The sequence below is a fragment of the Oryzias latipes genome, chromosome 13 (genome assembly GCF_053564925.1).
Source record: "Oryzias latipes strain Hd-rR chromosome 13, Olatipes_Hd-rR_3.1".
Taxonomy (NCBI): Eukaryota; Metazoa; Chordata; class Actinopteri; order Beloniformes; family Adrianichthyidae; genus Oryzias; species Oryzias latipes.
Window position 1 is genome coordinate 11,231,156 of NC_136249.1, and position 268,286 is coordinate 11,499,441.

The 268,286-nt window shown below is 39.8% G+C and overlaps 5 protein-coding genes and 2 long non-coding RNA genes across 11 annotated transcripts; 6 read left to right on the top strand and 1 right to left on the bottom strand.

The window, feature by feature from the left end:
• The first annotated feature begins 3,086 nt into the window (after positions 1 to 3,086).
• gmps (guanosine monophosphate synthase) lies at positions 3,087 to 18,998 on the top strand. The gene is made up of 16 exons (XM_004075836.5): positions 3,087 to 3,448; positions 5,588 to 5,760; positions 5,875 to 5,989; positions 6,181 to 6,278; positions 7,046 to 7,149; positions 7,640 to 7,833; positions 8,935 to 9,100; positions 9,238 to 9,389; positions 9,478 to 9,651; positions 9,939 to 10,044; positions 10,211 to 10,326; positions 12,584 to 12,709; positions 14,921 to 15,036; positions 15,125 to 15,255; positions 16,648 to 16,820; positions 17,339 to 18,998. Exons 1-16 carry the CDS (start codon positions 3,419 to 3,421, stop codon positions 17,438 to 17,440), a joined length of 2,076 nt encoding a protein of 691 aa, XP_004075884.1. The 5' UTR covers positions 3,087 to 3,418; the 3' UTR covers positions 17,441 to 18,998.
• A 3,989-nt stretch (positions 18,999 to 22,987) lies between these two features.
• vmn2r1 (vomeronasal 2, receptor 1) lies at positions 22,988 to 28,179 on the top strand. Its single transcript, XM_078930124.1, has 11 exons — positions 22,988 to 23,256; positions 23,337 to 23,528; positions 24,134 to 24,343; positions 24,410 to 24,576; positions 24,720 to 25,176; positions 25,270 to 25,393; positions 26,496 to 26,656; positions 26,761 to 26,956; positions 27,070 to 27,305; positions 27,429 to 27,628; positions 27,722 to 28,179. Exons 1-11 carry the CDS (start codon positions 23,110 to 23,112, stop codon positions 28,038 to 28,040), a joined length of 2,409 nt encoding a protein of 802 aa, XP_078786250.1. The 5' UTR covers positions 22,988 to 23,109; the 3' UTR covers positions 28,041 to 28,179.
• Positions 28,180 to 35,923: 7,744 nt separating this feature from the next.
• On the top strand, positions 35,924 to 169,878 carry kcnab1a (potassium voltage-gated channel subfamily A regulatory beta subunit 1a). Of its 3 annotated transcripts, none has more exons than XM_011482856.4 (14): positions 35,924 to 36,426; positions 124,219 to 124,262; positions 137,280 to 137,317; positions 148,803 to 148,882; positions 150,161 to 150,205; positions 151,869 to 151,913; positions 154,072 to 154,115; positions 154,210 to 154,296; positions 158,291 to 158,376; positions 160,187 to 160,307; positions 160,862 to 160,956; positions 165,220 to 165,340; positions 165,454 to 165,542; positions 167,092 to 169,878. In XM_011482856.4, the coding sequence occupies exons 1-14, from the start codon at positions 36,152 to 36,154 to the stop codon at positions 167,179 to 167,181; spliced, it is 1,260 nt and encodes a 419-aa protein (XP_011481158.1). In that variant the 5' UTR covers positions 35,924 to 36,151; the 3' UTR covers positions 167,182 to 169,878. The 3 variants fall into 3 exon arrangements, with proteins under 3 accessions (XP_011481158.1, XP_011481159.1, XP_004075883.1); XM_011482857.4 differs by lacking the exon at positions 35,924 to 36,426 and adding an exon at positions 51,037 to 51,817; XM_004075835.5 differs by lacking the exon at positions 35,924 to 36,426 and adding an exon at positions 84,335 to 85,025.
• On the top strand, positions 99,833 to 104,026 carry LOC144981484 (uncharacterized). Of its 2 annotated transcripts, none has more exons than XR_013647118.1 (5): positions 99,833 to 100,024; positions 101,312 to 101,389; positions 101,733 to 101,844; positions 102,362 to 102,625; positions 103,593 to 104,026. It is a non-coding gene; the product is annotated as an uncharacterized LOC144981484 (long non-coding RNA). The 2 variants fall into 2 exon arrangements; XR_013647119.1 differs by having other exon boundaries at positions 101,312 to 101,371.
• Positions 169,879 to 169,968: 90 nt separating the features above from the next.
• ssr3 (signal sequence receptor, gamma) lies at positions 169,969 to 172,616 on the bottom strand. Its single transcript, XM_023961695.2, has 5 exons — positions 172,330 to 172,616; positions 171,163 to 171,289; positions 170,870 to 170,968; positions 170,533 to 170,664; positions 169,969 to 170,199 (listed from the first exon to the last, which is right to left on the bottom strand). Exons 1-5 carry the CDS (start codon positions 172,460 to 172,462, stop codon positions 170,133 to 170,135), a joined length of 558 nt encoding a protein of 185 aa, XP_023817463.1. The 5' UTR covers positions 172,463 to 172,616; the 3' UTR covers positions 169,969 to 170,132.
• LOC105355500 (uncharacterized) lies at positions 172,608 to 175,143 on the top strand. The gene is made up of 3 exons (XR_002291568.2): positions 172,608 to 172,728; positions 174,560 to 174,632; positions 175,006 to 175,143. It is a non-coding gene; the product is annotated as an uncharacterized LOC105355500 (long non-coding RNA).
• A 44,022-nt stretch (positions 175,144 to 219,165) lies between these two features.
• tiparp (TCDD-inducible poly(ADP-ribose) polymerase) lies at positions 219,166 to 237,922 on the top strand. Of its 2 annotated transcripts, none has more exons than XM_004075883.5 (7): positions 219,166 to 219,488; positions 220,406 to 221,456; positions 228,181 to 228,370; positions 228,752 to 228,939; positions 232,679 to 232,981; positions 234,080 to 234,337; positions 236,635 to 237,922. In XM_004075883.5, exons 2-7 carry the CDS (start codon positions 220,432 to 220,434, stop codon positions 236,822 to 236,824), a joined length of 2,154 nt encoding a protein of 717 aa, XP_004075931.1. In that variant the 5' UTR covers positions 219,166 to 219,488; positions 220,406 to 220,431; the 3' UTR covers positions 236,825 to 237,922. The 2 variants fall into 2 exon arrangements, with proteins under 2 accessions (XP_004075931.1, XP_020564088.1); XM_020708429.3 differs by lacking the exon at positions 219,166 to 219,488 and adding an exon at positions 219,612 to 220,011.
• The last annotated feature ends 30,364 nt before the right edge of the window (positions 237,923 to 268,286 follow it).

Below are 268,286 nucleotides of genomic sequence, written 5' to 3' on the forward strand. Positions count from 1 at the left end.
GTTTTTTGTCATGTTTATTTGTGTTGATATAATCAAATAGGTTCAACATTAAATTCATCAGCATGCAGAACCATTCTGAAATCTCTACAAACTGTTCACAAACAAGCTCTGAAAACTTTGAACAAAAAGCCTAAAAGCCACCATAACTGTAAAATACTTCAGAAACACAATCTACTGAGCTTCAACAATATGATTCAACATGCAGATTGCATTTTGGTCTATAAAATCCTTCACGGTCTGGCTCCTCCCCCACTTCAGAATCAAGTTCAAGAGGCGATTGTATTATTCCTTCCAGAAAAAGCAGCTTTGGACAGACTGTTTTCTCCTTTCGAGCCTCTCAAACCTGGAACACAATCCCAGAAAGCATTCGAGAGCTCTCCACACTTCCATCTTTCTCAAAACAATTAAGATCATGGGTGATGGAAAACCAAACTTGCACTCATAGCTAACTTTAGGGACAATGCAAGAAAACTGTTTGCTAACAAAAGTAAAAATAAACCATTGGGGGGTGAAAAAAGTGGTCACAGTTGTCATAGTTTTGTTCTGATTTTGGCGAATTTATTGATGTATATTTTGGGGAACTATTCATTTGAAACTGTTTTAAACGTTATCCGAGTTATGTTAATTTAATGTCATTTATTTAATGCAATTTTACGAAATATATGTACTTTTTAACTTTATTTTACTAATTTTATTTTTAGTCTCTTAGTGACTGACCATGGTCAGAACGGGACAGAGGATGGAAATTAGCCTAGGCTACAATCCTGCATATTTACAGTGTCTCATTACTTTTAGAGTACTCTACACTGTTTGTTGTATGCATTGTCCCTTAAATAAATAAATGAAATAAATTAGACATTACTTATTCATTTAAATAACTTAATTTTGTAGCAATTATAGATAAACATGTGATTGAGCTTCCAAATTTCATAAATAAATTGAGCTTCTAAAGTCATAAAAACAAGATCTCTGTGTTTCACAAACCAGTTGTTTGACTTGATGCCCAATGTATCTCTAATCAGTACACTAACTCCTATGACCATTTCAAACCCTCAAAGTTTTCAGGTGACCTTGATGAAAGGACTGACTGGTTAAGGTCACGATGAGCCAACGTCTAGTTAAGGGGTAATGAATAGCAGCATGCTTTGCCTTGTGGTTGCTGTGAGAGCATGCGATGCCGCTTATCTTCTGAGTGAACATGTGACAACACACGCAGGATTTAATGTGACGGCATGTGATAGAAGGGGTACGGGGCTCTCCCACAAACCAAACTCCATGAACTATTTATTATTGCTGCCTGGTTTACCACAGGAATGTGTAGATATGTTGAGAAATGTACCCACAAAATTGTTAATTGTCCTCCTAACAAGAACAGTCTCTTGGCTTCAGAGGTCGCACATAAATAAGTGTTAAAAAGTAAAAATGTACATAAAGTGCAGCTTGTCACATGTCTTAGTCTGTTGGGTGAACAGTGCTACTGCTGATGGTTGGTGGAGGGGCTGATGATAAAGAAGCTGTGTCTGGTGGTTGTCGTATTGATGGTCTTGTCTGCGATGGAAATGATACAAAAAACAAAGTGTGTACATTCAGTCAATGGTACATGCCAGGTCAACTCATTCTAGAGAAGATTTCATTTTATTTGAATACTAATACCATTTATTAGTAAAAAGAAAACAGCAAACACAAAAACATGACAATTAACAGGGACTGAAAATACTTTGGGTTAAGTCTTCATCATGTTTTTAATATGGTGACCATTCTTACAATGGAACCATTTTAGCTTTGATTTTGGCTAACCGTTTGACGAGTGTACATATTCACTTAACAATACCTATAAATTAAAAAAGCTAATAAGTAAGACAGATCTTGTTTTTTAACCCCTTCACACTGTAGTTCGCTAATTTGTAACGTACCGATCAATCTAGGACTCCACTTAATTTAGCATCATGATGAATGAAAAAAAAACCTGAAGAACATTTTCTCATATAATTGGAAATAAATTCGGGCATAAAGGGGTTAATATAGAATTCAGAGGTGGTTTAATATTACATCGCAAGGCATTTAACAAGCAAAATATGCACAACCTGGTTTCGGCATGTTACTGTTTCTTCCAATTTATTTCTAAAAATGTTTTCTCACATGAATAATGATGTTTTTACTTTAGCGTCAGGTCACACACGTGTTAAGGATGTCATTAAAGTTAATTAGGCAGAAAAAAACAACTATATTAAATGGTCTTGTAAAAATCTGCATGTGCATTTAACTTACCTTTTTTGAATGGCTTTTAATAGTCAGTAGTTGGTGGCATCCTTTTTTACTGTACTCATTTTATTGAAATCTCATCTGACGTCTTATCATGAATTTGTTATTTATTTTTGGTTTTAATTAATTCAATTGTTATTCAATTTTCATTGTAAAGCCCCTCGGCACCCTGATGGCATTGTACAGTGCTGTAGAAATAAAGTTTAATTCATTCATTGAAAACGGCTTGTGTTTTCTCATTCCTCGTGTTTTCATGTCACAAGGAGAAAATGTATTAAATTAGGTTATTTTGCAAAACACTACATGTTTTACACTTTTTTCTAAACTACTTTACCTTTTAAAAAAATGTCATTGAAAAAGTAGCTATAACGATCGAAATATACTTTTATTTTCTTCTTTACTGTTATGTCAAAGCGCTCTAAAAAGGCTTCAGCAGAACTAAAAGTGTAATTTTATTTATTATTTAAGTATCAAACAGTAAACAGTTGGGGGAAAAGCTAAAAAACAATAAATTAAGGTAAAAAATCAAATAAAATAAAGCATAGGTGTGTGAAATTAGTCCCTACTTACAACAAATGTAAAACACACACACAAAATATGATTAGGTATAGTTATTGAATTGTTAAAACATAACACACATTGATATATGAAATATCTGTGTAAATAATGAGTAATAACTTAATTGTGAACGGATAGTTTTACATAAAAAAGGGAAAGTAAAATTTGCAATTTATTCAACTTCATGACTCCACAGTTTTGGACAAATTCTGTTATGCCTGAGTCTTGACATTTAGAACAACAACAAAAGAAATTAAAAAAAAGGCACTTTAAGCACACGTAACGTTAATAGTTTTGAGAGAAATGCAAGTTAGAAATGTTTGTAAAAATAAATATATTTAGCACTACCGCTGCACACGTCACTAACGTCGCAACCCGCGCGGAGGCTCTTATGAGCGCGAGCCAAGTTTGCCCTCCGCCCTCGTTCTAACAGACGTATTTATTTACTCTGACAAGTCATTTCCCAGAGGAGAGATGCTGACATTTCCAAGTCTGCTTTCCCAACAGTAGTCGGCGTGCTTTTCCGTGTGCCAGAGAGAGAGGACCCGGGACAGAGAGGCAAAGGGGAGAGCTTTTCACGCAAACACGGCGGTCTTCCATGGCTCTCTGCAACGGAGACAGCAACAAGGTGAGTACACGGGAGACGTAGCTCACCTGCCGGAGTTGTTCAGTAAAGAAAACCCCGTCCGGCTATGGGGTTCCGTGGTTAACCCCCCTCTGGTGAAATACGGCCTCTTTGCGTATTGGGAGAAAGTTGGGGGAGAAAACGTACTACGAACAGACTGAGACTGTTGTCGTGCCACAGTTAGTGGTTCGTAACAACTAAACATCCAGGCATGTTGTTTGTACGCATAGCATGGCTCATAATTTAGTTTAAATGTTCCAGTTTATGTTCCTGTTTTATTTTTTCTCATGGTGGACACTCTGAACCGCCTCCAGCGCCGCATGGAGTTAGCATGCTGCGTTAGCTAGCTCATTGCCCTAGCATGTTGTTAGCATGCTACAACGGTTCGGGCTGTGACGACAGCACGAACACAATAATAAACTCCACTCGTGCTCGTGTCTGTTTGTGATTGTCTGTATTTATAGTAATCTCTTCGATTCTCTCGGCTGCAATCTGTCACACACTTAACTGTCATTTTGCAGCGGTCGACACGTAGCTTTTATGAGCCAACTTGGGTTGATACCGGTATGTGGAAACTGCTGTCAGACGATCTAATCAAGTTTGAACGATCTTTAATGTTCCCGAACTTTCTGTCGAGGTACATGATCGTAGATGGGTTATTTCACCCGCTTTAGTTAAACCGGGTTAGTTTTTAAAGTGTTTTCGGTAACCACGTGGGGTCATGGTTCTCCTCGCTCGTGCCTCCCTCATTTCCTAACTGTTGTGTTCGGGATCAACCCGACGTTAGATGTGAACTTTGGTTGTTTGGTTTGATTGATCGAAAAATCTATTAGCCTAAATGATCATTTAGCCAATCAACAGTTTACACCAGCGTCCAAACAACAAGCTGTGTACTTGTTTAAAATGTAGTGCTTTTTTGTGATTGCTTAGTTTGTGTGGGTCTTTGGCAAACAAATTAAATGACTTTAATTTCTGTTTCACATTATTTCTTGGTGAAAATAATGTGAGGGTTAAAAAGCATTGAAAGTCTTTTATTTTGTTAATATTTTAAACTTTTTATTTTGCCTATGCGCTGTGTTATTTCTACACCTCCTTGTTTGGCTGGAGGATTCTAGTGGTTTAAATGTTCTGGAATGATCCATGAAGGTTCTTCCTGGTGTGAGTTGGTCCGTTCAATCACTCGCCCGTGCCTGGGACTGCTGACAGCGTTGGGATTTCATGTGATGGAGCTAAATGGTTACAGCACGTTTCACACGAGTCTGTTTCCAATGGAGTTCACATGACTTTAATCAGTATCTCAGTGGGTCATATGGAGAACTAACTGAGAATAGAATAATACTTTATTGATCCCACTAAGGGAAAATTACCTTGTCACCATAGCTGTGTTTAAAAACTGCAGATGGATAATAAATAAAACAAAACATTCACATATAAATTAATAACAGTAATTATTGTCCAGTGTCTACGAGAGGTCTAATAGCTGACAAGAAGAAAGATCTGCCTGCAGCGAGGCGTTAAAGTCTCCAACTGAAGGAGCTCCTCAATGCACCCATGCTGTCATGCAGAGGATGATGATGATGAAGAGGATTGTCCATGATAGATTCCAGTTTCCGTAACATCCCCTTCTCACCCACCACAGTCACAGACTCCAGGGGACCTCCCAACTCGATCTCCGCACCAGTTTGTCAATCCTCTTCCTCTTCCTGTCAGTGCGTCCGCCCCCCCACCCCCACCCCAGCAGCTCACTCTGTAGAAGAGGGCAGATGTGACAACGCCATCATAAAAAAACTCTTTAGAAGCCTCACAAACTCTGAAGTACCTCAGTGTCCTCAGCCTCTCCTGCGATCTCCCAACGCTTCCCTGGAAGTATTTTGTGGTTGCCAAGCAACAACAGCTGATCAGCTCGTAGACTGTTTCTGACCCAGAAGTGGTGGGAAGCAGTCCAAAAAGGAGTAGCAGGCATGCCACCACACTCCCTACGTCAAAACATGTTAATATTAGAGAATAACAAAAACAAGTAAACCAACACTGAGTTATAGTAGCTGCCAGTCTACTGTGGTTTTCCCCGTAAAAATAATACTCGTGAGTTTAAAGTTGAAACTGCTTCATGTGAATTTTTTCTTTCACTCTGTCTCTGTACAGCTGGAGATCAGTTCCTCACAGCAGAATGGATCCTTGGAGGGGGCAGTGGCGATCCTGGATGCGGGGGCCCAGTATGGGAAGGTGATAGACAGACGTGTGCGAGAGCTGTGTGTACACTCGGAGATCCTGCCCTTAGAGACCCCCGCCTTTGTCATCAGAGAACAAGGTTACAGGTGAAACACTCTTCTTCCTTTTTATGAAGCTTTCTTTTATATGTAGAATTTCAATTTTTTTTTGTGCCATCTGACTATATATTTTTCTTTCCCTTTTTTTTTTAACCTCCTTAGAGCAATAATTATTTCAGGAGGTCCAGCTTCTGTGTATGCAGAAGATGCTCCTTGGTTTGACCCCGTAATTTTCACCATGGGGAAGCCGGTCCTTGGGATTTGCTATGGGATGCAGGTATTTTCTGAAATGCATGCAGTGGTTTCTGTGTTTTTTTGTTTTTGTTTAGAAGTGTTTGTACTTTGACTTGTGCAGGATAAAAAAAATCGTATTATGCTAATGTCGCCCAGTTAGCTCCATCTCTAGAATTGATGTGATGATTTTTTAAATTCAGTGTCTGCGTATTAACTGTGAGTTTTGTGTTATAGATGATGAATAAAGTATTTGGCGGCACTGTGCACAAAAAGAGCGTGAGAGAAGATGGAGTGTTCAGTGTTGGGTTGGACAACACATGCTCCTTGTTCAGGTATTGTGGTTTTATGAGTGGACTGAAATGTTTTTTTCTATTGTATATATGCATGTGTTTTGCTTTTTTATGGCAATAAACACCCATTAAAAGACAAAAGGATCAGAGATAACTGTTTTTACACTTTTATGTCAAAAAGCTTTAGGTCTATTTACCATTTCATGCTTAATTTTTGTCATTTCCTCCACTTGAAACATTTAGAGAATGTATTGTGCTAAATTCTCCACCTTTTGAAAAAAGCCTCATTTTTTTAAGACCCTTGTTAAATTTATTTATTTATATTTTCTAGCTTTTACATGGCAGCAATCAAAACCCAAGCCAATAATGTTTGTGGTTGTTTGTCCTTATCTAATTCATCATGATGTATTTAAGTCCCTTAAACTGCCACTTATTTCCAAACATCTTCCTGGAAGCTTAAATGACAATTTTACACGTTTTACAAGTCCAATTATGTTTGACAAATGAATCCAGGGATTCTGGTCAGGCGTAAAAAAAAACATTTACTTAGAAAATGTTAATTAATATTACAAACTCTTGCATTGTTGCTCCTCATGATCAAGTCAAAACTCCTTTATTTGCAGTAGTTAGTTAAAATAATTAAGCAGTCACGTGTTAAACTGATCTGCAGAATTAAAATATATATATATTTTAATGTTGTTTAGTTTTATTTCAGTTAACTTACTGAAAAATGAACACGAACTGAAACTCAAATGCCATATTAGTAGCACTGCATATCTTCACTGATGTCTGTTTTCTTTTCTTATCAGAGGTCTTCAGAAAGAGGAACTGGTGCTGCTCACCCATGGAGACAGTGTGGATAAGGTGGCCGAGGGCTTTAAGGTGGTAGCACAGTCAGGAAACATCATTGCTGGTGAGGAACAGATGAGATTAGCTGTGACCTGGTTTCACATAAACTGAAAATGTGCCTAACTGTATGTTACCATCTTTGCCGATTAAAGGTTTCCATGTTTAACACTTAATATGTCCAAAAGTATTCACTCACATGGCCTTCATATGTTTATGAATTTAAGGAATCTTCTTTTCATGTTCCAAAGAGTTTATTATTTTTTTTAAAGAGTTTATTATTTTTTTATATGAGCTTCCATTTGCTGCTGTAATAGTTTTAACTCCTCTGGGAAGGCTTTCCACAAGTCTAGGATTGTGTTTTTGGAAATGTCTAAAATGATAGGAACTCAAAGATCAATTATTTAAATTGGTGAGCAATAAAATGTTCTCCTTGTTTAAGGATTAGCTTTTTTTTCTGTGTCGTCAGTCACCTTAACCTAAACTTCATGGTATTAGTGGTTTTTATGACATTTGCTTTCTAATAAATCAATTCTGTGTTTTCTTCTGTCATTCAGGGATCGCTAACGAACAGAAGAAGCTTTATGGGACACAGTTTCACCCCGAGGTCGACTTAACGGAGAGCGGCATGGAAATGTTACGCAACTTCCTGTTTGAAATTGCGGAATGTACAAATAATTTCACAGTTCTGAACCGTGAACAGTCCTGCATCAGTGAGATCAGACAAAAAGTGGACAAATCTAAAGTTCTGGTGAGCAAAGTCTGTTAATTCTTTGAGAGGATGGCTTTTATGTTTGATGTAGCGTCATTTGAGTGAAAGGTGTGGCCGACACTTCCACAGAGAGAAAGAGCAGCAGCACGGAGCTCCCTGGAATTCACTGAACCCCTAAATTATACTGTGGTCTGTCTGTGAATAGTCTATTCCCTGAGTGTTTTCAAACTCGGCTTCATCCCAGGGGGAATGTTAGGATGATAAATGAGCGTGCGAATAAAACGGGCTCAAATCACAGGGTTTTTACTGTTTGCTGCAGATACAGATTTAGTCCGTTTCTGCAGCAGCAGGGGCATTTTTAAGGAGTGTCAGAATGCAGTGCTTATTGTGTTGGAGCCTAAAATTCGCCACGCAATTTGTTTATGTCGGACTAGCTAAATAGTTTACGTTAAAGAGCCATTCCAATGAAAATTATGTTCTGGGAGTTTTTAATCTGTTCTTGTGGCATTTTGATGGAGGACATAAATTATTCAAAATAAAACTCAAAATTGCATTTCTGGGTATTTATTTATTCAAATCTGAATCAGGAAAAGTTGAAAAAAAGGGTGTTACTTTCCCACCATTGGATTTAATCCTCAGTTTTCACGTTCTCTTTTGGATTCAGTAGGATTTGTGTATTACTAAACAGCAAAAATAAAAAATTTCAGAATATTTCTTTTCTCCTTTTTTTTTTTGCTAATAGGTAAGTAACAAAGAAGAAAAACCTTTCAGTTGTCTCAAACTAAACCAGGTTTAACTCAATTAAACAATAAATCACTTTTTAATTGGGCACAACACGTGTTTGAACGTTTCAACAGAAGCATTGTGGGATGCAGTAGGGATGTAATGATTAACTTTCCCCACAATTCGGTTTAATGGTGAATCATGCTTTTCGCTCTTAAAAAGAGAATTATAGCATCCCTAGTTTACACTCAAAGGAAAATAAAATATGTTTGTTCAGCTTAATTTACTTCCATTAATAATGTTCTGTTTTTTTTTTAAGCCTGCTAATAGATAAAACAAGATTCTACCAAGATAGGTAGTATAATGAACAATAGTGGTGTAAATGGCTTTGCTAAGATGCTGTTTCTGATTTTTCAGGTGCTGCTAAGTGGCGGAGTGGACTCCACCGTTTGCACGGCTCTCCTCAACAAAGCTCTGCCCCGGGAACAGGTCATAGCAGTTCACATCGACAACGGCTTCATGAGGAAGAAGGAAAGTCAAAGTGTGGAAGAAGCTCTTACCAAGCTGGGCATCCAACTCAAAGGTGAGCAGCGAAGTCGCTTCTGGAAAACCGTTCTTTGTGAAAGTCCTTGTTAAGCCAAACATGTCGATCTGTTCGAAAGTTCTGTGATTGTATTCTGTAATGTCATATTTACACATGCATTTTATATTTTCCGTTAGTGATAAATGCGGCGCACACATTCTACAATGGAACGACAACCCTCCCGATCTCAGAAGAGGACAGAACACCTCGAAAACGCATCAGCAAGACCTTAAACATGACCACCAACCCCGAGGAGAAAAGAAAAATTATCGGAGACACGTTTGTCAAAGTGCGTTGTGGCTTTCAAAGGTTTCCGTTTGTGCCCGAGCGCCCACTCCACTGTTGAATCTCACGTTTTGAATCGTCTTGCTTGGCAGGTGGCTAACGAAGTAATCGGAGAGATGAATCTGAACCCAGAGGACGTTTTCTTGGCTCAGGGTACCTTGAGGCCTGATCTCATTGAGAGTGCCTCTCATCTTGCAAGCGGCAAAGCAGAGGTCATCAAAACGCATCACAACGACACCGAGCTCATCCGCAAACTCAGAGATGAGGTATTTGATCGCACAGACCCGCTGTTCCTCAGATAGATTTCAGAAAATGATTAAACAGATACATTAGAAGGTAGAACGTTTTTGCAGGAGCGCACAAAACTCCTTAAAAATGCAAAAGAAACCTCAAACGTTCTGCCTCAAACGTTCTGGTTTGTGGTCACTTATTCCTTTCCTTTGTTTAGTCAAATGCTTTTGCATGAATGCTCAACTGTGGAAGCTACGAACACACAACTTAATCACCTCCTTCCAGCAGAAATGTTGATTGTGCTCTGTTATTCACCGTCCAGGGAAGAGTAATCGAACCGCTGAAAGACTTTCATAAAGATGAGGTCAGAGCGCTCGGGAGGGAGTTGGGCCTTCCAGAGGAGATCGTCTCACGACATCCATTTCCTGGTAAAAACAAAAACACCTTCCATGTCACTTAAAATTATACATTAAACGCGTTAATATAATTCACAACAGTTGCTTTTGAACTCCTTGCTTTCCTGTTTTCTTCAAAGCTTTTTTTTGGTGTGTCTGTTAAAAATGATCGTTGTCTCCCTGTTGTCCTGCCGCTTAGGTCCTGGTTTGTCCATCAGAGTGATTTGTGCAGAGGAGCCTTACATCTGCAAAGATTTTGCTGAAACAAACAATATCCTAAAAATCGTCGCAGACTTTTCTGCAAGTGTCAAAAAGGTCAGTGAGGTGGGGAGGGGGGGATGCATGTGGATTGATTATCAAATAAATGGTGACGTGACCTTGTTTTTATTGGGTGAAAAAAGCACAAACGTTGCTCTCTGAACATTGTACAGATGACCGTTTGAGGTGATTACCTCAAAGCATAAGACATGATCGTTAAAATTGAGTCGTGCTTATCCTGCTTGACATGAGCTTGCAAAAGAGAATTATTTTTTTCTTTTCTATTAGTCGTTAGTTAGTTAGTTATACAGAGAAGAAAGTATTCTATTACCTGGGGTAGTCTGTCCTCACTGCAGATCATTAAGAAAAAACTGAATGTGCTATACAAAGGTCCCATTTATCGTGGAAGTTACGTTCTAAAATAGGTGAAATCTTTGTACTAGGGTTGTAGATTTTAAACCCCTCACTGTTTAAGCTTTCCTCAGACAGACATGAACATTTGCACAAGTTTATACACTCAACATTCAAAGTGTCATTGAAAACCTAGTCCAGTATTATAGGTTTAAATGTGTTATCAAAAACACAGATCTGCTCAGAACTGAAGGTTTGTGTAGATCAGTGTTTTTCAACCTTTTCTGAGCCACGGCACACTTTAACCTTAAAAAAAATCCCGTGGCACACCAGCATCCAAAAATTAAAAAAAAAGGAGAAACTCATAGTCTGTATTGATCTACAGCCCCTCCACAATCTCACATGCATTTATGAGATAATTGTTACAGAAAAAGCTGGAAACTGCAGCTGTTTTTTTTCTAAAAGATGCAATGAAAGTTAAGTTAGAAGATTTAAAAACAGTTTGATGTGTGTTCGTTGGTTTCAAGACGTTTAACAACAGATCTCCTTGTGCGTTGTCACTCTCACAACCCAATGCATCATGGGAGATGTAGTGCATAAAACGGCCGAAGATCGCTTTTCGGAGCTTCATTGTTTTGTTCACTTGTTCCACGGTCTGATACCGGATTCTGTGCAAAGCTACACCGCTAAAGACGAGCTTTAACTGCTATTTTTGTTAGAACTGAGCGACTTTACAAGCTAAATCGGGACAAGGAAGTGAAGACTTTAAGCACTTCTGATTGGTCAGACCGATGACATGTGATTAAGCCCCCCAGGAATGATTGGTGGAGACAGTAAAGGGACGGGACTTTTCCAAAATACAGCCGAAGGTGCAGCTGAATCGCGTCATTCTTATCAAAATGTCTTTAATAAAATAAAATAAACTCAAAGAAAAAGTATTTTACGATCTTTTATATTCCTTATCAGGGCCTGTTTGGATGAACACAGAGCTGAAATCCTGGAGATGGGAAATGTTTTTAGATCAGTTAATGAGGGCAATTTCCCACGGCACACTGGTTGAAAAACACTGGTGTAGATAGTAAACTGAACGCTTCCTGTACGGGTGTTGACAGGGTCAACAGCCAATCAGGACGCAGAACAGAGTGCAGTGTTTAAAATACAAGTGCACTCAAAATTGCAAAGAAATAGCCGTGGTCTGGTCTGTACTGGATATGACGATGTAAAATGCTCTGTTCTTTCAATCTTCATGTTAAACTATGTGGACCATAATAATAACAGGCATCCATAACTGGTTGTTTAATGACCCTGCTTAAGGAGCAAGCTGGACTCCTGCAGTCACCCAATCGTAAACAGCAACCAAATCAGAAATGTCAGAATAACAGTAACAGATACTTTAGGAAAAATTGTTAGTTTCCAGAACTCACAGCTGATTTTGGACCGGTACTGTCTGGTCCAATAAACAGTTGACACCATTGACTAAAGGGGTCTACGCATTGTTTTGCTGTGTGGAGCATCCATCCTTAGTACAAATGTCCAGTTTGAACAGTTGTCAGGTTTTTTGTTGGCCTCCTTCTGTCATTTTTTAACTTAAAGCTGCTTTCTCATTTTGTTAAGCCTTCAGATGAATGACTGATCCCATTCACTAGAGCGTGTCTCTTATTTAAAATGCAATGAGTCTGGTAGCTGAAGCACATGTGAGATGTTCTATTATGTTTTTCCACATAACTGCAGAAGGTAAATGTTAATTTTTACCCTGGATTTGGGATAATTGTTGACAACTAGTTCAAAATGGAGGTAGATTTTTAAATGTGAATATGTTTGTTCAACTTTGATCATCTGAAATATTCCATGTGACAAATGTGGAAAAACCAGAGTCCTTTTACAAAAGGTTCAACATTCCATCAGCTAAAAACTGATAGCTGCTGGCTGTTTTCCAAGCGTCTCTGCTTTCTGTTCTCTTCAGCCCCATGCCTTGCTCCAGAGAGTTAAATCCTGCATTTCAGATGATGAGGAGGAGAAGCTCATGCAGATCACCAGCCGCCATTCACTCAATGCCTTTCTGCTGCCCATCAAAACTGTCGGCGTCCAGGTAGGTCCGCCGATCAAACGGCGGAACATCTTTCCTAATGCTGCCTTCACATCAAACGCAACTCGCGCATTGAGCCGTCTGCTTTAAATGGTAACGTGACGCACATTTTCTAGAGTTCAGATATCCAAACTTATCAGGAACTCTACTGTGTAACAACCACAGTATCCGAATACTCTGATACGAGGATGAATATTTGTGATGTCAGAGATTGCTGATTAACAATTTATATAAATATAGTAGAAGTAGTAAAAATAAGCTTCAGGTAATGTAGCTATCACTAAAACTGAATAATAATGTTGGATTTTAAGTATACAAACTAAACATACTGACTACCCTACCGTCACCGGAAGTAGATTCATCTTCAAAATAGTGTCGCTGAAGCTTCTCGTTTTCAGAGTAAAGCGTTCAAGTATTTTTCCTCATTGAAAAAAAAAAAGAGACTGGATTTCAATTCACTGACACAAGTTTAGAAAAACAGATGTTTAAATATGATCGACACTTTGAATAAAAAACATGGTTGAATATGACATCAAGAAAATGCATACATAGCAACAGGAATGTTTGTTTTGTTTACTTCTGGAGTTGTTGACCCATGGAGTTGACAGAAAAACAGTTAAGTGTGATGTTTTTTAAAGGGACAAATAGCCTTTTGTTTAAAAATCATTGCGTTTTGTCTGCGTTTACATGGGCAAAAGTAATCGGAGAGATGCCGGATCGGATGAGAAATGTGTCATGTAAACACGGTGTTTGGAATATTCTGCCCCGATCAGACTCGTTCGGATCAAAATTTCTTTCAGATGGAGATGGCTGGTTATGCCGATTGTTGATCCGATTGTTGTTCATGTAAACGGTTCATTCTGATCGTGTGTCACTACTGCTCTGGTTTAATGTCATGCTTTAATGTCATGCTCTGTCCAATTCTAATCCCATCATTGATCCAATCAAGATATTTTGCGCATGTAACCGCTGCTAGTGATTCTGATCTCATGGGCTAAGCATAAATTGTGGTGTTCAACTACATGTACTTTTATTTTTCAAGCATTTAGTAAAAAGACGCGCATATAACAACCGTTCAAATACAATATTAAGTAGTAAGAATTGGGTTTTAATCAGTGAATCGTTGACCTTGATTGGTGAATCAAATCCGTCAGCATTCACTGCTGTACTGCTTTGGTAGTGGCATCTTAAGGTGGACTGAGTGAAGTCCAAAACCAACATGAAGGACAAGCTCTTTGTGCTTGCACCAAATTCATATTTGTATTAAGACCAGAATAATAAACTACTTTTGTTTTTATTCTTCGTTTTTATCCGTCTCGGACAAATGCGGGACAGCAAGTCGTCAAACTGGGCCACAGAGAGACGAACGTACCCCTGAAAGCGTCCGCCATCCAGGCGCTTGTCCAGCGGTAGATGGTCAGACTCAGGGTATCAGGAGCGGGGCTGAATTCTCTCATAAACCCAGACAGGGCGCCCATGTAGATTCCTCCAACATAACCCGATTTACTCATCCAGCATCCTCCATGTCTGTTATGGTGGATCAATTAGCACTCAATAAGAACGGTTTGCTGTAGCTCCTCCCACATGGAAAATTGTGATGGCTTCACATACACACTTTTGGACAGAAGCGGCTCAAAACGGAAGCGGCGGGCCAATTGGGTTTGGTGGGAACACTGCCCAAGTGTGCCCAAGTCAGTGAAGTCACTCATAGTAGATCATTTAAGCTGAAACCAGGAGGGATGTGGATTTTTATTGGTATTCCATCCATTTCTACTCATTACTTTAGTCTTTTTCCGTTATTTCTGTGACCATTGTGAGTTTTGTCTTTATTAATGGAGGGGCAATAACAACGTTTAGTCTTTTGTGTTCTCAGAACTCATAGGTCCTATGAGTATTGAGAACACAAAAGACTAAACATGTTCTGGCTCTTCACATGTGACATTAGTGTCTGTTATTCATTTCATAAACATTTGAGTCAGGATTCTTTTTTTAAAAATGTTTTATTGATGTAGGTGTGTTCTCCACTTCCTGTTTGACACCACAGGTTTAAATGTGAGCCAAACCTCAAACTGTGAGCCAGACAGGCTGCTGTGGATAAACACAAGCAACTCCCGCTCAAAAACAGAAAGCCATTTATGACATCTAACCTTCTCCTTAACTCCCAGTTTGTTTTCTATTCTATGCAGAGTATAAGTCTGAGTTTTTCTCTTCCAGGGGGATTGTAGGTCCTACAGTTATGTGTGCGGGGTCACAAGTAAAGAATCACCGCACTGGGAATCCCTCATGTTCCTGGCTAGACTCATCCCTCGTATGTGCCACACCATCAACAGGTAGAGCCCAACTTCCTGCAGCATCAACTCATTTTACACATCACCAGAACATCCCTACATTGACTTTTCTCTTATTTCCCCTCCCTAGAGTTGTGTATATTTTTGGACCACATGTTAAGGAGCCGCCTCAAGACATTACCCCGACTTTCCTGACCACAGGCGTTCTGAGCACGCTCAGACAGGCGGACTTTGTGGCTCATTCTATTCTTAGAGATTTTGGTAAGTATGCGTTCTTGAAGGATTTCAGACAATTTCAACCTTGTGTAGTTTAGATGAATTTATTAGCCTTTAAAATACAAAAATAACAACAACAAAAAACAGGTGGTTTAGTGGAAAATATAGTTGTTTACTTAAGTCCAGTGCTTTAATTAGTTTCTTTTGTAATTTATGAATAAACTGTTTTTAATATAAAAGAAAAAAATGTGTTTAATTTATCAATTTTAGATGGACTTTCTCTTGGTTTGTATCTGTAAAACTTCTTATTTATCAAGTCCATGTTTTCTATGTTCAATTTAAATCTTTATAAGCAGTTTTTACAATTAAACAAAAAAGTAAATCGTAAGTGAAACACCAGCGCATTTAGCTTACTTTACAGCTATACTAGTTGATCAGCAATCTTTCAAGTATTTTCATGCCATCAAGATTATTCTAAATATACCAGCTTAGGTGGAAAAGTGGCCCCTAAATGTGGAGCTCCACATGTTCTCAGTGTAGGGAAGTTGAAGCAGGTGGAGGTCTAAATGCTTCCCTTTATTTAAATGGGAGTTTGTCTCAGAAGCAGAACTGGTTTGTCTCTTACACTATCTCCCTCTTTATGGTTGCATTATTTAAATGTCACTGTAAATGAACAAAAACATTTCTCTTCTCAAATGCAATGAGAAATCAGTCATTTCTAAAGAAAAAATAGAAAAATAAATCAAAACAACATAACTACACTTTTTTTAGTTTAGTTATGTCTTCTATTCTCCAAAATTGGCATTGCGCCTTAAACAGTGCAGAGTTTTGCAGTGCGTTGTGTTCTGTGTCCTATTGTCAACCAATCACCTCCATCCTGTACAAAAGGTGTTCAGTTTGCCAAATTTTCACAAGTCTTTAATCGCGAGCAGATCTTCTTTTTCATTCTATAATCCTGGACTTATTTTCCTACGAAGGCTTTAACTTTCAGAGTTTAAACAAGTGAAAAAAGTGTGAAAATGTTCATGTCTGTCTGAGAAAAGTGTATCAAGTGTGTAGTGAGGAGTTTTCTCAGCCTTAAAACATCTAGAATTATTGTAAAAAATAAAGAGGATTACTTTACTTTGGTCTATTGTGGGTTATTTGTACGACTTAAACCCCACAATAAACACGGGGGCGTTCAAAACCCATCGAGACGACTGTTGTTGTGATTTTGGGCTAAACGAATAACATTGAAATTGAATTAGACCACTGTACTCTGGTTAATTTTATGTGTAAAAATAGTCATTCATTGATATTGCATCGTACATTTGATGCATCTTATTTTCCAAAGTGTATGGTATATTTCTCATTTTTGTTTGAAGGCTTTTGCTGGATTCATGTATGATCAGCTAAACTTTAATGTATCTTTATTTATCTATTTTTTTTTATCTCCAGGCTTTTCGGGCAAGATCAGCCAGATGCCAGTGATCCTCACACCCCTCCACTTTGACCGGGACCCCCTGCAGAAGCAGCCCTCTTGCAGGCGCTCTGTGGTGATCCGCACTTTTATCACCAGCGACTTCATGACGGGCATCCCCGCCACGCCTGGCAACCACATCTCAGAGGAGGTAAAGCATGGTTGTGATAAATACCTAGATCCGGTGACACAGCAGTTTGAAGGGAGAGCCTTATAGACCCACTACATGGAAAAATTGTGTCTTTGGTGTTTTTAACATTTTCTTATGGGATTTTTTTTTTTTATGTTGGGGGACACGTTTAAAGAAAATTCTGCTCAAAATCGCATTCCTGAGAATTTCTTTATTCAAATCATTGTGAATCAGCAGTAGACGCAAAAATGCAGTTTGTAGAACAGCTAATTTGTGACTCAGCAACGGGAGGGGAAGTGGGGGTGGGGTTGCTCTGTGCCAACGGTCCCGCCCACAACTCTGAGGCAAATTTCTAATGAACTCCTGCTGCTCTGCAGAAACTATGTCCTGGAAAATGACATTTTTATTTCATTTTTTTAATTTTGGCTAAAAATGGCATAATCATAATTAAAAGACCTCTAGGATTGCTTAAGAATGGATCAAAAGATGATGCGTGTGGGTCTTTAAACAGAATCATGTTCTCGGTGTGTTTCCTGTAGGTGGTGCTGAAAATGGTAAACGAGATCAGCAAGATCCCCGGCATCTCCAGAGTCATGTACGATCTGACCTCCAAACCGCCCGGGACCACGGAGTGGGAATAGTACACCTCATGTTGCCGGACACACACAAACACACAATGAGCAAACACACTCAACAGATATCAGAGTGCTGGTAAACTGCTCTGTCTCTATCCCAAATAAAAAAACAGAAAAAACAAAAACTACAACCTCCCACCTCCCTTTCTGTCTTCAACATTCCCGGGGGGGGGGGGGGTGTCTTACTGTGACAGGTGCACATGCAGAGGCGCTGCTGCTCTGCCCCCCCCCCCACCACCACTCCTTCTTGGTCTTAACTTTTCTGGCTTAGTGATTGAATCAATGTTGCTTTTTACTAATATATTGTTACTTTTGATTATTCCGCAACAGTTCTCTGCCCTGCTAACACAAAAAGCAAACGTTTCCGTTTTGCCAGGTCAGCAGCAAAGCAGGTGGCGAGAAACCGTGACTTGAGGCGGCACCTCAGCAGACATGCTAGGAAGAGTGAAGCACGAGTACAAGGAACAAATGTTATGAAACTCCGAGGGCGAGAGGAGGGGCTGAATCTAATTAGCCGTCACTTTTTAGGTTGTGTATTTCTGCCTATTTGCCGTGTGATGACAAAGGCTGTCTGAACCGACCAACTTTTACGTTTTTTTTCTCTTTTGCCAAAACTCTTATGGACTATATTGTTCATAGTGGACTCCTGAGGATGTGCTAGACAGGAGCTGTGGATGCTGCGTCTCAGACAGCAGCCAGTTTGTGCCGCTGTGGTGGAAGCCGACTGGAGCTGTAACCGTGTACGTGCCTGTTCTGTGGTTCTTCTTGGTGTGAGCTGGTGGGGACTCCTGTCCACAGATGAGGATGCAGCAGGGTCCTCCAAATGTTGCAGTACGTGTGTTTTTATGTGGAGCATAAAAAAAGGCAAAAAAAGGTCTAAGTATAAGAGCGGTAGAGTTTATCCTGTCACCTCACCATTGGGCTGCTTTGTGTTGCGTGGAGGCAGCGTTTTGCACATTTAGTCACTTGTAAAGCCTAGGTGCCACATCAGCACAATCAATCACCCATTCACAGGAACCGTAAGTGTATAAATGTGTAGTGTGAGAAGTTCATTTGAGCAGCCTTCCCATTCATAATTTGCGTGGTGGAGAGCTGCTGTGTTCACTCACAACGTCCAGCTCATCCTAACCTCCTCATTTAGACCTTAGTGAATATAGCGCCCAGGTTCAACTGGGTTTTTAAAAGTGTATTATACCCTCATTATAAACATTTAACTGCAATGTTGTGGGTCTCTTGCCTCCAGAATTCTTTTTTTTTCCATCATTGAGTCCTTAACTTTCAGCCAGATGTTCTCTCCTGACTTGTCCTTGTTGCTTTTTTTGTGTTTCTACTTCTGTTCTGCCTTTAATAAATGTGCATTTTATGTCGCATTTGTCTCCATAGAAGAGCCAAAAGTGGACATTACAATAATATTAAGTTATGCAATTTCATCCTTTCATTGTTGGTCAGTGATTTTCATTCTCCTTGGTAACGTGCCTCAAACCAAGCCACTGCATGCAGTCTCAACAATATTTGTACGATGGAAAACTGAGCTTTAATAAAGATCTCAATGTTGGAACTTTGATATTGGGTGGATTTTTATTTTAACATGTATGGTAATGATGTACAGGGAAAGAAAAAGGTAGTTTAAGGAAACAAAACACTTTTTAATACAAAGTGCTTTTCTTAAGCAACCCAGAAAACCCAAACTGCAATCTAAATGACCTTAAAAGTCATTAACAAGTTTCTATGGCTATAAAATGATCTCGCTGCTTCCCAACGAAAGAATCTGGATGAATTGGTCGTTATCAGTTTATCCTCACAAAAAATAGATTTTCTCATTTATAGAACATGTTTCCTGAACACCAGGTGCTTTATGTTAAATAAAGAATAAAAAGTGATATCGTGATCATATAAGAGCTCCCCAACACACATACACATTTTACAAATACAAACAGGGAAAAACAGTCAGTCCAGCCTGCCACAGGTTACTAATTAAACTATGCAGCATGGTTTTGGACTGTGGGGAATAACCCAGGCATGCATGCGGTGAACATGCAAACTCCACACAGAAAAGGATCCAACTGAGATTTGAACCTGGGCCTTCTCACTGTAGGGAGAGTGTCAACCACTACAAACCAGCTCAGGACACTTGTTTCTGTAGGGTTAAGTTTTGTTCTAAAATATCTTTTTTTCACTTTAATTTGCATTGTTTTATTGTGAAACATTTAGTTTTTACTTTATAAGGTGGTGCTGGAATAAACCAGTAACCTGCAGAGTGTTGCCTGATGAAATCACGTTCATGTTTGCCAAAATAAAAGTTGCTAGATTATGATCAAATGTACAAACGTTAAAGAGTGAGTTCCACTTGTTCATATCTGCTCCTTCTTGAAAGAATAACTTCCATTTTATTGAATTTAGCGAGTTCAGCGGCAAACGTTTGGAAACACGCGGCTAATCCATCGATAGACTTATTGATGGACCTAAAACAAAACATGTTGGATGTTTTAAAGGTTGCTTATGCAGCTTTTCTCTGCACAACTTGATCGAAAGCAAAACTTAAGTTGAACTTAAATAACATTAAGTGAAGCTTTAGCACAACTGGCAATGGACAGGTCAGGTTTGTTACGTCACCCTACAAGCCAGATCCTCACTTTGAACTACTAGTAGCGAAATAGCCTGCCTTTCTTCTCAACCAATAAGGAACACATTATCACCATTAAATTCAAGAATGGTCGTCTCTAAATAATCTAGATGGTTCCACCTGGAGCAATGTTTGCCACGGTCTGATCTCTAATCACCAAGAGGCTCCGGGGTTTATTCATCTATGATCAGAGCTCATCCCAAGTACACAAGACACCAGACATTTTTCGGTAACACTAATAATTCTTAAGAGCTCATTGATTTATCATTTGCCCACATAATTTTCATTCAAAAAAAAAACGGTTCTTATTGGGTTAAAATAGTTCATTCATCTTCATAAACCGTTTTTTTCCCCTTTCGGGGTCACAGGGCTGCTGGAGCCTATCCCGGCCACTTATGGGCAAAGGCAGGGGACACCCTGGAGAGGTTGCTAGTCTGTCACAGGGCCACAATCACACCTATGGACAATTTAGAGTAACCAATTAACCATGTTTCTGGACGTTGGAAGGAAGCCCCCAGAGAAAACCCACGCATCCACAGTGAGAACATGCAAACTCCACACAGAAAGGTCCCCCATTCTATTTCATGTTGTAATGGATTTTTTTACATTGGTTAGGATCCAAACCATTCATTCATTTTCTATACCATTTTATCCCTTTTGGGGTCACGGGGCTGCCGGAGCCTATCCAGGCCACTTGTGGGTGAAGGCAGGGGGGACACCCTGATCAAGTCGCCAGTTTGTCGCAGGGTAGAATGTCCTCAATCACACACCCATTCACTCCCGCACTCACACCTATGGACAATTTAGAATTGCCAATTAACCTATGAAGCATGTTTTTGGACGGTGGGAGGAAGCCGGAGACCCCGGAGAGAACCCACGCATGCACGGGGAGAACAAGCAAACTCCACACAGAAAGGTCCCCCATAGATGTTGTTTTTCAGTTCCCCCAGCCGGGACTTGAACCCGGCAGACTTCTTGCTGTGAGGCAAGAGCGCTAACCACTGCGCCACCATGGAGCCCGATCCAAACCAACACATTTAAAAAGGGGACAAAGTCTTCAGAAGATAAGTACTCAGGATTGATGCTGTTCATAGTTATTAAGAACAGACTTAGGTCCAGCATGTGCCTCTTTCTGTGCCGGTGGTTCAGGTGTGTTCCTCCCTGCAGACTTACAGACATGAACAAACAGGTTGGACACATTTGCAGACCCATCCTCATGGGGCAAGGCTGATTTGGGTACAGTGACTGTTCTGTAATGGCTTGTTTTTTTGGATGCTACAAATTGCCACCTGCAGCTGACAATTAAATCATGGCCTCTAGCAGTTTACAGTAGTGTGCTGCAGGACTGTTTGAAAGGGATCAGCTGTGAGCACATTTCTTGGAAATATAATAAATGTTTAGTTATGTAATTTAGTCTTGACACTTGCTTTTCACTTTTTGGCATGTCCTTCCAGGGGTCACCACAGCAAGTCAGCTTTCACTGATCCATACATGTACTTAGGCAAAGATTTTTGTGCAGGATGCTCAGATTTTATCTGAGCTGGGGACTGGCACGGGGGAACCCAGACCCAGGACCCCTTGTGGCTACATGGGCAGTAGGATGAAGGGTCTTGCCTAAAGATGAAGCTGAGCTCCCTTATTTTTGACACTTGTAGGTTTAATGCGTGTTCTCTGCTGTTTCTGAGAAAGAGAAAAAACTGTTGTAGCATCATTTTCTACCATATTTTAGTGCTTGCTGAAATGAAAACAGTTAAGTTCATGAAATAAAAAGTGTAAGGAGATAAAAAATACTATAAAGCATTGCCCCTTTTTACACTTCTGCATCTGTTTGTTTCTGTTTGTGGCTCTTTTCCCTTGAGAGCAGACGAGACACCTGTCTCATGCTGCAGCCTTGTTTGCCGCCTGCTCCGGTGAGAGCTTTCTAAACTTCTTCAAGCCGTCACAAAGGATGGATATCATTAGCTTCGCGCTCGGATTCTGTGCCCTTTTTTGTCTTCACGGATCCGTTTCAGCAGAATCCACCTGCAAGCTGAAGGCCAAGTTCAACCTGAACAGCTACAAAGATGTGGAGAAGAAGAAGGTTGTTATTGGGGGCATGTTTCCAGTTCACAAGCGCATTGCCTCTAATGATGGGAACACGTCTAGGGTACCTGTGTCCTCAGGATGTGAAGGGTGAGTTGAGTCAGTTTTCCTGGACTGGTTCATGCCTTTTACACTCTTTCAACTGCTCTTTTAGATTAATTCATTCCTGTAACTTAGGATCTGAACTTGATGTTAAAGATGATAAATGTTGAACCCCATAACCTCAGGACTTCAAGGCAGCAACTCTGGGACCAATTAGCTACAGTCATTCAAACATCGAATTCATGTTAATGTACAACACTAATCAACACATCTTTGAAGTACCAAATATTGAAACTGAAATATTAAGCTGAAATTGTGCTAAAAATGCATCTGTTATTTTTCTTGGTACCTATTTCCTTTAAGAGGTCCCTCTATCAATGGAAGTTAATGCAGTAATAAGCACTTATTGTGCATTGAATAAACTAATAATAACTGCTTCCTGAATCTTCTTGATGCGGAATCCTTCAGATTCAACTTCCGCACTTTCCGCTGGACCCAAACCATGCTGTTTGCTATCAATGAAATTAACAAAAGGAACGACCTGCTGCCCAAGACTGACCTGGGTTACGTCATCTACGACTCCTGCTTCACCATCTCCAAGGCGGTGGAAGGGACTCTGACTTACCTGACGGGCCAAGACGAAGCAGTACCCAACTACCGGTGCGGTAACGGGCCTCCTCTTGCTGCCCTCGTGGGTGCTGGGGGCTCTGACCTGTCCATTGCCACTGCCAGAATACTTGGCCTTTACCATTTCCCTCAGGTATGACCCTGATGACAACAAAGGTGGACAAACCGCAGGGAAAATGATGAATTTCCTGCATCTTTTCCTCAGGTCAGTTATTGTTCAACATGCTCCGCTTTGAACAACAAATTCCAGTTTCCTACCTTCCTGAGGACCATTCCCAATGACCAGCACCAATCCACAGCAATGGCCCAGATGGTGCTCCACTTTGGCTGGACATGGGTGGGCATCATAGCTGCAGAGGATGATTATGGCAAGTATGGCATCAAAGATTTCAAGGATCAGGTGGAAGAAGCTGGTGTGTGCATCTCTTTCTCTGAGACCCTGCCAAAGGTAAAACCTCGGATGTTTCACGTCTCAGCCAATCGGATGCTATCAGGCATTTTTTTTTTAAACCCGTGTCTGAACTTTAGGTGAGTTCCCCTGCAGCCATCCAGAGGGTTGTTCAAACTATAGTAGAGTCCACAGCCAAAATCATTGTGGTCTTCTCGTCAGACGTTGACCTCAGTCCGCTCATCTCTGAGCTGCTCCGTCACAATGTGACCAACCGCACCTGGATTGCCAGCGAGGCCTGGATCACCTCCGCCCTCATCAACCAGCCCGGGGTGAGTCATTGTCTTCTGCCTCAGCCGTTGACTGTATGTGAGATCTGGATCGAGTGAGTGTGACGTCGCCTTCAGAAAATGGTTCCAAAAGAATCAAGTTTAATTCAGTCACCATATTTTTGCCACCATGTTGGAGCCAGACATCGTCATTAAGCAGTGATTGGTCCAATCAGGAGTGAGTTTCTTGGGAGACAACAACCCCAGGAGAATCTGTCCATCAAACAGTTCAAACGTTCTATATGGGGGTCAACACCTACTTTTATTGAGGCATCTAATTGGCCAGTTTAAGAATGACTTGCAATAAAGAAAAGAAATATCATGAAAAAAATTGCAATTAACAAGATCCCTTTAAAAAGGTATTGGAGCAAGAATGGTAATTCTGACAATTATAATGACTGAGTTTGTTGTTGTTGTTTATTTCTCAATAAAAGTCTTTGGGATTTTAGCTAATTGAAGCCTGCAGGTACTTCCTATTTAAAACGTGAGGGAGGAGGGGTCACCCAGTCCAGTTCTTATACACAGTCATGGGTCTGAGCAGAAACTGACCGACTCGTCAAATTTATGAAATAGTGCATTAAAGTTTCCATTTGCGTGTGTTCATGCAGGTGAGCCCAGTCTTAGCTGGAACCCTGGGTTTTGGGGTGAAGAGGGCTGAGATTCCTGGACTTCAGCGCCATCTTTTGGATCTGGATCCATTTGCTGACCCACTCACTGAGGAATTCTGGGAGACGGTGTGTTTTCATACAGTGTATCATCAGCCTGAGGCCCTTTTTTTTGCTAAATTGAGGATTGTCTCTATGGGAAATCTTTATTGCACGAAATAATGGCTTCTTAAAAAATAACCCTGATGTCATGTTAAAGCCCTGATTGTGATCTTGCAGTTGTTTAATTGCACGTTGGACTACGGCAAAGCTCTGAGAATGGCCCGAGAGGTGAACCGCACTCTGTCCAGAGCAGGGGTACCTGATGGGTTGTGTACTGGGACTGAGTCTGTGGCTCAGCTCAGCAACACCTACTCTGATGTCTCCCAGTTAAGAATCACTTACAGGTCAGTTCTTGCATTTCATTAAATCACTCATGCTGCTAATTTATTTGGTGCTTCTCCAGTTACTGCAGCTGCTGTCCAACATAATCCTCTATTAAATAATCTACTTTTTAAGTTGCTTTAAATCCGTACAGCTTTGTTCTGTGATACGGTGAACTGTTTCCCCTCAGTGTTTACAAAGCTGTGTATGCCGTGGCCCATGCTCTGCACCATCTTGAGCACTGTGAACCAGGAAATGGGCCCTTTGTGGGGAAAAGCTGTGCAGACATCACCAACTTTGAGCCGTGGCAGGTGAGCGCAGACATTTATACCGCAGATGGCTTGCACATGCTTGTGCAGTCATTTGTGCTTGAAACCCAGCATTTGTGTTTGCAGCTGATGTACTACATGAAGAATGTGCACTTCAAAGTGCCAAACACAGAGGAGGAGATCTACTTTGTTGACGGTGACATAGAGGGCTACTATGACATCATTAACTGGCAGCTTGGAGGTGACGGGGAGATATCCTATGTCACTGTGGGGCACTACAATGGATCTGCAGCTCCAGAGGACAGACTGCACATAAGGAACGACTCCATTGTTTGGAACAACGATGAATCAACGGTCAGTTACATGCTGGATGAACTGCAGCAAAGGACGCGCACTGCTCTGTGACTTATTGGTTACTCAGTAGTGTCTTTCTTTTCTGTGCACAAGCCTCCGCGGTCAGTGTGCAGCGAGAACTGTCAGCCCGGCACAAGAAAGGGGATCCGGCAGGGGGAGCCAGTCTGCTGCTTTGACTGCATCCCGTGTGCTGATGGAGAAATCAGCAACACCACCAGTCAGTGCACCATTTTTACATTTGCAGAAAAGTCTCAAATAAGCTGAAAGTGGAAAGTTTTTTTCTTTTTTACTTTACTGTCACACAATGTGATAAAAAATACTGCTGTTCATGATAAATTACATTTACAACATAAGCTGGGAAAATAGTTAAACTCCTTTATGTTTCATCATGTTAAGAAAATAATGAATCCTTTTAAGTCATAGTAGATCAAGTCCAAACGTGTTTGATTATTTAATTGTTTTGTGGCTGCAAAGTAATACAAGTACAGGTAATGCAATATTTACAGTAACAACAAAAATTCCTACAATAATAAAAAAAAAACTGATTTAGAAAAAGTTAAAGTATGATTTGGAAGGCTGCGAGACTCCTCCCTACACCTGTAAGATTATTTAATAAGACTAACCCCCACCCCCATATGTTAATTGAAGATTATATTGATAACAATCACTCAATTTAATCTTTATTTTCATAAATATAGTTTCATATTTTATATAATTTAAAAAATACAATTTCAAGGCATGTAAAACCATTATGTATCTTGATTTTTTTTCAAATCACAGATGAAAGATATTGTTTTTCAAATTTATTGTGTCATCCATCAGTCATCCATCCATCCATCCATCCATCCATCCATCCATCCATCCATCCATCCATCCATCCATCAATCCATCCGTCATCCATCCATCCATCCATCCATCCATCCATCCATCCATCCATCCATCCATCCATCCATCCATCCATCCATCCATCCATCCATCCATCCATCCATCCATCCATCCATCCATCCATCCATCCTCAGCACCTACTAAACCCTTTCAGTGTCATGGCGCTGCTGAAGCCTACCCAGCAACTGTTGGGAAAGGCTGTATTAGTTATGTTACTGTTTATACTTCACATATAAGATCAGTTTAAAAGTTTGCAAAACAGCACCACTTGTTCAAATGTGTTAATTATATTCGTTTTTGAGGTTTTGTTTTCCCTTACTTTTCATATTCAATCCCCTAAAAGTGCACACGTACAAGACTTTGTGGCCAACAAACACCCTGTAATGATGGTAAAAACTGTACTCCCTTGCTCCCTGTTGTCCTCTTTTAAACAGACGCTCGAGAATGCATCCTGTGCAGCGGCGATTTCTGGTCCAATGATGCCCATGACACCTGTGTGCCAAAAATCATAGAGTTCTTGGCTTTTGGAGAACCCCTGGGAATCACTCTCATAGTCATCGCTGCGTTAGGAGCTTTACTTACCATAGCTGTTGGGGTGAAAAGCACACACACACACAAACACACCCACACACACACACACAATCCGATTTTTTTGTTTGGGATTGAAATTAAAATGCCTTCCTCTACACATTTTTCCAGGTTGTTTTAATTCTGCACATTGACACTCCTCTGGTCAAAGCCAATGATCCTTTGTTGAGCTTCTCGTTGCTCTTCTCCTTGGTGGTGACCTTCCTTTGCTCCATTGTTTTCCTCGGAGAGCCTCAGCACTGGAGCTGCATGACCAGTCAAGTGGCTTTGGCTTTGGGTTTTGCTCTCTGCCTTTCCTCCATCATGGGTGGGTCACCAGAAGGAGCCGCATTTCTTTTGTTTTTAAACATTCAGAGTCATGGATGATGCAGTCCCCTAAATTGAACATGTCCAGATCGACCCTCTCCCTGTTTGCTTCAGGTAAAGCAGCAGTTCTGATGCTCAGAGCTCAAGCCCTGAAAGCAGCTCGGCTCAAAGCCAAAGCAGCCGCCAAAGCTGCTAAAGCGGCAGCTGAAAATGTGGCTAACGGAGGCGGTCCTGATGTGATCGCAACCAGCACAATCAACAATGAGGCCAGCACCTTTCCCACCCCAGAAAAGGACATTCTCACCTGTGCTCACCAGAGGACAATAGCAATGGTGGCAACATTAGTACAGGTAATCTAAAAGCAACAAAAATAAAGAAACTGGGAGCAGATTTCAGCTTCAGTATTTTATTTCAACCAACTTTAAACTCTAAAATGTGTTTCTTAGAAACAACTTTTCTCCGTTTTGGTTTAGGTCATAGCATGCACGGTGTGGCTCATCATCCTCCCTCCACACCCCGTCAAGAACACCTCAGCTCAGAACATCAAGATTATTCTTGAGTGTGACGAAGGTTCCATTGTCTTCATTTGTTGCGTCTTTGCATATGACATTGTGCTGGCCCTGCTGGCTTTTGTCTTTGCCTTCATAGCTCGCAAACTCGAGGACCACTTCAGGTCTGTATCACCTCAAATCGTCAACAGAAACTAGAGATTTAAAGAATTTAACTTTGGATCAGCTGAATATGTCTTGATGTCCACATCTTCCAGTGAGGCAAAGTGCGTGACCTTCGGGATGCTGGTGTTCTTCATCGTGTGGATCTCCTTTGTCCCGGCTTACCTCAGCACGCGGGGCAAGTTCATGGTCGCCGTCCAGATTTTTGCCATTCTGGCCTCCAGCTTTGGGTTGCTGTTCTGCATCTTCCTTCCCAAGTGTTACATCCTTTTGGTCAAACCTGAACGCAACAAGGAGGAGATGATGAAGCCCCGGCCCAAACCGCGAGATGGTACAACCACTGGGACCTCAGCCTCACTCGCCACAACTGCTACAGAGATCAATGCATCCACTGCTGTCGATGATCAAGATTAAAAATAACTACAGATAATAAAAAAGAAGTTCATTGTTCAGTCATTTGGTACACTATAGGTAGAATCAGTGATGCAAAAAATGTAAAGTTATTTCAAGACTTCAAGGAAGTCCTTTTATGATATATAGAAAGATTTCTGTACTTCAAGGAGCAATATTTGTCCTTTAGGATCACTGTAACATGTTTTCTTTTGAAAGAAATAAAAATATTTTAGTGTTACTTTTCTGGATGATCTCATTTTTTTTAAGTTAAGACTAACCAATGTTTATCAATATTTACTGACATCAACAGATGTCACTTATTAAATTTTCGACACTTGTTAAAATAAGATTAAACAACTGATTAGAGCCAAATAGTGAAATTGATCTTTTGTTACCCTTGTGCTATCCTAGGCACTTTAACATTTGGAGTTGGGTCATCTAGACCCACTAGACAGTGCTCTGAACCTTTTTTCTTCAATGATTTGTGATCTTCACTGGTGTCCATGGATTACATGAAATCTTTCCACCTTTATCCACCTTTGTCATGGTAGGGAGAACACGTCAATGTAAGGGTGGGCTCATCTAAGATAGCACAAGGGATAAGGACCCAAAGAAAATACTCATAACATTTTCTGGTGTTTTTAGGAGTTTTTCACAGCTCATTCCACTAGAGGGAGCCAGAGATGGACTAATTTGAAAAGAAGCAATTGTGTTGAAAGGGATTCACACTTATTATTTTAATTGTTTTTGTAATTGTTTGCGGATCACTTTTCTTTCGTCTTCTAAAAGAAAATGATCAATACTTTGCCTTTTATAAGAATGCAAGAATATGTTTTTCTTTTCTCTCACCATCATCATTTCCCATCCTGTCATCTCTTCTTTGGCCTGTGCTCACGCATGAACATGTGACCTGTGGCATCTGTGAAGCTGTGAACTGTGTCCAATCAGTGCTGTCAGCGTGGACGGTGAGAAATTCTCCTGGTGACAGAGCGGTGAAGGAATGTGTTTCTAATGCACTGCCAGCTGACCAGAGCGGACAGGAACACTGTTGCTAAAATGAGAAAAAATGCAGCCACGTGTAACGCTACACATGTGTGTGCATGCTGCATCTCAGTCTTTGCACATGCAAACATTTACAACATTTCTGTGCTTTTTCTTTCCTGATTTGTGTGATTCTTATTGAGTCTGATGAAAGTGGAAGTAGATATCTTCCTCATTCATCCTCACAGTGGCTTATTTTTTAAGGTAGAATACATTTTTTAGGAAAAATGAAAATACAAGTCTAATATAAATATGAATTTACAATAGAAAATTGTTTTTTTGTATTAAGTAAAAAAATAAAAAATTTGTAAAAGTATTTTAAAAATGGTAATTGAGACTGCATTCTGCCTCCGCAAAAAGTGTCAAACTTAAAGAAAAACTACGTCCTTATCACCTTTTAAAAACTTTTTCTACAATGGAACCATCCTTGATGATTGACACTGATGAAGCCACTTGGACAAGAAGGGAAACATTTCAATAAGGTAAAAGTTTTAGGTTCAGATGCTGGGACTTAACTTTAATAAAAAGAAACTGCATTAAAAAAATGACAAACTTGGAAAAACCATGAGCAGTGCGGCTCTCGAGCAGATGCTTATTTTGGCATATTAATACTATACTGTGCTACTGTGTTCTGTGAGAACTTCAGCCAGTCTCACTCCAGTTTCAGATGACTTTAGATGCTTTTTGAGTAGCATAGAATACAAATATACAAATAAAAAAGACCACATTGGGCAGCTGTAGCAGATCAAGGAGCAGGCAAAACTACTCATTGAACTCGTGCCATCCCAGCCTTTTCAGAAGCTCACAGGAGGACTTTTTGAATTTTTTTATTATGTCATTCATTTATAGCCAAAATTTTACACATTTATTTGTTAAGAGATTAGGCTAAACAAAAAAAAATATCCCTCCATTCGTTGGAAAAATCTATTTTTAAAGATCTTTAAAAATCAGTTTTTAAGTTGGAGACCTCCAAAAAAACACCTGCAACTTAAAGTCCTGATGACCCATTTTCTAAAAAAAACTCTTTTGAATGTGGAATTATCCCGGATGACTATTTTCACAGATAGATCGATTACTTATGAAATCAAATGTAAATCTAACAAAATCATTAAAAAAATAATTTAAATTACTCATATGAACTTGATGAAAAGCTTTTTCACCTTCTGGTTTTTGCTTTCAACCCACCGAACTTCTCATGTTTTAGGACGACACGTTTGACTACATCCATGAACAGGTTACTATGAAGAGTAACCGAGTTTTACTTGTGATTCAGATAATGCAATTATGACGTTTCAAAGACCTAAAAAAATTCAACTTTAACAACTGTGGACTTCATTTACATAAGGTTTGGTCACTAATTATGACAGTTTGATGCTCATCTGATCAGATTTTTTAAAATGAATTAAGGTGAAATAAGTTCCTGAAATGATCGAGTTCAGAAAGAAAAGACTATTTCAGTTTTTATTTATAGACCTCCCTTTCCTTTTGGGCTCACACGCAGCTTCCATTACACCCAGTGACAGACTGTAAGCTGTAAACACCATTAGGGGCCCTCCGATGGTTCTGAGACCAACACTGACAGACGGATTCCAGATTTGTGTGGGCACATCACGAGGTCATGCTGAATTCGAAATAACAGTGATGTTTAGTCTTTTTTGTTTCAGAGTCAAAAGCCTGTGAAAATGACACCAGAAAAATGGAGCATCACAGTACATTTTCTATATCAATGTTAACAAACCAAGAAATTTGTTGCTGGAGATAAAGAAATAAGTTTATACTTTATAATTTCTCCAAAAGTTTCCCTCACTCAGGCCTGTAGCCTGTCCAGCAGCGCACAATAATCTGTCCTGATTTCTGTTGACACTTGACAGAAATCTTCCTCCACTAAATTGAACATGTATTTCTCATCTTCACCCTGTTAACCTGTGACCAAATGTTATGGCATAATAATTCTGCTTTTCTTTTTACTCTGTCAAAGCTTTTTTCTATGTGTGAGTGGAACTTTGCACTTTTTGAAAATCTTTTTGTGTTTGTTGTTTTTAGGTATTTCTAGGTAGTAGTGGCGGCTGATAAGACCATAACCGATGGTGGCAGCTTTCAAATCTCCATGTCCCATCATATCTTTGGCTCGGTTTGGCTCAGGTCAACTGTATTTGACAAAAACTGTGGACGTAAACTGCCATTTTCTTTATTCTTTGTTTTCTCCAGCTTATAGAAGTTTAGTGTTTGTCCTAATTTTCCATTTTCTTTCACTTTCTTGTTTTTTCATGGATTTAGACCGATGTGTTTTGGGCTTTAGGTTCACCCTGAAGCCTTTTTGCTTCACCTCAGGTTGTTGTTTAATATCATTCATGAAAATAAATCTGCTTTTTTGATGAAAAGAAGATTTTCGGAATAAATGTCTGGCAGAACTTTTTAGTTCGGCGCTCTGAATCCCTGAGACAAACAAGGGTGTACTGTAACATCGAACAAATACGCCTCACAAAATAAACTCAGCATCAGAATAAGGAAACAAAAATTGTACTCTGAACATCAAAGTTTTTAGTTCAACTTCAGACCCTTTTACTTTGACAGGCACGCTTCATGACTATTATTACAAATCCAAAGAAAGACATGGTGTTTGAGCTCACCTGGCATTTTTCTGTACTTCCTGTGTCGTGTCTCTATAGAGCTATTGCCGTCACTAATTCTCCCAGCCTCTCGAGTTAACTTATCATTGCATGACCAAACAAATAACTATTGCTAATGAGTTGAGAGTAAAGAGGAGACCAGTGGGAGGTGCAAAGGCTCCACTTTGCTCTGCCTAATGCAATAGTGGAAAGAGCAGCTGTTCCATGTTTCCATCGGTGGGGCCTGTTGGACTGACTGTACGTTTTTCTGGGTCTTTCCCTCATTCACCTCTATCTCCTTTTCACCATATCACCTTCCTGAAGACTCTCGTGTGTCAGTTCACATGTCACAATATTCAAATATATGTCTAACATTCAAACAAAGCAATGCAAACCTTAGAAAAACGTTTCGACAGACAAAAATGAAAGAATAAAATATGTAAATCTATTGCTAATGCAGTTTCAGGAAATGTTAGATGTTTCATCTGCATTTGCGTGCGCATCTGTGGACATTTTTACTATATCAGTTTGTGTCTCAATGGAGGAATCAAACTTAAAGCTCCTTGCTGATGGATTTTGTTCACCTATAACTTTCCTCAGTGCTAAAGTGACAACTCTAAAAAGAGAAACACTTTAAAGCAGGAACCTCAATGCACAACCTCAATGGACAACAGATACATTTTCTCAAAAATATTTTATTTTCAGAATAATAATAATTTTACCTACCTGGGGGGAAAGGGACCTGTCATGTCTTTTTAGTTGTTGCAAGTACCAGTAATTATTCGAAAAGACAAAGAAAACACAATAAAATCTAAAGTACCTAAAGTATCTCTTTGGAGTGATTATGTTAAAAAAGGCTAGATTCTTTTAAATAAAAACTACAATTCCCAGAGCTACACCCCTCCACCTTTAGGATCATTGAAAGCCACAGGTGTCCTCTGTAGATAACAAAAGGTGTTTAGACAGTAGTGTGCAGTGGTTGGGAGATTCTCAATGCCCTCTACAAAGGACTTATTTGCATTGGTGTATTCTGGAGGATGTTTTGTACTATTACACCCCCTTGTAGACCAAAAAGGACCAAAGATACCAGCAAAATTTGGGATAATTACTAACTTATAAATTACACGACATTGTGAACTAAGGAGACACGTGTCCACAAGCACTCAGCTACTTTTTGCTCCCTCTTGAACACAGTTTTTTAAAATGTATTTATTTAACCTCTTGACACCTGAATTTATTTCAGGCTTGTTTAAATCGATGTTACATTAAGATAATTTTGGAGCTGTCATGGTTTGATGCATATTTGCAACAACAGGCACCAAACCATATGTCACTAATTAGCAATGCACCACTTAATTAAGGACTCAGCTAAATATAGTATCATCTTTAATGGAAAACAACACTGAATATTTTTTATTTGATTGGAAATAAATTCAGGCATGAAGAGGTTAATAATATCCTGCCTGATTAATATGTTTTCCACTTTTTTCTCATGTTGCATTATTTTATGGTTTGAGAAGATAACAAACCAGACGCCGAAAGCAGAACATCTTTTTCCGTTTATCCGTCAGTCACAAAGGGCAGTCGTCACAATTTCTACCTTGGAACTCTCAGAAACGATGTCAAGTGTACTTTCAAGCTCTCCTTACCAGGGTGAATAATTCAGGGCTGACACTCCATGACTGATCTGTTCACCTGACCTCTCAGGTCGCACATCTCCAAGGGTCTAATGAGAGACCTGAAGGGTTCTCCGTACACAGGATGGGACACGGGGGATGTTTAATGGATGACTGCTCTGACTTGTTCTATTCAACTCACCATATTTACAGTGCAACACTTTTTTTTGCTTAGTAAAGTCATCATAAAAAGGGACAAAAGAGAGAAAACTTAAATATAATTTACAATTTATTTATACTTTAGTTTTTTTACTCCAGATGATTCACACAAAAATGTTATCCAGCCATGAAATCCAAGTAAAACCAATAGGACTCACCATTTATCAATCATTTAGAAAACTGAGCTTGAAATGTTACAATTTGTTTAGTTAAATTTAATGAATCATGTCAAATAGAGTTTGCTTTGATTAGTCTGTTTCCTAAAAACATGTTGTTTATTTCACACAAGTAATAGTAAATGGAGGACTCAAAATAATGAAATATGTATTTTTTTTACTAAACTGCAATTTGTTATTTTCATCAAACTCTTTTGATTTTTCACAGTTTAAAAATGTTTACGTAAATATTTATATATGCATTTAATATTTTGCATTACTCAACCATTTCAGCAAGGGATTACGCGACACTCTTGAGTAGAATCTAGAATATTTATCCTCGTGGGATTCCGTAGATCATTTTATATGGGCATGCTTTACAACAATTACTCAATGTGGTTGCATGCGACCACCCAACGCAAGGCTTGTAAGTAAATCCACAGAATTATTTTTGGAGTGTGCATAACCTGCGACCTTCAGATCAGAGGTCAACCACTTTAACTCTACACCACAGCCCCCCAAAAGTGTTCATGTTAACAAATAACTGCTGACCCAATGCTAACATAAAAGCTACGTTCACACCGCCCTCAGCAACTCGTGTTCAAGCGGCCACTGAAAAGTCCATGTGATTGAACATGCATTGAAGGTTAAACCAGGTCGAACAGATTTGGTAGTGACATATGGATGGCGTCCCCTTTGATTCACAGAAGAGCCAACTGTTTGCAAATTAATTAAGATGGAGAATTTAAGAACTGCAGTTTGTGTCCTGCTAGAAATTCTATGACACCAAGTCTTTCAAGTATCGGAATAGAGCTGTGAAAGAGAAAAGCCTGGTGCAAGATTCACCAGATTATCACAGCTTCAACATTTCGCACTCATCCTCTCCCAACTGAAGTGGCGGACATGAGCTATTACACAGAAACAAAAGAAGCAGAGGAAGGCTCTCCCTGCTTGTCCAGTGTGAACGCCATGGGCTAAATGTCAGATGCCTGATGTGTTCTTTATCTGAAAATGGAAGACTTGATTGTTGGATGCCAGTAAACACAAGGCACTCTACATTTGACAGTGAGATCTTAGTTGAAACAAAGGCACACAAAGTGAGGATGTCTCTAGCACACCCGTAAAGTTAGCTGCACAACTTCAATTCATCTTTAGCATGATAAAAAGGGTGTTTTAAAATCTAAAGAAACGAGCCCAACCTGGGGGTAAGCAAATGCACATCAGAGGCAGATATCTTACAGAACACTTTTGGTAGATATCTAATAGTTGTCAGAGATGTCCTGTAGACATCTACAGTAGATGTATGTTCGATATCTAATAGACATTCTGGGCCTAGTGTGTACTGTAGGTATAAATGCAAATATCTTTTTAAGATTAGGGGCAATTATTGTCAAAAAATTGCATCCTTTACCTTTACTTTTTTGAATTTCTAATTGAGTCATGAATTAACGTTTGAAAAAGATTCAATACATTTATGCATTAAACATTTTTTTTTGCATTCTTCCTTTGTTTTTATTGCTGAAATTGCTTAAAATAATCCAAATCAATTAAAAAACACATCAATGATCTGGTTTTTACTTGTTTTTACAAACCGGTAGGGCGGTCGACCCCTGATCGAAAGATCGCAAGTTCCATTCCCACCTAGCCCACCCATGTATCGAAGTGTTCCTGGGCGAAACACAGAAACCCACCTTGCCTCTGGTGGAAGGCTGGCGCCAGTGTTTGGCGGCGGAGCCACCACCAGTGTGTGAATGTGACTGTGACTGTAAAACGCTTTGGGCCTTCAAGGAAAGTACTTGGGTAAACCAGGCTACTTGAGTTTTTAAAGCTACATGTTAAGCTAAAGAGCATCATAGTTGTCACTATTCTGTTTATTTCGACAGAGCAGGAAGCCTGGAGTAGCTTTCATGTTAAACATACAGTTGATGGACTTTAACATGTGCTTCAGCTGAAGGCCTTACATGATTTTTGCCTCTCATCAGGCTTAAACAGAAAATAAAACGTTGTCACTGATACAAACTACAAACAGTGCCTCCACAGAGCATATCTACAGGAAACATTTCTTTGTTTGCTTTTTGGCATGTGGTGTGCAGCCATCACGTATGCAGTGTGTGTGTGTGTGTGTGTGCGTACGCATTGTTGACACCATGGCATGTTTGGTTTCCTACTTTTAGGTCACAGCATGCTGTGACGAGACAAGGAAACAGGGATCCAGTTTCAGGCTTGATGAGGCTATAAGAGAGCAGAGAGCACACTGCACAGACAGACAGACACAGACAGAGACAGGAAGATAAAAGACAAACAAAATCCAGAAGACATTACAAGAAAACTAAAGGTTGGAATGAGTTGTTTTGACTGATTAACTTGTGGAAAAACAAGTGGTCAGCAGACATTATTCTGGTGGACAAAACCTCAGAATTGAAGGAACTGCGCCTTGAGGTTCTTCTTCATCCCAATCTTCTGCTTGATTGGAGTGAACCGCGTCTTGAGCCATGCTAGCTGCCCGGAGCAGTGGGGGGGGCGTCGGGGGTCCAGCCGGCATTCACCAGCCATCTCACGTGCATCGCAAACAATCGGTGGCCTCCCTCAGTGGCACCAAAGCCCGCAACTCTTTGGATGGCAAACGCGGCTCCTCGTCTGGAAAGAAATCGGCGCTGCAGCAGCATAAAGCAGCTTTGATCAGAGAGATGGAGACCAACTGGTACCTGAAAATGTTTGGGCTGGGTAAAGACGAGACCGTCGCTCATAAGACTGGGATGCTCTACAGGTACGTTGTGGTTTGCATTTCTGTGTGGCTTTACATGGTTATGGGGAACACCAAAGCTGACCAACAATGTCTTTACACTTATAGTAGAGACATTTATAGTCAGGGTGGCACATGGCAGTAACCGATGATAGTCTGGATTCACTTAAGCTCAAGGAGACACACTGTACCGACAAAGAACCCTCTCAACAGTATGTGGGCTCTTGCAGATTTTGTAAACACAATGGGGGCTATGCAGTCAAGTATTGCAGTCAATTGTATCTGAGGTAAGAAAATATTCTCAAACTTTTAGAGCATCTTAACTACTGAAGGATTCAGAGGGATTAAAGGTGAACTATCAGCGTTCCCAGATGACAGGTCACTTGTAGGATCAGGCTGTAAAAGTTAGTAGTCAGCATCTGTCTTCCTTATTTAAACTGTGTTGACATCTTCGACCACCATTGTGACAAAACACGTGGGGGCTGGATGAAGTGTTTTGATTCTTGCGTGACAGAAAGCCAAAATGTTACCGGCTGGTTGGCGAGGACCCAGATGCAAGGAAAGAGGCTCAGACACGAGTCAAAAAATCTAATGATTTAATAACAAAAAGTTTCACCAAAGGAAAAAAGCAAAACCAAGGGAGCAAACTGAACTTCCAAACACTGTGTGAGCATACAAAGAAATACCAACACTGAATACAGAAAGCAGTCAACTTACATAGGGAGCAAGCTAATTCAGCTAAGTGCAGACGGCTCTGCACTCCTCCCCAGAGACCAGGTGAGGGTGTGGATCAGCTGGGAGGAGCCACACTCAGCCTGTATAGAAAGAAAAGGTGAATCACCAACAAAAACCAAACACACACATGCAGAACATAACACAAAACTGTCTGCTCCTGTCAGAGCTGCAGGCTCTTGTTCAGTTTTTTCTTCTCTTTAAAAAGACATTTTTTTTAAAAATCCCATTATTTTTAGATGACTTGTTTCACTTATGTCAATTATTTATTTACGCTTAAAGCTTCAGGTTTGTTAACCCTGTAACACTGAGGATGTCACCAACGACACCTAAATAACACACGCTTTTTTAGACACCGTAACTCTTTAAGCGATCAACATAAATCAGCTGATTCTGATGCAGAGAAAAATGGTTTTTCATTTTTTTTGCACCAATAAGCAGCACTCTACATTTGCGATGTAATACCGGATTTATGTTGATTGTGTAAGCACTTCATTACTGAAAAGTGTTGTATATCAGCGCAAAGCCGCTTTTCTTCGCTTCAGTATCAGTTGGAAATATGTTAATTGGGCAAATGGTTGAATAGTTGAAGCAGAAACATGTATGTAAACGATGGAGCTAAAGCACTGGTGTTAAAGGATTAACATAAGGACTTTTCCTAGTTTTTTGTCTTTGCGCTATCTTTCTTTGGCTGTCCTATTTTTTATTCACTAAGTTAAACATTGAAAAGAAAAAAAACATACAAAAAGGGATCAAAAATTGAAAATCAAGTACTGGAAAGACAGGGAAGTTCAACTCGCTGTAGCCGAGCTACCCAATGCAGGTCTTTGAGACCTACCACCCGGCCTGTTTTCCAGTTCTCTATGCACCTCTTGCTGCTCATTACCTGGATCAGGTGTGTTCAGTCAATCACAATGATGAGACACCTGAGTCAGGTAATGCCTTATTCTCATTCACCTGTACAGGGGTTGTTGGGTTGCCTGGTCCATCGAAGGTCATAGACAGGTGTGGCCACGTCTCAAAGGGAGTGCAGTTGTCTCTAGCAGGTCACCTTGAGGTCAAGAATGTCATGAAAATGGAACGTACCACTGTGTGTATTGTGAAGTGTTTGTAAGGATTACAAATAAGTTACAGGCGAAAAGTTACAAGCACATGATGTAAAGGTGATGCTATCGTACGTTGCCCATGCCCCACACTACAGTTTTTAGTAAGGTCCTTACTGACAGTGTGTGAATGCTTTACACAAGGGGCGTGTAGATGATACAAAAGTGGCTGTAGGACGCCTGTAGGATGCCCACATATACTATGCTCTGATTGTCTAGCTTCCTAAGTTAGGCTACAAATACAAAGCACACAAAGGATGCACACTTATCCCTTGAATAGCACTAATGGGCTCCCTGTGCAGTGTGCAGGTTTCGTCTCACCTACTTCTCCCTTACCCTTTACGTGTTTGCTACGACATGTCTCTCGCAGAAGACCTATAGAGAAAAAACTGTGCACGAACATTTTAGCTCTACATTGTGCAGTATACATTCTAAAAATGTTGCCACCTGCATGCCCATTTGTCCATTTTCCCCTGCTAACAGCCCGTATCCAACCGCGGGGCAGTTATGACAAAGGCACAGAGAAAGCAGAGAAAGCTGTAAAGTAGGCAGAGTGGCAGATCTTGATGGACAGGATTGGGCAGACCTGCACTACAGTCCCAAGACGAAATCTATTAACAATAATGGATTTGATTTATCTGCGCTTTTCCAGACGCTCAACACGCTTACAATGTGTCCAACATTCATTTACTTCTCATGTATACCTGGTGATGGTAGACGCATAGCTGCCAGTTAACACCTACGGCCCCTCTGACCATCACCGGGACATTCATACGCATTCACACACCAGTGGAGCCACACTGGAAGCAGGGAGGGTGAAGTGTCTTGCCCAAGGACAGAACGGCAGTTGACTGGGGGGAGCGGGGAGCGAACTGCCAATCATTTGATCATTGGATAACCTGCTCAACCCCCTGAGCCACTGCTGCCCAAATTGGTCAAGTTAGCGGTGTAGAGTCATAAAATCAACTCACAAAACAGTCAAATTATGATTCCATCCATCCATCCATCCATCCATCTTATCCGGGACCGGGTCGCGGGGGCAGCAGTCTAAGCAGAGATGCCCAGACTTCCCTCGACCCAGCCACTTCCTCCAGCTCCTTTGGGGGAACCCCGAGGCGTTCCCAGGCCAGCCGAGAGACGTAGTCTCTCCGGCGTGTCCTGGGTCTTCCCCGGGGCCTCCGCCCAGTGGGACATGCCCGGAACACCTCTCCAGGGAGGCGTCCAGGAGGCATCCAGACTAGATGCCCGAGCCACCTCAACTGGCTCCTTTCGATGTGGAGGAGAAGCGGTTCTACTCCGAGCTCTCCGCGGGTGGCCGAGCTTCTCACCCTATCTCTAAGGGAGCGCCCCGCCACCCTACGGAGGAAGCTCATTTCAGCCGCTTGTATTTTAGACCTCGTTCTTTCAGTCATGACCCATAGCTCGTGACCATAGGTGAGTATTGGAACGAAGATCGACCGGTAAATTGAGAGCTTTGCTTTTCGGCTCAGCTCTCTCTTCACCACAACGGACCGATACAGCGACCGCATACCTACGGACGCCGCTCCAATCCACCTGTCAATCTCACGCTCCGGTCTTCCCTCACTCGTGAACAAGACCCCCAGATATTTAAACTCCTCCACCTGGGGTAAGGATACTCCACCTGCCGAGAGATGGCAAGCTACCTTTCTCCGGTCAAGAACCATGGCCTCGGATTTAGCGGTGCTGACCCTCATCCCAGCCGCTTCACACTCGGCCGCAAACCGCCCCAATGCACGCTGGAGGTCCTGGCTTGATAAAGCCAACAGGACAACATCATCTGCAAAAAGCAGAGAGGAAATCCTGTGGTCCCCAAACCAGATCCCCTCCGGCCCCTGGCTGCGCCTAGAAATTCTGTCCATAAAATCTATGAACAGAACCGGTGATAAAGGGCAGCCCTGCCGGAGTCCAACGTGGACCGGGTACAGGTCTGACTTACTGCCGGCTATGCGAACCAAGCTCCTACTCTGGTCATACAGAGACCGGACAGCCCTTAGTAAGGCTCCCCGGACCCCACACTCCCAGAGCACCCCCCACAGGATACCACAGGGGACGCGGTCGAATGCCTTCACCAAATCCACAAAACACATATGGACTGGATGGGCGAACTCCCACAATCCCTCCAGCACCCTAGATAGGGTGTAGAGCTGGTCCACTGTTCCACGACCAGGACGGAAACCGCACTGTTGTTCCTGAATCCGATGTTCGACTATCGGACGGACTCTCCTCTCCAGTACCCTGGCATAGACTTTCCCAGGGAGGCTGAGGAGTGTAATTCCCCTGTAGTTGGAACACCCTCCGGTCCCCCTTCTTAAAGAGGGGAACCACCACCCCTGTCTGCCAGTCCAGTGGTACAGTTCCCGACTGCCACGCGATGCTGCAGAGACGTGTCAGCCAAGACACTCCCACAGCATCCAGAGACTTGAGGTACTCAGGGCAGACCTCATCCACTCCCGGGGCCCTGCCACCGAGGAGCTCGTTGACTACCTTGGTGACTTCAGCCCGGGTAATAGACAGGCTCACCCCAAAGTCCTCATTCTCTGCTTCTTCAAAAGAAGGCGTGTCAGTGGGATTGAGGAAATCCTCAAAGTATTCCTTCCACCGCCCGACAATGTCCCCAGTCGAGGTCAACAGCCCCCCACCTGCACTTAAAACTGTGCCTGTGGAGAACTGCTTTCCCCTCCTGAGGCGCCGGACGGTTTGCCAGAATTTCTTCGAGGCCAACCGATAGTCCTTCTCCATGGTCTCACCGATGGGTCGAGGGAAGTCTGTCCTCACCGATGGTTTATGATTCTTTGTGCTAAAAGCAGTTTGACATTTTTTTTGGTTAAACGAGTCTCTTCAACAATACAAAGTAATATTACTTGTAAAGTTTAACTTTGTATGCTATGAGATGTTAATGGCTTTTTTAAAGGAAAAACTTTTTTTTGTTGCCAAGGAAATAAAAAAAGGAAAACAATTGAACTTTTAGCATAAAAGAAACAAGCAAAAAAAAACTCATATCAAAATGTAACCAGTGCTTTACATTTGCATTTACATAGAAAAACAACCCACACCAAACTTCAAAGATTCCTTTAACCAATTTTTTAGTTTTGCAATAACAGTTTTCTTCTGTTAATGGCTACAAAGATCAATTTCAAATAAAAAACTGTTATAAATGTACCATCTAAAACACGCATTTTGATATAACCTTGCTGTTATTTTAAACTCTGGCTAATAAATGTTACATAAGAGTCTCCCCGGTGACATTCTGGTGGCTCGCACTTCTCATGCTCTTTATTTACAGGCTCATAAAAATGTAATGAGAGCTTTTCATGATCAGGACAGGAGTGTGAAGAAATGCGACTAGCAGGTACGCGCACTAGTGATGGGGCCGGCAATAAAAAAAGAGTGCCCAGTGTGAATTACAACAAGATTAACATGACTTTAACACTCATACAATGTCTCAAACAAACTCACACCATCATTCCAAAGCGTGTAATCCCAGCAGTGATCATGTTGCCTAAAGGTCACCAGCCTCTTATGGTGATGAAGATTCAAATTTTCCACCCAAACGAACAGTCAACAAATGGGTTTGGGCTTGAAAATCTAGAATTTTTCCCAAATTAAGCAGCCAATCTTCTGTTCTTCTCACAAATACTCACACTTATCCAGATGTGAGCTTTCTGAGATGAGTGCTTGTTTTACTGTTTGATTTGCATTTTTCCTCCATCACAAATGTGTTCTTGTTTTTTTTTTTTTTGTCAATTCATTAGTTGCTTACACTTTCTAAAGCCATAATTGCTCAGTGGGTTTTTTGTTGGGACTGCAGATATACATTACACAATTGTGACTGTGAAGATGTTGGGTTTCTTTTAATTTCACTAATTATTCTGCTGTGCTTTACTATTTTAAAATGAATCATCTGCTCTGCTCTGAGGAACAAAAATGACCCACATTGCAGGTTTCTGCAGGCTGTAGCCGTCTTGTACTTTGTAGTCATCTTTATAGTTATCTTGTAAAAAGCATAACTTTAACCTGTTCCTGGTGCATGCTGGGCCTTTTCTTTCTGCCGTTTATCACAAGTTCTCTTTATAAACTTTGTGGACCGAATTTCTAGGTGCAGCCAGGGGCCAGACTCTGGTTTGGGGATAACAGAATTTTCTCACTGCTCTTTGCAGATGATGTTCTCTTGTTGGCTTCATCAAGTCAGGACCTTCACATTAGGGTGGTTTTCGGTCGAGTGTGAAGTTGGGATGAGCGTCAGCACAGCTAAGTCTGAGGCTATGGTTCGGATTGGAACGTGAGGTCAACAGACGGATTGGTGCGGCATTTGCTGTCATGCGGTCGCTGTACTGGTCCGTTGTGGTGAAGAGAGAGCTTAGCCAGAAAGCGAAACTCTTTGTTCCAGTACTCACCTATGGTCATGAGCTCTGGGTCATTACCGAAAGAACCAGATCCCAAATGCAAGTGGCTGAAATAAGCTTCCTAGGGTGGCTGGGTGTCCCCTTAAGCTACAGGCACACTGGGTATGTGATGCGTGTCCCACTAGGCGGAGGAAGACCTAGGACCAATAGAGAGACCAAGTCTTTCGGCAGGTCTGGAACCCCGCCAGAGGAGCTGGAGGTAGTGGTCTGAGAAGAGGGATGACTGGGCATCTTTGCTAAGACTGCTTCACGTGCAATTTGGTCCCGACTAAGTAAAGAGAAAATGGATAAATGGATGGCTGGATTATTCTGCCATGTGGACATCACCTAATAGTGGGCGTGACATGAAAGTATTATTTTTTTTTTTCTACAAAGTTAAAGTAAAATTAAAATTAGGACAGCCCCCACGGTATTAAATATATTGAGCTTCAGGAATTTCTGTCTAAGTTATATTTTACTCATTTTGTGTATGTTGTGGTTTGTTTTCCTGCTACTGACCTCCTCACCGCCATGATCACAGGTTTGAGTTTGTAATGATTGCAGCAGTTTCCAATCAGGCTAATGTTTGGCACATTACAAATGAAGAGCTAAATTAGGATTAGGAGACAAAAACCTGCAGTTGTGTTTGTTGCAGAATAATGAGTATCATATACAAATTGTTGAACATTTTTGACCTGAAATGTTTTTTTCCTGGTATATTAAAGAAGAAATCACCTATTATTTAAATCCAAATTCCGTCAGGAAGGTTGGGTAACAGTTTAGAGCTCAAAGACTAAGTGTCATTCTGTAAACTTTGTCAGCTAACAGAAACATTCCTGTTACTTCTGAGAAAATGATTTTAATGTGAGTAAAATTTAAAAAATCAGCAAATTTCTCCAATAATGTTATTAATCTAGAAAATAGTCTTTGTCCAGCTAAAGTTGAACCAGAGTTTTTGACTTGATTATGATGTGATTTCAGTGCTATGCGTGCAGAACATAGTTTAATTTGAATATCAGCACCTATTGTTTCATTTTTTAATCATATCTCAGTTAAAATAGTGTGACTTGAGGTTTTGTTTTAGCCTAAGTTATGTTTAATTTTATTTTATAAAGAATTCTGTTACCTTAATCTATTCCCTTCTGTTTGGCTCCATCTTTCATGACAAACCAAAACATTACAGTGAAACCCAAATTTACAATAATTCAAGTTCAAAACTCAGATGTGGTGACCTATAATGGTATATCTAATAAAGTCATTGATGGATGTAACAGTAGCCAGACATTTTCTGCGTGTCATAAATCTCACAATGATCCCAGGGCGATTAAAAGGGCCCTGATAATGCATTTATTAACACAGCTCTGGATTTATTTCAAATCTGAGAATCTTTCCCGGCTTTGTGAGGCTACATTCTCAAAGACAAATGTGTTTTTCCTGTTTTATATTCAACTGATCTATTCTTAGTGGGGTTTTTTTCTGAAGATGAAACCACCAAGTGTCGTTCCAAGCTAACAGCTGGGTAAACCCCAGAAAAAAGGTTTGCCTACAGGAAATCAAGTATTGGGATTACATTTCCTGACAGCACGGAAGTGTTTTGGAAACACGAGTCTTCTCCAAGTATAGTTTAATGGATAGGAGTGGTGACGACGTCAAGAATAGCTTGTAGCTTTGCTTTTTTCCTGCAGGGCATCCTCTAAATAATTATGGCCTGCAATAGTCAGCAAGGACAACAATGTTTTCTTTCTTACTGTATCCATGATCAAAAATGTTGCTCCCCATCAGAGACATCCAAAGGAAGTTTTGAAAACTATTATGGGATGGGCACCTTGCCATTTTGTGGCACAGTGTGAAATTTGGCAATTTTCATATTTTTACACAATGTGGAAAAAGAAACTTGTTCGAGTGATCTTCACAACATTATGCACACATACTGCCAGCTTCAGTCTACAACCACAACCAACGTTTTGTTGACCTTTGACCTTGGGAAGAGGCTGCTAAATTAAATTTTCAAAAACAAAATCTCCTTTAAGCTTACTCATAAATTCAACTCCTTCTTAGGCTACGTTCACACTGCAGGCTGAAACAACCCAATTCCGATTTTTTTGCCCCTATGCAACCCAATTCCGATCTTTTCACGACAGTCTGAATGACACAAATCCGATCTTTTCACGACAGTCTGAATGACACAAATCCGATCTTTTCAATTGCGACCCAGGCCACTTGGGTATGCCGTCCTGAATCCGAAACGTATCCGATCTTTTCAATTGCGACCGCCGTCTGACCGGCCAGGCCACCTAAATCCGAATCGTACGTCATCGATACGCAACAAACGTCATCATTCTGCGTTGAAATAGGCGGGAACGAGAACGTAAACAGCAACCACTGCGGACGATGCTGCAGAGACCCGTCAGTGGAAGGGAAGCGAAGTCACGGATTGGATTAATATTTAGGGTGACAGCTCTATTCAGGCCAAACTCCAGCGCTCTTATCGCAACCGGGCGGTTTTTGAAAAAAATTAACAGCTAAATGGCCGAGCGTGGTTTTGAACATTTCCCGCGAGTACTTTTTTTTCTTTCTCCCCTTCCCGACCGTGGTCAGAAGCGCGGGGGACCCAAGGCGGATCCTCCTCCTCCCTCTTCTGACCCTTAGATTCTCCAGGATTCTCCGGAATGGGTTAATAAAGAGTCCATAGCATTTATTCTGGGGGAAACCTTCTTTTATCACCGTTGTCCTTCCTCCGTAACACACAACATGAATGCGCGCCCACACTGCCGCCCCCCCCATTCTCTCCCGCTGCACGCGCTCTTCTCCTGTCCCTTACACAAACGCGCGCGCGCGTGGGCCCGATACATACACATTCCCATTGCACAACAGTGGTTACAGACGATCCCGGCTCCAATGCATTCTTAAAAATGGGAAGATTTTTATTGTGCTGGCTCCTTTGTGAAAATAAATGTATTAATGAAAAAAGAGCTCCGCTGTTGACAACACTGTTGTTGACATCCATGTTAACGTAAGCTACTTCCGCAAACAACGAGTGACGTCATTCGACGTTGAGTACTCTTCTGCGCATACGGGTCAACTCTGGGTCGTTTCACGGTCACACTGTAGATCACAAAAGTTCGGATTTACTTGGAAATGTGAACGGTCTTGCAAACAATTCGGATTTTTTCAAAAAATCGGAATTGAGCATTAAGCCCTGCAGTGTGAACGTAGCCTTAGTCTTTGAGCGTCGTTGGGAAGCTGCTTAGGAAAAATTGTTGGAATTTGTTGCTTTTCTGATCCTGTACTGAATATAAAATGAACACATTCAGAGCTTCGCTTTGCTCTCACTCCAGAGCATTAATCTAGATTCTCAATTTAATAACAATAGGATTTACTGGATAATGTAGGCCAACACACTGGTGTTAAACAGGAGCAGAAGAGTCCCTCAGGGCTGGAGAATGATGGCTGACATAATTATTGTTGCCATAGAGTGAGATGCCGCATTAAGAGCTCCCCTGTTCATCCAAACAAAAGGAAAGGCGTTTTCATTCACCAGAGAAGCTGTGGTGAAGCTCTTTCATGTTTTCCTGCCGCTCACTGTCAAATCCAGCGTACTGTATCGAACAAAGACATTAAAGCAGCTCGTTCTGTTTTCACGTAATCATGGTAGATAACTGTCGAACATGTGAACAGGGATTTGCTCAGCTGAGAGAAGACTTGTGGGTGCAAAAATGAAAACTACTAAAACAGACAGCTAATTAGTCTCAAGAAACGAGCTGACTGCAGAAACTGCATTTCCCTGTAGAGGAAAAAAAGAAGTTTCTAAAATACTAAGTTGAGTAAAATCGTGAATACAGGTTTAGGGCTGTCTTTGGCATTTCAGAAACTGCTATGTTCCTGCCCTTTTGGGTCAGTAACACTTTTGCTCCAAAGAAGATGAATCTAAAAATGCCGAAAACCCCAAAAAAGAATAAAATAAAAACCATTTTAATGAGGCTGATGTCTAATATTACAGTATATTAGATTATAGATGAAAAAAAATAAAAATAGTAATTAAAAAAAAAAAATTCATTCATTCATTTTCTTAACCGTTTATTCCCTTTCGGGGTCACGGGGCTGCCGGAGCCTATCCCGGCCACTTGGGCGTAGGCAAGGGATACCCTGGACTGGTCGCCAGTCTGTCGCAGGGTGGAATATCCTCAATCACACATCCATTCACTCTCACACTCACACCTTTGGACAATTTAGAGTTGCCAATCAACCTATGAAGCATGTTTTTAGATGGTGGGAGGAAGCCGGAGATCCCGGAGAAAACCCACGCATGCACGTGGAGAACATGCAAACTCCACACAGAAAGGTCCCCCACTGATGTTGTGTTTTTCATGTCCCCCAGCTGGGACTTGAACCGGGGGCCTTCTTGCTGTGAGGCAAGAGCGCTAACCACTGCGCCACCGTGCAGCCCCAAGCAGTGGGACCAAAAAAAAGAAAAAAGAAAAAAGCCAAGGCAAGTTTATCTGTATGGCACGTTTTGTTTACAAAGAAATTCAAAGTGATTTACATAAAACATTCACAGAAACATTTAAAAGAAATATTAAAGTGCTGATCATTAAAAGAAAAATTTAAAGAGAAGTGAGATAAAAATGAGTTTAAAGTGAGCTTAATCTAACAGTGCAGTCGAAAAGCTTTGAATAAACTAATCAAATGCAGCTGAGAACAGTTGGGTCTTTAACCTACTTTTAAAGAAACGGTTTCCGCTGATCCAAGGCTTTCTGGAAGTCTGTTCCAGATGTGTAAAGCAGAGACGTTAAATGCAGCTTCTTCATGTTTTGTTAGGAATTTTTGAATTACAAAAGTTGTGGCTAGCACATATTGGGTAAAGGGTTAAATGTCACACATGTTTGATTTTGTTTTGGGCATCCTTAACCCCAAAGAAACATAGGTATCATATTTGATATATGCATTTCTGAGACCCCTATCTAATTAGCATGATCCAAACTTTTCTTAAAAATCTTGGTCCATGTTTTCTGCCTTCTCATTCATCGCCATTCCACTGGGAGCAGTAGAAGCGTTTTTCTTACTCATTTCAAAATGGCTGCTTCGACGAAATCTCAAAAATACTTTTAGCTAATTTTCAAAACTTTATGGCAGTTATAACCTATTTATTGTATGGTCCCTTTTTTCCTGAACATTCAATATTTTTGCATCTTAAACTAACGTTGTGAAAGACAAAAAGCATCAAATCACCCAATTTGTCTTAATTGATCTGTATCTAATAAATTAACGATATTGAAATTTGTTTTTGTGGATTTCACAAATGTTTTTAAAAAACATCCTAATTCCAGAAAACCTGGAAATACTGTCAAATCTTTGACGCATTGGGCTTTACAGAGTGATGCTGTCCTGAGTTGAGGGGTTTGGGCTTTTTTCTACAAAAATGTTTGAACACAATTTTCCTAGCTTATCGCTGATTTCCTGTTTCCCTTTCAGTAACTTGGAAGCAGGTATCATGTTCTGTAGCTGATTTCAAAAAGAGTCACTGGAGTGGCGTGGCTCTCTCTCTCTCTCTCTGTGTGGCCTCTAAGCAGATGCCATCAACAGCAGCAGCTTTTGTTCCCCGTCTCCGTACTATTTAGACTACAAACATACTGGAGACATTATATTTTAAAGCCTCGGGAAATTTTACTAGCTCTTGATATATAGAAAAGGAAAGTTATATTATATGTCCCTTGAAGAGAGATTTAAAGATAGCTACACACTTTTGTGTGCTTTTGTTGATTCAGTGCAAAGTTCCAGAAAACTGAGGCCATAACAGAAACGGCCTCCTTTTCTACTACACTGTGACCTGGAAGTGATGAACTGGAATCTATGGTCTAATATTGTAGCTGACTTTTCTCAACAGAAATAGCATTCGCTCCATGTCCTGTTGACATAAAGGGTCTTCCTGTGAATTCAAAAGACTCGTGTAAGTATGAGAAGCTGCATTTGTATGGATCCAGCATCTATAAATACATCATAAACACACTTAGGCATTGCATAAGCCCAGCTGACATTTGTGCTGCCTGGCAGGACCAGTTTTTCCATCGACCCTGCTCGACTATGGACACAGCTGCCCCCCGAACAGCCTCCCTGCCAGATTCTGTGTTTGGATGCAGTGACACAGACTTTCACCTTTGTGTTTCCAGACCTGTCTTTACATAAACCACGACAGCTTGTAACTGCACCAACTCTCCATTTTATTAAACACGGTCATATTTATGTCCATTAATGTTAAACAGTCCCTTTGGCATCAGTCTTTCATCGTAAAGGCTTTAACAAAAATGGGAAAAGAAACACAAAAAAACAAAGTGTTAGGATATGTAGAGCACAAAATGGATTTGTGAATGATACGTTGTGTTTGCTGAACATGCATCAGTAGGAGAATACAAGGTTCATCACTTTTCTGTGTGAGTGCAAACTTGTACTGAGCACAAATCTGAACGCAGACTCCCAGATATGGAAGGATGACATTCCATAAGCTTCCCACAGTCCACCAGAGGAACAGCTATGATGTCAGTTAGCTCTCCCATGGGAAGTCCAGAAATGTGTGAATGTGAGCAGAAAACCTGAACCCATTCATCTAATGCTTCACTTTGATTCTAAGAAAAAGAAGTTACCTCCTCAAAGTGTACTTATAAGTGCTCAACACATATTGTGTTGGGGTACATGTTTATTTTAGCTGTTTATCGTGGGCAAACTCCAGAGTACTCTTTGTTTAGAGTAGTACAGATGGAAAGGGAGTACGGTGACAAATCAAACATGTATAAACTCACAGATTAGGAGGAAATATATGAGATCATGTGGAGTGACGGAATTGACTAAAGCTAATTTAAAAGTGGAGTTGTTTACACTGATGTAATAGGATTTTTTATTTGTACGAAGGAAAAGTGTACGATTGAATGGATGGGGAAAAACTGCATATAATGTACTGGTAATTGTAAAATGATCTGTCCATGCAGCAAGTCATTTTTACCTAACAAGAAATCTTATAGGATCTAAATCTAGAAACAAGAAGTTCCACGCAAACCTTCAAAAGGGAAAAATAAGCTAAAAAACCTAACTGTTAGATATTATTAAATAAAGCCGAATGTTATAAGTAAATGTTTTTTATTTTTTAAAGTTTTTATGTATTTAATCATAGTTCATTTTAAGTAACCCTTGTGCTCTCCTAGGCACTTTAACATTGGGAGTTGGGTCATCTAGACCCACTAGACAGTGCTCTGAACCTTTTTTCTTCAATGATTTGTGATCTTCACTGGTGTCCATGGATTACATGAAATCTTTCCACCTTTCTCCACCTTTGTCATCGTAGGGAGAACACGTCAATGCAAGGGTGGGGTCATCTAAGATAGCACAAGGGTTAAAGTAACAAAAACTAGTGTAATAAGTGGAAATGACTTATTTTAGAGCAAAATGTAAAATAAAATGAGACTATGGTCTTTGTACAGGTTGGCTCATTTTAATAAATCCTCATAAAATCTAAAACTTATTCTTAGAACATAAAACATAAACTTTTGATTCCAAAACAATGACAATGAATGCCAGTCTAACTCGTCCACAATTATTGAACTTTAAAATAAAATCCTTTAAGATCCACTCCAGTAAAAATAGGGTTTCTTGTTTTTTTGATCGTGTTCTCTACGATATTGCCCGCCATTTTTGTTGCACCGGTAATGTCACGTTGAAGCTATGTGAGGCTGTAAGCTGGCGGGAGAGAGTGTAAACAATGGGATGATGGGAAATAAGGATGGGTTTATAGTTCAATCTACAACTAGGAGGTGAATTTGGAATGAATTACTGCCACTCTGCAGAAACTATGTCCCAAAAGATGACAGTTGTTTTTATTTTGGCTAAAAACCGCATAATCATAGTTAAAAGACCACTAGGAATTATGTTACAATAGATCAAAAGATGATTTGAGTCAAACTTTAAAAATTACACCCCACTTTGAGTTTTTTTTTCTTCTTAGTTTTAATCTAGTTTTTCTATTTAAAATATTTTGAATTATGTCAATAACATTTTCCCCTTTTCTAAATCTTAGCTCTTAATGAGACAAAACATCCTAAACTGTGCTTTGAAAGGTGTAGAGCAACGATAAGTTAAAACAACTGCAAACCTGGTAAAATGTCTTGAATCTGTAGGTTTTAAATCTTTGCAAGTATCAATTAGTTTGCAGAGCAAGAGAAGAAATCCGGAGCAGTGGAAGAGCTTGTCACACTGGGAAAACTGGGAAGACAAAGAAGGGATGATGACAAAATTAGAACGGGACAGTGAGTTGAAAAAGAAAAAAAGGAAAAAAATATAGAGAGAGGATAAAAAAGAGACTGAGGGAGGAGACAGAGAGAGGGAGGGAGGGAAAAAGTCCCAGATTCCCAGGCCATTTAATCGCGAGCAAAAACCAAACTGAGCTTATAATGTAGTCTGGCTGAGCAGGGGCCAAAAGGCATCACAAGTGTGTGTTATGGGAGCATAGAGAGGAGGCGAGAGTGAGTGTTACAGGTTGTGTGTGTTTCTCAGTCTCTTGTGTGTGTTTGTGCGGGGAGAACATATGTTGCACAGCACATGGAGATGTACATGAAAGGAAAAAATAGTCGGAGGAGTTTTAATCTGAAGATGGACTGGATAAACTCGACATTTTGCCTGTTTTTTTTGCACTTTTGATGATCTTTTTTTTCTATATGTGCAGTACTTTTACCTGGAGCTTCATCTACCGGAATATTTTCCATGACTTTTAATTTTTATCAAATGCATTCACCGGCTCTTCAGTTCCACTTAGAGTTGCAGGGGCAAAGGGCCTACCTGGATTACCCTGAACTTCCATGTTTGCAGGACACACTAAAATAAGTGGAACAAATGAGAGACTAAAGTGACAAAGAAAGCTAAAAGGATGTACCTGTACAAAGCAACATGCCCGGAGATTCCAAACCCCAAGCAGAGGAGTGCCAGAGGGGCCAGTGGGGTTCAGTCACAGGGCCAAGGAAAACTCACGAGACAGTCATCCATAGGACCCGGGTTGCGGCCTTATGCTCCCCTAATGCTGTGGACCGCAACCCGGCCCAATGTGGCGGTGCAGCTCAAACAGCTGGAAGAGTTTCTCAACTTCCACTCGCTATCCGTGCATGACACAGTGAGGAGTCAGACCGGCATGATCTACAGGTAACTTCTGTGTGGGAGAGAGAGCCTCTCCTGCCTTCCAGCACACACCTGTTGTTTGTTTTCCCTTTCGGCTTTTCCCATCAGGGGTCGCCACAGCGAACGAGTCGCATGGTAAACTTGGCAATGTTTTACGCCGGATGCCCTTCCTGACGCAACCTTCTCAAAGCAACCGGGCTTGGGACCGGCACAGAAGTAGAGAAGGGAACAGGGAGCAGCCCGGAGTCGAACCCTGGTTTCACGGACGGAAGGCGCCGCAAACCAGCACGAGCTAAACCGGCTTCCAGCACACACCTGTCCATCTGTTATTTTTTATGCTATAAATTCTTTTGATGTTACGCAACTCCTCTGAATCAGAGAATATTGATTTACAAGTGAAACTCACCAGTCAATTGCCATTCTGGGTGTTGCATAAGCATTTGAATGTCAAGCAGTTTTTTAGTTTGTAAAAAAAATCTGCTTCACATCAATGAAGTAACCACTGAACCATATTTGACGGTTTTGGACTTGCTCTCAAAAGGAATCAGACTAGGAGCATCCTTCAAAATGTTTCATGTTTTGCAAATCTCAACAGTATGTGTACACAAACATCAAATGGTCATATTTTTGATAATCCATCTTGTTTTCTCTTCACATGGTACAAGCTTTAACAATTAACTTTAGGGTAATAGACTCTGCATATTGATCAGTTTGTCCAACAGTGTGAGTTTTTGGGTTGTGTTAAACTCAAACCTCAGAGAGGTCTGGATATTAAATAGGATGAAATTCTCCACTAAATGACAAGCATGCTGCGTTTTTGACCTGAAGTTGTTGTTTATTTTTTTGCGTTCTAAACAAAAGACTTAATTTAAACACTTTAAAACACGTATTTGTAAGGCAAAAATCCTACACAAATATTTTATACATCTGCCTCATCTATGTGCCTTGTTTGGAAAAAGACAAACAAGACTTATCTTGTATGACTTATGTTGTCATGTTGGTTTTGATAATTTGATTGATACACCCATCTTCTCCCACTTATATGGAGGTGGGCTGTGGGACAACAACCTAAGTAAAGATGCCCAGACCTCCCTCTAAACAGAAACTTTGTCCAGTTCTGCCAATGGAACCCCAAGGTGCTCCCAGGCCAGCCGAGAGATGAAGTCTCTCCAGCCTCTCCAGGGTCTTTCCCCTGATCTCTTTCTGATGTGACCTGCATAGGATATGGCCTCAGGGAGGTGTGCAGAAGGCACAGAGAAGAGATGTCCAAGCCACCTCTTGGACAGCCAAGCTCCTTAGCTGCTCAGAGGAAACTTAGTTCAGATGCTTTTGTATGGGGTATTTTACTTTCAACAGCAGCTAAATTACAGCAGCTGCGGAACCCGTCTGTCTGTCAGTTACCTTCCTTCACTTGTAAACAAGACCTTCAAAATGCTTAAATTCCTCCATGGTATCTCTGCCGGAGTCCAACATACACTGGCAGTGGGTTTGAGTTACAGTTGAGATATTGACAAAACTTCTGCTCTGGTAAATGGGAAATGGTGAAAGGTGTATACTTATAGAGTGCTTTCTTCCTTGCTTTAAGGTACAGTCCCATGCACCCATCCACACGCACATTCACAAACTGATGGTGGCTCCTTTGCCGAAACACTGGCGCCAACCTATAACCATGAGGAGCAAAGTGTGATTCAGAATCTGGCCCAAGGAAACTTTGACACATGGGCAGGCAAGGAGGGAACCAAACCTGCAATTCTCCGATCAGAGGTCAACCGGTCTACCTCTGCACCACAGCCGCCCAAACATTTCTGCAGAGACCAGACAGCCATAAAATGGCGATTAGTAAGGATGTTCATATTTCCTTGGGATATCTCACAAAACAATGCATAGTGATCACCCTGTAGTCGGAAAATACCACCCTTATTGAAAATAGGGACCACTATCCCACTCTCCAAATCCAGAGGCACCGGCCCTGATGTCACCCAAAACAGCCACATGACATTTAGGGCATAAAAGTAAGAAAAAGACTGTATTTACCATCAGAGTCCTGCCACCAGGAGGCTTTTTGACCACCAGATCAATTTCTGGTGGTCTGCTTTCTCAACGGACGCCGTGTCGGCAAGATTGAGGAGATTTTCAATCATTTCTTCCACCTTTGCATGACCTCCTTTTTATCTTTGTTTTTATTAAACCTTTATTTTACCAGAAAGTCCCATTAAGATAAGATCTTTTTTTCAAGGGAGACCTAGGGTGAAAGGCTTTTAAGGTCTTTAAGATCTACAGCCACTCAACCGTTGGTATGAAATTGCATCCCTCTCCTGTGGTGTTGCATAATTTGCTAGAATTTTCTTTTAATCTGACAAATTGTCCTTCTCCATGGCCTCTCTAAAGCCAAGACTGGAGTTTTTACAATCTAACAGGAGGCATACATGGCATTGATCAGTTAAACATGAAACTCCAGGTGCACTGTAAAAAAAAAGGAGTTTTTATGGTAAAAAGCCGGCAGCTGTTGTTGCCAGAAAAGTACCGTAAAATTACGGTAAAACATTTTTTCATTTTTACGCTAAGAACATATTTTAGTTGTTGATTTCACGATAAAAAACCGTTGCACAGTCAATATTTCGCTTCAGATAAAAAAGTTTTTACTTGAAGTAAAATCAATATTTCAATTTAGAAAGAAACGTTTTTGCTTTAATAAAAATCAATGTTTCACCCTGAAATGAACAAAAAAAAAAACCGCATAAAATATAGCAAGCAATTTTCTCACAATGATAATGCACACTTAAAAGTCTTAACTTTTCTCCTAATTGTTCAGGGTGCCGCATGGTGCTGTCAGTTATATGACAGTATTAGAAAGCTATGCTTGCTTGCAAATAGTAACAGGATTAGAGTGGACAAGGTGAGCAGAGGTTTAATTAGACAATGCTTGGTTCCAGCACTTCAACCCCTTAGTTTTGGACATAACTTAAAATTGTAACAACATGGGGCTGACTTTTCTTCACAGCTCCCTAAATCATGGTGTGGGAATCAACATTTCCCATGAGTCTTAATGGCCCCGCAAAATTGTTTACAAAATGGCTGAAGCCCTGTTTAAACTGCAGCTAACAGCTACACGGATTAATTGATTTTTAGATGCTGTTTTGTGACTGAAAAAAACAAATCAAAACTAACTCAGATTTGCTCCTGCTGCATTTTTTACACAAAATTAGAACGGGACAGCGAGTTGAAAAAACTTTAACACTGAGTGTTTGTGTGTGTGCTTAAGCCGTCTCTTCGCTAGCGCGTCTGTAGGAAGGAGGAAGGCAGAGCTACGGCCCCCGCGCTCCCTAAGGACAAGAAGGGGGGTCAGGGGCTGAGCGCAAGTGAGTCTGTGATCATGCACTCAGTTTGCGCTACCCAGTTAGGGAGAAAAGTAAAAAAAAGGTTTCCTCTAAAAGAACAGTGACTGGTTCTTTTATTAACCCACTCTGGAGGCCATAAGGGTCTGAATGGGGCATTAACGTGCCCGCGTCTTAACACCCCCTGCGCCTTTTGTATGTGTCAAAGACTGAAAAATCACCCGTAACTGAGACTGGGTCCTATAACCCGGTGCGCCCTATGGTCGCGAAAATACAGTAGTTCATTTTAACCCACTCTCAAATTCCTGCATGAAACACAACATATCACAGCAACTGCACATTAACATTTAACCCTAAAAACGTGTGGTTTTGTCAATAAGAAGTTGTAAAAATAATAGTGTTTGACTGATATAAGCATTATGGAAAATTTCTGTTAAAATAACAATGCCCAAGTCCTTTACAGTAGGGTTATGTATTTTTTCCAAAGAAATAATTTACTATTTACATTTCCTGTCGTGGTTTTACGTTTTTTTACTGTTAAATATACTGATTTTTTTTACAGTGTGGAGAGAATTGTCAGTGATCTTGTATTTCTTCTATTTTCCTATAATTGCTGATTCCTCTTCTCAACAAGCTGCTTGAAGATTGTAGATCGGTTCATTCCAGTCTAGTTCAGGTCTACAAACGTTTCCCTGGTGTCCTTTGACAGCTTGTTGGTTTTGGTGGAGAGGTTGCAGACTGACTGTTTAACTCTTGTGCTATCTTAGACCACCCTTACATTGACGTGTTCTCCCTACCATGACAAAGGTGGATAAAGGTGGAAAGATTTCATGTAATCCACGGACACCAGTGAAGATCACAAATCATTGAAGAAAAAAGGTTCAGCGCACTGTCTAGTGGGTCTAGATGACCCAACTCCCAATGTTAAAGTGCCTAGGATAGTACAAGGGTTAAGGGTGTAGACGCGTCTTTAATACAGAGAACCAGTTCAAAGGAGAAGGATAGAAGAGCTTCTTACAGAAAAAGGAACAGGTCTGTGAGGAACACAATTCTTGCTTTTTTGTAGGAAATGTGAATTCCTGGATCTTTATAGTCTGTCTTTTACAGTTGAAGTTTACTTATGATGAAGTTTACTTATCAACTTTTAAGTGCGACAAAATTGAATCTGGGACTAACAAATATTTTTTTTCTCCACGGTATATAAACTGTTTCTTGCTACTTTTTTGTAAGTAAGTAAAATCTGGCTGCAAAGCAAAGTAAAAATATTCAAAAAGTGCTTAATTAAAATTTAAACTCCCCACAGGAAGATATGCAAATCAGTGAGCTGTCCTTGTTGACCTGCTTTAAAGCCCCTGCAGCTCTGCAGACAGGTGAATAATTACATAAAGAAACCTCTGAAGCCACGTCCCAGCATAGCAGTGTGGTGGGTTTTTCTCCACTAACAGAAAAGGCCCAAACAAAACACTGTTTAATTAAATCCATAACGGATTTTTAAATGTAATAGCTGTAGTAAAACTGTGCCTGGCCAAGTTTACATTAAAATACAATTTTCTAAGGACCAGAATCACAGCCACCAAAATGACACTGATGTTATAAAAAAATCACAAACCTCCCTCAGGACTGAAGGCTAACAAAAATCCAATAAATTATATTCCTGCTGCATTCTTCACATTTAGACTCTGCAAAAACAAGCAAACAAGGTCAGACCTAACAGTTCAAATCAAATCAAATTAAACTTTATTTATAACGCAGTTTTCATACATATGTAACACAAAGTGCTGTACATAATGAAAAATATGTCCAACTTAAAAAAACAAAAACAAAGACCTTTCAAAAGGACAGCCCCACACAAACAAAACATGATGAAAGATAAAATGAAATACGGAAAATATGCTAAATAAAAATAAAAATCTGGCTTGATACAAATGTGGAAATTTACATTTTTTCCGACACAAGCAGCAGGTAGCGAACAGATTTAAACCCTGTCACTGTGATTGTACCTCGCATGCTCCATACTTTATTATTCATGAGTGTGAGTCTATTTGCATGTTGGGAGTATTCGTTTGCGATTGTGAAAGAACATCCGTGTTTGTGAGTGGGAAAATGCTGTTTCTTTTCCATACACGTCTACTGTGTTGACGTGTCTTCTAGCCACATGAGCTCTAGTGACAACTTGCTTTTCAATTCAGAACATATGCATAAAAGATTTCCTTAAGGCTATGCCATGCAGTCCTAATTGTTTAACCCGGGTAAGGTGCTGGTGCTTTGCGATGCTCCTAGTAAATCATACCAGAGAAGCAAAGATTAGGCAATTCATTTCTGATGGAAAACCTTTGTATAAACCTTCGGAAACAAATTGCAGCCAGCTCAGCTAGTTAACCCAGTGAATGGCTGTGTCTGATTTCCTTCATTACTCACTACATCGTGCACTGGTATGCTCGCCACATCTTGAGGTACTGTTTGAAAATACATTTCCAAAATTAAGTGCCCTAGAAATTTTCCTACAAGTCTCTGCGAAAAACCAGCGTCCATTGATGCTCACTAGATTGGCAAATCTAGACCACAATTTTTAACAATTTTTGCAAAAACCCCCCACCTATATTTAAATGTACTTTTAAATAAATCATCATGGTTTTCATCACCATAACACAGTGGATTCATGAATAGTCGTAATAAAACACTCATATCAATTAGACTTCACTTCATGAAATGTGACGTCACATTCGCCATTTAAAGACACATGAGCATGGTGTCTGAATTGCTTTCAAAATCCAGGGCACAAGATAATCCAGCACTATTAAGATTTTTAGTAGTCAGGGATTAGGGTGGGAATTTGGACATAGCCATTTGACTCTGAAAGAGACTGTGCTTCATCTTAATTATATCTCAACAACAGCTGAGCCTTGGGAGCACATGTGGGTAGTAATGAGTCACATTTACTTATGTAACTTTCTGTAAAAACTCTAATCTTCAAGTTTTATTTTACTGCACTGTCCTTTTTGGTTTTACTTGAATAAATCTATTATAATTTCAGTATTATCACTCTGCTACAGAAGACTGTATCTGTCTAGTTTTTTTTTACTTTAATTGTTTAACATATGGATCAGTTATTCTGAAGACAGTTAAAAAAACATCTTGATGTTTTTAAACTTAAAGTTGCCGTAAGGTTGTGTGTTTAAAACTGACTTCTGAACAGTTTAGTATCGACAAATCATTTCTCAAAATTGTATGTTTCTAAGTTCATTCAAAAATAGTGGATGTTTGTCTAAATGTCAAGGTCAAGGTCGTCAGATCTACCGAGGGAATACAAAACATTTCCAAATAAAAGTTCAAACTTTGCCTAAAAAAAACAAAACATAGCATTTTAAGTCACTAAGACACAGGACTGAATTGTTGAAGATAATCTTTTACAGGTAAAAACACTAAAATTGTCTGTGTAAATATAAAATCTGATTTTTTCCCTATCATTAGTATTTAATTAAATGAGAGAGAAGAAAAGAAAGCCTAGGATCAAGCTCTGTGGAACTCCACTTGAGAATAAAATTGAAAATTAAATTTACAGAGGCTCCTCAACAAGGTCAAAAACGTCAAACAAGACTTGAAGCATTTGAAAGGCGCACAATGTTGCAAACAGGAGATTTAAAAAGTCAGCTGTAAAGCAGCAAACTAAAAACTGTTTGTTTTAAGGATTTTTTTTTCATCTGCTTTCAACTGATGAAAAACAATAAATGCTGAGATAAAAAAAATCAACATTTCCAATCTAAGAGTTAAATCAAAAACCTTGCAAATATCCCCTTTTAACCCAAATTCCAGTGAGGCAGCTGCTCATGATTGATGACATTATCACCTTAAAAGGACATCAATTCAATCAGTCTGGGTGGGTTTCTGAAATGATGATACAGAGGAACGCTGAGCAGAGGAGGTGCAGTAACAGGGTATTGACGCCTCCAGGGGGCAGATGGTCACATTATGAGGCATATGCCATGTGCTTTCGGGTGAGCCAGCATGGATGTGTGTACACTTGTGTTACTCAGGTTTTGGGGACATAACGCTCAGAATCTGGGGCACAAGGATTAAGGGACAGAATGAGTCCGTTTTTGACATGGTTTGTATGAAAGCTGTGATCAGAATAATAGTTTGGACGAGCAGTATTGATCTGCTGAAAACCAATGAAAGTCTACGGAACGTCCTTTGAGCTGATTAGAGTGTGAATGTGCAGACAGTCTGGATGTTTCTGATGATTAAATAAGCTCTGCCTACTGATGGACTGCAGCGTGAAGGGGACAGACTTGGTGACCCCACAGCTGCTCCTGCTCTAGTCTTTTTTATGCACATCTTTTCTGCAACGTCCTTTTTTTTAAACATTTTTTTAATCTAATTTTGTTTCAAAAACCTTGGTGTTCAGCTGATGCACCTAGACATTTAGAATGGGAGGCTTAAAAAAGTTTAAAGAGTGCAAAACCTTCCAATGGCTTTGCACCTCCTATAGGAATCCTTCCCGAGCCGATGCTTTGTCTCTCCTACAACCAAAATTTGTGCACATGCTGTGTCACACAGGAAAATCCAAACGGGTGTTTCCAACATGCCTGAAGTCATCCACAGACAGCGTTGGGAGTAATTTATTACAAATCATTGTATTTAAGCAACATTTTTCGTTTTTGCTATTACTAGGTAGTGCAAGGAACACCTCTTGGATTACTTTTGTAATATTTTACTTATTTCATTATCAGTAACTAGTTAGGTGGAGTAATTGAACCTGATGTTTTAAGTAATTGTTAAAGTTTTTCTGGGACACATTAGTTTTGGGTTTTTCTGCTTGGAGTATGTTTCCTTTTTTTTGGTTATGACTCTTATGTTCATTTGTATAGACTTAACTGACTAGGCTGAGGGCTAATTCTCCATTTGTTTGTCTTTTACTTTATTCTTTATTATTTATATACTTTATTATAAAGTCATCCAGGAGATATGTAACCCATTACAATACTGATCCAGTAAAATGTAATCCATAATGTATAACAGTTTAGAAGCTTTGCTCAACCTCGCTCAACTGTGTCCACAGGTGAAACAGACTTCAAGAGTGTCCCCACAAGGAGTTGTGGACAATTGAGGGTCAAGGACCCTCAAGCTCCCAGGCTTCTGAACCACCCGCGGAAGGGTGAGAGGGGGGTTAGTTCTCATAACATAAACATATATATAACATATATCTAAAACATACACGCTTGAAGTCTGTTTTACCCTTGGACAGTGTTGAGCAAGTTACTCCAAAATATATATATTTGTAAATATGTATATATATATATATATATATATATATATATATATATATATATATATATATATATATATATATATATATATATATATATATATATATATACACACATACGTATATATGCTTTTTAAAAGTCAACCAAGAAACAGCTGGGATGAGAAGGTTAAAAAAATGTACAAATGTTTCTATAACAACAAATATTTACATTATAAAACATCCATAAAATACGAAGCAGCAAAGCTTTGGTAAAAAGTCTGATCTTTTCTGATTGCTCAGTGTATTTAAACCTGCAGTTTAATTCATTTGTTTTAAAAGTAACATTGTATTGAATGCAATGCAGCAGTATCAGATTTTCCTAAAGGGTAAAAATAAGACTTTGGGGCTCCTATGCCAGGTTTTGATCTGTAAGAAATACGCCCAAATGGCTCTTTTACTGTAAAAGGTTGCAGCTTGACTATGCTTCTTGTGTAAAACTTTCTGAAAAAAAACATGAATCAATCAGCTGGATAATACCACCCGAATCTTACAAAGCTCCAGAAATGGGGTTACTCTGTGGTGACTGTTGCACATTATGATGTTCAGCATTAAATGCTGTATTCACTCTAGCCTGAATCTGAAGCATGTCAACCACAGCTTTCTAAATGTTAATTTCTGGATGTTTGGCCTTAAGTCATCATTTCCATATTTTGATTAAAAAAGCATATTATCCATAAAACTTCTACTCAATTTTATATTGTTTTAAGCCAGACATTTACAGAATGTAGCTGAGCTTGTCAGAGCAGCAGTGAGTCTTTATTCTCCAGAGTCACAACCTTTCCTGTATAGAATCTGACATATGTCAGTGTGTTGACAAACTGTTTTGTTGCTTTATTTATCACAGACAAAAAGACAGGCAAGAAACAGTCAAGCTTGGTTCTGCTGTCAATCAAACCTGATGTGTGTCACTTTCTGGTGTAGCTCACAGATGTGATTATCTGTTACCATAACTGGCTGAAATCTGCACCCTTAACCTTGGCGTTCCTTGATTAAGAGACCCAAAACTCAAACATTACTCGTTCACTTATGCACACAAATGTATGCATTTGTTTGTGTCAACTGCTCATTCTTTATTCATTCTGGAAAACAAGTAAATATTTAACAGAAGAGTTAATTTTCCTTTTAAATACTTAATTGTCAGCCGGTCACAGACACCTCACTGATTCCGGTGCAGGTATTGATCCATTTGCAGACTGTATCCCTCATAAAGCAGACTTTTTCTCTTATAGTTTTATTATCTCCAACATGACAGATCCTATGTAGTTAAATTAACCCTTTAAAATCTATTATTTGATCCCAAATATTCGAATTACTTTGTGGACAAAATAATTTTTCAACAGACGAGAAAAACGTTTTATAATGTCTTAATTGTGCAGGTGCACTAATGCTTTGGATACCGAGGCTTTTTTATTGTGAAAGTGAGTGCTAGATCTTTGCACACAGGGCATAGATCAGCAGAGATCTAGTGACAACCTAGTCTTAGGGAGCAGCATGTGATAAATAACTTAAGACAGGTTTGCACAAAATGAGTGGCAAACATTAGAGCAAAATATTACCAAGATCTGTGAGCACAAAATTTAATCTTTGAAATATATTTTTCTGACACTGAGCGAACTTTCTATTGAAAATACATGGTAACAGAAATTATGCTAATAATTCATATAATCACTGATATTAACAGGGTGTGTGAAATAGTAGGTAAAGAAATGTAATTTCTATATGTATATAGAACTTTTCCCAGATTAAAATCAGAAAATGTTTTAAGTCTCACTCCGATCATTGTTTAATCTATTGTAAAAGTATTCCTAGTGGTCTTTTAATTATGATTACAACATTTTTGCCAAAAAAAACAAAAAACTGTTTTGTTTTTTAGGACATAGTTTCTGCAGGAGTTTGTTAGAAATTTGCCTCTAAGTTGTGGGCGAGACTGTTGAGTTAACCTGCTCCCTGTTGCCCTTTCCTTTGGTGATAACCTTCTGTGTACACTCTCTCCCGTTGGCCCACACCCCATGCTACCGTGGCGACTGTGGTGCAGCGGTAGGGCGGTCGACCCATGATCGTAAGATTGCAGGTTCGATGTGTGCCCATGTGTCGAAGGGTCTTTGGCCAAGACACTGCAACCTCCCACCTTGCCTCTGGTGGGAGGTTGGCGCCAGCGGAGCCGCCATCAGTGTGTGAATGTGTGTGTGCATGGGTGAATGGGACTGTGACTGTAAAGCGATTATACGTATACGACATTTACCATTACCCGTGCAACAAAAGTAGCAAGTAATATTGGAGCTCTCCAGCCATGCAGTTTTGATCCAGATATCAGCTCAGACGAGGAAAACAAAGATGTTTATGGATCTATTTGTCTACAAGTGGATGCATCAGAATACAGTGGAGCAGGGAGCTTGTGGCCTGCCCAGAGTATTTTCTACGTCACAAAGCTCTTTGTCTAACAGAATTTTTTCATCTGTTCTCGATTCACAACGATTTGAATAGAATATACTCCTAAATGCAATTTTAAACTACTTTTCTTTACATATGTCCTCCATCATCAGAAAAATGCCAAAAAACAAGTTAAAACAGTATATTCATTGGAGTGGGTCTTTAAAAAAAATAAAGACAGCAACTTAATGGAATAGAAACGCCTTAACCTGGCTTTTAAAGCATTCAATGCAATTGATCCAATGATAGAACAAAGGAAGATAATTTCAAATAGGCGAAGCGACAGTTTGAAAGGCCAGATCTGGTCCTGGTTTGTAGCAGGATTTTGGAAATGTTTAAAAGATGTTGGTCATTACACCTCAAGAATCGGGATGAAGAGTAGAGTAGGGGGTTGAAAGGTCAATAACATATGCAAGACAAAGCAAAGCTCTAAAATCCAAAATTTTGAAATCAATTCTGATTGAACAGTTCTGGGATAACATTTAACCTTGTGCTATCTTAGATGACCCCACCCTTACATTGACGTGTTCTCGCTACCATGACAAAGGTGGATAAAGGTGGAAAGATTTCATGTAATCCATGGATACCAGTGAGGTTCACAAATCATTGAAGAAAAAAGGTTCAGAGCACTGTCTAGTGGGTCTAGATGACCCAACTCCCAACGTTAAAGTGCCTAGGAAAGCACAAGGGTTACTGCAAGTGTATTGTACTGAAGAAGAGATTTTCACCAACTTTGGAAAATATATAACATAGGAGCTCTGTACTGCTGAAGTGGCAGCATGGATCTAGTTTTTGTCCGTTTTACAAGTAGATTACTAGATTAAAACTTCATATTTGCTAGAAATGGCATTTTGTCCAAAGATTGTTTTGTGTGTCAGTAAAGAATTTTTATAAGACGACTGATGTATGAAATTTGAAATGAATTTAACTTGTGTTTTCTGTAAAGGGTTAGCTAGAACAATAAAACAATCTACAAGTTAGTTGAACTGTTTTTAAAGAGAGATAATGTGTCTCTTAATTGATGGAAAATTAATCCTCACCTAATCTTGGATTATAAATGAATGGTCTGTTTAACACGTAAAGACTCAATCAAACATCATAAATGATTGATCAATAAATCAGCTCTAAAGCTTGGGAAAATCCGCTGAATTTTCACACTAATTCTCTTTTCCCAGCCGACTGCAGAGGCAGAGCTCTGCTCTCTGTCTTTGTCAGCACATAGTGGGGTGTGAAAATCGATGGAGCAACAGAATGTCCTATTGACATGCTCGTCCGGGGAAAAAGGAGCACACTGCTGACTGCTGGTGGGTTGAAACAAATTGTCAATATGATTCACTGGTCCTCTCTGAAAATGCCCGTGTGTTCAGCTGCATTTTCCGATGACTGCGAGATTTCCAATACCTTGATTCGTGCCACCATGTGGTTCGCTTGCTCCTTTATTTTTCTCAGTCTGAAGGGGATCAGTGCTGGCCCATCCCCTCTACTGGTATTTGTCTATAATTGATGAAGGCTGATAAGCAGTTATTTAGAATGCAGGGCTGTCCTTGAGTTAGTGAGGCCGCCTGAGGATAGAGTCCCAGTGGAAACCGATTTACCCTCCTTCATTGCCTCACATTAAAGGAAAGAAGTCTTAACCAAGTTTAATTGTACAGACAAGAAGACAAACACCTCCTTATTCTTAAAATTCTGTTGTTTGAGGTGACTGCAGTTTTTTTTTAGCAGAGTCACAGTAATGCATCTTCTAATGATACACCCTTTATGGTCTGTATTCCTCTATAGGGGGAAAACCCTCACCAATACACCTGCTATGTGTTTGCAGTGAAGCAGAATCGATTTCTGTATCTAGCCTTTAGCAGGAGTAGAACGCCTCAATTGTACTGATGGTGCTGCACACAAACTGGAAACTAGAGGTGGAGGAGCGAGGGACAGTCACTCAGTTAAGAACATTTCTAGCAAAAGAAAGACTGGAAAGACTTGGAAGAGGGCAAAAGTAATACAGAGAAGCCCCAGAGGTGTGCTGTAGTTTGTTTTTTCAATGGTGTAATTTAGAGGCCTTATCACAAGGGGGAGCTGTGGACTAGTTTTGCTCAAAGGTTTGGATTAGAGATGTTCTACAACGGCTCAACTCTGTATCTATCTTTCATAGCATAAGTGTCACTGGTCAACAAGTCTTTGGCTGCATGTTACTCCACAAAGTCCTCTGCATGTTTTCTGATACTGAATCATGATTGTGTGTTCACTGTTCCCAATAATAAAGTAAAAACACCCCAGTGTGGATAGTACTGCTCTACTAAAGTATTTTCCACTTTTCAAACACAATTATAAGCAAGGAGTAAACCAAACATGTCCAGCAACAGGAAAAAGGAAATGCAGAAAACATGCCACAAGTACAATAAATAGGTGAATGTTTTGGTGGGCTTTGTAGCATTGCATTGTGGGTGCAGCACCAAATCCATTCACAGCAGGTTTCTGCTTGAGACTTCGATCATCCTCCAGAACTGATGGGCTCAGCTTAAAATTGAGACTTTAATATCACACAACTTGCAGCAAAAAAAAAATTTAAAACCCAGCGCTGGGTGAGGTGGCTGTGTTTTATCCTCTAAGAACATTCTTGCCAGACTTTTAATGGGGACTAGACAACGATCAGCGTATTCTCTAAATGTATCTACGGATGCTCTGTACTGGAAGGGCCAGAGTTATCTTCACCTGCGGAGGAGACTGGGGTCTTTTGTGCAGCTTCTCAGGACATTTTATGACACTGTGGTGGCCTCAGTGGTCCTTTATAGAGTTGTGTGCTGGGCAGGAGGCAGTACAGGCAGAGACTTGAAGAGGCTTAACAAACTGGTTAAGAAGGCCGGCTCTGTCCATGGCTGCACACTGGAGTCCATCGAGGAGGTGGCGGACAGGAGGATGTTGGCTAAGCTAACATCCATCATGGATACCCCCTCCCACCTCCTGCACCAAACTGTAGAGGGGCTGACCAGCTCCTTCAGCACGATACTGTTACAGCCACAGTGCAAGAAGGAGCTACTGCAGGTCATTCATCCCCACAGCCATCAGACTGTACAACACGGTGCTGCAGTGACACACTATGTGCCATGCCGTGTTTTTCATTCATTGTTGCAGTTGTTGTTTCAGTCATTTTTGTTCTTATAACTGTTGTTTTGTGTGTATTTTTATTTAATGGGTTTAATTTATTTACTTTGTTGTGAAGGGTGCAGATGTTCTTCTGTTCTTTTATAATGTTGCACTATTAAACCTAAAATTCACTTCCCTTGAATGTCATTTTTGCTATTTGGATGTTTTTTTTGCTGCTGCAACGTGGGATAAGTAAGGGTTAATGGCCGACGAAGTATACATTATCACTTTTTAACGTACGCCGTGGAAGCCTGAACTGGAGGTCGGTTGCTTCCACGAAGTGCGTTAAAAAGTGATAATGCATACTTCGTCGGCCATTGACCCGCTCATACCCTGGTCACTTACAAAAGAAATAAATAGTAACCAGTTTTTAGCCCTTAGTTCTTGTTCTTTTTCCAATTTGGATCGCTTTTCTCACAAAAAGCCAACTATTTGTGAGCAAATCATTTTTTTCACTGTGGGGTTATCCTGTGGTATATCACTTTTTAATGCACACCCAGCAGCCAATCAGAATCGAGTATCCACCCGGACCACGGTATAAAGTCTTATCTTATCTTATCTTATCTGTTGTGCTCTCTTTTGATCCTAAACCTTCTTAAGCTGTTTTGAACTTACTGACTTAAATGCTAGAAATAGATCTTGACAGTTGGAAGATCATTTATTGAAGTAATTTAAAGTCTTATAGAACAAAAACTGAACATTTTAAGCTGATGTCACTCTTGAATATATTTTGCTAATGTGTCTTTTCTCATAAGTTCCTTTAAACTAAATGATTTACTAAAGATGTCTACCGCGAAGCCTCTTCTATTTAGCTTAGTCAAAACACTAACACAACAACAACAGCACATGCTAACCCTTAAAAGTGTCAGTTTGTACTTTAAAAAACATTAAATGCATTGAAATAATCCAAATTTACTGACTTGCAGTTTATTCCATGTTAAGATGGGGATAGAATTGTAATTATGTTAAGCTAAATAAACTATCTTAGATGAAGCAGGAGGACGGAGAAACATTTTGTATCACTGTTACTAATACATAGGTATGCGTTGTACGTTTACTAAGCTATTTGGTATGTAATGTAATTTATTTGTCTTTGCATTGTTGTAAGGTATTTAGGACTAAAATCTCTTAAAGTGTGATTTAAAACTTTGGATTGATCTTTTTAATAATGAGAGAGAGACACTGAAGAGAGGATTATTTGTCTGATGAGAATTATAAATGTTAAAAAAAAGGTTTAGTTTGGAAAAGTGGAAATATTCTATTAGTAATATACTTTCAACAGAAAGTACCTGAATTACTTTACAAGTAAATAATCTTTATAAATATATAATGATCTCAGTTTTAATATTTACTTGTGAGACAAAAACCTTTTAATCCCTTGATAGCTTTGCAAAGCTGACTGTAAACAAATAACAATCTCGGATAAGTCTAGGCTCCGTAACCTTGTTAATTATTTCCCCTCATCTCCAAGGCAACCATTGTGCATCCTTAGCTCGTACAGATGCTGCCTGGTTGCAATCTGGCACACTTATTCCTGCCTTGCGTTTTGTTATTGCTGCCTTTTCCCACACATATAACGCCTCCATACTGTTTCCATAGCAATGCTGTTACCGAGATGACGGCTTTCTCTTGCTGTTACCACTCTTGACTGTGAAGTGTCCATATCTGGAGACTCTCTAACAGTCGGGAACACTGCCCTCTGCAACCAACAGTTACTGTAATTATGCTAGGGGTGGTGTAGGCGTCTAAAATTATATGCTGTAAGGTAGAGAACAATGTCACCACATGCAACTACGAGACAGTTAGACATAACTTTATGAAGACATGCCTTACAAAATTCTTACTTTATTGTTGTGAGCTCCAAAGTCCAGGAATCCAGCTGTTAATGCATCTTCCACAAATGTCATTTCAGGTTTTTCTCACAAGAAGAGAAGCAACTAACAACAAGTAAATTTACGGAAATGACCCATTAAGGAAACTGTAAATGAGGAGGTATCATTATATTGCATGCATATCCACACACCCATGCCCAAACACCCATTGAAGCCACATAGATTCATTTGTCCTTTCCTTATTTTGCTTTGCTGCTACTTTTCAATAACCCAAGTTTTTTTTATAGGGTAAACTAAGTAAAACTGAACTTCAGAACAAACACTTGAATAATAGCGACTCACAATCAAAAATAAAACACCCTCAGAAGGTTTTCTTCCAGTCTTCATTATTTTGTTAAGTTACTTTTTTCTGATTTCTAAAGTTCTGAATTCGTTTTTGAGATTCTGCTTGTCTGTTTAGGGTCATCCATAAGGAACTAGGATGTTCATTTTTTGGCATATCCCTTCAGTCGTCCCAGCGAATCAGCTTTCACTTATTCACACAGGTGGTGTGGCAGCAGAGATTTTTACGCCAAATGCCCTTCTTGACACAACCCTGTACCTTATCCAGACTAAGGATCGGCTACATAGTTAGGCAGTATCGCGTAGGGTCTTGCCAAAGGTCTTGACCTTGGCTTAACCAACTGAGCTATCCAACCGCTTGAAAGGTTACAAGCATGCTTGGTGATTTATCTCTTTGCTGGACCACAGCAAATAACTGCCATCAGCAGATTTTGATAAGTGGGGTCATGGAGATCAAAGTTTCATTACAATCATCTTTTGATCTATTGTAAAAGTGTTCCCAGTGGTCTTTTAATGATTGTCATTTTCAGTCAAAATAAAAACATCTCTTGTTTTTTAGGATATAGTTTCTGCAGAGCGGCAGGAGTTCATAAGAAGTTTGCCTTTGAGTTCTGGGTGGGACTGCTAGCCGCAGATCGAGCCCACCCCCTCACTCCCCTCACGCCACTCTTTTTCTGAGGCATTTTATTTCATCTGCTCCTGATTCTCAATAATTTGAAAAAAAGAAATTCTCAGAAATGCAATTTCTTTTCTAATTATTCTTTATTTATGTCTTCCATCATCAAAAAGAAAACACTATTTTTTATCAGAGTTTGATAAGACTTGGAGATTAGTTGTGCAGATGCATACAGCTGTCATCACTTTTTTATCTTTTTACCTTTTTACCAATTGTTTAACAATTTACAAAAAAGAGGCAGCATCTAAAAAGACCCCAAAACCTCGTAAATCTGAAACTTGTTCAGCTTTTAAAAATAAAATAATCCCGTTTTTAAATTTTTGGGTTTTGTTTTGTCTTATTTTGTAATTTTCGTTCCAATGATGATCTAACAGGAGTAAGACAGGCCCAGTGGAGAGACAACAGATTGAGGGGGTCACGAAACTGACCTTTCCTACCAGTGGGGTAGGAAGCTGGAATTTGATGCTCCTGTGAAAACAATGCCTCTCAATGATCTTCCCAGGATCTTGACCCAGTGTTGACCTGCATACATGTATGAGAGACGCTGGTGGGTGTTAAGAGATACACATTCCAGAAGCATCTTTGTTAAGTATTCATTAGATTGGTCTATATTTCTCTAATGTTACAATTGTTTTGCATACCTTACACTTCGTAAAAAAGCTATAGCATCTACACTAATAAAATGAGGGAGTGTTTACTGCAGTTTACTGCTTTAGGAAAGCTGGGTTTTTCTCATAAGGTAGAAAAATTTACATTTTTTTGTAGTCAAGGTAAAATATTTAAATCAATTTAAAACATTTTTCATTGTCTTAAAAATATTTAAATCCATATTTTATTTTCTCTGTTGCAGTAGTTAGTTTATTAAGCAGAACAATTCTAAAGTTTTATAGTTACTTTTGTTTTGTTAAAAGTGTCGTCCTTTTTTTCCGTTTTTTTTTGCTGACATTGTAGAGACCAGTTAACTTATGAAAGCCAGTTGCTTAAACACACTCATTAACAACAAGGTGTACCTAAATACTACAGTAAACCTAAGGAAATACAATTAAGTGTAAGTTTCTCACACAAAATAGAAAACTGGAGAAATTAAATATTTTGGACCAACTGATACCTTGTGAGTCGACCGAGAAGCAGTTGGTCTTTTCATTTGTTACTGAAAGGAAAATGTAATTACATATTATTCAGGGATGTAGATTATGCTTTTTGAAACATTGTTCCAAAGATTTATTTACTTTGCTGGCCAGTCCCAGCAACCAGCCGAGACATAATCAATCGCCCACACATCCTCCAAACACCCATTCATTTAATGTATGCTGGTCAAAGTGAACAATTGCATGTATTTTTTTAAACTCTCAACACAATAGTGTAAATATAGTTAAATCAATGATCAGTGATCATCTTTTAACTATTACAAGCAAAAAAAAAGGTTTTAGTCATAGCATTTTTTACATGTTTATGAGCTCTCCAGACAATTTTTTTTCAGCACGTAGAAAAATGACCGCAGTAACTCTTTCTATATTTTCACCACCAACCTTTACTTGGAATTGATCATCTCTACTGCTACTTGCACTTACCATGAATGATTATAATATAATAATATTTTTGTCAAAAAGTCCTTTTTCCTTATCATAGGCTTAAATAGTTGTGGCACCAGGAAGTAGTATAAATCATAAAATTTCAGCTATCTATCTTGCAAACAAAGTATAATACAGAGTTTATATCCCAAAACAGACTCCTGGGGGACGCCACATGAAAAATCCAGACATTTTGACTGTTTTATCCCATCAAAACCAGGTTTTTCCACCTGGAAAGTCCCACTAAACTTTCCATTTTATCCATTTGTTGCCACATTCATCTTGTTTACTACTAAAGGCCTTGATGTCCTCTATGTCCTTTTGCATAAACCATAGATTCGCATTAATGTCATTGATTTTTTTTGTAGCCAGAAAATCCAGTCTAAGATTTGTAGCATCCATGAAAACATTGTCAAAACTTTGAAAATGGTCCCTTTGCTGGTTTAGCAGTGCTGTGTGTACATCTACTTCTGCTGTTGTAATAGCTTGGTTACCTGTTGCAGTGTGACGTGCTCCCGACTAGCTTTCTCCAGGTGCTGCTTTTGGACGCAAAAGTGGTAAAAGACCAGACTTTTATAAACACATTACAGCATTTATACTGTTGCATTATCACAAAAGATTTTACTGGCCTGATGGTGACACAAAATTTCTTTAGAAATTCCTACGGTTAGAAATTTCCATTTTGAGATCACATGTATCTTTGTGCAGAAAGATGCAGTCTTTAGCAATCAGAAAAGGTCAGCATATACTATATCCTTAAGCTACCAGGCACTTCTAATTAAATAACCAACAAACCCGCAACAGGGATTGTATTTAAATCTTCTCGGATTGCCTTGAGCGTCTGTGTTTAAGAAAACAAACAAACCTTTTAATAGTAATGTGAAAAAGGCCTGTTTTGGGTATGTGCCTCCAACTTCCTCAACAGGTAACTGGAAATAAAATGTTCTTTTTTGTTGTATTTTGATTAACAGCGGAAAACAGTCTTTTTGCTGTGGTTATTCATGCAAAAAACAGTTTAAAGTAGATTCTGAAATTAAGGAAATAAAAAATGGTAATTAAAAAAAATCCAAAATTGTATCTAAATGACTGTTCACACATGTAGAAAGTCCAGACCTATATGCATGTGCACAGACGAGAAAAGAATGGGACTTTTTTATTTGTGTACCAGCGGGACCGGAAAGTTGACATGTTGACATGTGCTTGGCCAAAGCCCATCTCTTTAATATGCTTACAGCTGTAGTATCCTTGACCCGTGCTGTGCCCTGGTGCAGTGAACCACATGCTTCAATGTCACAAATGATCAAGCTTTGAGTGCCCCTAAAGTAATGTGTGACATTCAGTCAGTACCATGCACATTTTCCATAGGATGTCCCACTGAAATTAAAAACAAGCAAGGCAAAAAAAATGAATAAATATCGTGGTTTATTCCATGAAAATAACTACGTGGCTGTTATGACAAAATTACTAATACTCTAATACTTAGAAAATGACTTAGTGTTTCTTTTTTATACATATTATTTGGTCAAATACTGTTTGTATTGTTTTTACACAGTCTATAACAGCACCACACACTTGTTTTTTTTTACCTGACTCAAGGCTTGACCCTCTGAAAGACTGATATTTAGAAATCTGCAATCCCAGTTGAAGTTCTGAGACTTCACTGTACACTGCTCTGTAACTAATGGTCTTTTTAGTATGTAAGCCAGCTTTGGTGATCCAAACAAGCCAGATCCTGCAGTGGCATCAGCCCCCCCTTGCCATCACAGTGGTTGGGTCCACGTGTTTGGGAACAGCTGTGTCCTATGGGCAGGGGAAGCTGAGCTTACAGTCATATAGAGGGAAAATGTCTGAGATGCTGCCCTGTCAGCTCAGATCATTAAACTCACAGCCGAGCTTTGCAGACTCATAGAGGGAATCACATTTTCAACCCACAGCTTCAGCTGACATCTGCAAACCCATTTAAACCTGTAATGACTTTTGTTTTAATCAAGTGACAAAGGAAATAGCTTGTTAGGACATGAAATTTTCATTGAGGCAATTTCTAAAAAAAATTTTTTTTTTCAATCCAATAATGTAAGTAAGGCAAAGCCTTTGCTTTTGCAAAGTGCGTTAATTTCTGATAATGCAAACTTAATCGCCATTATCCTGCTAATACCATGGTCACTTACAAAAGAAATAAACATTCGCTTTTTTAAGATCAAACAACTTTTTCTGCAACAATTGCCCTGCTTTTCTGCCTTTTTTGTGTCTATTTCTGCCCCTAAAAATATGGCTAAAAAAGCTGTAGGGTGAAATGAAACAAGTTGAACATCATTATGAGTTTTATTTTTATTTAGATTGTATGGGACTTTCTCATCATAATAAAAATTATACTAGCATTTTTTTGGACAGTATGACTTTGCATAACCTAGTTGGAGTAACTCCTTGCATCTATGTATAAACATGTAAACACTCCTCTATAGAGTACATGCAGCTTCAGAAGTGGGTCACAGTCTGCAGCCTGCTCATAGAGTTATGACTGTCTTCGCTTACTTTTTGCGGGAGACCTGTTATGATAATGACAACAAAAGTGAAAGGATAATAAAAAGTAAAGAAAGGCTTGCAACTTGATTAATTCGTCACAAAAACAAAAGGAAATCCTGAACTCACTATATTTCCATCATAAATTACAAGACAGTGGGGTGTCACCCAAGTACACAATGGGTGAAAGACTGTTTTAACATGACTTCTTAGTCAGTTTGGGTTTGATCAAATTGACTAAGCAGATAAATGACTCTGTAAATGTTCCACCTTGCATTTTTTTGGAGTTACAACTTTTACACCCTGTAACTCACTCCTTAGAGTGGTAAATCAGGATTGATGGAATAGTGTTTCTCATATTTTTCAGACGAACCAGCTTTTTGACGTTAAGAAAGTAAAATCTATTTGGCCGCACATGTTTTCCAGAGATAGTCAGCTGTGAGCAGAAGCAAAACCAGCTGGCAGGAAACACACCGAAAAGAAAGCAGATGGTAACTCTTACATCTATGCTCAAAAAAGACTTTCACTGTGAGTCCACTCTGCTGAAGAACAGCTACAAAAATGAGAAAAAGCTACAGATCAAGAATGAACAGCAACAGCACATAGAGAACAACTACAGAACATGAAACAGCGATGGCTGTTCTTTATACAGAAAATATAACATCTACAAAACACGAACAACAGCTACAGCACATACAGAACAGCTACAAAACATGAAACAACTACAAAACATGAAGAATAGTTACAGAAAATGGAGGAAAAGCTATAAAACACGTAGAACAGGTACAGCACATGAAGAACAGCTACAGAACACGAGGAACAGCTACAGCACATGCAGAACGTCTACAGAACATGAAGAACAGCTACAGCACATACAGAACATGAAGAACAGCAGATACAAAACAGCTGCAGAACATAAAGAACAGCTACAAAACATGAAGAACAGCTACAGAACATGAAGAACAGATACAGCACATACAGAACAGCTACAAAACATGAAGAACAGGTACAGCACATACAGAACAGATACAGAACATGAAGAACAGGTGCAGCACATGAAGAACAGGTACAGCACATACAGAAAAGATACAGCACATACAGAACGCTACAGAACATGAAGAACAGGTACAGCACATACAGAACAGCTACAGAACATGAAGAACAGCTACAGAACATGAAGAACACGTACAGCACATGAAGAACAGGTATAGCACATACAGAACAGATACAGCACATACAGAACGCTACAGAACATGAAGAACAGCTACAGAACATAAAGAACAGGTACAGCACATACAGAACAGATACAGCACATACAGAACGCTACAGAACATGAAGAACAGGTACAGCACATACAGAACAGCTACAGAACATGAAGAACAGCTACAGAACATGAAGAACACGTACAGCACATGAAGAACAGGTATAGCACATACAGAACAGATACAGCACATACAGAACGCTACAGAACATGAAGAACAGCTACAGAACATAAAGAACAGGTACAGCACATACAGAACAGATACAGCACATACAGAACGCTACAGAACATGAAGAACAGGTACAGCACATACAGAACAGCTACAGAACATGAAGAACAGGTGCAGCACATGAAGAACAGGTACAGCACATACAGAACAGATACAGCACATACAGAACGCTACAGAACATGAAGAACAGGTACAGCACATACAGAACAGCTACAGAACATGAAGAACAGCTACAGAACATGAAGAACACGTACAGCACATAAAGAACAGGTATAGCACATACAGAACAGATACAGCACATACAGGACGCTACAGAACATGAAGAACAGGTACAGCACATACAGAACAGCTACAGAACATGAAGAACAGGTGCAGCACATGAAGAACAGCTACAGAACATGAAGAACAGGTGCAGCACATGAAGAACAGGTACAGCACATACAGAACAGATACAGCACATACAGAACGCTACAGAACATGAAGAACAGGTACAGCACATACAGAACAGCTACAGAACATAAAGAACAGGTACAGCACATACAGAACAGATACAGCACATCCAGAACACTACAGAACATGAAGAACAGGTACAGCACATACAGAACAGATACAGCACATACAGAACGCTACAGAACATGAAGAACAGGTACAGCACATACAGAACAGCTACAGAACATGAAGAACAGGTGCAGCACATGAAGAACAGGTACAGCACATACAGAACAGATACAGCACATACAGAACGCTACAGAACATGAAGAACAGGTACAGCACATACAGAACAGCTACAGAACATGAAGAACAGGTGCAGCACATGAAGAACAGGTACAGCACATACAGAACAGATACAGCACATACAGAACGCTACAGAACATGAAGAACAGGTACAGCACATACAGAACAGCTACAGAACATGAAGAACAGCTACAGAACATGAAGAACATGTACAGCACATGAAGAACAGGTATAGCACATACAGAACAGATACGGCACATACAGAACGCTACAGAACATGAAGAACAGCTACAGAACATGAAGAACAGGTGCAGCACATACAGAACAGATACAGCACATACAGAACGCTACAGAACATGAAGAACAGGTACAGCACATACAGAACAGCTACAGAACATGAAGAACAGCTACAGAACATGAAGAACACGTACAGCACATGAAGAACAGGTACAGCACATACAGAACAGATACAGCACATACAGAACGCTACAGAACATGAAGAACAGGTACAGCACATACAGAACGCTACAGAACATGAAGAACAGGTACAGCACATACAGAACAGCTACAGAACATGAAGAACAGGTGCAGCACATGAAGAACAGGTACAGCACATACAGAACAGATACAGCACATACAGAACGCTACAGAACATGAAGAACAGGTACAGCACATACAGAACAGATACAGCACATACAGAACGCTACAGAACATGAAGAACAGCTACAGAACATGAAGAACAGGTACAGCACATACAGAACAGATACAGCACATACAGAACAGCTACAGAACATGAAGAACAGCTACAGAACATGAAGAACGTCCCATGTACTGGTAAGCAGTTTATTTATATGCTGGACACATTGCTGTGCTACTGGAGTGGGCTTAAATTGCAAATTATATCAAATATTAAATTGTTGGTTTTAACCAAAATGAGAAAATAACACCAACAGGGAAAAAAAAATATACCAATGCAGTTTAATTCAAAGTTTTTGAAAAAAGAAGACCGATAGTACCTACATTTGATCTGTTTACTTAGCTATACATCATCAATCAATAAATACATTATTTTCTTTAATAAAGTTGCACCTTTGATTGTTTGTCATTTTTTACATTATGCACCACTTCAGACAGTTCATTATCCAAAATTTGGGCGTCCCATTCTCTGTTTCTATTACTTGTTTCTTTTACTAAGAATTGTACTTTTACTAAGTGTTTGTCATTATAAAACAGTGTTAAGTGGAAAATAAACAACCCCTGGGCTGCACTGGCCTAACAAGTACACACACAGGAGGCCTTTTGTTCCTAAAATCCAGGCTTTAGCCCCCCAGTAGGGGCAGTAGACTATCTGTTAAAAGTTTTATTATGTCAACTTTGCCAATTTTACTAAACATTTTGGGATTCTGCCTTTTTTTTTTGTTTTTTTAGGTTTAAGACCTTTTAAAATCTATTGTTTTTTAATTACCCTTTAGCCTCTCTTATATGCAGGCAGTTCACCACCAACAACAAGTTTCTCTATCATATTCTGTCTCATTCAATTTTCATGAGTAAATTAACATAAAGTGACTTCTTGGACCACTTTGTTATAAGATAGCTTTCTCTATTGACCTTTCTTATTCAGTCAACGTGATCAGCATTTGCTCAAGAAATCCCGATGTTACTGCTAACTTTTTTTTAAATTGCACTTTTATCTGCTCTTCAGATTTTATTACAGGATAAAGTTACAGTTTGCACATCAAATTCTTCAGTACTCCATTGATAATCTACACTTTAAGTTGCCACTTCTTTGTGTAAGAAATAAGGACTGACTTAGCCAGATCAGTTTGTGTGAGACCAATGGAAAACTGTGATCAAAGGTTATCAAGGGTTACTGTATCTCTCTTACAGCACAGTGACAATCTATCCACCTACAAGTCTATTTTCAATCAGCTTCTTTCACCCCCTTTATTACAGAAAAGACGTTTTAAGCCTATTTTAGCTGCTCAGGAATAATTGGTTGGAAACCTTGGTTTGCCTTTGGGGTTTAAGGATATCGATCTTGAATAAGATATTTTTTTATCGAACCAACCCAAAGCTGCACATTGTGTCACTAGTCTTGGGGGGGGGGGGGGGGGGCACTGTGTGTCACAATAATAATAATAATAATAATAATCGTCATCATCATAATAATAATAATCATGCTACCACTACCACTACTGCTACTACTACTACTACTAACACCACTACTACTACTACTACTAATAATAATAATATTAATAATACATTTTATTTAAAGCTCCTTTTTTGCCACTCAAGGACACTGTTCATTACAGAAAATACAATAAATAAAATCAACACTTAAAGCACAATAAAATCAGCCAACAGATGGATGGACCATCACAGAAGAAAGGCAGATTTAAAGTGATGAGTTTTGAGTCTGGATTTAAAAATAGGCAGTGAGTCAATGATACGGAGAGAGTTCCATAGTTGAGGGGCCGAGTGGCTGAAGGCTCTGCTCCCCATGGTGACCAGTCGGATGGGGGGTACATGGAGCTGCAGGGATAAAGAAGACCGGAGAGAGCGGGGGGGATTGTAACTGGGAAGAAGATCATATAAATAAGGTGGGGCCAGGTTATGAAGAGCTTTGTAAGTCAAAAGAAGAAGTTAGAATTGTATTCTGAATTTGATTGGGAGCCCGTCTGAAGGACGGGGGTGATGCGATGAAACGGTGGAGTTCTGGAAGCAATGCGAGCAGCTGAATCTTGGACTAGTCCGAGTTTATTGAGAGTTTTTTTGAGGTAAACCAAAGAGAAAAGCATTACAGTAATCAAGGCGTGGAGTTCCTAGACTATGAACCAAAATGGAAGCGGAGTGGAGGGTGAGGGAGGGGCAAAGACAATTTATATTGCCCAGTTGAAAATAGGCGGACCGAGTAATGTTATTAATGTGGGGTTCAAAGGAGAATGAACTATCAAGAATGACACCCAGGCTCTTTACCTGAGGGGAGGGGGAAACTGAAGCAGAGTCAATGGAGAGCATGAATTTTGGAACTTTTGAAAGGATGGACTTAGAGGCAACAAGTCATATGCAATCAAGACAGCTGTAAAGCACCATTTTAGCATTTCACAAACAGTTCTTGCAGCTGATGAGAGGCAGTTTGGTATTAACAGTGCAAAACTTCCTCTTTACCAACTGTAGCTGTTATACCCACTTCCATCAAAATTGTGTTTCTGATGTTTGTAATATGGTCTTGTGGCATTTTTCTAATGGTGGAGGACATATGAAAAGAAAACTAATTTTCTCTGCTTAACTTCATGATCTTGTATTCTTTTAAAGTTTGTTTCTTGCTGATGTGTAAGTGTGCACAAAACTGCACAGAATCAGAGAAAAACAGTGCTTCAGCTTGCAGAAAATCACTCAAATGTTTCTCCCTTGGAAGCCTAATGGAATCAAAGGAAAGCTGACGGCAATGACACCTGACTCTGTAGGCACAGACAATACATTTGCATGCACTTAAAAGTCGACATTGTCTCCATTCTCAGTTTCAATTTGCCTGTCTGCTGTTTTTAGTTTTCCTTTTCTTATATATCAGTCACTGTGCTCCTTTCTTCTCATCCAAACACTTTCTGACTTTGATTTATTGGTCCCTGTGGGTGATGCGTTTAGTGCGTTGGGAGGTTCTGGGTTATATATATATTTTTGGATCACTAAATACTCTGACATAAACTCAAGGTTTTCATTTTCGCTGTGATTTTTTTTTTTTTTTTTAGCTGTGTGTGTTTTCTTTATAAAAATATTTTCATAATTTCTTTTAATTTAGTTTTTTGAGTGTGCTTGAACATGGGCTAAAACCTAATCAAAACAAGTGCTCTCAGCAACAAATACATTCCAGAGTGACAAATGGCATTGATGAGAAAAAAAACTTTTGTTTCTATATTTAAAGAGGAAATGAAAAGTCAAACATGGCACAAGTTCAAACTGGGGTTGTTTTACTGTATGTTAAAAAAAGGTATTGATCAACTTCCAGTTCGCAGTCTTGGTGTAAGTGGTTCCCTAGAAAAAAATCTTCAATGCAGCCTGATGATAATCAACAACTTAGAATACAAACCGACCCAAGAAAAAAAAAAATCTATAAACTGCAATGAAAACTCAAGAGAGTCCAAGTGTAACCAAGCATAGAGGCTTAAGCTGAGCTATGTAATGAGCTTGAGAGAAAGCTAGTGAAAAAGAAACGAGGATTTTTGGTCTGGAAAGTCTGGTTTCAGTACAATTTAGCATATTGTAACTGAGACAGAAGCAGAGGCGTTAGAATACAGTGGATTTATGGACCCAAATGTGGGAGAACCAAAGATCTGGTGACAAATCACAAAAAGCTTCACCTCAGAACCAGTAGAAAAGGTAGAAAGAGGGAGAAGATAAGATTAGATAAGATAAAGCTTTATTGTCATTGTACAGTCACACTTGGTACAACAGTACAACGAAATTGCAAACTGTCCCAAATTGGTACAAAGAGAAATAAGAAGACAACAATCATCTCACACACAAAAAAGTATAAAAAAAATATATATGTACATATATAAATATATACGTATATATATATATATATATGTACACAAATATATATTCAAATATACAAATATGCAAATGCACACCACATGTATATACAGAATCTACATTCCTCCTTCTCCTAGAAAGACTGAACCATGTGTGTGTTCATGAGGGTTATTGCTCCATTGTAAAAACTGTCTCTGAGTCTGTTTATCCGTGACCTCAGCACCCTCAGTCTTTTTCCAGAGGGCAACCATTTAAACACCCGGTGTCCTGGGTGTGTGCAGTCTTTCATGATGTTGCGTGCCCTCCTAAGACAGCGGGTGCTGTAGAGGTCCTTCAGTGAGGGAAGAGGGTAGCCGATGATCTTTTGGGCAGTGTTTATGACCCTCTCTAGAACCTTCTTGTGTGCCATGGTGCAGCTTGAAAACCACACAGAGATACAGTATGTTAGTACACTCTCAATGGAGCAACGATAGAAGGCAACCAGCAGCTCTCTCTTCAGGTTGACCTGAAGGATCCTGAGGATCCTTCAGGTCAACCTCATCCTAGCAGGATGAGGGGCATCCCAGAAAACCTTCTTTAAACAAACAGGCAAACAAACATTCAGGTTATCTCTTGAGAACGAGTAGGAGGAGCCTATTAAGACTCTCAACAGGCAAGACAAGGGTAACTATCTAAATTTAACATTGGGTAGATAAAGTGAGGAAAAACCACATGTGTAGGAACCAGTGAGATCCTAGCCTATGTGTTTATTTAAGGACTGTGTTAAGTTTTGGATTATTGACTATTTTTTTCGATAGACACAGTGGGCGTGTCATTTGTTTGTATGGTGTGATTGAATGCAAATGTTTTAAAGCATCCAGTAATTACAATTATGCAGACACCTCCCACCTGAGATCGACACAGTCTTTTCAATGCTTTGTTATCCACAAACACTCTAAATTACAATGTACATCATGGGCAAACGTAAAAAATTCATGACTAATTGGGATGCATGCAAAGATGCTGGAGAGGTGCTGGATGCAGAAGTGGAGGAGTTTGCTCCTACACTTCCTTCAAAAAACTGGGTCGAAGCTTTACATGATCTGGTCTTGGAGTGGCCTTATGTGGACCTTTGTGACAAAAGCTATGCAAGCAACTGAACGTAGACCTGATGGAGGGGTTGATCGAGTGTCCCAACAGTCTTTAAGATAACATAGTAAGGTCTACTGCTGTTTCTTAAAGGTCAGATTTTTCTATCTTGATATGGTGATTTTTGGACCAAAATGCGAGTAAATCCGAGACTTCATAACATAAACTAAATTTAAAAAAAATACTTAAATGTACACAGTAACTAAAAAAAAGGAAGATTGATAAAAGCATTGCAAGGACATGCGGCCAAAACATTTGAACAAAATAATCTACAAACATTACCGTGGCAAAAACCAATGTTTGACCTCCACACAAGAGTTGGATGTGGTCCTGGCACAGACTGTGATGCAGACCTGAGCAAGGACCCCCATCAGGGATGTATGGGTGAGGATCTCCACAGACCCACACTGGTGACATCTGCATCATAAAGGCTAATCACGTTGTTTGGGGAAAATAAATGTGTCTCTAATGTAATACATGTTGATGTAACAAACAGTTGAAAGAAAGCATTTTCAGTTCTCCATGCAAGAATCCAAAAAAGGAAATTATTCTCATTACTTCAGCAAAATTGCTCAGAAATAATGAAAAACAAAACGTGGCTGTTCAGGCGCATAGGCTGGTTAGTGTTGCAGAATGTTAGTGTTGCTGAGTGACAACCTCTTTATTTTTCTACGACCCTTCAAAGTGCAATGTAATAGATGTGAAAAGACAGAAACATAATGTTAAGAGGCCTTTATCATGCTGTTTTTGAGCCTTTTATAATAAACCACATCCATGCATATAATACTATTTTACATTTGGCACACAAAATAATGACTTTTTAGTAAATATTAGTAATTTTCCTGAGTTCTTTTCTAACGCGGAAGTCAGACAAGTTGACCTCGCTTATTTCAACCAAGTTCCGCCCTCTGCAGCATGTCTGTGTCTCGTCCACGAAAAAAAAACAACATCCAAACTTTTGCAAAGATGGATGTGGTATTGTGCACATTAAAGGAAAACGTGTGTGTGTGTGTGTGTGTTAGACTATTTCTGGAAGGGGCTGTTGTCACGGGTCTACGTCAGCTTGGAAGAACCTTTGTTTTCGTAGGAGGTGCTGGTGCTCAGAGAGCAGGTTTTTAGGGGGGAATACTCAGAAATGGTGTGAATGGATCAAAACACCGCTTTGGGGTTTCTTTTGAGAGGAATGTGTCATGGTTTGAGTTCGTTGTGTCTTGTTTTTCGTTTTACTTCTTGTTCTGTCTTGTTTGGTTCTGTTTCCTGTTTTATTTTGAAAGGTTTCCTGTCTTGTCATGTTTCTTGAGTTTTACTTTCTTTGGTCCCCATCTGCCCTGATCGTGTTCACCTGTGTCTTGTCTGCCCTGTCTGTATTTAAGTCTTGTCTCTGCCTTCCTCCTGTGCTGGTCCATTAGCTTTGTCATGGTGTTTTCTGTCATCCTGTCTTCATGCCTTGTTCCATGTTCCAAGTTACGCCAACGTTAGTTTTGTTTGTTTTGTAATCCTGCTCTGCAGCGCTTTTTGTTATAATTAAACCCCTTGCCCTTGAACCACGTGCCTCCGCCTCTGCATCTGGGTCCTACCGGCTCTCGAGCCACCCCGCACCGTGACAGAATGTATATTATAAAACACTTAAAAGGTAAAAAAAGGCCCTCTCCGATGATCTTTTAATCTTTTCTAAACATGTTCCAAGTGTTTTTTTAATTATAATTATGCAGATTTTAGGCAAAAAAAGAACCCAAAACCTGTGTTGTTTTCTAGGTTATAGTTTCTGCAAAGGAGAAGGAATTCATTTGAAATGTGACTCTAAATTGTCAGCAGGACCGCACCCACCCCTCCTTCCCGTCACTGTTACTGAATCTGGGTTCACACCTAATGCATGCAGATGCGGTTTCATGAACGTGCATTCAGCTGGTGGTGCTCACACCAGACAAGCAGGGAGTGGGATTCTTCTTCCTTTGTTTTTTTTTTTGTTTTTTTTTTTACCATATACTAGTATTTGTCTGGCACCCAAGCTGTGAAAAGTCAGAGCGGATCTTGCTTTTTTTTTGCTCAGCCCTGTTTTCTATAAATGTTTGTCTTGGTGTCATATTAATCTGGATAATTAAATTCCCCTTTCGTGATCATGTTGGTACTTTAGTGTTGAGTGATCTGAGTCCCTCATTGATCACAGTTCAGCGTTGTCGCGTTTTATCAGCCAAGAATTTCAACCGGTTGAGCTTCCAGCACGCAATCAATGATCGCCCGATTTAAAAGGGCTTGAAAACTTTCGTAGCGATGCACCAATGTGAGCGTTCTGGATTCGAAAATGCAAAATTCAATTTGACGTGCGTCTAAGACTTTTCATTTAGAGTCAACACAACCGGTGTGAACATAGCGTGAGAGCTCTCTGTTCTATGCTTTCCATCTAGCTTATGCCCCCTCACACCTCTAACCAAACAAGAGTGGTACAACAAAAATGGCGAGCAGTATTGGAGCTACCCAGCCGTACAGTTTGAATCCAGATGCCAGCTCAGACGAGGAAAACAAAGACGTTCATGAGTCTACCTGTCTGCAAGTGGATACATCAGAATGGAGTGGAGCAGAGAGCTTGTGGACCGCCAACTGTAGCTTCAACGTCACACCTACAGGTTTTTTCAAACAGCGTTTTTTTTCGTCTGCTCCTGCTTCACTATGATTAGAAAAACCATCAGAAAAATTACACAGGAAGATCTTAAAAAAGCCAAAAATACCATTTTCATCAGAGTGGATCTTTAAGTCCTAAACAGTGTTGTTCATGGTAAAAGGATCTGAAGGAAATTTTCAAGATTTTCTTATTTAATTACTGCACAGCAGTGTACATTTTATGAAAATGTGTGCATAAGTCAGAAAAAAGGAGAACCAAAAATATTTTTAAGTACTTGGTCAAATGAAAGACATTCAACTGTAGGGTTGTTTTGTAAGGGAACAGCAGTATTTCTCTGTGGGTAGAACAGGAGAATAAAAGGAGAAAGTTTGATGAGAGGAGAGCCAGGTAGAATGAAAGCTAAAAGGAGAGCAAGAGAAAGTAGGTGGGAGAGCTTTGGGTTGAACCACATGCCTCGCTCTCGGCTGCCCGGAGGAGCGCCGGCTCTGCAGGAGCTGCCCTGCTGAGCAAATCAACAGCAGCACAACAAGGCGGCAAAAACGAGCCAAACATCCAAACACAGAGCAAACGCTGGAGCCAGAGCCGGAGAGACAGATGAGATGGTAGGGGAGAAAGAAAGTGGGGCACACGCACATTAGTGACAACATCAGCAGGCAAGTCCAAGGAAAGAGCTTGGGCTCGGAGAGGCAGAGAAAGGGAAGGAAGATGGAAAAAGTGCTGATGGCAGAAGTGTGATGGTTCACCCCCCCAGGACCTGAGAGTGACCCCCTCCACCCCTGTGGGTTTCCTCCTGCCCTTTCTCTGTATCCATTCTCTGACCCTATACCCTCCTCCTTCACCCCCCTCTCTCACATACCATCGCTCGCGCACCATTCCCACAGTCAGACCAGGCGGAGAGAGCTGCCTGTATCGCATCTCTGCCTCTCTGTGCTCGTCTCCTGCTCCTCTTCCATTCAGCTGCATTCGCACGCTCTGCGGAGGAAATCCTCATGGAAAAGCCTTCAGAAGCTCGGCATCAGAGGAAAGACGAGAAACAAGACAACCTGTGGGGGAATGATTTCAAGATCTTGCAAAAAATAACTAAGGAGTCCTTGTTCCTTTTAGTGTGTTGATGATTGACTTATTGTGCCGTCTCTTTTCTGAAAGGAAGGATCACGAGAGGAAAGTACTGCAGATCTGTTTTACTTCAAGAAATGAACAAAGGAAGACTGGAGGAGCCTAAAAGGAACTTTAGAAGAAACAAGACAATCTGAACACAAATCCACAAAAGGAAGGAATTCAAGACATAACAAAAAACTTGAAAGACTCTGTGTTCCTGCCAGTCTTGTTCGTCCTGGGTTCTGACTGCCCCTCAAAAGCTCAGCCATGCAGGTGTCCATCGCCTGCACGGACCACAACCTGAAAAGAGGAAATGGAGACCACAGCAAGCAGAGTGCCACCAGCCCCAACGTGGTGAACCAAGCCAGGGCCAAGTTTCGCACCGTGGCCATTATTGCTCGCAGCTTTGGCTCCTTCACTCCACGCCACATCTCACTCAAAGAGTCAACAGGGAAACATACAGGCATGAAGTACAGGTTTGTGAAATGCAGAGTGAGAAGCGTGTATATTATGCTGCTTTGAGAGAGATGAAAATCTAGACTTCTTTGGCTTTGCTTCCTTTAGACCCCAAACCATCTGCACCCTTTGTTCAGCACACTTTGCTTCAGAATTCCTACAGAATACACAAAAACTATGCTGTTCCTATATATGGCTTAGAGCTTTTATTATTTTTGTGCAAAAGCCTCTCATTCCTAAAGTTCAGTTAAAATAAATGATTATTTTGTGATTTGCTGATTTTTCACAAATCGTTTAGCAATATCACTCAAGCTTTAAAGTTGTAGCATTTGCAAGATTGTTAGCACATTTAAACTTTTGTAAAACTAATAATGTTCTGTAACCAGAACATGGTAAAGTCATTCTTTTAAAGAAGTAAGATGTTGGAGAAGGCTGTACAAATCTCAATTTCAGTATAGAGTCGACAGGATTGCATTTTGGCACAAAAACTATGACTATATTTTAGGGTAATGAGTACAGTTTCACACTTTTAAATCAACTGACAATGTTAAACAAAATGATTTTAAACCTTGAGACTCTGCTGTGCATGTTTGCAAATAGCAGACGTCTACGTTTTTTTGGTTTTGTGACACTTTATTTTCATTTACTATATCTTCAACATTGACTTTGTTGGTTGTGTTTGAGAATAATTTGAGAATGTTTGATTACAAAGTTTGTTAATTTGAGCTAAAATGGTAATATTAATGTTTAAAGCAATGAAATCATTGGTTGATTACAGGTTAACTTTAAGATTTAAGTTTTTTTTTTAACATGTATTTTATTCATCATGTCAACAAAAGTGTTCTTTTTGTCTTGAGTCAGAAACAAAGAAACTTTTGTGCAGACTTTGTTCAATTTTTAATTTTATATTTTGTATTTATTTATTTAAGGGACAATGCATACAACAAATAGTGTAGAATACTCTAAAGGTAATGAGACAGTGTAAATATGCAGGATTGTAGCCTAGGCTAATTTCCATCCTCTGTCCCGTTCTGACCATGGCCAGCCACCTTGAGACTTAAAATAAAATGAGTAAAACAGAGTAAAAAAGTACATATATAGCGTAAAATTGCATTAGAAAAATGACATAAAATTAACATAACTCGGATAACATTTAAAACAGTTTCAAATGAATAGTTCCCCAAAATATACATTAATAAAATCGCCAAAATCAGAACAATACTATGACAATTGTGACCACTTTTTTTTCACCCCCCAATGGTTTATTTTTTACTTTTGTTAGAAAACAGTTTTCTTGTATTGTCCCTAAAATTTGCTTTTAGTGCAAGTTTGGTTTTCCATCACCCATGATCTTAATTGTTTTGAGAAAGATGGAAGTGTGGAGAGCTCTCGAATGCTTTCTGGGATTGTGTTCCAGGTTTGAGAGGCTCGAAAGGAGAAAACAGTCTGTCCAAAGCTGCTTTTTCTGGAAGGAATGATGCAGTCGCCTCTTGAACTTGCTCTGGTGCTTCTGTTTTGTCTTTTTTTGACAAAGTCCTGAAGTGGGGGAGGAGCCAGACCGTGAAGGATTTTATAGACCAAAATGCAATCTGCATGTTGAATCATATTATTGAAGCTCAGTAGATTGTGTTTCTGAAGTATTTTACAATTATGGTGGCTTTTAGTCCAAAGTTTTCAGAGCTTGTTTGTGAACAGTTTGTAGAGGTATATTAGAAGCTGGTTCTTTTCAGAGCCTCCTTAAATGTCCTCTGACCACTTTGTTCTTTATTTTCTTCTAAATTAATGCCTGATCTGCACTCTCAGTCCGATCAAACAAATCTTTTGCATTCAAAATTGATGCAGCAAGACAAAATAGTTCATTTTAATTTGACCACTTTCAGTTCTCTCGCTCTCAGTTTTTCTCATATGACTCTTTAAGCAAACTGTTTGCTTAGACCAGCAAAGGTCAGGTGATGCTTTCACTGGAAAAACACTCATCGTCCTCTGCATGCGCTCCTCTCCCACACACCTAAACACTGTTTCTGCCTCTCTGTGGTTTGTTGAGACAGATCTCCAGTGTGGGCAGAGCGTCTGAGTCGGATTTGACCTCATCGCTGCCGCGGGTCGGCCGACATGTGCTTTCGCCATTCATAGCCTCAAGTCATGAATCCTATAGTTCAATGCATAACAGTGGAATCAAAAAAGGAAGTCTGTGGTATTTTGTTTTCCCTGGTTCCTAAGAGTAGACATCCAGAGGATTTAATCAGAAAGTCTCCTTTCAGATCATTTTATTTTTACACAAGCAAATGCACAGGGGAACATTAGTTTGAAGCAGGAGCTTCATTTCCGTCTTCTTTACGTTAGTGCCAGACTTCAAAAGCTTGTGGACTCATGTCAGTCTTTCCCGAAATAAATGTTGTTCACCTTTCGGCATATCCTTTCAGGCGTCGCCACAGCGAATCAGGTCACACTGATTTGCACATTTGGTTTGGCAGAGATTTTAATGCCCGATGCCCTTCCTGACACAACCTTGTATTTTATCCGGGCTGGAAACCGGTACAGGGAGACCCAGACTTGGGCCCCTCGAGGCTATATGGTTAGGCAGCAGCGCCAGAGGAACATGTTAAAAATGTCTTGCACAAGAAGTTCATCGGGTTCCCTGGGAGTTGAACCCTGGTTTCCCATGCACCAGTCCTACACACAGCCAACAGTCCTGACATAGGAAACACAGTTACCAGTAGGTTTTTTAATTGAACTTGACTGACAATCACCATATTTAATGAATTAAAAGTGTCATGTGTAAGTACTGTACATGTACAAATATGTGTATTCTTCACTAGGGGCAGGTATAATGAAGAAAAAAAGCATCCTTTTCTTAATTTTTTTTTATTAACTTATGAAATGATATCTTGAATAGATTTGGTGTTTATTTATTTATTTCATTTTTTGGTATTTTCCCTTTGTTTTTTAATGCTGAAATTGCTTGAAATAAACCACACAAAAAGTCTACATAAACAACTATCATATCTTTATTCACTATTCAGAACAAAAAAAGAGTGTTGTTAAAGACTTTTAAAATTCATTTGATTTTTCATAATAAAATATGACTCTTTAAGTGTTAAAATTAAACAATTAAGGAGATTGTAAAGGCACAGTTCAAGGTGGGACTTACATTTCACATCGTCTCAACTCCAATGACGTCTAGACAGTCTGTAATGCTGGAGAGCTAAGATGCCGCCTGAACAGTAACAGGAGCAGGGAGACGGGTGAGGAGGGTGAGTCTCGGCTATCGGCAGGCTACAGTTTAACCCCATCAAACTGATGAGTTCAGATAAGATAATTTGTACCAAAGTGGGTTTTGTTCCAGAATATTCTATTGAAAATGAAGAAAGCATGAAGAGTTTTGTAAAATAATCCAGAATGATGCATTCATTGATCATACCCAATTTTGTTCTTCATATCTGTTGCAGCAAGTTGAGTAGTTTAAGTTTAACTCATAACTTTTAGAGGTGATTTAGGAACAGGAGTTTTTCACAGTTTCAGGTTTGGTTAGGTATCTTGGATATTTATTTTTTATTTTAGCAGTTATTTTTTATGGAAATTCAAATACAGAAAGCTTTGTCTTTTTTAGCAGAATCACATTTGCATTTATGAATGAAACTGAGGGGCTGCACGGTGTTGTAGCGGTTAGCCCTCTCACCTCAGAGTGAGAATGCCGTAGTTTGAATCCCAGCTGAGTCCTTTCTATGTGGAGTTTTCCATGTTCTCCTCTTGCATGGGTAGGTTTTCTCTGGGCGCTCCAGCTTCCTACCACAATCCAAAAGCATAATTGGAATTTCTAAATTGGCCCTGTGTGTGAATGTCAGTGTGTGTGAGGCCCTACAATTGACCGGTGACATTTTTAGGGTGTACCCCATTTTCATCCAACAGTAGCTGGGTTTGGGTTCTAGCGACCCAGCGATTGATTTCAAAAGGGATCCAGTGTGTTCTGAAGGTGGACAGATGGATAGAATGAAACTGAAATAATGTCCCTTAAATTTCCCCTGTCACACCGGGCATGTGACGAGCGCTCAGTAACAGGCTGAGCACACATTCTTGAAAGTGCTTTCAGCATATGCGTTCACACTGGACTGTAGCTACCTGTACTAGCACATGCATCTACACTTGGAAGAGGCTTGGTGTGAAATCTTAAAGCGGTGATAATCTGGTGAATCTTGCTCCAGGCTTCTTCTTTTTCAGCTCTATTCCGATATATGAAAGACTGTTGATGTTATAGAATTGTGGCCAGACACAAACTGCTATAATTGTTTTTTCCTCGATGATGAAATTTCAAACGGTTGGCACTTCCATGGATTAAAAAGAATGTCACTACAAAGTCTGAATCCATGATTGATTAAAGTTCAACTAGTTAAACTTTCAATGTGCGTTCTTGGATGCACGCATTGGACGTAGAACCGGAAAACGGTCGTAAAAACGTGTGCAGTGACGTGTGAACACGAGAGTTTTACTACAGAACCCTGAAACGTGCATATACACGTGTTTACATAGACTTTTCATTGAAAGTGGCCACAGAGAGGGTGGTGTGAACATATAGCTTCAGGTTTATTCTTTGCAAAAAACTCGTTTGCAGATCTGGAGTCACCTGAAAAAAAAAAGCAACAACAAATAAAAGGATAAAATACAACTAAAAGAGAAGCAGGCTGAGCTCATGAACTAGGAAAAAAGGGGCAAGAGGGAACACATTTAAAAACGGAGCATGAAATCTCATCAAAAAGATGCAAGAATCTGGCAGGAAACAGCTAAATACAAGGTTATAATAAATGAGGGGATTATAAAAACAAGCTGCAGGTGTGGTAATTAAACTCAGCTGTGAACAAGAGAGCAGAGCTTAAAGGAAACTGAAAACTAAGGAGACTGACCCACATGCAGGAAGAGAGTAAAAACAAAACGTATAGAAAAATGTTTCATTTTTACTTGGTGACATCCGTGAGTTTTTTTTCCAGGTTCTCTGGCTTCTATCTCCAGTCCACACAGTTTTTCTATTGTTAAATTTCAAAGTAGCACAACTAATTTGTGTTTTTGCGCCACGTGAGTTCCGTAATGGACCGGCAGCCTGTCCATTGTATTCTCCGAGTCCCGTAGCAGCTCAGATGTGTTTCTGCCTTTTCAAAACCACCTTGTTCAACATGAATTGAATTTTGCAGTGTGATGTGAAACACAAATTGTCCTTCTGAGTTACATGTGGGTCTTACAGTTTCCAATTTTCGGTGGCCGTTGTTCGTCAACCAGAATCCTGCTGACGCAGTGGTACGTTGAATTTACGACAACGTCACGGGATGCTGTCACTTTTGTCAGGAGTTTACAGGGTCAGCCATGTTTGTCAGCACAAATGTGCCCAATGTAGGAGTAAAGCAGTAATGAGAAATGTCTTCAGGATTTACATAATGCAGGTGCTGTAAACACATACACAAGTGAACAAACAAGAATATTCTGATTATTCCCCAAATTTCCCATACTTATGTGTTATTAAAAATAACACAACCATAAGACTTATGTCTAACACACATGTGCAGCACAGACACAAATCCATCCTGCAGCCTACTCTGTGAGATGATGTAGATCCGCTCATAACAGTGCAGTCTTCCTGTCAAACTGTCACTAAATGTTCAGTAGGCAGAGGATTGTGTAAATTAACCCTGTCAAAGGCCGAGGGTGACTTAGAGGGTCTGCTCCCTGTGCTTTGGGAATAATGAAGATGCTGAGAGTAGACACACGCAGAAAGAAGTGATCCAGGAATGAGTGCTAATCATTGCATGGCGCATTGTGTCTTGCAGTGATGCTCTGAGAGGGACTTTTCTGCCCCCTGACCCCATCTCTCTTCTCTCTCTGTCCATCTCATTTTTATTTAATGCTTCACTACAGGCAAAAACCCCTGCAAAAGGATGTAAACTTCACTCACCTAACACACATCGTCAGATACCGTAAAAATAGACTTTCAAATAAGCACAACTATTTGTATCATATTGTACACATTTCAGAGACCCCTATCTCATTAGCATGATGAAAACTTTTATTAAAAAACCCATTGTGTATAACTTGGTCCATGTTTTCTGCTGTGCAGTTCATCATCATACCACTAGGGGCAGTAGAATGACTTTTCCTGCTCATTTTAAAAATGGCTGCTTCCATTAAATCACAAAAATACTTTTGATGGAAAAGGTTAATTGTCATTGATTTTCTTAAAATGACTACTTGCTGCATAGAAAAATACGAGATAAGTTGATAATCATGTCTTTATATAACAGTTACATCATGTTAAAAATGTGTGGATCAGATTTCAGACAGTGTGTAACTAAGATGATTTTTTTCCCTGAACAATCATGTCAATATTTTAAAGTCTTAAATTAACATTGTTATGAGAGAAAAAAAAACCTTTTTTGATAACCCAACGTATCCATATCGGAAATAATAATAAAAAAGATTTGTAAATTTTTTGGGGGGGGGGGTTTATCAAAGGCTATTGATGCAAATATGCATCAAACCACTTTGGCTCCAAAATGATCTTAATTTATCATTTATTTGAAAGCAAAATGTAGGATATTCTTTTACACCTGAAAAAAATACTCATCAAGAGGATTATTTCCAAACAATTTGCATTTTCCGTCAATTTTTTGATGGGTTTACAGGGTTAATCTATTTTTGCCCTTGTGAGGAGCTGAAAGAAGACATTTATAGGAATTAGGAAGAACATTAAAATCATTTATACCACCAAGGAGCAACCTCTTATTGGTTTAAGGGTCAATATGGTCGGGCTGAACAAAGACTTAGATGAAAGACAATATCATCTACAATATTTTAGTGTTTGTCTAATTTAAATAACACAATATAGTTTGTATTTTCTTCCCCCCGTCCTCCTTTCAGACCATCTTTATGACCGTTGCGGTTCCTCATAGCTTTAGGTCAGTGGACTCTGGAGTACCTCTTTAGTGTTAAGTGCTAACACTGCTGAAAGGCTGTTTTTATGTGCCAGACTGTTAATACTCCTGAGGAGTTTTGCTGGCTGCACTTACCCTAAAATCTCTGCGCTGCAGGCATCAAGACATAAACCAGGAGAGATGACAGCATGTGTGGCAGGATTGCATGAAGGTAAATCTGCCACTTGAATTTGCTGAGTAAAAACATCGTCGATTTAAATTTTTTTGTTTTTCTGTGTTATGATTAGTAATAAAATTACATCTGTTTGTGTTACTTTTCACGTGTTTTTATTCCACCACCAAATGGATTTTTTTTAATAGTGAAATAAAGAAACATAAGGAGGTAAGATTAGCTCTGCTTTCCATGAAAGAAGGTCCCACACCAGCACCACCACCATTTTTAGTTGTTTAATTGTATTTTCATAACAAAAGAGCATCAGAAAGCTAAGAAACTCATTTTCTTATGAACAACCTGTTCAAACTTCTTCAAACTCCTAATTTTTAGTCAAGTTATACATTTTAGCTTATTAGATTTTTGCATTACAACAAAACAAGTTCTGTATTTTTCTGACTACAAGTTACAGCATCCAAAAAACACATAATAAAGAAGAAAAATTATGTGTAAGGCCGAATCTGAATTATTTTCCAACTCCTCCGGCTTCTCCCTATCCTACCAGTTATAGGGGCTTTTGGAGGGGTGTCCAAATAGTTTTTTGAATGGGAAACTCTCATGGCGAAGGGCTCTGTATCCCGTCGCATAGTGCCGTGGAGGAGAAACACATTTCTTCTCGTGGGTGTACTCTGAAGCACAGAAGTTTACATGTAAATGTACGTAATGACTTTTTGTTTTGGCATTACTTTTTCAAGTGAAAAAACTGATGTTGTTACTCATTTTTCAAAGCACTGGCAGCTACTCGCTGATGTGGATGACCGGTGACTATTGATGACCTCATCGAGTGGGAGTGACGTCCGAATTAGAAGACACTAATCTACCATAACTCTCTGTTTGGAGGGGTAAATGTAGGGGCAGGGAGAAGCTATTGGGTAGGGGAAGAATTTCGAGTCTGCCCAGGTCTCACCTTAGGGAGAAATATAGTTAACAAAATACAGGACTAAGAACGGGCATTTAACATTGCAAAGGAAATTATAATAACAGAATAGATAACAATAATGGACTGAATATCTGCACGCTTCCCTACTGTAACATATTGATGCTTATTTTGCTTCACGAAATATAGGAGGAATCTAGTGTATCAGTTAACTATAGCATAAAGAACATGCTAAAAAGTAAATCAAAGTCTTTATAAGACTTCAAATCACTAAATCTATTGAATACTTAATTCTCTGTCACGTCTGAACAGCTCCGCCTAGGCCGACACTTCTTCTTCTGCATTGCTGTCTTTAGCAAATACTGATACACTCTCCTACAGTGCAGTGCCATCTAGCACTTGTTAGTGGAAAATAACAAACACAAATCGTATTCTAAACACACGTTAAACGTAAAACCAAATGTATTCACGTTTAATAGCTCAGTTATGCATAAAGTATTAATTTGTGCATAATCTTGTCTTCATGCACACATTTCTTATTGATAATTAACAAACCCCTTAAAAAAAAAGATAAGTTTAATGTTCATTATAAAAAATTGTCAAAACAAAAAAAAACCTTTGTTGCAGATGAATACAGGATGCTAAATTAGTTGTATAGTATTTCTGAATTTTATTTGTAACTTTCTAAAATAAAACAAGAATAAGGCTTGATTTTATGACCAGCAGCATTTGTCAAAGGGAACTACAATGTGCATACATTTACCTAAAGAGTCCTGACTGGTCCTTAAACAGCAGTGTTGTCATACTGCAGTGCACCAAACGAACAAGATGACATCTGTTTTGTGCTGTACAAAATATTCTGCTGCCCACCTGGATTGTGAGTGTTCCTTTGACAAGATCATGTAACACCCCCCCTCCCTGAGTTCAGTTTTTTTTTTCTTCCCCTATTCATTTTTGTAGGAGAGACAGACACATGTAAGTGGATGGGAGGAAAAGACTCACTGAAGGATGGAAAATGTGAAACTCACAATAAAAATGCATTACAGGATATGTGAAAATATGGGGGGGGGGTTGTAGTGTCTAAGTATCTTAGCTAGAAAAGTGTTAACTTTTGAGGAATGTTCAGCATGTGTTGAGATTAAAAAAACCATGAAGGCTGGGCAAAAACTGGCCAAGCTGTTGCTTGATGTCATTCACACATTTTTTGGGCTGAAAGAAGTTGGTGTCAGCTTAGCCAGCACACGCCGACTACTGACAGCTGACAGCTTGCACATGACGATGGCGAGAAAGAGCAAATTAACAACTATTGTGTGCAGTTCACATGTTCTCTCCGTGACTGCAAGGCTTTTTCTCTTCTTCTGAAGTGGGAAAACATGCATTCTGGAGCAAAGTTTAGAGGCGAGTTCACCTTTGTGTCTTTTTTGTTTCTGTTTGGCCCTGTGTGTTGATGAATGACCTGTTTATGTCGTTTCCCTAAGGAAGATCAATTGGAAATGCAGAAAAGAAAAAACCCCACAAAAAAAGCATGCAATGACCCGTGGAACGAGGAATGAAATGTCTCATTCATTTATCTTTGTGCTTGTTGTGCTTCAAATCATCAACTATCCAACACTAAGTGGGCTAAACCGACACATTATCTGTGCTTGTTGCCATGGTAATTGTGCCCTTGGCTTTGCAGAGCGACCGCAGAATTTGGAACATTGTTAAAGACTCACCAACAGCCTTGTTTCAGTATGTTTCTGGGGTCCCTACATAACTGTAACCACCACAACCCTTACGTCACCTTCAACTGCTTTTAGAATGAAAGCAATCCCAAATTGCCAACTTTTACTGATCTTAATCAAAGCATGATGCAGCCATGCAGAAGTAATGCAGCCGGTAAAAACACAATTTAGTTCGCACATCTGTTTTATACATCATACACTTGTGTTTCCATCCATCCATCCATTTTCTTAACCTGCTTTATCCCTTTTGGGGTCATGGGGTTGCAGGAAACCGTCCTGGGCTCTAGGGTGTACACCCTGGATATGTCGCCAGTCTGTCACAGGGAACACAATCACTCCCACACATGCAAACCTAAAGACACCTTAGAGTCATCAATTAACCTTAGCATGTCTTTGGACTGTGGGAGGAAGCCGGAGTGCCTGTAGAAAACCCTTGCATGGTTTTGAAGGTCCTTCTCACTGTGAGTCGAGAGTGCTAACCACTGCGCTGTTGTGCCACCTGCACTAGTTTTCTTGAGTTGGAATCCATTTTAGTAACTTTATATTGGGCAGACTTTGAACATTTTGCTAGATTTTTTTTTGTATTGGAGGGTAATTAGCTGGAAATACTCAACTTGAAGAACATTAAACTAATGGACAAACAGGAGGAGGCACAAACATGAAGAAGGTTCACATTTACATCCAGTAATTATCCAGAAATATGTCTCAATGTCTGGTGGGGCTGGAGATCTGATAGGTTTGGGTTTTAATAATAAATTAAAACATGGCTTCTTTTAGTTGCTTTTTCTGGCATGGCTTTGTGCAAATAAAACTAGGAATTTTAGATATTTGGTCCCACAACCAAAAATACAAACTCTTCCTGTTATATCAAATTGAAAAAATGTATAAAAAACTAAATTAATATCTCCCTAATTATTAGCTGTGCATGTGTGATCATTTATTAGTGTCTCCCAGACTTGAGCCTGCCAAAATTGTGCAGCTTAAACATCACTGAAGGCAGTAACCTTTACTTCAAATCTTCTAGCTTCTTCTGTACCTTTGTGTCCAATAAAGAAGCTTAAGACACAGGCTGACCTTTGCTGACAGTTATCAGCTTGGTGGAAAACCGCACAGAATTTTTGAGAATGTGCATTTAGATATACAGCAGACAGTTTGGATGGAGGGAAGCTGATGTTTGTGCAAAAATGATTAAATATATTTAAAGCCAATTTATGGGGCTACATCCTTGGATTTTTATTGTATTCTATTTTATTTTGACTATTTTTGTTGAAGGATGGGCTTCATTGCATGGCTGTAATCCTTTTTTTATTGTCTTGAAGATCATTGAGCATTTTTCAGAATCTATTTAATACTTTTGCTCCAAATTCTCAGTCTCAGGATGTTAACAACGTTTTAAAAAATAAAAATTTTAAATAAGATTTATTGTAAAGTTTTTAATTTTATTTTATATGATCTTTTTTTTTTCTAAAAGAACAAAAATAAATTTGTAAATTGAGGACACAACATAACTGTTTTTAACACTCTGCATCAGATGTGTATCAACTTTAATATCCTTTATTAGAGCCAGTGTAGACAGTAAATATAGAAACAAGCAGTATGTTTAACCCTTTTCATGCTGTATGTCACTAAGTTACATTTAATACATGACTCCCCCTGATTTACTATCACCTTAAAGGAAAATAAAAGCATAAGAATATTTTGTGATACAATTGGAAATAAGGTCAGGCATAAAGGGGGTTCAATTTACAGTTTTTGTTTTTTGAAGAAGAAGTTGAGTGCAAGTGAAGACCTGCATAAATTCTCTTTTTGAATATGTTGTTTATTAATTAGTTAGTTAATTAGTTTAAGTTTATTAATTAGTTTATATTATTATGGTCTCATGTTGGTTGCCACAAACTCTGAAAAAAGGATTGCTCCCTCTTTTTTTTAACTCTACGCTAAAGTCCTCACGTGTTGAGTTTTAAATTTTTGTTTCAGATTATCCACTCAGTATGCATTTTTTTAATTAGTTTTTGTTTTCTTCACCAGATGGTTTTGTGACTTTGGTGGAGCTCATCCTGTCTCGCTTTGGTCATGTTCTTCGTGGTTGTTCAGTTGACATGTTTCTGTCTCTTGGACGTGAGTCCCTAAATGTGTTTGTGTTTCCTCATCTCAGTGCTTGATTCTTGTGATGACATGAGTGAGACTATTAAAGAAAAGTGGAAAAGGACAAGAGCGTGAAAAAGGAGCAAAGCAAAAAATGTCACTACCAGAACAGGTGTTCCTGTCAATTCCTCAGAGGCCTACCTTATTGAGCTGTGGGCAAAAATTATTGCACGTTGTCGGTGAACTGTGAATGTCTTCTAAGACTGTATAGTTGTTAATTTTAGAAGTCGATCTGCAGCTTCTTTCTTAGTATCTGAACATGACATGTCACATGGTGAGTAAATGTTAATGTCTTGGTTCATTTACTCACACTTATGCTGCTGTGTTCAGAAAAGGAGGTACACTGCAGTGTTTTCTGCACATTTTTTAAGATGACCCGCTTCGTTTAGGAGAAAAAAAAACAAACTTTGGGTCCCTGTTGTTTATCTCTCCCCCAGGCACAAAATACATAATTTTATGATTATTGCTATTATCACCAGGCTGAGTTCCAGCTGGGACACAAACTGACTCTGTAACCTGAATAAGATAAGAAAGAACTTAGAGGATGATTTTAAGTACCTTCTTTGCATTGATTAATGATGTTAATAAACCTTAATCGGCAGTAAAAATGACTCATTTTGTGGTTGGACAGCAAATTCTGTTTATTTAGACTACTAACTAACTGACTACTATCAATTTTTTGTGGCAAATATTTTGTGAATTGTGGTTACATATTAGGAAATGTAGCAATCCTAATAAACTAAAATAAACAAGATTTAAAGAAAGGCGAGCTTTAGAGTTCTTTGAAAACATAGTGAACTTTAAAAATGACATCCACCTCCTTTATGTACTGCAAACATTTGCAATAAGTAGATACCTTTGACACTAAAAAACATAAATGGTGCATGGCAGATTTCTGTATCTGTTTTTATTTATCCTCAGTTTCCAATTAAAAAAATTTTCTTTTTTGGACTGAAAATTGTCTCATTTTTAAAATAATCACATGACAGTAAAAAGAGATTATTTTTAAAAAATTAAGCTTTATTTAGCAAAGTAAGCTATTAAGACCATGTCTTCTTATTTACAATAATGACCTGGGAGGGGTGTGACATTCCAATAAACTCACTTCTGATTGGTGAGATTGGTTGCCATAGAAATGATTCCTAATTAGCTGTATATTCTCATCTCATCACTTTTTTAATTCTTTAAAATCCAATTTAAAGTTCAGGTGATCCACCTCTGTTTCGCAATACTTAAAAAATCCGTCCTTCACAGATTATCAACCTGTCTTTCATCCATGACCTTTTGTTGATTCATTTTCTTTTCCATCCGTTTCCTTTTTTTTTCATTGTGTTTGTCTGTCATCAGGTGTATTTCAATCACAGAAAAACCTGGAGTGGAGCCCCGAGGCTGATGTGTTTTCTGCAGAGAGCACTCTGCGTGAGAGTAGCACTGGTGTATAAATGCAAGCATTTTAACTCCAAGGTGTTGTGTGGCGATCAGTGGAGTGAGCAGGAAAGGCCACCGGCTCACTGACACTCACCAGCTGTGAACACACTTTGAATGGAGGAAAACACTTACAGTGAATCAGAGCTGAGGAGTCATCAAATAAAACACAAACAGTGTGAATTCAGCTCCAGCTACACCTAATATAGGCTGAACCTGTGTGTTTGGGTGTTTTATTTTACTCCCCCACAGCCCCCCCCCAAAAAAAACAAACAAACAAACAAAAAAAAACAACAACAAAAGAAATTTGGAAAATAAGTAAAAATAATACTTTGGGAATATTTTACCAATGTAATGGGTGTGTTTTTTTTAAACAGAGTCTTACCGTGAAAAGTTACAGTAAACTTGTTGCTATTCAACTCATGAACAAAGTTGAATTATTAAAATGTTGTAGGGTCAGTGCATTTTGTTAACATATTTATCACAGTGCTTGTGTGTTTGATTCATTCTAAATCTCCTATTGGTTTACAGGAACGTATGTAAAAAACCAGTAAAGAGTTTCAAATGAGAACAATTTATTTTCTTTGTTTTTTCACTGGAGAAAACAAAAAATCATTACTTCAGTTATCTATTTTGGGAAATAATGGAGGGTTAACAGACATGGTAAGAACACTCAATGGTCTGTGGGGAGAAACGCTGTGTGTTTGTATCAAAGGCCATAGAGGGCAAGTGATTTCTGTCTCCATGGAGATCACAAAATGATGACAAAGGCTCCACGGAGGAACCTCCAAGTTTTTCTGATTGTGTAAGAGATTTTATTTGATACTTGATTTTGTTTGGGCTTCATTCAGATGAACATGCTTATGCTGTTTTTCCTCTTTTTACCTGCTTTGATCTCACATGCACAAATCATTGAATACATATGTAAAGAAAATCAAGCTCAAAATTTTGTCTGTGTCTTTGTTGAAATCGTTTTGAATCAGGAGGAGATGAAAAATCGTTGATCGAAAATGAGCTAATTTGTTGCATTAACACTACGCTGGGCGGGCCACAAGCTCCCTGCTCTGCTCCATTCTGATACATCCACCTGTATGGAGTTATTTCAGTCTCAATAATCAGAAATGCACACAGCCGGTTTTACAAATACACACGCTCCGGTTCACAAATGTCATTTTATGCAAACGTGAAAAATAAATTCGGAAATACACACCCTGTGTTTCACAAACACACACATTGTGTTTCACAAATGCACACTAAATGTTTTACAAATGCACAATAAGTGTTTCTCACAAATGTGCACACTGTTTTTCACAAAAACATTTTAGAAATTCACAATAAATGTATCAGAAATGCACAGTAAGTGCTTCACAAACGTGATTTTTAGGTACACATGTGATGTGAACTCACAGATCATTCGAACTGCAGAATGTGCATTCAAAATCCCGTTCTCGTTTGTGAATCTCCCCGTGTGTGTGAGAGATTTTTTTACGGTGAATATTGAGACTCATCTGACGTAGCGGGTCGACTAATGTCACCATTGGCTAGTGAATCTGTCAATCAAACTCATCGGCAAAGCAGGCGGGTTCGCTTTTAGCCAATCGAATGGCCCCTTACACTCTTCACTCTCAACTGACGAGGGAGGGAGCTGTTCAGCACAGCAGTTGGGAGGACGCGGGCGGCAAACATGGCGGAGAGGTCTTCCGAACGGGATCAGTCTCAGCCCGTAAGTAATGCACTTATTTGATTATTATTCCCTCGTTGTACGTCCTGTAATGTTATTGTATACTAAGTTGAAGCGTTCTCCTTAGCCAAGTGACATGTGTGAATGCTTTATGAACACTTCAGCCGAGTCGTTTGCAGAGAACCCCCACCGCAAATTAGCTTAGCTTAGCCTGTGCGGTCATATTTTTTATGAAAGCGGGGGAGGACTTATGATGGTTTTGTCAAGTTTTATACTTGGCATACCAGCTCTTCACACAACACGAGTAACTACAACCAACCAGGGGCCTCGAAACTAGCCGGCTTTCGACTCAAGTTGTGTCTGCCTGCCCTGTGAGTGTCAGGGAAGTTTAAGCTAGCGCGTCGGTTCAAGCTAGATATACAGCCAATCTGTAGGTTCTTAACATGATTCATAAGGAACTAAGGGGAAAAAATGCCAGATTTACAGCAGCACAGAAAGTTTAATAAAAAGTATTGATTTGGAGACGGGGATTTGTTTGAACACTGATGCTATGCTAACTAGCTAGTAAGTTAGCTGTTCCGTGTGCTGCCTTTATGTAAACACGATCCGGGTTAAAGTTAGACACAGTCTTTTCACAACCCAGACTTTAAGACGGGATGGATATGTGCAACAAAGTTAATTCATATGACATTCATGAAAACGGCATTTTTTAAATATAACAGACGTGAATCCACTGTTGAATGAAAGAAGCCTCGTTAAGTTTCTAACGTTAGAACCCGTATTGTGCTGTAAAACCCTGTGAGATTGTGTCAAAGTGACAGCCACTAAAATCCCCGTATCTTTACTTCCAATGACGAAATGACAAGAATCCCAAACATTATGTTTTTAGGCTGTTTTTTAGTCGATAAGTAGTCACAGAAAGGGCGGATGGGAGAAATATGCTGTCAACAGTGATTTGAGTAGAAGTTACTGTAAGTATTACACACAGGCTTCCTGTGATCAGTGTCTTGTCTCTGATTTTTTTAAAGCTGTTCTTTACTACAAGCTCAAGTTATCATAGCAAGAGTGTTTTAAAAAATTCCCCTTTTTAATATTTGAAAATTTTGTAATTTAATCTCAGACAGCTAAATGATCTAATCCATGTTTGTCGTGTTTTTATTTATTCTCTAGGAATTGCTGAAGCGTGTCATCCTAAATACCTTTCTATTCTATTCTATTTCATATTTTATCATCCTATTGTATTACTGTTTTACCTATCAATTGGGAATTTAGCATTTTTGCCCCTGTAAATATCTGTCAGTTGAAAGTATTTGTACTTGTATTCCATAGATCTTGCACCTGAAGATGGCAGACAACAACTGTGCAGACTTGGCCTTCTTCAGTGAACGTGTAAGGCTTTCCTCTGAGGTATTCATGTTATTCATAAAGAAATCTTTTATTCACATATCAGGCAGTATAAGCACTTGGTTATTTGTACAAAAATAAAATAACTTTTTTTAGACTCCTCTGAAAACAAAGGCAACTCTAAAACTCTTTCCCCTCATGAATAACATTTTACCCCCCCCCCTCAGTCTCTCACCTCATTTTTTTCCCCAGTGATACATGTAACCCACTCCTGCAATTTATCTAACCTAGAAATTCTACTTATTGGCATCATACATAAGAACATTACATTTTAAATTGATGTGTACCGTATTGGCGATGCATTTGTAATTATGTGTTTGAGACATGATTTTCATGTTATTGTCAGGGTGATAGGAGATCACGGAGGAGAAAATGTGGGCATAGCTGAGTTGATCCTTACAGTACGTGGAACTGACACAAACAGCTTTGTTGCAGCAAAAGTGTACACACAATCAACGGTGAGTTGAACCTAGTTTTAGACGCTTTTATATAGGCCTGCACAATATACCGCAAATTTATCGTTATCGCAATATCAAGCTGTGCAATATGCATATCGCAAAAGACAGCACATTTGCAATAAATGGTTACCTTAGATGTGCCCAAACAATCTTATGGCAGCTTGAAGTGTTTAATGGATTGAAAGAATCCCTTTCTGCATTTGACCAATCAGATGGACCCCTTCACGTTGTTAACTAATCGGATGGCGCTCTATTATGTTGTATGTTCGCCTCCTATGTCAACAAGGGTCATTTGTAGTATAATTTTTAAGCTGTTGTAATGGAATGGGAATAATATTTTGCTAATTGTTTATATACCGCAAATTATATCATTATCGCAATATTAATTACTGATACCGCATATCGCGACTTTTCTTCATTTTGTGCAGCCCTACTTTAATATATGCATAAGAGTGAATGATGTATTAAAAATAAATCTGACAATATAATATTTCTTTTTGCTTTTTTCCAAATACAGGATTGAGCCCATCTGGTGTGATGTCTTCATGACTGTTACTGGTTTATATTACAACATCCTGCACTCTCCTGAGGACCAAGACTTGCTCAATATCAGTAACATCACGTATTCTGCTGCCACTATATTTTCCTACCACGCATTCAGGCCAGTTTGGATGTCTTTAGTGACGCGTGGGACAGCCATCCAATCAGGACGGAGCAAAGCATGACACCAAATCAGCTGTGGCAGTTGGGCTTGACCCAGAACCCTGTTTCTGATCCCCGGGTAAGTGCTTTATTTCAGTGTTTCTTAACCTTTGTTCACTTGTTCCATGGTCTGACACCGGACTCTGTGGAAAGTTACACCGCTAAAGACGAGCTTTAGCTGGTATTTTTGTTATAACTGAGCGACTTTACCAGCAGAATTAAGAACAAGGAAGTGAAGACTTTAACCACTTCTGATTGGTCAGACTGATGACATGTGATTAAGCCTTCAAGAATGATTGGCGGAGACAGTTAAAGGGGCGGGACTTTTCCTTACACGGTTATAGCTGCAGCTAAATCGCGGTACCGTCAACCTTATCAAAATGTATTTTATAGAATTAAATAAACACAAAGAAAAAGTCATTTTATGATCGTTTATATTCCTAACTACTCAGTGTTTTATCAGTGCCTGTTTGGATGAACAAAGAGCTGATTTCCTGGAGATGGGAAATGTTTTTAGATCAGTGAAGTAAGGCAATTCCCCACGGCACACTTGACCATCTCCCACGGCACACTAGTGTGCCGCGGCACACACACTGGTTGAAAAACCCTGCTTTATTTAATCTCACTATACTGGACAACTGATTTGTGTGCAGTTCGACTAAAGTGGAAAGTATCAAGAACAGTATGATGAAATCACAATGACTACAAGGAATTTTCATCAAAAATGAATGAAAAGTATTATTGTTGTGTGGTGCAAACTATTTCCCTAAATTGTTTGCTTTTTTAAATCAAGTAGGAAGAATAGCACATCTGCAAATTCAAAATGCATCACAATGCATGGCATTATGAGCCATCAGCTGTACTAATCTCACTACTTTGTTAAAAGTCACTTATTTGCAAATTAAAAACAGTTATGGAGATATGAGGTCTGCCTGCTAGAAACAATATAAGTCATTATTAGTGGGTCTCTGTTCCTACATAATCTAAAACATTTAAAAAAACAGCTGTTCATAAACAGTATCTTTTTTTTTTTTTTTTTTTGTCAGGGTATGCTGGTTCCAGAGATTGAATGGGAGGAGAGTGGATCCATGGCTGAACCTCATCCTGGGATCAATGTCCCGGTATGGGACAGTCCCTTTTTGGGTCCACAAATGTTGGAACTGCAAGACGACATCAACCCATTGTTTAATTCAGACCGTTTGGGAGTGGACCTATATCTTTACTGTCCCTGTTTAGAACTTAATTTAGGTGACATAATTACATACAGAAGAAGAGAGACTGAGGGGAGCAAGACAGAGTTAAAATCAATACTGCTGTATTGTTCAAGGGACTTCATTGTATGTAAGGAAGTTATGAAAATTAGTTCCAGTTTAAATAAAATTCAAATCGGTAGAGATCCCACATCTGCTTAAATTTTGATGTTTTAATTTGTCCATGTTTTCACTGAATTTTACTCTGCAATAAAGGGTGAATGTTTGCACTTTGTTGTTCTATGACCATCTTTTGTTGTGTAGTATTTAACCAGCTATAAAACCCAGAGAGATGAGGATCTTTTTTGCAAGGGTGACCTGGCCAAGAGGTGTATATGTATATGGTTACCATATAAAATCCATGACATTTGAGTTATTAAAAAAATAAAATTAAGGTCTGGCAAAGTGACTTCGGGCTGAGCAGGGGAGGTGTGTTGGGTATCTGTGATTGACAGTGAGATGAACTTGAGGTAATGTAGTCCCACTGCGTGGTACGGAGCAAAGTGATGCCAGTTTCTCCACAGAACCTACTGTGGAAGTTAAAGATTTTTCTCCTCCACCTTCATATGATCAAAACCGTGTCTGAGTGTTGAAATGACGCTAGCATGAAAGCTAAGAGAATAACGTACAAACAATCCCGAGTGAAACGTTCATTGTAAATCTCATGACCAGTACAGAGTTCGATGGATTCAATGTCAACTGCATTCAACCACTGTTGCCTTGCTCCCAGGTCCACTGAAAAGTTGCACAAGCCAGTAATTTTTGACAACCGAAGGCAATAAACCGACAAGCCATGCTAAAGCTAACACGCTAATGACCGACTGGTCCAGAATCAAACATGGGCGGGGCTTTTGCCACCTGCAGAAAGCGTAGAGAAAGTGTAAGGGGCCATTCGATTGGCTAAAAGCGAACCCGCCTGCTTTGCCGATGAGTTTGATTGACAGATTCACTAGCCAATAGTGACATTAGTCGACCCGCTCCGTCAGATGAGTCTCAATATTCACCGTAGAAAAATCTCTCACACACACGGGGAGATTCACAAACGAGAACGGGATTTTGAATGCACAGTCTGCAATTCGAATGATCTGTGAGTTCACATCACATGTGTACCTAAAAATCACGTTTGTGAAGCACTTACTGTGCATTTCTGATACATTTATTGTGAATTTCTAAAATGTTTTTGTGAAAAACAGTGTGCACATTTGTGAGAAACACTTATTGTGCATTTGTAAAACATTTAGTGTGCATTTGTGTGTGTTTGTGAAACACAGGGTGTGTATTTCCGAATTTATTTTTCACGTTTGCATAAAATGACATTTGTGAATCGGAGCGTGTGTATTTGTATAACCGGTTGTGTGCATTTCTGATTATTGAGACTGAAATAACTCCATACACCTGCAGTCAAAACGATCGATGCACGTCTTTGTTTTTCTCGTCTGAGCTGAATCTGGCCCTAAACTGTACGCCTGGATAGCTCCATTTTTGTAGGACCAGTAATGTTAGATTGGGGGTGTGAGGTGTGTGTTATGTAAGGGTTAATGGCCGACGAAGTCTGCATTATCACTTTTTAACGCACGCCGTGGAAGCCTGAACGTTCCGACGCAATACAGAAGATTTAAGATAGGAGACCGGAACTTCTTTTTGGGGCGTGCGGTTATCACTGTGCGTCATCACTTTTTAATGCACACCCAACAGCCAATCAGAATCGAGTATTCACCATGGTATAAATATGCAGGAAACTATGTCCTTGAAAACGGTACTTTACATAAGTTTGTCTTTAACTTCAGTTTCTGTAGTTCTGTGATCTTAGAGCACACACAGAGTGTAGCTTGTTTCTTTTCTGAGGAAGCCTGGCATTGTTTCCTGCTCTTATACTTGCACGGCAGCAGGTAGGTGTTGTCGCTGAACAATCCCCTTCCTATCTGCTTTTATTTCTTACTCGACAAAAGTTGTGCTTTTCTGGGACTCTTCATTCTTCTTGTTTTGTGTCGTCAGGAAGGATTCATTCTGGGTTTGCACTGATAAGTATCAAGCCCCTTGCAAATGCATGTCTCCCATAAAAATCTCGTTTAACTCAGACCTTGAAGAAAATTAGAAAAGCAAAATGATAAAGTTAACAAAAAAGTTTGGAGCTCAGATTGTTGCAAAGTACTGCAATCTCTTAACATGCATTTCTCATCCAAGCACTAATTCATCACTACATAACCTAATAAAGATATCCACACCTGGTAGATACAAATCCTTGGAGACACCTTTCACTGGGACCACGCAATAGCTTAACATTATTTACCTCCAGTATGTAATTGAACTTTTGACCCACTTTCTTTGGCGGCAGCAGGTGCAGTTGGAAATATTGAAAAATGAAAGCTTAGTCACTGAACTTTATCAAATAAATGTTGAAAAGACAAAAAAACCATAAATGAAAATATCAAAAGATGATCTCATTCATTGTTACAATTTTACACGGATGGGATTTACATGTCTGTCACTTACAGTTTGTCACGCTCCCTCCTATTTTGAAGGTTGTTACAAGATCTTTGTGCAAAATTTGTAACTAAAATTCGTAAGACTGCTATCAAAGCATTTTAAACCAACCAACTCATCTGCCAAGACCTCAAACTTGGGCCTACTGTTGCTGCAGAAGCATCATGTGTGGGCAAGTCCCTCCACTCTGTTTGAAGAGATAAAACCCGCACTTTTACCTGAGATATATGACAAGAAGGTTACAAAATCGCGCCCAGTCTTTTACTAGGTTTTTGGTCTTATTTCTCTGTTTTAAAACACACAAAAACAGGTTTCTTAAAGGCAGCTGGATTTTGTTTACATGAATGCAGAGTAGCGCTGCTGCAGTGTGCTGCATTGGTGAGAAAAGAGCGCTGCTCCCGTGAATTATGCAGAATAAAGCAGGATTCTGTTTTAGTAAGCTGCCTCAGCATGGATTCCAGAGGAGTCTGTACTCAGTGTCCGTCTGTAATAACAAACAAGGTGCTGGGTTCGGAAATTGTAGCTTTAGCAGTGATTTCTTTTAATGGCTGTGGTTTTACTACAGTTTGAGGATCTTGCTCGTTCTTTGTCAGGCTGTTTGTTTTTCACTTTCACTTGATGGTCACTCAAAATGATTTGCCGATAGTTCAGTTAAACAAAGACTTCTTGAAAGACTACCACAGCATACAAAAAACAGTCTTTCATGAGTCACATGTTGAACTCGAACAGGGTCTCAACTGATCCCATTAGATCACAGGTTTTTCTGAGCTTTATGTTTTCTCCACACTATAGGGCGCACCTGGATTATATATGACAAACCTGTGCCATATATAAGGCACACAGAACTATAAGGCACATTAAGAGAGACATACGAGTTAGACATAAATCTGTCAGTCATTCAGACTTTATTAACTGCGTTCACAGTAACTATAGATCTTCTTTCTAACACGCTGCTAGCCACACCGCCGCATTAGCATTTACATTACCTGGAACTCCCAACCTTGTTTGTAACATGTAATAAAAAAAATTAAAACAAACGCAGTCCAACACAACTAAACATTAGCTGTGTTAGTGTATTCACAATAACACCAAATCATGTTTGGAACTCATAAAAAGAAACTGACATTTTGATAGAGCGTCGTGCACCTCTTAAAATTGCTTTAATTTCAGCAAGCACAACCAGAATTCATCAAAATACAAGGTGTCCTGTCGATTATTGAAAAAAATTGAAGGCTTTAAGTGACACCTCGTAGTGCAGATGATACGGTAGATCCATTTAGATTTCAAACAGAATTTGGAGAATTCCTTTAATGCAACAAATGCAGGTTTAAATGATATACAAAAAGTCTGAAAGCACTCCTTTGGTTCGTTCTTTCAATGATTATTTTAATACTTTTAATTTGCGTGTGTCCCTGCGACAGCAAGGGGACCTGTCCAGGACGTCCCCTGCCTTCACCCACGAGGGGCCGGGATAGGCTCCAGCAGCCCTGAGACCCCGAAATGGAAGATGAATGAATGAATTTGTGTGTGAATGCATGCACGTAATATTGGACGTAATAATGGACTAATTGTTGGGCACTTGTATGAAAAAAAATGGTATTTCATACAAAGTAAAGTGGAAAATATTAGTGTTTGTTTGAGAAAGTTAGGAAACTTATTTTTGCTTTTTCAATACATGACCCAAGATTAATATAAATGAACTTTGGTTAGTTATTCTATAGCCGCTTTGTCCTTTAAAAAAAGGTAACATAATATTTAAAGTAATTTAAAAAAAACATCAGTATATAAACATTGTGGAGCAAAAAACTACGGTAAGATTTTAAACAACTTAGTTTTTTTTCATATCAATATTTTTCTGCATTACAGGGTAAAAATATAATAATACTTCTGAAAAGAACAAAGTCATGAAACCTCACGTAAAAACAGGCTCAAGGATTTACAATAATGTGGGCAAGAGACCTATTTTGTGTGTCTGAAGCTTTCTTTATTCCTAGATTCTGGAGTAATTTTGTCGCTGCATTGTGTTAATATTACAAACATGCTCATTCTTATCTGGGCGCATTAGATTTTCCTTTGAGCTGGAGCCGTGTTGATTCTATAAGCTGGCTTTTGAGCGCTCTTTGTTTGCATGGCTAAACTGGCAGGTTTATTTTAAGACAAGTTGTGCTTCAGCAAAAGGTCAATTTGTAATATTTAATTTCGGATTTACCCGGTTTCATTAACCTTCATCTGTTCTTGAATTGAATCGAAGAACCAAGTATGAGTGTTGATCCCAGAGGGGATTTAACAGTAAGCTGCAGAGAATAGAACTCTTTTCATTACTGGTTCAAAATTTTTTGTGGCACTGAAATATGAACGTTTTCAGAAACAGCTTTCTTCATGTTTAATCTCGGATGGATGTTTTCTGCAAATATTCATAGAATGGGAAATAGTTGAGGGGAAAAAAAACATAACAAAGGAGCAGAATAGTGAGTTCAGCAACAATGCATCACACAGCCAACTTCTGCTTTGCATGCCTCTTTCTAGGATCCTTTTAGCAACATATGGTCAATCTCAATAGAAAAAGCACCAAAAGAAGCCTGCTGTGGCTCACTGTGCCTTTGTAAGCAAAGTTTATAAATACAGCCTTAATATTTCCCCGAAAGGACATTTTTACATCATCAACTAGTTTAATTTACATGATTATCCTAACACTGAACAGGTTCCTTATTGTCTTTTATTAGGCCCATAACACAATGAGGTGACAACTGTTTTCACAGAGCAATAAGTTGCTTTATTGTGTTGTGCATGAACTCCCCACTGGAGGAGCCTTTAATTGTATATTATAGTAGAATTGAGACCCACAGCAATTTGCTGACATTTATCAGGCACATCATTTGAACTTCTGTGAGTGTGCGTAACCTTTTTGCATGTTTTCATGTCCTTGTACATGCTCTTATTTGATCACACACACACATATGTGAGTGTGTGTGTGATCACAGCGGTGGTTAAAGAGATGCACTGGAGCGTGTCTGTCCCCTGATCTGCAGGAGCCATGGATTTTGTCCCACTTCACCACACACTCTGATGGCCTGAAAATGTGCTTGCTTCAGCTCTTCTCCACAAGTACACTTCATTCTGTCTTTGCCACGTGTCTGTAAATGGGAACCAGTCAATACTGTGCTGATTTTGTGTATGTTTAACTGTGCTGGAAGTCTTCAATTAGACAAGTAATGGATTTATAGAAACACATTACTTGTTTCTTGCTAAAACAATGTTTGTTCTGTTGGTGTTGACATTTCAAACTTCTTTAATTTGGGAGTATTTGTTTTAGTATTCCTAAACAGGCCTCAGATTTCTATATTCTTTTTTACTCTTATTAAAGTGGATACTTTCATTTTTATGGACTAAGCTGACTAAAACTGTTGGTTGGTCCTCCATCGCGGCTCTCTGTGCTTTCTCTTTACCCCAAAAAAATCAACTACCTTATTAGTAATCTCTATTACCACAAAACAACTTATTTAAACATAAAAAACCTTCCAGTAAATTTGTCATTTTAACTTTCTTTCTGCAGGTAATGGGATGAAAGTATTAAAAACGTCATGTGACAGTCATGTATGTTGTTTGGTTAGGTATTACTTCTAAAAACCCACTCCGATGAAAATCATGTTTTTGATGTCTGTAACATGTTCTTGTAGCATTTTTCTGAAGATGGAGGACATACATAAAGAGCTTTAAGCTTAAAATTTAATATCTGAGTATTTCTTTATTCAAATCGTGATGGATCAGGAGCAGACAAAAAAATGCCATTTGAAATAGAGCTTATTTGTGAAAATGCATGGGGTGGGCCACAGACTTCCTGCTTCAAGCTCTCCGTAATGGAAAGGGGAACGGGGGCGTGGTTTAAAATGTTTAAAATGTTATTTTGATGATCACTCCTTTAATATCTCATTTAAATGTTTATTTTAATATGTAAAGCACTTTGAATGTGTACAAAAACAAGCTCGCCTTGCCTAAACACACATTTGGCTGAAAACAGTTTCAGATTGCTGTGTTTTCCTCCTGGTTTTATCCTCATTGCTTCTTTTGAAAAGTGCAAATTAGATCCTGTATTTCATTTTTTAATAGGACAGCATTATTAGCACATTTACATCTCTGTGAGAACTCACAACTTTCCATTCATTAATCCGGACCATCAGTCCTTCACTGAAAGATTCCCTTTGAATTCATTTTCTGCTCTGCTGGTTTGAAACATTCATTCTTTATGGTGGCAACTAAAAAGCTTCAGAAGCAGGAACGGCTCATCTGGTTCAATAATTCATCAGAGGCCACAGCGTATTGTTGGATGGTCATTGTTTCCCTGCTATAGGCTGCATTATTTAGACTTGCTGAAAAAAAGACTGTAATGTAAGTCCTTTGGCTAATATCCTTAGACCCACTGACTGTTGCTTTAACTAATCCCTATGAGATAACTAGCTGTTGCCTCTGAACTTTACAATATTAAAGGTGCTCTGCTTGTGTACAGCAGGCGTTTATAGAGCTTTACTGTGACTTTCAGTTGGGAAATGGACAACAGCAGGCAAAAGTGAGCGATCAATCCCACTTTAAGGGATTGTCTATAACTGAAAGATAATGAAGAAAGCATGTGTTGGGCCACATAAATCAGATGATATTTTCGCAGCTGTAAATCATTCTCACGGCCATCCTGGATGAGAAATGCTTGCGCAGAGATCTTTTCCCGTCAGCCCCAACGATTTAAATGACAAATCTTCCAGAACTCAAAGTCTCAGAATTGGCTCCTGGTGCTGCTTGTTCCAAGCCTTTACTTCCTGCCAGCTCAGCACAGAACAACAGATCAACCTTCATCAACTGATAGGTTGGTGGCAGGCGGACTTGTTTCTGTAAAAAAGTCAGGGACGTCTGTGCTCTGTTGTTTCACATCCTTTTGTTTGTCATAATTTGGGGTCTTTGTGTCATTTTTTAAATCATGTACCGTGCTGACAAGGATGGACTCCAAGTCAGTGTAGAAGCAATTGACAGCAGAAACTGCTGTAAATTAGTAGTTCATCTGCATGTCCTCCTTTGATGTCTGAGGATGTCTCCCATTTTGCATACATTATTTTAACACAGTTTGAACTTTCTTGTAAAGAAACCTATTAATTCCTAATTCATTTGCAGAGAACCTCCAGCAGAAACGCATGCTAATCCCTATTTAAAATTGGATTCATGTTTTTTTCTGAGTCAGAGCAAATGATGCATGTAGCATCCTCGGTTCTAATCCAAGGGGAATTTGCTGTGGCTGTGTTTTCTTTTCAACCCACGAGGTACATGTTTCAACATACCAGTTTGTCTTGAGACAAATTGTGATTAATAGTTTAGTAGACCTTCTCTACTTGTATGAGCAGATTTCTTGTTCGTTGAGAAGCGTTGGTTCATTGAACTATCGTAATAATAACAATAATTTGTGGCTAATCATACCCTATTTCACTGCACAAATATCAGTGACTCATCTTTTTTTTTTACTTGTAAATATGATAATAATAAAAAAGCTCACATCTCATATTTTGTGCAAAAGATTCAAAACAAACTCAAGGAAGCTTCTTTGAAGAAGGATTTTATGCTACAAGATTTATCTGTCAGTATTTTATTGTTTTCAACTTGAGACTCTGGTCTGGCAATGGGCGATATTTCGTGCCAGTATCAGTATCGGCCGATATTTGCTTGATTGAGTTTATCGGTATTGGTCCGATATAAAATAAATTTGCCGATATTGTTCCGACTGTGTTTGGATACATTCTTTTTTTGATTGGGATACATGTTTTTATATCCCTGGTAATGAGAAGCTTATGGTTCACAGTTATGTATAATGGTAATTTTCAGATACATTTCTAAAGTTTTAAAGTGATACCTGTTCCTTGGAGATCCCTTGTTTAAAAGGTCAAGTACAATGTGGTTGTGCAGAACAACAGCAGTTGTGAATTTGTAGCCCCTGTGCTGTCCAAGGCACCTTAACATTGGGAGTGGGGTCATCTGGACACCACAAGACAGTACAAACAAAAAAAGAAATCTTAACTTTGTGTTATTGTAGACACTTAAATATCGACTATCTGCCACAGAAATCACAAATCAAATTATCAGTATTGGCCGGAAAAAATTAAAAAATCGTCCCATACCTACTCTGGTCCACAAAGTAGATTGGATAACACCAATTGAATTGAAGCACTCCTAATTTTTAATTGAAAAGCCTCTTCTTCCCATTTCCTCAATTTTTGATTATCTGGCGGATAGTAGAAAGCAAACATTGATTTATAACAGGCAAATCTGCTTTTGAGATTGCATACAGTTTTAATAACGTCAACAATTCAAAAAGTCATTTACCCGTTTGAAAATAAAGGGATGGATCAGTATTAATGGCCATGCTGAGCGATGCTAATTGTTCTGCATTAGATCACTGAAACAGAAAAAAAACAGCCTGTAAACTGTGCTGTAAGGTTTGCAATGGGAATTTACAGCTTTGACATGGATGATTTAGCCCAAGAATATCACTTCCTGGCTTTTGCTGAGAAAGTCGTAACCCTGCTGTAGAAATGCATAACTCTAGAAGTTGAAACAGACTGAAAGTGCTGACTTTTAGGACTAAAATTAGGCTGCAGTTATGCCAGAGGTTCAGCAGATCTTGGAGCACCAAGTAGAGATAAAGCTTTCCCTGTCCCGTCTGTACCTGAGCTTTTAGAAAAGTTAAAAAAGTCAATTTTATTTAAGTAAAACTGAATTTTTTTTGTATGGCACACAACATTTTTGACAGATGACATGACATGTGATTTATTTTCTTAATTTTTGCAATTGATATGACATCGTATTCTATTAAACTACGTTGTTAATCTTCAAAATGCGGCATCACCACAGCTATTCATTCAACCACACTACCTTTAGAGAGATAAAGAATCCAAACATTTTTTGACTAAAGACCACTGGAATATGTACTCTGTCTCCTTTTTGATGACAGCTGGGATACACTAGAATAGTTGAATGGATGAGCAGTGGATGGACGGGCCTGTAGGTGTGATGGAATGATGAGCTGAATCTCAGATTTCAGGAGAAGTGTTTGATTGAGGCAGGGCTTACCACACTGACTGTATTTAGTGTCACATTATGACCAGTTTGTAAGAAAAAAATGTCAAAATTAATTTGACTCAAACAAGCAGCAACAGAAAAGCCATCTTTCATTCCCAGTGGCATCCACTATCTCCTAAGTGCCAGTCACCTGCGTATTACATCTAAAAGTAAGTAAGTTTAACACTGGGTTCACACCAGGCACAATTTGTGACACAAATTTGTGTCATCCACCTCTGCTTTGACACAAATGAAGTTTGTTATTTATTTTTTAGAGTTATTTATTTGAAGAACGCTACAAAAACATCAGTAATCATGCCTCCATGCGTGTCTGAGTTCATGTGATCATTCAGATACTCCGAGTACGATGAGCTCCACCGTCTCAACGATTGGCTGCTTTCAGCGCTACATCTGTGTCTCTGTGACCTAGTTTGACAACTTGCTGTCCTGCTTTAGTCTGAGAAGGGAAAAAATAAAAACAAGAAGAAAATTAGAGGAATTGTCTCGATACAAATAAGAAAATTCACAAGGTGTCATGGTTTGGGTTTCTTTGTATTGATTTTTGCTTTCCGTCTTGTTTCTGTCAGGTTTGAGTTCTGTTTCCTGTTTTATTTTGAAAGGTTTACTGTTATGTCATGGTTTTGAGGTTCCAATCTTTCCTGATCGTTGTCACCTGTGTCTTGTCAGTCTTGTCTGTATTTAAGTCTTGTCTCTGCCTTCCTCTTGGGCTGGTCCATTAACGTCTCTTCCCTGACTCCCTTCTGCCATGTGTTCATGCTATGCCCACAGTAAGTTTAGTTTTGTTTTCCTGCTCTGCAGCGCTTTTTGTTTGAAAATAAACCCTTTGCCCTGGAAACCTCTGCACCTCTGGCATGTCTGTGCATTTTGTGTCCTTCATGCTCACCAGCCCTCCCTACCTGACACAAGGAGAATGATCAGATTCTCCTCTATGTTGCTTTTGGACTCAACCCACTGATTCAACCCGTCATGGGCCAAAGCTGAGTCCCTGATTAGTTAAGGTGACGCAAATTCTTCGTCAAAGTTTAGATATTTTAACTTGTGCAAGTTAGAATTTCTGCAGCGCCACGCCGTTGCGCTGTTGCCAGACTGCCGCATCACGCCTGAACTCAAATCATGGGACCTCTGATCTCGTCTTTACGTTGACTTAACATTGGAACTAGCCGCCTTTGCTGTGAACGCAGCACAAGAGTTTGAGTACAATATATGAAGAAACCATGTAAAGACATTGAGGCATCTAATGCTATTGTAAACGATCGACACAAAAACAAGTAAAGAAATCGGGGGCAATTATTTGGTTCAGAGCCATTACATGAAGATATTATAATGAATATAATTCATTTTTGCTCTGCCACATGCATTCATTTGTAATGCTTTTCACATTAGTTACATTTGTAATATGAATATGAACTAGAAACAAATATTTGCCATTTCTGCTTATTTATTATCAATTGTTTTGTCAGTTTGTAAAAAGCATCTCATTTGATATTTTTCACTCAAGCGCTTTGAGAAATGACAAATTCCAAAAATACTAGTTCCAAACTAATCATGTTACAGAAACACTTAGTGAATCCGGTTGTGTTTGTTTGATCATTTTATTCTTGTTCCACTTTTTACTCCAAACTTGAAGCACAGTTAAAGAAAAAATAACTACCAGAGACACAATCTGGGTTTTTGGCCCTATAAAGGACACGGTTACAATTAAAGTTGGACAATCCTTTGTGAAGTCTTCCGGAGTCGGGATTGATATTTTTTTTGTACTGGTTTTTACAAGAAAACGTAATCATTCTTGGCTCTCCAAGCCTTTGTGTCCTTTTGAAAAAGTCAACAACCAGTCTACTGGTCACAAACAATAGCCTAGTATTTGAAAATAAATTAGTTTTTGCTATCTTAAATCTCAGACAATGTTTCTTTCTGAGGCTTTTGCGAGTTGTCTGTGAATGTTTTGCCTCTTATTTTTGCTGCAGGTAAACACAAATAGGACTTGAATGCATATTAACAATGCTGTGATGCCTGAAAAACATCCAAAAACGAAATATTTTTCTTTGATTTTTTTTCTTTTCTTAGAAAGAACTTTCAAACTGCTGTTTCATCAGTATGTGGGGAAATGATAACACCTGAACTGACAAATTCAGAGCCAAAGTGATTCTTTTGCCCACGCAGCTTCTCTGAGTCTATGTGCGCATCAACATGACCTGCAAGTTTTTAGCTGTGGCTGCAACATGCAAACAGTTAGAGGTGCCTGTTTGCTACTACAATAATGTAATTGAGAATCTGTTCACATTTTCTGTTTTCCACTAATAGGAGCACCATTATATGGGGGCAAATACTGCACCAGGCTAATGGATGCTTTGCCATTTTCAGTTTTCATCTTGATGACAATGAGCCTCAGGATAGAAATGCAGATGTGTGTTTGTGAGTGTTTTTTATTACTATGGGGTGACCATGAGAACTGCTGCTCTAACAGACAGACTCCACAATGACGCCTCGTCTGTTCAGCCTTTGGTAAATGACCTCTCGGTTTATAGAAGAGGGTGCTTCAAGCCACCAAAACTTTATTCTACCGGAGGTTTGACTTCATTGGTTGTTATTTTATGTTTAAGAGAAAGAAAGTCTAAATGATTGTCCTTTTAGCATGTTGATTAATGCCTGCATGTGGCATTTGCTGCACAGAATGAATGCAAAAATACTATCCCCCTCTTGTCAGTGAAAAATCCTACATGCAGACTTTGAAAAGTCCACATCGGTGTCACCACAAACCTCTAAAGACTTGCCATTACTGCTCCTGTCATAGTGTATGTTACAGCTGCCACTGTAAAGGTGTCAAAAGCCATATTGTGCCTCCTGCCAGTTGCATTGGAAATGCTTTTCTTCTCCGGCTGCTCGAAAACGGCTTTTAGATTTCTTCCATACAGCGAGAGCTTGATGCTCTCTTGATGTAGGCATCAGTTCTGCGCTTAAAGCTTCTGCACTCACTCAGGGTTCACAGTTGGAGAGGTGTAAAATGTACCCCACAGCAGAGATTGCAGTCTAAAGTTAAAAAGAAGTGTTTGACTCCTGGGAACACAGATGTTAAATCACATGAACACGTCCATTCAGATACCTTCATGTGCTCAAAGCTTCTTTTTCCTCCTTCTTCACGATGATAGATCAGTCAGAGGATGCTGAAAGATTTATTTTTGCAAAACAAACATCCTTCGTCCTGTTTTGTTAGTCAGTCAGTGTGACAAGCTGTCAATGGGGAATACAACAGCCTACATGATCTCCCTCAAAGATGCATTCAGCGTAGAACAGTTAGATAAATAAGAACAAAGGGATTGATAAACAGCTGTTAAATAGTGGATACTGAAAAGGGACAAAATCATCAACTAATAATTAACAGCGTTTAAACACCAGATGGGCAGAGGAAAGAGTCTGTATACCTGTTTGTTGTCCCACTGGATCACCTGAAGGGCTAAGAGGAAACTCTTGTTTAAACCCTTTAACAGCAGAGCTTTAGCTTCACTATTGACATTTTTTCAACTGCCCTATTTCTTCAACCGTTTATGCAATCATCTGTCATGATTTCAGTGGATTCCGTAGTGGAGCACATTTAAGGTGGGAGGCTACATTAGCCTATCTAAATATGGAAGTAACTTCCAGTTTATGCATCACTTTACGTTGGTATTGTGTTACATGTCGATGCAAAGCCAATTTTTATTGGCACCGCCATCATCACTACAAGATCAGCCTAAACATTCACTATTCTGAGACTAAACTCACTTAGATCTTCGTAAAAAGTTTTCCACAAGTGTTCCTTTAGTAGCTGTACTCCAATATGGTGTGCAACTTTGCATACATTAATCCTGTCACAACGCTTCTATTAGGTTTCTCTTTATTCATCCAAAAAATCATCAGAAAGTATCCACTATTGTTTCTTTAAACTGTGGATAACACAACAAAATTAGTGGACATTCAACTTATGATTCAGTTAAAAACAAATGTATTTTGTAATTCTGAAACAATTTTGTTTTGGCCGTTTTTGCATGTAAGTGCAAGAGTTTCAGAGCTAAAATAACAGGGAATTCAACATTACAATGTTTTCTTTTTTCTCTCTTTCTTCTGGGAAAAAACAAAAACTACTTGGTTGTTTCTGCTTGGCTCTGTGATATAAGGACTTCTGAATTGAAAGTACCAGATACAAATTACATCCTGGTTACCAGGTAACCATTACTTTGTTTTTCCTGTATCTTGTATATTATTTACAACATTTTGTTCATTAAAGATGCAAAATAAGACAGCAACAACGGTGACTGCTTGTTTAAGGTTAGACTTAGTGAAGGAGAAACAGTAACTCCATTTAGACAGCTATTATTTGTCTGTAACACATTTATTCTGTTTCAAGTGAAACATTTTTAGTCCATATTGTGCCTCCTTGGCTGGTTTATTGTTCGCGTCAACATTTTTTATTTATTTATGTTGTCTGAACTGTGTCAACAACTGTGTGAACACATAATAGTAAGGGGAAATTCTTATCCCAGCATGGAATAGATAATCTGAGGAGATCCCTTTCTTTGTGATGATTGTTAAAAGTCTTAGTTCAGAAAGACAATAATTAACCATGAGGCACTTTTTTTCTTGTTAATTAAGGTCATTCACAACAAACAGTGATCTTGCAGATGTAGCTACGTTGGTTATAGTAAGAGTTGCTTCAGAGGCATAAGTCAGAGAAGAGACCTCCTTTATGTGTCAGTCTCTGACACAAGAGCATGACTTGGCCCAGTTATTTCTGCTGATGATGCAAAGTCAGCAAAGTTGTTTTTCGAGAGGCTGTAAGATTTTAAAGTTCAGACTGAGAATGAGATATATAAGTCTAGCAACAGCTATAAAAGGAAAAGTGTATTTTCGCTAAAATTGCAACACAATAGAAGACTTTTAAAAAGTGATAATAAGATAATAAGAGATCAATAAGAGATCAATGCAGGAAATATCTCCTTTATAGCACCCAAATTTGTTGAGGTTGGCCTCTAATACTGATTATTCATTTTTTCCAAATTTTTGCTCTGAAATGATTTTTGTCCATTAAGGAAGGCAATACTCCTTCCTATGAAGTATTCATTTGACTAAGCTAAAAAAGTTTGTGAACTTTCAGAGACTTTAGCTACTCAGTCCATCTTCTACAGAATAAAGTTTTGCAGGAGCACACTTTGTACTGAGAGGTTAAAGCTGCTTTCTGTTTCATCTGCATTTCTGCAGAGTGCAGGTGGTCAGCAGTTATGTCAGGGGTGTTAGTATATATAGACCACATTGATGACGCTGTGGTGTATTTTATAGTTCTGTTAAAGGCTGAAAAGGTTATGTCATTAGATCCCTCAAGCAATGAAAAATGGGTTGTGTCACATTGATGCAGAAAAGTTGTTGGGCAGAGCAGGAAACTATTTTGAGACTTAACGTAGATAAATTAAAAGGGGCCAAAATAAAAGGAATTCGTGGTACAGATTTCATCATAGAAAATCTGTTTTACAAGCTAATATATTAAGGAGTGCCCTTAGTATCTACAGCTTTTCTTTAGAAAGCTGTGATTCTTTTGTATTGTGTGGCCTCAATTGTTTCTTTACCTTATTTAACAAACTAAGAATTGAAAGAAGAATTGATAATGTGCACCAAATTTGGATTCTCTATGGATTGCTGCGATTACATCGATGCACTGCAAAAACAGGCCAAGAAATGTGTTAAAATATAAAAAAAATGTCTTTAAATACTCCAAAAAAACTGCCAATGGGGTAAGAAAAATTGTCTAACAGAGAATTTTTTATTTTACTAAATAAATTCAAATCCTCAAGACGTGTTTTCCTTAACTGACATTACTTTTCTTTACCAGATTGCTTTTCTTGCAAGACAGAAAACAGAATGTTATTTCCTTAAAATTCCTCTTTTGCAGTGTGGTAAATACAACATGCTGTACATATTTTGTATTTTATGGGTCGTATTGCTGGTTAGCACAATTTTGAAGAATAATTAAACCAATCAATCATTATTTACTGGCCTGCAGATGTCAGGCTTCATCAGGCTTAAATGTGAGCTCCAAAGTTGTATTGCAGACATATAAAGTCAATCTCTGTTTTTATTTTAATACTTTTAGTTTTAGACCCCGTGAGTGAGTATTCATCACTATTGCAGCCTTAATGGGACTAATCATCCCTTTTGTGAAAAAAATTCAGTAATTGCTGCATCCCACTTCATGACAATTATCTTCACTACTGAATGTTGACACATTTGTAATTAAGTTATTGATATGTTTGTACTATAACCAGAACAAAAACAGCAAAACAAGAAAGACTGCATTCACAAAGGCATCTAGTGTGTTGCATTGAAGTCCTGCTGTGCAGAACTTCCGTCCCGTCATTGTGAAAGAACGTTTTTTTTGTAGAAAAAATAACTGTAGAATGTTATTTCTTTTGAAGTTACCATTTTCTTCACTTTTCATATCTTTCTCTATATTATGCTATTTTTTTCTGGATTAACAACATTATATTATGATGAGCAATTTGGAGCAGTTGAGTTTTCTACAGATTTCTGGGTAACTTACTTTTGTTGTGCTGTGTTTGTAAGTGTTGTGTTTTCCTAACGTCACTGTTGATAACAGTCAACAGTTGTGTCCTCTTGGACAAAAAGGTTTACCAGCACTCATCTCATTAAATGTTATAACTTTATGCCTTCATGAATCATTGCCCTGGTTTGGTTTTTATGAGCAGTACGATGGTTTTGTATAAAGTTACAACCTTGTAAAAATGATCAAAAGAATTCCCTGAAGAGTATCATCAGACTCTGTTGACTCAGGATGTTTGAAATGAAGTGCTGGGCCAATTTTCATGCATTATGGAAAAATATATTTACTTTTTGATTGAAAAAATTTTGTAATGGCAAAATAATTTTCTATTGTAAGAGTACTGAAGCCTTAATGTGGGAAATATGGTATTGACTGACATAGCTGGTTTGAATTCAGATTCCAAAATGAAAATGTTTTTATTAGTAGGATCCTTCATTAGAAGCCGTTTGCTCACACTACCTTAGTTATTCCAAAGATTCTTCAACCAATGCCTTCACAGGTGGGATGAAAGCAAGAGATAAAAATATTTCAGATTGATGGTATAAAATGTTCTCAAGCACTGTTGTATTATGACTCATTATGGCTCTAAGGGGCTGTCTTTAACACTAAGGCCGATTTAGAGCGTTCTCCAGTGAGCTTGGATCACTGTTGGTCCTCCATTGCAGAACTGAAACTTGTCTTTCACACTTCAGGCTAAAATGAGTTTAAAATATAGTAATAGGGCAGCTAATGGGCAAATCAGTGTCAGGTCTGTGGTGATGATTGTTGACACGCAGGAGGTGGAATATCTTCCAGCAGATGAAAAGAAGATGATCTTGCCATAGAGCTGCAGGTCGTAGAGAAAACCCATTACTGTCCGTCATTTGGTGCAAATGGAGACATTCTTATCATGAAATGAGTTGACTCGGTGGTGGGGATGAGTTCTAATTTAATACTAGTTTGGGCAGCCAATTATTTTGAGAAACATTTGAGGGGGCCAATAGATCAATTGATCTATGGAGGGTGAGGGTTAATTGTGCCAATATTGTACTTGTATCATCTAAAATAAGTAAATTGAATATCTGTTACCTGGTTACTTCACAACTAAACAGTCAGTTTCCTGTTAATGGGAAGGCTGGCAGGTTGGCCTATATTATGCATTTAGACATTGTCCTAAAAGTCACTTGTGGTTGGTCTCTGCTGGCGCTACTAATGCATAATTCGCTGCTACTGCTAGCGCCAGCTTCAGCAACCGGAAACCTGCGCTTACTCAAAATCAAAACAAAGTAAGCAATAGAGGACAAGAATGAGTTGAAATAACGAGTGATCAAATAATGTCAGCGATGAACAGCAGACGAAAACTACCAACAGTGGCTAGGCTCTGCTGGAACTGTGAGCGACCGAGTGAGACGAGAAGTGAAGTGAGAGGCCACGCCCTCCCTTGCATCGACCAATCAGCACCAGCAGCTACTTTAAAAGAGAGCCAGAGAGAGCAAAGAGCGCTCTGGTTTTCATAAAATATTTTTGAAATTTAGACTGTTTGCATGGAATCACGTTTGGGGGGCAGTCCTGGTATCTGACCCCCGCCTTGGCTATGCCTAGATCCAGGCCCGGGTAGCAGTAACGTTTAGCTCCTGCTTGTCCTCTTCATGAACTTGTTGATAGTTTCATGTCTGCTGCTTAGTGGACACTGTCATAAAAAGCTGACATGACGGGATAATAATGCGGGTGGAGTGTTACTGGACATGACACCCGCTGTGGGCTGGAACTGACTGGAGGGACAATCTGTGGATTAAAACCTGCCACACTATTCTCCATTTAAATACAGTTAAATACAACTGTTAGAAATAAAGCTTTATTACTGTATCTATGATTTTCATTGCTTGGATTATTTATGTTTGTGAATGATCTCCAAAACAAGTAGAAGAACTCCAGTCAGATAGTTAAACACCTACCTGACTCACAGTTTATTCCTTAGAATCTTGGTCAAACAAGCACTCATAAAGCTCCAGCTTTTAATCTTTAGACTTTAGATCAATTATAGCAAAATTAACGAAAATGAAACGTAGGTTTCTTTGAACATTTGTGAACTTGAACTATTTAATGAACAAAGTTAAAGATGTTCAACCAGAAATATTGATGGATCCACATCTCACATTACATAAACAGTGACCTTTTGAAAACCTTAGTGTAGCATTAAGAGTTTTGAGGATTTACCGAAGTCAAATTGAACATTTTGCACAACAAGAGCATCTTTTCAAGCCAACTCCAACAACAATAAAATTAATAAATTATACAGTAGTTTATAGTTAAAATGATAGCTTTATGGTTAAACAAATAGGTAGAATAAAATACATGTAATAGGAAAATAACGGAGCATGGAATGTTAGCTATCAGCCAACGTTCTCACAGATAAACATCTGGATGTAGACATGGATCTGTGGTTTTACAAGATAGGTGCTAGGTGTCATTACACCCTACTTTGATAAAAAAAAACACAAAATCATTGGTATGAGGGTAACATAAACAAATCGGTCATTGGGGTGAGTATGTGTCGTCAAATGACTGATTCCCTGTCAGGCACATCTGGAAGAGAGCAGCTGCATTGTCCGACTTGAATCTTCCGCAGCTGTTTTGCTCCCAAGAGGCTTTAATATCATTTGAAAAACTGATGTTTTATGGTTTTTAGGCTTGGACTACCCTAATTACATTGTACATCCAGCACATGTATTTACAAGACAGTCCCTGGCATGATACACATTTTCCATTTGAGGAACACTTAAAACACCTAAATCTGTTCATATCAATGCTTTCTCCTCTGGAAAGAGTCCAGATCATGAGCTTTCATGCTTATATGGTAAAGAAAAACCCTCTTCTGATTCAAATAAAGGGCAGAAAAGCGCATCAAGGCCACACCTGCTATCTGTGCAACTATAAATGGATAACCTGCATACTGGGTCACGCTGCCTTACATGGAGAGGATCAGAAGGGAACCAAAACACAGTTGGAGAAACATACATGTTGGAAACTTAAGTAACAGATGTCCCAAATTCCAATGAGCCAAACAGCCTCCAGACATTTCTTCCCGTTTTAACGATCTGATTTGATCACATCCTTGCGTGTGAGAAGAAAATGTCTCCTTTTTACTTCAAAACTGCTGGATCTCCTGGAATCCATAGTAAAAATAAAAACACTCAGAACTCTATCCAATCCTTCCTTGATTATCAAATAGTTATACTCACCATTTTAGTTACACCTCGAATTTGGGGTTATATATATATATATATATATATATATATATATATATATATATATATATATATATATATATATATATATATATATATATATATATAAAAAAATCAGGTTGGAAAAACACGGAAAAAAACATTGTAAAAAGAACGTTATTGTTTATTGTTGATTGGTGTGGGAAAAAATGGGAGACCCCTCCACAACTTTAACCTCTTTCACTCCTTCAAACCTGAGTTTAGTTACCATAATGTAAGAACGTGTTTTTCTAGTGTTTTCACCATTAAAGGTGGTGCTAAATTGAGTAAAGTCCTGGATTAAATTATAGTTTGTGAATTGGTGACATATGACATGAATGGGTTAAAGTGTTGTGCTTTCTCTGTCCCATCAATAAACTACCAACACAAGTTTTAGGATGATCTGTCAGCTTTATAACTGGGCAGCTGAAGCTAAAAGCTATGGTTCATAACTTTTAGAGCACCTAAATGAGGATTTGTGGGACACCATGAGGAGGATAAAAAATAAAGAAACTGCTAAAAATTGGATGAAGATGACCACAGAGCTGACTCATGTCATCATAAGCTGTGAAGTGGACAGTTGGATCAAAGCCCAGAGTTGAGATTCTGCAGGTTAATGACTTGAGGACCCTCAGAAAAGGCTGTGAAGCATGGCCACAGCAGTCCGAGGCGGGGGTTAGAATGGTTTACTGACTAAAGACCCCACAGCTATGAAATAATGAGCTACGACTTGAATAAGTTTAAATTGACTGGCCCAATTAAGGACAACTCTTGTCTCTCATGAATGCGTGCACAGAAAATACCCTCATGTCCCTTGAGAAATAATAATGTTTTTTTCATTGTCTATAAACATGTTTCAAATCAATATAAAAATGGTTAATGTCACATTTTTTGGAGTTGTTTTTGCCTTTGATTTTGGTTCCTTTAAGTCCCAAACTAACTTGAAGTGCTTGTTATTGTAAAAATGATTGATCCAGTGTGTCTCTTTTGACAGGAACCTTGGGAAGAGTGGGCTCAGAGTGTCCTGCTTAGGACTGGGTGAGTAAACCTCGCTTCACGTCCTCTTCATGCAAATTCACAAAATTATTACAAACTTATTAGAAATGGAATTTAAGTTATTTGTCATTTTCTGTGGTGCTTCAGACGCTATAAAGGAATTTGTTTCTCACGATTAAAGATCCCTTTTTTATTTTTATTGACATTTACTGCATCTATTCTTAGAAGACAACAGAAAAGATCTTTAATTTAAACATATGGGGTGTTTATTCATTATTACATACTTAACTTTTAAGATTTTAAGACAGAATAACATCCATGCAGATTATCATTCAACCAGGGAGATTATATGAAATTGTTAGGTCAAACTGCATGTAGGTTAGACTTTAGTGCAGGTGGCACCATCCCTGTTCCTCTTGGGCTACTGCCCTGCTTGTTTTGGAACTAACCCTTACTGGTGAATACAGGCTGTCTGCGGGCAAAAATGGGCAAACCTGCTCATGGAATGTGTTGATTTTTTTCTGTGGGCATGCTGCGGGCGGTATGTCATAGCAAACACTTACACAACAGGCAAGGGTATATAAGTGTAAAGTAGGTGAGACACAGGCACATCATATGGATGTTTTTTTTAAAACCCCCAAACCATGCGCACTGCACTAGAGACCATGTAGTACTGTTCAAGCTCCTTGTGTACTCCTAGCATGCATCAGAACGTAGTTTGTCTGTGCATCTTATGCTGTATCACCCGCACCCACCATTAATGCAAGATTTGCGCAGTCAGTATGAGTCAGTACTCCCACCTTATTAATGACTAGAGTGTGGCAAAAGAGCAGCGTATGAAAACATCACCCCTACATAAGTGTGTGTAACTTACATTATCCCTACAAATACTTCACAAAACATTTAACACAATGGTACGTTCCATTTTCATGACATCCCTTGAAGTGGTGAGAAAAGCCTCAAGGGAACTGCAAGGCACACATGTGCTGTCTTTAAAATCCCACTACGATCATCTTTTAATCTGAAGCAAAAGCCTTCCTAGTCTTTTAATTATGATTATGTTGTTTTTAGCCCAAAGCAAAAATCCGTGTCCCTTTCTAGGACATAATTTATACAGAGCGGCAGTAGTTCATTAGAAATTCACCTTTGAGTTGTAGGCGAGACTGTTGGTGTGGAAGTAAGCCTGCCCCCATTTCCCATCAACACTCGTCACACACCCAACCCAACATTAGTGGTGCAACAAAGAACTGGCGAGCAATGTTGGAGTTTTCCAGCTGTACAATTTTGGGCCATATATCAGCTCAGACAGGGAAAACAAAGACGTTCATGGATCTATTGTCTGCAAGTGGATGCGTCTGAATGGAGCAGAGCAGGGAGCTTGTGGCCATTTGTTGTTTGAATATTACAACTAAAAGCTTTTTTAAACAGCATATTTTTATCATTTCCTTATTCAACATGATTTGAATAAAAAATACGTAAAATGCAGTTATGAAGGGCCTATTTCTCGCTTTTCCTAAGCCTTTCAGAGTAAACAATATCCATATACTGGTATAAAATAATATATTACCCTTGGCACACTAAAGAATTTACTTTAAAACATTATCTATATTTACAATAATATGTTACCTTGGCACACTTAAGAATTTATTTTTATGAAATATGAGTTACGTTTCAAAGTTCATTTTGCTGCCTGAAAGTAAGATGCCTTGATCTCTGAGTCACCGGCTGGGTGCCGCCCATTTCATGACATCAACCTAGAGTCGGCCATGGCAGCATATCTGCATATTTTCCATAAAAACAAACAAGATCCAAAACTTTGCAAAGATGGATGTGCATATATGTGCATGGATGTGCATACCGTCCCTGCCAGGATGGTGCTGGCAGCGCAGACTCTACATGGAAGGGGCGGTTCCTCATTTATCTACGTCAAAATGTGAGAACCTGCTGGTATTCATGGGTGGGGGTGGGGGGCTGGTGCTATTAGGACAGGTTTTTAGAGTAATGTAAATGCATCAACGGATCAATATCCCGCTTTGGGGTTGTTTATAGGGAGGAATGAACATTATAGTACACTTAAAAGTATATTTAAAAGTTGATTTTTCGTCACGTAGGCCCTTTAATCTTAATTTTCTTCACATGAGGTCTCTAAGATGCATGGACAAAATCTGCAGTACCCATATGGGTCAAACACCATATGGGTGCATGTGACTAAGGCTATAGGAGAATAATAAAATTACTTAAAAGGGTCCAGCACTCGTCCACAGCCTTTATGAATTGAGTAAGCCTCTCAGAGAGATGAATGTCTTCTACAATAAAAGATAGACCAAGTCCAGGTGACTGTTTTTTTCCCCTACTACTTTAATACTCGTTTTTTAGAGTAATTTTAAATGACCAGTGTGCAGAGATTTGTAAGTGAAAGTTCTTAACCTTTAGACATCAGTTTATAAAGTTGTTTTTCACTAACACAGCCTTCAGCTGAAGGTCAAAACAGAGAAGAAGTGAAGGAAAGAAAGTATAAAACTAAAGTCACAGGCTAGAACAAGCAATGACTGTTTCAACAAAGAGAAGATGTCATAAAGAGAGTGTAATACAGAGATAACACTTTATTACTGCCCTCTTTATTCTTTGAATGCCTTTAGATCTACTGATCCCTTCACTCAGATTCTCTTGGTTGTTGTGAGAGATGTTTTATTAACTTAACTCATATTTTATTTGTGTGATAACTGTTTGGGAGATTGATTTTTTCCTTTTGATTTTATGAGCAGCTCTTCAAAACTGTGCAGCCTTCTGAAGATCACTGCGTCTTTCATGTTTCTCTGCTCAAACATCTGCCAAAAGACTTAGGCATGCTAAGAGATAATTTAAACATGGTACAAGCATCATTCCCAGCACATCATTCCCAGTTCATCACCAAGTCGGTTTCATCGCCACTGAAATATTCATACCACTTTTCCTGCCTAGATGCTTGTTAAAACACTTTAAAAGTGCAAACACAGGTCTGTTTCTCACAGCTGCCGGACTAACATCTGTAAATCATTGAACAGATTCCTGTTGGGGATAGAAAACAACTGCATTTGATTTGAAGGTCAAACCTTCCCCAACTAAAATGTTGATGAGCCAACAAGTGTCCAAGTGATTAGTTAAAACCCCAGCTCTCCTCAGAGGAGACCTTGAAGGTGCAGATCAGACACCATCCACACAAAATAGATCTAAACTTCTGGCCCCCGTGGGACGCACGCTAAATCCAGCTTAGACAGCCGACCTTCATCAGAAGCTTTATCAGAGTGTTTCTCATCGTCACATGTCTAGATACAGGAGAAAAAGCATTTTATTCTTTTCAGATCTACATGTTGATTATAATTACATGGATAGTGTTTAATTGCGAGTATAAAAGTAAGAGAATTTTACAAAAATGTAATGGCCCAACAGGTATTGTGGTGCCATGCAGTGTAATGTGCTGCTGACCCCGGTGGGGGTCTTAAAGCTCTGACTCAAACTAGTTTTGCTGCTGAGAGCAGAAAAGGTCAGTCTCATAGCAGCAGACTGTTGCACACTGGGCCTGGACCCGCATAGTGGTGATGCATGAGACTGAACAGTGGTATCTTGCACAGTTGTGTGGTTTCCCTTTCTCAGTAATCAATAAAAGGCGCCTCAGACCTGATTATACTCAACAAACAGATCTGTTGGTGGGCATTCAGCTGTTTGCTGACGGCATATTGACTTGTGAACATTAAGATCTCCACACCGATGTTTAAAAATGGACCGTCAAGGTCGAGTTTTGCCCCCACTGGATTAGTACTTTTTTATTTTAATGGCACCCTGTGGGCTTGGACACTGAGCCCACTGAGCTCCTGCTGGTGGAGAAGCTGTAAATCCCTGATGGATCTTTGAGTCCAAGCCTACACCAAAGTGAAAACACTGAATTGAAGTCTAGTTTTGGGCTTTACTCTGTGAAGGTTTTATGTTTCACCATTGATTGCATTTGAGAACTGGCTCCAATGAAATGAAGTCGATTCAGTCGCCATTTTTTTTTGCAATTTACTCACTAGAGCCAGATGTCGCCAGTGAGCAGTGATTTGTTCCAATTAGTCAGAGTCATCATTTCCATGGCAACCACACTCGCCAAGGAGAAGTGAGCTTGTTGGAAGTCAACACTCCTACCACTTGAAAAGAGAATCAGGAGAATTTGTCAAACAAATGTTTTGGACGTTCAATGTGAGACCACCTACTTATGAGGCATCTGATTGGTCAGTTTACAACTTCAATAACTGACACTATAGAAAAAAATGTATGATGTATGGAAAAAAAAATTAGCAAGAACATGTTGAAAAAATAGGCACTTGAGATTCATAATTACTGATATACAAAATATGGGCAAGAATGATTATTCTGACAGTAACAATGACTGAGTAATAACTGTTTATTTCGTAAGAGAAGTCTATGGGATTTTGGCTTCTTGGAGCCAGCAGGTACTTTCTAACTAAAACGCATGGGGGGGAAGGGTCACTCTGTCCAGTTTTCATAGTCATATGTTTCAGTTATAATATTTATGACAAAATATACCATTTCTGCGAGTCTGCAGAGTGAATGACCAAGTGCGCTCCTGTGACTGTATTTTTGTAAGTTTTGCAGCTTCTTAAAAAAAATTAAACACGTTGCACTGAGAGTGAGTTTGCCCATCATTCTTAGCCATGTAACAATGATTACCCACGCTTTTGTGGAGCTCTTCAAAATAAATAAACCTCTGAACACCATCTGTGTCTTCCATGTATTGTAAATGAAATAAACACAGACACTGCTCCATGTAGCCATCAGGCTAAAAACGATTGGCTGTAGCTCCTCCCACATGCGTTTGGGGCGTCAAGTTTATGAATACATGTCCAGACAAAGAAAGAGCTGCTAATTCGCCGCACATCCAAATAGAGCCAGTCGATGTGAATGTAACGCTTGGAATGCATTCGATGTGAAAGCAGCATAAGAATATGCAACTAGGTGATTCTTTTAAATTTTGTGGGACGACCGCCACAACAAAGAACTAATCAGTCGCACAAAACAAGTAATGGAACACAACTGCAAGCATGTGTTTTCTGTTGTTGTGGGTTATGTAAACTAAACCAAGGGAGGTACACAGTGAAGGGAATCGCATGTTTTCAGAGGCAATCTGTGAGAACAGGGATGGAATCGCTCCAGCCTCATTTACATAAGAACTTCTTCCATCAGAAACTCTTCTCTCTGAGCTGTGCAGAAATCTTTTTGCATATTCCCATTCAGCAACATGCCGGCTGTTAGGCTGACTGTTGTAGAAAGGGAGCAAAACTTTGCTTTAAAAAAACACAAATTTCCAAATATTCCCAAAACGTTTAAAGTCAAATTTGACTGAAACAAAAGTGACGTTAGGCTTTTAAAGCAAAAACATCCAAATTTTTATGGTGATTTTATATTTCTAAAGGCTTAGACAGCGTGACTTAGGGAAGGAGGAACTATGACTATGTATTATGACACCACCAAGGGAATTTGTTGCATGTAAGGGAAACGATGAAATCTCATTTCACACACCCTCTTTATTTCAGGCACAGGGGGATGCAGCAAAAAGATGAACATAAACCTCCTCATCTTTATTCTCTACACCTCAAGATGAAATCCATCCATTAATCAGAATAATGTGCACATATGTGATAACGATGCTGTGAAGATCTGTCCTTTGATTTAGTTCCGTGGCTTCACTTTCTGCATTGAAGGCCAAACACAGTTGGAATCAGAAAGTTTACAAGACTTTCTGCTGCAGATGCTGATGCCCCTTCAGAGTTCTGATTGTATTAAATTAAATGGGAAGAATATAAAAATGAAAACATCCAGAGGGGCTTGAGTGTAATTTCTTAAAACAATAAAATAAAAATGGCTGCTTTGAAGCTTTTACCACTAATGGCAATTACTTGAAGAACCTAATTTTTGTGGTATACACTTGATCACTATCACCCTCTTTGTGTTTTTTCTTTTAGCTCACCCAACGTTTTCTTAAAGTCAACTTTTAAAATTGTCAACAGTACAATATTTGCATTCATGCAGGATTTGCTGTTTGGATTTGTCAATCTTCAGGCAACAGCAGCCTGAGTTCAACGGTAGCTGCAAGAGTTCCTGTCATGTGCGGGGGGTGGCTCGAGAGCCGGTAGGACCCAGACGCAGAGGCGGGAGGCAAACAGTTCCAAGGCCAGGGGGTTTAATAAACAACAAACAAAAGGCGCTGCAGAGCAGGATGACAAAACAAAAACTCACTGTGGCGTGGCATGAAACATGGCATGAACGGACGAAGACACATGAAGACGTTAAACACACGACCAGAAGTTAATGGACCAGCCCAAGAGGAAGGCAGAGACAAGACTTATATACAGGCAGGGCAGACAAGACACAGGTGAACACGATCAGGAGAGATTGGGACCAAAGGAAGTAAAACTCAAGAAACATGACAAGACAGGAAACCTTTCAAAATAAAATAGGAAACAGAACCAAACAAGACAGAACAAGAACTAAAGCGAAAAACAAGACACAACAAACTCAAACCATGACAGTTCCATTCCGATTATCTTTAAAATCTATTTTCAAAGTGTTCCCAGTGGTCTTTTAATCTTGATTTTTAGGCAAAATAACAAAAAAAAAACCTGTCGATTTCTAGAACATAGTTTTTGCAGAGCGGCAGTAGTTCCTGAGAAATTCACCTATGAGTTGTGGGTGGGATCCTATTATCCCCAACTGAAAGCTCTCTGTTTACGCTCTCTCCCACTAGCTTATAGCCCCTCACACCCCAACCTAACATTAGCGGTGCTGTGCTGTGGCAATGATGAGGAGAAGCTACTTTTCTTCTGAACGTGAAGGTTTATTCTCTCGTGCCAACTGACTTAGGCGGGCAAATCTCTCTCTCTCTCTCTCTCTCTCTCTCTCTCTCTGTATATAAATAAATAAGAGATTGATTCGTCTGCAAGTGAACACATCAGAACAGAGCAGAGCAGTTTGTGGCCAAACAAGCAGACTTTCTACATCACAAATAAACTCTTCAAACTGCATTTGTTTTCCATCTGCTGCTAAACTCATGCAGATTGAATAAAGAATTACTCTGAAATGCTATTTAAATCCTAGTTATTTTTACATATAGATGTCCTGCCTCATAAGAAAAATGCCACAAGAAGATGTTAATATCACCAAAAACATGACTTTCATCAGAAATGGTCTTTAAACAATGGCAGGTCCCAGAGCAGGAGGCGTTCTCATGTGAGATTTCTTTTACATGAGAAAATGGTAAAAGATAAACCCCCATGATTTCCCTCTTGTCTGCGATTGTACTTTTTTTTTATCCCCGCCACAAGTCTTTCCTTCCTAAAATAAACTCTTCCCCATTCTTCCTTCCTCTCTTCCCTCATGGGCACAGTTTTCTCAGAGCTCTGTCTCCTTTCAAGCTGCTTGGTATTTAGAAAAGAAACTGCTTCTGTAGACTGAAAGAGAACTTCCAGTACTTCCTCTAGAAATGATAGACAAGGAAAATGTCTGTTTGTGTGGATTTGAATGGAAAAAAATAAATGATCAAAAGTTGGCCTGTGTAGCAGTTTGTTACACAGACTCACTTCCTGTTTTTGGACTGATGCCTTCTTTCTGAAACTGAAGGCAAATGAGCTAAATCAGATTTTTCTAATCCACTTACATCACAATTTAATTCAGTTTCTTTATAAAATGTCAGACCACTACCAAGGTTATCGCAAAGCACAACCAAAAAAAAAAAAGCTTTAACCTTATTTATTACGGTTGTTATAATAATTTTAGTTCAGGTCATTCTAACAACAAGGACCAAAACATCTAATGTGTTGGAACAGCTTAACGAGTCTCCAACCTGAATTGAGTATTTGCATTGGTTCCTGTCAGCCCACACACTGCCTGCAACAACCTTAATTGGTTGGAAATGTGGAAAACTGTGTTCTTATGAGCAAACTCTTCTTCGTTTGCTGACAAAACATAAAAAGAGCTAGTGATCAGCATAATCAGAGGTTTCTGCAGCTCTGCACGCTCAAATGTTTTTTCTTTTTTCTTTCCTGTGGTGTTTCACTCCACACACAGCACATGATAAAGGCTCAGATGCTTTTCCTACATTCTTGCTGCACCGATGCAGCATTACAGATTGAGGCGATCCTCAAAAAGAAAAGTCTGGAAACCTTTGCAGTCCTACAGCATTTTAGGGAGCTATACCTGCTAAAGAGAGATTACATAAGAGACCAATTTCTTCCGACGCGGTATTTGCCTTATCTGGAACTTTTCCCTGATCCTATTAAAATCCCTGTAGTTTAGCAGCTTTTTAGCATTTAAGGTGTGTGTACTGATGGTGAGCAGAACCAGAGAAAACTTTGTTTAAATTGACCATAATATCAAAAATTGTTGTCTTTCAATATCATATACTTTAATGGGAATTTTGTATAATTTTAAAAATAATAATAAAGTTAGAAAAATGATGTGGCTCAGAGACTAACTGCAAAACTGCAGTGTTCTCAGCTCAGAAAGATTTTCATGGCTAAGACGGGAGCAGGATTAAAAGTTCTTTTTAAACTTTCTCTTTGTGATTGAGATGAAATACCAAAGGCATATTTATGGTATATTTATTGGCACTATTTAGCCCTGAAAAATGTTGCATACCCCAGCAAAGTCTCTGTATTGCCACTGCAGAGCAAAGGATTAAGAGCAAACTCGGAGCCTGTGGACAGGGACAGTTTTTGCAATTTCCTTTTTTTTGTGCTGCTGTGTTTTACCATTATGTCTAAGGATAAAAGTAACATTACTGATACATAAAGGATATTACTAAAAGAAAAAAAAGAAAAATTGATTAATAGAAAAAAACAGAAAAGATGGTATACCTAAGACTGTAAATTAGAAAAAAATGTTAAAACGTTTGTTTTGTGAGTGTGTTTAATAACAGCAGTCTTTATGATTTATTATGCATTTTCTTCTTTTTATTAAACAGTCAGACCTTATTCTCTGGTTCTGATGTGAATGCGGTGCAATTTAACAAACGGATCTCCTTCAATTTCCATGAGGCCTGCATGGTGGCACAGTGGCCTCTCAGCTGGGTCCTTTCTGTGAGGAGTTTGCATGTTGTACTTGTACATGGGTGGGTTTTCTCCAGGCTTTCTCCCACGGTCCAAAGCATGCTTCATAGGTTAATTGGTGACTCTTAATTGCGCTTATTGGTGTGTATGTCAGTTGGCTGTGTCCGAATTCCTTCACTACTCACTATATAGTGCACTATATAGTGTACTTTATAGTGCATTCACCATTTTGTAGTGCTTTTCGAACCTACAATTCCTAAATCAAGTGCCCTAGAAATTGCCCAGAAGTCTCTGTGAAAAACCAGTGTGCATCGATGCTCCCTTGATTGGAGAATACAGACCACAATGCATTACGTCTGAACAATTTTTGCAAAGAATATTTATCTGAATGTTTGTTTTTATAAAATATAAACATTTTCATCGTAAGAACACAGTGGATTTATTAATTCATTAAAACGCTCTCATCAATTTGATTTGTGAAATCGATGACATCATATTCACCGTAGTAGTGAGCATGGTGTCCAAATTGCTTTTAAAATCCAGGGCACTACTTAGCTATATAGCTTTTTAGTAGTTAGGGACATGGGTGGTAATTCGGACAGAGCCACTGAGTGTGTGGCCCTGCAACAGACTGGTGACCTCATCAGTTGTACCTCACAGCGGCCCCAAAAGATATTCATGGATGTTTTCTGCTAAAAAGTTTTCAACACGTCGTCAATGGTGATGAGTGGAACTACACTGAAGGAGAAAGAACCCATTCATCCCTCTTAGATTTTTTTGTGTCTTGTTACAAACTTGTATGACAGCAATAATAAAAGACATGCATTTAATCTCCTTGTAAGTTTTGCATGTCATTGTGCGAAGTTAAAAAAGAAAAGACACTAAGGTAAAGATAATTTCTCATCCTATAAAAAAATATTTATCCCTTTTCCAAATTTTTTTAAACTTTTCCATCAAATGTGTCCTTGTGTCACATGTTGGAGTGTTAAAATGTGGCAGTTATTTTACAAAAAAGGATTTGAGTCAAGAAGTCACATACCTGATTGAGTGTCTTGCCTTTGATGTTGGACTCTTCGTGTGGTTTCATTGAAGCTGTGAGGTTGTCTGAATGACTAAGGTTAAAAAAGTGACATTTCAAGCATTTTCCTTCGTCTGCTAAAGAGGTATAACAAGAAAACAAAAGATAATTGTTTGTGGGGGTTCTTTGCTTTAAACAAAACATTGAGCTGGGTTCGAGAAGAGCAGTGGCCTTGCCATTAGAGCTCAGCAGGGTTTTCGTCCCACGCTGGGCCTCAGACGTAGATGCTGTCAGTTGTGATTTCATTTCCACTCAGCTGGAGGCAGCTTGAAAGAAGAGTTATGCACATGGATGTCTGAACTCACACACTGACAATAACACCCACATCCAGGGTTTTTTCTTTTTTACATGCTGTAAATGAATAAGCAGCAGAATTAACTGTGATTCCTGTACCTCTGGTGCATCTGAGGCTTCGTGTTGCTAAGGTTACTGGCAGAAACACTCATAACTGTCTGTATATGAAGAACCACACCTCTGCTGAAACAAGTGTGGTTATAATTCTCATGACGATGAAGAACTGCTCCTCAGAACATCAAGGTAATTCATCATGATGGACTCTCTCCTGTGGGTGTCATCTGTAAACCAAACCTGACTGGAGTTGATGGGATTATACAGCCTGAATAATGAGCTCTGTTCTATGGTAACATGCTGTCTGGTATGATGAGCAGACAGTTTTTTACTTCTTCAAAGCCCTGTCTCTCTGTATCATTGCATGACAGCTGAACACCAGAGGTCATAAAAGTCAGAGGAGGAGCTGTCTGTTCATTTAGTGTGAAATTATGAACATGCAGGGCCCACGCTGCGTGTCAGAATGGCGGATAAAAGATTGAACGTGACGGGAAAATGGAGCTCAGGGAGAGGACGGCCGTCCTGTGATCAAAACTGAGTTAATTATTTCAAAAAATTACATTTGACAAGGAAAATTTTTCTCATTTCAGGCTGAACTAAATGTTGAAAAGAGACACACATCATGGAATAAGCAGTTTTAGAAGATTTGTTTTGTACTTTTTTCATCCTGTATTTTAATCAGCACAGATCACACAGGCTTTTTCCTTTTTGGTTTTCCTTGAGTTGGATGTGAAATTTTTGGCTTCTGATAAATATGAAACCAATTATTCTATGATTTGATAATCAAACTGAACAGGTTTTTTTATTTAGAGTAGAACAAAGGTTTTTTTCTGATTTATAGATCAGGCTAACAGATTGTTCCTCTGATTGGGAAAAATTTGTGTACCGGTACTTTTGTGTTTAGCCGATTATTTTGTATTGGCAGCATGGAGTTATCAACTTTAAAAAATGTTTATATTTACAGTCCCACTCTAATCGTCTTTTCATCAATTGTCAAAAATTCCCAGTGGTTTCTTAATTTTTGTATTTAAATAGTATTTGAAAATGTCTCTTTACCGAAAAAAAACAAAACCTATGTTGTTTTCTAGGACATAGTTTCTGCAGAGCAGCAAAGGATCAGAAATTCACCTCTGATTTGTGGGCGGGATGTTACCTTAGAATAAGCCTGCCCCCATTTCACATCATCCCTTTTTTACGCTCACTCCTGCTAGCTTACAGCCCCTCACACGCTCAACCTAACATTACGGGTACAACACAATGGAGAGCAATATTGGAGCAATCCAGCCAAACAGTTTTGAGTCAGATAAGCTCAGATGAGGAAAACAAAGACTATTTTTCTGCAAGTGGATGTATCAGAGCGAAGTGGAGCAGAGAGTCTGTGGCCCGCCCATCATATTTTCTGTCACAAATACGCTCTTTTTCATCTGCACTTGATTAACAACAATTTAAATGAAAAAATACCCAGAAACAAGAGTAGTTCTTTTATCGATCGATCGATCCACCCATCCATCCATCCATCCATCCATCCATCCATCCATCCATCCATCCATCCATCCATCCATCCATCCATCCATCCATCCATCGATCCATCCATCCATCCACCCATCCATCCATCCATCCATCCATCCATCCATCCATCCATCCATCCATCCATCCATCCATCCATCCATCCATCCATCCATCCATCCATCCATCCATCCATCCATCCATCGATCTATATATACATATATGTACATTTTACATTATACTTTTTTAAAGGATTTTCTTTTTTCAACCACAATGAGCATTTTTGCTGAGTTTTGTACAAAACATTCTCATATTTTCAATCAGTACAGCTTTGAGTTCACTAATGTATTTATAACCATTGTGGTACAAACATTTCTGCTATTTTGCGCGATAAATGGCTTCAAGTGATTTAAAAAAATTTTTTTTTTCAGTTTTTAGTTTTCTTATTTTACATTCATGCTATTTTAATGTTATTTTTGTGTTTGTGTCCCATTTTTCAAATGGAAGCCTCTATATTTTGCTTTGTAAGCGTTTACTATGAACTGTTTTGAGGAGAGGTGTATTTGTGAGCTAGTGTGTTGTGCACAATGTGTGTGAGTGTTGTGTGTCATCTGTTATTAGAAATTAGTTATGTCCAATTTGTAATTGAAAATGTCTAAATAAAAACATTTGCATGGGGACTGTGCAGAGGATTCAGGGCCTCCTCCTCATGGGGGTCTTGCCTTTTTTCTGACTTCTCAGATTGCAGGCTATTAACTCAAAATTGTTCTTGTTTTTTTATGCCCAAACTGTGATGAAGAAGGATCAGCAGAGACAAGTTCTTTCAAACAGGTGTGTCTGTAGCAGACAGAAACAGTCACCTGGAAAGATATAGCGGTAATAGGCGCCGACTCAAGGTGATCCACCTGTAAGAGGACAGATTTTTCTCCTGGGAACTCAACAGCATCGCCTCAACCATTGTCAGTCCTGGGATTGGTTACACAGTGACAGAAGGAATGAACTGAACTAAAATGTTTCCTGCCACTAAGATGTCATTCTTTCTTGCAGGTACCTGGGTCACATTTGGAGGACAAATAACAGACGAGGTATGGGGCATTTTTCTTCAATTTTACACGGATGAAATAAATGAAAGCAAAAAATTAACTACCACTGTCCCACACTAAATTGTGCAGTTTTGAGATTTATTTAGGGATTTATTAGAAAGGTACTGGTATATCAGGAGCTGATGGCTCATGCCTCCTGCTTTTCCAATCCCAAGGAAGGCTGGTTAAACAGCTAATTTTGAATGAAAGAGACTGCTACGTCCCATTTCATGGGGATGGAGAAAATAGGCAACATAAAGAATAAATTAAAGCCGGTAGGGTTTAGACTGACTGGGCAGCCGTTTATTAGATGGACAGGTGCGGGAGTGAACACAATGGGGTTAAAGATGGTATTTAGCAAAGGAAAAAATTTCACAGGCACTAGTAAGCAATAAATAACACAACCTAAAGTTCAACTTAAACCAGAGGGTTAGTACTAAACCATAAATGAAAGGAGGACCACAACAAAGAAGGAAAGCCAGGCCTTTTCCACAGGCTCCGACAGCAAGTCCGACAGCAGGGGCAAGCTGAGAAAACTGATTCCTCTCAGGGAATTCAGCTGCCACTGGAACAGGGGCTGCTCAGACTTCTATGCTTCCCGCCCATCCTGGTGATTGGAGGAAGGAAGGAGGCTGCAATCATCTCCTGCAGGAGGTGGAGTCTGACGGTGTGGTGGAGTAGGCCTCTGCAAAGGATGGACATACACACAAAAATACAGACAAATAGCTGCAACAGGGACACTTTTTTATTTTAGAATGAGCAAGACCAACACTAGAAGCGAACACCTTCAAAGTGTCAAAACTTACCTACACAAAGAGGGTAAATCACACAGGCCTAAAACAAAACTACTACCTCAAGATATGAGAAAATGGGGTCAACTTAACCCTTGTGCTATCTTAGATGACCCCACCCTTACATTGATGTGTTCTCCCTACGATGACAAAGGTGGATAAAGGTGGAAAGATTTCATGTAATCCATGGACACACATATTCACACATGCACAAAAAGTGTTTCTCACAAATGTGCACGATGTGTTTCACAAAAACACAGTAAATCTCTCAGAAATTCACAATAAATTTTTCAGAAATGCACAACAGATGCTTCACAAACGTCATTTTTAGGTACACCTGTAATATGAACTCACAGATCGTTCAAATTTTAGACTGTGCATTCACAAACCCGCTTTTATTTGTGAATCTCCCCACATTTGTGAGAGATTTCTCTGCGGTGAATATTGAGACGGAACAGGTCAATGTCACCATTGGCTAATGAATCTGTCAATCAAACTCTTTAGCAAAGCAGGTGTAATCGCTTTCAGCCAATCGAAGCGCCTGTTCGCTAATCATTTTATTTTTAATCCGTGGGGTCTGTGCTTTTTTTGTTGCGAAGCGGACTTGGAAAAAGGGTTTGGAGAAGGCTAACACACGCTAACAACATATAGCCTTGGATGAACATAAAATCAATGCGGGAAATGCCGCAATCTGCATCATGGCTGCACGTAAATACTGTATAAAGCAAAAACATCAGCCTTTATTTTGTCGGAACATGACTGGAAACAAATCCAGGTGTTTGAACCGTTTATAAGGACTGCGCAACATTTCTGCTTTGAAAAGCTCACACACCGCCCCAAAGCCGCTGTGTGAGCTGGTGGTCCGAGCTCTGCTCGAGCAGCTTGCTAACCCAGAGCGGTGGGACACATCGCAGTCCGAAGTCTCCCACACATAAAACAACAAAACGCACACGTAACAAAGCATCCTCCCCTCCCCTTAAACACAAAGCTTTAACTCCGGCTGCTCTGCTCAGAGACACAGTTCGCTCGGTCCACCGGCACCCGAGCCCAGACCGCGCAGGGTCCAGACGTCACGGGTACCCCCCTTGCAAGGGGTGTAAGAGAGGGAAGAGGCGAGGAGCCAGCGGGGCGAGGGCGGAGCTGTGCTGGCGCTTCACACCGGGCGTCCGCAGAGAAGCCGGTCGGACCTGTTTGAGCTCCAAAGCTTTCTCTGGAGCGAAACACCGTCTATGCATGACGTTAAACCAGAGCAGCAGTGACACATGATCGGAATCAACCGTTTACATGGAACACGATCGGATCAACAATCGTCATAACCACCTATCTCGATCGGAAATAAATTTTAATCCTAACGAGTCTGATTGGGGCAGAATATTCCGAACGGCGTGCTTACATGACGCATTTTTCTTCCGATCAGGCGTTCTTTCCGATTACTTTTGTCCATGTAAACGCGGATATTGACCCACATGACCCTGGTACACAACCTTGGACGTGCAACAAGATCCAACAAAATAATAAAATTCCACAAAAATAATACAGTAAATGACTGACAGATTTCAAAGAATTACAAAAGTTATGTTTATCACACAAAAAAGGATGAAAGTCCAGATTGCTGCCATCCATCTTGAAACAAGAAGATCCTCAACAAAACTTTCAGGTGCAACACCTGTCTGTCAGGTTGTAAGGGAGCACCTAAGACATGAGCAAAAACACATAGCTTCAAAAGTTGAAATGCGCTTCATTTGTTACTCCAAATGCTTTACATTTATCCATTTTTTCATATCTTAGCTGTCATTTAGGGGGGAAAGAGGTCAAAATTGGCTTAAACACCTACAGATCAGTGTTCTTTACCACTGAAACGTTTTTTTTTCCCCCAGTCACATTATTTTGTGTTTTTCTCATTTCTAAAACGAGCTTTGTGAAACAAAAAAGCCACGAAATGTAAGACATGAATATAGTTTGCACAGCATTATCACTAAAAAGTCACAACACGAAAATAAAGCTTGACGCATGATGCCAGAACAGGATATAAAAAGGATGATGCACAAATATGAAAAGGACAAACTGGATATTAACCCCCCTGGTCCGGATGTTACCCCACTGGACCGGGCATTAGTTTACCAGACCCAGAACAGTGAAATTTAATTGATACTTTATTGATCCCACAATGGGAAAATTCTTCTCTGCATTTTGACCCATGGGGGAGCGGTGAGCTGCAGCCTAACCGCGCTCAGGAGGCAGTAGTGTTAAGGGCCTTGCCTAAGGACCCTCACTGGGTGATGTTCATTGCTCGCCATTGATATGGTAATTGACCCAGTACCATTGTTTATCCCCCTCCGGGAATTGAACCCTGGATTCCTGCATTGTAGCCTCTCACCTTACCAACCGAGCTACCCAGCCGCTATTACTGCCGTCATTCCTATTCCTTCATATTTACACAGAATAAAGTGGCCACCTCAACCATAATTACAGTTCTCTTGTTTACCGCAGGCGTTACATTCTAAAATGTCCACAGATAGGTGAAATCCAAAAGTCATCTTCAGTTTGTACAACAATTATAGATGCTTTAAGGCTGCTAAACCCCTCACTACACTCTGCATACACTTGTCTCTCTTGTTTAAAAGTTCAAACCATTGTATAAAAATAAGTTTAGGATTAAAGAATGAAAATATAGATTTGATTGCGATCAAAGATTTATGCAGATCTAGCAAATTAAAAACATTCTGTACAGCAGACATCGCAGAGGAATATGATTGACAATAGTCTAAAAATGCAATCAGGACACAAAATGTTATGCAAAAAAAAGCATGCACACACATGCACACATTCACGGAACAGCCAAATGGTAAAAAGTCAACCGTGATAAAGTAGCGGAAATGTATGCTACAAGTTTTTGTTCCTTTGTTGTACATTTTTGGAACTATGGTGTAGATATTGTGATCCCCTTTTTTATAATGTAATTGCATTCAGTTTTTAAAGTTGTCCTTTGCTACATCGCGGTTCACCTTTTACAGTCTGGCAGACCTTTTTTCCATTCAATTTTGCAAGTTTTCTTTTTTTACAAAGGACTGTGTTCTGCATCCTGATTGGCTGTAGATCGCTGTCAGTCAATCTTTTCCATCTGGTGCCTCCTGTACAGAATGCGTCAGCCAGAGTTAGATAAATAGTTAGATCGCATCAGATCTTTGTTTTCATTCTGAAATACTGGACTCATTTTTAAATGAAGGTTTGAACTTGAAGAGTGTGAAAATGTTGATGTATGTCTAAGGAAAGTGCATGAAGTGAGTAATGATGGGTTTTAAAGCCTTAAAACATCTATAATCCTACTTTACAGATTTCACCTATTGCAGTTTTTTTTTAAATAAGAGAATCTCTGCAATTGACTTTACATTTTTATATTTCTGTTGTGCATTTTGGCATTTTGGTGTGGCCCTTCTTGGCCACCATGGAACCAGATTCCTACTCTAACACTTGGCAGTCTAATAAATACCACCCAACATTACTGCTGCGGAACAAACTGTGGGGGCAACAACTACACGTGTTCATGAGTGAACACAAATCTCCTTTGCAGTCTGGGTAACCAACATTAATCAGCTTTGATGTTGCTTTTGGGGTCCTGGCTTTGGTGCTCTGTTGAAGTGGCACATAGGAAGACACGGCTTCTGCTGGGGGACACAAAAAACAGAAAGCTTATGTAACGAAGTTAGTTTAATAACCCCAGGGTTTGATACCATCACATCACCACGTACCCCTAAAACCTTCTTCACTCCATTATTCTGAAGGTCACTGGCAGCAGTATATTTTAAGCAATAACGGCAACTTTACAAGATTATTTGAACTCTGACCACTATTTTAGTGATTTATCTAATGTTGATTTATAAAGAAAACACTAGAAAGAGGCTTTTGGTGCAACGCACAGCAGCAGAGATATCTTCACAGCAGAACTGTTGGGTTTAGGAATCATGGTTTCAGTGTTAGGAAATACTTGAGGCAGCATTTGAGTGCTCTGACCTCTAATGTTTCTTTTTCTTTTAAATTACATAAAACCTAAAAGTAGTGCAGTCTTCTTCTTGGTCCGATGCAACAGAGTAAATTCTTATAGCAGGGGACATAACAAAAACACACCATAAAGATAAAATAACTGACATTAAAGCTTTTCTATTGATTAAGAAAGATGAAATTGTAATCAGTAATCTTTGTTTAAGTCGCTATTTTTCATATCTGGGTTCATCAATATAAAAAAAGGGCTAGCTATTTAGCTAAAATATTTATAAACTTGTACATTTTGATATACTCTTCTCTACTTTTTCATGTGTCCAGAAAATAAATTTGATGATACAGAGTACTCCTTTAAAACAGGTCAAAGAGGATCTGCAAGTCATGAAGTAAATTTCAGGAAAGCATTTCCCAGACATGCTGACTCTGATGCACCGAGTTTGGAGGAAAGGATGCAGCACAGTCATAAAGTCCCCTCCAAAGGCTGTGTGGGTTTGTGAGTAGGAGGCTTCCACTGTCTTGATTCCCAGGTTGAGAGACAAAAATGCTTACCATCTGCAGAAATCCATTATTTGTGGCTCAGAAGATCCATGGACAAAAAGCCTGGGGCAAATCTACTTATTTCTGCAACTTCACAATGACTAAACATTTGTCTATAGGTGTTAGTGAAGGCGCATGAGTTGTAGATATTTATGTTACACTGTTTGCCCCTTTTTTTTCAAATGTTCTCAACCATTTCCTTCCAAACACCAGATTTTATTAGTTGGACACAAAGTGATTGAAATAATAATGTCTGATGTTTCTGGCCCCAGAAAGGCCACGTCACTCAGTCAAGCCCATTGCATCAAAGAATTGACAGAAAATGCTATTAATTTGGAATTGCAATGTTTTCTTAAACCTTTTGATGAAATCTGTAAAAAAAACATTTGCTGTACATTTTTTACGAGATGTGGATTGTATGAATTTTGACACGTTGGGTGATTTGGTAAGTTTTTGCTCACAAAAGTGCCTTTAAGATGTGAAAATATTAACATGCCTTTTCAGGAAAAAAAGCACCTTATTTACCCACTGTCTCAAATTTGATTCCCATATTTTTAACATGATGTAACAAAAAAAAAAAAATAAATAAAAAATAATTATCAAAAATGCTTGTATTCTTTCCATACAGCAAGTAGTCATTTAAAAAAATCGAGTTTTTATTATCATTAAGTTTTAAAAATTAGCAAAACTTTTCCCGCCAAAAGTGTTTTGGATTTATGGAAACAGCCATTTTGAAATCACCAGGAAAATCCCTTCTACTGCCCCTAGTGAAATGATGAAGCACTACAGGGCGACAGTGGCTCAGGTGGTTGAGCGGGTCGTCCAATGATCGAAGGGGTTGGCGGTTCGATCCCCGCTCCCACCAGCCAAAATGTCGTTGTGTCCTTGGGCAAGACACTTCACCCTCCTTGCCTCCAGTGTGGCTCCACTGGTGTGTGAATGTGCATGAATGGTCCCGGTGATGGTCAGAGGGGCCGTAGGCGCGAAATGGCAGCCACGCCTCTGTCAGTCTGCCCCAGGGCAGCTTTAGCTACAACCGTAGCTTACCATCACCAAGTATGAATGAGGAGTGAATGAATAATGGACACAATGTAAGCGCTTTGGGTGTCTTGAAAAGCACAGATAAATCCAATCCATTATTATTATTATTATTACAGGGCAGAATCCATGGACCAAGTTATATACAATGGGTTTTTAAGGAAGGTTTTGATCATGCTAATGAAACAGGGGTCTCAGATATACGTGTTTGAATTATCTGAATGGTTATATAGCAGTTAGTTACTGTTGACTGTAACAGGGATCATATTTGCCTTGTGTATCTTAGTCTCAAACACATTTTGCTTCATTATGTAGAGGCATTATCTTTCAAGTCTAAAGTGTGTCACCACTAAGCTAAAAAAAACATTTCTGTTTAGGTAGATTCTTAAATTCATTAGGTGAGAAGGCAAAAGTAATAGTTTGGTAAAAGGAGTCAAATTAAAGCTTTTCTCTGAGTTGTTTTTAGTGCTATAATTGGAAATTCATAAAACCTCAACTTTTGATGTGGGGAGGATTAAAAAGAAAATGGATTTTGGAATTTTTCATCAGTGAAAATTAGTATAAAGACCGTAAAATAGAAAAATCAATCCTAAATAGTTGGAAGGAGACTTATAAAGCTGTTGAAACTGACTCAGGGGCCTTTTTAAACTGCATTTCAACAAGCTAAAATGAGATCTTTACTTCATTTTTTAACCAGCCTTAGTAGTTTATGTGTGCAAAGACATTTCTTATATTTGAAAGTATAAAGTACACTGGCTATGACCTTCTGATGTTCTTAGCAGTTTCTCATACTCATACTAAATCCAGGCAAGATAAAAAAAATGCTGTTTTTTTTGTCCGTTCTCTTGCTTTAATCTCGCCTTCTTGCCCTTCATCCATTATCCCATTTCCCTAGCTATTATCCAAGCCCTCCTTTTGATCTTGTGAATTATCCAACATCCTCTTTATCCTGCTCCATTTGTCATAGCTGCTGCCAAGTAGCCACTTGGATAAACAGTTGCAGGTCTACATAACAGATGTGTTTGCGCTTTTTCTCTGGACTCAAACCTGGCGCTCTATCATCACAGGTATTTGTGCACTTAAACTTTCTTAAGACATCACTTTTTGGTGTTGGTGTTAAGCTTCAGAACTTGCTATTATTTATAGAACATGTGATGTAAGATACTGGCTTTGTTTTTTGAGTCTGACTTTGCAGAAGTTATTCATTTGGTCATCTGAAGGGTTTTTGACAAAAGAGAAGTTCCTGAACTCCTGATGTCTGGAAAAACCTGAACATTGATAAACAAAGGAGATCTTCATACAACAGAGTTGGTTGTCACAGCATTCACCTCGTGAATTCTGGTAGTATGCCTGCTGTGCTTCTTAGAAAAGAGGGATCAAGTGACTGCTTGGCTTTATTCGTGTGCTTGAAAACTGTGATTTTGGTTGTAAAAGGGTCTGTTTTCTGATTCCAGATGGTGTTTTATAGCAGACAGCAGTGTAGGCATTTTTTATTCATACAATTGTAAAGATTTTGTTATAACTTCACAAATGGCAGCTTTGAGGACTAGACTCTGAGTTCAGCAGAAGTTGCCTCAAAGCTGCTTGCAAGATCAAGGACATTTTCAATCAGCCAGGAGTCTGCTGAAAAACAACAGCAAAAAAAGAGTCTGAATGATTTTCATCTGGGTTTACAACTAACATTCATTCATTCATTCATTTTCTATGCCGCTCTATCCCTTTCGGGGTCACGGGGCTGCCGGAGCCTATCCCGGCCACTTGTGGGCGAAGGCAGAGGGGACACCCTGAACAAGTCGCCAGTTTGTTGCAGGGTAGAATGTCCTCACTCACACACACACCCATTCACTCCCGCACTCACACCTATGGCCAATTTTGAGTTGCCAATTAACCTATGAAGCATGTTTTTGGATGGTGGGAGGAAGCCGGAGACCCCGGAGAGAACCCACGCATGCACGGGGAGAACATGCAAACTCCACACAGAAAGGTCCCCCATTGATGTTGTGTTTTTCATGTCCCCCAGCCGGGACTTGAACCGGGGGCCTTCTTGCTGTGAGGCAAGCTAACCACTGCGCCACCGTGCAGCCTACAACTAACAGTATAAGAATTTACGAGGGTGAGAATTTTTTTTAACACAGTTTACTTTAGACTGGTAATAAAAGGATTTGGTATGACATGGTCTTTCAACAAATTACAATATGAACAATAAAAGTGTAAATGTGAATCTTGTCCAGTCTCTTGCAATCAAACAAAAAAGGTGTAACTTGTATTTTACAATAATTGTCATCAAAACTTTAGCCATAGTTTACATCAGAACCTCCCTTTTATTAAAAACTTTCTTCTAGTGGGGCTGCACAGTGGCGCAGTGGTTAGCGCTCTTGCCTCACAGCAAGAAGGCCCCAGTTCAAGTCCCAGCTGGGGGACATGAAAAACACAACATCAATGGGGGACCTTTCTGTGTGGAGTTTGCATGCTCTCCCTGTGTATGCGTGGGTTCTCTCCAGGATTCCAGCTTCCTCCCACGTCCAAAAACAAATCATGCATAGGTTGATTGGCAACTCTAAATTGTCCATAGGTGTGAGTGTGAGAGTGAATGGATGTGTGATTGAGGATATTCTACCCTGCGACAGACTGGCGACCAGTCCAGGGCATCCCCTGCCTTCGCCCAAGTGGCCAGGATAGGCTTCAGCAACCCCGTGAACCCAAAAGGGAATAAACAGTATGGAAAATGAATGAACTTTCTTCTAGTAGAATGATTGTTCAAATGGGATTGCAAAGCTAAATTTAAAAAGTAGCTAGATTCCCAATTCACCAGACATATATTGCCCATCAGTCATTTTACGCCGAACTACCTTCAAAAAATTAGACTGGGGGAAGGTCAGAAAGAGTAAACACAAAACTATTGGTATGACGCAGTGCTTCTCAAATAGTGGGGGGCGCGATGCGATGCCAGGCAGGGGCGCGCAGTAGTAGCGGTTTTATGCACAGGTAATACAGGCAATTGCCCGGGGCACAAATTTAACGGGGGGCTGTGGCGGCAGAAGCTCTATTGGTTTCCTATTATCTGTTATATCACAGAGTTCCCTGCAGCTGTTCCTGTCTCCTGTCACACGCGGCTGGTGCGTGAGAAGGAGAGGCGAGGGGTAGTGGGCTCAGACTGCGAGGTGGAACGGGGCACGCGGAGCGCTGCCTGTTACCCAACACCAGGATCATTGCGTACCTTTAGATTACTCAGCTCATGCTAAAAATGTCATTCTTTATTAATTATTGTAGACATTTTCATGACGTGTCTTTATTTTCCAATTTAAATGTATTCTTTGTTCTCTTGTGGTTTAGTCGGTGTCAGTAATTGACATAAAGACAGCAGGTATGCAGTCAAAAAGCTGCAGATCAGAAATAAATAATCCATCATTTAGAAAAAAATCAGCACAACGTTTTTACCTATTTCCTCAGACTAAAAACGTTAAATATATTGGTGCTATTAATGTATCAGATCAATTTACATTTAATATTATTTATTAATTTAATTATTTTTCTCAGCATCAAATGGTTCAATTGGTCAAAATGTTTCTAGTTTAAATAATGAATGACAGATTTTTTTATTTCAGGCACTTTAAGCTTCTTTTTTATTTAAGCTATAACTGGTTTCTGTTTGGCAAAATATAGGTAATATTTGTTGAAGTTAATTCACATTGCTTTTTTTTGTTTATGTTAAAAGATACAATTTTAGGTATACTTACACACTTTATAGATACTGATTTTATTTATAGTCACTGCGGCACATGTGTGCGTGTGGGGGTGGGGGGGTTGGGGGTCCCAAAACATTTTCTTGCAAAAAATAATTGAGAAGCACTGGTATAAAGCAAAGCAAAAGAGCTGGTGGTGTAGGACCCAAACACCAGGTATGGCTTCAAAAATTCAAACATTTAATAAACAAAACAAATAAAAAGCACAACACAGGGTAACAAAACATGTCCTGACAAAGAATAACTGAAAACCAGACACTTCATTAGCACAAGTTACAACAGCTGTGGACAATTAACAACCTCAACCTGGTGTGACAGACAGGGAAAACCCGAAACCAGAACATGAACAAGGACATATCAGTAAAATGCGAAATCTATTTTTTTGTTTTTTTTTGTTTTTTGAGTTATTGTAAAAATATTATTTTTATTATGATAAAACATACGATTCTTTAACCTTTATAAATAAAAAATAGGTCATCTTATTTGTCCAGAAAGGAAATTTTTTTGACCTAAAATGGATCCAGGACAACTTTAGCCAAAAATCCAACCAGTGTGACTCAGAGACTAATTAATACCTGCAGTACTGAGCAGTGCAGGTGAAGTTTTCCAAATTCCTAGTATTTCTTGCAAGATAATCAATTGTAAATTAAATATGTGTACAAACAAACAGGTAAACAAGAATCAATGTCAAATCCATTCACATTTTAGTTTCATAAAGTTCATCCCACTGTTGTTTTTTCACATCCAAATAATCCAAAGGGAACATTATTAGAACATTCTACCACACTGTGTGGTAAATTCATTTTTTTCACACGTCGGACTGGAATGATGGACTGATCAGTTTTTGCTGTCATCACATGTGTGTTGTCCGCTGTGATCTTGGTCATTTTACCAAAAATAAACCTACCATGTCTCAATCCAAATAGTATTTCCCCAAATCGCTAAGAGATTTAGTTCATTTTGAAACAATTTTCAACGTTATGATACAATTTGATTCGATTAACAAATTGCCTTCAGAAAGATTGATCTGGTTGGATAAATCAATGTATTGTCACATCTTAAGTCTCTGTTCTTAATACTTGACTTATTTATTTTAAATTATAAAAGAAGATAGACTAAAATAAAATGTTAGGATGCACATTCAACTGAATGACATAATAACCTTAAAAAACAACACTTGAATAAGATATTTAAACATAATGAGAGGAAGGAAGGATCTTAGCCTTAGAATTATGAGTCATAAGAAAAGCCCCTGAAATGTGTTTGTTGGTTTTAGCTTTTAAATCATTCAAATTAAACAAACTGTGCATCCGTTAATTTCTAAATCCATTTTTTCCCCCTCTGTGTTTCTCTTTGTTTCATCACCTGATCACTGTCTAGGTTGCAGAGCAGCTAATGACCATAGCCTATGAAAGTGGAGTCAACTTGTTTGACACAGCAGAGGTCTATGCCGGCGGCCGGTAAGAGTCATAAACTCTGTGGGGTCACAAGAGTCTCATAGAGGCTCATTCCACCTTTAAGTGTTCACATTTATGACCAAATCATGACTTCATCTAATACTGAGTATAATGAGTATTAAAGAAAGTGAACGAGGTTCCATTTTCATTTTTCAAATGTGTCTTGTGTCAATTGGGACGGCATTACTCCATATTTGGTCAGCTTAACCTGCTGTTGAAAATGGTGTCATTAGTTGCTGCTCAATGTCCATTATATTTCTAAGGGTGTGTGTGTGTGTTGGGGGGGGGGGGGGGGGGGGGGGGGTAGGCTTCAGGTTAATGTTGTAAAGCTGTCATGAAGAAAAAAACATGTAATTACCTCTTCTCATTACTTATTTCACAGCTGGGAATGAGGAATATTCAACTAATCTGTTCTGCGAATCATCTTAATAAACTCTTCGACGGCCTTTTAAAGGAGCGTTTCATTCCCAGAGGCAAAATATTTCATCCGTTTTGCAGACTCATCTTTAAAAGACGCAATCCTGCCTTTTGTGTGGGTTTAAGCAAACAAGCAAAATCAGAGAAAAATCAGCCCTGATGTATTTTCCTATAAGATTTTTTTTAAAGCCCAGTTTCCTTCGAGGAGCCGAACATTGGTTTTGGATTGCTTGGCGTTGAGACCATTTTGTCCTCAAAGCTGAAATAATGCTCAATGCCTGAACTATTCTGAAATGTTCTGAAACAATGGATACCTGTACAGGTCAACTTTCAGAAAATTGTTCGAGCATAAGGAAGGAAGGGAAGATACCAGAGGTTACGTCACCCTGTAAAACAAAAGCTGAAGCCAGTATAATCCATTGGATTCATCCCTGTACTTGTCAGAGCCCCGTTTGTAGTTCAGGATTGTAAAAAGCCCCAAACATTTTTGATTTATATGCCATATATGTCCTGTTCTGTTTGATGTAACACAGCTCAAACAAACACTTAAAGCCTTTAGTTGCCATAACCTTCAATTCTTTACTAAGGATGTTTCATTAGAGATAAAAGAAAAGGGAATATCTACATCTATGCAATGTGGCCCTTATTATATAAGTACAACAGAAATGCTTTATTGGCTCTGTTTTATTCCAACTAACGTGAAAAATGTTTGCAATATCTAGCTCATTTGTGACAAAGCTCCTTTTTTTACAAATGCAAGTTTAGAAAAAGAAATGACAGTGAAAGATGGGTTTGATATTTTGTTAGAAACATTTCTGACCCCAGAATAGAATTTAATGCCATCTCATTTATTTTGCCTTGCAGGGCCGAAATCATTCTAGGAAACATTATCAAGAAGAAATGCTGGAGGTAATTTTGACTCGTGCAACTGCCTGAACGCTTGAGTGAGAGAACATAAGTATGTGGATTGGCAGCACACTTGTGTGTGTGTTTGATGTATAATGCGCATGTGTAAACATACATGTAAAAAGTGTCAGCGCTATCTTGTCAGATTACCTTTATCTCCAGTGTCAATTACTTCAGACTGAGGTTCGCAGTAAAGGTGGCATCCGCTTATAAATGGAAAGTTAAAGGAAAATTGAAATGTTTTTTTTAATGTTTTCTACACAAAAGAGAGGTCTTCTACAAAGACCAAGGATGAAAAAGAACTTCAAAAGTTAAGGGACCGGAAGCTAATTAAACATTAAACCGGTCTGTGGCCTAAAACAAAGTTAGGGACTACTGCTCTATTAGGATGACGCTTCGTTATATCAGCAAGCTAAAATGTGCAAAATAAAATGAATTTCATCAAATGAAAATATTAATTTCATACAAATTGATGAAATGAGCAGATTTTTAGCTCTAATTATCCAATGCTGGTCATGCAGTGTCATGTACTGGGACATGACACCAGTGGGAGTTTTAACGCTAATGAAGACAGTCTGAACCTGACATTTTAGACTGTTCTTGTAAGTCTGCTGGACATTGACACACGGAAAGAAGAACAGGTGGCGCTGTAAGATCATAATCCACTTATGGCTTATTACTTGTCTCAAATGATGAAATCTTTTTTTAAACAGTTGGCAGGCATGCATAGATGTGTCTTTCCTTGCAGTCACATTGTAGTAATTGAGTTAGGAATGTGAAAACCTTTGCATGGGGTCACAGCAGGCCGGGCTTTGTAGTCTCGTGAGGCGACCAAATTCATTGGTGTCCCCTAAAATTGCTGCTTTGTGCCAAAGAGTGGAACATTTGTTTTAGTCACACTTAATAAAATCCACTTAATTTCCTTAATTTTTGACGTTTTTACTAATTTACAAGTTTTCTACGTTTTTTTTTGTGTCTTTTGTTTGATATAAAGTGTGAACCTTGGGAATATCCAGATCTTGGTTTGACTTTATTAACCCTACATTAAGTTCTCTCATGTTTTTGACTCACAGTAGACATTATACTGAGAGAAAATGAGTTGCATTACTTTTTCAACTTGTTGCTGACACGCAAAAGACAAATATATGTGCCTTCAAGCAAACTCCTTTCAGTATTCATTAGCAGCAGCCAGAACCTGTGAAATGCCCTGTGATGACCTTTTCTTGAAGGGTTTAGGAAGTTTGGGGTCATGTCAGGATCAACTTGAAGTGTATGAAAAACCAGGTTGTAAATTTGGAAGAAAAAAAAAGATAATTTGAAAACTGTTTTATACACATTGTAAACCTGAAAACAATATAATTTAAAAAAAGAAAATTTGAAATATTTTTTATATAAAACTTGAAGACAACTTGAAGAAAACTCCCTAACTGTTAAAAAAACAAGTTCGTGCTGTTTTATATTTTCAATCATGGGTAGATTCATTTGTCATTACAATCAACAAAATCATTTGAGAATGTTTGTGTTGCTCAGAATGTGATGTTTTTAATTTCAGTATTGCCTCAATGTCCTTGTGCAACGAGTGGTCCTGCATGTTTAAATAGGAAAAATTGATCACAATTCAACTGCAGTCTGTCATTTATTATGTGTTTTTTTTCCCATCCTATAGGCGATCAAGCTTTGTCATCACCACAAAACTTTATTGGGGAGGAAAGTAAGTTTACAATATTTTATAACTCTCTTAAGAGGAATTTTACCGTGTTCTTTGAAATATCCAAAGCATGCACCTGTGCCATTGCTTCTTCCTGCTCCTGACAGGAGGCTAAGGCAACAATAATTTAGTATGTTTAGTTGTGTGTTTAGTATTTTTACAGCTATGACAATTTTACAACACACAAGTCAGTCACCTGTGTGACATCTGATGACATACAAGTCAGTCATCAGATGTCACACAGGTGGTTTTAAAATTATTCTTTCAAAGGAGAAGTGTGTAAGGGCTTAAAGCTGTTTATAAGGACCAACAACCATCTGAAAGCAAATTAATAAAAAAAAATAGGTACGGTAATTAGTACGTTTAGAAAAAGGTTTGAAAAAATATCTATTTATCATCTATTAAAATTTAAAGGGCATTATATGTCAAGTTACAGATGACATTTCTGATTATTATGTTTATTTTTAAACTATCTATAGCCCAATATTGCACATAGTTTAATACACTAAAAATCCAATCGGACATATTTTTGTATAGTACATTGTAAGTAGAACATTGTTGGTCAAATGCCAAAATACTTTTGCAGAATTTTATACATGTCTTTGTATTATAAATGTATCTTTTGTTATATTTTTTCTAAAAATAACACTTTGGATGGTCAGAAAACTAAACCATAACATCCCAAGAATCTCAACCCAGTATAAAGTCAAAACAGAATTGTACTCTAATAACATCATACATACATGAAACAACAGTTTAAAGACCCACTCCAATGAAAAATGTGTTTTTGGTGTTTTTAACATGTTCTGTGGCATTTTTCTGATGATGGAGGACATAATACAAAAAGAGTAAGCTAAAACTCCATTTCAGAGTATTTAGATAATTTGCTGTGGAACAGGAACGGACAGAAAAATGCAGTATGAAAAAATACAATGGGCGGGCCACAAGCTCCCTGCTTCAAGCTCTCAGCAACGAAGAGGGGAAGTGGGGTGAGGTTGCTCCACTTCAGTGGTGAATTTCTATTGAACTATTGCTGCTCCGCAGAAACTATGTCCTAGAGAACGACACAGGATTTGGGGATTTTGGCTGAAAACTGCAGTCATAATTTAAAGACCAGTGGGAATGCTTTTAAAATAGATCAAAAATGATTGGAGGGAATCTTTAAATAAAGTATGCAACACACTACATACTCACCCCAAAAAAAGAAGACAAACAAAGTTGAATGTTTTGTCAGAATTGCTCTTCTGCAGACCTCGGTTGTAACCAGTTATTATTGTCTTTCTATCAGCTGGAACAAAGCTGGTCATTCTCCTCTGACGTCTGACATCAACAAGGCATTTCTACCCACAGAACTGCCGCTCTCTTGACATTTTCTCTTTCTCTGACCATTCTCTGTAAACTTTATGGAGAAGGTTGGGTGAAAATCACGCGAGATCAGTGTTTACTGACATACTAAGACCAGCCCATCTGGCACTAACAACCATGTCATGTTCAAATTCACCTTTCTTCTCATTCTGATGCTCGGTTTGAACTGCAGCAGATCGTCTTCACCACGTCTACCTGCCTAACTGCATTGAGTTGCTGACATGTGATTGGCTGATCAGAAATGTGCGTCAACGAGAAGTTAGATAGGTGGGCCTAATAACTGTCAGGCTCTAAGGCAAACACTGTCCAGCTGGGTCTGGTGATAAGAAGCACATTCTACTCTTTCCCCCCCCCCTACTACATTAGGGAAGTTCTCTCCTGTAGTTTAGATAATGATGCTGAACAGTTGTGAAAGAAATACAGTTCAAATGTATTTCTTCTGAATTGCCGCATATAAACTATCCACTTTGCCAGTCTAATGATTGACAGAAGAGATTTTTTTAAGTGGCACAATCTGTCAGAAAATGTTCACTTAAATATTTTTTGACATCACATGTTAATTGCAACTTCAGGGGTGGGAGACATGCTGTCTGCAGAAGCTAAATGGTAAAAGTCGTGTACTTGTATACCGCTTTTCTACCTTCCTCAAAGGCTTTACAGTTACAGCCCCATTCACCCATTCACGCACTGATGGGGTTAGGATTTCTTAATGTTCCTTTCATGTTTCAGGTCAAAAACTGATTGCATGGCAAAAAAAAGACAAGCTGCCATTAATTCTGTCTTTTTCATGCCTCAGAGCAGAGACAGAGAGAGGACTATCAAGAAAACACATTATTGAAGGTAAGGGTTTACACCTGCATCTACTTTAATGAGAAAATCCAAGATTAAGTCTTTTTTTGTCCTTCTCTGAGTACGAAATTGTTCCGTCTCTTAGGTCTAAAAGGCTCTCTACAGCGAATGCAGTTGGAATATGTTGATGTAGTATTTGCAAACCGCCCAGACAGCAATACTCCCATGGAGGGTGAGTCACCTTATCAGTATTCTAACTAAAACTCAACTTGGAAGCTTGGATTTAAAATGTTGGACGGAAGCAACTACAGGCAATTTAAAAAAAAATGAAAATGATGTGATGTTTTCGCATTAATCCTGCCCCCGCCTGTATATTTGCAATCAGATCCTGTTTAAATAGGAAGAACAGGACTTGCTGTCCTCATCTGCTGCACAATAGTACACACAGGAAACAAAGTAAACGTATTTTAATGCACATAGACACACAGATTTCTGTTATTATTCTACTTCTTCCAGTATCAGTTGAATCTTTTTGTCCTTTTGAGACGTCAAAAGCAGAACAAGTCACACAAGTGCTGACACAGCTGCACACTCAAAAAGGAGCTGCTGACATTCATTATTATTTTAGCTCAATATATTTCGATTACCGTAACCATTTGGATTTGAGAGTTGTCCCGTTTTATTTAAATCCCAGCATTCAAAGGAAACTTTAACCCTTGTGCTATCCTAGGCACTTTAACGTTGGGAGTTGGGTCATCTAGACCCACTAGACAGTGCGCTGAACCTTTTCCACCTTTGTCATGGTAGGTAGAACATGTCAATGTAAGGGTGGGGTCATCTAAGATAGCACAAGGTGGAGGAAAAAGAAATAGAAGCCAGTAGAAGTAATAAAACAGGGTGCAGGTGCCTGTCCTCAGAAGAGCTTCAACCAAGATCTATGGGAGCTTTGCAAAGTGTGGCTTGATATTTTGTTGCCTCACTTTAGAAAAAAGTCACTTTTTTCTAAACTCCAGCACTACAGTTTGCCCATAATTATTGCTACAGCTTGTTATGCTTTCCATATTCTTAGATGAACACATTGGAACAAGTCTTTGCAGACTAAACAACACAGAGTGTCATAAATTAGCTAACAAAACGATTTAATTCTGAGGGATGCTGCTTTTGAATAAAAGTGCACATGTAGTCCCTACCACACCACATTGTGCAGCTACAGTATATGTGCTGCGAAATGTGAGTGGATTGATGTTCAGCTTGCATAGTAGTTTGCTCTGCTTTTCTGTGTCTCGTACTTTGAGCAGTTCCTCCTTCATTTAATGGGTGTTAAAAATGAATGTTTCTTGTTGGCTTTAAAAACCAGGAACCTGTGTAGGTGCTTTTGTTGCAAGTATAAGATGGGGGTTCTACTTTTAAGGAATCCCTTTGGGTCCAGGATTTGGGGGATCAAACAAAATAAAAGATCTAGCAGCTGAATAGCTTAGTTGGCTGGATGTAGGACTGGCCAATAGGAAACCAGGCTTCATTTCCCAGGGGCCGTGATGAGTCTCATCCAAAGGAATCCTTGGGCCGTGGTAGGGGGGTCGACCTCTGATCGGAAGATTGCAGGTTCGATTTCTGCCTAAACTAAACCCCACCTGACCTCTGGTGGAAGGGTGGTGCCAGTGTTTGGCAGCGAAGCCACCATCAGTGTGTGAATGTGTTTGTGAATGGGACTGTGACTGTAAAGCCCTACTGCCCAATTACGTAGCCACAAGGGTGCCCGAGTCTGAGTCCCCCTGTGCAGGTCCCCAGCCCGGATAAAATACAGGGTTGTTTCAAGAAGGACATATGGCATAAAACTCTCCGTGCGAATCACCGAAAGCCAATTCGCTGTGGCACCGTTCAAGAAACATTCCGAAAAGGTGAACAACAATAAATAAAAAATTTGTGCAATACACCTGCATCTCACCTGTTGCTTAAGCATTAACAGGGCTGTCTACGATTTTAAAATTTCCTGTGGAATTTGTCCATTTTTATCCGCAGGAGGCTCGGATCCGCCTGTAAGCAGTTGTGACTAAAGCTTTAGGCTGAGTTGCTAAAAAATTATTCGTTTGTCCTCCACCAACTTATTTTTCACTGTCCCTTCTCACGTTAGCTCAGAATGGTGGCAGGTTGTGTTTAAGTGTGAGGACAGCATGTTATTAAAAGAGAGATGTCAGAAGGGCAGAACGAGGTATGGAAAAAAGGAGACAGCACAACAAAAGACAGGGTTTGTTTTCCTATACTGTATTATTTTCCTGGCAGGGTGTTATTGTCCAAAGCAGGTTTTTAATTACCACTTGACAAGCCACAGGAGAAACAAAAGCCTACCATCAAGTATTTTGGGACCCCCTGGATTTACAGTATATACTTTCCTTGACATTTCTTTAACTTCTCCTGCATCCCTCTACACTTTTAAAAGACTTTCCCAACTTCTCTGTCAATGCTTCCGTCAAGTTTTGTGTCCCCCGTAATTGGTTATCCTTGTAAAAGCAAGCGACATAAAGTGAAAAGTGGACCGGCACTGCAGCGAAAAATGGCACTTTAATTGGAGTAAGTGCCGGGTGATGAAGAACAACCTTAATGACAGTCCTAATCTGAGTTTTGTGTTAGCTCTGCCCGCTGTCGGCTTGCCCAGTCAGCAATGTTACAGCTAACTGCACCATTAAATATGCAGTGCTTGAACGTGATCAGAGGAGCTTAAGTGTGAGCTCGTTAGTGTGTATCCCAGATGATTAGGAGCTGCTGTAGAACCAGGTGAGGGAGGCCTGGGGAAACAGGAGGTTCTCTTGTCACCAAACTGGAACAGAATTAAAAGGTTTCTGTTCTTTCAGGGGGAATATTTACCTCAAACTTGGCTTTCAGTTTTGGGCTTCTTCTGTTTTCTGGCTTCCTTTGAAAACTTTTAGTGGCAAGCACAAATGGAACACATATCCTCTGTTTATATGTCTGTTTACATTGACTATTGCAATATATAAACATGTGCGCTTGACTACTACTACCTGTTCTCCCCCCTTGCAATTTCTTGTCATTTTTAGCTCAAATGTAAATGTAAGATGCGCTCTGCAAATTATGGAAATTAAATTAGTCGATTCAGCATGTGCGCAACACAAGTTTGTAAACTGTCCAGAATCCTGGTATGGTAGCAATTTGGACCTCAGTCACAACGGCCCTTAGTGGTGGGTACAGGCTGTCTGCGGAGGAAAAATGGGCAAATCTGTACGGGTCACCCAGGTGACCCGCATGGAATTTTAAACTTATAGACAACTTGGTGAGCCGGTTGAGCAAAAATGTTAATGCACATTTTTTGCTACTTCACAAATGAGAGGAAATAAGGATGAAGTCAGACGTAAAAGTGTTGTAAAGATTTCTTTTAACTCCTCTGAAACCTGTGCAATACGGAACAAGCCTGTTAGTGCAGTTGAAGTGATTCGTGGGCGCTCCATGCATGCACCCTGACTGTTAGAAAGGAGGAAATTAGACAATCAGAGCATGGCTTGTGTGCTACGAGGACTTATTTATAACATTTGCGCCGTCAGTAAGGAGCCTGTGTGCACGTCACTAATGGGTACAGTGCGGCATTACAGTACTGTACGACATCATCACCTGTACGCCATAACTGCGTGCAACTTGCAAATACTTTACGATACACTTACCACACGCATGACAAAGGTGCTTCCATTCTCATGTTGTCACTCTAGGTAGCTGCACTAGCTTCAATGGAACTACAAGACACACCTGCACTCCTCTTGAGATACAGTCCCCCCTGTCTATGACCCATGGGCCTTGTCTACCCTGAAATACTCAGCATCCGTGCATTTCAACCCCCATTCGGACTAAGACATAGGGAAACGAGAGGAGCAACCCTCAAACTTTCCAGTTCCCCATCTACGCTCTTCTCAAACAATAGCCACAAACCCAAAACAAAGACAGGGGACAGGCCGAATGCAACTTTTATAGCCAAAAATCACAGCAGGAGGCTGTCATCTCTGCTAAAGCATCCCATACTGCTTTCATTGGCTGGAAAATCAACTACGTTTCACCAACTCTTGTTGTGTTTTTGGCCATTTTTGTGTTGTTTTTAAAGTCTTCCAATGTCTTCCAATAAAATTTCACACTGTAGTACTCGTAAAGTTAGTGGCATTAACTTGTAATACGATTGAGTTGATCATCAGCTTGTAAACTGACTAAAATGATGCACTCCTCTGCAGAGATCGTTCGAGCAATGACCTATGTGATAAACCAGGGCATGGCCATGTACTGGGGGACTTCCCGATGGACTGCCATGGAGATCATGGTAAGCTGTCCAAAGCTTCTACTTCCAGCAAGATTTGCTGATGGAATCGCAGAAATGATGAGCACGGAAAATGGTTGCTGACACAGAAAAAAAAATGGTGGAAGAGTCAAGTGGACTAATGAATCATCAAACCAATGGAAAATTAAGTACCATCCTTTTTTTAATCACTAAAGTTCAGATTTTTATATTAGGATTAAGTATTTAAAGCTGTATTTGGCTGTCTTTGTATTTTTTCTAATCTGCAATTAAAAGTGAGGCTGATATCCATCAGATTAAGGCTTGGCACATTGAAAACAATACATTTTATACTATCTGCTAGTTTTACCACTACTGATACTTGTGTTGAATTGGTATTGCTCCTTTTTTTTTAATCCATCTTTGGTTATTATAACTTCAGAAGCCTTCAGCATGTCGTAAATCAGTTAATATAGATAACATTGTTGCCGCTGCATTCATGTTTTTAGCTTGTAAGAAATACTAGACAAATTCAGCCTCACTTATTGGGCTACTTAGATTTAAACGTGCCTTAAATTAAACTTTCACACTCTCAATGTATGCAACTGTTGAAAATGTGAAATCCCAGGTTTGTATTTAAGCATCACTGTGTTATAAATGAACTAACAACAAGAAGTTAGAGGACTGTTACATTTTTATTAACCAAAATAATAATCCAACTGTTACATAATCACTGTGTTTACACAGCACAAAACATACAATACCTGTAAAAAATATATATTTGTATCCTTCATTGTCACTGCAACCTGCTTATAGCTCCTTATGTATGCAGCAATGAACAATGATATGTGATTGAGGCAAGCTGAGACCATTACACACTTTGTTTCACTATTTAATATGATAAACAGGTAAAAAGAAATGTAATTTGCATGTAAGCTTGGAGAAATCTGTTACTTTTCAAAAATGAATCCTGTCGAAAATGAATCCTGCCTCAGCGTGAAGGAGGATGAAATGTTTTTATTCAACAGTCATCAGGTAATTTTTTGCAGCTTGGTCTTTCATCTTCCTCATCTATATGCTGTAGAATTTGTGTTTTTAGGTTTATGATGGTTAAAAATATTTAAGCTATTAATGCAGGAGATAACAAATGCACACAGCCTATCCTTTACTCCCACTGTTTATATGGCAAGACCCTCTTTGAGACCTTTAAATGAACATGAGCTAAACCTTTAGACGAATGGCTGATGGGGGGGGCTTTAGGTTTACTTGACATGGGGGCAGAACAGCACACAGGCGTAGCTGCATGCATGGCCACACAGACTGGAGGCTTCTGCACAGAGGGGCAACTGCTACTTTGGCAGGAAACTTACACAAATGACACATAAAAAGAAGCAACAACCAGGTCTGTTTGCTGCTTGTGACAGCTTTGTGGAGACCACAGTGAGAGGCGCCACAGGCCCAATGGCAACTACATTTATGGTTTGGGTTGAATTTAAGGTTAGGCAGGATTTACTGGAAGTAGAAAGCAGTTTCCTCAGGCAGGTTCTTTTAGGACTCCAGGGAAAAACAGGATCTGTAAGAATATTTAAATAGATAGAAAATTGATTCGTTTACCTCAAACTGGGCATTTACATTTCTTCCATGCTTGCTTCAAGATAATTAGCTGCCTCTTTTGTCCTTAATTATTTATGTTAGGCCATTTTTTTCCAATCAACCTTTACAGCTTTACATTTTGTTTTCTTCAAACAGATAAGGCTTGCAAATATGGCACTCTTATTTATAATACAAATGGAAATCCTACTGTTTTCTACATCTTAATAGGCATTCTTGTTTATTTGTGACCCTAAATCTGCAGGAGGCCTATTCGGTGGCCAGGCAGTTTAATCTGATCCCTCCAGTGTGTGAGCAAGCGGAGTATCATCTCTTCCAGCGCGAGAAAGTCGAGGTGCAACTGCCCGAACTTTACCACAAGATAGGTAAGTTTTGTCTTTACTGTTAATAAAAGACCACCTTTAATATTCATTACTAAAACATAGAAAAGTTGTTATTTTTAACAGATCCACTCAAGTCATCTAAAAGAGTTCCCAGTCTTTCAATTATGATGAGACTATATTTAGTCAAAATCAAAAAACCTGTGTCGTCATCTAGGACATAGTTCTGCAGAGCAGCGAATGGTTCATTAGAAAATCCCCTGTGAGGACCGTTGGGTGGAGCAAACCCCCTCCCTTTTCCCTCCCCATTGCAGAGTGGGGCGGAACAGGGAGCCTGTGACCTGCCCAGCATATTTTCTTTGTCACTAATTAGCTCTTTTTCAAATATTTTCGTCTGCTCCTGATTCACAATGATTTGAATAAGGAAATACTCTGAAATCCTTTATTGAGCTTACTTTTTTTTAAATTTACATCTAATTTTGTGATCTGCCGTGCTTTGTTTTGGTTTTTTTTGCTCTGTCTCTCTGCCTTGTTTTCACTCCTCCTTCTCAGACTCAGTTTATGTTTATCCTAACTGTCCCTGGTCTCCATGCTGACAGGAGTCGGGGCAATGACATGGTCACCTCTGGCATGTGGCATCATAACTGGAAAATATGAAAACGGCATCCCAGAATCTTCAAGGGCCTCCATGAAGGTACATCTCGCCTGCGGGTCTTGCGCTCTGTTTCCCGAATAACACGACAAATTGAGTCCGTGTGAAGACGGTCTTGAATAACCCAAATAGTTAATTTAGCGTAGCAGCAGGGAAGTTATCAGGACACAACACGGGTGAGGTTAATGATTCATGGATATTCTGGTATGCAAATGCTAGTCATAAAAGCTGAAACCTGTTTGTTTAGAGATAGATAAATAGAGAGAGAGATGGAGAGATGACAGTTTATGAAATGATTGTGGACCCAGATATCCAAGGCGAGGAGCAGATTATCAATGTTCTTTGTAACTACTTGACAGAGAGGTAATCATTTTTAATTTAAATATTTTGTAATTTTTTAAGCATCAAAATACAATAAACTTTGACACTTTGTCAAATAATGAATGTGTGGATTCCCTCTTTAAATGAAGAGACCTTTTATTTACTCAGAAGTCATTTTGGGCACTAATACACAACGGTTTAGTTCATGTAAACAACAAAATTAAATTAACCATTAAACCATTAAATGAATGGTCTTTTTTATTACATTATTCTTAACTTTTTTTATTTTGATTTGCACCACATTCACTTTATCCTCCAGACTTCTCTCTTTCATTGACCAATGACCACTTTGAAAATGACTAATATTGAGTCCCAAATATTTTAGAATTGACATCACATTAAAGAAATTCAAACCTTTAATCCACTTCAGTTTTCCTTGTAGCTTAGTTAATATTCATTTGACCCATCTTTCATCTGTCAGTTTTTCTGACATTTACCTTTCATTGCCCTTCACTAGATCAATGATAAACAAAGAAACAGCATTGATTGCAGAAAGGTTTAAACCTTGGTTATGTAAGGGTTAATGGCCGACGAAGTGTGCATTATAACTTTTTAACGTACCCCGTGGAAGCCTGAACCGTCCGACGCGTTAAAAAGTAATAACGCATACTTCGACGGCCATTAACCCGCGTATACCACGATCACTTACAAAAGCAATACATATTAACCAGTTTTTAGTTCTTAATTCTTTTTTTTTTTCCGATTTGGATCGCTTTTCTCACAAAAAGCGGACTATTTGTTACGTGATGCGGTGTCCGCGTCGCGCTGCACCACCGCTGCAGTCAAGATTGGGCGATATAAATATGCTGATCTTTCCGATGGGTTGAATAAAGCATCAGTTCAGAGAGAAAGTTCTTCTCTTACCGCTTGTTTTTGTCCAAATAATGAAGCAAAAGATTGTTTTAAAGAGGCCGGCACACAAAACATTTAAGCTAGGTGACCGGAACTTCTTTTTTCACAGTTATCAGGTGGTAATCAGGTTTTAATCAGGTTTTAATGCACACCCAGCAGCCAATCAGAATCGAGTATTCACCCGGACCATGGTATAATTAAGTTAACAATTCTGTCACCTTTACTGTACAGAAAAAATAATCCATATTTTGGGATACAATTCAATCCAGGGACCTGGATTTAGTAGTAGCATCCTATTTTTTCTTCTTCTTTTTTTTTAACAGACCCAATCCAAGGCAAGGGCAATTGTGACTAAGGCTTTGATAGGTGGCAGGGCAGTCACAGATAGAGAAGGAAGATCTTCAAACATGGGGGGTAATTGAACAAAACCAGAGTTCTGTAAAATTTACCTTACTCTCAGAGCTGCAGATGCGGGTGGCTATGACATCACAGCAAATAGTCTGTAGCACTGCAGAAAGCCGGCGCGACAAGCCGTGAAATCACAGGGAAACTGTCGAGGACTGTGTGTCCTCCCTTTTTCCTCCAGACTGAGAATAAATGGGGAGGAGGCACAAACTCAGGGGTCCAAACAAAACAGGGTCATGCTTTAAATCCAAATGAGCAAACACGTCTGAGGTCCACTTGGGATCATACCAGACAGGTAGACTCAGAAACGTTGGAAGTAATCCCAAAAACAGGTCAGGCACAAGTGAGGAGCCCCTATATGACCAGGTGTAATCTATTCAGCCAGGACAATCTAACAGTGCCAGTTGGCATGCTTCTTTTAAAGGCAGAATCCCAGGCGGCTGCAATGATCCAATTACCTGGCAGGCACATAGTTGGCAGGTGGAGCAGTGCTGAGACATGACAAATGAAGGAAAATCTCCTTTGAGATGATTTGATAAAGAGCACGATTCATAGTCCGATTAGTCACAGCAAGTCTTTCAGGTTAAAAAGCAACAAAACATCCCCAGACCATGACACTACCACCGCAACATTTGGTTCTTAGTATGCGGCAAATGCAAGAGGACATGCCCAACCTGAAGAAAAATCAAGTCATGTTTTGTCAGTCATAAGGATATTTTTGTCAAGGCTGAAAGAGAGTTTTTTTCTGTTCTTGTAACTCAGCTGTGGTTTTTCTCTTGAACTCTGCCAAACAGGCAGTTTTTGCCCAGTAGATGCTGCACTTTTGGGATCATTTGGGTCAGCGCTGTCACTCCTGCGAGGGCTCACAGCTCGCATGTTTTCTCCATTTGTGGAGAAAGGCACTCACTGTGGTTTGATGAAGTACCAAAGCTGCAGAAATTTCTTAAATGGCTTTTCCAGACAACTAAAGTTCAGTTAGTGTTGTTTTTTTGCATTTTAAATTGACCTAAAAAATGTTCCTTTAATTGTTTACATTTAGTCTGAAACATTTAAGTTTGTCAAACGTATGAGATATTAGGCCAAAATGTTCTCAAATATAAAAATGTGTAGACTTAAACTGAGGGGGGTTTAGTGTTTGAGCCAATCAGCAATGAGTCTGGTGTCAAACAGCTCTGGACCAGGTAAAAAATAAATGGCACTCCAGTGACTCTGAACTGGCTTTTAGAGGTGCTTGTCAGCCATTACCTCCTGACACTAGCATTTTTAATTCCCGGCTTAAATGGACAGACATACGACATTTGCAACAACAGTAGGGTCGTTTATCATGAATCTTATTAATAATTTGAATTCAAGCGGTCAAATCGCTGCCTGTGAGTACCAACCGTGACAAATGCAACTGCTGAAAGCCCCGATGATGGCCTTTAATGGCTCATCAATCATTTAAATTACTTATATGGTGGACAAAAACAAGCACAAATAAAAGGCAAAGTAGTCGTCTTCTGATAAAAAGGAATAAACTTTTGTTGGCAACAAAGGTAGAGCTAATCAACAGTTTCTACAAGTATTAAAAATATTCATACATATACCTTCATGTGCATCTACATTCTTTTTTCCCCCATGGCCCTAATCCTCTTGCAGACACGTGAGGACTCTGTTGTTTTGTAATTGAGATGTAAATAAAGTTATGGTAATGCTCTCCTGATGTTTATTATTTCTTGAGAGCTATATATTTATGAATGAGTTGTTGTTGTTGTTGTCCTTTTTCTGTATTTTGCATTAGCAGCCATGGTCACTGACATGTGAATTGTTAGATGAAGAGTGTTAGATCGCTTATTAAAATCAGTCCGACAAAGTCTGTTAAAAAGGAACAAAACCCCAAAATTTCAAATTAAAAGTTGTCTCCATCATCCTGAAACTTGTGATCCTCAGAGTTCATGTAATGCACTGTGAGATGTCTGAGAGCCATGTAATGCATGATGCCTAAGTCACAACTGCCCTTATCGGCAAATCTATACAGGACACACAGATGGTCTGTATGAAACATCAATATCATGACCACTTTGTAAGCCCACAGCGCAAAAATACATCTAACAAGTCGTAGTAAAAACATAAACAACATGCATTTGCATGCAGTCAGTAAGGAGCCAGAGTGCGCACCTTTGCTAACAGCTAGAGGGCACCGTTAGGGCATGGTGCAACAGCATCCCCCATACTTCATAAGTGTGTGCAACTTCCATTATCCTTACAAATTCTTCACGATTCATGGTATGTGCCATTTTCACAACATCCCTTAAAAGGGCTGTATGAGCCTCAAGGAAACCTCCCTTTAAGACGTGACCGCTCCTCTCTGCGACCCTCCAGGTCCCAAACATTCCAAAAACCTGCAGCACTTACATGGGTCAACCCACCATAAGGGTCCATGTGACCAAGACCTAAGAAAAACAGATCAACAATGAAGTAGCGACAACAACACTGACAAGTAACTCATCTAAATTCGATGTTTCATCATTACATACTGGAACTTTTAATAGGTGATCAGGTTTACACTGTTCACTTCTGCTTTTTTTCCACCTCACTCAACCTTCATATTCTAGACTTGTGCTCCTTTCATAACTTCTTAGCTCTCAGAAATGACTCATTCAAAGCTTGTCTGCTCTCTCCTGCCAGTCTTATCAGTGGTTAAAGGAGAAAATAATAAGTGAAGATGGACGAAAGCAGCAAGCCAAGCTGAAGGAGCTCAACCACATTGCAGAGAAGCTGGGCTGTACCCTGCCCCAGCTGGCCGTGGGTAAGACTCTGCTGTCCTGCATTATGACCCAAGAGAAAAGAAACTTTTTCCTGCTGTCGGACAACTTTCTGAGCACTCACTTGACCCCAAGTTTTGCTTCTATTTGCCTGCAGCCTGGTGTTTAAGAAACGAAGGAGTGAGCTCTGTCCTGTTGGGAACATCAAACCCTGAACAGCTGACTGAAAACCTCGGGGCCATCCAGGTAGAGACGTGCACACGGCTGTTCTAAATGTCATCATCAGCAAGCGCTCTTCTCTGCAGACGATGCAAATGTCCAGTTTTAATGTTACATTTTTGGTGGGATTGGATCAGTTTGACTGGCCTATTAGCTCCGGAAATGCTTCCAAATTTGAGCCACACAATGTCACAAAATCTCACTCAGTATAATCAACGTGAAGCAACAACTCCAACTATCATAAGCTTTTATTGTGCCAAAATGGGATCATTAAAATGACCAACTCTTTGAGGAATTAGTAGAATTTATGGACAGGGAATAAGGACTGTTGCTGATGTTGCACAGGTTTTTATTTTTATTTCTGGGGTGGTTACCATTTATAATAACCCCCCCAAAAAGAGCAAACAGGTGGGACAAACTGGGAAGCTGTCGCAGAGTCACATGTCAATCAAGAAAGCTACACTCCCCAACTTTGATCTCAATTCAAAATATGAGTGTCAGTAAATATGCTCCCCATGTGTGATGGTCTTAGATGTTAGACTAAACAACTGAGGAGAGAAAAACAATGTATCGAAGTGAACACAAACTGCTTTATTTGTGTACAAGCCACCTGGTGGATAACCGCCCTGGCTCCCATTACTTTTGTTTTGAAATCCGCCTCAAACAAGAAGGTGGACCTATTGACTGTATGCGAGAACTGGACTGAGTGTGACATCACCCATAGAAAATGACTGACTTCCAATTCCAACCAAATGAAGTCGATTCAGTCCCCATTTCGGAGCCAGACGTCATAAGTAGGCAGCGATTGCCCCGAGTCAGTCTGAGTCCACGTTTCTATGGCAACCACTCTCAACATTAAGGAGTGAGCTTGTTGGAAGGCCACACCACTACCACTCTGAAAAATCTGTCAATCACGTGTGTCAGTTCGTTCGACGTGAGACCACCTTTTATCAAGGCACCTGATTGATTGGTCAGTTTTTATTTTTAATAACTTACACAACAGGAAAAAAATTAATTAAAAATGAGGATTATAAAGAATTTATTAAAAAAAACGTATCAGTGCAAGAATGGTTATTCTGATTAACATAATGACTGAGTAATAGCTGTTTATTTCTCCGTAGAAGTCTATAGGATTTTGGCTTCTTGGAGCCAGCAGGTACTTCCTGTTTGGAGCGCGAAGTAGGAGGGGGTCACTTAGTCCAGTAGTCATTCACAGTCGATGATTAAATTCCAAAACCACACACGTTTTTCTTTTTATTGGGATGTCATTTCCTGATTTAGAACCTCTTAGTTATGCACAGTCTTGTTTTTCTTGTGGCCTAATGTCTTCTCAACTGTCTCATTACGTTCTTGTTTTTCTGTTCCTTGGCCGGCATATGCATCTATCACTGTCAGGATGGATTTTCAATAATCTGCATTGTCTGTATAAACAGATTGATAAATACATTTTTGGAGTACATGACTTAAATTGAGATTCTACATGTGCGGAGGAAGTCATCTTGATCCAGATCATCACGGACTGAACGCGTTTGACTGTTCTTTCAGGTACATTCACCTGAGTTTCCTTCTTGTTTAGGTCCTTCCAAAGATGACCTCACATGTGGTTTCGGAAATTGACCATATCCTGGGCAACAGACCGTACAGTAAGAGAGACTACCGCTCCTAGACTCAGCTGGTGGACACCAAGGGGAAGGCTGTACCTTCCCTCTTAACCTCTGCCACCTTGGACTCTCAGTTTCGGCGTTCATGTCCGTGGTCCTCACCTTGGACCTCCGTTCACTTCAGCCTGGAATGGACAGCCATGTCCGGAGGGGCTGCATACTGTGTCTGTTTGAGACGTCTCCCACTTCTCCAGCTTCTATACCACCAAGGTCATCTCAGGTGCAGTCTAGCTCAGCTGAAAGAATTGTTCAGAAAGTAAATGTAAAATCCTGGTGTCACACAAACACGCAGGTATGCAGACCTTCAAGAAGCGACTGTCAAAGCTTTGATTTGCTGACATGGTCAAAATGTTACATCCTCCAGATCCAGTTCTTCTCATCTTGAATAACAAGACATACAGTCTCGGACCTGCAGATGATCCTTTCTGTCTGGTTCTTATACACAAACACAGTCATCCAAGGCATAGCTGGAATGAATGCACTGACATTTGTGGGGCATTTCCACTTTTTGGAGGTATTTAGAGTTGATGTGCCTTGCTCGAGAGCACCTTTATTTATTTATTTTTTACCCATGGAACCAGATCGATTTCCCACTCCAGCATTGGTGTGTCTGCCTGCTTAAATTTCAGACCTTTACAACAAATAAATTAATCTGAGCATAAAAAATCTCTACTGGACCAATATTTTATTTATGAGAGCACCTCAGCTGAATTCATGAGTGCCAGCTACTCGGATTTGGATGGACCTCAGATGAGTGAACACACGGAAGCTTCAGCTGCATGCTGAATGCAGATCACTTAGTCAGTGCTTTCATTAATACACAGTGCAGAAAAACAGAATTTGCATATGTGCTTCAAAACGTTCGCCTTCTGTGTCAAAGGTGCGAGCTCAAGTCGTAAAGTCGATGAGACGGCAAGGCGACCCATTAAAAAGAGCTTTATGAAAATGTACAAAGCCTCCTCACCCTGTCACCCAAAACTAGCTTTAAGGTACTTTAAAAGTGTAATTTATTCTATATTTGAAACTGAATATCACAAAAGTAGCTTTCAGTGAACCTCAGCGTATCAACCAACAGATGCATGTTTCAGATAGTGTGCCTCTAATCTATCTCTCTTTTTTTTAAATAAATGCATAATATAAAAAGTTTAAGTAAACAGAAAAGTAAAAGCTTGCCTGCTGTAGCAGAGGATTGTGGGACATCAAGGAAAGCAATTTGGACTCAGAAAGGAAGCAGAGTGGTAAAATGTGAAGCATGTCGCCCCCTGGTGGTCAATTTGATGAACTCTGCTTCATGTAAAAAAAGGAGAAAGTTCCTTTCCTACCCAAAAGTTTAAAAAGAGTTTGCATTTATTGATTATGAAAAACAATGCTTGTGCACTCAAACTGCATTTAAACATTAAAAGAAGCTTGCATTTATGAACTGAAGTTAACAGAGGCCTGGATTAGTCCTGGTCTGCTTACAAAAACTGCAGAAACTGCTTGGTAATGATGCAACGAGGCAAATGTACAAGTTATTTGGGATGTGACGAAGGTGAATCATAATATTTATTCATACAGTAGAGTCCTTAAATATTACTTTTATTTCTACATCTTGCAATTCATTTCTGTTTTAAAATGTTTATATATTAAATATAATATTACACCTTGTAAAATAATAAAAACCACGTGGAAAGCTCCATTACAAATAAACACTCTGCTGTATTGTAAGGCTAAGATATAAATAGGATGTAAATAGAGTTGCAGTCACATCAGTTGCAGTGTTGTTTCCAGAGAGGTGTGTTCATTGTTATATCTTTTTCATGTTATGTTGACTCAAACAAGACTTGTGGTCACTGACTTGATGAGTTCATGAGGATGGGGGGGGGGGGGGTATGTGCGTCTTTTTGGTTGTTTTGGGGAAAGAAGCCATCACTGAGACCAGCAGACGTCCCAGTCTTCACTTTTGTTGAGGTTTGTTGACTCGTGGCACAAACCACCCTGTAAATGTTCGTTACACACTGGCCCCCCTGCAGGATTAACCAACAGTGCTTCAAAAAGGCTCAATGACCCGCCCCTTTAAATTAAAAAGTTAGAAACTGGAGGAATGTTTGCTCTATTGGGTTTTCCTTCCATGCAGCTTGATGTGAAAAAACATGTGACTTTATTATTTTTGCTGCCTTTGAATGCGTTTCAACACCACAGCCTGGCAGAGTGCCTTGACCAGAGTCCTGCAACAGATTTACCTTCAGGGATGTCCTTAATCACATGTCAGTGTTGGGACTATGAAGTAAAAAGGTGAAGTTAGAAAAAAATATGTATTTTTTACAAAGGTAAACTGGAAAATTTCATGCTTTTTCACTGATGAAGGTGTCATGTTTAGTTATGAAAAGGAAAACTCTGGACTTTGTCACAGTAGGAAGTAGATGTGAATTTAAATCTAGTTTGACTCATTCTATGCTGTTAAACTGATTCAACCTCTACAAGTCCAGACAGAAATCTAAGATTTAAGAGAATAGCAAACATAAAAACTTTTACCCAAGTCTCTAATGTGCACATCACAGCAGAGGAGACTGGTGGTTTGTAAAAGGGGTTTTAAAATAAACTTAACGCTGCTATAGCTTATTTAGTGTGAAACATTCACCCCTTCATTGTGTTGTCTCTGCTAAACAGTAGATTCTCTGTAAATATTTGACATGAATTATAAATAAATGCGCTGCAACTGATGGGCTCGTCTGGTTTTTGGCTGCAACACAAGAAACTCTGCAATTTGATTTAAAAAGAAAAAAAAGAAAAAGGCTCTCAGGCTGGTCAAGTACTTTGGATTTTTTTATTTTACAAAACAAGAACAAAAAAGCTGGACCTGGAGAGGCAGCCTCCAGACATTTGATCACACATTTCAGGAAAATGAAATGTATTTTTTGAACCCCCCCCCCCCCACCCCCCAGCCAGGTCCTTCCGTCATCCACGCCTTTGTCCGTTACTTTGAGCCCGTTGAAAGCAGAGCGATGAGACCTGAGGAGGCGCTGATGGACAGAATGTAGTTGCTGGAGAAAGAAGGAGTTAAGGATAAAAGGCAAACGTTCCTAAACTAGACCGGTGCGGCCTCACAAACTGAACATCTGACCTATAAAAGTAGTGCTTTAAACTATGATGGAAGTTAAACAGGTTTTGTTCTAAAAACAGTCTTATGGTATTAAGGACATGCTTATGTCAGTCTGCAACATCTGAAAAAATAAGATAAATGTAAATTCCATTGGCCAAAATAACTAATTTTATTGACTAATGTGAAATGACCTGTAAACACTTAATAAAGCGAGCACCATCAGTGCCATAGTCTCATGAAAACTTGACATATGCAACATCTCTGAAAAGGATACACAGTGGGGTTGAAGCTCTTCAGCAAGAAGAAGGAAGCGATGATGACGAGCACCAAGAAGAGCGTGTTGTTGTAGAAGATGGAGAAGGTGGTAGCCTCGTAGTCCGCTACCTCGTTCTTCTTCCACAGAATCCTGGTCAGAAGACAGGAAAACACAACGGGAATCACTCCCATGAACACAAAACGTACAGATAGAATAAAGCTCATCCGCCATGGCTGTCCTGCATCTGTAGCAACAAAATAACAGCAAACAACTTGAATTCACTCAGAACTTGATTTCAAACAATAACTTCCAATCCAATTCCTGCGTAAAAACAGCATCACTTAGCGTGGTTCACCTTTCGTCTTTCTCTTTGCGAGACATCTTGCGGTTGTCGGCCTCAGACAACTTCCTGGTAACTTCCTTGGAAACAGCATCTTCACGTTTTTGGGCAACCCTAATAAAACAAAAACATTTACAGATGTGGGCTCAGAGGTCCTGCAGAGTACTGTGAAGCAGTCGTTCTGGTTAGAAAAACTAATAAATACATTTGGACCCTCGTTTTTTCCCAGTTTCAACTGAAATATAGCTTTTTCTCTTTACTTTAATAAATGAAGAGCTATTTCATTTCTTCTTTTTTTTAATACTTACTTGTGTTTGAGCACAAACTTGACATTTTTGTAGGCAAAAGCAACCAGGTAAGTGCTGACCAGGGTCATCACAGCGTACAAGACTGCAGACTGGACCAGGTCCATGTGCCAGATCCTCCAGAACAGCCCTGGAAGGAACCACACAACACTTACTATGGGCTTCTTCTGAGAAGATCCAGAGAGCAGATGAAGTCCAAGTGAAACAACTTTTAGTTAACATTAAACATTTTAAATGCAGAAAGAAAAACAATAATTTGTTTTGAAAACTTTTATTCAAATCCTATTTCCTCATATTATTACCACTTTTTTTAAGGTTTTAAAAACTTTCTAAAGATCCTAACATTTTTAGATCAATTCAATGTTAGAATAGAATCTTTAGAAACGCATCTCATTACTTGACGTCCAATTGTCAACATCATTAAAAAAATACAAGATATAGTGAATTAAAATACAAAGATAAAGACAAACTATAAACTTTAAAATTTTAGAGCTTAAAAAGACGTCCATGCCAGCAGCTACCTCCAAGTTTGGGACTGGTAACAGAGAGGGCTGTGCCAGATGTCGGCGAGGTTAGTTATAGGTTAATCAAATGTATATTTGTGTAACAAATAATTGAATGCATTTAAATAAACAAACAGATAGCATGTCAAAGTGCTATTTAATCCCATATTTGTGTAGCAGTTTGCAGTTTTGAATCTTAGTCATTACTTTTCCTTTCCAAAAATAGTCTAAGAGAAACTTGTTGGACGTTTTAGAAATTTTGTATAGACTAAAATAAAAATAAATTAAAAAACGAGCAAACATGCGTGCTTTTTCATAGGCATTTGTGGAGCTGAAAAAAAAGCTGCTTCCATAAATAGTATTTATTAGTTTAACTTGTATAAAAACAGAATAGTTTCTAAGTTAATTCTTGTGAGGGGTAAACTATTTCTGAACTGATCTCTGATGGAAATCTCAGTTAGCTAAAGCTAAAATATTATTAGCATAAGTACTACCACTCCCCCTTTTTAATTCAAATTAACATATATCGTGCAAAAACAAATTCACGACTACATTTCTGGCGTTTTGACGGATCTGTCGACGTTTTCATTTAAATCAAAGTCAATCTTTTCTTGTTATTCAGACCCATCTCAGCAGGCTAGCTAGCTAGCTAGCTAGTTGTACTCACAGATGGGGATGGCGGAGACGATGAGAGCGTTTCCGTAAAACAAAGCGGTGGACTTTGCCGACAGGTTCCTGCTGAAGTCCTGGAGAAGCAGGTCCTCCTCTGACTGCTGCTTGGTGCTGCCTTTCGGGGGCATATCTGCGAGATGTACGGTCTGTGAGCTCCTCGGTTTTGTCTGGACACAAGAGGACTGACACGTCGGAAGAAAGAGGAAAGAGGGACGCGTCAGCACAATCCCGGGACTTCATTCACCACTTCCTCTCAGTGTGGCCGCTGCTGCCCCCTGGAGGACGGAGGACCAAAGCGCTGCACTTCTTGCCTCGTGGCACCGTTTCAGCAAACCTCCCACCCAGACGGGGATAAAAATGCAACAAATAATCACTTGCTTCATCACTGCTTAGGGTAAGCCACACCACACAGTTAAAATTTAAATTTTACCTAAAGTATATATAGGAAAAATTCTGTTGGGTTTCACTGACCCACATTTAATCCCGTTTTGTATGTCTAATAAGAGTGTTTAGTGCTAAAATGGGAAATCTCACCCCCCTGACATTTATCTTCCAGAAAACCTCTTGAGATGTCAGGAATTTTTAGTTTCTTAGAAACCTTCCAGTGCCTCATAAACGTTCAGCAGGCCTGAGGTCAGGTGGAGGAAACAAATGACAGAAGATCATCAATCAAACTTCAAAAAGAGAGTTCAGGTTAACTAGGTGTGTTTGGCCGGGGCACAGAGACAGAATTTAAACTGTTGATCACTGTTAAATACCTGAGTGGAAGTTGCAGATTGATTCAGCAAATTTATTCTTTTCTTACTAGAATTAATAATTTAAATGCATTTAATCTGAAGTGCCTTTCTCATTGCCCAAAGTCACCACAGCAGTCCAATAAAACCACAAAAAGCAGTAAATGTTAAAAACACAATAAAATCAGATCAGCCGGCATGAAAAAAAACAAAGAATCAGTGAGAAAAGTGAGTGTTTAACCTGGATTTGAAATGGGGAGTGTCTATATTGCAGAGGCCATGGAGAGACTGGCCGGGTGGACGGAAAGCAAGGAAGAGGAGGAGCGTAGGGAGCGAGAGGGAATGTAGGTAAAATATGACCAGAGCAACAAAAACGGCGAGCAATGTTGGAGCTATCCAGCCGTACAGTTCTGAGGCATATGTCAGCTCAGACGAGGAAACCAAAGACATACATGGATCTAATCGTCTACAAGTGGATGCTTCAGAATGCAGCGGAGCAGGGAGCTTGTTGTCCGCCCAACGTATTTTCTACGTCACATTTTTTCATCTGCTCCTAATTTACAACTATTTGAATAAAGAAATTCTCAGAAATGCAATTTTAAGCTAAAAATTCTTTTTATATGTCCCCCATCATGAGAAAAATGCGACAAAAACATGTTAAAAAACACCAAAAACACAAATTTTATCAGTGTGGGTCTTCGATCTCAGGTTATAACTGATCGTTGCACTGGACAAGACATTATAAATTACCTGGTAATATCTCACTCAAATGAAATTGTTATTATGAAATATTTTTTATTCAAATCATTTTTAATTGTGAACAAAAAATTCTGATAGAACTGACTGAAACAAAAGTGCAATTAAACAAGTTCTGGCAAATAGAAATTCAGACTTTGTCCACTAGAGGTCAGTATTTGCTGTCTTGTTTGAAGAAAGTCCCCCAGCTCTGAATCACCAGAAATATTTAGTTTGTTTTTAATTAAAGTAAAAAATGTTGCAGCTACAAGAAGTTAGAATCAATTCTTCACTTTTAGTTGTTTATTTCTTTATTTTTTTTACACTATTAAAAGTTCTGGTTCCATAAGCAGCTCATGTGTTAACCCACATGAAAAGCTACATAACTTTCCGGACTGTTGACTCTGTAGGTACAATTTTTAAAAAGGATAGAAAATAAACGTATATTCTATTTTTTGCTATTCTTCCAGACTTTTTTCCTCATAAAATGTGTCACACATCAAGGTGATTAGACCCAGCAGCCACATATGCATGAACGGACAAGTACATTTAAATGTTCTTTTCCTTTCTTCACCTAATCCTTCAAGCCTGTGACACGCCTGCCAGAGGGGATCTACAATGAATACAAAAAAACAAACAAAACAATAAACCTGATGAGAAAAACAAAACAAAAACCAACAACCAGCATTTGTTCTGCTGCTCTAGCTGACCCACTGCTTCACCTCCTGCTGAGCTGGTTTCCTTTTTCCTCTGCAGGAGTAAGCTGCATGCATGCACAGCTGATGGCATGGGTTTTGCGTGCACGTGTGCCACAATGCAAAGCAGAGAGGTGAGTTTGCGTGATGTCCCTGTTTTTTGGGGCAGAGCTTAGGAATTAGCTGTGCACTTCAGGGGTCCATGAGAGAAGCCAAAGAGGAGGGAGCAGAACAACTTTATTCTTGATCACCGCTTACTTCCTCGTGTTTACCTCTTCCCCAGATTTATTTTGTCTGTGAGTGATCTGTCAGACACAACCACACAACAGCACAACATATTCTAACCAGCCCCCCCAAAACATAGAAAACACACACACACACAAACACACACACACACACACACACACACACACACACACACACACACACACAAATAGACAAATCTTCTTCAGGGCAGATAACCCCGCAGTGCTGCTACAGTTTATCTTCTTCTGATTGCACCCTTAGGAGCAGTTACCACAGATCACCTGACAGAGCTGTGAATTCCTTCTGAGTTGCCATTCCTCACCTGCCAGGAATAAGGCTCTGAGAGGCCCAGGCCTCTGTGCTGGATGCTTGCACCTTCAGAAAAAAGCAGTTCATGAACCGGCACACCAGTGGAATAACAACTATAACTTTCAAGTTTTTGTCTATTTAATCGGCTGATTTGGCTTGAACGGCAAACTCCATTACACATACAAAACACTGAGCACAGAAACACTAAGCAGATATGCCTGACTAATCAAATTGAAAGAACCGAAGGATTTTCCACTACTGAGTGCCACTGGTCTACAAAAACAATTTCCGACTGATCTGTGTGGTCAGACAACATCCTCTGCTTCCTGATGGATAAAACACTTTTAAATCCTTCTCTTCAAACATGCGGTCTTAGGGATCTTAAATGAGGATTTCAATAGCTTGAACTCCTTTTCCTTTCAATGTTAGAAAATATTTAGAAATTATTTTTCCTTTGCTAACAGCATCTGTGAATGCGCTGATTTCAAGCAGCACTTGGGTCTTCCACGCCACCATATGTTTCGTTTTAATTGTTTTTCCACGTCAGGACTGTGTTCAGCTGAGAGGAAAAGGCCAGGCCTTTCCCAGCTCCCTCGCAGTTTGTGAAAAAAGGAACATCCACGTGTAAAAGTCAAGTGGAAAATCCTAATCCCACAAGCATTTGGAGCAATCACATCTTGGAGCAGAATAGTCACATGGTCACAATCAGTGAAACTGTCAACAAGAGGTTTTTGTAGCCCTTTTAATGAAATGTGTCAACGTTTTTACTCTTAAACATGGAAGTCTGTTTTCTGATGACTTTGCTGGACAGTTAATTAAGCTTTTTTAAAGTCATTTTTATGCCTGAAATAAGACCTCAAATCTGTAAAAGATGAATGGAAGAAGCTGGAAAAATAGTCTGGAGCCAGAAAGCAGGAAGAAATTTCACATAAGCTGTGCTGTCGATGACATTAAGCTGAAAGTTTCTGGTAATAAAATGTGGGTATATTTTGTGTATTTGTGCCTTTTTTAAATCATCAGCCTACAATGGATGTGACCTCACCACTTTTTGTGAGCTGCATGACAAAAACAACGGCCGGATGAATTCAACCTGAACTCCAAAAACCAGCTTCACTCTCACGCCACTGACTTTTCAAAACCAAAAGCTGCATCAGGCCTTCCTCTACCAGTCAAAGTATTTTCGGCTCCACCTACACCAACTGCCTGCTGATGGCCAAAGAAGGTGTGAAGAGGTGACCTCTCGACTATGAGGAAACTGCGGGGGTACTTCAAGGCTGGGATTTACTTAGTAAGCCACATGGAGATTACATCACCGCCGTGACAGAGTGCGTGATCGACCTAAATAAGATTCTGGAGGCGGAGCATCCTCCCCACTCGCTCAAAGAGGTCCTTTTCCATAGGGAAAAACCCAGAATCACCTGAAACCTGACGGAAATGTTTCAACTATGAGTGCCATACAGGAAGGAAACTGGGATTTCCTGCAAGATACTGGACAGCGAGCTCTTGCAAGACAAGTTTCCTCAGCAGGTTGATTCTCCCTACCTTCAAGGGCTGTAGTTGAACAAACACACTGACAGTTCATTCAAATCAGCAAAAACACGTTGTTTTTGTTGACATTTTTGTTCTTTGGCTTCTCTGATGAATCAGAAATGATTCACTAAAACAGTTGTCCCCGACCTTTTTCAGGCCATGGACCGGTTTAATGTCAGAGAATGTTTTCCCAAAGCGGCCTGTACAAGGCAGATGCGGACGTCCAATTTTATTTATTTCTTTTGCCTCCAGTGTCTCTTGACATTTGAGGGTGAAGTTTATCTTCCTCCTCCGTAAAATATCTGCACCTGGTTTAAACTTTATTTGTACACCAGTTTTTATGAAGTATGTATATTTCTCATTAAAATGTGAAATATATTTTCCCTTGACACATAACTGTCATAGTGGAAGCTAAAAAAATCAAGTGTGAATGTCAGCCTGACTTTTAAGGTGTGATAGATAAATATTAAGAAGAAAAAGGTCACTAAAACTGATATTTTCTAAATATAACAATAAGCGCAAATCCACCAACTTTTTTCATTAGAAAGTCAGTTGGTGAATATTCTGCATTATTGTTATTGTGTGTGGGAACAACTGTCACAATAAATCCATGTTTAGAGTAAAGACTCCTGGTTTTTGTCTGGTAATTGAAGCTTTCTTTTATTTTGAAGTCAAATTCTCTTCTTCTGTTTCCTCACTGACTCTTTTCTGCAAAAAGAAACATTCTAGATATGTTTGTTTTTTTGTTGACTTTGTTAGCTTGGGGGTTCCAATGTAGCGGTCGGCGTAGAGGATGTATTTAAGACACGTGACCGAGCGACTTGACATGCGTCACGAATGAGTCGGATAAGATGGTTAGAACCCAGTAGTTTTCCAAAAAAGAAAAAGTTTCTTCAGACTAGAAATTAAACAGAAAAAATGTAAGTCTTGTTTTTTTTCTGCCCAGTACCAACTGTCCTATGGACCAGTACTGGTCCAAAGCCCGGGGGTTAGGGACCAGTTCTCCAAAGAAGAAGCTTCAAATACACCTGAATCAAAGATCATCTAATAGATAAAAACTAAAGAGAAAGTCATCAGCACAAAATCAACCTGAGGAACTTTTTACTCAAAATCTTTCCTAATAGTGGATAATAGCAATGGTTTGGATTTAACTGCGCTTTTCTCGACGGCCAAAGCGCTTACAGGGTGTCCATTATTCATTCACTCCTCATTCATACTTGGTGATGGTATCTTCTGTTGTAGCCACAGCTGACTGACAGAGGCGTGGCTGCCAGTTCGCACCTACGACCCTCTGCGCTGAAGGCAAAGGAGGGTGAAGTGCCTTGCCCAAGGACACAGCGACGGTTGGCTGGAGGGGGGGGGGGGACCTCCGACCCTTCGATCATTGGACGATCTTTTCAACCGCCTGAGCCACTGCTGGCCCAAATAAATAAAACAAACACTGACTTCAGACACAAATGTTTTCCCTGAGCATAGATGGAAATGGGAAACCGAGCAAATGCGTGACACCTGTCAGCAAAGACCATAGCTGGGAGTAAGCTGTCCACTGTAACAGTCTCACTCTCCCCCTTTTTGATGTGACAGGGACCTTTTAGCTTTTAGGGCACAAAGACCTCAGTGAAGACGTCAACCCTCCCACGCACACATGCCTGGCAGCTCCTCACCCACCACACATCTCCACCCTCACAGATATTTCCTCGGATTTGGTTGAACGTGTCTCTCATTCGTGCTCCCCCTCCGGCTCAGAAGCATGGAGCTAAATGTGATATGGTGGGGGCGGGTAAAGCTCTGAGAAAGTAATGGAGTAAGGGGGTGAAAGGTCTTGATCCCTCAATGAAGTACAAAAAAAAATAAAAAGAAAACAGGGTTTTTTCTTTTCAAAGGATGCCAGACACACATGCTTAAAAAGTATGCATAGTGTATGACTCAGGGTTATTTTTTTAAGTTAAGATCTATTTTTGGCAGTGTCGTTTGTCATTACTTCTCTGAGTGCATTCAAAATGTTTTTGTTTCAGAAAAATCCTCAAATAAATCCTGTAAAATATTGTTTTGTGGAACAAGCATTATCTATCAAAACTGAGGTCATTTTCCAGAATATTCTTAGATTTGATGGGAAAACATTTTTTGATTAGCTTCCAAATGAAAAAAAAAAAAAAAGATGTATCCTGTGTTGCTTCATATCTGTCTTGCTTGTTTATGCTTTCCAGTTGATAATGCAAAGGATGGCATGTGAGTCAGCATGTAGATGTGGAGGTGTTGCTGCTGCCTCATTTTTGTTTATGGGGTCAGCCAGACCCAGGTTTTCAGATTCAAAGCTATCTGGACCGCTGTGACACAAGCTTTTGGCTTTTTAGAGTTCGCAGAGTTATGGTGACCCTCCGAGCAGGGCACGGTCCCAAAACAAAATGTTCACGTGGTTTCTTGCTTTTACTCTATTACCCCCCCCCCCATGTTTCACAGTGTACCCTGACAGAAACAAACAGATGAGACCGCACTCTCTTTGTGTTGGCGTGAGGATGCACAGAGCACAGCCTGGCATTCATCTCCCTGCAATGTTGTTTGTGTTTCAGTAAAAAAACCTGGGAATTCATGTCCTTAAACAATGCAAATAGAGTGAACACACGTGTTTAGTACATCTGCAAAGGACATGAAGGCTTCGCCGGTAAAAATTTGCTCCTTCTTTTTTTTTTTTTTTTTTTTGGGAAGTGAAGCGAGAGCAAATGATGTTGACATTTTGGCAGTGGCGGGAAGCCGTTGTTCCATCTGCATCTGAAAGGTCACTGCGGTGGGTTTAAGAGCACACTGTGTGTTTGACAGTGTGTACTTGTGCCACCATGGCTGCCAAAAGCAATGTGCTTAATGCTTGTGCCATCCCCATCAATTCTGTGTGAAAAGAGCAGAGGACCAGTGTAAACAAAGATGCTGGAAGTGCGGGGCATAGCACAAACAAAATAGTGGGAATCCACCCCCCATCCCTACATCTCACTGACTTGCACATTCACATATTAAGACTAAGTAAGGGTAAAGGAAAAACGTTTTTTTATTTTATTTTTTAAGCTTAAAATTGCATTTCTTAGTCTTTCTTTATTCAAGTCGTCGTAAATCTGTAGCAGATGAAAAAATGCTGTTTAGAAAAAAGCATATTTGTAACAAAACTCCAATATTATTCGCCGTTTTTGTTGCACCGGTAATGTTAGTACGAGAACAGATAGATGATGGGAAATGGGGCAGGGTTGCTGTGCATCAGCGGCCCACCCCACAACTTTAAAGTGAATATCTGATGAACCACTGCTCTGTAAAAACTATGTTCCATAAAATAACAGTTTTTTTGATTTTGGCTAAAACAGCATAATCATAATTAAAGGACCACTTCAAAAGATGATGGGTGTGGATCTTTAAACTTGTACATTCCTATAAGAACTGTGTTTCTGTGTGTGTTTTCTTTAGGTGGTGCTGAAAGTGGTAAACAAAATCAGATAGATCCCCGGCATCTCCAGAGTCACGTACGATCTGACCTTCAGAGTTGAAGGCTTTTCAAAATGAAATGCTAAATCAGTGGAAATTTGTTTTTTTATTAGCTGAATTTTATAATTATGCATAAGTAAATAGTTATGTATAAAGTATGCATTTCAATTTTTGTTGAACCTGGTTCACAGATTCTTAGTTGGTACCCAAATTCATGCTAACAGATGCTTTTATTGCTGTCAAGGTATTTTTTTAACTTGTGATGATGAGCTTCTCCCTGATTCGCTCCTTTGTTGACTCCCTGTTTGTTTGTTTTTCTGACGGGATGAGTAGATGTGAAGTAAGGATGTGTTCTACAAGCCTTTAATCCCAGGCTGCTTTATTTCTTCATTGACTGCAATTATCCACATTAAAAAAGCACCAACCTTATGAAGTAAAATACAAGACTATAAAGTGGATCAATCACCTTTATACAAATGTAGCTGACCCCAAAAAGCCGTTGGACAAATGGAGTTCCGCCTGTAATGTGTGATGTGCTATGATGTCTGACATTTGTGCTGCATAACAGACCAGTAGCAGATTTAAAATAGCGTAAGCCCACTTACCCTCTAAGTGGCCTTTCTTGGTTTCATTCAAGAAGTGGTGTGTTGGTGACCAGTTGGGTGTGAAAAGTTTAAACTAGACTGAAGACATTTAATAATAATAATAATAATAATAATAATAATAATACATTTTATTTATAAGGCGCCTTTCTGGGCACTCAAGGTCTGATCTCAAGTGGGCTGGACCGGTAACATAATAACAAAATAACAGCTTTGTATTTGTTTTTTTACTCAGTTTAAAAAAATGCCTCAACCAACATGGTTGCCTAATCACTTATTATTACACATTCATTCACAGAGGCCAATGGATCTCAAATAAAATGAATTTCTCTTAAAAGAAAATAGTCTATTCAGTTTTGTACTGACTTACTATTTTACATCTGACACTGAAGCAATCCCGATAATAACCTCAAGAGGGGCTACGCAAAAAAAAAAGAAACACCCTGCCTAAAAAGAAAACTGTAGATTTTTCCTGGAAAGCTCAGCAATCCACTTCTTTTTGACAACATTTTGGTCATTATTGTGTCACTACTGATCATTCTTATAGCAACACAACAGCTTTGAGGCTCACAGGGAAACAAACTGCATCTTACCCAGAAGCAGAGCTTTTGGCACACGCAAACATATGATGTTTCACCTATTTTGCTTTTCCTTTGCTCCCCCTAGTGGCAGAATTGCCCATTTCGGTTATTCCTTTAAAAAATCACAACTCGCCACAGGAATGGACTAGAAACGTGCTTTCTTTTTTAAACATGCTTAAGATGTTTGCTCTTCATGTGAGGGCCGGAGTAAACCACCTGGCGGGCTGAATACGGCCCGCGGGCCGTATGTTTGACACCCCTGGTTTAGGACATGTTGGAAAGGCTCCCTGTGATCTGTCCACGAAGACGGTCAGGAATTTCCAACAGCTGATCCTTATGGATTAAGCAGCTGGGATCGGCAATATCCAAAATACACTGGAGCTTTTTTTGCTTGGGTAAACTGAACAATTTGCAGCCTAATAGCCGCAGAAGCACTTGACATGAGCAGCACTTTTGATGCATTTCAAAGTGCTCTACTAGTTTTCATTTAATGCAGATGTTTTGGCAGTACAGTGGAAATAAACTAAATTACAAAAAAGTACATTCAGTTAGACAGAAAACCCAGTATTCTGAGGTTCTGGAGATGGATGGATGGGACTTCCCTCTGTTTGGTTCTGACTCTAGGTTCTATCAGACGATTGCTTCCTGCAGATCTCAGAGCTTTGCTGAGTTTTGTGTACCTCTGTCATTTCAGACAAAGAGTTTGAGTCCCGCGATTAATAAAATAGCAACATTTAAAAGTCACGTTTTTACATTGAGTTGGTTAGTTTTCGTTAAAACTTCGGCTGCAGCTTTCTGACAGTTATTGAGTTTGGTCTGAATGCTGAAAACTAATCTTAATTTGTCATGTTTTAACATCACGTTAAGGATGTGTTACTGTTATAAGCTAATATAAGGACAAATGTTTTCTGAAAGAGTTATGCCTGGAAAACAGAGATTTCAGCTAAGTTACAATCTGTTAGCACCAAAAGTAACATTTTCCGTCTGACAGGCATGGACACAGATGACCTTGATAGAGCTGTTTCTGTGCAGAAAATTATTTTATGAATGAAAAAGGAAAGAAATAATTAAATGCTGAACGTGACAACAGAGGCATGGAACACAATTTAAATGAACGTCCTTCAGTTTTTAGGCACAGTGCATTCTTTGTATGGGGAACACAAAGACCACATGTTACAGAAAAAGCCCCCCAGATACTTTGTAAACCCAAACTGCCACTTATAAAAGAGTATTGAAGTTGTTAGACTGTAGCTGCAAACTGTCTGCACCATTCTGTCCAAGAAATCCTTCATATTTACATTTTGTACGTTCATATTTTCCTCTAATCTCAAAGTCTTTTTTTTACTGTTTGTCCTCAGTTTTGTAAGAATGTTCTAAAACATAACCTAAAAATGTAAAATTATTCATTCAAAGCAGCTTCTATAACTTCATTTTTTCCTCTTTTTAGTTTGTTTTCAATAGAGGATTAATAAAATGAAGCTTTCATACAGACCCTCAACAGTTTAGTAGATGGTTAATGTAAAGAAACTAAACAAAAATGAATAAAATACATCATAAAAAGAAGGGTTGTCCATCAGCTGGAACATTTTAAAAAGAAAAAATACACCTTTCCAGAAAATAAGAAAAAGATTTTTGATTTTTCATCACTGAGTTATCATTTTTGTTCCTGTCTAATCACTGATTAATGGTGTGTTTTTGTGGGTCTCCCATCAGATAGCATGTTACAATTTAATCATAAAGCTGTAGAAATATCCCCAACTGTTGCTACACTGGGGTTCTGTAGTTAAAACTAAGTTACAAAGTTGTCAAATATGAAAGGTTTGCACTTTTAGAAAACATCAAAATGTGAGCCACTGTTGCATTTTTCTGTCTTTGTTCCTTTTCTTTGCTCCTCAGTCTGAACCTCCTTTACAGGCTTTGCACTGTGCTGGTGCGATGACCTGTGGATTCCTTCCATCTTTTTGCACTAATTTAAAAAAAGATCAAAAGCATGTGCTCCGAGTAAAATGCGGGTCTTCTGACACTCAGCTGAAATGCACTTTTTGCATGCATATTTTAAAAGTTCTCCACGCAGAAAAGCCATTTACTTTGCAGACAGCTGTATGTATGCCTGTAGATGTGAACTTCTTTCTGCTGGTGTGCCACTTTGATTATAACTTCATGAGGCATCAGAGCATTTGTGTTCATGGCCATTTTCTTAAAAGTGCTTGAAGAAGTTGCATGAGAAGGTCTCTGTGAGCTGCAAGCTGAGGTCCCCTGAGGAGCATGAACAGCCAGTGTGTGAGGAATAATTGTGTTTGCAACTGCAACCCTGATGAAATGTGAAAGCCATCCAAAGTCACCTCTGCCACTACTTTCAGAGGAGAACACACTCGCACACACGTGCACTACCATTCCCACTTTCATACACAAAAACAGACAAGCGTGCACAAGCTGGGCTAACGTGGAAGTGTTAGCGTGTAAAGAACGGGTCACAGCTCCTCTTTGTCTTCTCTATCCTGTGAGGCCAGTTCTTCCTGAGCATGTTTGACGGTACAGCTGGCAGTCCAGGGAGCCTCCAGATACGCATGCACACACACACACATGCATGCGTGCAAACAGAGGCACGCGAGGCATGAGGTCACAAAGCTGCTGCCGTGAGGGATGGACACGAGGGTCCCACACCAGAAAAAAAAAAGAGCTTCACTGACATGCACCAGGAAGGATTACCAGGACAAAGGCTTGCTTCATTGCCACTAACTGTGTCAGGGGGTGTGTATACATGTGTGTGTGTGTGCTTGCAAAAGCTCTGCACATTTGCATTAGAACATGACATTCCAAAGTGTGCACAAGAGAAGATCTTGGAGAGCTTCTTCCATCAAGTTGGACCCACATTATTCTGTCTTGCAGCAGTCCTAGACAGCAAAGACTACATTGTTTCCTCAATATTTCTTACTTTCTGTGCTTTAAAAAAAACTTTCCCCCTTACCACACGAACATTTGCACATCGATACCGGTGACCAACCTGGTGAAAATAAAAGTTTTACGTAGAGAACGTCCTTAAAAGAGAGAAACCATCAAAAATGAGTGGGGCCAAAAACTCTAATGGGGATAAAAAAAATTGATTAAAAATCCACTAATGAAACCAAAACACACATGTTGTAGATATTCAAAGGAAGTTTAGAAATTATTATGGGATGGCCATATGACTTGGCCCTTTTGTGGCTCTTTTGTGCCTCATGACTCTTTGACCATCATTGGGAAGCACGGCGCAAAAGTGGTGTTTCTCTCGCACATTTTTTCCCCGAGTATTGTGAACATTTAATACATATATTGTTTACTGAAGCTGAATGAAATTATATAAAATACGACATAAACATAATAGTAACGAGGGCATGGTCAACAAAAAACCTCAGACATGGACCTGTTTGTCACCCCCAGTCAACCAAAATACAAAAAGGTCACTATGGAAACAAAACCAATAGAATTACATTTTTTATTTTATTTTGTATTAATTTGGCAGGGGCAGAAGAAGAGAGTGACGGGCATGTAGTCAGTAAGGGTGGGTCACTAGGGGGTAGTGAGGGCAAGATGGGGGGTGCCTGCGGGTCATACAACAGCAAGTTGGAAATATCTTTTTGTTTTGATTTTGGATAACACTGTGGAAAAACAAAAAACTAGCTGTTTCATAAATCATAAATTTCATAAATGGAGTTTGTCTAGTAGGTACTGTTGACCTTCATGCTTTCTAATCCAGCTGGCATGTCATTTACTTTCATTTATTAGCATTTATATCTTTATTTTAGTAACTGGAATTACTGGACCAATACTGCCTTTCATCACAACCCCACGTACCAGCATAACTAAATTTCTTTAACCTATTTTTTCTTTTGGCTATTTGATATGTGAAGTTTTTTGTATGAAATGGATGAAGCCTTCCGGAAATCCCTCAGAGGATTGGCATTAAGATTGTTGTTTTGGTAGTCAGCAACTCCTCCATGAAGGATATTAGAGATGTTCAGATACACCCAATTGTTATCTGTGATCAGGCACCAGTTTCAAATATTACGAAAGTATCAAATCTAACTTTCAAAAGCTGGAGGTCAAATACATCTCTGCTTAACAACGGAGATTTCATTAACTATTTTACAAGAGAATGGGACATGTCCAGGAACAGTGCTGGGAATGGGGTGGGGGTTGTACCCCTATAGGGTCTCTGAGTTGGTGGTGTGGGGGTGGGGTGCGAGCGGGTGGGGGACCCTGCTCGGGCAGTGGCGTGCCCCTTGTCCGGGCGCCGGCATAGGTCTCGAGTGCTCGAGGCATTGGGCAGGGGCCCGGGACGGCTCCATGCCTTTGGCTCTGCGCGCTCTCTGTTCCTCCTACATTTCGGCCTGGGGGCTGCCTGGTCTTGGTCTCCAGCTCCGTCTCCATGGTGGAGGTCCAGTGCGTTTATACAAATATACACTCTATCTCAAGATCCATAAACCCCTATTGTAACAGTAAAATCTGTCTAACACAAGAGACCTTCAACTCTGATCTGCTTGCTCAGCTGCTGGACTGGAAAAGTAAAAGAAATTGTTGTTTGGGGTTCGCCCTTTAATACCTCTTTAATACCTATTTTTCCTGTTCGGTTGGATCCTCTGACTAGGGGGTTACAGACGTGTATGCTTGCAACAAAAGAATGATTTTTTTAAATAGAATGTGTGATGCAAATGCCGGCTCTCCGTGTTCACCGTGTTGCTGTGTGTTTCCTGCTGTGAGATCAAATCTCCACACAGCCATCTCCTGCTGTGAAATGCATGAGCAGCAACTGCGACACAAACAAAGACGCAACTGTTGACGATGTGGATAACTCCAATTCTGAAGAAATCCTTCAGTTTGCTTATATAATTGTCTTTTAGGGTTGGGAATGGGATCGATGTTGTCTGCTCGTTGAACTGAGTCAGAAAGTGAGATGTTTCCGGTCAGCCCACCGTCCTGCATTCATTTATGGTCTATGGTTATGGAGAGCAAGAAAACTAAAACTAGATTTATTTTGAAGGGCTGCTGGATTCTCTCTTAAAGATAAGACTTGGTCTTCTGGGAGAAGTTTTCAGTGAAATGTCTATTCTGATTAGAAGGACCCAGCTTTGGTGTTTCGGGCATCTGCTCATTTTGCCTCAGGATACCTTCTTGGTAAGATTTTCAGGGCATTTCCAAGAAAGCCCTTTGGTGGATCCAGGACACACATTTGAGATAAGATCTTTTGGCTGTCCTTTGAAGGACTCCGCATCCTCCCAAAGGAACTGTGGGAGGTCTAAACCGCTGCTTAAGAAGCACAGATGTCAACCCGAACACAGATAATTAAAAGTTAATGGGTAGATGATAGGTTAAGTGCTGTGCATGAAAGTACCACGGCAAATCCAGACAAACTCAACATGGAGTTAGGAAAAAAAGATCTCAGAGCTGTGGTTTGCAGTTTGAACTTTTATTTTTTTTTTTTTTACACAGTCTTAAATAATACAACTAACCAACTTTACGGTCCTGGCAAAAGTAAAGCTTCTACATTGGATTTGCACAACCTTTATTTTGAACATCAGCTTCCTGCTACGCTTTTTCCCAAAAAGCTTTAGGTTGGGAATGAAAGAGTTTAAACAAAAACAAAAAAACAATAGAAAATCAGTACTGAGAACAATAAATGAAGGATGTTAAGCCATCAATTTACAAAGATCAACTTTTTTGGCCGCTGTAAATTAATGCCACACAAAGTTGCTTTTGACACCTAAACCAGTAGATCCTTCAACCAGGAAGCTAGAAACAGAGACCAAGGCTGCGTGACACAATATCAGACATGTCGTCATTATCTAGATAAGATCAGTGAGTTTGGCTTTTATCAAATTCAAAGGCTGCAAAGTGCACTTTCTGGAATGCGGTGCTGCAGAAAAGGTGCAAAATAGACAAACCTAGCTGATGCCGCTGTGATGTCCTCCACCATGTTCCTCTCCTTCTCCCTGGGTTAGTAAAGAGTTATGAGGATGAACTAGCTTTGAAGTGCGCACCCATAGTCAAGCCCATTTGTTAACCACATTTGAAAGGAACAGCCTCAGTCGAGACTGAGGGTATGATGTAACCCATCCTTGAAACACACTTCAGAGGGTGCAACTCCTGCATTTGGACACAGCTTTCGTCTTGAACTGAGTTATGGGCAAAGAATAAAATGTAAAGGTTTTATGGAGTAGAAGAGAAGCTTCACTTGTTTCCTGGCTGGATTCAGCTCCTCTTATAGTTCACTAACACAAACACTAACACAGTATGTTTAGAAATAATTAAAATTAGTTAATTTACCATGATAATTAAAAAGAAAGACACTGAGCATCAGAAGGTTTGATAAGCAAAGGGTCACAAGAACAGGCAGACGGCTGGAACCAAATGCAGCAGGTTTATTAGCTCAGCTAAAAGTCTACAAAGCTAAATCAGGGTCAGGCAGGCAGGAGTTGATGAAAGGCATTAGATCGTCAGAGGAGAGACAGGGTAGTCAGAATCCAGGCGAGAGTCAGGGCAAGCAGCAGGCAAACACAGACAGATACAGGGTCATGAGACAGAATATCAGCCCCAAACATACCGCTCTGAAAGGAAGGCATAGTGACAAAGGAAGTATCCAGGAAGTGCACACTGGGATTGCTGGGAGATGAAGTGCATTCAGTACTCTAGAGATAGTTCCCGCTGGTGACCAGAGGGGGAGACAGAGTTCTGACTTTTGACACAAAGAAACTACCCAGGATTTGTTGAACTGTTCCATAGTCACAACTGCCCTTACAGGTGGATATGGGCTGTTGTTGGGTGAAAAATGGTCAAACCTGTATGGGGCACGCAGGTGGCCTGCACAAAATAACAAGTTTGAAGACTGCTTGCTGAACCAGTTGAGGGAAAATGTCAATGCACATTTTTCCAATGGGCATGCTGCGTGCAACAGGTTGCAGAGAATACTTAAGCAAGAGTGAATGAAGTAGGTGAGACGCAGGCATGTGGCACAGACTTTTCAATTGTGCTGTTCACGTGACAAGTGCATGCTCCTTACATGCAGCTTGACTGGTAGAGATTAGGATATCAGATAATCAGAGTGCAGTTTGTGTAGGGATTCAATGGCTGTCCTGCGGGGACCTACATATTATGTTCCGACCCCGTGCACGTGGTATTCGTGTGCGCTCAGTAAGGGGCCAATACACTCACCTTACTAATGACTTTAGCGTGTCGTAGGGCCCCCATACAACAGCATCACCCATTGTTATCCTTACAAATACTTCACAATACACTTACCACACACATGACAATGGTACTTTCCATTTTCGTGACGTCCCTTAATATGGCCGTACGAGCCTCAAGAGAACCGGTCAACCCTCTGTACGGGTGCATGTGACTGAAGGCTGAAGTAGTAGAAAAATGTGTTGAATTTATTCTCTCTAACAGAACATAAAAAGTATGATATAATTAATCCACAACATTTATGTTCAAGTTTCTGTACCTAACAGTGTATTGCTTATCATACCGTACAATATTACAAAAATATGGGAATCAAATTGTTAAGTAAAATAATACGTTTGTTAAGTTTGTGTTTTACTTGGTCTTTATGTCTATTCTTGTTTTAGCATTTTTATATGATCTCTATTTTATTGGACCATTATGACTGTTGTTGCTTTTTATTTGTTTGTATGGTTTTGTCATTTGGACCTTGAGTCCATACTAAAGTATTAATTCATTCAATAAGGAAGCAATTCAAAGTAGGTGGATCTTGTAAAGTCTGATATATATTACAATGGGAGATCTGCAAACTAAATGGAATGGTTAATGTCCTTAGACTTCCATGTTTGATAGAAAAGTCTTTAAAAAAAAAAGAATAGGCTTTTGTTGTCAAGATAGCTAAAGTATTTCACATTTTGTCTTTATTTTCCGCTCATAAACAGCACACGTGCTGATTTGTACACATCTACACAGACACACAAACGCAGACATCCTGTTACTGCTACAGCTGTATTCCAGATGGGCAGAAGCTCTCTAGTGAATCATACAATCTCTCTGACTTAACCGTTTCACATAGACAGTAGCCAGCAGCACATTTTCCATATTACCACCTCATCCCAAGGCCTGCTCCAGCACTGACCTTTGTCTGTTATTTCATGTATTTTCTTACCTTTTCTCTGCTTTGTCCATTTGTTGATATATGTTACTTTACCTACATCCATCTTTCTCTGCAGGCGTTTGTCTGTGGTGGTTTATTCATTAACCAAATATTTGTTTCCCTCACTACAGCAGCCAGAAGTGTTCGATAATATTATTTCCTCTCAACTTCATTTACTTTGAACCTGCTGTCCCCTCACTGGTGTTATAAACAGAGTGATTGCATATGTTGGGTGTATTCTTGTTTCTGGAAAGGCTCTAGTTAGATTGGATGGAGGCAAACAGGAAACAGAACACACTGTAAAGTGGGAAATTGACTTTTCGACCCAGGGCGCAAATGGTGTTGTTGGTTACTGTCACCTAGATGTTAACATAATTTACCCTTTGAAATCTGAACATTGCATCCTGTGTTTTCTGCCTCAGTCCCTGAAAGTTTTGCATTTGTCTCATATTCACTGTCTTTGTATATAATAAAACTGTGCAATGGGGTGTGGGCAGGAATAGTGGTTCTGTTAGGGGTAGGGATGCTACAATTCTCGGTTTAAAACCGAACCGTGTCTTACACCATTAAACCAAATCATGGGGGGAAATGGAATTGTTGCATCCCTACGCATACCAGTATGGTTACGCTGAAAGGGTCAAAGCACTGATTGTATATAGAGAAATTGACTGAGTGACCCCTCCCCCCTCATGTTCCAAATAGGAATACCCCGCTGGCTCCAAGAAGCTAAAATCCCATAGACTTCTATTGAGAAATAAAGAGCTATTACTCGGGTAATTCTATTAGTCAGAGTAACCGTTCTTGCCCTGAAACCTTTCTTTTAATGTCTTTTTGTTAATACTAATTTTTCCTTTTTTCTGTTTTTATGAAATTACATTAGACCTAAGGCAACTGAAGATTTTTCGCCATTGCTACTTGCTTATTTGCAAATTAAAAAATATTTTTTCTCAATATTTTGTTTTTTTGTTTTGTGAAACACACATCATGTTGAACCAAAGCAGAGCCATGACCAAAGAATCGAAGTTTGAACCAAATCGTGAGGAAAGTGGATCGTTCCATCCCTAGTTTAGACAGTGATCCCTGAATGTTTTACTTCGAGGAGCACTATCTGTGGTTCGTAAGCCTTGGTTTGGTAAATGTTAAACTTCCAGTGTCATAGTTGTCTCATTGTAGGACTATGATTGAAATGAATTAGAGATGGTCTATAGACTGGTGGACTAACAACAGTGGTTTTGCTGTTTCCTTTGCATTTCTCCTCCACACTCTTCCAATCAAGTGTAGAGGATTTTGTGTTTCCTCTGAAACTTATTATTTTTTCAACTTTATTGGTCTAATAAAGACATTTCCTAAATCTCTTTAAAATACATTAACTATAACTGTAGAAAGTGTTTAACCTAATTCTGACAAGTACACAATGAGTGAGGTACAGCTTACCCTGCTAACGGAAACATGTCAGACGGTGATGCTAAGGTTTTTACATTTGTCTAGGAATAGACAAGTTGGATTTTGCTGATAGATTGAATGAACAGTTCACAGCATGGATCCCACATTCCTACGCTTGAAGACAGTTTTTATGTAAAGAAAATAAAGCTTTTTTGTCAAGAATGGAAAGTACTTCTCATAAACAACCCAACCCAAAGGTTGAACAATGTCTTCCTAGAAAATAGCCCTTTTTGGTTAGGAAAAGTTATGGGACGTCGACTCAAATAGGTAAGGATTCAAGCAAGCCTTTTCCTTTACAATACGTTGTGGAGACTGGATGAAGGACAACTTGTTGGATATTCGAGCACCCTTATGACCACACTTCCTGAACGTTGTGCTACAAAAAGCCCATTGACACTCCTGTTTTTCCTCTATTGTCCTTTATCGGTCCAGCTCTCCTCTGCTTTGCTCTCCTCATCTCTCGCGCCACTGTTCCGTCTTGCCAGGAAACGAGGTGATTGATTTGGTTTTTAAACCCTGCAGCAAAACAAAGGCAACTGCTGCACACATGTTTCCTGTGCAAAAGCAAAGTTCAGACAGGGAGCGGGCTAGTGTCCTTACAACCGACACACACATATGCACCAGCGGTCATAAACGTGAAACATGCTTCCCCAATAAAACACAGAAGTGTTCATCTTTAAATCTATTTCACATAGTTTCTTCTCCACCGCCCTGTTGTTTTGTGGCATAATCATCGCGGCTGTTATGCAAAGGAGAACAAATGCAATATATGGAATAAAGTGCTGTGTTTCTTTTTTGTACATCACGAAACAGAGACAGCGAGGAAGCAATAAATGAATAATCCATCCTGGCACCAAGCTGTTTTCCTGTCAACATCTCTATGTATGTGTGTTTGTGACGCTCAGGCAGGTGACGTGAAGGACCATTCTTTTGTTATTCTTCACTACTGCCCCAGTTGTTAGGGGAAATGTCAATGCTAACAAACCACCTTTTGTTTCATTTTCCCATATTTTTTTTTGCCTTCTTCTCCTTACACAGTGCAGATGGTTTCATACCTGTTACTGGAATGGTGTTTGGTTTTAAAGGAAGGAGGAAGCAAAGAGATGAAATGATATGATCAGAAGAACAGAAACAAATAGATAAAGCTGTCAGTTATTTGTGATGAAAAAGAGCAAGGAAGGACATTTATATTGAAGACCCAAAAAGTTTGTGACGCATGTTTGGGGTGTTATATGTCGATGATCAAAGAAAGAAGGAGGTGCAGATTTGCAGCAGCACAATGTGATGACGCCCAAAGTGCCACCACAATGAATATTTGCATTGACAGTTTGAAAATAACATGCTGTAGTGTAATCACTGCCAGCAGAATGATCTCACAAGGAACAAACAACACTGTGTCCAGAGGAAACCTGTGTGTTATGTTGGGAAAGACTGGAGTCCAATGAGGTCAGTCAACATAGGGCGTTTGCAGAGAAGCAAACATTTTGCAGAGAAATTTGCCCAAATACAAAAGTATTTAACCCTTGTGTTATCTCAGATGACCCCACCCTTACATTGACGTGTTCTCCCTACCATGACAAAGGTGGATAAAGGTGGAAAGATTTCATGTAATCCATGGACACCAGTGAAGATCTCAAATCATTGAAGAAAAAGGTTCAGCGCACTGTCTAGTGGGTCTAGATGACCCAACTCTCAATGTTAAAGTGCCTAGGATAGCACAAGGGTTACAGTGAGACGGAATCCCTTTGTTTTAGTAGTACTGGGCAAGTGATTTTGGGCCCCCAAGAGGGCTTAATGATTTCCGGGTTATTAGTTTCTCTTACTGAAAAGCCACGTTCACACGACCACTTTCAATGAAAAGTCTATGTATAAGCGCGTTTCAGGCTTCACATTTAAAACACTCATTTTTACACGTAGGTAGGTTTTTAAGACTACACACAAAAAATGTTACGGGTTGAACTATGACTGATCAGGGACTAGATAAGGAATTTGGTAGTGACACACTGTATATAGGTAGTATCCCTTTAATGAAGTGGCAACCGTTAAAAAATTGATCATGGAGCAGAAATTAATAACTGTGGTTTGTGCCCCCGCTGGCACTCTATGACACCAAGTCTTTCATATATCAAAAGAGAGCTGTGAAAGAAAAAGCCTGGAGCAAGATTCACAAAATGTTCACCTCTTTGACATTTCGCACAAAGCCTCTTCCAACTGTAGGTTACTGATAGTATCAGGAAGCAACAGTCCAGTGTGAACACCGTGGGCTAAACACATGTTCAAAAATGGGCATTTAGTGTCACAGGGCCACTGTGAACGTAGCATTAAAGACTATCTATCTGTGCTCCTGTTTCATCAATTTTTTCTGAATGCATGGTTGGTTTATATTGGCTCATGCTTCCCTCAGGAAGCTTTAATATTAAACCTGTGGCAGTACAGTTTCAAGATTTTGCGCTTGTTGTCCTACTGTTGTCTAACTGAAAACTGGAAATGATAGGTGCCGAAGTGCCACAACTAACCTACAAGACATTTTTTGTTCTATAACCCCTTACCATGATTTTGTTCTTTGTTCTGTTTCCTACATGAGCACAGTTTCATTAGTTACTCCAAGGCAGAACCTCGGATAAGGGCAGAAGGCCATCCAAAAGTGAAACCCTGCAGATTGACTGCAGCACTTGTAGCACTGATAGTACCCGTGGCAACCACAGCAACCCGTACAGGTCAACCCTCATACAGGTACATGTGACCATACCTTACATTGCTCATCTGTGGTATAGTTGGCCCCCTGCATGGGAGTGCTGCCGTAATATTAGTGTGAATGGACAAGTAGGACCATGACTGTAAAGCGGTTTGAGCCATGAATAAGTGAATAAGAAAGTATATGCATGTGTAATGTAAAATCTAGCCACAGGGGTTGCAAGCCAGTAACTTCTGTGCCGGTCCCAAGCCCGGATAAATAGAGAGGGTTGCGTCAGGAAGGGCATCCGGCGTAAAAAAATTGCCAAAATAACCATGCGAATCATCCACAACACTTTAGACATACCGGATCGGTCGAGGCCCGGGTTAACAACGACCGCCACCGATGCTGTTAACCTACAGGGTGTCGGTGGAAATTTGACTACTGTTGGTGGAAGAAAGAGGGGAGGCAGAAGGGTCCGTGGCCAGAGAGAGAAGGGAAAAGGCAGGAACATAGGTTTGAGAATAGGGACTCTTAACGTTGGCACAATGACAGGGAAAGGCAGAGAGCTGGCAGACATGATGGAGAGAAGGAAGGTAGATGTACTGTGTGTGCAGGAGACAAGGTGGAAGGGCAGCAAGGCACGTAGTATTGGAGGAGGATACAAACTGTTCTATCATGGTGTTGATAGGAAGAGAAACGGGGTAGGAGTGATTCTGAAGGGGGAGTTTGTAAACAGTGTTCTAGAGGTGAAAAGAGTCTCAGACAGGATGATGAGCCTAAAGTTAGAAATTGAAGGGGTGATGGTGAATGTAGTCAGTGGGTATGCGCCACAGGTTGGCTGTGAGTTAGAAGTGAAGGAGAGATTCTGGAGTGAGTTGGATGAGGTCATAGAGAGTTTTCCCAGAGGAGAGAGAGTTGTTATTGGAGCAGACTTTAATGGGCATGTTGGTGAGGGCAACAGAGGTGATGAGGAGGTGATGGGCAGGTTTGGTGTGAAGGAAAGGAATCTGGAGGGACAGATGGTGGTGGACTTTGCGAAGAGGATGGAAATGGCTGTAGTCAACACTTACTTCCAGAAGAGAGAGGAACATAGAGTGACATACAGAAGTGGAGGTAGGAGTACTCAGGTGGACTACATCCTATGTAGACGAGGTCATTTGAGAGAGGTTAATGACTGCAAAGTGGTGGTAGGAGAGAGTGTAGCCAGACAGCACCGCATGGTGGTGTGTAAGATGACTCTGGAGGTCAGGAAGAAGAAGAGAGGGAAAACAGAAAAGAAGACCAAGTGGTGGAAGCTACAGAATGAAGAAACTTGTGAGGAATTTAGGCAGAAGTTGAGGCAGGTCCTGGGTGGTCAGGATGAGCTTCCAGAGGACTGGGAAACTACAGCAGAGATTATCAGGGAAACAGGTAGGAAGGTGCTAGGTGTGTCATCTGGAAAGAGGAAAGACGGTAAAGAGACTTGGTGGTGGAATGAGGAAGTACAGGAATGCGTCCAGAGGAAGAGGTTGGCTAAAAGGAAGTGGGATGTAGAAAGGACTGAGGAAGGTAGACAGGAGTACAAGGAAGCGCAGCGTAGAGTGAAGAGAGAGGTGGCAAAGGCCAAACAGAAAGCTTACGATGAGCTATATGACAGGTTAGACACAAAGGAAGGAGAGAAGGACTTGTACAGGCTAGCCAGACAGAGAGACAGAGATGGGAAGGACGTGCAACAGATAAGGGTGATTAAGGACAGAGATGGAAAGGTGCTAACAACCCAAGAGAGTGTACAGAAAAGATGGAAGGAGTATTTTGAGGAGCTGATGAACGAGGAAAATGACAGGGAAAGAAGGGAGGAAGATGTGGTTGTTGTGGAGCAGGAAGTAGCAGAGATTGGAAAGGATGAGGTTAGGAAGGCTCTGAAAAGGATGAAGAGCGGAAAGGCCGTTGGTCCTGATGACGTACCTGTGGAGGTATGGAAGTGCCTAGGAGAGACAGCAGTGGAATTTCTAACAAGGTTGTTCAATAGGATTTTAGAGAGTGAGAAGATGCCTGAGGAATGGAGGAGAAGCGTTCTGGTCCCAATCTTTAAGAACAAGGGTGACACGCAGAACTGCAGCAACTATAGAGGAATAAAGTTGATGAGCCACACAATGAAGCTGTGGGAAAGAGTAGTGGAAGCCAGGCTTAGGAAGAAGGTGGAGATTTGTGAGCAGCAGTATGGTTTCATGCCCCGTAAGAGCACCACTGATGCCATTTTTGCTTTGAGAATGTTGATGGAAAAGTACAGAGAAGGTCAGAAGGAGCTGCATTGTGTGTTCGTAGATTTAGAGAAGGCGTATGACAGGGTGCCGAGGGAGGAGCTGTGGTACTGTATGAGGTCGTCTGGAGTGGCAGAAAAGTATGTCAGAGTAGTTCAGGACATGTATGAGAGAAGTATGACGGTGGTGAGATGTGCTGTAGGTCAGACAGAGGAGTTCAAGGTGGAGGTGGGACTACACCAAGGATCAGCTTTGAGTCCTTTTTTGTTTGCTATGCTGATGGACAGGCTGACAGACGAGGTAAGACAGGAATCTCCCTGGACAATGATGTTTGCGGATGACATTGTAATTTGCAGTGAGAGTAGAGAGCAGGTGGAGGAACAGCTAGAGAGGTGGAGGTTTGCTCTGGAAAGAAGAGGTATGAAGGTCAGTCGTAGTAAGACAGAATACATGTGTCTGAACGAGAGGGATCAAGGTAGAAGCATTAGGTTACAGGGGACTGAGGTGAAGAAGGTGCAGGAGTTTAAGTACTTGGGGTCAACAGTTCAGTGTGATGGGGATTGTGGAAAAGAGGTGAAGAGGCGAGTGCAGGCAGGTTGGAGCGGTTGGAGGAAAGTGTCAGGAGTGTTGTGTGACAGAAGAGTGCCAGCAAGACTCAAAGGAAAGGTGTACAAGACAGTGGTGAGACCAGCTCTGCTCTATGGGTTAGAGACGGTAGCAGTGAGACAGAGACAAGAGGCTGATTTGGAGGTAGCAGAGATGAAGATGTTGAGGTTCTCCTTAGGAGTGACCAGGTTAGACAGGATAAGGAACGAGTACATCAGAGGGACGGCTCATGTTGCCTGTGTCAGCGACAAAGTCAGAGAAGCCAGACTGAGATGGTTTGGACATGTTCAGAGGAGGGATAGTGGATATATTGGTAGAAGGATGTTGGAGATGGAGCTGCCTGGCAGGAGGGCAAGAGGACGGCCAAAGAGGAGATACATGGATGTCTTAACAGAGGACATGAAGTTGGCTAATGTTAGGGTAGAAGATGTCCATGATAGAGTGAGGTGGAAAAGGATGATTCGCTGTGGCGACCCCTGATGGGAAAAGCCGAAAGAGAAAGAAGAATGCATGTGTAATGTAAGCATATGCCATTTTAGTGGCTGATTTTACCCAATTTCAGCTTTTAAGAAGTGCTCAGGGGACACCAAATTTCCCTCCACTTCACTAATTCCCATGGATTCATGGTTGAAAGCTCATTTTTTGAATAGAAAAGCTTAAGAACAAAATTTGTACCCAGATTAAATCACATCCACCGTGTGTGACAGCAGTCTTTTCCCTGCAGTCCAAAGCGTACTTAATAAATTATGTCGGAAAAATTAACACTAACCTAATGTACCATCTGCCTATCATAAGTGAGCAGAAGTGTTAGAATCTACACACAGCACACCATCTGTGATAAACTGTTCTGAAAACTTGACAGGGAGTCGACTTTTTGCCGCATCTTGCTGCACTTTAAGTAGTCCTTTATCGTTACCACTCAGGTTAGTACACAGGCTGGTACAGTTGCTAGCAATGTTTACTCTTTCCATCCATAAGGCACTTTACAGCTTACCTACAGAATGTCACCAATTATGTTTGTGGCCCAACTATGTTGAGTCAAGCAGACTTTACTTCAGCTCCCCTTTGTCATCATGTTTGTAAAATTTGTGTGGCAATCTGAATGGTCTGTTAGCCTATGTTTTCCCTTCACTTTGAACCTAGAGGTTACAGATGGGCTACAGTGTGTCCACATTGCTCTCACAGCACAATTGTACTGTCCGTGAGTCCAGGGAACAGGACCATAGCACACCTCTGCATGCAGGCAAAGCTGAAACAATTGTGATCACAGCAATCAAACAAAATGTACTTGGGGTCAAATGTACTATGAAACGAAATATAGGGTATTCTTTGAGTAGGACCGTAAACAAACAAGCTCTTTCTTAACATTAGAGACCTTATGATTCTGTCACCTACTTGGAGAACTCAGTTTTCAGTTTTCAGCTTTCTGGTTCAGCCAGACATGTAAAAGATGGAGAAATACAAATTCTACCAGTTGCGCCAGTACAGAAATAAAAGGGAAGAACTAATTATGCTGAATTTTCATATTTAGCTGACTCACCAGTTTCTTTATGCTAATAATTTCAAGTTAATGTTTTTTGTTACATTTTGACAACTACTTATTTTTTTTCTTGTTCCCTTTTCACTGGAAATGTCTGTAACTCTTATTTGGTTTTATACTGTACTGTTCTTTCATTAACAATTGTTTTTTAATTTAAGTTTATTTTTTATAGAAACAGACCCCAACAAAGTGAAAGCAAAATGGCTTGAAATAACCTTTTACACAGTAGTCCAACTAGGATCATTTTTTCTGTTCATTTTAAATTGTTTATGAGGGTAAATTGATTCAGAATACAATAACAATTTAGTCTTGCAGAGAATGAACTAGCTTCCTTAAATTCTCTGTAGTAAGCATGCGCATTACAAATCACAAATCAAAATCCTCCTCATCCCACACATGAAAAGAGCTAGTAACCAAGGAAACCATGTCAAATTATTTCAACATTTGCTCTGAACATGTTTTTTGTGATCTGTCAAATTAGGAATCTGCAGTATGTTTAACCTTCATAAACCAACACCTCCAGTTCTATCAGAGTTGCTCTTGTCTGGCAGTGTCTGAGATTTTTGTTAGTTGAGGGTACACAACTCCTGCTTCTTCTTTAAACACCTCCATTGTAACTTGTTGTGAGGAATCTGCTTGGACGGAAGCCCGGGCTGAGGTAAGCAGAAGACATGAAGCCTGACACTTAAAGCATGACCTTTTCAATCTAAATTTAATAACTGCTATTTAAACGCATGTGCATGAGTTTGATGAAGATCTGATGAGCTTGGGTGTAATACAGCGGAGAAACAAACAAGCCAGCAGGGTAGGGTAGTGATACTTGGGGACCAGGACTGAAACACACAGTATAACTTGTAGAATGCTGGCAGTGGATCCTGTTAGTCTATTTTCTTGCCTTTTGTGCAATGTCTTTGTTCTAGTTTGCCAGAAAAATCATTTGAAATCAGTTCATTCTGAGAAACCCATTCAACCTATTATGCCTGAACAAACATTGGGATCGGGAGAGTCATGATGACAAGGCTGAATCTATTGTCTAATCCCTCTGAATTCCCATTCGGAGAGCCCATCCAGTCAATGAAGGGCAAAGGCAGGGTACACCCTAAGCAATGTGGCAGTCCACTGCAGGGCAACACAGAGACATACAGCCATGCACACTCACAGCTATGGGACAATGTAAAACCACCTGTTAACCTACCAACCGATTAACAAAGCTTATACCATGGTGAATACTCGATTCTGATTGGCTGCTAGGTGTGCATTAAAAAGTGATAAACCACAGGATAACTGCACTGTGAAAAAAGAAGTTCCGGTCACCTAGCTTAAATGTTTTGTATCACTGCGCCAGCTTCTTTAAAAAGACCTTTTGCTTCATCATTTGGACAAAAACAAGTGGTAAGAGTTGAACTTTCTCTCTGAACTGATGCTATAGTTCAAATAGTCTCTGGACTATTTGTTATGTTACCACATAACATATAATTCGCTTTTTGTGAGAAAAGTGATCCAAATTGGAAAAAAACAATTAAAAACTGGTTACTATTTATTTATTTTATTTATTTTGTAAGTGACCATGGTATATAAGCGGGTTAATGGCCTTAACGCCTTCCATTAACGCCTTAATGGCCTTCGCGTTGGACGGTTCAGGCTTCCACAGCGTACGTCATAAAGTGATAATGCATTATTCGTCGGCCATTAACCCTTACATGTCTTCCTATGGCATATCTAGCAGGAACACCCAGAGAAAACCAAAGCATGTAGAAAAAGAACACACAAACTTCACACAGAATGCACCCAGCTGGGATTCAAACCAGGGTGATCGTGCTGATAGGCAAGAGTGCTAACTACTTCACCACCATGCTACATGCCACACGTATTAATTCCATCATTGCTTTTAGCAGTAGTCCTTATGTTTTTTTTAAGTTATGGACACAGCTTCAGAGACTGAGATGTGATTGTAGCTTTAATCTGAATAGAAAAAAAGAATGAATTTGGCAAACGGGTCATTAGGCATTGCATGAGGAACTAACAGGAAAAGTTATTCTTCAATGGTTTCACTTTTTTTTTAATAAGACAATGGATTTAAAGTCCTTCCTGCACTGTCATTTTAAGTGTTATCTGAACCTACCTGTCTTCCCGTTTTTTCAGCAAAAAGAATAAAAAAATCAGCATTGCCAAATCGCAAAAAGGCTTTTTTTAACTGTTTGAAAATGTTATTAAGATTAATGTAAATGTTTTTTTTCTATGTATAAATATATGTTTTGTGTATTTAATAAAAAAGCTTAAATTGTTTCATACCCTGACATTGGTGTTTCAAAACTACTTCAATAAATCCCAAATGTAGGTCACCTGTGTGGAAGAAAAAGCCTCAGTGCTGTCATCTTAGTGTATAAAAATGATGGGAGTGACACATGGGACAAGTTTGTACTCACATCGGTACTGTGTTATCGAGTAAACTACAAAGAGCAGAAACTCCAACCATCCTTCCTCCTCCCAAAACAAAGACCCTCACAAAAGAATACTCCCTTTTCTAGTGAAATGACAGCTTCACCATCACTGATTGACCAAAACAACAAAAGACCAGTAGATTCCTGGGAGTGAAATATAACCCGGTGTCTGACTGAGAAAGGAAAGCAGCAGAGTCACTCCATTTTAAGAGTGTGACACTTAGTCAGACAAGCTACACACATTCAAGTTAAGCTCAAGAGATAAGTTAAATAGGGAAAGGGAATGGCAACAAGTGGATTCTTGTAACTAGAAACTCAAACAAATACTTATCTTTTCAGAAAAGAAACAGGATCTTAGGATTGAAATATGTGGAGTTGCAAAAAATAAATGATAACAAAGGCAAACCGTCGAGTAAGAAGTCACACTCACACACAACTCTGTATCCGTCTGAAACCACAGGAATGCTGATTTGTCTGGTCACAGGGAATAGTTTCACTGTCTGAGGGTCCAAGAAAAATGCTTCAGAGTCTAGAGAAGTGAACTTAGCCTAAGGAAGAACCTCATGCTGCCTTTTTTGTAAAAGACATTTGTGACTTTACCTCAGTTTTTCACCAAATGTTTCAGGAAGTAATCATGTCAAGATTATACATTTTTGATTTTACACTAGCACAATTTGCTTGATAACACTCTGCTCATTACTTCAATCAGTAAGTAATACACCTCTAATGCAGACTTTCTCCAAAGAGCTTCTTTTTTTAACAATTCCAGTTCTCTACTATATACTACTATTTTTTGACAAACTGATCATCCTCTTTATTCAAAAAAAATCTACATTTGCCAATACACACTACAACTATAAATTCATATTCATTTCATTGCATCTGCAAACACAATTTGTGTGTCTGTAAAAAAAAACCAGTAATCATGTATTTTTAAATGCTGATTTATCCTGTCTGTCTGCTAAATGCTTGAGCACATTTTTAAAAAGGTGTAAAAACATTTTTGCACACTTGCAAAAAATGTTTTTTTGTGTTCAAAAACATTTTTCGGGACAAAAATCCAAAGTTGTAACTTGATTGTGCGTCTGTACAACTGCTCAAGACCACTAAAAAGCACTTATGCGTGAGACACAAGTGCGCAAAACATTTTTATAGCTTGTATATCTACATCTATTTAAACATGCCCAAACATATTTTGATGCCATAAATCGTTTTTGTTTAAAGGACAGCTCATTTTGCAGAAGCACATAATAATTATATATTTACAAATTCATTTTCAGATGTGCAGGCTTAATTTGATAACTGCAAAATACTTTTGATGGGAGTATAGCTCCATAACCCTTTCTCATTTAAAAAGCCATTATTCTATTAGCATTTGAAACGCTTTGTCTTAATTGTGGCCCTAAATCAAAAAATTTTCGAAAAGATAAATGATATGTCTAAATAGCAACAGTAAATGTGTTGTAAAGCAAAACTTAAGTTGACAAAAAAGGCAAGGAATTATCTCAGTTTGTGTTGTCAATGGTGTAATCAAATCTGCAATGAAAATAGAATTCCTTGTTTTTTATTTTTTAAAGTTTTTTGTTTCAACACCAGCTGGAAGGTGCAGGAGTTAACTGTTGCCCTCTCTTAAACCAGTGACGATAAGCAGCCGTTGCTCTCTGTGTGAGGTAAAGGAGGCGCCTAACATTCCACCCTCTGGACTTGCTGGGCTGGTTTCTGGGTCATTGACATTCCTCCTGTCTCACCCAATGCCACAGTTTCTCCCCAAGTGACAAGTTGGTTCACGTCCGCTTCTTTCCCTCCACCTCCTTACCTTACATTTGTTGTCTCCACAATATTTTTTGAGTCGATTCAAGAAATCCTGAGTTTTCCTTGGGTCCCTGTCAGTTTCACAGTAACACAACATTTTCTCACTGGGTCGGACTATTAAAGTTATTTCTCCCTTTTTCAAGTTTTGCCTGCAAATACCTAGTTTATTATAGACCTTTCACGTTTCAAATATTTTTTATTTATTAAATAGATCTTGATGGGTCAATCTCTGATTGGAGGATCACAGGTTCGGTTCCTGCCTTGCCCGTCCATGTGTCAAAGTCTCCCTGGGCAAGACGCTGAACCCCCACATTGATCCAGGTGGTTATAGGTTGGCACCACTGTTAGGCAGTAGAGCCGCCATCATTATGCAAATATCTCTGTGAATGGGTGAAGGGACAGGGATTATAAAGCCCTTTGGGCCTTCTAAGAAGGTAAGAAAGAGCTCCATACGCTATTTAACATTTTGGTGAAATGTTTTTAGCTCATTGTCACTCATTGTTTGTTTGTTTGTACTGAGCCTAGATACGGTGGCAGCAACGACCCAATTTCCCAAGCTGGAATCAATGAAGTATTTTTATTGTTTTTTTTAATAAACAAGATCTGAAGGGCATTTTCTGACTTTCAGCATTCTGAATATGACTTTTTAGCAGTTGTAACTATCCATGAAATTCCCAAATGAACTATTTTCTTTATTTATGATGTAGGACGTGATTTCAGAAGGATTTGAATTGCCTTCATTTCAAGAGGATGTTTATAAGTCCCAACATGAGCCAAAGAGGTGTGGTACAGCTAACCCTGGGCTTAATGCTTACCAAATGAAAACTGTCTAGAAGAAAAGCCACAACACTTTGGACACGTGTGCAAAACGTTTTTGGGTGTAAAGGCTAGAGCTTGCTATTGATTTGAAAGAATTTTTAAACCAAGCAGCAGTGGATGCAGTTTATGGACAGAAACACTAGTGTGGATGTTTTAAGTTGGTTAAGGGAAATATTTTAAAATAAAACTTTGTGCAAAGATGTACTGTACAAATAAAGGCAGTTATATGTTCTTAAAATTCATTTAATGATTCAAACATCAAAACTATTAAAACTCCAGTCACTTATTTTCCATAAAGCAATGCATCTGGTTCTCTCTGAATATGAATCAGGATTTAGAGTAAACTAGGATTTAGAGAAAACTAATCTGACAAAAAAAAGCCACGCAGAAAAAATCTTTTTATGACATTTTAGACAGCAGGTCAACAATTAAATAACAGAAAGGTTACGCAACTCTTAAAAAAAAACTTTGGGTTGTTGCAGTACTTATCCAAAAACTAAACATCACTACAAAACAACACTTTTAAAAAAATTCTATTCATTTTAAATGAAGTTAGAAGTGGTTGGGTTTGTAGGATTTTTAGGCTCCAGCTGTGATTATTTTACCTTAAAAGTCTGTGCTAAATGAGAGGTCGGTGAGAAGCTTGTTTTTTTTTTGCCCGCTTGAAAACAGGGGAAACTAGTGTATGATGGGAAAATTGCTTGAATATGTCATTAATTCTCTCATAAATTGAATTTGTCCTTTACTTCTGAGTTAAACAGGTTATGTAGCTGCATAAAACCCCTCCCTAGGTCTTTTGCTACTTTCCAGCCTGTTTATGAGTAACTCTGAAACCGGGACGTGCCCCAGTCTCCCAGACATTGATGAATGTTAGGATTTGGGGGAATGACTCGAAACCTACTGACCCACAACACACACAAACACACACATGAATCCCTCCTGGGCTTTTCCTTCTCATTTCTCCCCCACCACAGAAGTTAGAGCTTCTTTGATCAGTACATTGTCAAGACCCAAGAGTGAAAGAGCCTCAAGATTGCCGGGGGTGGGGGTTGTAGGTCCTAACCTGAAGTGCCGGATATTGTTCCACTACTTCCTGCCCTCTAAGCCTTGACCCAAGGAACAGCAGCCAAAGAGCCTTTTGTTTGGCTGACCTTCAACCTCTCTTCTGCCCCTCCCTATCTCTCCTTCCTCCACCTTCTTTCTTCTTGTGCCTCCCCCCCCCCTGTCTCCCCTTGAACCTCAAACATAGACTAATGCCAAACTCTTGGAATTGATCATCAAAGAGACCACCAGAGCACAGGTTTATACAAGCAGATGCATTCCAGCCGTGTTGCCATGGTAGCAGAGATCCCGGATGCCATGCTTTGAATCAGTGTTCAAGTAGGTCAGTCTCACCTTTAGGGGTCCACTCAGCCAGATTGCATGTGACTCTCAAACAGTTCCCTCAAATGTTAATATGTGGCTAAATCTGTCAGTACTGGAAGGAAACTGGACAAATTAGGATTTTGTTTTTCACACTTTGTAATTTAACCCTTTTGTTTAGACCTGTCCCGGACCTAATTACTTTAGGAGACTAATATGCAGGCTTTTCACAATCCTATCCAATAATCCAGGATACCACAATGAAGGGAAGAAATTCAACTTTTTGTAAGGATTGTCATCCACACAAAACTGTACTGAAACTACATGCAACAATTTTAGAAGGTCAACAAACCCCAAAATATCACAAGCAGTCTTAAGTGAAGTCCTCAAACATCACAATCAAAAGAAAGAAAACCGTACAGGATCTCAATAGAAAGCAGGAACTCTCCAGATCTCACAGAAATGAAAATAATAAAAACAGCACAAAAAGGTTTTTCCCTGCTTTGTAAACATTAGCGCTTTTAGAAAGGGAAAAGAATGCCCATTCAGAAATAACTCAACATTTTACAGATGAGAAAAACGCCTCTTTTTTTGCTCTTAGTGAAAAACCTAAATTTAAAAGTAAACAAATCATAACAGTTGATTCCGTTTACTGTGAAATACCAAAAATTGTAAACTAACTCAGTAAACAGAGATCAAACTGTGCTGAATCCCAATTCTATCAAGATAATTCCAAATGGATACAACACATTTAAACTACTAAAGAACGCCATAACTTTAGTAAAAAGCATCTTTTGTGGACACACATTCAGTCTGTTGTTCCATTCAAAAACTCCTCTTTGTTTACTTCTGCCTCTGCTGGTGCAGCTGCCACACCTCATGCAGTTCTGGTAGGTTTTAATCATTGACTGTATAAGAAGACTGGAGCAAGTAAGTGTGACGTCATTCATAGAAAATGGTTTACTTGCTGCTCCAATGAAATTAAGTCATTTCAGCTGCATTGAAATTACTCAATTTGGCTCTAATACTGTTGACATTGACGTTTCTTTGACAACTTGAATAACTCGCATTACAGAGAAAATATATGAAAAAAATAGGATTATCAAGAACATTTAGTAGAGGTAGTAGAGCAAGAATGGTTATACTGACAAATAGAATGACAGAGTAATAGCTGCTTTTTTCTCAATGGAAGTCTGTGGGATTTTGGCTTCTTGGAGCCAGCGTGTACTGCCTGCTTGGAACGCCAGGGGGGGGAGGAGTCACTCAGTCCAGCACTTATACACATTCAAAGGTCTTTAAAAATTACTCCGGCTGCTAACGGGTTGTTGCAGCTGTTAATCAAGAAATTTGACCAACAAGGAAGACAAGGTGTGCTTTTACTTTCAGTCCCCGTGGAGAAAGTGTGTGTCTGTTAGCCTGGGGGCAGTGCTGGCAGCGCAGTCTCTTCCTGGAAGGGGCGGTTCCTCACATATCTATGTCACAATGTGAGGACCCGCTCGTTTTGGTGGATTGGGAGGTGCCGGTGCTCAGAGAGCAGGGTTTTGGAGGAAAGCTCAGAAATATTTGAACAGATCAAAATACCGCTTTGGGGTTATTTATGGTGAGGAATTAACATTATAATACACCTAAAAGCTCAAAAAAGTTGTTTTTTCATGATACAACTAATGTTTATTGAACTGATTCATTAAAAACGAGCTTCTACCCTTCCAATCAGGGGTTGTTTTTTGCCAAAATAAGGAATTTGTTACAATACAATTCTTTGTATTGTATCATGTTCTAGGTCAATTTAAAAAGAAAATCCAAAATGTATCGTTTTTACAGATTATTGTTCACATCTTACTTTATTTATTGAATTTTTAGAAAAATGCTTTTTTTTGTTTTTGTTTTTTTACAGGTGCCAGAACGTACAGTGCACAGCCCAATTAATCATTAAAGTTAAAACAAATTGATCAAATTGAAAGACCTTAAGACCCATTATGTTAATAACAGTACTGACATTTAGGGTGTAAAACTTTGGATCAAACTTAAATTAGTTTGAAATAATGATTGTGATACCTGCAAATTAAAAAGGCATGATTACTGGTTTTCCAAGCAGAGAAAAGTTACAGTGATTTTACCTTTCACTGACTCCCAAGGCCTGAAAACCACATTCCTGCAGCAAACGGAGCTTTAATACACATGCTACCGCATCTGACCGAGCTCTAAAAATGTACAAGGGAATTTGGTTTGCTGTGTAAGAAAGTTCATTTCATGAGTAGCAACTGTGCAGTCAGCACACAAAAGAAAGTATGCACAAATAAATGACGCGCACAAACGCAGAAACAAATAAAGTTATGCGAGTTATTTTAAGTAACCTATTGCTGTCAAAGACAGAGAGAGTGATGCATTTGCAGGTACCCTGACTGGTTAGATCATAAAAAAATGTTGGTGTGCGTTTTGCATTTCTAAGTGACAAAGAATGGTGCGCAACACAATTCATGTGCAGAGTGATCCTGAGCCTTCCTGCAGAAAGAAGGTATAAAAGATGAGAGAAATTCCTGGTGCCACTTTACTCCAGCAGGAAGGGAAACACTGTAATGGGTCTCCCCCCACCTGGGTTCCCTCAAGCACTTTAAGAGCCATTAACAGCTGACTGAACCTTTTAGTTGTTCCTTTCGCTCTGTTTTCCAGTTTGTCTCTCAAATGTGGATCTTGGTTATGTAAATAACACTGATAACTGTCATTATCACATTACAGTTAAGCAGAAGAAGCAAAAAAAGGGAATACGATATTTTGGATCACCTTTTCACCTTTTTCTTGTTGATTGTTACTGCAGACAGGGAATTTTAGAAATGGCTGTTCATGTACGTGTGTCTTTTTAATTGGATGTTTGTCATTTTTTTGGTACTACCAACAAAGGTCAAACATACCTGTCTAAATATAGCTCCAACAAAACAGGAAGTATTATCGTGAGAAAAATTCTTTACAGATCTCAGACAGCAGTTCACTGATTTCAAGATCGTTCAAGTTATCCCTTGTGCTATCCTAGGCACTTTAACGTTGGGAGTTGGGTCAGCTAGACCCACTAGACAGTGCTCTGAACCTTTTTTCTTCAAACATTTGTGATCTTCACTGGTGTCCATGGATTACCTGAAATCTTTCCACCTTTATCCACCTTTGTCATGGTAGGGATAACACGTCAATGTAAGGGTGGGGTCATCTAAGCCAGCACAAGGGATAAGAAGACGTGTGGTTGTTTAAAAAGGTCTCTAAATCATCTTTGAAAATACAGGAAAAATACTTATTACATTAAAATCATTGACCATAAGTATTGTTCAGAAACTCACACTTCTTAACAATTGGTTGTTTTTGTTCACTCCCAGTCTTTGGTCTGAAGAGTAGTCAGTGAGCTTCCACACTAATAGCCAACTGCTTCAGCGTTCATCCACATTAGCATGATTTGATGCCTATCTCGACACATGGTGCTCAAATCAGTACATTAACGATTCCTCTAACATTTTTGCAATACGAAACAGCCCAATTCTTTTAGCTAAATGTATACAATCCTGTTGTATATTACAGTTTTGCCCCTGCGTATTCACATTTCACTATCCACAGATTTTTAATCCGTCACATGACTCCTCCTCCAACTCTAAACCCCTGTTTGAGACTTTTGCAAGAGGGCGAATTTCTGAAGAGGGGTGTGAAGAAAATGACTTTGCCGGCCCGTCTGCCTCTTTGTCGGCCGCTAAAGAATATTTCACAGTGAGTAATAGCTGGTTCCACTAGTCCCTGAATCGTTACCGGCCGAAGTTTGAGGCCCTGCATGGAGAAATGGTATCAGCTGACTCAGAAGCGGACGGAAAACTTCCTGATACGCTGAGGAAAATAATTGTAGAGAATAATTATCGTCCGGATGAATGAATGATGGATGAAACCGGCCTCTTCTGAAAGAAAAACACACAAAACATGCTGCTGCTGGACTGACGCGCCGTGCCCGATGCTCAAAATGCTCTGCAGAACCTCTCGCACAACTCAAATAGGAGAAGCACGGGCTGGGAGATGGAGTGACACTCCTAATGTGCGTAATAATGTGCGTAATAAATTGACTGTTTGCTCTGAATGAGTAAGGATCAGTAACGGACATTCTTTGGCCGCAGGGGTTGGTGGGGTTCTTCCTATTCACTGATTTTGTGGATTTGCGGGTGTCTCTGCCTCTGACCAACGTGAAAATGGGGGGAATACTGTATTCATTTGGCTTTTAAAATAATAAATGAAAAGTTTTTGTTTTTTTGTTTTTTTTACTTTACTGGCACTTTTCATTTTAATTCATGAAACCACAATGTCTTTGACACAACATCTTCAGACATAGATACCTGGATTTTGGCTTTAAGACTGTTTTGTTCTTTATGCTGAAAAAAATTGTGTCATTTTAATATATTCCGGCATTGTTGGCTGGATTGTTTTATTTTATCCTTGACTTATCCTGGTAAAACTCTTAGTTTTAAGATCTGGCTTTTTGACAGATCTTTTGAGATAAAAAAGTGAAAGGATATACAAAAGACACATTGACAGCAACAATCAGGACAAAAAAAGAGCAATAACACAAAACAAACACTGTTATTTTGTGTTTAGTGCACGCTTCCGACACTTGTGATTCAGACAATTGCGATTCAGCCAATTGTGATTGACCTGACATGGTAGAACCGAGCTTGTGATTGGACGTCTTTTTGTTTGCATCACATGTACATAAAAAAGCAGTAGAGAGAACATGAAATTAAACTGAAAATGTTTGCCAAAATTCGATTATTTACTCTCCTGTTGATTTTATACCTATTCACCAACATAATATTGTTTGTATCCGTGATTTTCAACTTGTGTGTCTGCATCTTTTACCTCCCTATCTGCAAGTGATTGGAGATCCATGTTGTCAAGAGGACCAGGGGTTACGTGTTTGGTTCACACCAGAGTGCAGGTGTATTTTTTGCTCACAAAGTTGCCTCGGAACTGAACCGTAACCAAACATGCCAGTTAGTAAATGTGCTGTTCCTGTTTGGCTAATTCCAACTAGCACACCAAGGCTTCCAAATACTGTATTCAAAAACATAACAGTGCAAATCATCAGGTTTAAATAACTCCTTAGGACCTGCGTGCACATGCGTGGACATCCCATTTTATGATATTTTACTGAAGTAGTTAATTCTGCTTAACTATAGCACTGTGACTACATGTTTAGAGGGTTAACTCGAATATTAGCTTGTGTCTTAACCCTTGTGCTAACCTATGACCCCACCCTTACATTGATGTGTTCTCCCTACCATGACAAAGGTGGATAAAGGCGGAAAGATATGAAATTCATGGACACCAGTGAAGATCACAAATCATTGAAGAAAAAAGGTGGGTCTAGATGACCCAACTCCCAATGTTAAAGTGCCTAGGATAGCACAAGGGTTACAAGGTTAATATAGTAATGGACCAAAACCATGATATGACCAGGTGGCTGTCCAAGCTTTGTGAAAAAACTTCCCCTTCCAGTGCTTTTAATTGGGCTTTACTGGATGGAAATTAACATAAAAGACAAAGTGATGATTCATCACAATTTTAACCCTAATCATGTTACCAGTGCATACTAAGTACAGCCAATCATTACATAAAAAAATGCACTTTAAAATCACCAAAGCGAGCCCATTTATTCATTTTTTTCTTCTTCTTTTTAGTCAGCAGGCTTCAAGCGGTACAGCAGTGACAGTACCTGTCTCACTTACAGGTTTGCTTGCATTCAAAAGTCATCAATTCTGACTGGTTGACAGGTGCTGCAGATATGGTTCACAGTGCATACAATGACAGGCAGGTGCTGTTTTTTTTTTTTTCCAAAGGGCAAACCACTGACCCGAAACTGTGTGCTTCAGATTAGACTCATCAGACAGCATGTGGGCTTTCTTTTGAAATACTTTGTGAGGCCCCTTCTTAATGTTGCAACCACTAATCTGTTCTGCTATCAGCAATAAACAATATTTCCAACGAATGTGTTCATAGCTAATAAGAAGGGAAAAAAATAAGAAGGAACAAGTCTTTACGTTTTTCTATTTGATTATACTTTCTTTGTTGTATTCGTTATCACATCAACACAAAGAAGCCTTGAGAAACTAAAAAGATCCTTGTTTCAAGAAAAATTATCTTATTTTCTGTCTTCCAAGAAAAAATATTTTATAAGAAAAAGTTTTTTTATGATGCTGTATTAGGGCCACCAAAAAAAGCTACTGTTAGGAGATTTGAAGTAGTAAATTTATGACTTTTTTTCTCTTAAATTATGATATTTGAAGTTGGAAATTTATGACTTTTTTGTCATAAATTTACGAGATTAAAGTGGAAGTGAGCAGCAAGTGAACGCCACGCAGCAGCAAAGCAGACCGACTTAACTTAGTTGAACAGGTAAGCTGAATGTTTATTGATAATGTTACAAATGTTTGGAAGCTCATTTGTTTGATTTACAACTCATTAATGTTTTGGTAGTACTAATATAAAATACTATTTTCGTTCATCTTTGGTGTTTTATGTTGAAACGAAATGTTTCATCTGGTGGAGGGGACGTATGTAACACTGGGGTCCTTCTGCTTTGGTGTTTCTTGTGTGCATGACAGGTTCATGACGTAAGGTGACAAATGGACTTCTGGGTATGTGAAGGAAAAAGGCAGAATAAAGGAGCGGTCCTCGACACCCAATCGTGTCTCTGACCTCCTTATTTTACACACGAAACTCCACTATGCACACACCAAGCCCCGGAAAGCCGGCTACACTGACAACAGCTTGGTTTTGAGTCCCCAGAAGGTTCTGAATGTCTTTGTTTTTGAAACCTATCTGGAAATAAAGCTTGAAAAACGCTCCACATCTTTCATATTCGAGCATGGTCTCAGATAAACAGACAACTTTGTTTTTTTTTTTCTTTTGTAAATTTATGACTTTTTTTCTTGTAAATTTAGGACTTTTAAGTTGTAATAAAAAAAACTGGCCCTAAAACTCTGGCAAAGTTTCAATAATCTCAGTTTAAGAAAACATGTCTCAGTAGCTAGGTATTTTCCTAAGACAAGAATTCTTGGTAAGAAAACTTTTTTTGCCCCACTGGCAAAATGTTTTTTGCTCTTTTTAAAGAAAGTTTTTTCTAATTTCAAGAATTTTTGACTTATTTCCAGAGGGCCTGTTTTTTGCAGTATAGCTACTGCAGCAATAACCTGCATGATGATGGACAATACAAAGTCTGACTTTTAAAACCCATAAAGAATTTAAAAGAAGAGAAAACAGACTGTTAATGAACTCAAGTCAAGCAGATCACCTTATCAGGCCAGATGTCACTTACAAAGTTATTGTTCATAAAGGTCGCAGCCAAGCCTATAGCTGCTTTTAAATCCAAGCAGATTAGGTTTCGATCAGAGAGTATGACTCATAAACTCGGGCTCTTGCCATCGGTACTGACGGTATCTGAAACATTAGTCACAATCAGGCTCAGGTCGTTGACACTGTAACATTCATTGATCTCAGAATCATTCATTTAACAGAATGTAAAACTCACAAAGATAATACCTTACAGGTGGCTGTTAGCAGTAAAAACTAACACAGACAGATAAGGACACCATTAGGTGTGTAATATGCAAAGAAATATGTGAGGAACAGGTTTTTTTTATATATTAAGGTGCAAATCAATAACCATGGAGTGCTTTTATTGTTTGACAAGAATTCATTATAATTTCACTTACAGTTTTGTACCTAAATAACGGTTGAAATCAGAGTACATGGTTTTTCCATCATATGCTTGATTTAGCTAAAGTCATTTGATCCCCTTTGGTGTTAGTGTTATAATCTTAGCAGTTTAAATGAATGTATGATCTGTAGAACTAAAAATAACTTTTTCACACAAAACAATTCCGCTAGAGTTTTGAAATGGATGAATACAAAACAGAACAGCTAGAATATTCTCTAGAAACTCTCTAGCAAATATTTTCTATGTTTTTAAAACTAATTATTGTTGTTGTTCCCTTAGGCTTTAGTCACAAATGCCCTTACGGGTGGGAACGGGCTGTCTGCAGACGAACAATGGGGTAACCAGCACAAGGCACACAGGTGGGCCTCACAAAATATTGAGGTCATAGACCGCTCGCTGAGCCCTTACACAGAAACTGTCCAGGCACCTTTTTACTCTACATGCATGCTGCGAGCAACAGGTCACAGCAATAACATATGCAATACGTAGTTCAGTTGCAGGCGTTTCATTTTTTTAATTACCCCACCTACTGCAGACTGCAAGGAACTCTCTGGTGAAGTTCACATAAGTGTGTATTTTTTGAGCATAGCCTGACTAGGGAATTGAACAAATAAAGAAATTAAACAATCAGAGCGTAGCTTATGTGGGCATACTGCAGACATTCTGTGTGCACTTAAGCATTACGTGCACACCAGGCCAGTGTGAAATTTGCGCATAGTCATTAAGGAGTAAGTACTTTCACCTTACCAATGACTAGAATGTGGCATAAGGGCACCGTACGACAGCATCACCTGTACGTCATAGGTGTGTGCAACTTACATCATCCTTGTTAAATCTCTTGTGTGGAAAACTGGTTGGTGTTTTAACTAACATTGGTTGCTAAGTTACTGAATTGAGGAGAATTCTCAGTATCATATATACATTTACCACATGCACAACAATGGTACGTTCCGTTTTCATGACCCGGGGTCCCTTTAAGATGTGGCCTCTCCTCTCTACGACCCTCCATGGGCCTGGACAAACCAAAAACCCGCAGATCACAATCGAGTCAACCCCCCATGTGGATGCTGGTTACTAAGGCTATAAATAACTTAATAACAAATGACAGAAAACTGGAGTTAGTTTTGCTGAGTCTGTCCAAGGCGGAAGATTCCCCAAAGTAGAATTTGATTCTTTAATGCAGCTTTTGTCCAGTATGTGTGTAAAGAAGACAGCATGTCTGAAGAAGAGTTTTACATTTCTAAACCAAAACAGGACCTAGAATTTTTTTACTTAAAAACACAATAAACTTAAATGTCATTAAACTTTACGTAACTCTGGGAGAATCTGCATTGAGTGTAACGCAAAGGCTCAACAATGAAAAAAACTGAGCTAGATAGACTCAAATGGCTTGTTAAAAACGAGAAGCACTTTTGTAGGTCTTTTTTGCATATTCCAGGTGTTAATCAGGTAAGAGGCTGAGAAGAAACAGAATCATAAGCACTGAATGAGATCTCATGAAGAAAATGGAACAAATTTAACGTGACTTTTAAGAAAGAACAATACCTGAAAATGTAATCAAAGTCATTTTAGTGTAATAATATCAGTGTGTTTGTGCTTTTGTCTTAAGTGTTTCTTGTTTTCATGCTGAGAAACCGTTGTGGGAGTTGGACGAGTTTGTCAAGCCCGCTGGTCTGTCTCTCGTTTGCCCAAACTGACTGTGCTGTGTGAAGGCTCGTAAAAAGGAAAATATTTGAACGATGGAGGTTAAAAGACGTCACCTGTACCTGTTGGTTTGTTGAACTGGTTTACAGCTCTTTTTATTGGGAGTTAGTCCTTGTAAAAACATAAATTAGGGTTGTGTTGCTGTTTCTGACTACATCCTTCTGCCTCCTCTGACCTTTTACCTCCATTTGAGGGAAACAGAGGAACAGAGACCGGTTTGACACCAACACAAGAATCCAAGCATGAGAATGAACCCATGTAAAGACATGGAGGGGAAAAAATGGTAAAATAAATAACACTGCATGCTGTTACACAACAAGAAATTATGTAATCTACAAAAAAATAATTAAAAAATACAAGGGGTAAACAATACAACCCCATGATTTAATTAGGTTCTGTTTAGTGGCCATTTTTCATTGTACATTAGAAAAATCAAGTGACTCTGTCAGCAATGAAGGAAATCTTTTGAGCGTTTTCGGTCAAGTAAATGTATTTTCTCTATGGATTATTCAACCAGTAGTGGTCATTAATTTCTCTTTTTATTCTTTTTTTCGAGTATGGTACCAATAGATAAGACTTTACGATTAGATTGGAGTCATGTTGATGCCCTTTTTTGGTTTTAATTTCAAATCACAAGTTATTTTAATCAATAGAAATCAGCTGGAGCAAAGAAAGTTACTTTACATTGTGTTCTTCTGCTTCTTAATAGTTCCAATGATGTGGTTTACACTGAGAATTTAGTGAATTTGAAAGTTTTTGATCTTGTGTCTCCATAAACCAACCAAATCTCTTTCACCAAAGTTTCTGTCTGGTGATGTTTGTGCTGCTATAATCAGCTTGGTTTGTCACCACTGCTTGAACCACACAATTTGGCCAGACATCACAACTTTGGTTTTGTCTGTCCAAACACCATTTATCCAGAAGTTGTGGCTTGTGCACTCATGCAACTTTGCCAACCTCAGCCATGATGCCTTGTCCTGTGTGCTGGCAGATGACATTTGCCATTTTTTCTATCAATTTATAAACTTTTATTTTCAATAAAAAAACGTGTTTCCATTTTTTTGAGGATTGCACGGAGGGATGTTGCTAAAAAGTTGTTTTTTTTACATCAACTCAACAAGGAAAACTAGACTCTTCGTCCATTTTTTCTTTAGATCATGTTATTTTGGTGACAATGGTTTAGTGGTGTCCCCCTTGGTTTATAACCCTTTACCTGCTTTTATAATAGCACTCCTCCCCGCGTACACGAAAGGATTATCCTGTTCTTTTTGTTTCGTGTGCTGAGATTACTCACTGATTTCTGTGAAACAACAAGCCACCTGGAGTTGGCAAGCAGGTATCTGTTTTACAGGGCGTCCTCTGAGACGTGTCCTAGCTTGAACAATGGGTCGTCGTTATGCATGTCAGCCAGGTAGGAATGCTCACGATCCATCGGTATGCAACCAGGCAAATACTCCTATGTACGTCAGAGATTCCGTGTTTCCAGCAGCCAGGTTGTGACTTCCCCTTTGCTAAGCTTCAGTCAAACCACTGCGGCAGTAGTTTGAAAAGGTGCTTGTGCATGCATTTCCCATCACTTCTAATCTATTGATCTATTATCTGTAGCCTCCATACATAACCAAATGAAAACTTACATTTGGAAACACAGCGCTTTGTTTCTTGTCACTAAAGTTAATGTGTTGTATGTTCGGAGATGAGAAAACATTTGAATATTCAAACAACTGAAATGCGATTCTTGCCCAGTGATTCCGCTTCTGGATGCCATCAGTTCCTTCAAAAAAGTTCTGTTGGGGAAAGGATAAAAAGTCATTGTTTCTGCCCAGAATGCATTCTTATTTTAACAAAAGGGATCTCCTTCATTTTATTTATTTTAAGACTTTTTCTGAATCAAGACAACTCTCTTCAAATTTTGCAAACTAAAATATTTTTCATGCTGTGGATGTTGTAATCTAACATCTGCAGCTGCAGGCCTGCTTTGAATATGACAACCAAAAATGAGCCCTTTTGACATATCTGTGTGAGATATGACCCCCTGAAACTGGAACCAGTTATGCTAAGCAGGCTCAATTGACGAAACTGAGGCCGGAAGGCAGCGCAATACAGCAGGTTCCTTAAAAAAAACAACTTCTTCTGGTAAAGCAGACAGGAGTGGGAAGCTGACTCAACACACAGTCAGTAAGCTGATGGAAATGTGCTTACTGCTCATGACAGAGTCAGGATTTAAAAATAATTCAATAATTAATGAAAATTGTGTGAGCATTTAACATAAGGTATATTTAACTTGAACAAACAAAAATTTACTGAAAAATCTTAATTTAAAAGCCTCTCCTTAGGAAAAATGCATGTATCTATGCACTGTAATGTAACTAAGCTTCATCAAAAATCAGAAACATATCATTTGGACATGGCTATGCTGGTACAAAAGTGAAATTGGTTTTAACACATTTTAACATGTGAAGCTTTTAAGGTAAATGTGATGAATTAGTCGGTGAATTCTGTGAAATCATTTTCGGTTTTTGTGAAATTGGTAAAATATATGTATTTTTTGCTTATGGACTCCAGGAAGACTAGCGACCACTCTGTGGAAGCTAATGGAGTTCCAAATAAATACACAAATAACTGGTGTGATCAGAGGTGAGACGTTGGGCCAGTACTTGAAGTATCTTTTTCTAAAACAAGAAGAAGAAAAGAAAAAACAGCCCCAGCGTTTGATACCAAGTGTCAAGTTTTGAGGTGGAGAGATAATACCTGATAACACCTGAGAGTTGTTTGACATTTATGCGTACACACGTAAAATCGATGTATGGTATCTAAGAAAGTGCGAAATCGGACTGGTTTAAAAATGAGTTCTTTTACCAATCCATGTGTCTTACATACACTGGTAAGCCAAATTTTGTAAGTAATTGCAAAAAAATGCAAATAACAAAACAAAGATAAAACAGAAAGATCATAATAAAAACATGAATTTAAGTTAATGCTGTTAAGATTGTTATTACGACCTTCTGGTAATAGGTTAGTTACATCACTGACATGGAAAATCTAGATACTCATTTGTGTTGGAGCTCTTAAACACCCACTTCAATGATAATATCTCATAATATGAGATATATTAAGAAGATTAAGATTTTAATTTCTAAGAAATTATTTTTTCAAATTGTTGTATATCTGGAGCAGACGTAAAAATGCAATTTGAAATAGCTTGTATTTGTTATATAGAAAATAAACTGGGCGGGCCACAAGGTCCCAGCTCCGCTCCGTTCTGATGCATCCACTCTTAGTAAGGACTGATGGGAAATGAGGGCAGGCTTCCTCTAGTACTAGTGACAACTAGTACCGCCCCACAACACAAATTTCCAAGTCCCACTTGAATCATCTTTTGATCTATTGTAAAAGCATTCCTAATGGTCTTTTAGTAATGATTTTGCCGTTTTTAGCCAAAAATTTTTTTTTAAAAAGTGTCGTTTTCTAGGATATAGTTTCTGCAGAGCGGCAGGAGTTCAGAAATTCACCTCTGAGTTGTGGGTGGAACTGTTGGCGCACAAGTAAGCCTGCGCTGATTTCCCATCATCCCTTAGTTTACACCCTCCCACTAGATTACAGCCTCTCACAACCTCAAGCTAACATTAGCGGTGCAAAGAAAATGCAGAGCAGTGTTGGAGCTATCCAGCCGGTTAATTTACAGCCAGAAGCCAGCTTCGATGCGGAAAGCAAAAACATGCATGGATCTAGTCGCCTATAAAGTGGATGCATCGGAATGGAGTAGAGCAGAAAGCTTGTACCTATGTCACTGCCACAAGCTTTTTTCAATAGTGTTTTTTGTCTGCCCCTGATTCACAATGATGCTCAGAAACCCAATTGTGAGCTTAATTTTCTATATCTCTTCTATCATTGTTAAAATACCACAAGAACATATTAAAAACAGCCGAAACACGATTTTTTTTTATTGGAGTGGAATTTTAAATGTATATGAATTAACTGCAAAAACTTGTAGGTTTTGTATTTCTTCACAAATAAATTTCCTTTTGCGGGTTTGATTCTTACGGAGCCCGTGTCCTGACATTAAAAAACTAAAATATATCTCGTTCCCACAGATTAATATCTTGTTTGCACGAAATAATATTCCGTTCCCACGAAATACTATTTCATTCACTCGCAATAATTAAGTTGTGAGAACGAAATAGTATCTTGTTCCCACAAAATAATATTCCGTTCCCACGCATTAATTAATTTGTGCGAACGAAGTAATTATTTACATCATAAGTCATTCATAAACATGGATTACTGCTTCGCCTACCGGACATAGCTCCTAGCTTCATAAATACGGATGTGAGAAATAGTTGCACAATGGGACACGTAGCATGTAGCCTTCTAGCCTTCGGGTGTAAAGTGACTTCTAACGAGTATGTTGCTTTTGTGCTTTTTAAAATAAATAAATGTGATCTCTAAACATCGTCCGTGTCTTCAATGCAATGTAATGAGACACACACAGACAGAATGTAAAGGTATCTGCTGTATATCCAAATATTGCTCACATCGGTGTTTATGAATGCCTTATGAAGTGAATAACAGGTTTATGATGGGCTAGGTAGCATGTAGCCTACTAGCCTTCAGATGTAAAGTGACTGCTAAAGAGTATGTTAATAAAAGACAAGTCCTGAATATTATTATTCCTATTCTACCCTAAACTACAATATCCCATGCCACACCTGGCTGGCAAGTAGACGGCCAGCCGTCCCGAATGCCGTCAAGACAAGCTAAAGAGCTCCGCATTGGAGCTAGGTGCTATGTCTGGAGAATCGCTGCAGAAACAGCAAGATTGGGCATCTTAAATATTATATTCAGTGAGACAATAATAAATTGATCATTCTTGTATTTCTTTTTCCTTTCTTGAATGTATGTGGGTCACAGAGACACTGAAGTTATCGCTGAAAGCGGCTATTGCGGCCGGATGGAAAGCATATCCGTGTTTATGAATGACTTATGACGTGAACAATTATTTCGTTCGCACAAATTAATTATTTAGAGGGAACGAAATAGTACTTCGTGGGAACGGACTATTATCTTGTGGGAAAGGAATATTAATTTATGCGAAGAAGATATTAATTTGTGGGAACATGATATTATTTGTGGGAACGAGACATATTTTATTTTTTTTTAATGTTAAGACATGGGCTCACTAGATTCTCCTTGCTTAGTCATTATGAGTACGAGAGGCGCTCTTCTGAAGCGTTTCCAGTATGGCCGCCCCTGCGCGCGCCCCACGCTCCAGTGCAGCTTCCTTCCATCACCGCCAGACGACTCTCTCTCTCTCTCTCTCTCTCTCTCTCTCTCTCTCTCTCTCTCTCTCTCTCTCTCTCTCTTTCTCTCTCTCTCTCTCTCTCTCTCTCTCTCTCTCCTGTTTAACCCGAAGCCCCGCCCCTGACAGGTTACGGGGGCGGGGCCTGGCAGTGCGGAGCCGGGAGTCGAGCAGCCCAGCTTTCCCGTCTTTGTCGTTTCGTGCTCCCTCCGTTGCGGCGCTTTCTTGTCCCGTACAAGAATACAAAGAGAGTCCTGACCAGTATGAACTAGAGACGGAGGATGAGAGCGGCGGGGGGAGCAGCGGGACACGAGCTGCCGAAGTGGACGAACCTGTAGCCCCCAACGGACTAAAAGACTGGAAACGAAGCTTCGCCGATGTACACACTGGATTCTACCCACCAAAGAGTGTCGAAATCTGTCGAAGAGGGGTGGCTTTTCTCGCTCAGGTAGGGGTTTTGTCATGAAGACAAAGCTGTTGGTCTGTTGATAGATCACAATTTAAGAGGCTGCGCTGTAAAAAAAGAAAAAAAACCCTGCTATTTGGGAACGTTTGAAGCCAACGAGCTCCCGTAGTTGTTTAAAAAAAATATCGTTGGGTTTAAGTGCGCGAGCCCCGTTTGTCTCTTCTCCCCCGCCGCTCAAGTGTGCGCGTGCCGTCGAGTGTGTCAACTGTAGCCTACGTGCAAACTTGCTCGAGCGGCGATGTGAGCGGCACGTAGACGGCGGGGGCTGCGTATCGGACTCCCGTGATCAAAATATAGTCCTGGGAGAGAGAGAGGTGGTGGCGGCGGAGAGGGGGGTTGTTACGCGGATGATCCTATCGCTACCGTGCGGATACGCAGCTGTAATTGCGGGCATGACGTTAGCAGAGACCAGAGAAGAAAAACAAAAAATACCCGACAAAGTGATATTACATGTCCTCCTAATATGATTAATCTGGAGGTTGTAACGTCTCTGCTGCAGGATTAGGTAATTGTTCTCCAACCTTCCCTTCTTCCCAGTTGGCGAAACAGGCTGTTCCTGTAATATTCCGACAAAGACTAATGTGTTTGTGGCAACAGATCGCTGTGGTGACTGCTGCTCCAGTTACTCCTGCAGGCCTGACCCTGGAGTCACACCAGTCTACCGTTCTCGCTGCTGGTGGGGGTGTTTCGTTTCAGCGCATAAGGACGGAGCAATGGTTTTTTTGTTTTCCTGGAAGGGAAAGGAGTGTTTTGATAGTGACTGTATGGCATAATAGCTTGCCTAGCAACATATTAATCACTGCTCTTTTTCGCCAGCGTGACTTCACTGTGGAAACAGATTATGGGATGCTAGCAGTTACCTTTTTATGACTACCTTTACTTTTGTTTTTGTTTTTCAGGATTGCGGGGCTTTAAAGGGGAGATCATGGATAAAACTTTGCACATACTCCAGAAATCCGCAGACAGTGTTACAACTGGGATCTCCCTGGATATGAGTTTAAACGTGGACGAAGGGGAAGATTTCCCGGAACAGCCGATCATGGGGTTACGAGACAAAATACCTCTGGTGAAACCTTATTTCAAGAAGAAACAGAGGAAATTGGATGCCAAATGCCTGCATCATGCTCTGGAGGATCCTATACTGTCCAGTTTGCTGAGCACGGACACGCTGGTCCCCGGAGACATGGTATTTGTTCCCCGGAGCCAGCCAGGCCGGACGCCTGGAAATCTGTGTGCGGCCGCTGTGGTGAAGCAGAGCTGTGTGGGGCAGGTGTGCCTGAAAGACCCAGGAGCTACTGAAGACGCCACAGCTGCAGCAGCAGTGACCGGCTTAATGAGTCAGGATGTTGATGTGGAAATAGCTGATACTACTGCAGAGCTGGAAGAGACGGAGCGGCGGGGAGAGCGTCCCAAGGTGGCCGATTCTACCGCCGACTGCTTTCAACTGAAACCCGGCCTTGGAGTGGTGGGTGCCACAGAGACAAATACACCCCCAGGAAGGAATATACCTCCCATAGTTGCACCCAAGGTTTCTCATCAAGAAGAATCCATCAAAAACAAAGAACTCTTAGCCTCTGTTGGTGGGAATCTTCCAGTCAAAGACTGCACTGGAATCCAGGACCCTCATCCGCTCCTCCTGCAACAGCCTGTCAAAGGAGCGCTATTTCAGGATAAAAGCGAGGAGGCCTCCCTGGACCTGGTTTTTGAGCTCCTCACTCAGCTCCAGTATCACACACACCAGGCAGACTCAGTGGACATTTGTGTGGATTTTCTTCAAGGACAGTGCGCTTATGGCAATGACTGTGCCCACCACCACACTGTCTTGCCATACCACTGGCAGATACGCAAGAGCAGCAGTCAGACATGGCAGAGCATAGCAGACGACTCCCAGGAACAACTGGAGAGACTGTATTGCAACCCGGACACTGAGCACGCTAGGCTTAAAACTCAGTAAGTACCTTCACTGTCATTAGTGTGCTGTCCAACAATGTCCGTGTGCGTGTCCATGGTTAAAACCAGCATCTGATTTTGATTCGTGCATTGTGTATGTAGGAAACGTCACTTTCAAATCCTTCGCCTTAAACAGGGAAATGAAACCACAATCTAGCAGTTTTATTTTCTCTGTATTAGCATTAATTGGAGTAGAACAAGTCTTACACAGCTGAGTAGGATGGGAAATGTGGCGTTGTGGTCAATTGAGATGCATACATGGTAACAAACGTGAAGTAAGGATCTTTGTTAGCCTCAGCCACCTTTAGTTTAGGGTGTTAATAAAAGGATATCTTAGGCCGAGTTCCCTTTTTTGTTTTCACCTCTCCTTACAAACTGAAAGCACAGGCTCTGCAGCTGTTCTGCACTTGCTGATGGCCGACCTATTAAGCCTGTTGTTTGTTTTCAAGAGCAGTGTGAGTGTGAATGCTGGGCCTGTTTGGCCTTCACGTGCCTTCTAGTTAATGTGCACACTCTTTGTTTGAGCAGCTTTCATGCCCTGGCACTCCATCTCCCAGTTCCGATATCTGTTATCTATTTCCTGTATTTCCCTGCTCCCAAACGCAGCCGTGTGATTGGCTGTGCCGTCAAGCGAAGCCGAATTTACAGCCCTCATGACCGAAAGCAGTGAACCTCCCTGACCCACCGTTGAGCTGTGTGGTCAGTGACACAGCCGCACTTGGCAGCTCTCCTCCCCTCAGTCGTAAACATGCACGGTTATGGTGTGCAGCTGCACGCACGCACGCACTTTGTCATGCAGACACTTGCACGAAAAGACTGCAGTAGGAAGCTAAGTGGCGTGCTGTGCTAACACGCACGCCTTTTAGGGACAGAGATAAACCTCCCTTTCACTATCTCGCAGTAGATGAACACACACTCATGCAAGCATTTGGAAAACCTCAATGGGTGGGGGGGGCGTGAAGGAGCATGTAGTGCTTCCTCTGAAACTGTCGCATGCAAGCATGTTTACACATGACCACTCGCACACAATGAGAGCGTTCAATTTTTATGACCTAAAATCTGAACACGGGTTGTGATATTCGATCAATATTCTCATTTACGGTACTTGCTGCTAAAACACTCCCCTCTTCAAAGCAATCTATGCAATTTCTGTCACTTTAATTTAAAAGGAAAGTTCAGGACAAACACAGCACTATGACATTATATCAGCTGCATCGACACCTTCAATTACACGTGTTGCCTTTGAGCCACAGTGTGTGTGTGTTTGTCGTTGTTTATGATTAAGTTGACGCACACAGGTTAGTCAGAGTATGGATGCGTCTGTTTGACTTGTTGGCTTGTATATTGAGCTGAAACTCAAAGTGCACATTGCTTCACAAACAGGATATGCACCTGGTGAGCCAACCCAGATTTTTCAGAAGCTTTTTGAGGGCAAATCTCACACAGTCAGGCTGGATCGGTTTGGAACCCGGAACCGAAAGTGCCATTGAAACTAGAAATGCCAGAAAACATTTCTCCTACCAAATTTGACCTTTATTGATTTTTTTGGAGTCACTGTCTTTATTTTGAATTGTTAGTTTGTGCTGCAGGAATTCTTGTTAGGTTTAGTTGTGCGCCTCAAATTTATAAGCCAAAAAATTAGATTGTATTGCTGATCAGTTACAAGAGTTGGGACTTTAAAAAAAAAAAGGTTTGGCTTCTCTCAGCTCCCCTTTTGTAAGCATTTTGTGTTTGTTTGGCATTGTGATATGCTGACACAGAGTTTTTAAACTTTTTATTTACTTCGGGCTTCCTTACAGCCTGTGGAATAAGCCAAACAAACCCTATCCTGGTTGTTCAGCTCCACAAAGCTTTGTGTTGTGCTGCTTGTGTGACAGCGCTCTCTTGATATTTCTCTTTAGAAACACAGCTTGTTTTTTCATGCATGCGAGACCACGAACGCGACATTAAAAAAGAAGGCATCACAGCAGTTACCATGACCCAAATGATGACAGCCTCAGTGATCTAAAGAGCAGCAGATGACTTAAGAGGCTCTGTTGTCGGTATGGCAACGGCCATGTTTGGTGTGCGGTGCAGGAAGAGTGGATAGAAAATAGTATCTGTATCTGATTATGCACTCCTGTATAGCAGAGCACACACATGAGTGTGAGCTCTCTCCATGTGTGTATGAGCCATAGCTCAGGTTAATCCTATCCATATGATAAGCCGGAATAGGAGTTTTACTAATCCATGTTAGTCATGAACTCAGCAGGAGGGAGAAGTGTCATACAGTCATATACTGTAGTAATCTTTTTCCAAGATGTTCTTTGTTAAACCAGTTTGTGTATTCTGTATGAATATATACCCTGTGGTTGGTTTCAGTACTTTATGATATATTTAATTTACGGTAATAAAACATTGTCAGTCATGTTGGTTTCCTCTTCAGAAGGGCTCGCTTTAGGACCTAGTTTTTATCTTTACATAGCTATGAGGGCACTCTCATAATTTGAATGTGCGGATTAGGGACAGATTCTTTTGTCAGCCATGCGATAAAAGCGTCGCTTGTCATTAACCGGCATAAAAAGTCACTAAGCTGTGAGTACCAAGGGCAGAGTGACCTGACACCTATGTGTGTGCCTTTGTGTTTATATCACAGGAGATTGTGTGCTACCTCGTTACCTAGAGCAAAATGAAAATATGCACGGTGTAGATTTCAGGAAGGCGTGCATCCTATGCAGCCTGGGTGTGTGCACGTAGTGTTTGTTGGGCTTATCACACAGCTCACGCTATGAACCAATGGAACAAGGTCCTGTCTGTAGTTTGACGTTCATCCCTCCTTTTTTCCTTAATCCTGTACTTACTAAATCCTTTTTATTGCTTTTTTCGCCTTCAATTGTATCTCATTCTGTTGTTTTTGCTGCACTCACTTTTAAAGTCCCACTCTGATCATCGTTTTACTTATCAAAGTGTTCTCATTGGTCTTTTAATGATGATGGCAGAGTTTTAGGCAAAAAATAAATAAATTGCTCCACTCCATTCTGATGCATCCACTTTTAGTAAGGATTGATGGGAAATGAGGGCAGGCTTACTCTGGGACAATGTGACCAATACTGGAGCCATCCAGCCGTACAGTTTTCAGCCAGATGCCATCTCAGATGAGGAAATAAAAACGTACATTGATGTAGTCGTCTGCAAGTGGATGCATCAGAATGAAGCAGAGTGGGGAGCGTCTGGTCCTTGTAGGTAACAACTACAAACTTTTTCAAACGGCATTCTTTCGTCTGCTTCTGATTCACAATGTTTTGAATAAAAAATACTCTTGAGAAAAATGCTATAAGAACATGTTGACAAAACAACTTTCATTGGAGTGGGTTCTTAATCCCTTAAATGTGTTGTAGTTCTTTTCATCTCTTGTTGTTTGTGGATTCAATGAGCAGAGAAGTGTAAATATGTGTTTAATTGTTCCTATGTGTTAATAATTTGTCGTTCCCTCTACTTGTTTATCTTTGCTTTGTGCTTTGTGTCCTTGTTTAATTTGTGCTGTCAGATTATCTTAACACGGGGTTAAAGGGTTCAGGGACGCGGTCCCCTGAGCTCCAAGCTTTATTACAAAGACGGGTAGAAACTTACAGGAACAGCTCGGGACATGCAAGAGTCAGCAGATCCTGTTTTCTGTTTATAAGATTTCTTTTTGACTATCGTTCTTCAGAGCCGCAGAACAAGATTCAGATGAGGAACACCAGAAAGTCAGCAAGGCCAACATGAGCAAATGGGGCTAGCCTATGACATCAATGAGGTGGAGTGTGAGAAAGGCCTTTGTCAGCAGATTTGGTTGACTGACTGACTGACTTATCAAGGCGTGGCTGGATACGTTTTTTCATGTGTGTACACGAATCTGCTCAAAGAATGTGTTTCTGCTTGTGTGTGACTGCCTCTAATCTTTTTTTTTTGTTTGTGACGTTTTCAGTGGCGTAGCTGATGAAGGAATGCGGGTTCTTGTTTGGTTGGCCATAGAAAAGCGAAAAGTCTATATCTATGTTTTGACATTATTTATAAGTAATTTTGACACTACTGTGACATTTTCTATTTTTATAAATCCATCTATCACATCTTTAAGGGTTTGTTTTTGTTTATGTGTATGCTGCTGTACTTAGGTCCATTTCTCCCAATCAGATTTGGAATTTGCTGTCTGAGCTTTTTCTGCAAATCCGTATATTTTTTAAAGAGTTCAACATTTCTAACATGTTCCCTGATCTTGCCAAACAGGAAGTTCTTGCATGCCTTTCCAACTTTTTGACTTGAAAACCCAGAATCTCCTTTTGCTTAATTTAACTGGTGGAATTTTATTTTTAGAACAGTGCCAATGTAGGTTGGGAAGCTTTGCAAGTCATTGTCTGAAAGGATTTTAATGGCATAGGGAAACCAAAGTGAGAGATACAGTAAAGATTATTACTCAGAGAGGCTTATTGTAACTTCCTCATATTAAAACGTGAATATTTGTGCATGCATCATAAGTCAGAGGAGAGTTTCACACACGCACACATAATCTTTTGTCGCCATAACAAGCTGTTGCTAGTAGAAACTGTTCTGCACTGAGAGAAGGGACTATGCAGGTGCACAACATGCACATTCCTCCCCACACAGAAAACACAGAACATAGATTTGTCGAGATAATGGAAGAAGCAATAAAACAAGAACCAGTGCAATGACATGACGGGAAAAATTGAGAGTAGACTCTATTGAACTACCAAGGATTTAAGTACCAGGTCATAAAAAATATTCCTTTTCTTATTAGTTCTCAAAGATCAGTAAATAAAACCTCATGTGAGCTCTACCTCATGATTATCCTGAGCTTTTATTACTCACAGCGAATAAAAGCTTTCAATTTGTAAACTAATTTGCTGCTAAAGGTGGTTGTTCTGAGGCCGGTTGTATTAGCTGTTCAGAAAAGATGACCCAGCCTAGTGTGTCATGTTTTATTGCTAATGTCAGTTTGTGTTCTCCTGATTTTCCAACCTGATAAAGACCAGGTGCTTTTGCCTTTTTTTTTTATCAGGTTTTGACTCATGAAGCCTTAGACCTGCGGAAGGGGTGTACGATTCTTTTTCTTATGACTCCAATTAAGCAAACACAGTGCACAGAAGAGAACGAGTTGTTCAGAGATAAAGCAGAAGAAGTTCTGTTTTTGCCAGTTAATTTGTTTTTACATTTTCTGTTTCCTGCATCCCTGCCATGCATCGTTTCTCTTCTGTTTTTCTCTTTTGTTGCTCACTTCACTTCAAATTTAATACTTGTGCTTTTTCTTCTCATGAAACCAGAACACCGGTTAGTTAGATACAGAACAGAAACTCCTGTAAACACGAGCATTTATCTACCTGCCTTGTTGTTCTGGTTTTCTGCTTAGCAGATAATAATCTGTAACTTATTCCTCAGTTACTGTTTTGTTTCTGCACGTGCTCAGTGAGCAAGCTCTCGTTTCACTTCCTCTTAGAGATACAGTCCTGCTATGACTTAGCAGAAACACTGACTGTAAATATAGTGTGAGAAAATACTATTCATAAGAGCATTTTTCTGTAAGGTTTTAAAATATGACTCAGGCGGTTTTAATTATCCTCCTGACAGTAGCCAACGTGTGCCGTCTTTGAATCTGTGAGCTTGCAACCTTAGTAACCGGCAATTACACTTACGGTACAGAAAGCTGAATTCTTGTTTACCGTGTACTCATTCTAAGACGAGGCGTCAGTGCTCCTCTAGCTTAGCGTCTCTCTGTTTTAGGTATTGAACGTCTTAAAACCTGCTTGTTTCATATTTACACCCAAGACAGAAGCTCCTTTGTAGACATCCAGCACGTGTCAGTTTGTGTTTGGGTCTGTTTTGTATTCTCTTTTGGAATTTGTGTGACTTGTGGGTGTCTTTGAGAGCCTAACCTACGCTTGACTTCCGTACATCAGCATGTCAGTGTATAGTGCATATGTTCACGTGTTATAGCTGACCCAGAAACGATTTCCCAGAGGCGGAATAGAGGAATGATGTGAAGAGTGATACATGATCTCACAGTCCTACATAAAATACATTTCTGAGGCACAACATGTTGAGACTGTTTGTACTTGATGATGGTATGCATCTTTTTTATTCATATAACAGATGGATCTGAAATCATCTGAAATATTAGTACATAGTACCACACCCAACTGCAGATTCTCTCATAATCGTCGGAAAGCAACCAATTCCCTCAATTTTATAATCTGTTTAATTGCCATACCTTCATGTTACACTGGGCGAACAAGAGAGGCAATACATTCTGTCGAAGTCCGCTTTTTATCCGATTAATTTACAAATCAGTGTAATCTCTTTGCCAGTGATCTGTTTTTGCTTTTGAAGAGCCATTTAGTCATTCTGGCTTTCTGTATGAACTTATTTCTCTTGTTTCCTTTTATTTTCATATTACATGTCTCATGAAAGTCATGTCTTTGTTTTTCATGGAAAGCTGTCATCCTGTATGAGTCATTCTGTTTGTGCAACTGGCGATTTGGTCGTCTTGCTCCAGGGCACATGGGTTGAATTAAGGTTCTATCAGCAGCCATATGCTTGGTCACATGGCTGCTGATTGAAATATAAATACCAGTTAACAAGGTCACCATGTCACAGCTGCATGTTAGCGGGATGTGAGCGAGATTGCCGTTCAACCGCTAACTGCAGCGTTTTGTCTTTCGGCTGATTCAATGACTTTACCTCTATCTTTCAGGGGCCGAGTGTTTACCCTAAACTTTGGGACAATGCAAGTGTGTGACCTCGAGTTTGACTGTGTTCGGCGGCTGACTACTCCCCCCAGCCCTCTCCCCGTGCCTGCAACAACCCCAAACCCCACACCCAGCTGTCACACAGTGTGGAAGTACTACTGCAGAGACAATTTTGGCTGGAGGGAATACTCCGAGGTGAGCCACTGTCTGCTTTCATGTGCTTGTGTTTGTTTGCATGGATGCCCAGGAAATGAGGCCAGACGCATTAACTTTGCCCACTCTGGTCAATTGTGTGGCCACTTTGATCGAATCATTTAGAGGCGCATAGTCACTTGTGAACATGATGTAATCCCCCTTTGCGAGTCAGCTTACTGCAACTGCAATTCATTTCACCAGAAAGGAAACCATTTAGCGACTTTAAATCTATGTGGCAATTTTATATGTTACAGTTTTCGTCCTGTTTTGGCTGCCATCAGCAACTGCACCACACCCCCTCTCTATCTGTAGAATAAGAATTCACTGGTCGTTTTCCTGGAAAACTTAACTTAACTTATTATATCTTCTTCTCATTTGCAGCCGGTGGTAAAACTCATAGAAGAGGCGAGTTCAAGAGGTCTTAAAGAAGTGCGATTCATTACTCTACAGAACCAGTACATCCTCAACATCATAGAGGGCTTCCAGCAGAACGCAGTCTTTGGATTCCGGCGTCAGATCAAGAAGCGGCCCATGTTCATGTCCTCTGTGATGCTTACACCACATCTACAGTGAGTACACAAAACTAATTCTCTATCCATTTTTACCGCTTGTTGATGGTTGGGAGTTGAACATTGTTGAGTGAGGGTCTAAAACAGTGTTTTTCAACCAGTGTGCCGCGGCACGGAGATGGTCAGGTTTGCCGTGGGAAATTGCCCTCATTAACTGATCTAACAATATTTCCCATCTCCAGGATTTCAGCTCTGTGTTCATCCAAACAGGCCCTAATAAAACACTGAGTTGTTAGGAATATGAAAGATCGTAAAATACTTTTTTCTTTGTGTTTATTTGATTCTATTAAAGACATTTTGATAAGAATGACGGTACCGCGATTTAGTGATTTTGCACTACATCTCCCATGATGCATTGGGTTAAAGTGACAGCGTCTCAGCGCACGAGTCGTCCTTGTTAACCGTCTTGAAACCACAACGAACACACATCAAACAGTTTTAAATCTTTTAACTTAACTTTTATTACATCTTTTAGAAAAAACAGCTGCAGCTTCCAGCTTTTTCTGCCACAATTATCACAAAAAATGCATGTGAGATTGTGGAGGGACTGTAGATCAATTCAGACGATGAGTTTCTCCTTTTTTTAAATTTTTGAATGCTGTCAAGGTTAAAGTGTGCCGTGGCTCAAAAAAGGTTGAAAAACACTGGTTTAGAACATGTTGTTGGTTGTGTCAGAGCTTTAGCATTACCAGCTGGTGTAGTGGCTTATGAAATAAGCTGTAGCCTTTCTCACTTGAAAGTGAACTTGGGAGAATTTATCAATCAAACCTTTCGAAAGTTGGACATAAGGGGTCAGCAGGCACTTCATACTTTTATTTAGGCATCTGATTGGCCAGTTTATAAATTAATTAACTTGTACTACAATAAAAATTATGGAAACATGTAGGATTGGCAAGTACATGTTAAAAATGGCAACACAGCAAGAATGCCTATTCCAACAGATAGAATGACTGAGGAATAGCTGTTTATTTCCCAATAGAAGTCTATGGGATTTTGGCTTCTTGGAACCTGTGGGTACTTCCTGTTTGGAATGCCAGGGGGAAGGGGTTACTCAGTCCAGGTCTCATTTACACTTAATAAGTTAAACTTTTCGTAACATAGAACTAGAAGATGGAGTATTTAACTTTTGAAAAACAAGATGATCTGGCTTAATTGAAGCTTGTCTTTTGACAATATAATAAACAAATGATATTGAAATCTTTCTGTGTTGATTGTCTTTCAGAAAGGCTTCAAAGGTAGAGGTTAGGTTAGGGCCAACCAATTATTTGATACATTTTCACATTAGTTGCTGACCTGCTGCACACTTGTTATAAAACAGGACATCATGCATCTCTCGATTATTAAAAATAGGCTTTGTGTTTCACCTGACTTATGGTTCCTGGCAACACTTCAATGAAACACACTCAAAAAGTTGGCTCTCCAGCACGTGACACTCTGTCTCCTCTCAGATCTGCCTGTTCTTTGCACATTTGTGTTTGGAGATATGCCGGCACACTGAGGCTGGTACAGGATGCCAATGTCACAGTCAGGGCTGAATACTCGAAAGCCTTCGAACACTACATCTACCTTTGATCCATTCAGCGCCGCTGCACACTGGCAGTTGGAGCTAAGCTTGAAAAGCACATTAACACTTTGCAGCTCAGATTGTTGGCGAGTCACACCGAGCTGCTGATACACAGGAGGTTGTCCTGTCTGAAATAAAGGCCGCTGGATACGAACAGGTGGAGGATGAGATAATGGGGCAAATGCAATAAGCCAAGAAAAAAAATGACAATGCCCCCAATGCACAGAATAGTATTTTTCTGAGATAAGCCTCTGTATGTGATTGAATTTGCTATTTTAGTCAGGGCCTTTCAACTTGCCCTAATAACAGTGGAGTGATCTGCCTTATAGCACTTTTAGGCTTTTACTTGAAACAAGTGGTAGCAGATTGGAAGTGAGTGGAGTCATTACACCCCACTTGCAGCTTTTCTTTTTCACTCCATGTGCCGAGCAGTCTGTTGCAGTATTGTCCTGCCAGTTTCCTCATGCAGAACTAATGCTAGAACGGGCCTGTTCCTACCCGACCAGGAGAGTCTAGTAAGCAAAATGGAGCCCGGAACACAGGAAGACTGGATGGAGACAACAAAACGCACAAGAAAAAAACCAAAGAGAGGGTGATGGGGAGAGCATCCGGGGAAGCCTAAATGGTTTCCAGACTCGGATTGCAGCACAGCCAAGCTGATGAGTGTGAACCATTACTGCAGGGAACTGGAGTTGCATGGAGGGTTTTGTTCATGGGGTGAATCACTTTATCTGATCACAGTTACATAACGGGAACAGAAAGTCAGACTCAGAGAGGGGAACCATAAAACCCTCCAGTTTGAGAGGCACGCTTGTTTTTCACTTTGTATTATACATGTCAATTATTACAGTGTTTAAAACGGTGTCCTTCTGGAACAATCTGTGCTTGACTTAGTGATTGAGGTCATTAGCTTGATTGGTACTTTCCTCTGCTCCCCCCAATGATTTTTTCAGCTGTTCCCCCCTCTTCTATCTTTGCTATCTTTCTCCTTTTCAGAATATTCTGCCCAACTCCATCACGCCTCTGTTATCGACACTTTTCTATTTCACATTTGTTTCCCACAGCAGACTTCTTGATCTTCTTAAAGCTCACAGGGAATAGAAGCATCGATTTGAAGGGTGGGGGGAGGCGACAAGATGAGACAAAGGGATAGAAAGAGATGAAAAGAAGTGTCACACAAACTCAAAACATCTTGATAACACCGGCAGACGCACACTTTGATACGGTTGATAGGGGTAACGGCATTTACACTTAGAGCGTGATAACTTGACAGCCAAACTACTGTTATTGACTCGTTTGCCAGACATGATCATTTTTTTTTCTGTCACTTCAGAGACAGCTCCACAATTGGCATTTAATTCCCCACCTTTCCCTCACTCTCTCTCTCCCGTCTCTGCCTCCCCCTTTCACCACCCCCCACCCCAGTGTCTCGTCTGATGTCTCGGTTTAATTTTCACATGCTACTTTTGTTGGGTCTGGTGTCTGACAGCTGCTGTTGAGCATCCTGCAGTGCAGGGCAGTCATGGGTGACAGTTGGTGAAATGTGACTTTTCTATCTTTTTTCCCCTTTTTTGCAGCACGGTTGAGCCTTTATTGCTACAGTTAGTCATGTTTGTTTCACATAGGAATCCTTTGAGTTTGTAACAAAGGGAGAAAAGCAATGAAAAGACGCCATACTAACTAATTAATTGTTGATATGAGAATTGGACTACTTGATCTAATTTAAAATGGAATTTTGAAATTAATTTAGATCATTTTTTGTTAAATCTGTTAAATCACTGGCCTATAAGTGGCACCACAATTAGAACCTTCCTGCATTTGCATTTATAGAAAAAGTTGTTTATTACAAAAACAGGCCCTCTAAAAATAAGTCAAAATTCCAACATTTTTAACAACATTCTTTAAATAAGCTAAATAAATTTGCCAACGAGGTAAGAAAAATGGTCTGACCAAGAATCGCTATTTAATAAATACATTCTATATTTTTTTAATGATATTTCTTCTTGATAAGACTATTTTTCTTGCAAGACAGAAAATAAGATATTTTTTTCTTGAAACAATGGTCTTCGTTTTTGCTGTGTTACACATTAAAGACAACAAACATTAGTAATTTAAGACCAATACCCTAAAATCTCTTACTAAATCAATGTCATTTTCTTTTGCCAATTCTTCCAGGACCTTGGGTGGCCTCTCTACGTCTCCTCTCGCCGCCCCCTCCTCCCTTTGTGCCTCCACGCCCATGGATACCTCGGCCTCGCAGCCTCTTTCACCAACAAGCACCAACCAACCCAGCCTTTTTCCAGAAACGTGGCTGCCCATGCCAGTGAGCCAGGACTTCCTGCGGGTGCCCGTGTCTCGGGAAGACCGCAGCTATAGGACCGTTTACAGCCTGTTCCACAAGACGGTGTCTGAGACCAAGTTCAGGATCATCAAGATCCAGCGAGTACAAAACCCATTTCTCTGGGAGAAGTACAAGAGGTGAGAGCGTGACAATGTAGAGGACTTTTATTTATTTTTTGGTTGGTGTGGGCTAATTTCTTCTACATGATCTGTGGTGCATGTGCTGTTTGACTTTGATGCTTTACAGAAAGTGTTTATGAATATAGACTCATTTAAATGAGCTGTAGCATTGTGTCATTCTTGTGTTTATAGTCAGGAGGTTCTGCCATATCTGAAGATAAGATAGTTGAATTCAGAGATGAATGTTTATTACAGTCAGTCATGGATTTGTTTACCATTACAAGGTAAAAAATCAGTAGTCTTGAAAGAAGGGAAATAGACTGAACATTAGCAGCTGTGCTGAGGTTCGTGAGAACAAGTGGATGGGAGTGTGTGAACTCAGCAGATGAAGAGATGTTTGGTGATGATGATGTTCCGCTTGTGAACGCTGCAGGCTTACCGCTGTGGTTGGCCCAGAACAGGTCCCATAAGCTGAAACAGTAAAACTCTACCACACCGACCAGTACCACACGGTTTCACAATGACTGTCTGTGTGTGTCTCTGTGCGTGCCTATCACCAACTCTGAAAGTGATACCCCCCTACCAATTGTCAGTCAGCTTCCCTTTCCCACACTTCAGCAGCGAGCGCAAAGCCCACAGCCTCTTTGCATGTCAGGGTTTGTGTGCATCTGCATGCAAGAGACTGTCAGTTATCGTGAAAGGAAGCTCAGCAGCTTGGCAATAAATGTAAGGGGTGTAGGAAATGAGTCGCATGTTTGCAAGTGGGTCATGTGTGATATCAGGTCACAAGTTGTTGAAGCAGGGAGGTTCATGTGTGGGTCACAGGCTTTGACACAAAACACTGTCCTCGCTGTGTCTTTAATTGATCTATACGCTTAGGTGGTGTGTTTGAGACGTTCAGGAGACTGATAAGCCCCAATAGTTCTATGCAGCTTTGAAGCAAACAAAGATGAATCAATAGAAACGCTACACTGGATGTAGAGTCCTCAGACAAGCTCTGGGGAACCGATCTGTGTTATCATACACCTTATGTACCTTCAGCATAAGTCTGCATAATGACTTGTGACCCCTTTTTAGTACACACTTCTGATCCAGTATCTCTGTCAAATCCAACAGGAAGAAGGAGTACATGTCAAGGCGTATGTCGGAAATGGACCGCCTGCTGAGCGAGCGCCACCTCTTCCACGGCACCTCAGCCGACGTGGTGGAGGGCATCTGCAAGCACAACTTCGACCCGCGCGTCTGCGGGAAACACGCCACCATGTTTGGCCAGGGTTCCTACTTTGCTCGCAAAGCGGTTTACTCCCACAATTTCTCCAAGCGCTCGCCCAAAGGAGTCCATTGCATGTTCCTGGCCAAAGTCCTCACTGGGAGGTATGTGCAGCTTTGAAAAATCACAAACATAGATCTTCCTGTCCACCATGCCACCCGAAATTCTAAATGTACTTTATTAAGACTAATCAATACAATGAATGAATGTACATTAGCAGGGCCTACTTATTAAAGTAGCCTTCACTTTGGTTGGTTTGAGGGATTTTCTCATTTCTTGTGATGAATTTTCTTTTATGGAGATATTTGTATATACCATTGACTGTGTAAGAGAACTGGACTGAGTGACCCCTCCCTTCACACATTCCAAACAGGAAGTACCCACAGCCTCCAAAAAGCCAAAATCCCATAGAATTCTATTGACGAAAAAACTGCTATTACCCAGTCATTTTATTTTGTCAGAATAACAATTCTTGCTCTGATAACTTTTAATATGTTCTTGATAGTCGTAATTTCTAGATTTTTTTTCTGTAGTCCAATTTATTCCAGATACAGTCAGGACCATAAATATTTGGACAGAGACACATGTTTCTGTACATTACCTCAGTGAATTTTAAATAAAACACTTACGAACCCATCAAATGAAGGGATTGTGTTTAAAAAATGCTTTATTTTTTCACATTTTTATGCAATCTTTTTGTTCAACCCATGGAATAGAAGCTAAAAGTCTGCACTTCAATGGCATCTGAGTTGTTTTATTTAAAATTCACTGTGGTAATGTACAGAAACAAAATGAGAAAGAATGTGTCTCTGTCCAAATATTTATGGTCCTGACTGTATATACTGGCAGATTTCATGTAACCTGCTTTAAAGTGGTAGGGGTGTGGACTTCCAAAAAACCTATTCCTGATTGGCGAGAGTGGTTACCATAGAAACCAGGGGTGTAACAATTCATTTAAACAATTTTTCTATTCGTGTCATACGTAATTTGTGGTTGATGATCCGCTTCATAGCCTATAGTGGTTCCTTTTGAACCATCCGATCCAATTCACTGACCTAAAATCGATCCATGACATCTTTAGCCAAAAAATCTCAACCATGGTGACTGCACTTCAGTGCAGGTGAAGTTTTCCAGATTTCTTCTATTTCTTGCAAGATAATAATATAATATAATAATAAGTAAATTAAATATGTGTACAAAGAAACAAGTAAAAAAGTGTTAATGTCAAACCCATTCACATTTTAAAACCATTTTAATATTGTTTAGGTCAATTCCATTTGATTTACAACTTGCCTCAAACAGACTGATCTGGTTGGATCATAAGAATAGTAATCAATTCATTGATTAATCGTTACACCGCTAATTGGCTCAGATTGACTCGGACCAATCCCTGCTTACTCACGTTTATAGGCTCTAACATGGTGGCGTCACTATCATGGAAAAAAGGCTACAGCCCATATGATAGCTGAACTGCACACGATATGAACTCAAAGTAAATTAAATTCACAATTTCAATTCAAATCTGTTAACTAACTCATGTCTGGCCACAACTCCACCTTTTCAACATTATGATTGGTGGGAAAACAGAGAAAAACTTCAAAAACTTCCCAGTTTTCATCCCCTTTATGAAACTCTTTTTTGATCCAATTCCACGTATGCGTCACATAGCTTAATCTAGATCAGATGTATGTTAGTTTGTGTTTTGTACGGGTTTAACGTATAGTTTGGTGTTTGACAGTTCTCTTCTCCCTGAACACATCCTTATAAACAACTCATTTCTTTGGGCCAATTTTCTGCAGGCTCCCTCCTTTTGGACTAAATTTACAAAACCCATCAACATTCATTTGGATTATGAAAATCCTGAGGTTCCTTTCCATAAACCATCTTTCAGCCATGCTATTCTTCAATGCAGCTCCCATCTCTTTAAGAGCGAGTCAAATCTGCAGCTGCATATGTAAAACAGCTGATTTGGCTGGACGCATCGTACATCACTACTTTTGTTCTGCTCTCCACACACACACACACACCCACACACACACACACACATAGCTACACGTCAAGCCTTTAAATGTGTTCCACAGGCATCAAGAAAAAGCCAGACTTCTACTCCAGCCTCTGCCTTTGTCTCTAATGGGCTCATTTTTGTGTTCTTTATTCATGATGCATGAGAAAAATGTTACTCAGGCTGATGGATCTTGAAGATGTGACATTAATTTTGAAGAGTTATGCTAACAGCATGGGATCATGGCATACACTCACAGCCTTTTGTCCGAATTAGTCCTTGAAATCACTCAAAGGATTGAACGTCACATTTCCTGAAATGTTGACTTAGAAGTTGCCATGCCTCCATGTGTTTCCACCAAGATAACAGAGGTTGTCTTTGCTGTGTTTTTTTATTCAGGTTCACAGTAGGAAATCCCTCCATGCGACGGCCTCCTCCCATCAACCCCCGTGACCCCTCTAGTGACCTTTATGACTCCTGTGTGGACAACTGGGTGGACCCCCAGATCTATGTCATCTTCAACGATGACCAGAGCTACCCTTACTTTATCATCCACTACGAGGAGGTTCCCAGCACAGTGGCCATCTAAGCTCTTCACCGGAACGCAGCTTCTTTACGTTGCAAAGGCTTAAGTTATAGTCTGTTTGTGGTCTGTCCAGGCGGTGGCCGGGTGGAGCAGACGTTTTGGAAATTGCTTAAGTGTAACCAGTTGGAACGGTTTCATCCACCCGTTTGCTGTAAACAGATGAAACTGGAGTGTGTTTGCAAACACGCCGTTCGGCTGGACTACATGGGAGAGCAGGACCGACTCCACTGGACAAAACTGGAAAGGACAACGCCTGTTTCATGAGTGGACCCTCTGATAACTGTTATAGCGATGGGGTCGTCTTAGGGCACAGGAGGATTAACATTATTTTAGAGACAAAAACAAACCTCATTAGCAGTTCAACTCAGCCGTGTGTCTGGACATGAACTTGTTTCCCCAACAAAACACTGTTCAAGGCAGTATCCTGCCAGTAATGTGAATGACCAGCTGGCTCTACGGTTAATCTTAGGAATCAGCAGTCTGGGGCCTGCATAGAGAAACCGGGTCATCGTTGACCCGCTTGTCATAAATTCCAGTGAGCGACCAGCTAGCTTCTGAGCAATACGTCATTTTAAAAAAAAAAAAAAAAACATCCTTCCCTCACTAATCTCTATGCTGCGTGTTTGAATCTCAAATTCTGTGGCCATTCATTTTTGGCCTCTTCACGCAGACGGTGGACGAGAGCCTCAGAGGGACATCTGCATACTGTAAACCTCCTGGCAGAGGATTCAAATGAAGCTGCTCTTTGCTGTTTTGTTCTTTTTTCTTCCATGTTTGCACCCTTCACTGCGGTTCCTCTTGAAGGTACTAAAAGGTGTGCGGATTGATGCTAAGACCCGGGACTGGAGGCGACGCCGCTGGCGGCGGCGGCGGCGGCAGCGCTGTCGCATTGTGTCAACACGTCAGCTGAAGCTCATCTCTTTGTGGAGCGTGCTCTTGTTCAGACAGTAGACTTTTGTTTTGTTCATCTGTTTTCTTTGAGACAAACTGTACAGGTGTTCGCTTTGTTTATAGTTGAGCTGTGTGCCTTTTGTTGATAAAAAATGTTTATTTATGTTAGTTTTAATGTAACGTTGATTAAATAAAGAATCGACTGAGGAACGGCTGTTGCATTTTTTCAAATGAGAAGAAGGCACAAAATGTTGCTTAATGACAAACATTTGTTGGATTTTAGCCCCATATTTGAGTAATCAGGAATCATTAGTAGTTAAATTGTGAAGTTTTTTAAACTCTTTCCAAGATGATCATTAAACTTGAGTTACGTGTGAAGAGTGCTGATGTGAAAGCTGAAGGTTTGGAACATGTAAGGCCGGGTTCTGGAGAGCTACCACCCTGCCCGTTTTCCAGTTCTCTGCACTGCTGATTAGCTGACTCAGCTGTCTCTTCATTCTGATTGACTCAACACATCTGAGGTAGAGAAGTGCAGGGGGGTAAATCTAGAGGATCATTGGGCAGCCCTGATGTAACGTCTGCTCTGAAACCATTTAAGTCTCACTCTGATCATCTTTTGATCTATTTTCAAAACGTTCCCAGTCGTCATTTTTTAAATTAGGATTAGGCCATTTCAAGACAAAAAAAACCTGTCATTTTCTTGGACATAGTTTCTGCAGTGCGGCAGGAGTTTCTCAGAAATTCCCCTCAGACTTACGGGCGGGACGTTGGTGAGGAGTAAGCCTGCCCTGTTTCCTATCATCCATGTTTACACACTCCTGCTAGCTTACAGCTCCTCACAACCCAACCTGACATTACCGGTGAGACAAAAATGGCGAGCAGTATTGCAGCTATGCAGCCGTACAGTTTTGATCCAGATTCCAGCTCAGACAAGGAAAACAAAGACGAACACGGATCCATTTGTCTGCAGGTGGATGCATCAGAACGAAGCGGAGCAGGAAGCTTGCAGCCTGCCCAGCATATTTTCTACTTAACTAAAATCGACTAAAAACAGTTTTCATCTGATTCAGATTCACAACGATTTGAAAAAAGAAATACTCTGAAACGCTATCGTAAGCTTGATTTTCTTTCTTAATTATCTTTGTGTTTGTTCTCCATTATCACACAAAAATTCCACAAGAACATGTTAAAAGGCCCCAGAAACACTTTTCTTTATCAGAGTGTGCATTTAATGCTGCTAGATTTCACAAATGCTGCATTCTTGTGTTCTCAGATCGAATGATTTCTTAGCCTTGTCTCAGCAGCAGTGCAGCAGAAATATGACTGAAGACGAGCTCACAGCTTCATTGATGAAGATCATTTCAAAGCTGATGGAATGAAGGGCAATTATTTCATCAGCACTGACAGACCGTCTGTCAGTCAGTCAGCTGTGGCATGGGGATTTTACTGATGACATAAAGTGAAGGGAATGCAGACTTGGGACTTCAGCGCCTGGATTTATTAGGAGCTGGACTGATGTGAGCGGGCGGCTTTGATGGATGAGAGGAAGCTCTGCCCACACTCACAGTGGACTGATGTTTAGACGGTGATGTGGATCAGCAAAAAAAAGGCAACTACATGCCAAAAAAGACTCCATATTGGGGTTATTTGTCATGAAAACAAAAAACGGGATTTTTTTTATAGAGTGAATTATGTTTTATGCGAAAAACTAAACCGTTTGTTCCAGGAATCTGTTACAGCTGAGCTTTTTTTTATCCATTTGGGTGAAAAATCAAGTGTTTGTTGTTTTATGCCTTCATCGGTGTGAAATCTTTTAAGATTTTTTTAACCGTTTGGTTTGAAATGTGGCTGCTTAGTATAAAATAGTCTGATCTCACAGGAGAGCTCTTTTTTCTGATCCTTTGTTCTCTTTTTGGTCCCGTGGGATGAAAACCAACATTTGAAATGATTTCTTCCATGTCAAGTCCTTGACATGTTAGCCATGTCTCAAGGCTCTCCTCTCTCCTCGCCTGCAGCAGTGAGTCTTTGGTATCTAAAGCTCTCCAGAGGGGTGGGGGGTCAGAGAGATCAACACCTTCATCCTGCTTGTTCCCTCCTCATTTCTTAGGAAATCAGCTGCCCTGGTGTTTTCTCAGAACTAATCGATCAAGGCAGGAATGGAGGATAACAGTTTGGAATTCAGAAACTCACCGAATTAAGTTTTTTTTTTTTTGAGGAAAAGGTTGCTGTTTTCATGGCCTGAAACACAAATGTGACCATAAGCAGATTGAATTTAATGTCATCTTCCGTGGTAGTTGTCCTTCTTCACCAACACTTGATCAGATTTGATCAAATTACTGACTTTCCAGCCGAGCTGGAAGACTTCTGTTTTCTATGAGCTTGATCAAATACCGCAGTTAAATGTGTTATTTCACATAGTTATGCATATTTTCTCCTGCATGCATAAGATTCATTTCAGACACGAGTGAATCTGTGGTCCAAGAAAACTTTCTGTGCTTGAATAACTATGAATTTGCATTTTGTCTTTTTTTGATACCATTTTGACTGAATTAGACCGAACTTACTAGCTTAAAGATTCAGGCCTTTTTTTTTTTGCAGATGTGGAGCCTGTAGTGACTCTTTGTTTTCATTATTACGATGCCATAACAATATAAATCTGAATTTAATAATATAAATCTGAAGAGATGCTGCAGCATGGAGGGGGTTACAGAGAGAATCTAAACTGCAGACTTTATTCAGCCTTTGATAAATCCAACTTTTAGTCATTTTGGTGTTATAAAGGCAATCAATAAATACATTTATGCATAAAAATCTTTTTAATTGCCAAAGGCACTGAGCACAGGCCGGCCTCAAACATCCCATCAACCTAAAGAAACACAATTTTTTGTTGACAAGAGTAAACTAATAAGAGGCAGCAATAAATAACAGTCTCCTGTTCTGACAATAAAGATAGAAAAAATGCCAACATGTTTTTGAGTTTAGCACAGACCTCTCAATGGCAGGATTCTCTGGTTTCTGTGCTCAAATTCAATCAGCAAACAAACTAACTTCCCATCATTTTCTAAAAGAAATCTGTCAAATCAGTTGATCAACTCATGGATCATTAAAAAATTACTAATTATTTGTATTTAAAGATCTATGTAAAAGTTGCACAAACTGTATTTAATACATGTGTTAATAATCTTTGATTATAAATATTTAACTACTTTATAATTTATTTTTAAAAGGGTATCAGGAGATTTTCTTTAAGGGTTGTGTGGTCTTTATAACAATAATAATAATGATAATAATTATATTTATTATAATTGTTATTATTATTATTATTATTATTATTATTATTATTATTTAACTTGCTGGTGACCTGTAAAGTGGGAAGAAATTCTTTAAATAATGTAAAATGTACAGAGGTTACACTCTTTGCACTTCCTTGGTGTAATTCAAAGGAAAGTTACATCCAATGTGTTTTTTGTCTCTTTAAGTCTGGAAGTCAAAGGAATCTCCAATAGTCAATATAAAGCTGAATTTAGCAGGAAAGAGAAAAGAAACTGAGTAAAAGATCCCCATTCTGATCATTTTGGTCCAATTTAAGTGTCTAAGCGTACCATGACGTCCTTTTTCTGGTGTGCTGTGGCCGACTGTGTCCCTTTGACTGACTGCCATCAATGCTGGAAGTCTCTTTAGAGCCTTTCTCCCCTCAGTGTTTGTTGTTTCTCTGCACGCAGCTGCAGCTCCAGATGACTCTCCTTTGGGCTGAAACCGTCAGGCCGAGCTTCACTTTTTGGAAGGGAATGCAAGACACTGAGAAAGGGGGGGGGGGGCGGGTTTGACAAGGTGATATAAGAAAAGGTATGAGAACACTACCTTTTTTCCTCATCCCTTCTGCTGAAAACTGTGCAGGTTGTCCTCTGTTTGCCCTCTTCTGTTTCTTTTTCACCCAAACTCACCACGCCTTTATCGTTGAATCAGTTTTTCCTTCCATGTTGCTTCTTCTATCTCCCCATTCCAGTGCACCCTCCTTCATCACTTCCTGACAGTTTGAAAGGCCTCATCTTAATGATTCTGCTCCCTCCGTCTATCTCCGTGAGTCATGCGGCGGGCACTGGCTGTGTTTGTTTGCCTGACCGCCCTCCAGGAACTGCCTCTGGCACGCAGACGGCCCTACTTGACCTGGTGGCTGAGGTTAGAAGAGGCGAGCAATGAAAGAAGCAGATAGGGGGTGGGGTGGGGGGGGATGGGGGCAACAGAGACAAGAGAAGCCGGGAGGGCTAAAAGAGGGGAGATGAGGCTGCAGAGAAGCACACGGGGCTGTGTCTGCAGGAGAAAGATAAACTATAGCCGTCATAGGAGCATCCAAGAGAGCTTAATTATTCAAAGGAGTGTGCTGTTGGATGCAAACAGTTGTGCAAGGGTGCTGTCACTCTGCTTGTCCTTTGAATGTCTGGAAATGTCCAGGCTATATGGCTTTGCATAAAACTCATGCAAATCAATCGTTTTTTATGGCTTGCTGCTAAAATGTTGCACCAACAGAACCAGAAACCCGGGTGTCTGAGGAACCTTTTGATTCAGTCTTACTGTTTGGTTTTTGAAAGGTTTCTCTATTCCACACCGTAGGCCTGATCAGACCCTTGAACCTTGAAATGTGCACAAAGACAAGAAAAATCCTTGTTTCTCTGGTGCATTGGACAGCTTTATAAACTTAGCAGTAGCTGAGGCAGTTGAGCAGGTCAGCGAATGATCAAAGGGTTGGCTTTTTGATCCCCGCTCCCCCAAGCCAACTGTCGTTGTGTCCTTGGGCAAGGCGCTTCACCCTCCCGGCCTCCAATTTACCACCACTGGTGTGTGAATGTCCAGGTGATGGTCAGAGGGGCTGTAGGCGTGAACTGGCAGCCACGCCTCTGTCAGTCTGCCCCAGGGAAGCTGTGGCTACAACCGTAACTAACCATCACCAATGAATGAGGAGTGAATGAATATTGGATACACATTGGAAGCACTTTGGAAATGCACAGATCCCCCCCACCCCCCCAAAAAAAGATAAATATTTTAAAAGACATAGATAATTTAACATTGTAGGAAATAGTTTGATGATACTACTTTAAAAGATATTAACGTTATTTTGTAATATTTAAGGTACATTTCTGGTTTCCTGGCCAGAAAGGAAAACTATTGGTAACTCCCATGTTCTTTTTCTGTAGAAAAAAGAAGCTAAAAAAAAAAATTTTCAACCCATTTTTCCCCCCCAAAATTATGGCTTTAGAAATATTTGAGATTTTCTTTGTAGAGTTTTATTTTGCCTGCAAAAGAATTTAATACTGTAAAAATCAGAGCTAGAGTTTTACAAGCCTAGAAATCAATGACAAAACAAGCAACTTCCTCTCTCTCTCTCTCTCTCTCTCTCTCTCTCTCACTCTCTCTCTCTCTCTCTCTCTCTCTCTCTATATATATATATATACAGTTCAGACCAAAGGTTTGGACACACCTTCTCATTCAAAGAGTTTTCTTTATTTCCATGACTATGAAAGTTGTAGATTCACACTGAAGGCATCAAAACTGTGAATGAACACATGTGAATTACATTCATAACCAAAAGTGTGAAACAACTGAAAATATGTCCTATTCTAGGTTCTTCAAAGTAGCCACCTTTTGCTTTGATTACTGCTTTGCACACTCTTGGCATTCTCTTGATGAGCTTCAGGAGGTAGTCACCTGATGTCATGGTTTGGGTTTCTTTGTATTGGCTCTTGCTTTCCGTTTTGTTTCTGTCATGTTCGAGTTCTGTTTCCTGTTTTATTTTGAAAGGTTTACTGTTATGTCATCATTTAGAGTTTTACTTCCGTGGTCCCAATCTCTCCTGATCGTTGTCACTTGTGACTTGTCGGTCCTGTCTGTATTTATGTCTTGTCTCTGCCTTCCTCTTGGGCTGCTCCATTAACGTCTCTTCCCTGACTCCCTTCTGCCATGTGTTCATGCTATGCCCACAGTAAGTTTAGTTTTGTTTTCCTGCTCTGCAGTGCTTTTAGTTGGTTGAATAAATCCCTTGGCCTGGAACCGCGTGCCTCCCTTCTCTGCATTTTGGGTCCTTCATGGTCACCAGCCCTCCCTACCTGACACCTGAAATGGCCAAATTTATAAAAGCTATTAAAAGAAGCAATTCTATATGTACAAACAACTGTTGGAATAGAATCCAATGTGAAACTATGCAGGTTTGAAATTGTGTTGAGGTTTTGAAGTCTGAAACTTTTAAAACACTACAGGTACATGTTAGTTTCTCAGACTGAGATGTTTTGTTGCTAAATGGTGTTAAAATTACACCCCTTTTAATTGTTGCTCAGCCTCGGTGACTCACCCCAAAAACCTGACACTGAAGTTTTTCAGTTTGCTGCTTTAAATTGACTGACTTGACCCTTTTTTTTTTTTTTTTCCTCTGAAAGCTGTCTGTCATTCACACTCTCTCGCTGGCATGCATGCACGAGCTCACATGCTTATTTTTGGGCTTGTTTTCTTCACACACACATGTCTGAAAATGTTCAAGCTTTGGTCTGCTTTAACCTAATATCTCATAAGTCCTCTCTCACACGCATGCACTGACTGGTAAACACACTCTGCATGCACACACACTTCCATACACAAAGATGCAGAGAAACACACCCACTTCCTGCTTCAGGCTTTGCTCTATATTGCTCCAGTGATGCCCAGCTGCATCCAATGAACATTCCTGTTGCTGTCTCTTTCCCTTCCTCCCTCTAGATCATTTCAAATTTCAGCTCTGAGCTTTAAAGAGTGTAAGTCTCCAAATATGGCTTGGCTCATGTCCTGAACTTTGTGCGACCCTCTAAAGCCGCAAAGAGATCATGACCTGAAAGACCCTGCTTAAGACTCAGCTTTGGGTGGGTTTTGCATGACGGAAGGAAATCAGATGACAAACCACCATCTTTGAAAAATCCCTAATTCTGCGAAATGATTTTCGAAGAATTTATTGGTACACTTCTACAAAAAAAATAGTTTTGTAGCGACCGAAGTTTAGCTGTGTTCTGTTCTGTGCCGCTATCCTCAGTTAGCGTTAAGTGATTCTGTTGTGTTCTGTTTACATTGGTGCTCAAGTCAGTTAGATGAATGTGATTGGATAAGTGGGGGTGGGGGCACGGAGTGCCGTGTTTGGCGTGGTTGCGGCCGACAGCAACCATTTAAGTGACATTAAAGGCTTCACATGTGGAAATGGCCGTCTCCAACTTTTCATCATGTCCAGCCGGACGTTACAGTAGTCAGCTCATACAAAGACGTAAGAATTCTGTCCCTCACAGACCTGTAGATTCTTATGTAAGAAACTCTTCTACCCTCCACTTCTTACCTGTATTAATGTCTTACCTGTATTAAGACCTGAACACGATTGGATTGAACCGACCTACAATAAAAAAGCAGCTTTATGAGACTGGATCAACTATTGCAGCAGTTATTAGAAAAATGCAAGATCTCACCTGGTAGAGAACACATGATTTTTAGAACGGTGAGGAAACAGCCCCAAGAACCACATGACGGGAACTTGTCAATGACCTGAAGGGAGCTGAGACCACACAACAAAGATTACTATAGTAACACAACATCATAGATTAAAATCCTGCAGAGCTCCAGAGGTCCTCCTGCTTAAACCAGCACATGTCCAGACCTGTCTGAAGTTCTACAGGAGCCATCTGGATGATCCAGAGGTGGAGTGAGGGAATGCTTTGTGGACAGAAAAGACCAAAATTGAACTCCTTGGTATAAACTTCACTTGCTGTGTTTGGAGGAGAAAGAATGCTAAGTTCCATCCAAAGAATTCTACTGTGAAGCATCAGAGTGGAAACATCGTGCTTTAGGGCTACTTTTCTGGAAAAGGAATATGGCAACAGATTTATATTAGGGAAAGGATCTATGGTGAGATTTTGGTCATTAATTCCTTCTATCATTGAGAGCATTGAGAATGAAACATACAATGACAATAATCCAAAACACACTACCTGGGAAATAAAGTAAAGGCTAGGAAAAAAGCATTTTTAAATTTCTTGAGTAGACTAGCCGGTCTCTAGACCTCAGTCCAATCTGTCTGGGTTGCTCCAAAACATCACAGCTCTTGAGAAGATCTGCATGGAAGAATGGACCATAATAGCAGCGACAGTGTATGCAAACCTCCTGAAGACCAACAGGAAACAATTGATCACCATCACTGCCAACCAGACAATTTTATTTTTGAACAAACTCTTATTTTCTGCTTCATAGCACAAATAAAGTCTCATAAAATTCTGCTATGTGATTTTTCTGGATTATTCTTTTAAATTCTGTCTCACAGTTGTAGTTTACCTATATTACAGACCTTTCTAATCTTTTTAAGTGCAACATTTTGCAGAGTTATTGATGGCCAAATACCCTTTCCCCCCACTGTAGAGGTATAAAAATATTTCTGCCACAATTTTATCATATGCTAATGTCACAACTGTGATACTTACAGTAGTATCCACTGGAATAAAATAAAGTTTTATTCAAAAGTATCTGACATTTTTAGACCTCATGTCTGTCTTTTTTAGTTCTCTCATTCTTCTGATCCATCTTGCTGGCTCTGATCCATCAACCCTTGTTTACCTAATTGGGATTCAGAGAGCTTGAGTCAAACAGGGAAAGGAAGACGGAGATAAGCAAGAGGTGAAGGAGCGAGACAAAAAGGGCTTTGGGTAAATTAAATTCTTTTTAATACACTAATTTACTGAAAGAGTGCAGGTCTGTGCTGCTGGGAATGTTTCAAGGTACCGGTAGATGACTTTCTGGAGCCAGGAACCTCTTCATGTTTGTTATTAAAGAACAACACATAATGTATAATGTTGTATGCTGTCATGATGTTTCTGGTTTAGCTTAATTTTGCATTGGGAACATTTAGAAATCTTATTAATTAAAAGGCCATACCCTCATTATCATTAGAATGCAACTTTGAAATCTTAAATTATGTAGGAAATAAAAATGAATTCATGTATTATCAATCCAACCACAGAGGAGAAAAAAATGGTTTTAAAACTGATGTGTGCCTATTAATGTGTTGAATTTATTTCATGTCACCAAGGCGTGTCTTTTGAAATTTGGTGAACTGGTTTAGATTCAAGTAGGTGGCTGGATGGGTTAGTTGGCTGCTTGTAGGACTAATGCATGGGAAACCAGTGTTTGATTCCCTGGTTTCATCCAGTCTGGGCCCTTAGGTAAGACCCTTCATGCTACTGTCTAACTATATAGCCACAAGTGGGTCCAGGTCTTGGTCTACCTGTGCCGGTCCTCAGCCCAGAGAAAACGCAGGCTTGTGTCAGGAAGTGCGTAAAAATCTCTGCCAAACCACCTGTGCGACTTAGTGGAAGCTGATCCGCTGTGGCGACCCCTGAAGGGATATGCAGAAAGGTGAAAAACAACATTTAGCTGCAGGTAATTTTGCTTTCGAACTTGGCTTGAGGCGTTGGCAACCCCCATTTGTTTTAAGTAGAAGAAGTTCCCAAAATAATTTTCAGAATTCAGTTTTGTTTTTGTTTGGTATTTTTGCAAGATTGAGCTCCTTGAGCAACCAGTCCAACCTTTAACTGCTGCACCCATCTTGAAAAACTATTTTTAAGAGAGCATTTTTATTCTATGCTGAGTCTGCCAGGAAGTTCTGGTCACTTTGACCATTTCTGAAAGCCCTGTGTCTTTCAAAGGACTTCTATCTAGTGCACCGCTGTACTTTGAAGAGGCATTTCAAAGCAAAGGAAATATGGTTTTTACCACTCCCAAAGACACAATCTCTTTTCTCCCCTTAGCAACAACAACTTTATGTGAAGTTGAGAGAAATGGGTGTGGCCTGCCTTTACCATTATAAGAGTGTAAACCTTTAAATGACTGAAACAGAAAGAAAATGCTAATGAACCCCTTTTTGGGATATGTGGCTTGTTAAAAACCAGAGGTTGTTTGATTATCTGTGTATGTTCAGGTGCATTTGCCAGTAGGAATATGTTTGAAGTTCAGAAGTTATAACTGTCCTTTGGAGGGTGTGAGCGCACAAAGCTGCACTTGTAATGTTCATTCAAGTAAAACTTGTCTGTTACTTGGAAAGTGTCTTCTTTTCTGACAAGTCACAAGTAGATGAGAGCTCCTATGTGTTTGGTCTGACTCCAATGTGCACCAGTTCCTCTGGTTCTGTAATCTTAGAGTCTTCTCTCGCCTGTCGTTTGTTTTTTAGGGTAGATCCGTGTGAAGCTTAAGGCTTCCAGCTTCTTAACTTCTAATCTGCTATAAGGAAAAAAAATCATTCTTTTGAAAGCTCTAAGCCTTTACAAAATGAATTTGGAGAGGTATCTGACTAGGCTCGACCTCACTTGGCATCATGACAACACCCCAAGCACCAGTCATGAGGAACTAAGGAGACAGCAGGCCTTACCTGCCAGGGGTGTTGCTTTAGAAGAACACGGCAGCCACACCTAACGCTGATATAGATTTTCTACTCTGCCATCAGAAAATAAATGATCACGAAAAGCCCCTCATCTTTAAATAACAGTACTGCACCTAAAAAAGCTCTGGACAAACAGGAACAGAGTGGCCCACTCGTCACTGAATCACCATGACCACCATCAGTCTAATTACATCTCCTTTCACGGAGGCCGAGTGACATTTGTGTGAAACCAAGGTACTGATGGTGTTTTTAGATTACCAGTGTATGGTTTTATGTTGGCGCTTATGTCAGAGTGTATTTCAGTTTTGATAAATGTCACATTTATTTCCTGTGGAGACACTGAGTCATGTACCTGCAGCGCCAGTCTGAAATTCCACAGTGTTAAAAAATGTCTCTCTTATGGCATCTCCAATCTGTAGGATTTCCCTTCAGCCACATGACCTTAGAAGATGAGAAAACCTCTTCGCAAATGAGACAGCTGGACCAAATCAAATAAATTATGTAAACCCGAGAACTGGGAATTAACAAACAAACAACAAAAAAAAAAACAACGGATCAAGCTGTAACAGTGAATTAATCAACTGACAAAAGAGAAGTTGTTGAAAAATGATGGAACTGGGTGAAAGCATAAAAGTTGATGGTTTTTGCTATGCTTTTTCCTCAGTTTTGTAAGATGACCTTGCTGATATTGGTTTGTCTTCCTGTTTTCTGTAGATTCATGTCTTGTTTGGTGTTTTATTTTGAAATGTTGTCTTTTTTACAGCGGTGGTACAGAGGTTGAGCGGTCAACCTCTTGACGGACGATGACAGGTTCAGTTCCTACCTTCCCTGCCCATGTGTCAAAGCGTGCTTGGGCAGGACCCTGAACCCAACACTGCTCCTGTTGCTTATAGGTTGGCGCCAGTGTTAATGTGTCTGACGGTGAATGGGACTGTAACTGTTAAGCTATGTTCACACCGCCCTCAGCAACACGCATTTGAGCGACTTTTATAAATAAGAAGTCTATGTAAACACGCTTATATGCATGTTTTGAGCTTCTTCGATTAAAACTCATGAGTTCATGCGTCGCCACGCACGTTTCTTTGACCGTTTTTGGGAGCAAACACGCGTCCATGGAAAGCACCTTGAAAATTAAATTAGATCAAGCTTTGACCAATGAAGGTCTCGGAATTGGTAGTGACGTATGGGTAGCGTCCTTTTTAATTCATTAAAGTACCAACCTTTTGAAAAATAATCATGAGAAGAAATCAATAATGGCTGTTTGTCCCCGACTGGAATTCTATGACACCAAGTCTTTCATTTATCATAATAGAGCTGTGAAATAAAAAGCCTGTAGTAACATTTGTACCACTTCAAATTTTAGCACCAAACCTCCTTTAACCGTAGAAGGTGGATATGTGTTATTATCGGGTACGGCAGTCCAGAGTGAACACCATGTGCTTAACGTGCGTTCAAAAACGCCCTTTTTTTTTTTAACCACATTTTCGGACACGTGTGACATGCTCGGTGTGAACGTAAAGCGCTTTGGGCATTCAAGGGAGCTAGGAAAGCAATGTATAATTATACTCAATTTACCATTTTACTTTCATGCATATTTAATGTTTTTCCTTTGGTATCTTGCTTTTACACAAGCTCCACTGGGGTACTTTTGACTCATAATTACAACAACATGCTGCTCCTACTTTGGTTAATATTTCTTGTACTTTTATGACTTGTTCCCACAACATCTTGGTATTTGTATAATTTGGAAAAAAACAATAAAAAAAACTATTTTTTAAAAATTAGAAACTGCTAAATGTAATTACTAATAAATTAAGGTCATTTCTGTATTGTTTGTCTCTCATAGCCCTGGTCTGACAAATGGTAAACCCAAAGTTCGCCTCTTTTGAGGACTACTTTCTTAATTTAATTCAGTTGCTTGTCTTTGTGTTACAGATATAACTCCTGCATGCATCGGAGAGAATGGAAATCCAACTGGGCTTTAGTTTTTTTTATTGGAATTAACATCAAACATTAGTTTGTGTGCGCGCGCACAGCTGGCAACACTTCAGCTCCACTCGCCGAGCCAACTCTCATTCCCATGGCAACATTATCAATAGTTCAGCAGCCATTTGGCAGCTGTCTTGTGTGTCCCAGCAAAATCGCCATTCAGATGTTGATTTGAATAAATACGCTCATCCCGTCCATTCACAGAAGGACATGTGGAGCCGCAGCTCAGAACACGGCGTGCCATGAGGAACAGCTAGAACAGAAGAGAGTGGCCTGGTCTCTTTGGGTTTCTTTTTTGGAAGGCCTGTATCTGGAGAATTGCAGTCAGAGAGGGGTGAAAGGGGGAAGAAGAGAGCCAGCATGGGCTTATTCCCAGTGAGTACAGGTGGTATTAATGGGAAGCAATAGAAAAATACTGAAAACATTTCCAGGGGTCTCAGGATAATAATTGTGAACACACACACTCGCTCTTCCCTCCGTCAGTTAAAATCGTCTTTGCTCATTATCTCTCAGGTGTTTGTTCATGGGAGCATGTTCAAACAAATGTTTGATTTTCCGTCTCACACACCCAGAACATAATAAACCTTCCCCACCCTTTTTTTTTTCTTTTTTCATACTTTGCAAATTTACAGTAACTGAATGATACAGAGACCAAACGTCAGCTGTTGCTCCATAGTGACTTTGATTCATCATGCCGTCTTTTATTGTCACTCGGATGAAAGGTGTCCAGCAGGCTAGACTGGGATTTTTAATCTGGCTTTCAGAAAGATGAACTATTCCTTTATCTGAAGGAAACAAAAGCATTAGTGAACAAGCTTTGTTTCCTGTTTAACCCTCTTGAAAAGCCAGCTTTGTCAGTTCACAGTCAGAAAAATTAATTCAAAAGGCAAATCATTTTAATGTTGTAATCAGGATTCTAGCAAAAAATCAATGTCTCAAAAAAGCTAGTCTAGATTACCCACTTTGAGCAACATAAGAAACTAATCCATTGAACATCCTGAGTGAGTAGACATTTTGGTAGTTCCGGTGGTTGGGCATCTGTTGAAGGACCGTTTCCACACTCGCCTTTATGGGAAGGGCCTTCTTGCAGACCTGAAACATGCTGAGATGATTGTCCATTCGATACCCTGACATCCTACGGAATGACCAAGAGGTGTGAAGAGGTCCTAGTAACTCTACTCAGTTAGAAACTAAAGAATCTTTTTAAACCCTTGAAAAATCAATTCTAACAACATTTTTAACTCCTTAACATGAGAACTACGGCTCTTGTGTTTACATTCTTTCAATCACCGTAACTCTTCAACCTTTACGCAATTGATGTCATTTCAGTGGATTCTGAAGCATAGAAAAGCAGCCTGGCACTGATATTCGCTATCTTTTCGCTGCGTCAGAATCCCCGATTTATGTTTGACACTTATAGTACTATTGTAATAATGTCTTCAGTGAAAACATTTGAAATGTGATTCTGCCTCAAAAAGAAACTCCATCTATGTCTGTGAAACATGTTTAAAACCAAACATGTTGGTTTTAAACATGTTTCCAAACTTTTAACACTAAATATATTACCCAAAAAAACAACAACAACAACCATACATGTACAAATATGTTGACATTTCAATCTACAGCTGTGGGTATTTGACATGTGGATATTTGACGTGCTAAACAAAGGTTCCTAAATGTGCACATAGCATAGTCTTTACATTGGACAGCCAGGGAGGGGCTTCCTTTTTATCTTTTTCTACTGTTTACTAGAACATGTCCACAGTTGGAAGTATCGTACTCCAGACTTTTTGTTTCACACCTCTTTTCCGATAAATAAAAGATTTGGTGTCTGTCATATTTCGTCTGGGCACAAACCGCAATTATTAATTTCTTCTCCATGATCAAATTTCAACGGTTGGCATTTTCGTGAATTAAACGGGACGCAATCCGACGTCACTACCAAATGTGGTTTAACTTTCTAGAGTTTTGTACGTTGAGCCCAAAACGGTCAATAATCTTGCGCAGCTATGCGTAAACACTAGGGTTTTCAATGCAGAAACCTGTTCACATGAACTTTTTATCGGAAGTGGCTGCTTAAACATGCGCTGCCGGGGGCAGTGTGAACGTAGTACAGGAGAAACGGTGAAAGGTTTCATATGAAGATGAAGTAGACCTAAAATATTAATCTCTGATGGCAGTGGAGCCTCCATCAGTGTGTAAATGTGTGTGCATGGGTGAACAAGACTGTCTTTCTGCAGCCACAGACTGTCTTTCACTCTTCTGAACAAGACTATCTGACGCTTTGGGGATTCAAGGAAGGTATTCATGGGAAGTGCTAAATATTTATACACCATTTGCCATTTATAAAAAAATTAAAAAAGGTCTCGTCTCATAGGCACCTCAGTTTCTTTTGCTCTTAATGTTATTATTATTTTATATTTTTGCAGGAAAATGTGTTCATAGTCAGACTTTAATATTATTGTATGCTTTTTTTCTTGGTGTTTACAGATTTTTGATGATAAAATATCAAATCGGTCCTTGAAAACAATAAATCTCAAGGCATCAAAAGAAACTGTATCAGTTTAAATTACGGACTTTAAATTCATGATTATGATACATTTACACACTTTAATAGGAATTACAAACATGTTAAACATGGTTTCAAAAGATGAGTAAAAACTGTGCATGTATTAAACTTTGTTAATCTGAATCTCTCTTAGTCTGCTTCTCCTTCACTGTCTCAAAAAGCTTCAAGCCAAATTATGCAACATAAGGCTGCAGGAAGGGAAAAAAAAATCAAGGGAGGATGGAAGACTGTAAACTTGGCTTATCTAAACGTTTTGTTCTCCTATCACCTCGGCTGGGATTGCATGTGGGTATAATGGGAAACAGCTCTGCCTATCTGACAGCAAAGAAAGAAAGAAAGATTATTATTTCCTGTCATGTGGACTTTTTTGGTGGAGGAGTGGGCACCATCTGCAGGAGGGGCATTGCTGAGAGGGGGGTGTAAACCTATGTGTACGTGCAGTGTGGTGTGTTCGGCTTGGTGGAGGTGGGGGCCGGAGAACAGGATGCACAGCCCTTGAGGAATGTGTACAGCTTGGTGGCACGTCTGCGAAAGTCATCCCTCCCTCCTTCCTCTGCTTTCTTTGCTCTGGTCTCTGACATCAGTCACAATGGCACCACGAGGGAGATGGGAAGGATTAGATTGTGAGGAAAATTAAAGGAGGGCGCTGATGGCTAGAAGGAACAGAGAAGGCCTTTGGGATGTGGTGTACAGAGGAAGCTAGCAGAGGTTAACCTGCCAAAGGGCCTGATGGCCTTGAAGATGGAAACCAGCATGTTGAACATTTGTCAAAGCTTCTGTAGCCTGACAACTCAGTATGTTGTTGCATTCCTTCAGAAACAAATTTTTCTGAATTACTCACATATACAAAGAAACATTTATTAAGCTGTTAAAGGCAACTAATAACAGTTCTGATGATCTCTTTGCAGCTGGTTCCTCTCATCTCTTACGCGGCTGAATAAACAAGAATTCACAAAAGTATGAAAGGAGTTTCCTTTTAATACCCACTCCGACGTAAATCGTGTTTTAACATGCTCTTGTGGCATTTTTCTGATGATATATTAAGAAACTTAAGTTCAAAATTGCATTTCTTCTGCTAGCTTGTAAGCTGAAAACAGAGAGCTCTCAGCAACGGGGAAGGGAAAGGGGTGGTGGTGTTGCTCCACGGTAACGGTCCTGCCCACAACTCAGAAGTGAATTTCAAATAAACTACTGCCGCTTTGCAGAAACTATGACCTAGAAAACAACACAAGCTTTTAGATTTTGGCCAAAAGCAGCATATTTATAATTAAAAGACCACTGGGGGCGGTTTCAAAATAGATCAAAAGATTAATGAAGTGGATCTTTAAGCAAAAAGCAACCTGTATTAAAATTGTTTCTATTCCACCTGTGCACCCCCTTAAAGTCAGCTGCTGTGCACCAAAGCAGATCCTTTATTTTATTTTTTGGCCTTAGGCATGTTCTCTTCCCATCCATTTTATCCACATTCTTTTGCCGTGTAAAAGTGCTGCATTCTCTCTTTCACACACACACACACACACACACACACCCACACACACACACACACACACACACACACATACCCCTTCCCCTTCCCTCTGCGTCTCTTCAACTCCACCTCCACCCCCTTCCCAAAAAAACAGCTGCTCTCCATTTGTCCTGATTATTCTTGAAACCAGAACAAAACACACCATGTAATAGAACAGCACGGACTGCACTTCATTCGCTGCACGCTGCTTGCTGTGACTCTGAACGGCAAACCAGCCACAGCAGGCCTGCATTCCAGCCTTCTCTAGCCATGCACTCTGCTCTGTGCCACACCGCAGTCTGGGGAACTAATCCACCTTCCACATATCCACCCTGTGACGTAGAAAACACATGCTCATCTTAGTTAGAATATCCCTATCAATCAACATCATTACTGTTTTATTTAACAGTTGCCGTGTGACTGGGATTTATCAGTGTTTGTTTTTTATTTGTGCTAATATAAAACATAAATATGATTTGAAGAAACCTATGAAACGTGACAAGTTAACTGGTTTAAGTCATTGCTGTTTAATAAAAGTCTTCAGGACATTTCTGTGCTACACGCCCAAACAGATCTGGCACCAACTTAAAGGGCAACAATGCACTGCAACTCTGTACGTTAAGAAAAAGATAAGAGCTGTGGTTGACAAGACAGCTGTCACAGTGCATTACACCGTGGGTTAAAGAGTTTGCTCTCAGCAGTTTATTAGCTGGAGCATACCTTAACCAACTTGACAGTGCAGCTCTGTGGCATTGTGTTGTTTTTTGTGTTGGGTTGGACGTCCTTGTGCGTGCCTGATGTTTGTGAAACCGATGCCTGCAAACTGACTAATTTCTGAATAAATTTCAAGCATTCATTAGAAGATTAAAAATGCCTTCTAGCCATCCCCGCTGGAATCAATACATGACAGTCAAAAGAAAGCTGAGTAAAGCAGCACATGATCTACAACATTGATGTCTATCTCTGGCTTAAAGCCGATGTCCTTTCATTTTTTGCTACGTCTGCCCTTGAAGTAGACCACACCTTATCCAGGTAAAAATTGGAATATGTCTGGAGGGGGGAACAGGGTGGGGTCACCATGGAGCTTCATGATGCACTCTTGCCGAGTATAACATCTTTTAGACCAGGGGTGTTTGACTCTAGGGCTTGAGGGCTGACATTGTGCTGGTTTGCCAGAAACCATTATCTATCTATCTGTCCGTCCATCCGTCCGTCTGTCTGTCCGTCCGTCTGCAAGCATGCAAGCAAGCAAGTAAGCTCGGGTCCTCTACCAGAGGCCTGGGAGCTTGAGGGTCCTGCAGTATCTTAGCTGTTCCTAGCACTGAGCTTTTCTCGACTGAGAGGTCTGAGGTCTTTCCAGGGATCTGTTGTAGCCACTCCTCCAGCTTGGGGGTTACTGCCCAGAGTGCTCCAATTACCACAGGCACCACTGTCACCTTCACTTTCCATGCTTTCTCCAGTTCTTCTCTGAGTTCTTGGTATTTAGACGGCTGGGTAGCTCGGTTGGTAAGGTGGGAAGCTACCACGCAGGAAACCAGGGTTCGATTTCCAGAGGGGAATGAACAATGGTACTGGAGGCAATTACCATATCAATGGCAATCAACATCGCACCCTTAACGCTACTGCGTTAAGGGTGCGCTGCACGGTTCGGCTGCAGCTCACTGCTCCCCCAGGGGATGGGTCAAATGTGGAGACGAATTTCCCTTCATGGGATAAGTGCAGTATAATAAAAATAAAAATTCAATTAACTAAATTAAATTAAAATTTCTCCAGTTTCTCATGATCCTTCTTCATGATCATTCTTCCTGATGTCTCCGTCACTTGGTACCGCCACATCCACTACAACAGCTATGTAAATTTATATATAGCTGTATGTATGTTTAACTTTATATATAAAAATATATTGTAACTATTTATTGTGCAGTTGAGGTAAATCTATGATGAAAATTACTGGTCTTGCAAAATTACCAGACATTACTGGAATATATGTGAGTGATCACCTATTTTATTGTAAGGTCTCCAGCATAAAGCTGCTCAGTTTTTCACTGCCATCAGATTTCCCCCCCCCAAAAAATGCAAAATTTGGAATTTTCAAGTTAAATTCCTTCCATTGCTGACTTATGATACCCATGTTACTGCTAATAGATAGTTTTATTCTATTATCGTATTAAGTTCTGCATTGAATTTTTGTCTCCGATTTGTCTCCGATATCATAGGTGTGCTGAATAATACCTGATAAAAGCATTATCACTGATAAACACTGTATTAGCAGCAATGATCAGTCATCTACTTTTACAAATATTGAATGTGCTGAATGGTTTATAAAATGAACAGATTTGTTCTGGGCTCAACGTTTTAAACAGAAAAATAGGCCAGTTGTGCCCATTTGTCTGTGATGTGAATGTTTAAATCGTGGTGTGATTTCCTTTGGTAACCCTGGCAATAGCCCTTAGGGGCGTCCTGCTTCCTAATCATCTGACATTGTTCTGGCAGTCACGATTCCTCGGTCTTACCTCATACATTGAACTGTAAATGTCCATCTGTGGACCCAAACTGCAGTTTGATATAAGCCTAAAGGCGTTGTTGTTTTTTTTTAGATGTTAGAGTGTGCAAGGCGGCAATGTCTGGTACTCTGCTCAATCTCTAGCACAGTTCAAAGAAAGGAGAAACGAGAGTGTTACTGTTTTCTGTTTCTAACTCCTTGCATCTCTTTTCAACTTATTTTTGGGTACAAGAAAAAAAAGATGTCTATATATGCTTACGCTGGAAAGTACAGCATGGATTGTCAGGTTGTAAGGACATTCATTCATTTTTAATTTTGTCTCTACACTGCAAAAACATAAAATGTCACCAGGTCTTTTGGTCTAATTTCTTAATACAATTGATATGAGGCAAAACTAACTCTTCAATAGGATTTGAGCCATTTTTTCGACAATGATTAAATCTTAAATATCTTGTTGAGTCAATTGATCTTGAAAACATCTCTTTGGAATGTTTTATTTTATTTGTAAATGGTGAGTGGTCTTGCTTCAAGAAACAGTCATGCTTGTTTTAGGGAAACTGGATTTGACTTGTAACACGATACAAATGCATTTAACAAGAGTGGGACAGAAGTTTGAAAGTAAACATACATTTATGCATAATTTTTAGGACAAATTCATTTAAAAACATGTAATTTCTGTCTCTCTTTAAGAGGATTATTGTCTAAAAATAAAAAAAAATAGTTAGACTGCTATAACACCTAAGATAGGATGTATTAAGGGGTGGGGGGTGTTTAAATATGCCTACTTGAAAAATGTTTAATTTTATTTTTTAGCAATAGACGCTTATTTTAAGACATATTTCCAATTATCAGAGCAATATCCCTAAATATAAGTGTTTGTTGCTACTTTCAAGATTTAATTTAGTCCTAAAAGGGCAGGACATCACGATTTATTTTAGGAAATCTTACAGAGACAAATTCTACTACTTCCTTTTCCCACTAGTTCCTTTTTCACATCTTCTATTCTATGTTTTCTAACTTACATTTTTCCAGTGTAGACCTCAGTCTTGACAGCCATAAATATACTGGTTAATCTAACGTTGTCCTTCCTAAATTATCTTGTTCTGAACTCTTTTCTGATTTCTACCTGTGGAACTTGGTGGGAATAAATGGCTCCAGAAAAACATGCCAAGTGCAGCAAACACATCCAGTTTGTAGCAACACTTTTGTTTCTTACTGATCATGACTTTCTTAAAACATTTTTTGCATTTATGCCTCTATGTCACCGTTACTAAATGTGGTTTACTGTGAATTTGATCTTCCTCGTCTCCTAATCTCTATAATTTATGCATAAAACAGATCATGCACGAAGTGTAAAAGCAGACAGATGACAGCAAACTGCTTTGCACTCCTCTTCTTTTTTTGTCTATAGAATATTTAGTGCTTTTATAAAGCCAAAAAAGGTACATAAAATCTTTAAAGGCAGCTTTGGTGCACCTTAAAGACGGACTGCTGCGTCCTGAACTCCTTTATTAGAAATGTTTCATGAAGCAATGCTTACAAAAAGAAACACAAAAAGTAGCTTTTTTTTGTTTTGTTTTTTAGCCTTGAAGCATGCATGCAACTTCTAGTACACCATGTACTCACATTAATGAGCACACTATTGATTTTTTTGTAAAGAAATAAAAAAAGACAGTGACCTAATTCCATCTCAACATACCCACCAACTTATTCAGAAAGTTGCAGTTCCTGTCTCACACATTTCAAAACATGCAACTATTTCTGCGAAGCATGGCTCACAGAGAGCGGTACGGGAGTTGGTTTGCAGCACAAAGATGAAGCATCCTGCTTTCTGCCTTCCCTGTGGAAACATCACCACAATCAGCCCACGTTTGTAGCATGACAGGTGAAAGCAGGTGGGAGAGCCGTGGGTGTTTGTTCGCTCAGAGAGGGAAATGAAAAAAGCCTGGGCCGGCGTCCTTCGCCGCCCTCACTCTGTTCCGAATTCTGCTCCTGCGGTGGTGTGAGTCCACTGTCTGCTCCGAGGGCAAACAAAAAGGGAAACTGCAGCGGGTTGTCATGGCAACACAGGACACCCCCGCCACCCTACAGTCCCTCAAACGCACACGCAGACAGGCAGGTACAGTGCGTGGTTTGCTGTTTATGAGTTGCTGCGTGTTCAGACACGTGTGCTGATCACGTCAATGAGCTTCTTTTTGCGGCGTGAGTGCGAATACGTAGGCTGGGACTGAGGAACCTTTCACGACTTCAGCAGATGAGTGGGCAGCAAAGGTTGGCAGAGTGTCACGAGCTCTATTTATGCCGCTTTAGACTCACTGCTGGTGTCCAATCCTAATGCAGGAAGGATGCACTAACCCCAGCTGCGTTCATATAAAAGATCCATTTTTAACCTTTAACTGTTTATCTCTAAAAGGGAATCTTTATATAAAAATAAGGATGCTTCTCCTTGATTTGGCAACTTTCCAGAGTTTAAATAATTTCCTTTGACTTTGTCCCCCCTGTTTCTTTTTTAATTTTGTGTGTCAATCATGTGTCAACCCCTCCAACCCCCCCCAAGAGCCCCAGGATGGTCTCAAGGGCTGGGCACGCTCGTGCCCCACAAGCAAATGTGGGAAAAGCAACTACAAGGCGAAATCAAGAGAAAAATACAAAACAAATGCTTAATTAGTAGCTGGGGATTTAAATAGAGCCAGCGGCACCGCAGAGGGAGAATCGGTTTGAGTGTGTGCCTGGGGGGAAGGAGGGGGGTGACATAAATGTCAGGTTTTAAAGATGTGTTAATGTGCACTTCTGTGGCACGGAAAAAGCATTCATGGCTTAAGACGATTTAGCGTGTGAGAGCGAGTGCTCTGCGCGAATGCGGTGTCAGCTCTTCCTTATGTGTGCGGCCGAGCTGTAAAGTGTTAATTAACTGCAAAATGAGGAGAGTATTATGAACGGGGAAATGGATATGGGAGCGCTCACCTTGCCTAGCCATGCAAGAGATCAAAGTGATACCGTCAAGTTGAGCTTTGTAGAATTAACCATCAAAGGGTTATTGATTTCAGATCGCAGCCCAGGGTTAATTAAAAGTTCTCATGCTCTGCAGTCATGTGTGGTAACTACCACAGAAGAATTGTCAGGCTTTACAGCGCTTCCTTTTTACAATTTTTGCATGAAGTAAATAAGTTGCATGCCTTTCTGTTGGGTGTCCCACCCAAATCTGCAACAGACAAAACAACATGGATAGCATAAAAATGAATACGTTTGTATACAAGGCCGGGGTAGATCCCTTTACGCCCTTCAAGATCCCAATGCTAATTAACTCTCCCGTGATCCGTGCCAAGTCTAATTTGCTCTTTCTGGTTGTGTGTCTGCACAGACGGATCTTGATTAAGACACACACCCTTTGAAAGGACCACGCCAACTCCTTATCTCACAAAAGGAAGTGAGAACAAACTATTGAAGCTCAGCTGGCAGCACAAGTCAAGCCGTGTTCGGTTTACGTAATTTCGCTTTGCCGCTGTGATGTCAACACTTTGCTGGACTTTTAGATTCTTATTTAAGAAGCAACAGAAAAAAAGTTTATCTAGCATAAAGTTTATTTAAAAAAAACAAAACATACATGCTTGTAATGTTTGCATAGAGCTTTAAAACTGGAAACCATGACTGTCAGTGTAAGCGTTTATTTTATATTGTCATTTAAGTGCCATAACTTTGAACTTTTTAACACCAGATATGTTGCTGGCGACACTTAGATAACACATGCTCTTTGACGTAGCATAAATTTACCTTCTCCATTTAGGTCCACAAAGACTACCCTGGCGCGATCAAATGTGAATCCGCTTATTCTGTTGCGGAGAAAAGCGACTTTGCCCCAGTATGCAACACTTTATATGAATGATGTGCTGTGTACTGAGATACAGTCAAAGCCACTTTTCTCTGCAAATCAGCTTATTCATTAAGGGTTAAAAAGGTACTGTGCTCATAGAAATGTAAACACTGGAGCTAAATTTCAGATGTTAAAGGGTTAACAGTTTTACAAATCTGAAAAGTTTTGTTAATATCAATTTTGAAAGAAATGAATTAAATTACTGTTTTTTTGCCCCATTTTAAGCTCATCTGTCACATAAAACATGTATTTATTCACATTTAGCTCATTTAGGAGGATTGTGTAAGTACTTTACTGTTAAAAAAAAGTGTTGCATATCAGTGGAAGGCTGATTTTCTCCCATTCAGAATCAGCTGGAATTATGCCAATTGCGTAAACGGTTGAAGAGTTAGTTGATAGAATGTACATACTGGTTCCGGTGTGACAGGGTTAAGGTTCTTCACACCAAGAAAGTCCCTCGCTTGGCCATCTTTGGTCCAGGTTGAATATGGACTACACTTTTTTTTTGGTATTCTAAAATTTGGAATGAAACTTGTCTTTGACTTTTCACTACACCTATTGGCCATAAACCACAAGAGTGGGGAAATGCACCATCAGAAATTCAGTCACTTGGTTTGATGTGCCGCACATGTTGGAGGGAAAACAAATCCACACATTTCTGAAAGTCATTTTGAATTTCAAAGTCTTTTCTCAACACACTTTGTTTTTTATTTTGCAACAAAAACACTGAAGTCTCATCTGTAGGGCTGTTGATCTCCAATCTCTACTGTGTTCACAGCTCCAGGTTTGTCCGAAGCTCCTGGCGTGACTTCAACAGCTTGTTTATCTCTTAATGCCTAGGTCTGTTAGGTCCAAAAAGGCTGATGGGGTTTAGATTTGGTCCGTATCGGTACTGGTACATGTTCACTCCTGAAGCTAAATGTCCAAACCAAACTATGCATGCGTGGATTAGAAAATGAGAACATGGTGAAACATGGGGGGGGGACTGTAAAAGTCACATTTTACCAGGACAGGATTATAAAGAAAACTGTCAGAAATTCCTTGTTTACTGGTTGTGTTGACGCAGCTCATGAAAATCAAAGCGCTATAGTTTCACTGCCTTTATGAAGTGAAACGAAGGGTTCACCATAGAAATTAATTATTTGGTTTCTGTTGTGTTTCCAGAAACCTACACAAAATACACACTTTTTTATTCCAGCCACCAAGATGTAAAGAAGTTGCACATGTGCAAAGTCAACTTTGGAGAAAAATTCTTCTATCTTTGCTGAATTTACTGTTTTTCCTGAAAAAAAACCACAGTCAGTGCATTATATTTTATGTAGTTGTGTCTGATTGTTTGCATTAGTTTGCTTTAAAATGTTTAGTCATCGTCTTTTTATTCTCGGGAAATCACAGAGGAAATGGTGTATATATACCAAACTGTCAAAAAACGTTGGTCAAAAAAGAGAATATTTGTGCATTTCGTCTCTTCTAACGGACGTTTTACTCCCATTAAGCAAAGCTATTGTGTGACGGCTTTCTGTAGAAAATCTAACTCTTTATAAATGAATTGTGCATTTCCCATCTAAAAAAAAGTAAATAGCCCTTTGGCTAAGGCTACTTCTTTATTCTTAAGCAGGTTGAGACTTCTATGCCTGTCTTCAAAAGTTCATCTAAAGAGGATTAAACATTTCTGTGGTTTGCCCAAGGGTTCAGTCTTCAACCTTTTCCTTCCTGCCTGTACATGCAGCCATTAAACCATATCATGCAGAAATTCAAAGCTCTCTCACACCCCAGGATTTCATATCATTTAGACGGCCTCTGAATAGGCTGTAAGTGACAGTTATGATAGGTCTGCCATAGCTGACATAGTTGACCAGTGAAACATGTCTGAATTAGCTCCAGTGAGTTGGGTATGATTGATGTTTTATTCTACAGTTTTGTGCCTTTCTAGGTGTTTGTTACTCATTTCTCTATGTAGTCTTGGTAAATATTTGACAAATGTGTAAATTTTAATCACAGAATGTAATGTAGCATGGTTTTATGCGTGTACAATGATTTTTGAGTCCATATTTTCAGGTTTCTGTTGGTATATCCTAAAGTCTAACATTGGGATTCTGTTCTTCAGTCCACATTACCAACTAAGACCACCTCCATGGCTCAGTCATGGGTGCGTTTAGTCCTTTAACACAGGAGCTTTAGCTCCAGTGTTGACATTCTTTCAGCTATAGTAACTCTTCAACTGTTTACGCAATTAACGTGACTCCAGCGGGTTCTGAAGTGAAGAAAAGCAACGTTGCACTGATATGCAACACAGTCATGAAATGCTTACACAACCAATGTAGATCAGCTGATTCTGTTCTGGCCGTTGCGCCATTATGCAACACTTTATGCTAGCAACGTGTTGCAAAGCCAATATGAGAAGCTGCTTTTCTGTGCATCAGAATCAGCCGTTTCACATCGATTGTGTTAAAGAGTTCAGGCTGATTTCCACTGGTCTGTCTGCAATGCGTCTCCGTTGCGTTGACAGAAAAAAATAAAATGTACATTGATCAATCAGACGTCTGACGTCTCTCTCTTTACAACACAACTCAAGCAGGAGTTCTTTTTCTAGTCGCGTCAATTTCACAGCAAAAAGCTGAAGAAACAAGTCTAGATTTCCAAATAAAAATTTCTATTGTATTAAAAAAAATCTACAATAAATGTTTTAAACGCACGTTGACCCTGCAGATAACACCATCCATTTTTGCCATGGATGACAAAAGGTTAATTTTAGAAGTGAAAAATCTATTTATGACATGTATTTTACAAGGACATCAGGACACCCTAGGCAGGAGGTCAATGATCGACTTCGTAGTTGTTTCAGGCGACCTTCGGCCCTGTGTCTTGGACACTCGGGTGAAGAGAGGGGCGGAGCTGTCCACCGATCACTACCTGGTGGTGAGTTGGATTCGCTGGCGGGGAAGGAGGGCGGAAAGACTTGGAAGACCCAAACGTACTGTGAGGGTCTTCTGGGAACGTCTGGCTGAGCCCTCCGTCAGGGAAGTCTTTAACTCCCACATCCGGGAGAACTTCAAACAGGTACCGAGGGAGGTTGGGGACATTGAGTCCGAGTGGACCATGTTTTCCGCCTCCATTGTCTCTGCTGCTGCTCAGAGCTGTGGTCGCAAGGTCTCTGGTGCCTGTCGCGGCGGTAACCCCCGAACCCGATGGTGGACACCGGAAGTAAGGGATGCCGTCAAGCTGAAGAAGGAGTCCTACCAGGCCTGGCTGGCCTGCGGGACTCCAGAGGCAGCTGACAGGTACCGGCAGTCTAAGCGAGCTGCGGCCCGGACTGTTGCGGAGGCGAAAACTCGGTCCTGGGAGGAGTTCGGTGAGGCCATGGAGAAGGACTATCGGTTGGCCTCGAAGAAATTCTGGCAAACCATCCGGCGACTCAGGAGGGGAAAGCAGTTCTCCACAGGCACCGTTTTCAGTGCAGGTGGGGAGCTGTTGACTTCGACTGGGGACATTGTCGGGCAGTGGAAGGAGTACTTCGAGGATCTCCTCAATCCCACTGACACGCCTTCTTTTGAAGGAGCGGAGAGTGAGGACATTGGAGTGGGGCTGTCTATTACCCGGGCTGAAGTCACTGAGGTAGTCAACGAGCTCCTCGGTGGCAAGGCCCCGGGGGTGGATGAAGTCCGCCCTGAGCACCTCAAGTCTCTGGATGCTGTGGGAGTGTCTTGGCTGACACGTCTTTGCAGCATCGCGTGGCGGTCGGGAACCATACCACTGGACTGGCAGACAGGGGTGGTGGTTCCCCTCTTTAAGAAGGGGGACCGGAGGGTGTGTTCCAACCATAGGGGAATTACACTCCTCAGCCTCCCTGGGAAAGTCTATGCCAGGGTACTGGAGAGGAGAGTCCGTCCGATAGTCGAACCTCGGATTCAGGAACAACAGTGCGGTTTCCGTCCTGGTCGTGGAACAGTGGACCAGCTCTACACCCTATCTAGGGTGCTGGAGGGATTGTGGGAGTTCGCTCATCCAGTCCATATGTGTTTTGTGGATTTGGAGAAGGCGTTCAACCGCGTCCCCCGTGGCATCCTGTGGGGGGTGCTCTGGGAGTATGGGGTCCGGGGAGCCTTACTGAGGGCTGTCCGGTCTCTGTATGACCGGAGTAGGAGCTTGGTTCGCATCGCCGGCAGTAAGTCAGACCTGTTTCCGGTCCACGTTGGACTCCGGCAGGGCTGCCCTTTATCACCGGTTCTGTTCATTGTTTTTATGGACAGAATTTCTAGGCGCAGCCAGGGGCCGGAATGGATCTGGTTTGGGGACCACAGGATTTCCTCTCTGCTTTTTACAGATGATGTTGTCCTGTTGGCTTCATCGAACCGGGACCTCCAGCGTGCATTGGGGCGGTTTGCGGCCGAGTGTGAAGCGGCTGGGATGAGGGTCAGCACCGCTAAATCTGAGGCCATGGTCCTTGACCGGAGAAAGGTAGTTTGCCATCTCTCGGTCGGTGGAGTGTCCTTGCCCCAGGTGGAGGAGTTTAAATACCTTGGGGTCTTGTTCACGAGTGAGGGAAGATCGGAGCATGAGATTGACAGGCGGATCGGAGCGGCGTCCGTAGTTATGCGGTCGCTCTATCGGTCCGTTGTGGTGAAGAGAGAGCTGAGCCGAAAAGCAAAGCTCTCAATTTACCGGTCGATCTACGTTCCAATACTCACCTATGGTCATGAGCTATGGGCCATGACCGAAAGAACGAGGTCCCGAATACAAGCGGCTGAAATGAGCTTCCTCCGTAGGGTGGCTGGGCGCTCCCTTAGAGATAGGGTGAGAAGCTCGGTCACCCGCGGGGAGCTCGGAGTAGAACCGCTTCTCCTCCACATCGAAAGGAGCCAGCTGAGGTGGCTCGGGCATCTAGTCCGGATGCCCCCTGGACGCCTCCCTGGAGAGGTGTTCCGGGCATGTCCCACTGGGCGGAGGCCCCGGGGAAGACCCAGGACACGCTGGAGAGACTACGTCTCTCGGCTGGCCTGGGAACGCCTCGGGGTCCCCCCAGAGGAGCTGGAGGAAGTGGCTGGGGTGAGGGAAGTCTGGGCATCTCTGCTCAGTCTGCTGCCCCCGCGACCCGGTCCCGGATAAGCGGAGGAAGATGGATGGATGGATGGATGGATTTTACAAGAACTCAGTGAGGAAGATTGCTTACCTTTTTTGATGAGCAAGGAGAGCGGGACAAACTACTCAATCCAGGGGAGGGAGGATAAACCACTCTTCCGGGAGCCGGGGGAGACGGAGCAGAAATGCAACGGAAACAGTGTAAATAAAGTGAGGGTTGTGAGATGGACTCCCCACGCAACGCAACGAAGATGCACCGCAGATGGACCAGTGTAAATCCAGGGTTACAGTGTGTCAAAGATTGTGTGTCATTTAGATGTTAAAAGTTTAAGAATCTGCAACATCCAGCTAAGAGTCGGAGAAAGCCTTTTTTTTCTGTTGCAGACCTTTTCATGCCGTTTTAAACGGTTGCTGTAGGCCACAAACGCGCCTGATGCAGTAGTAACAACTCTTGATGCTTTCATTCATTCATTCAGTCATTCACACTTTGCTTATCAACCCCCCCAACCTATATTTGCTTGTTCCTCGAGCCGCCATCCGCTCTCACCCAATCATAATGCCTCTCATAAACTGCACCAATCTGAACCCACAACACAACAGGATTCCAGATCACTAACAACACAGAACACAATAACACTAATACAACGCTGGTCGCTACAATACTTTGTCGATCAGTGGTGCTGATCGATAGCACATTTCTACTCTGTCATACTACTTATGAGTAAGCAGTTTGAAGAAATTGTATTTTGGTTGTCTGCAAACTATTAGAATTGAAACAGAGACTTATCTACCGGTAAATGGAGAAAACAAAGTAGAAAACGGAGAAGACTTCATGCAGTATAGGACAGTAAATCCTGTTTCCATGTTCAGTGGTCCCTAGCTATATCAAAGTTTACCTTTCACCGTCTCGCTGTTCACCATTTTCTACAGTCCAAGTCTGAATGCTTTTTTAAAAACATATTTTTACAACACTTTGTGTTCTGCGTCTAGACTGGCTGTTGACATCGTAGATCAATCTCCTCCGTACCGTGTCTCCTGTTCAAAGTTTGCCACATTTACACAAATGTTTGATCCCGATCAGATCTTTGTTTTCATTCTATAATACTAAACATACTTTTCTATGAAGGTTTGAACTTTGAGAGTTTAAACAAGAGAAAGAAGTGTGTTAAGAAAAGTGTATAAAGTGTGTAGTGAGGAGTTTAACCTATCGTAGGTTATTCTTTACAGCCTGCAATAAATGAGGGACCACTGTATATTAATCAAGTTTTGTTTGCCGTTTGTCTAATCTCTTTTAAAAACTCTGAATAACATTTAATCTTGTCTAAATAGCACTCAGGGGATATGTATCCTTGTAGAGCCACAGAGCCTGATACTTCTATATCTATTCAAGGATCCATCTTTTCATCCCTATTACCTTTTCTGCAGGTTCCACCTCTTAAAAGGTTTAAGCACCCTGGACCAAAAGGGTCTTAACTGCTTCCCAATCCACTTTGCACCAGACTCTAATGGTGCCTGAACCTTTGAGGGCACATACGGTTTTTACACCATCGACAATGGAAGATTCTGTACATCAAATATTAGGACTATTCCTCAGGATTCCTAACCCAATGAAGATGTCATGGTATCTCTTTGGTTTTGTTGCAGATAATTTTTCAAAAACCTATGATCTATGTTGGCTGTTGGAAAAATGGTTATAAAATCATCAATCCATGTGTAATGTATCAGTTACAGATGAGTTCTGTTGATTTTGTCTCAAACAAGAACATTGAAAATGAAAGCAAATACTGGTTCCCTTTGCCTATAAACACAACTCTGGTGGATGAAGATTTAGCTAAATTTATGAGAGATAAAAAAACAAGTTCATCGCTTCAAACCCATTTTTGGTTTTTATTTTATGACAGATTGCATTTTTTCGTATTTTTCTTTGTATGCGACAATAAATAAAAACTTTTACTGCTAAAATGTTGACATAAAGCAAACATGCAGCTTTCAGTTTTCTCACATTATGCTTCTTTCTTATGAAGCTTTGTTGGCCAGTGACCCACAGATGTGTCTCCATTTGCAAAAGTGTTTTTTAAGCCATGCTTTTGTGAAACAGGCTCCAGATGTTCAAAGAAAACATAATGACACGTTCCAGCCTTTCCCTGCTTCATGTGACTTTGCCTTGTCAAAGCAAATTTATTGAAGAAGCCTGGAGAAACCACAATCAACACTAAAGACGGCTCCAACATGTGTGCAGCGTGGGATGTTTGTGCCTGGATAAAAGGTGCCCTTTGTCTAATGATTCATCGCGGCGGCCTCGTGTCCCGTCATTGCTTCATACATGTAACTGTGCATGCTGCCGGGGCTTCATGAGCCGCAGTGCTGACAGACAGAACCGTGCAGTCCTGTCAGGAATATATGAGGACTAGATAACTAGTCCTCATATTTTTCGGTCCACAACACCTTCCTTGCGAGGATCCCTCCCAGCTACCAGTGAATTTGTGTGTGCGTTTGTGTGTGCTGTCAGTGGCTCTCCTTCCCAGAGGTCATTGTTTCTGGGTCCAGACGGCTCCCACTCAGGTTCTCAGTGTGGCTTCACTAATCTGCTGTAATTATGTCTCTCAGCCAGCTCTGTCGCAGTCACA

What these genes read in the sequence shown, in the direction of transcription:
- vmn2r1 (XM_078930124.1), top strand. Translation starts at nt 23,110, where the DNA reads ATGGCCCAGATGGTGCTCCACTTTGGCTGGACATGGGTGGGCATCATA. An exon ending in TCTCTGAGACCCTGCCAAAG is followed by an intron (nt 23,257 to 23,336) that starts GTAAAACCTCGG and finishes TCTGAACTTTAG; the next exon opens with GTGAGTTCCCCTGCAGCCAT. An exon ending in AAACTCGAGGACCACTTCAG is followed by an intron (nt 27,629 to 27,721) that starts GTCTGTATCACC and finishes CACATCTTCCAG; the next exon opens with TGAGGCAAAGTGCGTGACCT.
- gmps (XM_004075836.5), top strand. Translation starts at nt 3,419, where the DNA reads ATGGCTCTCTGCAACGGAGACAGCAACAAG. An exon ending in ATCAGAGAACAAGGTTACAG is followed by an intron (nt 5,761 to 5,874) that starts GTGAAACACTCT and finishes TAACCTCCTTAG; the next exon opens with AGCAATAATTATTTCAGGAG. An exon ending in CTCACGACATCCATTTCCTG is followed by an intron (nt 10,045 to 10,210) that starts GTAAAAACAAAA and finishes CCTGCCGCTTAG; the next exon opens with GTCCTGGTTTGTCCATCAGA.
- tiparp (XM_004075883.5), top strand. Translation starts at nt 220,432, where the DNA reads ATGGATAAAACTTTGCACATACTCCAGAAATCCGCAGACAGTGTTACA. An exon ending in ATGCTTACACCACATCTACA is followed by an intron (nt 228,940 to 232,678) that starts GTGAGTACACAA and finishes CAATTCTTCCAG; the next exon opens with GACCTTGGGTGGCCTCTCTA. An exon ending in GCCAAAGTCCTCACTGGGAG is followed by an intron (nt 234,338 to 236,634) that starts GTATGTGCAGCT and finishes TTTTTTATTCAG; the next exon opens with GTTCACAGTAGGAAATCCCT.
- ssr3 (XM_023961695.2), bottom strand. Translation starts at nt 172,462, where the DNA reads ATGCCCCCGAAAGGCAGCACCAAGCAGCAGTCAGAGGAGGACCTGCTT. An exon ending in CGCAAAGAGAAAGACGAAAG is followed by an intron (nt 170,665 to 170,869) that starts GTGAACCACGCT and finishes TCTTCTGACCAG; the next exon opens with GATTCTGTGGAAGAAGAACG. An exon ending in AAGAGCTTCAACCCCACTGT is followed by an intron (nt 170,200 to 170,532) that starts GTATCCTTTTCA and finishes TTCTTTCTCCAG; the next exon opens with CAACTACATTCTGTCCATCA.
- kcnab1a (XM_011482856.4), top strand. Translation starts at nt 36,152, where the DNA reads ATGCTAGCTGCCCGGAGCAGTGGGGGGGGCGTCGGGGGTCCAGCCGGC. An exon ending in AGTGTCCTGCTTAGGACTGG is followed by an intron (nt 124,263 to 137,279) that starts GTGAGTAAACCT and finishes TCTTTCTTGCAG; the next exon opens with GTACCTGGGTCACATTTGGA. An exon ending in AAAACCTCGGGGCCATCCAG is followed by an intron (nt 165,543 to 167,091) that starts GTAGAGACGTGC and finishes CTTCTTGTTTAG; the next exon opens with GTCCTTCCAAAGATGACCTC.